General features: G+C 41.1%; 5 protein-coding genes and 1 long non-coding RNA gene across 9 annotated transcripts in view; 3 read left to right on the forward strand and 3 right to left on the reverse strand.

The window, feature by feature from the left end:
- Positions 1 to 23177: 23177 nt before the first annotated feature.
- LOC124132814 (tubulin-specific chaperone D-like) lies at positions 23178 to 112699 on the reverse strand. Its single transcript, XM_046496955.2, has 38 exons — positions 112515 to 112699; positions 109924 to 109974; positions 108651 to 108748; positions 107953 to 108054; positions 106164 to 106310; positions 105205 to 105343; positions 100409 to 100504; positions 99207 to 99339; positions 98250 to 98380; positions 97795 to 97855; positions 96664 to 96770; positions 95134 to 95196; positions 93569 to 93725; positions 92588 to 92675; positions 89159 to 89244; positions 88024 to 88104; positions 86682 to 86755; positions 86095 to 86212; positions 84684 to 84744; positions 83813 to 83867; positions 83311 to 83373; positions 82971 to 83026; positions 82738 to 82819; positions 81530 to 81584; positions 80198 to 80353; positions 79007 to 79147; positions 78742 to 78825; positions 78029 to 78130; positions 77634 to 77684; positions 75574 to 75660; positions 74483 to 74618; positions 71480 to 71601; positions 70587 to 70664; positions 69757 to 69846; positions 67743 to 67830; positions 67258 to 67367; positions 40368 to 40449; positions 23178 to 25600 (listed from the first exon to the last, which is right to left on the reverse strand). The coding sequence occupies exons 1-38, from the start codon at positions 112690 to 112692 to the stop codon at positions 25559 to 25561; spliced, it is 3651 nt and encodes a 1216-aa protein (XP_046352911.2). The 5' UTR covers positions 112693 to 112699; the 3' UTR covers positions 23178 to 25558.
- Positions 112700 to 113081: 382 nt separating this feature from the next.
- Positions 113082 to 125877, forward strand: LOC124132812 (phosphatidylinositol N-acetylglucosaminyltransferase subunit Q-like). Its single transcript, XM_046496953.2, has 9 exons — positions 113082 to 113908; positions 114910 to 115038; positions 115463 to 115583; positions 116368 to 116494; positions 117321 to 117474; positions 118334 to 118526; positions 119053 to 119167; positions 120202 to 120266; positions 123328 to 125877. The coding sequence occupies exons 1-9, from the start codon at positions 113259 to 113261 to the stop codon at positions 123490 to 123492; spliced, it is 1719 nt and encodes a 572-aa protein (XP_046352909.2). The 5' UTR covers positions 113082 to 113258; the 3' UTR covers positions 123493 to 125877.
- Positions 125878 to 166697: 40820 nt separating this feature from the next.
- On the reverse strand, positions 166698 to 169462 carry LOC124132811. The gene is made up of 2 exons (XR_006860830.2): positions 169243 to 169462; positions 166698 to 168927 (listed from the first exon to the last, which is right to left on the reverse strand). It is a non-coding gene; the product is annotated as an uncharacterized LOC124132811 (long non-coding RNA).
- LOC124132810 (activating transcription factor 7-interacting protein 1-like) lies at positions 169437 to 193342 on the forward strand. Of its 3 annotated transcripts, none has more exons than XM_046496950.2 (12): positions 169437 to 169542; positions 177849 to 177904; positions 178935 to 180197; positions 182336 to 183036; positions 184010 to 184222; positions 185250 to 185294; positions 185800 to 185829; positions 187402 to 187626; positions 187998 to 188870; positions 190634 to 190805; positions 191194 to 191309; positions 191791 to 193342. In XM_046496950.2, exons 2-12 carry the CDS (start codon positions 177856 to 177858, stop codon positions 191944 to 191946), a joined length of 3843 nt encoding a protein of 1280 aa, XP_046352906.1. In that variant the 5' UTR covers positions 169437 to 169542; positions 177849 to 177855; the 3' UTR covers positions 191947 to 193342. The 3 variants fall into 3 exon arrangements, with proteins under 3 accessions (XP_046352906.1, XP_046352908.1, XP_046352907.1); XM_046496951.2 differs by lacking the exon at positions 169437 to 169542 and adding an exon at positions 171296 to 171645; XM_046496952.2 differs by lacking the exon at positions 185800 to 185829 and having other exon boundaries at positions 169457 to 169542.
- Positions 193343 to 196637: 3295 nt separating this feature from the next.
- LOC124132809 (radical S-adenosyl methionine domain-containing protein 1, mitochondrial-like) lies at positions 196638 to 224476 on the reverse strand. The gene is made up of 16 exons (XM_048392419.1): positions 224414 to 224476; positions 221828 to 222030; positions 220930 to 220982; positions 220245 to 220351; positions 218130 to 218262; positions 216167 to 216212; positions 213758 to 213819; positions 211695 to 211800; positions 210623 to 210715; positions 209060 to 209110; positions 207186 to 207239; positions 205201 to 205264; positions 203136 to 203271; positions 202219 to 202374; positions 201386 to 201481; positions 196638 to 198924 (listed from the first exon to the last, which is right to left on the reverse strand). Exons 2-16 carry the CDS (start codon positions 221981 to 221983, stop codon positions 198921 to 198923), a joined length of 1317 nt encoding a protein of 438 aa, XP_048248376.1. The 5' UTR covers positions 221984 to 222030; positions 224414 to 224476; the 3' UTR covers positions 196638 to 198920.
- Positions 224477 to 226828: 2352 nt separating this feature from the next.
- The window catches only part of LOC124132808 (dual oxidase maturation factor 1-like), a 26188-nt gene continuing 12520 nt past the window's right edge, over positions 226829 to 240496 (forward strand). Inside the window, exons 1-3 of one of the 2 annotated variants that reach the window (XM_046496946.2) lie at positions 226829 to 227032; positions 235073 to 235256; positions 237108 to 237165. In XM_046496946.2, the coding sequence (XP_046352902.2) occupies positions 235095 to 235256; positions 237108 to 237165 (220 nt within the window). In that variant the 5' untranslated portion in view covers positions 226829 to 227032; positions 235073 to 235094. The remainder of the gene's footprint in view (positions 227033 to 235072; positions 235257 to 237107; positions 237166 to 240496) is intronic. The other variant, XM_046496947.2, reaches the window with a different exon arrangement.

Raw genomic sequence — 240496 nt, forward strand, 5'->3', positions numbered from 1 at the left:
TCTCGTTTTGAGAACAGATGTTATTAAGGTTGTTTTTTTTTAGAATAGTGATCTCCGTATTCGGAAAAGGTTTGTATAACTTGGTCTGACAGAATAACAAGAATATTTAGGGTTTGTTGTTTAACGCCGCACTCAGCAATATTCCAGCTACATGGCGAGAGTCTGTAAATAGCAGAGCTTGGACCCCAAAACACAGTCATCGGCAATCGACCAGGCCACTGAGCTTGACCACCCGATTCATTTGGTCGCCTCTTACAACCAGCATAGGTTGCTGGGGATCTGGAATCTCCTGGAAATCCCACGGCGTAAGATCGCCTCCGTGGTCTAGTGGTAGAGCGTCTGCCCGGAGAGCGGAAGGTCCGGGGTTCGATCCCCGGCCGTCATTCCAAAAGAGGTTAAAAGATGGAGCTTGTTGTTACCCTGCCTGGCGCTCGGCATTAAGTTGCTAAAACAAGGACTGGTCGGCTTGGAGCCAGTATACTGTGTCTGAGTGGGTCATTCATGGTCATACGGCATGGTATATCAGTGCACTATAAATCGACATCAGTCCGGGTTAGTACAAGCAGCCACACACACACACACGCGCGCGCGCGCGCGCGCACGTGCATGCACGTCGCTATATAAGTGGAATAATCTTGGACGCGACGTTTAACCCAATTTCACCTCACCCCACGGGACAAAATATAACAAGGAGCATGAACGGATGGGTACAACGGGGCATTGAACCCAGACAGCGTAGATCGTTGCTCTTGCTATCAACCACTGGTTTGTAATTTTTCTGTCTTGTGTAAAACAACGTTCGCAATACTCCTGAACACTGAAAAATCGCGATGAATGTGATAATGCATATACAACACGCATATTATTAATAAATATAAGAAAATATCTCTTTCCTGTTTTCAATGTGCACTGAACCATATCATATATACAGGTTTCTGGGTCACAGGTTGGAAAGTATTTACGTCTGATCACCTTCTTGCTAAGACCGCAAACCGCCAGGGACAGAGAGCGTGTCATTTATTGTCGGTCACGGCTGGGTCAAGCTCGGGGCGAGGAACAAGGCCAAACCAGCCAGTCTGCCTCCTAAAGCACATCCGTCATTGTCGATAATCCATTATGTCTTCACTGTTTGGACACTATTATGTCGTTTACAGTTTCATGTTTTAAAGCAATAATCTGTTGCCCCGAACTGACTTCATCTGTGATTGAGTGGAAGTCGAGGAATGACTTTGAATATGTATGCATTGTCATCCGAGGTTAAGCCGCCGTGAAATCCTCTTAATCCGGAAACCCTTTTTTTCTGGACGATTGTTCATATGAACCTCTACACATGTAAAGCAATATACACCGTGAAGATCCAGGTTAAAATTGGTATTCGGCAACCTGCTGGTTGTAAGAGGCGGCCAAATGGATCAGATAGTCAAAAATACCTCTATAACAATGATTCGTTACATTTGATGATTTCACAGGGAACGGAACTGTCCGGAGTAACGGAATTTCACTGTACTTAGGATACCGTCCAGATAAACGGGAGTTCACTGTACTTCAGGTACCGTCCAGATTAACGGGGGTTAACTGTACTTCAGGTACCGTCAAGTGGTTAAAGCGTTCGCTCGTCACGCCGAAGACCCGGGTTCGATTCCCGACATGGGTACAATGTGTGTAGGTACCGTCCTGGTTAACAGGGTTCCACTGTACTTCGGGTACCGTCCAGATTAACGGGGGTTCACTGTACTTCAGATACCGTCCTGGTTAACAGGGTTCCCCTGTACTTCAGGTACCGTCCAGATTAACGGGAGTTCACCTTACTTCAGGTACCGTCCAGATTAACAGGGTTCCACTGTACTTCAGGTACCGTCTTGGTTAACAGGGTTCCCCTGTACTTCAGGGACCGTCCAGATTAACGGGGGTTCACTGTACTTCGGGTACCGTCCAGATTAACAGGGTTCCACTGTACTTCAAGTACCGTCCTTGTTAACAGGGTTCCCCTGTACTTCAGGTAGCGTCCAGATTAACGGGGGTTTACTGTACTTCGGGTACCGTCCAGATTAACAGGGTTCCACTGTACTTCCACTGTGTCATAGCGGACAATACTGATAGGAACCCCCGTGGTTTAAAATTAGTCCCCAATACACCTACATGTATACTTGTCGTTGGAGGCGACTAAATGGATCAGGTGGTCAGACTCCATGGCTTGGTTGATTGGATCCCGACAACATGGGACGTTAATTGCTCACACAAATAGTTAATGGTGTGCCTGGCCCAGACGCCATTGTTTACAGACCGCCGTCATATTGCTGGAATACTGCTGGGTGCGGCGTCAAACAACAAACAAACAAACACTTCTTTCGACTCCTTGAGACACTGAAGACAGAGCTCCGTACAGGGGTGAAGGCAATCACCACAACGAACTAAGAGTTTCAAAAACATCATTGAGCCAAGCTACAGAATTTTTGCACTTTTTATTTTCACAGATTTTCGAAAATATATTTTAGTCCATTTAAGCACGGTGTAGATAATGTTTTTACCCCAACACACAATGCGCTCCTTGAATACACTTTGTCAACAAAGGCGGGATGGCGAGATGATCGACAGCAAAGTTCAAATGACACTGCCGATATTGACAAATGTTGAAACGTGTTGAAAAAATAACACTGTCAATGGCGCAATGTTTGCTGAAGGATATTGCATGTTTGACGCTATGCCACATGCGGAAGGTTCAATACATATGTTTAATAAAACAGCGGTTTTGTTTGGCTTTGATCATAGCAAGAAAATTCAGATTTCATGTCGATTGTGTCACTTGTGTGAGGCCTTGGTAGAAATTGGTAGCAAAATGTAATATTACAGCGCGAAGTCCAACTTCAACATCCGCACGCCCTTGGATAATGTACAGAATTTTTTTTAGATTTCACAAAATATCTTCTTTATTTTGAAATGCTGATATTGATTTTAAGGGTAATCAACGATGGGGAGACACTGGCTCACGGCGGATTGAGATTTCATGATAATGACATAACTATTACATCAAATTTAAATTGTAAAATTCATAATCAGCTTCCGCATCTTGAAGTCTAAGCAGGAGAAGCATGTGAGTGGCAAACATTTATATCAAGAAAAGTTAGTGAGCCCACTGGGACAACCCATAATATCTTCGTTTCAATAACGAATATTGTACATATTTTTAATTTCCGTTGAAATATCTTCCATGTGTTTTGTTTGTTTCTTGTTAAACGCCGCACTCAGCAATATTACGGCTATAATGACGGTGGTCTGTATATAATCGAGTCTGGACCAGACAATCCAGTGATTGACATCATGAGCATCGATCCACGCAATTGGGATACCATGACGTGCATCAACTAAGTCAGCGAGCCTGACCACCCGATCCCGTTAGACAAGCATAGTCGCATTTTACGGCAAGCATGGGTTGCTGAAGACCTATTCTACCCCGGATCTTCACATGTATCTTCTATTTGTACCAGCAAGCAGGGAATCTATCGCACAGACCGCCCGGTAAATATCTGTGTTTGAAATCGCGAAACCCAAACAAAAAATTACCTCTACAAAACATGACCAATAAAACCTCATAAAGCAACATGACATGTGATACCAAATTTATATCTTCTGCACTGCAACATATTTTGAAATGATCATAAGCAATGTAATAATCAACTACTCCCTGCCAGCTGCAGGCGTAAAGAAACGCCGATAACACGTGATTACCGTGGCGGGAAAACACGCACAATCATCTGCAGGAGGTTACTGACGGTGCTTGAACACTTGTGTGTGAAATATCATTTATCATTTTACATTACATGGAAATAAGAGCCAATCGCAAAAAGTAAGAATTTAGACCTACAGAAATACTCATTCCGGTTACCTTCCCGACAGAGAAAATTGGCTTCGTAAATGTTTACCCATCACATGATGCGATAAGTTCATAGCGAAACTTCAGATTTAACTAATACGCGCTAATATGCGTTGGGCATAGAGAAGGATGAGGGCGGGAGGGGTCCTGCTTTATCCTGGGGCCCACCATGGATGCCAAGTTAAATCAAGAAGAAATTAATATTCACGAACCAGCATTCAGTCCCTTTTGACAAGAAAATGGTTCCTTTATTCCGAACATGTTGAAACTATTCGTTAATAAGCTTCGTTTGTGAAGAGAAATTCCCCGACATTTTATCTTTGGAATGCACTGCACGTAGAAACATCGGAAAGAAATACATTTTACCAGACTGAGTGCATAATTAGTTGGAAGGAAAGTTCTTTTTATATGTCAATGTAAACATAGTTCATAGTTCTTTTCCTAGTTACTATATAAGCTATGCTCTCGGGTGCAGGTTGGTGTCATTCCGTTATACCTACATCCCTGACTGATGTTTAACTAGAAAACCGTGTGAGTCATCTTTAATCTCTGAGCATAAAGTTTGCTGTCACTCATGCTCTTTAACAATAAGAGAGTGAGTTAATATTTAAAATTTAACGTCGCATCAGCATTGTTTTAGCCATATAGCGACTTTACAAAGAAAACGTATATATACTTATGTGGGAAAATAAGGGAACGTACATAGATATTGTTGCTGTGTGTCACTGCATTGCCAATTATCCTGGGCCATTCTCGGGATCATCCTGAAAAACTGGTTCCGCTGTTGATTCGCGTAGCAATCTTAGCGCTATTAACCAACAGGCCACGGCCAAAAATGTGGCACAAATGTGTACTATGACTGTTTTAGGTGCGCGTGCGTACTGTCCTTAAATGAGTGAGTGAATATGGTTTTACGCCGCTATTAGCAATATTCCAGCAATATCAAGGCGGGGGACACCAGAAATGGGCTTCACACATTGTACCCATGTCGGGAATCGAACCCGGGTCTTCGGCCTGACGAGCGAACTCTTTAACCACGAAGCTACCCGACCGCCCCGTCCTTAAATGAGAGTCATTTCTACACTTCTAAAAGATATTTTGGACAGAAAACTATATTTTTAAATTTATTCTGTAAATTGAGTTATAACAAACTACTCCTCTGATGTTAATTTTAGCAGATTAAGTTTACTTCACATTAAAAACTTCAGTAGTCTGCTGTTTGTTCTCATTCGATAATGAGGACCTTCATTGGTCATACGCTATGTTTACGAGGAGAAATCGCCTGTCTACTCGTTTAGGAAGACAGGAAGCAAGTCAATCACCCTGTCAACACATGGCTTCTTTACAATATCTTAGTATATATTTACAATTTAATAATATTATTTCTTTATAATTTCATACTTTAAAGTTTACACTGTTTCTTTCATGCTGATTGGCTGAAGGGATAGTCACGTGATCTGATATTTGGAGTTCACACACCTGCGAACGGAGAGAAAAGTCCTACGATGCGAACAATTTTTTGTGAAATTGATCGTGTGAACTTTTGCCGGAACTACTTTTCGGGGTTTCCCCGAATTCTCGCAAGCTCGGAGGTTCACACAGTTTGGCCAGCGCTTTTCAATCGTTCACACTTCAATGAACCCATCCAAACTGACGTTCAATTCTTAAAACATCACTGAGATGTTGCGAGTTCAACGGCCCCTTTGGGTGTGTACTACCTGTAGAAGCGGAAGCTTCGTATGATGTTTCGTTATACATTGAATGGCGAAGCTGGTATCCCCATATAACGCTGAGTATTAAGAATCACATTCGTAAATCCTCGCGCCTTTCCGTGTCGGCATTGGTCCGTGCCCGGTCGACTAATGCATTGCAGCTGTGTGAAGTGAAGGAAGTGTTTGAGAAGTTTCAAAGATACTTCAGAATTCGCTTTGATGTAATATTGATGAAGAGTGCTGTGCAAGTGTCCATATTTACAGATGTTACGAGGCAGAAATCAAATATGTGATGTCGGACCTTTTATCTTTATACAGTGTCGCTTCCCAGATCGATAACACGTCTCCAAGGAAGGCTTTGAGTGTGACGTCATTGATTCTGGGTGAAGTGTTCCGGTTTGGATCATTTAGATGAGTGTCTTTAGGGTGTGTGTTTGGGGGGTGTGTGTGTGTGTGTGTGTGTGTGTAGGGTGTGTGTTTGGGGTGTGTGTGTGTTTTTTACCAAGTGTCAGCTTAATGGAGCTGGTCCCAAAATCATTACATAGTAAACAATGATTAGAGCCAGCGATCAGCAAATCCTGGCGTATTGGGGTAATATCGACGAACATAAAATGTGTGTTATGGCATAACCATCACGTTCCTTGTCCAACATCAGACAAGGGCTACCACATAGAAATTTGGAGTTACCTCCCTTGGCCGTTCCAGGATCCGTTGATTCGCGTTAAAGGCGGAACTTTGGTTTGTGTTGTGTTGTGTGGTGTGTGTTTGTGCGTCTGTCTGTTTGCATTAGTCCGGACTAATGCATCTTTTATAGTGTTACCCACTGAGTTACGATGTATGCATACCCCAATCAGACACATCATACTGATAGTGAGTTAAAATTCAATCAGCATTATTTCAGCCATATAGCTACCGCAGCATACTGGCTACGAGTGGACCGGTCATTGCATTATCTCCTTAATACAAGATACCATATATCGGTATATGGTCTCTGTTATAACTAAGCACCAGGCAAGGTAACAACAAGTACCATATTTTAACATCTTCCCGAGGCAAGGAAGTAAACTTACTCTAAAATTCCAGCTTCCACCCTTGCATAACTTGGCTGGAATTTCTGAGTTATATTTTGGCAGGACTAACGAGTTTGTGTAGTCCAACAGAAATCGCGTAACGAAATCGACATCCGGTTCGTCAACAACATGGCGACTGTCGTGCAAATTTTGGTCGATTGCAGGATTTGCAAAGCATATGTACCGTCAACTGGGCGTCGACAGATATTTCCAAATTGGTTCATGTTTTTAATCAAGGTGATCGAGTGATTTCACTCACTTCGAGAGGTAAAACCGTTTTATTACGATATAGGTCTGGAAGATCAGACCCGACATAGCTTGTAAAAGCCACTGGCGGCGCTACGGTCGAGCCACGAAATTCCAGCTTAGTTCAGCAAGTGTGGAAACTGGACTTTTATGGTCTGGAAGATGTCCTTTATAACGTCGTTTAGTTTGGCGCGGCCGGGGATCAAACCGCCGACATTCCGCTCTCCGGGCAGACACTGTCTACTGCACCAAGGATGCAGTCTTGACACAACATGGGACCCATATGTGCCCGCATATTAATTATGAATATGCTGGAGTTTAATTTCAGGCCATTTAACACCACGTTTACTCTTTGCCAAGCTGACACACAATATGGTGTTTGTAAACATGTCAACGGGGTTGCTGCAGTTATGATACACGATAAACATTAGAGATTATATGATCAGTTTAAGAGTAGTGATGTTAGTCAGCTCTAGCTGAAAGGGACACCCAACAGAGTTTTACCTGCGAGCTAAATGGGGTGCCTTACGCTTCATTAGTGTTCGTTTGGGCGTTACGCCACCTGCGTCTGGAAATAAAGAGAAAGTTATCACGAAATGTTGTGTCTATCTTCTGAAACAAATTAACTGACCCAGTGAACCAGGGCATTGAAATCGACTCGACAACGTCTCGGTAAGTAAGGCTTTAGATTTGAGTAAGTGAGTAAGTTTGAATTAACGCCGCCGTGAGCACTATGTCAGTTATTATCACAGCGTGGCAGACTGATGTGGGAGTACAGTAAACTACGGTTATAACGAACACGCTTATAACGAACTGATGGATATAACGAACTTACGTTTTTGGTCCCGACTATTTGCTGTGGTTATGCTGTATATATGCTTATAACGAACTACAGTTATAACGAACTAAAAGTAGTAGTCCCTTTGAGTTCGTTATAACCATAGTTTACTGTATACAGGAAGGGATGCCATTTTGGTGAAACCTACGGGTATGTTGCTGACGAACCTAGAAACACTCACGATCGGGATTTGTGTCCATCATCACACGCCTAAGGGACAAAACTCTGCTCTGCGAAGTGTGGCGCATATGACTACAGGAGCCGTTCAGATTAGAACTAGGTGGCAGGTTATATGTTTGTATGACTACTAGACAAAACTCAGTTGCCCTTTAGACAAATGTCCCCTGCGCAAAACATTGTTTACCCTGCCCTGACCTGCATACACCGTAGACACTACCTTTGGCAACACGTTTCATCATAACGCATCCAATGGTTCGTTATTCCAGATCGTTCCCTATCACGCCCAAGGCCTATGTTTCATTCCCCACACGATACAATTTGTGAAGCCCATTTCTGCTGTCCCCCGCCGGGATATTGCTAGAATAATGCTAAAAGTGGCGTGAACCCATATCACTGGCGTAACCAAGTCACTTAATCTAGATAACTTTTTATCCTCTCTGTTCCCTTTGGCACTTTACCGTCCAGGTCAACATAGTTGTGTCGTGTTTCCTCAAGCAGATATTGTTTTTTTTGTCCGGATTAATAGGGTTTACCTGTTTATACCTAAAGAGTCAGGTATGAGACTTAGTAAGCCTTTGTTCCCATTTCCTTTGAATCTGTCTGGATTAACATATTTCAATAATCCAGTTTTTAAAACCAGGATTTAAAGGGTTCTTTGACATCTTCCCGAGGCAAGGAAACTGGACTTTTATAGTCAGTTCACTCCCTTGACTCGGGAAGATGACCAAGAGAACCAGCTGATCACACTGCGGGATCCTCTCTGTCCTCTGTGTAAGAACTGGTCATCAGCAACCCGTGCTTGTCGTAAAGGCGACTAACGGGATTGGGTAGTCAGGCCTGCTGACTTGGTTGATCAATGTGTGTCATCGAACCTGTGAAGATCCGGGTTAGAATAGGTCATCAGCAACCCATGCTTGCTATTAAAGGCGACTACTCTTGTCGTAAGCGGCGACTAACGGGATCGGGTGGTCAGGCCCGCTGACTTGGTTCATGCATGTCATCATATCCCAATTGCGTGGATCGATGCTCATGTCAATCACTGGATTGTCTGGTCCAGACTCGATTATTTACAGACCGCCGTCATACAGTTGGAATATTGTTGCGTGCAGCGTTAAACAACAAACAATCAGATCGATGCACATGATGTCAGTCACTGGATTGAGTGGTACAGACTCGATTATTTACAGACAGTCACATAGCTAGACATTGCTGAGTGCGGCGTTTACAGCAAACAAATAAAAAACACTCTCCTCCGCGGCAATGAACGGGGTCATATTCAACATTGCGCAGCTAAGTCAGCAGGAGTATGTAAAGTCTGTATACCCATGTCAACTTGTGTAACAAGTGTTGCAGCACAGTTAAACATACGAGTTACTTGAGCAGACTTGGCAACCTCGTTCCGGTCACTTGGCAAGCATTGAGAGACACCATTGTAATCAACACGCTAAATGTAGCTGGCATGCACACTTGATTTCACCACAACAAGCAGCAGACAGGATGTGCTGAGACATGGCCTCTGCGCTCTGTCTGCTGGAAGTCGGAATTGACGAAAAAACTTGCGCCAGTTTCTTGTGTGTCAGATATCGACCTCAGTAGCAACAAATCCGAGCCGCCATAACTACCATACAAATAAACGACTTTGACAAGTTACAGCAAACAGTTAAATCATCTCGCTTTCCTCCACTTGTTTGGAAAGTAGAGAATTTCACGTCAAAAATGTAGCAATGAACTTGAAATCTGGAACGGCATGCATGCGTGGTATGTTTATCATAAAAAGGGAGGTAACTGCTAAAGGTCATGTTGCTTCCCACGACGACAGAAACGGGGATTTTTTTCCCCCTTGCGTTAGGTGAATTCGCTAGCGAGTCTAAAATCGCTATGGGGTTTCTGTTTGTAGCAAATTCCATCCCAAAGTGCAAATTGACATTTTAGTCAATAACCACCTTATATATGCGTCATATATGGAGGCTAGGGGTGATTTCACATTCATGTATCAGCGCGGCTTGCACAAGCAGTTGGATCGATATAAAGATCTATCAAGCCCTAAATCAATATTAAGGTAAATAACACATCGTAATATGTGTTCAAAAAGAAATAAAGTATTCGAGAAAATGTGTAATTCTGTAACGCACTGGCAAGTTCTCAGAATATGTCTCAAGGTTAACCCTTAATCAATACGTCACTGGTCTTCTTGTTATCGTCATGCAGCTTTATCTTTTGTTTTGTGATTAAAATAACCACCAACGTCATCGTTATCGCCATCGCCTGAATCAATTGTCAGTAAGTGAATGCTGATTTACGCCGCAATACAATATTGATCAAGATCACGTCGTCCTGTTAAGAAACGAATCTGGATGAGAAACACAAGGAGCGAGAGAAACGGTCCACGCCGTCGGGGCTTTCCGTGCCCCATAAACAGGCACCACCCAGGCGACACAATGTGTCCCCCCGAGCCGTTCATCAAGGATGAGGTGAGGTGAGGTGAAATGGGGTTTAACATCGCGTTCAAGGTCCAAGACAACTGAAGATACGTGCATGAACATGTGGTGTGTGTGTGTGTGTGTGTGTGTGTGTGTGTGCGTGCGTGCGTGCGTGCGTGCGTGCGTGCGTGTCCTGACTAATGTCGGTTTTAGAGTGCTAGCCCACTAGGAAATCATACCGCGGCTTAACATATAAACCCCAATCAGACACAGTAAACTAACTCCAATCCGATTTCACCCTGTTTCTTTCCTCCCTGAATGCCGAGTGTCAGGCAGGGCAAGAGAGAGTACCATCTTTTAACGGCTGTTGGTATGACGCGGCCGGGGACCGAACCACTCGATCTTACGCTCTGTCCACCAGACCACGGATGCCGTTATGCATGAGGTACAGGGGACATTATGGAATACTTCCGTAAGATAAATTCAACCTTAAGAAGAACACTTGTTAGAGTTTTCTTGTTTTATGTATGTTTTTCCCGGTGTCAAATGATTCTGATAATAACAATAACTGTTTTACGTTACGGTACAGTCTCGTGAGTGAGGGAAGTAAGTGACTCTTATGCATTATTCTAGGCATATGACGGACGAGGACTACCAGAATTGGCTTTACACATTGTATACCCATGTGAGTGAGCTGTTTTTACGCCGTGGCTAGCAGTATTACAGCAACATCACGGCAGGGGACACCAGAAATGGGCTTCACATATTAGAGAGAGAACACACCCCCCCCCCCCCCCCCACCTCGGGGCAAAAGAAAGTATACTCTTGAAAATTGAATTTGGCAAAAAATTACAATCGTTATCCAAACGTTACTAGGCTGAAAACAGTCGCGGAAACTCTGCATACTGAAGGTCCAAAACACAGCTATGATATATACCCTTATCAAATTCATCGCTATCGAATAGCCATTTCTTGTTTGTTTCATTTTTAAGCCACCATTCATGTAGTATCATGTAGAATGTAGTATCAGTGCATATATAGTTCAGTCCAACTAAGAAGTCTGTACACTGAATTATTTATACCGACATCTTCTCTGGACACATTAGAGTATATGTGTTGCAAACGTATTTGAGTTGTTAAGTGCACAAAGGAATACCTTATTTTAATACAGAAATATATAATAATTTGAAACCCAGAAATATTGGTAATAAATTTATATGAGAATTGGGGAAACAAGCTCCCCACACCAGGCCACACAATAACGTGCAGCATTTGCTAGTCACGCCGAAGACCCGGGTTCGATTCCCAACATGGGTACAAGGTGTGAAACCCATTTCTAGTGTCCCCCGCCGTGATATTGCTGGAATATTGCTTAAAACGCCGTAAAACTACACTCACTCATGCTCTTTTGTGCTCTTACCACGGACATGTATTTTGCCTGGTTTATCTACAAGAAGGACAGATAAGAAACTATATGTGTCTGTTATTACTGGGTTAACTATGTGTGGGTTGTATGGTCAAACACAATGTCTCTTTAAGCATAGGCGTTTAGGGTTTAATTTTGTAAATTAATAAGGATACTTTCTTTCTTACTTTCTTTCACCACCTTCCCATAAAAAGATATCTTTTGTATTATTGATTTTTCTTAATGGAAAATGGGAAGGAAAGTTGTTGAAATTTACTGCAAACTTATCACACAACCTATATTCTCCTGGTATGTTTTGTAATAACTGTCATGGTGTGTTGAAAATGAGATAACAAAAAGTGTTTTTTTATACTCGTGAAAAGCCACAACCCGCCCAAAGCAACATCAAAATTTGTTTGGTAACCATGTCACGCGCTATGACACAAACAACAAAAGCGTGCTTCACGAAGACCACGTGCAAGTATAGCTGTCAACGTGCCAAGAAAATATGCATCATATCGGTTGTGACAGGTGGGGAGATTATTCTGCGGTAATTGTCACGGGATTTTGTTGCACTTAAATGGACAACGCCGACCACCCAATTTCCTTGATTAATGTGAGCCTAGGAATATCATTAAGGCATTGTGGGGGCGGGCTTGTGGGAAAACGAATTCAGACACGGAAATGACGCACAGAATAATCTGAATATGGGTGGGAGTATAAATTGCATCCTATAAAACAATCCAAAATGTTGACTCAGCATACTCTTCATAGCCGGCTGTAAAAGTTTCATTGTGACTATTTCTCTAAGATGTGAATATCAAATATACAATCCCTGGAAAGATTGTGTTTTATTTGTTTGTTGTTTTTGTTGTCTAACGGCGCACACATCTGCATTACAGCTATATGTAAATAATCGACTCTGGACCAGACAATACAGTGACTGAAATCATGAACATCGATCTACACAACGAGGACATGCATCAACCAAGTCAGCGAGCCTGAAAACTGAGTCAAACAATACTCACGCACTATTTAGGAATTAGTTTAATAGAAAACAAAAAGTCTTTATCAATCAGTCGAATTTCAAGTGAAAGTCAATGCTCGGTTCTTGGTCCCGCGAGACCCGTGAAGATTCCGGGGTAGAATAGGTCTTCAGCACTCCATGCTTGCCGTAAAAAGCGACTATGCTTGTCGTAAAAGGCGACTAACGGGATCGGGTGGTCATGCTCGCTGACTTGGTTGATGCATGTCATCGATCCCTATTGCGTGGATATCATGATATCAATCACTGGATTGTCTGGTCCAGACTCGATTATTTACAGACCGCCGTCATATAGCTGGAATATTGTAGACTAAAATCTAGTCTCTGAAATGAACATATCGTACATAAAAAAACAGTTGTTCAGTTATCTTAATAAAAATATAATAAAAAGGAGCCCAGTGACTCTCTTCATTTTCATTTTTTCCTGATACTGCAGTGATCTAGACTTGCCAAACATTACAGACTTGCATGGGCTGTATTTGATATATATTTGTATCAGGGTCTGTAAGACAGACTAGGAATATTGCTGAGAGCGCCGTTAAACAACAAACCAACCAACCAACCAACCAATCTTGGTCCCGCCTTCTCTGTTGCGTGGAAAGATGGCGCAGGTGAACTGTTAACGAGGTCGGTTCGCGATAACACATATCCTCGTCAAGAAAATTAGAAAGATTGCAAGTTAAAGACAACGCTGATGTACGCATTTTAAATAATAGGCTCACGACTGTCTGGGAGTAAAGAAGTCTTTTCCACTCTATAAAAAAATACCCCCAAAACTCTGTTGCACATACACGTCACAATCATCCCATAGCCATTTAGGTTTATACATTAAATTCAGAAAATTACAGATGGGAAAACTATCACCATAACAGAAACAAAAACTGAAATCATAGCAATCAGTTGAAAACTAATGACATACATTAAATAGCACTTTAATTAGATTCGTCCAATTCATAAAATACCTCATCTGGAATATGCTATGGTGAAGTATAAGAGTGGTGCGTTAAGGAACTAGGTCCACGGAAAATAGTCTGCAAACATAATTAAGAGTTCAGTTAGTTTCACTTTCAAAGATGTTTTTTTAAAGCAGATGATCTGGATAAAAGAAGTCAATGAATAAAACTAAAACGGTTCAGGGTAATTTGAAGAATTCCCCAATATTATCTAAATTCTTGTCAGAAAGAATTTGGTCCATGTTCAGTAAAAGAGAAAGCCAATAAATACTGCGTTAGACTGCCATTCCCAGAAATAAAGTTCTCTTGCTTTAAAATCTGTATCTACTAAATATAACATAAAATCCAAATGGAGCCTATGCGAGTCCTTAATTTCAGGAGACATAATGCGTATACATGTGCTAACATATATTCAACGAAATAAAGTTATGTGTAAGGTTTGGTATAAAATAATTCCATACTCGAGCATAAAGGATTCCTAAATTTCTTATTTCATGCCAAGAGCTAAATAGAGGGTAGGAACTAGGCTGCTTGAGCTAAAAGTGAGTGAATGGGGTTAATCGCCGCTTTGAACAGTATTCCATTTATATCACGGCAAAGGTGTGATTGTTTAATAAAAGACAGTCTGCTGTAGAAAACACGTAAAAGAAACTCAAAATTGCGTATAGCCATCCCTCTGAGCGTTCCAAGACCGCTTCCTTGATCTTGTGGATAGGACGTCCTCTCCTGGAGAGCGGAAGGTCGTTGGTTCGATCTCCAGTCGCGTCATACCAAAATACGTTAAAAGATGTTACGTGCTCTAACAAGTACTACGTCTGCATGGCGCTCGGCATAAGGTTTGTTTGTTTCTTTTTTAACGCCGCAATATTCCAGCTATATGGCGGCGGTCAGCAAATAATCGAGTCTGGACCAGACAACCCAGTGATTGATATCATGATCACCGATTCACGCATTTGGGATACGATGACATGCATGAACCAAGTCAGCGAGCCTGACCACCCGATCCCATTAGTCGCCTCTTACGACAAGCATGGGTTGTTGAACACCCATTCTCACCCGGATCCCGGAGCAAGTATAATGTGTCTGAGTAGGGTATCCATGTCCAACTGCGGCATGATATCTCGATGGGCTAGAAATATTTAACCGGCATTGGTGGTGTTCCGTCCCAGCAATCAAACACACCTGCGCGCACGTCTCTATACAAGTGCAATAATCTTGAACGCGACGTTAAATCCCATTTCACCTCACCTCACCTAAATGTGTTCCCAAACGAGAATCGGGAGGTTACAATTTTAGACCTTGCTGATTTTGTGTCACTGTGACCCGGCGGTATGGATGAGCTCATGCTATCAACCACTGGCTGGCTTGTTCAGGTGTCTTTTACCGGCTGCTGTGAAATTACCGTCACTCACCTGACACTTTCCTGTATGATGAAAACACATCACCAACCGATCTAACTATATTTTCAAAACTGGTAATAATAATATTTCCTTGTCTGTCTGTTTATCTGACTACCTGTCTATCTGACCCGTGAAGATTCCGGGGTAGAATAGGTCTTCAGCGTCTTTAGCGCCGCACTCAGCAATATTCCAGCTATATGACGGCGGCCTGTAAATAATCGAGTCTGGACCAGACAATCCATGGGTTGCTGAATACCTATTCTACCCCGGACTGTCAAAACAAAGGTCTACAGTGTCGACCCTTGAAGATCCTTGGTAGAATCGGTCTTCAGCAACCCATGCTTGCCGTAAAAGGTGACTATGCTTGTCGTAAAAGGCGATTAACGGGATCGGGTGGTCAGGCTCGCTGACTTGGTTGATACATGTCATCGATCCCAATTGCGTGGCTCGATGCTCATGATATCAATCACTGGATTGTCTGGTCCAGACTCGATTATTTACAGACCGCCGTCATATAGCTGGAATATTGCTGAGTGCGGCGTTAAACAACAAACCAACCAACCAACCAACCTGTCTATCTATCAGCAATAAATCACGTGAATTACTTATGTTGTAGATGTTACGCATTGTCCGGTTAGATTTACAACCTTTGTAAATGACAAGAGGAAGGACCTCCGTATGTCACCCTAGCCCTTTGTCCATTGACGACATAAAATGTCTTTAGACAAAAACCCATGCTTGCCGTAAAAGGCGACTATGCTTGTCGTAAGAGGCGACTAACGGGATCGGGTGGTCAGGCTCGCTGACTTGGTTGATACATGTCATTGTATCCCAATTGCGTGGATCGATGCTCATGATGTCAATCACTGGTTTGTCTGGTCCAGACTCGATATTTTACAGACCGAACGTCATAAAGATGGAATATTGCTGAGTGCGGCGTTAAACATCAAACAAGCAAGCAAACAAGTTTAGACAAAAATTATCCACTCGCCTGAATTAAGGATGCCTTTGAACAAGGCTTGGGGCAAATAACATTTCAAGCAAGTCAACCAAATAGTGTTTGTCTGCTGGCTCTCTTTAGTCCACCCCCACCTCCCCTCCCCCAAAAGTGTTATTTAACCCAGAAGTGAACGATAAACCATTGATTACACAGCGACAATGTCTCCGTATCACTATGTTTCAACAATGTCTACACCACCCGTCATACAGACACCGTTGAGCACAGTCTCCCATGACGCAGATGGCTCCGGGCGAATATTTTCGCCGGTGACGATGTGAAACAAGCCAGTGAAACAACATGTCTGTATAAACGTGGTTGTTTATTGTTATTTAATCTCAACATGAATTCAGTCTGGCTTGAAAGCTTTGTATTGTCATCTGCCGGAAACGCAACTGTGTGAGTTACATTGGCTGAAACGTGACGTCAAGTCCCGAGTTACGACGCGAGAAAGGACGATATTTAACAGACACTAGAAGGAACAAAGTCATTGAAGATTAAGTTAATAAGGGTTGTTTGACTGACATCATAACTCCACTGTAATAAACGTGTTGTTTTCCACAAAGGGTTGGTGTGGTAGCCGGGTGGTTAAAGCGTTCCTCGTCACGCAAAAGGCCCGGGTTCGACTCCCCGTATAGGTACGTGTGAAGCCTTTCTGGTGAGCCCCGCCGTGATGTGGCTGGAATATTGTTAAAACGGCATGAAACCATAATCTCTACGTCAGCCCATGTACACGTCTGGTCCTACTGTAGCAATTGGGGCGGTCGGGTAGCCTGGTGGTTAAAGCGTCCGCTCGTCACGCCGAAGACCCGGGTTCGAATCCCGACTCACTAATGTAGCCATTGAAATGATGATCTGCGACCAAGTGAGTAAGTGAATGAGTGACTGAGTATTGTTTTACGCCGCTTTTAGCAATATTCCAGTAATATCATGGCGAGGGACACCAGAAAATGGGCGTTACATATTGAACCCATGTGGGGAATCGAACCCGGGTCTTCGGCGTTACGAGCGAACGCTTCAACCGCTAGGCTACGTCTCCGCCCCTTCTGCGATCAAGGGACCACCGAATATGACGGTATTTGACATTGTACTCAGAAATATGACAGCCTGTACAACCTTTACAGTAAACAATACTCACTCAACCCACCCCACAGTATCAATCACTGGTTTGTCTGATCCAGGCTCGATTACTTACAGACCGGGGTGATATAGCTGGAATAATGATGAGAACGGCATCAACAAACACGAACAAACAAAAAGGACTTTCACACTGAACATCTATTATGGAAAGAGTGTGTGTGTATCAATACCTTACTCTCCATATGTCACGATTCCACGTAAATGTTGGTCCTCATCGATCCACCAAACCCTGCAATATATAACCGTCCCCATGGACGAATGTCGATTGAAGCGGTTGACTGTAAATGATGGACAGATAGATATGTAGTTCAATGCAAATGAGAGGATGGATGGAAAAGGATAAACATACATGGCGTTCGAAAGAATTAAAGAACATCAAATAACTATATTTATTGAAACAATCAAGTACTGCCCTTGAAATGAACAAAGGAATTACATGTCTTCAGTCTGTACACGAACAGTTTCTCTTCTTGTAGGAAACTCGGAAATTGATCTTGGAAGGCAGTCACCAACATAGAGTATTTTCACTAATCTGAATAGAGGGTTTATTAAGTGGGCACGTCATTCTGTCGACGGCATCGCAAGACCACGTATAATATGTTTACTTAGCGTCATTAATGAGGGGTCACGCAGATAATAAGAGATAAAAACATTAAAAAACGTCGCATTTTCAACTTCCAAGAGTGCAGTTCAGTTGCATCTGGAATGAACCATATTTATTGCACGTGCATGGTTGCGCCATCACAATTGACCTACACGTCATAGTTATGAAGAGCTGTCCATTTTTCAAGTTTCACAAAAGAATCTAATCAGTGTGACATTGACATAAACCACATATTCGTCAACTCTAATCACATTGTCAACCAAATCAGACCTATCGACGCCTGTCGGCATATGTGCATGCTCGACAACCCACATACCTAGGTGACCCTTTAAAAATGATGCTGAGTATATGTGTGCATGGTCTCATGAAGATATCTCCAAAGGTGCTTGTCATCCTCCAACATAACATTTCCATTCTAAATATGTATCATAATTGAATGCAGACAAAATAAAACACTGGATAGTCGAGGATTGGTGATTCTATCGCCGACACTCTTTTCGTAATTGTCTCTATCGAAACACCCCAATGGTGTACTAAAATGCACTGCTGCACGGTCAACTCGTGTTCCAAGAATCACGACGATTTATCGGGTAAAACATCTGACGCAGTAGTGACAAAAATTATGTCCGATGCAATACCCTATTTTGGTTTGTACCATATGTTCCCGAATTTTTCTGGCGAATTTGCATGCGTTTGTGTCGGGCCTCAACGGTGAGGTAGGATACGTTCACCTTTTCGCGAACGCCTGGTATCATCACTATTTGATTCATAGTGATTCAATAAACATATACAATCGACTCTGATTTTAGCAGAGATTGCCTAAATTTGGCTATGGAAAGGGTTTTGTCGCTTGTAATTAAATAACTGTCGTATTCAAGTCATCCAACGTGTATATTCAGGACACAAGCATTCAACTTGACCGTGGATTGTTTACATTCTTTTCAATGGTAATTTCGTTCCCGAATTAATTTTATTAACAGTGAATGTTGACCAAACAAGCATTGCATCTTCTAAATGCCGTGTGTAGTACTGCAGAAAATAAACTAAAACAAAACCGAATGTTTTCCAAGGGTAACGAGAAACAAGGATATGATTTAAATAGCCTTACTTTTTGTATATTTGTCGACAAGCACTGTTTTCACTACATATTCCTGTTAAGCTAAATAGCAGCACGGGTATTATGGAAAACCACTACTGCTTCCAAATTAAGCCACAAACAGTTACGTAAGGGCAATCACGCCATTAATCAATCTGGTACTGTAATTCGAAAACCGGACCAAAACGAGTTTTCCTCATTTAATGAGTAAGCAGGTCAGAAGATATTCGTTACGCCATTTGCGTTGCCGGTTCGGGTGTCTGGAGAGTACCCAACAACCCATACGCCTCGGCGCACGTTACGTAATGCAAGTTCCGGTCGTACGCTGGGGGAGCAGACGATACAATTCGAAGCTTCCTACATCAAAGGTTGGCATGCAGATCGCCTTAAAACACCCTTGTAATTACGTGCACTGGTTCAGAAAAGACGACAACAATTACATCGATTTACGAGAGCAGTGCCGGAGCTGTCTACACGCAACAGCCCGCATTGAACCAAGGTATATCCGCGATATTTCGGGACAACGAACAACAGACCATTTAATGCATCTGGCATATATCGAGTGGCACAGATTAGTGTTTCAAGATCTGATGCTTCTAATGATGTTCAAAATGAAGTAGTCTGCATTGTCCTCATGTTACGGATATAAAATTTGAAGATTTGTTCCAAAGTGCTTTTAACGCCATCTAAAGTGAATAATTTCAAGTAATTGTGCCAGATTTAGAATACAAGAAAGTCGATTTCAATTCTGGGTTGTCCAGGGTTGCTTGAATCAGTCAGTGCATGTCCACCTCAAGGTGAAGTTGTGCCGTCTGGTAATGGGTTATGCATAGTTTAATTTCAGTTATTAGTCTTCAAAGTTGGGACAAGATATAATTAAGTATTCATCAACATTTATGTTGTTAGGTTTCTCTAGAAACACCAATAAAAAAACATACAGTTCAGGCTCATTTATCAAGATGTACTTGGTAACCACAAGCCATCAGCTTTTTGCTAATTTGCTTAAAATCTAATCAGACATTTCCTACAGCCTTGTGTCACCTCCAACAGATGCTGAACTTCAGTTATCATTCCTTGTGATGGCAGCTTCCTTCAAAGGAAACATCAAAGGCAATGTCATGTCCACTTCACAAAAAAGACAAAACACTTTGCAATTTTTTGCAATTTTATCCTACAGAATCACAGCTGGTGTGCATGGAACCTGCATATCTGTTACAATGAATCAGCACAGCAGCAATTGGCATCACGACATGGTGAATGTGTTTTATCATAGTTTTATCAAAGGATAGTTCACTTGGTTGAATGTCTCATGCTATTAAAATCCTTATAGTATAAGGGTAACGCTATTTTTCAGGGCATTATCATTTGCAGAAGCCCGAGGTCTTCCATTAACTGCCCCATGAAGGAGTGCAGTTGAAAAGGCTGAGGGCTTCTGCAAATGATAATGCCCTGAAAAAAAGTGTTACTGTTATTATTGCTAAAATGGATGGAATTTGTCATCAAATAAAAGGAAACAACAATATCGGTTTTGAAACAATCAACACAATGTCACTGACCCACTTTTACAAACATGGAAACGTCATAGAACAATCCAGATGACATCACTATTAAACGTGACATCACTACCCCTACGCTATGACGTCACCTAACAACAGGCGTGATAATGGCCTGTCGTCAAGTAATATGAGGGCATTATCAAGTTACAGTGGCCCGTCGATTTCTGATAACATGCCGGGGGTTTAATGATAATTCTATCCATTTTAGCTATAATCACCATCATTCAATATAAAAGAGATGTTGGCAAGTTGCAAGCAAAGTCATGCAGAGGTATGTAAAGAGAGGGTCAAGATGAGGGTGAATATTTATCCAGTGTATCAAGTACAATTCAAACCATATTGCATACACCTTCAATAGTAATCAGTGGATTAAAAAGAGACAAGGTTTTAATTTTAGACAGACATTTTTATTGTGGGTGGTCTTGCGCCGGAATGATACCTTTAACCTCTATATATGGTCATATTGACCGTTGGCCAAACAATGGATACCGTATTCGACGTAATAAGCGTCCAGGGCGCTCTCAAAATTAGAAATAGGGGGCTCTTATTAGAATGGTATTTTGGTGGAAAAAAACCAGGTGAAAGATAAATTTCGTGGTTTATGCTGACAGCCTGACATGTTTATATACGACAGATATATTTTTCCAGAATTTAATTGCCCATAATTAAGGATGCATATAACACACGAGTGCGTATTATACACGAATAAATAAGTCTTGTGTACATTGATCAATCGGAAGGGGTGCTAATTGGGATTGTTCACTAGCCAATATATTAACAAATATCGCCATGGGGGCTTATTAGAGCGGGGCGCTTATTACGTCGAATACGGTAGTTGTGTTTCTGGTAACCTAGCCTTCTCAGCCATTACTCATGACCCTGAAATGTTCTATTTGTAACTATCATACGTTATGAGGTATCCACGGTGTTTTGAGGATCAAAATTCAAAATCCAGGGACAGAAAAGGATGTCCACCAACACCCCAAACCATCTTTTGAATTTTGTAGTCACTGAACTCAACAAAAATCATATTACTATTTGCTAACCTACCAACCCATATCTGTTAGGAGCAGCTCCCTTATCCAGGTTAATGTTGTTTGTTTGTTTGTTTGTTGTTTAATGCCACACTCTGCAATATTCCAGCTACATGAGGGCAGTTATATATTTTATGTGTGCAGGGTTAGAAACTAACAGTTTTCGTCCACTAGTCCTTATAATGATAACATATAGCAAAACCCTTAAAAGGGGCCAATTTCTACTAGTCCTTAGGATACCTTTACTATTGCGCAGTTTGGTAAGGACTACAGGACTAGTGCCAATTTCTAATGCTGTGTGTGCCTATCAGAAGTACAGAGTAAATAATTCTGTAAATTATAATTAAACAGTGTGATGCACAGAATATTTCATAAAGATTTACTTTGAATTCTTTTACTTGCATTTTTCATTTACTTGACCATGAGAAAACATATGTCTTTTTGAATATGATTCTTGGTTTATTGGCTCAGAAAAATAGTGAAAAGTTACAAATACAACAACTTCGATGAGGAGATGAGGAGTTAGCGTACTTAATTTAATGTGATATATTTAATTAGAATCATAATGTTTTAATGTATATTAATACTTCTAAATGAATATGTAACATAATGAAATATTTAAATGGAAAAAAATATTTCCAATGACATAAAACAATTGATGTCATTCTTGTGTTTAGTATTACTATAATCTATAATACAGAACACACTACATGAGATAGAAAGAACACAATCTTGCTCCCATGGAAACATAACTATGGCAACACTTACGGTTTACAGATTCTACTGATGAGCCAAAATCCACAATCATCAAACAAAATGAAAATAGTTTGTTTACGCCAGTATTTATATTTCGAAATACGAAAGCTAGTTACAGAATTACCAAGAATCTGTAAACTACAAAGTGTAGCAACTGTGGCCTCAGTAACATAGAATACACACAAAACCAGTCACAAGTAATTACTGTTAAAAATATTGTCATTACAAAAAAGAGAGTAGATAAATATGTAGTGAATTACCCCACAATGAGAGCCTTTCACATGATGCATTTAGTACATAAATACAGGTATAGTATATAACACTTAGTTTCCAACCATTTTGTTTTTGTTTGTCCTTTAATGATGCACTCAGCTATATGACGGTGGTCTGTTATCTCGCTGGACCAGACAATCCAGTGATTGACGTCATGAGCATTGACTCCTCAAATGGGATACAACCAGGCAGTTACATATCCCATAAAGTAGACAGAAACCTATAGGAGCCATGTTTGATCATACCATACATCGCCATCAATAATACAAGTATTTGGTACCTGGCATGTGACGGTATGAAAAGGGACTCGTATTATAGCCAGGGTGGAAAACCTCATGTTTTTCCCCAGCTGTTTCGGGTTTATATGGAGATGTCAACCAGCATATGAAAGTCAGCTCGGCACTGATGTTTGACAGGCGGCGCGGATGGCCCAGTGGTCTAAGGCACCGCGATTCGCTGTGCAGAGTTGCGTCCCTTGGGCACGCCAGAAACCTATGATTGTGGGGATGAATCCCGGTTCGCCCCAATTATGTTTCCAGGTTTGTCAGCACCATACCCGTGCTTGTGGGTTTCACCGAAGTGGTAAACATCTGAAACCTGCATCACTTCAGGCTTTCCTCCCACATTAAGCTGACACGCAGCGATATGACTGGAATACTGTTAAAAGCGGCGTTAAACCCAACTCACTCACTCATTCACTCACTGATGTTTGACAGTGAATGTTCTCATCTCGTTATATAACTATTACCTCAGCAATGATTGTAGCACTCTCGACATGATACTTGATCTTAATTAGAAAATGTGTTAAGACAAGTCACATGATCCTTAATCAAGTATACTACTCAAAAGAAGTTAAGGATCACCCGATTCTTTCATAATGGTAGAGTTAATTTGTCATGACATGAGAGATTAACTGTAGTAATATGAAAGAATCAGGTGATCCTTAACTTCTTTTGAGTAGTATATATTAATGTTGTTCATTTTGCACAGATGAGGGCATTGTTTCTTACCATCTCCTCCCCACAAATAACAGTGTGGTTCTACCTGCGTGAAGACTAATAGGTACACTGAAACCATGTGGATAGACAATTTATACTTCTGTTCAATATATGGTTAAACCTCTCGATGAAGTCGTACTTGTTAAAATGTTAATATTATTATGGTGGGAAAATATTGCACTCACCCACTCACTCAAAAAAATCAAAATGTATACTTTAGGTGAGTAGAAATTTCATTTCTTGAAAGTGTGCCTGTGTTTACCGGTAGTTGTTTTCTCTGTTACAGAATTACTCAATGATCATCCACAGAAGTGATGTTCCCCAAATGATGATCAGCTCCCAGATGCAACGGTCAGTGGTAAGTCCATACTTGATTTAGGCAGACGAAATAATTCTTTTATTCAAAATACTCAAGTCTTTTATCATCAATATGGAACAAATGAAATTTTTTTCATCAACATCCTCACAAGATCCTTAATTTTTCAAATCATTGCATAAACAGTTTCTTGAAAACATATAATTTGGGGGAAATGACACAATTAACAACAGATAATATGGTTCGTTTGGAATGTGTCAATGTGGCCCAAACTCTCTTGTCGTCATTCTATTTGGAATTTAGTGTTAGTATATTACAAGCTGAGCATACTAAACAAAAAAGGCTTCCTAAGTTCCTTAAATATTTAACAGACAGGAGTCACCATCAATCACTTTCCACAATTTGGTTCTATGTTGAGAATTAAACCCAGTGGTCCTGACCAAGCACACTTCCCATTGTGCTATCCCCAATATTGAGATCAGTGATACAGACTGGTTCAATGTCCTGGATGTCTGACTAGCAGAAAGACTAAGCCGAGTTTGGAGGACAAACATTCAAAGCATCATTCACATACATGTCCTGGCATTAGTTACATATCACAGGTTAATGAAAAGCACAATTTAATTCAATAATTATTCACTGGGCACATTAAACAACAGGCTATTTGGCACACAGATCTTGACTGTGCACAAACACAAACATGCAGTGTTCATATAATTAGCACACACATTTGTTTACAAAGATCAAAAAGAAATTATGAGGATAAAAAAATATCAAGGACAATATAACTTTGTAGTCTATTTTCATCCTAAAACAGGTCAAGGCTATGACACTTGAAAAAACAATATTTAAGCAACCCAGAAGTAAACACTCATTCGGAGGAAAGTAGTGAAGATATGGATCTAAATGTGAATTCATTTTTACCCTAGGGCTGTCACCAGTATGATGTGCCTCTCAATAATCTATCATACAAAAAATGAGAGCATTAAACCACCATGTTACACCTTGATTTTGTTCGTAATTGATAATTAGCCAAACCAAAATATCTGAGACTTGTAATTTCAAACATCAGTACAATCTGGACCTGGTTCATTATGCTCATATTAACCTCTAATATGAATCAAAAGTCAAGCTTCAAAACGTTTTTGCATATCCTTACAGATATCCTGTTGATCTACCATCGCGGAATGCCGCCAACAATTTATTCAATGCTTAACGGCACAAGTTGTAAAACATGGCGGGCATGACACAACTGAGATAATCTCACAGTGCCTCAGGGAATGTTCAACCTGATACCTCTGTCGCTGCCGATAATGTTAACACATTTGCCAAACTTAAATCTGATTCATGATAAAAGTGTCCAGTAACTTGAATTGCTCATTTTTGTTTCATCACAAAAAATATAAAGAAATACCCGGTACACAAAATATGACATGTTTAAAGAGATACCAGTCTCTTAAGCAACAGCCCTGTTACCTCTAAACGAGAACTTCAATGCTACAAGTTTTATCACTGTTTATCACAGAGCGGTATAAGTAAAAGGAAAATATTTAGTAGTAAATACAACCAGTATCTGGCAGTAACAGACAAGCTTGACGTTTTTTCTTCCGATGTCTTGCATCTCGACAACTTCCTCTCTTTTTACCACTCACACGTTCCCACCTTGACTCCCCTCTGGTTTTCCTGGGGTCTGAAAACAAAAGATGGGGATGAAGATAAAGTAGATATCAATTAAAATGTGCCCCACTGGTACAATGACAGAGCAAGCAGATAGAGTGACCATTATGGAGTCTACATGGAGTCCAGCATCACTGGAGTCGGCCAATCAGAGGCCTTGGGACAGTTATGATATGGCATTATCACAATGGGCCCCGCCCTTGCAAGTGAAGAAAGTGTCAGAATGAAAATGTTTTGGAATGGAGTAATATCAGGTGGGGACAAAAGCAGCCCCAATCTGTTGACTTAGTCCCCTGCCAGGCCCACCAGTGTAAGTGGATACAGATAATAGATGATAGTAAAATATTTTCTGGTATGTCTGAAGGATGTTTTGACCAGATGGTGTTTGTGTAGTCGGTACACTTGTCAGTCACACTTGTAGGGGTGGGGCCCGGGCCTCATTAGAAATATAAAAGCTGTAGAATTTTGTGCACAATTTGCTTAAATTGATTAACTTTACTTCTGCTGTGTCTTGGGTGGTTTTCGTGAAAATATTGTAGATGCCACATCAAGTCCTAACTTGTTCACTCATTCTGTCTGTATCTGTACATGCATCTGAATCCCTGAAAGGATTAATCTAGGCATGCTCAGGTGTCTACAACAAATATCTGTAAAAAATCTCAAAGATGGAATCAACATTCGCAATACAGGTTGCATAATAACAACTTGTGTTTTAGTTTTTTCATGGTGTCCTGGATTTCACTGATAATAGGTTTAACACGGTTAATACCGAGTAGCATGTTATATCAATGCTAAACTAACTCAGGAAATGGGACTTTATGAAAATTCCCCAAAGTGGACAAAGTAATACTCTTTCCCTTTAATTTGCCTGCTAACGGCACTTAGTTGAAAATTCTAGATAAATCCCTGGTATTCAGCTGGGAAAATGTTCTGCGATCATCCCCAACTCAGACCAACTGTATACAAAGCTGCCCAAGACTGAGGAGTCTTCATCTGTGTATGTTGCTGAACATCTGTCTCTATCTGTGATTGTCTCCATCTTTGTCTCAGTTTAATGTCTCCATTTGCAATTTTGTATCTCTCCAACAGTGAGTGTTTGGGAGTTTGATTGTCTCTGCCTATGTCTGATTGTCTCTGTCTGTGTTTGTGAGTCTGGTTGTCTGTGTTTGTGAGTCGGGTTGTCTGTGTTTGTGAGTCTGATTGTCTCTGTCTGTGTTTGTGAGTCTGGTTGTTTCTGTCTGTGTTTGTGAGTCAGGTTGTCTGTGTTTGAGAGTCTGGTTGTCTCTGTCTGTGTTTGAGAGTCTGGTTGTCTGTGTTTGTGTTTGTGAGTCTGATTGTCTCTGTCTGTGTTTGTGAGTCAGGTTGTCTCTGTCTGTGTTTGTGAGTCTGATTGTCTCTGTCTGTGTTTGTGAGTCTGATTATCTCTGTCTGTGTTTGTGAGTCTGATTGTCTCTGTCTGTGTTTGTGAGTCAGGTTGTCTCTGTCTGTGTTTGTGAGTCTGATTGTCTCTGTCTGTGTTCGTGAGTCTGGTTGTCTCTGTGTTTGTGAATCTGGTTGTCTCTGTCTGTGTTTGTGAGTCTGATTTTCCCTGTCTGTGTTTGTGAGTCAGGTTGTCTCTGTCTGTGTTTGTGAGTCTGATTGTCTCTGTCTGTGTTCGTGAGTCTGGTTGTCTCTGTGTTTGTGAATCTGGTTGTCTCTGTCTGTGTTTGTGAGTCTGATTGTCTCTGTCTGTGTTCGTGAGTCTGGTTGTCTCTGTGTTTGTGAGTCTGATTGTCTCTGTCTGTGTTTGTGAGTCTGGTTGTCTGTGTCTGTGAGTCTGATCGTCTGTCTTCATACTGAGTCAGTGATTGTCTCTGTCTGCATTTGTGAGTCTGATTGTCTCTGTCTGTGTTTGTGAGTCAGGTTGTCTCTGTCTGTGTTTGTGAGTCTGATTGTCTCTGTCTGTGTTTGTGAGTCTGATTGTCTCTGTCTGTGTTTGTGAGTCTGATTGTCTCTGTCTGTGTTTGTGAGTCAGGTTGTCTCTGTTTGTGTTTGTGAGTCTGATTGTCTCTGTCTGTGAGTCTGGTTGTCTCTGTGTTTGTGAATCTGGTTGTCTCTGTCTGTGAGTCTGATTGTCTCTGTCTGTGTTTGTGAATCTGGTTGTCTCTGTCTGTGTTTGTGAGTCTGATTGTCCCTGTCTGTGTTTGTGAGTCTGATTGTCTCTGTCTGCATTTGTGAGTCTGATTGTCTCTGTCTGTGTTTGTGAGTCTGATTGTCTCTGTCTGTGTTTGAGAGTCTGGTTGTCTGTGTCTGTGAGTCTGATCGTCTGTCTTCATACTGAGTCAGTGATTGTCTCTGTCTGCATTTGTGAGTCTGATTGTCTCTGTCTGTGTTTGAGAGTCTGGTTGTCTGTGTCTGTGAGTCTGATCGTCTGTCTTCATACTGAGTCAGTGATTGTCTCTGTCTGCATTTGTGAGTCTGATTGTCTCTGTCTGTGATTGTGAGTCTGGTTGTCTCTGTCTGTGTTTGTGAGTCTGATTGTCTCTGTCTGTGTTTGTGAATCTGGTTGTCTCTGTCTGTGTTTGTGAGTCTGATTGTCCCTGTCTGTGTTTGTGAGTCTGATTGTCTCTGTCTGTGTTTGTGAGTCTGGTTGTCTCTGTGTTTGTGAGTCTGATTGTCTCTGTCTGTGATTGTGAGTCAGGTTGTCTCTGTCTGTGTCTGTGAGTCTGATTGTCTCTGTCTGTGTTTGTGAATCTGGTTGTCTCTGTCTGTGTTTGTGAGTCTGGTTGTCTCTGTGTTTGTGAGTCTGATTGTCTCTGTCCGTGTTTGTGAGGCTGATTGTCTCTGTGTTTGTGAATCTGGTTGTCTCTGTCTGTGTTTGAGAGTCTGGTTGTCTGTGTCTGTGAGTCTGATCGTCTGTCTTCATACTGAGTCAGTGATTGTCTCTGTCTGCATTTGTGAGTCTGATTGTCTCTGTCTGTGTTTGAGAGTCTGGTTGTCTGTGTCTGTGAGTCTGATCGTCTGTCTTCATACTGAGTCAGTGATTGTCTCTGTCTGCATTTGTGAGTCTGATTGTTTCTGTCTGTGTTTGTGAGTCTGGTTGTCTCTGTCTGTGATTGTGAGTCTGATTGTCTCCGTCTGTGTTTGTGAGTCTGGATGTCTCTGTGTTTGTGAGTCTGATTGTCTCTGTCTGTGTTTGTGAGTCTGATTGTCTCTGTCTGTGTTTGTGAGTCTGATTGTCTCTGTCTGTGTTTGTGAGTCTGATTGTCTCTGTCTGTGTTTGTGAGTCTGATTGTCTCTGTCTGTGTTTGTGAGTCTGATTGTCCCTGTCTGTGTTTGTGAGTCTGATTGTCTGTGTCTGATCGTCTGATCGTCTGTCTTCATACTGAGTCAGTGATTGTCTCTGTCTGCATTTGTGAGTCTGATTGTCTCTGTCTGTGTTTGAGAGTCTGGTTGTCTGTGTCTGTGAGTCTGATCGTCTGTCTTCATACTGAGTCAGTGATTGTCTCTGTCTGCATTTGTGAGTCTGATTGTCTCTGTCTGTGTTTGTGAGTCTGGTTGTCTCTGTCTGTGATTGTGAGTCTGATTGTCTCCGTCTGTGTTTGAGTCTGGATGTCTCTGTGTTTGTGAGTCTGATTGTCTCTGTCTGTGTTTGTGAGTCTGATTGTCTCTGTCTGTGTTTGTGAGTCTGATTGTCTCTGTCTGTGTTTGTGAGTCTGATTGTCTCTGTCTGTGTTTGTGAGTCTGATTGTCTCTGTCTGTGTTTGTGAGTCTGATTGTCTCTGTCTGTGTTTGTGAGTCTGATTGTCCCTGTCTATGTTTGTGAGTCTGATTGTCTCTGTCTGTGTTTGTGAGTCTGGTTGTCTCTGTCTGTGATTGTGAGTCTGATTGTCTCCGTCTGTGTTTGTGAGTCTGGATGTCTCTGTGTTTCTGAGTCTGATTGTCTCTGTCTGTGTTTGTGAGTCTGATTGTCTCTGTCTGTGTTTGTGAGTCTGATTGTCTCTGTCTGTGTTTGTGAGTCTGATTGTCTCTGTCTGCATTTGTGAGTCTGATTGTCCCTGTCTGTGTTTGTGAGTCTGGATGTCTCTGTGTTTGTGAGTCTGATTGTCTGTCTTCATACTGAGTCAGGTTGACTCTGTCCGTGTTTGTGAGTCTGATTGTCTCTGTCTGCATTTGTGAGTCTGATTGTCCCTGTCTGTGTTTGTGAGTCTGATTGTCTGTGTCTGTGAGTCTGATCGTCTGTCTTCATACTGAGTCAGTGATTGTCTCTGTCTGTGTTTGTGAGTCTGGATGTCTCTGTGTTTGTGAGTCTGGATGTCTCTGTCTGTGTTTGTGAGTCTGATTGTCTCTGTCTGTGTTTGTGAGTCTGATTGTCTCTGTCTGTGTTTGTGAGTCTGGATGTCTCTGTCTGTGTTTGTGAGTCTGATTGTCCCTGTGTGTGTTTGTGAGTCTGGTTGTCTCTGTCTGTGTTTGTGAGTCTGGATGTCTCTGTGTTTGTGAGTCTGATTGTCTCTGTCTGTGTTTGTGAGTCTGATTGTCTCTGTCTGTGTTTGTGAGTCTGATTGTCTCTGTCTGTGTTTGTGAGTCTGATTGTCTCTGTCTGTGTTTGTGAGTCTGATTGTCCCTGTCTGTGTTTGTGAGTCTGATTGTCTGTGTCTGTGAGTCTGATCGTCTGTCTTCATACTGAGTCAGTGATTGTCTCTGTCTGCATTTGTGAGTCTGATTGTCCCTGTCTGTGTTTGTGAGTCTGGATGTATCTGTGTTTGTGAGTCTGATTGTCTGTCTTCATACTGAGTCAGGTTGACTCTGTCCGTGTTTGTGAGTCTGGTTGTCTCTGTCTGCATTTGTGAGTCTGATTGTCCCTGTCTGTGTTTGTGAGTCTGATTGTCTGTGTCTGTGAGTCTGATCGTCTGTCTTCATACTGAGTCAGTGATTGTCCCTGTGTGTGTTTGTGAGTTTGGTTGTCTCTGTCTGTGTTTGTGAGTCTGGATGTCTCTGTGTTTGTGAGTCTGATTGTCCCTGTCTGTGTTTGTGAGTCTGGATGTCTCTGTCTGTGTTTGTGAGTCTGATTGTCTCTGTCTGTGTTTGTGAAACTGATTGTCTCTGTCTGTGTTTGTGAGTCTGGATGTCTCTGTCTGTGTTTGTGAGTCTGATTGTCCCTGTGTGTGTTTGTGAGTCTGATTGTCTCTGTCTGTGTTTGTGAGTCTGGATGTCTCTGTGTTTGTGAGTCTGATTGTCTCTGTCTGCATATTGAGTCAGTGATTGTCTCTGCCTGCATATTGAGTCAGTGATTGCCTCTGTCTGTGTTTGTGAGTCTGTCTGTTTCTGCCTATGTTTGTGAGTCGGATTGTCTCTATCTGTTTTTGTGAGCCAGTAACTGTGAGTCAGTGATTGCCTTTGTATTTGTGAGTCAGTGATCGTCTTTGTCTGTGTTTGTGAATCAGTGATTGCCTTTGTATTTTTGAGTCAGTGATTGTCTCTGTCTGTATTTGTGAGTCAATGATTTTTCTGTGTTTTTGACTGTCTATATCTGTGTTTTTGACACTGTAACTGTCTACATTTGACATCGTGACAGTGTGACTGTGTTTGTCGATATCAATAATATGTGTCTGATTCATTTCTGGATCTGTCAATTTGTACAAAAGTTCGAGAGCATCCTTCTGTTCCTGTGACTGCCAGAGACAATCTACAGGTCATCTGTAGACTGTTGAAACTGACAACATGAAATCAACACGCAGCAAAGTAAGTATATCACTGACAAGTTAAAGACAAGTTCAGAGAAAGAAACTGTTAATCCTTATCATTTAATAGCTCTGACATATAAAATGTACATTTATAGCCAATTTACACACCTCAGATAAAATTCTATACAGTTTTTGAATTCTGACGTTGATACACGTGAGGCCGTAAAGTAATAAATTCACTAATCTGTTTACACTATCTCAAATAACATGGTTAGACTCAGGTGCACTTCCTACCAACTTTCTGCCTAATATAAAGGCAGCAGACCTGTGATGTTTTTTCCTGAGACATATTTCCCATAAATTAAGCACTAACCGTGTGCTATATCAATCCATAATGTACTAGTCTGACAGTCCCAGCGACGGAGGAGGAGCCGGATTTACGATCATTTAACTCCCAGCAACTGTCCAGCAATCTAGGAGGGGGAGCTTATCACTAGAAAAACATTCCAACTAGGTATCGCTATCACACTGGAGAGAAGACCACGGGAATCATGGGTAGTGCACCCCTATCCACACTTAAACAAACAGGTGCATCGCTAAATCCCATCATTAAAACCTCCTTCCCTGAACAGAGAAAAATGAAACTCTACATCTCCACCAAGGAAAAAATTTCCCCTTTCGTAATTACTTTACCATCCATGTTTGTAGCCAGACTCCAAACGATACATTTCGCCAATGAAATCGAGCAAAAAACTACAACTTCTGACATCCAACTGCCAATCAAGTCAGTCAAGAAAGGGAAACCAAATCTAGCCCAAGTTTGGACAGCTCATAGAAAAAACCTCATGCCATGACAATATGGAACAAAAAATATTTCTGCTTCTTCCTGAAAGTTGTACCTCTGTATAAAAGTGCAGGAAGCCATTATCTTGAGTACCCATGTAATCAGGGTAATAAGATAATCAACTCCAGGAACATTACATGATTACATAACCAAGAACAGGGCCATTATACTGTCTCCCTTGGTTCGAATGTATTGGACTAATATGGCAGCGAGGGAATAGCCTATGGTTTTTATTTCTTTAAAGTGCTTAAATATCTTCTCTGGTTCAGAGTACAAAATGAAAATTAAAAGTCCTTCCCTTATATTGTTAACGACCTAAGTTAAATGGAAAACGTACCTGGGGTTCCCAAACTAAGGATGTAAATGAGGTGCAGGTATGCTAAACTATACTGATAACAGACTCATTACATGGAACCATTTCTGTTGATTATACCTGTAAAGTTATATCATTGGGTGTGTCTTGACCGAATCACCGGTAGATTCCAAGAAAACGTGTACAGCTGATTGCTGTTTCCGGCTTAGTTTACGAGAAAATACACAAGGTAATCTTAATCCCTGGATGTAAAACAATGCCTAGCAGAACAAAAAATACAATTTAAACGGTAAATTAACATGTCTGGTGATTTTTTATCTCATTTTTCGAATTTGTACTGACCATGTTTCTCATCACCCGTTCGTTTACCGGAATTCGCTGAAGGGGTAGATCTACCGTGTAATTTTTTTCTGCGCTTGACATTCGATTTTTTTCTCTCCAAAATACTGAATCCGCTAGAGGGGGGTGCACATTTTACATGGGTGCGCACTATACTCAAGAAAATACGGTAAGTGAATACAGAATGAACCGAGATGTAAGCTAGGGTCTCAATGTTCACTTTAGCCAAACCCTTGTCCTACAGAATTTCAAAGGAGATAAAACTGGGATGCATTATTTAACCCAATTTACTGGAAGTCCCAAAATGTTTCTCCTTTACTTTCCTTCCTTTTTTATAACAATAACAAAAAGCCACTGAAATTGCCAAAATATTTTCATCCACTGCACAAAGTCAAGGCTGGTTGTTGTCAATCATTCATTCACATAAAAAAGATATTCTGTGTACATTTCAGAAATGTGACTCCCAAGAGACAATCACCAACTTGATAGTTCAGTTTACATTTGCATGTTGTCAAGGCTTGATAAATGTATTTTTCATGTATGGCTGCCATTAGAAAATCATAGCTCCCACAAACATTTGCTAAATGCTGAAAAACACAAGTTTGAAAGAGTCTAAGGACTTTTTTACATGTTACTATTTCAATTATTTCACAAAATTTTGTCTTTTCAATCTGCTAAATGTAAACAAAATAAGGACACATTTCATGTCTTCCCATGCACGCTTAACTTCCTTGATCATAAAATAACTGACACTGAATAATGCTTATTTGAATTTGTCTACTGGGCCGTTATATTTGCTGAACTCTTGACATCCCCCTGTCATTTACGACTAAACAATAATGACACGCAATGTCAATTTCATACTTCATGCATGCTTCTCAAGATATGATATTTACATTATTGAATCAATAAATTGTTTGGCAATCGAGTTCAGCAGACTGCCATACTTGAGCGCAATATCACTTATAATGTTTATATTTTTCAGAAGTTGATAACCATGACACATTCATCTTTGCCCCCTCAGCAAGACAACTATTGATAACCTACTACAATTATATCATGTCCCCATTTATTATTAACAAAAATCGATAACATTATTATTGCAGCTTCGATGCAACAATGCAAAAAGTATAAATAACAATTTGGATTAATCAAACATAATATTTTCATTTTCTTGATAATTAAATTTATTCATAGGAATTACAGCCGAGTGGCTTTTCAGAAACATTAATGCATGTATTATTAATAATGAATTCTATTCACTACTGATAGTTCTAGTTGTGAGTCATATCCAAAAATACTAAAAGGGGAATTTTCTCAAATGTTGGCCTGCTTGATTAGACAAATTCAGAAATATTTTTGGCCATTATTATTAGAAGAAGCACAAAGAATGTGAAAGGGGGCACTGAAATCTGGCTACACAGAGAGTGTTCTTGAAGACTCAGAACAAGGTCTGTTCAAGGGAAGCAACTTAAGGACCAACCACTTCATATTCTGGGAAGGTAAGAGGGGCGGAAATCTTTTCTAAGAATTGTTCCAGGAAATAAATAACGGCTGTCAAGGTTTACCAAAAAAATTAATTGTTTGCAGGCTTGGGTTATCCTGAATATAATTGTGTTGTGAAAATTAATTCAATTGTTCATGCGCTTCTTTTCACAGACAAAAGATTTGTACTGTCTAAAATTCAGATTAGGTCTTAAAGAAATTGTCCAGTCTTAATATCTCCAGGTCATGCCCTGATAAGTTAGCCCAGCCTCTTCATATCTCCAGGTCATGCCCTGATAAGTTAGCCCAGACTCTTAATATGTCCAGGTCACACCCTGACAAGTTAGCCCAGCCTCCTAATATCTCCAAGTCATGCCCTGATAAGATAGACCAGCCTCTTCACACGTCTCGAGGTCACACCCTGACAAGTTAGCCCAGCCTCTTAATCATGTTAATATCTCCAGGTCATGCCCTGATAAGATAGACCAGCCTCTTCACACGTCTCGAGGTCACACCCTGACAAGTTAGCCCAACCTCTTAATCATGTTAATATCTCCAGGTCATGCCCTGATAAGATAGACCAGCCTCTTCACACATCTCCAGGTCACACCCTGACAAGTTAGCCCAGCCTCTTAATCATGTTAATATCTCCAGGTCATGCCCTGATAAGATAGACCAGCCTCTTCACATATCTCCAGGTCACACCCTGACAAGTTAGCCCAGCCTCTTAATCATGTTAATATCTCCAGGTCATGCCCTGATAAGATAGACCAGCCTCTTCACACATCTCCAGGTCACACCCTGACAAGGTAGCCCAGCCTCTTAATCATGTTAATACCTCCAGGTCATGCCCTGATAAGATAGACCAGCCTCTTCACACATCTCCAGGTCACACCCTGACAAGTTAGCCCAGCCTCTTAATCATGTTAATATCTCCAGGTCATGCCCTGATAAGATAGACCAGCCTCTTCACACGTCTCGAGGTCACACCCTGACAAGTTAGCCCAACCTCTTAATCATGTTAATATCTCCAGGTCATGCCCTGATAAGATAGACCAGCCTCTTCACACATCTCCAGGTCACACCCTGACAAGTTAGCCCAGCCTCTTAATCATGTTAATATCTCCAGGTCATGCCCTGATAAGATAAACCAGCCTCTTCACACGTCTCGAGGTCACACCCTGACAAGTTAGCCCAGCCTCTTAATCATGTTAATATCTCCAGGTCATGCCCTGATAAGATAGACCAGCCTCTTCACACATCTCCAGGTCACACCCTGACAAGTTAGCCCAGCCTCTTAATCATGTTAATATCTCCAGGTCATGCCCTGATAAGATAGACCAGCCTCTTCACACATCTCCAGGTCACACCCTGACAAGTTAGCCCAGCCTCTTAATCATGTTAATATCTCCAGGTCATGCCCTGATAAGATAGACCAGCCTCTTCACACATCTCCAGGTCACACCCTGACAAGGTAGCCGAGCCTCTTAATCATGTTAATACCTCCAGGTCATGCCCTGATAAGATAGACCAGCCTCTTCACACATCTCCAGGTCACACCCTGACAAGTTAGCCCAGCCTCTTAATCATGTTAATATCTCCAGGTCATGCCCTGATAAGATAGACCAGCCTCTTCACACCTCTCCAGGTCACATCCTGACAAGTTAGCCCAGCCTCTTAATCATGTTAATATCTCTGGGTCATGCCCTGATAAGATAGACCAGCCTCTACACACATCTCCAGGTCACACCCTGACAAATTAGCCCAGCCTCCTAATCATGTTAATATCTCCAGGTCATGCCCTGATAAGATAGACCAGCCTCTTCACACATCTCCAGGTCACACCCTGACAAATTAGCCAAGCCTTTTAATCATGTTAATATCTCCAGGTCATGCCCTGATAAGATGGCCCAGTCAGCTCATTCAGGTTCAGGTCACACCCTGACAAATTAGCCCAGCCTCCTAATCATGTTAATATCTCCAGGTCATGCCCTGATAAGATAGACCAGCCTCTTCACACATCTCCAGGTCACACCCTGACAAATTAGCCAAGCCTTTTAATCATGTTAATATCTCCAGGTCATGCCCTGATAAGATGGCCCAGTCAGCTCATTCAGGTTCAGGTCACACCCTGACAAATTAGCCCAGCCTCCTAATCATGTTAATATCTCCAGGTCATGCCCTGATAAGATAGACCAGCCTCTTCACACATCTCCAGGTCACACCCTGACAAATTAGCCCAGCCTCCTAATCATGTTAATATCTCCAGGTCATGCCCTGATAAGATGGCCCAGTCAGCTCATTCAGGTTCAGGTCACACCCTGACAAGTTAGCCCAGCCTCCTAATCATGTTAATATCTCCAGGTCATGCCCTGATAAGATAGACCAGCCTCTTCACACATCTCCAGGTCACACCCTGACAAGTTAGCCCAGCCTCCTAATCATGTTAATATCTCCAGGTCATGCCCTGATAAGATGGCCCAGTCAGCTCATTCAGGTTCAGGTCACACCCTTATAACTCAGATCTGTCAATTTGCTAATAACCCCGGACTTGAAGCAGCTAACATGATGAGAGATCAAACATGTTTATCAACAAACAAAAACATCACACAATTTTTAGTCACCCTTTAAGTACTGATTGGGAGAAATGTGGCAACAACTCATAAAGTAAACTTTACTGCCAGGTTAAAACTTGTACATGGCCACAGTGATGAAGCTAGTTACCAAAGATTCTGTGTGTTCAGTATCATAACTCAAGCACACAAGTCATAAACTGACATTCTTGAGATACTTGGAACCCAATAATATTCAGAAAATGCATGCCTGTTTTTATTAACCGACCATAATAAATGGCCATTTCTCACCACAAATATTACCAAAAGGCTTTTCCTTTCATGTTCCCAAATAAACTCATCTTAGAGAACACTCTTGCACATGTGTTGGTCCAAAAAGTTAGTATTTGAGTAATGTCGCCAACACATGAGGTGTTAAAAAAAAAAGCAAAGAAAAACACACACAAAATTGAAATAGAAAAAAATCTGGAGAGCTACCATGTCTCTCACATGTCTTGAAATTTCATCTCCAACCTGGGTAAATACCAAACCAGCCATTGTCACCCTTTCCAACAGATCATGTTCCAAAATAATATATTCCTGAAATGTGCTCAAGTCTGGCACTTCAATCAGTGGGAATAACATGAAACTAAGGAATAATTTCTGTGCTAAAAAGCCACCACACAAACTCAAAACAGCAAATGCCATATGTTTCATTCCCAACCGAGGGAAACATTTGAGCTTCTTCACAAAATGTTTTCCTAGTTGTCTGAGCTTATTCGTGAAAAGATGAACTGGTACTATGCAAAACACTTCACAAGATAAATAAACATGACAGCTTTATGATTTGGTATAACTAAATTATGACAGATGCATTCCCTGTGAAAGCCATTACAGTGATGTATGCATGAATGAGACCTGATTTTCCCTTCTCTGTCATCAGAGAACAAAAGCATGGAACTGCTGGAAAAACGAGATACCATAATACATTGAAACTGCATTTTCACATGGAAAACCAAAGTGATTCCAAAAAGCTGTTCCCTGTAAACTACTGCACAAGATATCATATTGCGATATCTGTCACTGATTGGAACTGATGGAAAATCAGGACCGCTATTTCTCTGTGTATTCAGAAAACAGCAACACAAAATGACCTTTACTTTCTATTAGTCATAAAACGATAACATGCTATGAAATGCATCAAATCATCCAGTTTTACTTTCTCCTTATAACTTGCCAGGATACCTGAACAAAAAAAACATATTTTGGCTCAAGGTAAGAAAACGTAAGATTTGGATGATCAAGGCCTGTCTTAACCATCATAAACCCATGAGACATATTTCAAACAATTTGAGATACAAGTTTCTGATTCAACCTCATTTCCAAGGTTTGCAAATTTTCACATAGCTGATGCAGCTTACAGGAAACTCATCGCATCTAAATCTGTTGGATTGTTACCTCCACAACATGGTATGGATTTTTATTCACAAATTGCTCTTGGCACTACAATTGTTATTCTATGAGTCACAGCAGTAACAACACCAAGATGATAAATGAACCAGTACCAGATTTGGTACATTAAGAACCCAGGGATAATACAAATTTGGGTAAGACAAATACTTATAAATAAATTGCAAGTACTGGTACTAAAATGGGCGGGGCTTGTGTTACATAATTGCGCTAAACCATGTCACTTACATAGTATCTTAGTCTACAGTTATTTTTGTGTTAATCATTTAATAAGCTGTCTGTGAAGTTATTATTGTTAACATAGTTATTTATAAGAATTGACTTCAATATATTTTTGTGTCTACGGAGTTATAAACTTAAAAAGCAGTGTGCACACTTTGCGGAAAGTCAGCTGCGTATTCACAGTGTGCACATCCGTTTTTACGTTTATATCTGCATAAATGCAAAACTTATTGAAGTAAATTTGAAAAATAAAAGACTACATACTCTATTTCATTTTAATACGATGAACAATAAAAGTAATTAAAACTATCATGAGTATCGAATCCTGATATATATTTTGTATACCGGTGGGGGTGTTTTTTTCAAGCAGAACTCTTGCTATGTTGAATATGGTATGCTTCTTAAGCAGGTCTTGTAAACTGTTTTTACTTATTTCATCCCTTGGGCACTACACTTGTCTGACTGCATCCAATTCCTAAACTGCTCTCATAACAGTTTTTTCCACATCGACAGAGCCTACAGCCCAGTGTTAGAATGGTTGATGGTTGATTTCATATTCCACAATTAGCATATAAAATCATATTTTCTCGAAGGCAGGTATTATGTCCACATGACGAGGTTTAATCATTAAGTAATTTTCTGGATGCTGTCAGATCTTTGACAGGAATATGGATTGAATGAATCTTGGAATATGAAAGCAAAGAGTTCAAACTGAAACAGAATAAACATTATTTTTTTTCAGTTAATATGGTTAATGCTGCACGAAATAATGACTCCAATATTCACATTTTGGAGTTTATGGATTTTTCTGCAACTACTAGCAATATCCTATATAGTTGTAAATGCTGAGGCAATATTCGATGAAATATGCAAAACTTGTAATAGAAAGAAACCACACACCATCTCAAGCAGACAATGATCATGAGACAGTCCACAGTATATTCCAAACTCTTCATAAAAGTATATACATTCACTTGTCACTCGCATGTAACTGTTTCACATTATCAGTGACCAACTATACAGGAATTCTAAATAGAGGCCAACCATTTGATATTTAAAAAAAAAAAGATTTGTCTCTGAAAAAAATAATTATGCAAAATCACCCCCTCTCCATCCAGAAAATCAAATGGTTGGTGTCTAAGAAAGGTATTGGAAGCTGGGTATTGGAAGTCTAGTTGTGGAAGTGTTGAGTCATCCCATTCAAAGTTTTAACCCCTGTTCAATACCCAAAAAATGTTAGTCCAGGTTGTACTATCATATTGTGGGAAAACTACTGGAAGCTGCTTATAAGGCCCCCAACGGTTTTATGTTTCTGGTCTTTTGGTTCTGACAAAAATAATGGGCCAATGCTGCTTTTATTAAAATGCAGTTTTCCCAGTTATACATAAAAGTTCAGTAGAATGATGTCTAAACTGCACTTGACAAGCCAAAAGGCCTTATCATCTCCCCACCCCCATCAACACACACAACACACACAGACACGCCATGCATCATGTGCAATGTGTGTTTTCATTTTGGGGAAAGCAGGTAAGAGTTAACTGTCCTTAATTAAAAATCGAGAAAATGAAAAAAAAAAAAACTGGGAAGAGGAGTCGGTAACCGTGCACACTCACTACACTGTTTCATCTTAACAGCATAAGTTCATGTTAAGGTCAGCCATGAAAAGACATGGTTCATAAAACCAGGGCCTGAAGACGAGTCTGGTCCACAAAACAAGTTTAGCACTATGGCTGTCAGAAACTCCCATTCATTAACATAGACTTATGATAGCACCAGATCCTTTAGTTTAACTGATCCCAGATCAAGTTTGGTGGCTCTGTCAGTGGAAGAGGTCAAGATGACATGAGTCTTTCAGCATCAATATTATTGGTATCTCCATCACGTGACCCTACCTTTTTTATGATTGGTTTTGCGATGTTCAAGTGATCACACAATGTGTTTCTGATTGGTCGAATCTCCTCCACTGGATTGTCCCTGTAACATAATACAGTACATCAAAATACATCAAAAATATTGACACAAAATTGTAATTTTAAGTTTTCATGTCTGTTTGTTGTTTAATGTTGCAATATTCCAGCTATATGATGGTGGTCTGTAAATAATCAAGTCTGGACCAGACAATCCAATGATTGACATCATAAGCATCGATCAACGCAATTGGGATACGATGACATCCATCAACCAAGTCAGGGAACCTGACCATCCGACCCCATTTGTTTGCTCTTTCGACAAGCATAGTTGCCTTTTACAGCAAGCATGGGTTGCTGAAGACCTATTCTACCCTGGCCCTTCAATGGTGCAATCAAAGAAGGATCAAGTACCGGTAACTCATTGGTGAGTAAGTTGGGTTTAACACTGCTTTGAACGGTATTGCAGTCATATCTCCGCGTGCCAGCATAACCTGAGAGGAAAACCCCAAGTGGTGACTTTTACCACTTTGTGACTCAGGGCGAACTATCTCAAACAAAATTTGCTTTACAAATGTAACAACAGAAAAGATAAGCAAATCGATGACTTATTTATGAAACACGTTACAGCAAGTCCTAGACTGACATGGTTTTCATCACAGTTGATACATTAGAATAAGGTGCTGAAGACATTCACTTCACAAAGTAGGTTCATTCAATACGGGAGCAACTTTTATATCAGTCGCCGACATGGCTGAAACGTTTCTATGTATAGAGCCAATGACTGAGTAGGTGGGAAAGTGAGATTTGGTTATTTCAATCAATCTTTCGGTTTTATTTTGCACAGCATGGGGGAAAAGTTTAATAAAAGGGATGCATATTGGCAGCTGAAATTGTATTGCAATATATTGTGATGTAAAGTGGCCACACTGGATACATATCAGAGACAAGATTACTGTTCTATGGCAGAAATTCTAATCCCGAACTTTCGTTGAAAGTGTTTGTTTATTTCAATTACGTAAATATAATTTAAAATGGGGTGGTGCTTTCAGATGCTGTCTTATTCCTTTTTTTCACCTTGTTGGCATTTTACATTCTACGGGAGTAATTGGAGCAGCTTAACATTGTTGCAGTTGTTCGTTGCCATTCTGTACCGACAGCATGCATGAAGACATCACACACTAGCCACAGCTTAGCAGCTGATGTCACTGCTAGATAGTGTATGTTACAGTTCCTGTGGTCAATAAGGAAGGTGTTTATTCATAAAGATATTATCCTTGAAATAAACATAGTCGTATTAAAAATGGTTCAGGAAGATGGTATAGGAGCAGAGAATGAATATCAAGTGCACACTGATGCATTGGCCGGGGTAATAATAATGTTCTGTTTGTTTGTTGTTTAACACCGCACTTAACAATATTCCAGCTATATGACAGTGGTCTGTAAATAATCGAGTCTGGATCAGACAATCCAGTGATTGATGTCATGAGCATCGATCCACGCAATTGGGATACGATGACATGCATGAACCAAGACAGCGAGTCTGACCACCTGATCTCGTTAGTCACGTCTTAAGACAAGAATAGTTGCCTTTTACGGCAAGAATGGGTTGCTGAAGGCCTATTCTACCCTGGATCTTCAAGGGTATAATTATAACGTAATGCCATAAGCATTCACTTGGTGTATGGAGTATGGTGCATTAAAAATGTCCTTAATATTGATATGCAATGTGTAAGATATAACATATTGCAATTAACTGATGCATCGATATATCGTCACATCCCTAGTGATGGGCAACAATGTGCAACTGATTGATCGAATGAATTGGAGCGAGCCATTACAGGTATGATTTAACATCAGTACATCCCACTTGTAACCCAGTTAAAATTCATTAGATGTTACTTGTTCTCAAAGATAATCCATATAGCCACTCAACTGACTCAAGTTCTGATTGATCCTTCAACCCCTTCATAAACACTTATTGATCAGCAATAACTCAACATGACTCACATCAATATAAACTTAGACAAGCAGTTCTAGAACCCAAATTTACATTCACATTTTCCAGAAATTCTCCAATTGTGACATACTTTCAAAACAATGTCTGGGGAAATTTTACTATCACAGCGTCCAACAAGAGTTTAACAATTTTCTCTCCAGCAGTTTAACAAAATATGTAAAGGTTTAACAAATATCTATACATAGTACAGTGTCGCCATCTGCACTACCTATAGACATGGCCATTGTCTGCAGAAGAGTGCAGGACCATGTTGATGTAGAACCTTGACCAATATTGACAGTAGAGACAGGTGTGGATATCCTACACACACATACACAGACAAACGCAAAAGATTCCTGACAGCAAGTCACACATTACAAGCAGATTTAAGTGTGTGCTTAAGAAATTCCTGTCGTCTTAGATTACCCTGATCATCGATTAGTGCACACACATGACATTGTTGAAGATTTCTAGGTGTATTTATGTACAGAAGTCCTATGAATATACATGCATCTCCCTCCTGCTTCATGTTATGTTAAGAACCTACAGGATGGAATCACTCACTACCAACAAGACACTCACACCGTAAGGCTACTATCAACATTGATGAACTGGGCCCACTTGCACAAAGTGATCTTAGCGCTAAGACTATCGTAAGCCTATGTAAAAGTATGGGAGTTACGATCATCTTAGCGCTAAAGTCGCCTTGTACAAGTGGGCCCTGGACTTTACCATGGAATCATCATGTCCATGTTTGCACAGACCTGTACGGAAGGCCGACTCAAACACCGATAACTCCACGGCTTAAAGGGACTTCAAGCATGTCAATTTGACATACTTGTGTCAAGAAATCTTCATTACTTTGTTAAGATTTCACACAAAGTGGAGCAATTATATGCCTTACTTCTGTTAGTGAGGTGGTTTAATACCAGTCAACAGTACAGTTAACTACGGTCATAACTCTAAGGGGCCACCAAATTTATATAGTTCATTATAACTGTAGTTTGTTATAAGCACATTTACACCACATATACAGCAAATGGACTGGACCCCAAAACAGTTCGTTATATCTGTCAGTTCATTATAAGCATGTTCGTTATGAACCTAGTTCACTGTATTTCACTTGAACGTAACATGGCAGATCAATGTAGAGGGAAGCCGACAGCGATGCAGCTTGTAGAAATTACACACTTTGGTGAAACCAGGAATGGGTCTGACAGACCAAGGACAATAATTGGGGCGAACCTGGGATTTGAAACTATAACTAGCTGGTCCTGGCATGCCTAGGTGATCCAGGTGTGTACAGTGGCACCTTAGACCACTGGGCCATGCACACATTACCAGAGCAGATAGAGCCAAAGGTGAGTTGGGTTCAACACCAAGCTGAAAGTATTGCTCTCTTGAACACCCGGCTTTGAATTGGGTCTTCAGCAATGCAACTGCGTACATCGATGCTCATGATGTCAATCACCGGATTGTCTTGTCCAGACTTGATTATTTAAAGGTTGCCTTCATACAGCTGAATTATTGAAGAGTTAAACAAACAAACTGAAGATTATTGCAGTTTTATGATGGTGCATAATCATTCTTTGACAGACAGGTAAAAAAAAAAGTGGTGCACGTAGTCCGTGTTTATCTTCACTGAAACCAACAAGCACTGCTACAGTGCTGAGAAACCAACGACAACAATCAGCTTTCAAGTTGGTCACATAAAGCTTGTAGAGAACCAAACTACTTGCAAGTCACAACAATATCACTACCTTCACCTTCCAATAATCATTCATAATGAATACACAATTTCTGGTTTCAATAACTGTACATCCATTTTCAATTACGGGTCCACATTGCCAGATATTTTAATAATTCCATCCCAAACAAACATATTCATACTAGTCAGACTTAGTCTTATCTTACAATATGGAACAATTAGTTGTTGTGCTACCCATCCTTTACCTAACATCACAGTATTCCAGCACAGTCCTTGCCTACAACCATCATCTGTCTATCTAAAGTATGGGGGCTAATGACTGTCAGCGCAAATATCACTTAGTCAAACAAGGCCCTCAGGCCAGTGTTATGTGACAGTTTGAATCTGTCATCAATTGTCCCCTTGTCATGCAATCAACACCTAATTGGCCTATGTACACAAACAAATAAATAATATCACCTCATCTTTATTTTGACTGAGAAATCAATGTTGTTCAACCCAGAGACACAGTAGTAACATATACCTGACCCTGACACCAACCCCGACCCCAACCCCAACCCCGACCTAGACCCTGAAACACAACACACCTTTCAAAATGTTCAGTACAACCAATAAGTGAAACGATGTAGTCTACATTTCAATCAAACCACAAAAGTGTTTCCATATTTTCAGAAAACTAGACATGAAATCAGCTACTGTAAAAGTAGAGTAAGTGAGTAAGTTAGGTTTTCACCGCGTTTAGCAATATTCCAGAAATGTCACGGCAAGGGACACTATAAATGAGCTTCACACATTGTACCCATGTGGGGAATCGAACCCGGGTAGTATGCTGAGCGAACGCTTCAACCACTAAGCTACCCAGCTGCCTCCTGTAATAGTACAACTAATGACAATAATAACATCATGTGTAATCGCGATATGTACTGAGACGATGTCAGGCTTGTCTGGAGGATGCAAGTCCAAACTATCTCCCATTGGTGGACCATCGCCAAGCCAGACAGACAATGTTTGCTAGGGAAGTTTATGCTTAACATGCTTAAAGAGGATAGTTCAATGTTTAGACGGGATACTGGATTTTTTTAACAGTACACATAAATACTCTACACATCGATGATGTGCAGATCCCATCTTTTTTCTCACAGATGTACTCACTGTTCATGACATAACAAAGCACACATGAAAAGATAACCAAACAGAGCATAACATTACTCTAGTTCTCCTAACATAGTTACAGGATTAAAAAAGCCAAAAAAACAATCAGGACTTTCTGTATAACAATCCAGTTTTTAGTTTCAAGAGCTTAAGGTAGTATCATCTTATGTAAATGTAAATGTCACAGAAATCATTTTAAACCCATCCACCTGAATTCTTTTACAAATTTTCTAATTTTGAAATTTTAATTGTGTGTCTTGACAATGTGAATTTAATCGTTTTAAATTACAAAGTAAACTCCGCTTTGAAACAAGATGATTTATAAAGTTCAGGGTTTATATTTCTAGTTGTGTATACCTAAAGTTGTTGTATTAACCTAGATCTATTGGAAAGCTGTTATTTGGTGATGAAATGGTTTTATTTGATATTATGCTCATAGGATTACAGTAGAGGGAGGATCAATTTTCTGTATATTGTAAAAATTGGAAATTAAAAATGAGTGTTTTTCAAATAGCTGACTAGCTTAGGAAGTATGAAGAGTTCACTTTGAAAGATGAGTGAGTGAGTGAGTGAGTGGGTGGGTGGAGTGAGTGAGTGAGTGAGTGAGTGAGTGAGTATGGTTTTATGCCGCTTTTAGCAATATTCCAGCAATATCATGGTGGGGAAAACCAGAAACAGTCTTCACACATTGTACCCATGTCGGGAATCGAACCCGCGTCTTCGGCGTGTCGAGCGACCGTTTTAACCGCTAGGCTACCCGACCGCCCCAAAAAATGATGGAATGGAACTAGTTTCAAGATGTGAGTACTTAGCCATGACCCTTTCCTGTTGAGGGTCATGGTGTGTCTCTCAACAGACATGGAAAGTTGGATGTCTTCTGAAATCCTCATTGTTTAGTTTCAAGAATTTGAAATTTTGATGCATGGGACAAAAGTACGGGGATTTCATCCCTCAGCTTTAATTGTAAATGTTTATAAGTTTTGTAAAGGATTTCTCTGTTGTCTCCATAAGCACACCAAATTTAGAAACATGTTATGGACTTGATCTTCATTCTTTCAATACAGGGGGCATGGGTGGCCCAGTGCCGCAATTCGCTATACAGAGTTGCATCCCTTGGGCACACCAGGAACTCATGATCATGGGTTCTTATCCCTGGTCGCCCCGATTTTGTTTCTAGGTTTGTCAGCACCATACCTGTACTTGTGGGTTTCACCGAAGTGGTAAATGTCCAACACCTGCATCACTTCAGGCTTTCCTCCCACATAAAGCTGTCACTCCGGAGGTGATATAACAAGAATATTGTTGAAAGTGGCATTAAACCCAACTCACTCACTGAGTCACACTTTCAAAATATTAAATTAATGAAATATGTGATAAGGTTGTTGGTGCAAGAAGACAATCAGATCTTGGGAAAAGAATATTCATAAAAGGTGAGGTGAAATTGGGTTTAACGTCGCATCCAAGATCATTGCACCTATATAGCGATGTGCATGCACGTGTGTGTGTTTGTGGCTGCTTGTACAAGACCGGACTGATGCCGATTTATAGTGCTAGCCCACTGAGATACCATGCCATACTTTTACATGAATACCCCACTCAGACACAGTATACTGACTCCGAGCCGACCAGTCCTTGCTTTAACCCCTTAATGACGAGCGCCAGACAGGGTATCAACAAGTACCATCTTTTAATGTCTTTTGGTGTGACGCGGCCGGGGATAGAACTCCGGGCGGACGCTCTACCACTAGACCACGGAGGTGGTCTATTCATAAAAGCAGAACTTAGTTGAAAAGGAAACCAAGTGTTAGGTACTACAGTTAGAATTTGGTTCAGTACAAACAAATTTCCTATGAATCATCATCATATTGACTATAAGTGTGCATAGCTGATTGTGTAAAAAAAGGTTCTCTGCCAAAAAATTTTAATGATTCATTATAACTAAATATGATTACACATTATTAATATTCTGTTTCAGGAATATATTTCAAAACAAGATAAAAACACATACGTTAACAAGTAAGTTATAGAAAATACACAGAGAAGTGGACACTGATGATAAATGATCATCAGTAGGCACAAAGAACTGATGAGGAAATCTAAATATATTCCCCAAACAGTTTTCGCCTACTAGTCCTTATTATGATCACACTTAGCAAAAAACTTCAAAAGGGCAAAGTTCTACTAGTCCTTATGATACCTTAACTATTGGGCAGTTTGGCAAGGACTATAGGACTAGTGCCAATTTCTAACAGCAATATCAACAATACTGCAAGCATCTATGATCAAACCTGCTCAGACTTTTATTAACACATGGTAGTCCCGTTACACATTTCTGCTTCTCAGTTTCATTCGAGAAGCCCCTGATGTCCTAAATCTCTTTACTTCTCATTTTAATAACGATTCCCACTCTCTTCTGAAGTCTTTCTGGCCACAGCTGTTCAGGGCGACCAACTGACCACTCAAGCATGAAGCACTAACTAGCATCTGACTACCCTAATTGAGAGCTAATTAAGTAATTAGATGCTGCTAACTTTAGATGAATTTTCCACTCACATGTGCTGCATGTGGTATCATGTCTTGAGTATTTATACAGATATATTTAGAAACATCATTTGCATCTTTTGCTGCTGTTGCAAAGGGACGATATTACTCATATCGGTGCACTTAGTTTCAGTACTCAGCATTATCATTTTTCGGACTTGCTGATTGATCAGTTGTTTCAATGGTTCAATTGTTTTCATTGTTTGCGAAGAGCTGATGATTGAAGGTGATGTTCTCGATTGTTCATGACATCCCACATGCTCTCATGTGACATCGTTTTAACAATGAGCTAAGCTGACATCTCCACTTGACATAAGGAAACTATGACTAGCATGAAGAATGACCTACTTGTATCTTTGAATTATGCATTATCTGTGCCTTGGGAATCAATGTTGAATGCTAATGCTAGTAACTTACAAAATTAATTCACACAGCTCTTTGGTTATTCTCTAAATGCATTTTTTAAAATTCGAGTAGGTTTCATTCGTAACAGAGTTGGTTGTGAAGTTGGCTGAGCTGATCCATGGCCCTTGCATTGTCTGGGCAGGTCAGATTGGAGGCCCTTCAATGGCTGATCCATGACAGCATGAGATTTCCATCACTGTCACCCGCCCTTGCATTGTGTCTGAGCAGGTCAGATGGGAGGCCCCTTCAATGGCTGATCCATGACAGCATGAGATTTCCATCACTATCACCAGCCCTTGCATTGTCTGAGCAGGTCAGATGGGAGGCCCTTCAATGGCTGATCCATGACAGCATGAGATTTCCATCACTGTCACCCGCCCTTGCATTGTCTGAGTAGGTTAGATGGGAGGCCCCTTCAATGGCTGATCCATGACAGCATGAGATTTCCATCACTATCGCCAGCTCTTGCATTGTCTGAGTAGGTCAGATGGGAGGCCCCTTCAATGGCTGATCCATGGCAGTATGAGATTTCCATCACTGTCACCAGCCCTTGCATTGTCTGAGTAGGTCAGATGGGAGGCCCCTTCAATGGCTGATCCATGGCAGCATGAGATTTCCATCACTATCACCAGCCCTTGCATTGTGTCTGAGAAGGTCAGATGGGAGGCCCTTCAATGGCTGATCCATGGCAGCATGAGATTTCCATCACTGTCACCAGCCCTTGCATTGTCTGAGTAGGTCAGATGGGAGGCCCCTTCAATGGCTGATCCATGGCAGTATGAGATTTCCATCACTGTCACCAGCCCTTGCATTGTGTCTGAGAAGGTCAGAAGGGAGGCCCCTTCAATGGCTGATCCATGGCAGCATGAGATTTCCATCACTATCACCAGCCCTTGCATTGTGTCTGAGAAGGTCAGATGGGAGGCCCTTCAATGGCTGATCCATGGCAGCATGAGATTTCCATCACTGTCACCAGCCCTTGCATTGTCTGGGCAGGTCAGATTGGAGGCCCTTCAATGGCTGATCCATGGCAGCATGAGATTTCCATCACTGTCACCAGCCCTTGCATTGTCTGAGCAGGTCAGTACAGGAATCTATAAATGCTAAAAGACACCTCAAGACTATTTAGCTGATGTGTGCAAGTGTGATAATACCTTGAACACTTTCTGAGTTATGATCTCGAAAAAAAACATGACAGACAGATACAGTTTCTTTGCATAACAATGTACAACCCTTGCCAATTTCATTGTGGCGGGGAGTAATGAAAAATAAATGCCCATTAATAAAGCACCGACTCCACATCCCCGAGGGACATATTGCCGCGTATAACCTCATATTACCCTAATAAACAGATCCACAAGCACAGCGATTACTTGATGCCACAGTGCAATGTACCATTTGATTTGATTTATTTTCTTATAGTTATTAGCCGTATGTTAGCCACATTATGAAGAAATCATAATTTGGAAGCCAGACCAGAATTATTTCGTAAGACAGCCATACAAATATCTTAATACACTGTTATACTTCTTAATTATTCTATATAACTAAATAACTCTCGTACCTTGTGTAAAATCATGAGCAGGGTTCACTCAAGGAATTTTCTCACATGGGCCCTTTATGTGAAAATTATATATATATTCCAGAGGTACACCCACACATGCCCACACAGCACAATGTTAAAATCCCCATTGTATTTGAAAATTTGGCCCTTTTTTCAAATTTAGGGGCTAAAATCACAAGGCCCCACCCTAGAATTATCCCTACATGAGCATATTTGATTAAATTCTCTTCCCTAACATAATATCTTGTTGAAATTCAATAACTTTGTGATTGACACAGATCCCAAAGGTGACTAGGTTTGAGCAAACTGGCATCCAGACAACATACTTGGACTCAAGTCATTCTGAACACACTTGTTTGTCTCTGAAATCAAATTGTATGATGAACATGAATCTAACACTTCATGATTACTCTTAAAAAATAATAGTTTTCAACAAGGCACAAATTACAACTGCTACATCTTTACTGGAAGTGGTCCTGGCCTAGAAACATATAGTCACCCTTGGATAACACAGTAGGTTTAGGGAGTGGTGATTTGATGAACAGAACATGGGAAACAAAAGTTTAAGATTTGACATTTTAGTAAATTGGAATCCATGAGTGTCATTTTCAGTGTCAGATAGCTCCAGTAAATCCTGCATTAGAGAGGCCTAAAGATAATAGGATTGTATATCTGCTTTGGCTGGCCTTCTTGTTAAAGATGTTCACTTGTCACATTTACGTTTGATTCCCATTTGGGTGTACAATCTGTGAAGCTCATACTTGGTGACCCTACTGTGACACTGCTGGAGTCATGCAGACTAAATTCTAGTCTCTAAAATGAACATATTTTACAGATAAAAACAGTTGTTTATTATTGTTATAATATATTAAAAAGGATCCCAGGGACTCTCTTCATTTTCAGATGCTGCAGTAATCTAGACTTGCCAATTATTATAGATTTGCATGGGCTGTATTCGACATATTTGTTTCAGGGTCTGTATGACACACTACTAGAAGTGGTCCTGGCTGTGAAGCATATAGTCACTCTTAAAACTGCCTGGCTCTCCAGCAGATACTGTAGAAAGTGTGCATAAACCACACTCACTCATGTAACACTGTCGTCTGCAACACTTCTCAAAAGGGATGCTTGAAGTATCTGCAGTGTAACGTAACAACAGTGAATGAGTCTTCCCACAAATAAATCAGCCAGAAGGATCTCACAATGATGGTGCAGAGCACTTGTCAGGGTCAGACAGCCAACAAAGACAACGTTCTGAAGCTTGGTCTAAACGGCGCATTGATCACTTGAAAGCTAATTACAGTGCACGTAGATACTTGGTAAATATATATTCAAGTGAGTGGATCTATTCTGGGTACTTGATAGATCAATCAAGTCATTCTCTAATTGTTTTCCCTAGACTCCAAATTTTCAGGCTGCTCATAGATTATTCTCCCTGCAGTGTTCTATTGTACTGTAAACAACAACCACAAGTCTTAAATAACCGGCTTCATTTGTATGTATACAATATGTCACGTTCCCCTTCCTATCGTTTACCTGATGAAGGGGCAAGAAGTTGCCCTGAAATGTTGTGTATGTATAATAAAGATTGGTTGGTTGGTTGTTTTACGCCGCACACAGCAATATTCCAGCTTTTTGTCAGCAGTCTTTAAATAATCGAGTCTGGACCAGACAGTCCAGTGATTGATGTCATGAGCATCGATCCATGCATTTGGGATCGATGACATGCATCAACCAAGTTAGCGAGCCTGACCTGTAATAAAGAAGTTGTTATCCATATAATAAAGAAGTTGTTATCCATGACACTCCTTGTCTAATGTACCAAAGTGGCAAAAACTACAGACAGTACCATGCTGGTGATAAAACAAAGACGTTTGTTCATGTGCAGAAAACCTAGAACTTCCATGTTGTGAAGATGTGGATTAGTCACTACATCACACCCACAAAAGCATCAGCTCTCAAACACCTAGACTAACATATTGTCTATGAAATCTTTTACTACACAATACATTTCCCTCCTCTAAAATTGAAACAAATAATTTTCCTTTGTGTAATAGACATTACTTAGAAGTTGACGGATGACAAAGTAGACACAATTTATGGATAACAACTTCTTTAATACTGTAAAGGCAACGTTTCGGAATAGATCCTTATACCGTTGTCAAGGAAGACTTGTTTTGTTTTCATAAAATAAATATATATTCACAGTCGTGGTGCAGACTAACAAACACACTCCATGGTCTTGTGGATGGAGAGTCTGAAGGAAGAGCAGAAGGTCGGTGTTCAGTGCCTTGGAAGTCTCAGACCAAAAGATGTTAGAAGATGGTACATGGTGTAACCTTGCCTGGCTCTCAGCATTAAGGGGATAAAGCAAAGACTGCTCAGCTCGGAGTACGAATAACGTGTCTCAGTAGGGGATCCATGTTAAACTGTGGCATGGTATCTCAGTGGGATAGAACCGTAAAAGAGGCAAATGTCAGGACTAGTACAAGCAGCCACACACACATGTGCATGCGCGTCGCTATACAAGTGAAATAATCTTAACGCAACATTAGACCCCATTTCACCTCACCTCTCAGGAACAAGCAAGTATCTGCTTGGTTAGGGTTATCGCAACTCAAAGATAACATCATTTTCTCCCGTCTTTAGAAAGAAAAGCTGTTATTTGAGTAAGAAATGAAAACAGGTTAATTTCAAAGTCTAAAGACACATCTACACAGGAATCATGGTTCAGCATTGAATATCAGCTAGAGGTAGGACTACAGTGATACACTTTGTTGCAATGTGACATTAGTGAGGCTGTGATATGATGCAGGGAAACTCGACACTGTCTTATCAAGGAGCCGAAATCCATCACTAAAGGGAAGGACTAAAGACCCAAACAAAACATTCTTATTAAATCTGAGTGATTTGAAACGACCTGGGAACGCTTCTGCATTGTCATACTGTCAGAAAAGGGTATTATATATTGATATAAGCACAAGTAAATGGGTATGAAGAATAATGTAAAAGACCTTTTGGCGACAATATGCCAATATACAAAGCCAGTTATTTATTGACTTAAATTTTGGTAACAGTATATTTACTTCTTGTATCACTATGCTATGGCATAACATATTACAAGAATCTGAACATTTGAGAGTAGGATATTTTTACAGTGATATATATTCTACCAACTTACTCTCCCATCAACTGACAAATTCCATGCAGAAACGAAACATAATGAACAGCAGGGTTAGAACTAAACTCAAGAGCCTCACTAGCCCGAGTAAGGATAAAATGCCATTGTAATGTTAAAACAATGTCCCGGGAAACTTGGAAAATTGCATTAGCCTAGAGGAATTTGTACTAGCCTAGAGGAATTTGTACTAGCCTAGGGCTAGTGGGATAGTCTTAATTTATAACCCTGAACTGCATTACTGATGTCCTTTTTTTAGTTTTGTTTGTTGTTTAATGCCGTACTCAGCAATATTCCTGCCATTTGATGGCGGTCTGTAAATAATCGAGTCTGGACCAGACAATCCAGTGATTGACATCATGAGAACTGATCCACGCAGTTGGGATATGATGACATGCATCAACAAAGTATGTGAGTCTGACCACCCGATCCTGTTAGTGACCTCTTACGACAAGCAAAGTCACTTTTTACGTCAAGCATGGCTTCCTGAAGACCTCTTCTACCCCGGATCTTCACGGGTCTACTGATGTCCTCAAAGCACTGCTTGCATGATGATGATGTTTGAAGGGAACCAATGTGGACAAATTATATCCATTCAGTCCAATTCGTCATCCATACTGGAAAACACATGAACGACAACCACTAACTTAAAACTCATTTTCAGTGAATTCATAAATTTTTATTAATTTCCACATTTCATAAAACCATGACCTCTATCATTAACCTTCAAGTTTTACAAACACAAAAAGGAAATCAGTTATGCCATGTAACACTGAAATTCAGAGATGTCCCAGAAAGAATGCTACAGCATGCTTATTGATTAAAGTGACTGCAGAAGAGTCGACCTGATACCACAGAAATAGGGAATGGAGAACTTGCAAAGAGGAAGGCAATATCATCATGTAATCATAAACATGAATCATGGCTGACATTTACACAATATTGGATCAAAGACATGGAAAGTAGATAATTGTTTCTTTTTTTGCAGTCATATGAAACAAAGAGATAATACCCTGAAAAAAGATGAGCGTATTTACAAAGATCAATCATGATTGGTCAGATTCATTCATGTCATCAGCTCTATTAGAAGAGAGTGTTGCGTGTTCAGTCATTCCACACCAAATAACCTCCATGTTCTTACCTTCAGTAGAAAATAAGTAACATTGTCTTAAAAAGCCGAAATGGTTGCAATGCAAATAGCATCAGAGGAATGGTTTCATATTCATTGGAAAAGGTTATCCACTGATGAATTTCTTCAGGAATAAGATCAAAGAATATTTTTAGTTCACACTTAAAAAAAACAAGAAGGAAATATGAAAAATGATCCTAAGTTGAACAGGTGTTTTGTTAATCACTGTAATCATCATAAGAACACTAAGCTAATTTTTTTAATTTTCTAAATCCATCGTATCAATGCAATGATAAGTCAACAGATGGAAGTTGAATGATGGTTTTAACTTCTGGTTCTTTCTTTTAAAAAATACAACTTTAAACAAGCCAAGACTTTTCTGGATCTATTTTCAACCTCAAAGATTACCTTTCAAGCATTGTTTACTTGAATGTCACATCTCCAGTACTCAATAAACACATCCACAAAAAAACATTTCTACCGACATTTCAGTCAACAGAATGAAGAAACAACAGCACTGAGACGACTCTACTCCCCTCGAAACAGTTCAATAAACAGTTCAATAAACAGGTGATCATCTGATCATTAAGATATGAGATATTGATCAGAATCATGACTGATGACAAACACAATCTAACTACCGTATTTACCCTAATCAAAGGTCAGCTTGACAAAGTACACCTTGTGTTGTTGATGAGGCAGTTGCACTCTCCTGTTCTGATTGTCTGTGTTTGTCATGAAGAATAAATATCGATGAAAATCTTGACTGGGGTGACAGACACTTTCTAAGTACCATATCTGACATGATTACTGCTTGTCACAGCACTCCTTGTTTAGAGTGAGTGAGTGAGTGAGTGAGTGAGCGAGCTAGTTGGGTGTGTGGGTGGGTTGGGAGGGAGGGAACGAGCGAGGCAGTCTTTCACTTAAAATTAGGCGACTAACAGAATCTGGCCTAGGTGGTCAGGCTCGCTGACATGGTTGATGCATGTCATTACATCCCAAATGCGTGGATCGATGCTCATGACACCAATCACTGGATTGTCTGTTCCAGACAGACAGACAGACAGACAGACAATACAAAAACAAACAAAAACTTAAACAGAGGTATAACAGTAAGTGAGTTGGGTTTAACGCCCCTCAACGAAGTATTTCAGCTACATCCAGGTGTTCAGTCCATTATAGGATTACAGTCCGAAGTGACACAGGTCATCAGTATTCCCACCTCTGTCACAACCCAGGAGCACAGGCATGCAGCTGACAATCCTGTGGTAGTGAACTGCTATGATAAACCTTCAGTTTACATAATCTAACTGCTTGGAGGCAAGTTTGCAATCTCATTAAAATCTGATCTTTTACTCCGATAGATCCCTGTGGCAATATCAGAGGACACCTCCATAAAAGACCAAGTAAGGTGGACCCTGGCTGCCCAATCTAAATGAAGGATGTGTGGGTTCTTGTACCAAAAGGCATGATCACATGTCTGTTTCTAAACGGATTTCAATCTTAGCATAAGATAAACACCTCAGAGCATAAATACATCCTCGATAGTACACCCTTTTGGGTGTTGATACCATTGCACTCAGAAATGAGTGAGTGAGTTGGGTTTAACGCCGCTTTTAACAGTATTCCAGTTATATCACGATGTGTCAGCTTAAGCCCAAAGTTTACCACTTCGATGAAACCCACGAGCACGGGTATGGTGCTGACAAACCTAGAAACATAATCGGGGAGAACGGGATTCGAACCCACAATCATAGGTTTCTGGCGTGTCCAAGGGACGCAGTTCTGCACAGTGAATCGTGTCGCTTTAGATGACTAAGCCACCCGTGCCCCCCACTCAGAAATGACAGGATGCATAAATATCTACACAAAATAATAGAGAGGCTCTATGTTTTTGCTTTCAGAATTCCCTGACCATATTCTTATTTGTTATACAGAAACAAGTTATGCTTGTTTGAATGCTGAGCTCACTTGTATAAGGAATTCAGAACCTCAACACTGATTGGCTGAGTGGACAGTTCATCTGATACAACCACATATGTTATTCAGTACATGCTGTATTTTCCCACCACTAAGCCTCCTATTGTAACTGACCTTGTAAACAAGGTAAACATACATCCATTCGTTAGTGATTACAAAAAAATGTTTTCCACTTGAAGTGAATACTGAACCATTAGTCGAAAGCCACTGATTTGAAGAACACATTTAATGAACTAAATGGTACACTGTGTAGCATTGCATTGGAAATGATACAAGCCATGGTATTGTCATGATTACAGGACACATTGCTATTGGGAATTTTTATGGCATTAAGCATTTTGGGATTACAAGAATTCAATTAAATCAATGTTTGTACAGTATTATTATTGAGTTTGAGTGTATGAAAAAACTAAAATATGCAGATGGTCAGATGATTGGTTGGTTGGTTGTTTAACGCTGCGCTCAGCAATATTCCAGCTTCATGACGGCGGTCTGTAAAACAATCAAGTCTGGACCAGACAATCCAGTGATTGGTATCATGAGCATCGATTCATGCAAGTTGGATCGATGACCGTGCATCAACCATGTCAGCAAGCCTGACCACCCGATCCCGTTAGTCGTCTCTTACAACAAGCATAGTCACCTTTTACCGCAAGCATGGGTTGCTGAAGATCTGTTCTACCCTGGATCTTCACGGGGAATGAAGTACTACACTAAGGTCACCAGCTAACAAACACTATGTCCCATTATAAATATACATAGTGATGGCAAGCAAGTCACTAAAGACATGTTCACATATTTGATCAGTGATTGCGTGAAATAAACTTGGATATGAAGTTGACAGACAGTGGTGATAAGATTTGTATGTTTGTTTGTTGTTTAACGCTGCACTCAGCAATATTCCAGGTCAGCGAGTCTGACCATCCGATCCCCTTAGTCCCCTCTTACGACAAGCATATTGTGAGTGAGTGAGTGAGTGAGTTTTAATGCCATATTATTTCATCTATATAACAGTATGTCAGCAGTTACCTCTTGGTAAAACAGGCAAGTACAGGCATGTTGCTGTCAAAAGTATCAACACAGGGGCAAATCTAGGATGCATGTATGGCTAGAGGACTAACTGCACAGCAAATTGCAGTGCATCACCTGTGCCCTTCTAAATATCACACCAGTTTCATAGACTCAAGTGTTTGCATAAACAGATTGGCAACAAGCTGGCTTTGACTAGCAATGTTAATTTGGTAACATAGACATCCTTCAAGCTATGTCCCAATATTGAGAATAATAAAAACATGGAACAATGGAGGCTAACACAATAAAGGCGACAAGTCAATCTGATGTTTGACTCCACAAGTACAGGACAAATATTCCGTTTCATTTATAGAACAGAGTTAACAAAGAAATGTCACAATCCATGTTTGCTCCGTGTTTAATGAAACTGCTGCTCACAGTGTCCTGACGTCATCAGAAACTTATAGTCTCAGATTGTGTTGACATTGCAGGAAATGACAAACAAGGGTAAACAAGAACACTGAACTGAAGTGATACAGACTTGCAAAAAATGGGTAATTATTGTTTCGCAAGAAATCAATTTGCTGAACAAGGAGCTGTGTCCTTAAGATACCAGTCTTGAAACGTTTCCATGATGCTTAGCAGACTTGATACTGTTAAACATAATTCAGGACATGTGTTTGTTTGTTGTTTTATACCACAGCGTCCTGTAAATAATCAAGTCTGGGCAATTCCAACCAGTAGTTGATATCACAAACAATGTCCCACAGAGCCGGCCTGCGATGACAAGCAATCAGCCAAGTCAGAGATTCTGACCAATGCTGACCACCGGATCAAAGGAGGAAGATGTGTCATCTGTGTCCCTTTAAAATGTCCCTTTAAAGTTGCAAAAAACTTGAAATATTGGTTTGAGGTGGTGAGGTGAAATTGGGTATAATGTCGCATCTAAGATTATTGCATTTGTAAAGTGACATGCATGCACATACATGTGTGTGTGTGTGGCTGCTTGTTCTGTTCCGGAATGATGCTGATTTATAGTGCTAGCACGCTGAGATACCATGCCGCAGTTTAACATGAATACCCCACTCAGACACTGTATACTGACTCCGAGCCGACCAGTCCTTGTTGTAGCCCTTTCATGCCGAGCACCAGACAGCGTAACAACAAGTACCATCTTTCAATGTCTTTTGGAATGACGCAGCCAGGAATAGAACACCCGACCTTCCGCTATACTACTAGACCATGGAGTTGGTTGAAATATTGGTATGATTTGTTAGTTTGTTTGTTGTTAAACGCCGCACTCAGCAATATTCCAGTTATATCACGGCGGTATGTAAATATTCGAGTCTAGACCAGACAATCTAGTGATTAACATCATGAGCATCGATCCCGTTAGTCACCTCTTACAACAAGCATAGTTGCCTTTTACGGCAAGCATGGGTTGCTGAAGACCTATTCTACGCTGGATCTCCAATTGGTATGAAAATATTCAGACATGATCAAAAGGCTAACAGGTAGCCTTTACTATAATTTGTCCTTGTGTCGCCTCCTGCAAAAAGAATTAGAGTACTGGGTGTCTATTCTGACTCACAGGTATCACAACATGAAGACAACATGTTTCAAGGACCACACTTTCAGAGCTCCAGATAAGCTGCGTATCTGCGTAAAATACGCATCAGAAATGCAGAAATACGCAGTAAAATAATATCCAAGCGTATCAAATACGCAACGAACATTACAGATACGCGACAAAAATAAAACTTGTGTGTATCATCAAAATATTGTGAAGTAACCCTGCGTATTCGATTGGCAAATCAGCAACTTATTTTGAAATTATAAACAGGCATTCTGTCAACCTTGCCAAACTCCAAGATGACAGTTACATCATGATCATTTGCCATCACACTTTCTTGTGGAAGTAACGTGGAATTTTTTAGTCCTATAAAGCTCTTGAACCCACACAACACCAGTTTGCAGGGACTAGATAAAAAGTGTTTTTAAATATTTAACTTAAATACCCACATGTGTAAAAACTAGTGGGTAACAGAAATTTGAATACCCAGAGTACTGATACCCAGTGATTTTAAAATGAATACCCCACTCAGACACTGTATACTGACTCCGAGTTGACCAGTCCTTGTTTTAGCCCCTTAATGCCGAGCGCCAGACAGGGTAACAACAAGTACCATCTTTTAACGTCTTTTGGATGACGCGGCCGGGGATCAAGCACGACCTTCCGCTCTCCGGACGGACGCTCTACCACTAGACCACAGAGGCAGTCGTTTCTCATAAGACTATTAAGAGGTCGGTGTGACAAGTCGATACTATACTATGACCTCCAGCTATCTCAAAATAAATCCAGCTAGCAATACTAACAATCACATGGGATTAATTATGGAATATTCATGAGTAAACTTTCACTACGTTAAGGACTCATCTGTCACAACCATTTGATGAATGACATGACACTATTCATTATTGCTCTCTGGAGTACAAAAAGGTATTCCATTTTTACAGTACGGTAAGTGAATTCCCTTCACTGTCATGATACTTCTCAATTGTAGGATTCTATGCAAATGTGCTGTCAACATCTTCACAGTTACGTGGAACCTCACTAATTGTCAACTCCTTGCTAACCAGTTATAATTAATTAATATTTTTTTAGTTTAGCTTGTGATGGGAAGGTAGGATGACAAATGCAGCACACAACCAGATGACTTATTAGCAAAACCATACAGCCCTGCTATCAAAATTTAACGATGATTACTAATTGTAATGTTATATCATAAATGTTCGATCCCAATCATCACAGATATTGTTATCTGACTCAATTTTTGCTTGGCATTTCAGAATAGGCTATTCTGGCGTTTACGTTTCTACACTTCATTTGTAGGTATTCATTCACATCAGCCGGAAGCTCTGATCTGAACCTCAATACACAGGAGACAATTCTCAATAAAGGACACTTATAGTGCCTAGATCTAGAATGGAAATAAGCATTAGATTTATTGAAACAGATATATTACCGGTAACATGAAAAGGATTGGCCACAAGTTATCACAATGTGGAGTGCCCTCTCCATAGATATACATGTACACACAAGTATGTATATTAGCATTAGGTTTTGGTGCTCTGGATCACACCCTTAAGGCAAAAGGAATAATCTAAAACAGAAATTTTAGAAATATTCAAAATTTCTTTGCCTAAGTGAACCAGTGACTTATCAAGGATTACAAACCAACTGCCTTTGGCAGACAAATGTGGGACAATTTTGTACAAAATTGGGATTTTCTTAAAAAGTCCAAATTTAAAAAATTCATTTTTTGGATATTTCAAACATTGCAAAAGTGTAAAACAAAATATTAATGCCTGTCTTTGTTTATTGGTACTATTTTATGAGTGAAACGCAAAGCTGTAATGTTTATTGAAAACTTTTGATTCAGACTTGGGGTCGGATATCGTCCTCTGAGCAGGTCCAGATAAAGTCAGGTGCACACATGGAAGCTTTGTGGGTGTTTATTTTGTTTGCCATTTTCAGATACATGCACATAGATGCTGAGCCTTAGAGCTCTGGGTCACCTGGCATACGAGGATTATTAATCTTAAGTCTATGAGTTTCAGTCTTCTGTGACAACCTCTGGTGGTGGTTCAACAGCTTGTACAATGTATACCATACATACTGCAGTTGTGTTTAACTCAACCATTTTGAGTTTCACAAGATACAGTTTGATTGTTGTTCTGTAATGCCACACTCAGCAATATTCTAGCTATATGACGGTGGCCTATAACTTTTGTTTTTGCTTGTTGTTTAACGCCACAGTCAGAAATATTCCAGCTATACGAAGGCGGTCAGTACATAATCGAGTCTTGACCAGACAATCCAGTGATTGACATCATGAACATTGATCCATGCAAATTGATATGATGATATGCATCAACCAAATCAGCGAGCCTGACCACCAGACCCCGTTAGTCGCCTTTTACAGCAAGCATGGGTTGCTGAAGACCAATACTAACCCGGTTGAAACTAATTGATTCAAGACCAGACAATCCAGAGATCGATATTTTCAGCGACATCCTAGCATCAGGGTACAATGACACACTATCAGTCAAATCACTGAGCCTGACCACCCGATGCATTTGGTCACCTCTTACAACCAGCAGAGGTTGCTGGGGATCTATTCACTAAAAGGGGCAATCAGAAATAGCCCAGAGAGGCTCAATATACCCAATAAAAAGGCTTCATGTTCAGCCTTGAGCCTGCTAAGTGCACAAGTCCTCCAACTTCAGGAGAGCCTCTTGTCTTATATTCTTAACCTGCTGACATCACTGAAGGCAAGTTCTAAGAATAAATGGAAATATTTTAAAGGCACTTCACCTAGTCTTACACTGTCTGTACAAAAGTCTTACTTCCAACATAGAAAAATCTTTTGTATATCTCTAGTTGGTTTATGGATTTCTTCTTAAAATATATTAGCGAAAGTTGAAATAAAAAAAAACACATCTGCAAAAAGATAATGATGTAAAATGTAATGAAAAAGATTTGATGATAGAACTGTTGTTCAAAGAGTTACACCTCTTCTCAAATCATTGAAATTTTCGCTGAAATTTGGTAACAGATTCATTTAGTCGTAGTTAAAATTTTGTCTTGGTAGATCCAATAAAGAAGTATGACAACAAAATGCTCAACTGCAGAAATTGTGGCTGCTATTATTGTAACTGGAGTAGGTTCAGCATTAAAATAAAAGCTCTTATATAAATATAATACACCAAACTTGCTGAACTGTTGCCATGCCTATTGTATTCATAGGCAAGAAACAAAAAGATAATTACATGAGGCAATGACAGCCTTTAATCATCAGTGACAACATATACATAGTAGGCATTAACATAAGCAACGAATATAATGAATTGTTAATCCTATTCCCTTAGTAGTTTCATGGTCCCACGCCTCTCATCTTCCTGAGGCAATGGTGTGAGTGAGTTGGGTTTAACGCCGCTTTTAACAGTATTCCAGTTATATCGCGGCGTGTCAGCTTAATGTGGGAGGAAAGCCCGAAGTGATGCAGGTCTCAGACATTTACCACTTCGGTGAAACCCACGAGCACGGGTATGGTGCTGACAAACTTAGAAACATAACCGGGGCGAACCGGGATTCGAACCCACAATCATAGGTTTCTGGCGAGCCCAAGGGACGCAACTCGAGCCCAAGGAATCGCGGCGCCCTAGACGACTGCGCCACCCGTGCCCCCCTGAGGCAATGGGGCTAACTGACTGTAAAAGTCCAGTTCCCACCCTTACCGAACTATGCTGGAATTTAATGGCTTGATCGTAGGGCCACCACTGGCTATTACGAGTTATGTCCCTTCTATGTCCCTCCTATTGACCAATCAGATTCCACATCTCATATCACTTGCATTTTCTTCAAACAAAATGGTGACGCCCAGTCATTATAAACCCATCACGGTTATCACATTGTTTTGGACGGTAGTTGTGTTTTTTTATAAAAACCTCTTTGGGGGGTGTACTTTTTCTTAGTAAGACCTGATAAGTTGAATAGCTGATGAAGTTTGGACTTCGTGTTTCAAACGTCCAGTGTTCTAAAAATTTACCACTTGAAACAAAAAAATTGAACAATTGAATTGAAAATTTTTGATTATGGATGACGGGAATGTAACCTGCATCCTCATATATCAGTTTTGTGACCAACTGTTTTCTCACTGAGCAATCAGGGCAGGTGATGAAAGGTTGTTCAATCTTACATGTCGTGGCTTCAGTTTGTGTTCATGCTGCACATGGTCTTTCTCTCACACACTTTCATTGAATTCTTTTTATACAGAGACATACAGTATTGTTTCACTATATGGTATTCTGATGTTTCTTTACTTTTTTCTGTTATTTCTTGCATTTACACAGTTTGACTAAACACTACCCTGCGGTTTTAATTGAAAATGTAAAACCTTGAGTTAGGGAAAAGTGGTGTTACAACCAAAATCTCGGAGCAATGGTTTTTCCTTACAGACGATGTTTAATGTAATAAAATGGATCCTACTTCATGAGGTGCATCAAATCACTTGAGCACCCTGATTAACAACATGAAACAATTTGGAAAAAATCTGTTGACGCCCAGTTGACGGTACACATGATCTAGAAATCTACAATTGACCGAAATCTGCACGGCAGTCGCCATGTTCTTTATGAACTGAATGTCAATTTCGCTACACAACTTTGGATAATTTTTTAATTTGAAGTTTACACGATATATGGCTTTTCTATTGGACGAGAGGTCGGTCACATGACTGCAAAATTGATTTTCATAAGTGTATGAACGACACAATTTGACGTTTCTTACGTTTTTCACAAAACGTGTTCTTGAAATGACGTAAACACTGACGGACTACTTCCACATTCCTGGGGAAACCCCTGGGATTTCCCTAGCACGAAAACATACATAAGCATTATTTCTGATCATTTAGAACCTTTTATCTTGGTCTCAGCCTTTCAGTATACCGGTACATTGAGAAACGTAAGAGAGCTTGACTGCATGATTGTTTACGAATTTCCTCGCTACGGCCCATCCTAATGAACAATTGAAAAAATGCACATCCAAACTATCGTCAGTATCGACTCGATCTGTGTCTAGGCTGACAGTGACCGTCTCCAGCAATCTACGAATTTACCTTGGTGTCTGTTTGACGCATCTTTAATCACCTTTCAATAATCGGTCAGTTGATCAATGATGACTAACACATGTAACCGCCACAGGTTCATTAACAACTTCGAAAATCCTCCCGTCACGTTTATCGTGTCCGCCATTTTGACGTCTTATACTTGATGTAAATGTATTACAACGCGCTGTCTTTGTGACTGACTTACTGAGGTAGTTCTTTACAGACCTTTCTCATCTCATGGTGTTATTATTTGAACACATGTTTTGCATAAGATGTTTCTGAAGAGCAAGTTGTGCATCCATACGCCCATGTCACCTCTCTTTTTGAGGAACTATTTTACTCCGCGATATACCTGGTTGTTGTATGGCTGTCAGTGTAAACAGAAATTGTGATAAAAAAATTATAAGAATTGACTTTCACTTTGTGTGAGTTCATTGGAGTATGAACCTTCATAGAGTGAGGGCCAAACATTGTATGAACGTCGTCGCAAGCTTTGACGTTTAACAGTTTGGCCCTCACTCTATGAAGGTTCATACTCCAATGAACTCACACAAAGTGAAGGTCAATTCTTAATTGAACTATGCATAGACTTGTTAATCCAGCCAAAATGTTACTCCATAATACCAGCCTAGTTCAGCAAGGGTGGAAATTGGACTTTTATAGTCAGTTAACTCCCTTGCCTGGGGAAAATGCACAGCTCTCTCCCCGAAGATCTGACAAAGCCTCCTTTTGGGTCAGGTAAACTAATCAGCAAATCAGAGGCAAGTGTTCTAAATTCTTGCTTGGTATGAACATCATATCTCATTTCTGTATCCGGAAAGAATCAGGGTAGTTCTGAATGGAAAATGATAAAGAACTGGTATTTTATAAACACTGGAATTTCTGACTGCCATGGCATGTACTCCCACAATAGTGTACTAAGGAGGACATATTTGGGTTCTGTGTGGGTTTAATTTTGTTGAGATTGAAATCAAGGTGTAATGAAATGAAACTGAATCATTTTAGAAAAGTGACATCTGTGTAACTCAAGTACCCCCACATCCTTCATTTAGATCGGACAGTGAGAGTTTGCTCAGGTTTCAACTCCCACAACCTCCTGTGAAGGGTCCGTCAAATCTCCACTGCCAGGTGTCAGGTTGGAGTACAAGATAGTCTGTCAACAGTTACCTCCCTTTGATGTGTAATCATAATATGTTAACATTAAGTGTGTTCAAATTTCACATGTACAAGGATGTGACTAAAAACATCCACAGATCTCAGTGTAAACAATTTGCAATCTTAACATATCATTATATCAGTACATTTTCAAATATTTCAACCCCATCCTGCAAAAACAGTGAAGTAAAATCATGTGGCATTTTTGTTAAGGCATTCTGCTAAAAAGGACAAAAGACTTCTGAAAGATTGATTGAACAAAGTTAAACAAATCCACTGTATATAAGACAAGAGTGCTCTGAAAGCACAACATCCCCCACATGAGTTTTCTTAACAAGTTTATATTTTCTTTGTATTTTATGAAATAACAACAGTAGATGGCACTGCATTTGAAACAAATTGTGCAGAACATTTTGTTGGGAGTAATCCAGTCTGAATGCTAATGCCATAAGGATGTAGCTCACCCACAAAAGCCTTATACAAGGAAACTAACTATAGTTATAGTTAGATATTGTGATAATCTCTGGAAACTGGAGGAGGAGTAGATTTCATGAAGCTCCGTAAAACAGGGGCAGTATTTCTATCAAAATTTGTCGAAATGAAACAGGACTGCGATATGCTTATCATCAACATGTCGACATCTTGTGTGTAGAGTGTCGGGGATATTCTCTAAAAGCTGGAGGAGGAGTTGATTTCACAAGCTTAGTACCTCTCTCACAATTAGGTAAATGAAGCTCCTTAAAACAGGGGCAGTAACTCTGTCAAAATTTGTCGAAATGAAACGGGACTGCGATATGCGTATCATCAACATGTCGACATCTTGTGTGTAGAGTGTCAGGGATATTCTCTAAAAGCTGGAGGAGGAGTTGATTTCACAAGCTTAGTACCTCTCTCACAATTAGGCAAATGAAGCTCCGTAAAACAGGGGCAGTAACTCTGTCAAAATTTGTCGAAATGAAACGGGACTGCGATATGCGTATCATCAACATGTCGACATCTTGTGTGTAGAGTGTCAGGGATTTTCTCTAAAAGCTGGAGGAGGAGTTGATTTCACAAGCTTAGTACCTCTCTCACAATTAGGCAAATGAAGCTCCGTAAAACAGGGGCAGTAACTCTGTCAAAATTTGTCGAAAGGAAACGGGACTGCGATATGCATATCATCAACATGTCTACATCTTGTGTGTAAAGTGTCAGGAATATTCTCTAAAAGCTGGAGGAGGAGTTGACTTCACAAGCTTAGTACCTCTCTCACAATTAGGCAAATGAAGCTCCGTAAAACAGGGGCAGTAACTCTGTCAAAATTTGTCGAAATGAAACGGGACTGCGATATGCGTTTCATCAACATGTCGACATCTTGTGTGTAGAGTGTCAGGGATATTCTCTGGCAACTGTAGGAGGAGTTGATTTCACAAGCTTAGTACCCACTGTGGGACGGACAGACGGACGGACAAAGTGCGCCACGACATAATCCCCCTTCGGCCGTTCTGGCCCAGCAGGGGATAAAAACTTAAACATCTCCTCATGCATGGGATGAGAAAATGGCTGTTAGCATGAGCATCTACCCATGGCTGTCACTGTATGATCACAAAAATACAAAACCTGTGGGGGTTCCAGGGTAGAATAGGTCCCCAGCAACCTACGCTGGTCATAAGGTGATGATATGGATAATGCAGTCAGACTTGATGACTTGGTTGATAGTGGGCCATAATACCTAGATGGCATCGATCAATACTCATTATATCAATCACTGGATTGTCAGGTCCCAGATTAGATTATTTTTTGGCCGCCGTCACAGAGCTCAATTTTTGCTGAGTGCGGCAACAAAAAAATCAAAACCACCATACTAAAGTAACAACTGACAGCTGTCCTCTGAGTGTCTGTGCTCTGCACTAGTTTGTCTCAGGGACCTGTTCTCAGCTGACAACCCTCTCAAGCTCTGTAACAATACTGTTTGTTATATGTGACCCACCAGGAGAAAGGGGACCTTATGGGTGCTAGGATACAACTGTGCTATGACATCAGAAAGACATTTGATGTCAACTTACTTCAATGAAGACCGCCATGTGGACTGTACAAAAATATTTTTCTCTCATTAGTTCGTAATGTAGTAAACACATTATTTCAATTCTACTTTTCAATTCATCAGACATTATAAAAACTAAAAACTGTAATTATTACAAAATCAGTTATAAGTCGGAAAATGAGTCCAAATGTTTGATGTCATGTATCTCTGAAATAAATATGAATTGAAGCTTGTGAATTGTATTTTTGTGTTCCAAAGATACTGTAGTATTAAAAATATGATGTGAAGGAAAAACGTGATGTTTCACCCATAAAGTCCCTTATCTCCTGGTGGGTCACGTATAATGCTATCAAACTCACCAGTTTGTATCACTAAGGATAGCAAGAGCCTCATCCAAGCTTTCCTCTGGCACAATGTCGTCATAAGTGACTAACGCCTCGTACATCTTGTTGGCTGTCGACTTCCGTACCTGGGTCACAGAGATATAGAGAGGATGATCAGCTCAAGATGCAGACAAGGAACTGAGGGCATTCATTTAGATAGATATTGAAAACAAGATGCTTCCGGTGCAGTCAAGGAAATGTTTTCTCATAATGAATCCTATTATTCAGCAGAAGGGTAAATGGTTGTACACCAGCTTTAAGCAACATTCCAGCAGGTCACAAATAATAAGCTTCATAGACTGTATCCATACGGATGGAGAACCAATCCTTGGTCTTCAGCATGACAAGCTAACACCTTTACCATGATACTATCCAACCATCCCAGAAGTACCAGGGGATCACAACCTGACCCCAAACCTTTTGACATTCCCCCCCCACGTCCCCCCCCCCATGATACTTACCCTCGGGTATCTGTGACAAAGGAGCATGACAAGATTTAGCAGCACATTTTTCCGGGTATTTCCTGGGAATTCCAGAAGCCCACAGTACCTGCAGTGGGAGGAATACAAGCCTATATTAGTGGAGTGAGTGAGTATGGTTTTACACTGCCTTTAACACTATTCCAGCAATATCACGGCAGGGGACACCAGAAATGGGCTTCACACATTGTACCCATGTTGGGAATCGAACCTGGGTCTTCGGCGTGACGACCAGGGGTCCGGAAACCGTCATATGCGCCGGACATGTCCGATTGGGAATCTCAAATGTCCGTTTTAAAATATTGCTTACCGGACATTTTAAAAAGTATTGTCCGGACTTTCTTAAATTTTGACCGGACATGATCAACAGTTAGGACTGAGCAGTTTCTGTCTGCAGTTGCAACACAATGAAGATTAACTACACTGACAAGCTTTGTTTGTTTTGATTGCTGTAAATACATCGTACCTACATGATAGTCCAATCGGTCAATCACTGTAATAGGCAATAAACTGAGTTGACACTGATTAATCGAGGATTAATTACTGAGAACATCTTGTTAATTTGCGTGAAAGGTGTTTACAACTGTACATTAATACCTTGCATCATCGATGTACCTCATAATCCTCACAATGCTACGATACGTAACCTCAGACAAGAAGCGAAAGCGTGACGACAGGCAGTCGACCGATGCAGATCAGTCGAGCGGATCTGCCAAACCCTCAAAGTCTGGACGATCATTTTGTAAGTCGTGGCTAACGACTTTCACTTGGTTGACATACAATGAGGATTTGCAGATTTTATTGCTTTCAGTAGCTAGTCGTATATTGAATCTTGATTGACCGCCATTTTGCTTTCTCGGACGATCGATATCCAATTTTTTTATGGTCAATAATTAAGTACAGATGAAAAAAGTATTCAAATAACTATTGCTATCAACGATATTTTAGTATTTGTGATTAAATTATCTGTCTTGTTTTTAAAAAAATCTTTAGTTAAAAAAAAACTTTTCCCGTGAGGTCACGTGATAACCAAATATGGGATAATAGTCTCGATCCAAATGTTACAACGCGTACACTTGAGCAGACTCATGAATATAACTCATGAATATTAATTAGACCGTTCACTACGTTAACAGATCGTTATTATAACAGAAACAAACATATTTTTTCCATGTAAATCTAAAATGATATTATTTGTTATTAATTGTCCGGTGAATTAAACAATTTAAATTGAAACAATTCATAATTCATCATATTATGAAGACGTAAACTTGTAATGTGTGTGAAAAGTCGTACTAAAATACGCTATTTGAAGGGGGCGTGGCCTAAATGCAAATGTCCGATTGGGATTTTAAATTTTCCGGACCCCTTGTGACGACCTAACGCTTTAACCACTAGGCTACCCGATCACCCTTATATTAGTGGTGACTTACAGGTAGGCAGATAGGAAACATGGCAGAAAGCAGTAAAATACAAGCTCAGTGGAAATGGCATCTTATGTAAAGGTAATGGTATCACAAAAGGTGGCATGTGGTCCTATGCAAAGCTGACAGGTACATGCAGGTGAAGTTCAGCAAAGCTGGTGACGGAGAGTGGGTTGATAGGTGATTGTACCCAGAAAGCAGGACCCCTGAGAGTTTATAGGACATAAAACCCAAAAGGTCTTCTAAGGAAAGTGATTTTGTTGGAAGCGATGGCTGCCCCTTCAGATGAGTGAGTAAGTGGGGTTTATTGTGACCTTGAAAATGGTTTGAGTCATATGCTGGCTGTCATCTCCATGTGGAAGGAAAGCCCAGGGTGACATGGGATGAAGACATGGTGAACCCTGGGCAGGGTATGGCACTGACAGACCAAGGACCACACTAAGGACTTATCTGGGATTTGAACCTGCTGATCCTGACAAGGCTAAAGAAGTCAAAGCAAATTGTAACACAGTTAACAACAGGACCATGCATCCCTCCTGGCTCCATGAAATGTTTTCAAACTGGTAACTTACACATCAGCCCCTGCCATCAATTTGTTGGGGTCTCCGCTGCGAGCTAATTCTTTCTTCACCAGCTCTGTCATGTCAGAAGGGAACGGGTGTCTGAAGAGAGAAGAAACAATATTCATCTAGTTAACTCCATCCCGAATATCCAGCGTATATCTCCTTCCCCATAAGATAACTACCCTGGACCATTCACCTCAATAGCGTCATGTCGGAATTGTCTATTTTTAGCGCTGGACTAAACCTATGATAGTGAATGGGTCCATGGAAGAGATATTAAACACTCCTTTATCGAGGATGAGGATGATTTTGTTTGTTTGTTGTTTAACATGTTTAATGCCCCACTCTGCAATATTCCAGCTATATGACTGCGGTCTGTAATTAATCGAGTCTGGACCAGACAATCCAGTAAATAATATCATGGGCATCGATCTACACAATTGGGATTGATGACATGCATCAACCAAGTCAGCGGGCCTGACCACCCAATCCCGTTAGTCGACTCTTACGACAAGCATAGTCGCCTTTTACGGCAAGCATGGGTTGCTGAAGACCTATTCTACCCCGGATCTTCATGGGTCAGGATGAGGATGAGTAAAGGTCTTGAAGGCTCCCTAGTTTAGGAGTTTGGGTATTCACATTCACATTGTAATTGTAAGCCTGAAGCTCCTGATTGATCCCCATGCATGTCAGGAATGTTTTGTTTTATCAATGAGTGTCTAAACTCACCACAACATTCATAGGCTCTCTGACCACCCACAGTAATACAAAGCAGGTGATTACCCCCAAAATGAATGGTTTTACTTTTTTCTATCAAAACAGAAAGATTCCATACTGACCCCTCTGTCTTTGTAAAGGAGGAGAAACAGCCCTTAGACAGCATCTGGTCAATCATCTTCAGCAGCGGCACGGACACTCTGGTAAACATCATGCATTATTATAAGGGTAACACTATTTTTCAGGGCATTATCATTTGCAGAAGCCCGAGGTCTTCTATTAACTGCCCGACCAAGGAGGGCGGTTGAAAAGACCGAGGGCTTCTTCCAATGATAATGCCCTAAAAAATAGTGTTACCCTTATTATAGCTAAAATGAATGGAATTTGCTATAAGATAAAAAGAAACAACAATATCAGTTTGGAAACATTTACTGCAATCAACATGAATGTCACTGACCCACTTTTACAAATATGGAAACGTCAGAGAACAAACCAGATGACGTCACTATTGAACGTGACGTCATCTTTCCCTATCCTGTGACGTCACCTAACGGGCGTGATAATGGCCCGTCGTCAAGCAATATGAGGGCACTATCAAGTTACAGTGGCCCACTCATTTCTGATAACATGCGGGCGGTTTAATGATAATTCTATCCATTTTAGCTATAATATGAATTATTTTACTTCTTAGGGGAAGTCAAAAGATTTCCATCAATTATGTGTCACCATCCATTTCATTCTCACATTTTGTGGACAAAGAGAGGGTATTTTATAGAGGTCAGTTGATGTCTTCCATCATATTGATACAATCTTAGATTAAAATTGAAAAGCGGAACTGTTTCGAGCAAGTGACTTTGCATTTAAAACTACTTTGAACAGTATTTCAGTTAAAGCACAGCATGTCAGCCTTATTGAAAGCCCACAGTAACATAAGTCCAGTATTTTTACCATTTTACTGAAACCCATGAGAATGGGACTGGTGCTGACACAGCACTCCTACACATATTCAATGTACCTGTCCACTTTCTGGAAGTCCTTGAAGATCTGCACGACAGTCTGCACAAACTTCTCCATTTGTTCGCCCTCGTAGTTGTGACCCCTCAGATAGTTGTACATGGAGCTGCTGGAGTGCTTCACCTTCAACACAGACACAGAGACACACAGTCAGCCTGACAGTGTCACAGTTGTATGACAGTATCTCCGCTGTATGACAGTGTCACAGTTGTATGACAGTGTCACAGTTGTATGACAGTGTCACAGTTGTATGACAGTGTCTCCGCTGTATGACAGTGTCACAGCTGTATGACAGTGTCACAGTTGTATGACAGTGTCTCCGCTGTATGACAGTGTCAGAGTTGTATGACAGTGTCACAGTTGTATGACAGTGTCACAGTTGTATGACAGTGTCTCCGCTGTATGACAGTGTCAGAGTTGTATGACAGTGTCACAGTTGTATGACACTGTCACAGTTGTATGACAGTGTCTCCGCTGTATGACAGTGTCACAGCTGTATGACAGTGTCACAGTTGTATGACAGTGTCTCCGCTGTATGACAGTGTCACAGTTGTATGACAGTGTCTCCGCTGTATGACAGTGTCTCCGCTGTATGACAGTGTCACAGTTGTATGACAGTGTCACAGTTGTATGACAGTGTCACAGTTGTATGACAGTGTCTCCGCTGTATGACAGTGTCAGAGTTGTATGACAGTGTCACAGTTGTATGACAGTGTCACAGTTGTATGACAGTGTCTCCGCTGTATGACAGTGTCAGAGTTGTATGACAGTGTCACAGCTGTATGACAGTGTCACAGTTGTATGACAGTGTCTCCGCTGTATGACAGTGTCACAGCTGTATGACAGTGTCACAGTTGTATGACAGTGTCTCCGCTGTATGACAGTGTCAGAGTTGTATGACAGTGTCTCCGCTGTATGACAGTGTCTCCGCTGTATGACAGTGTCACAGTTGTATGACAGTGTCACAGTTGTATGACAGTGTCACAGTTGTATGACAGTGTCTCCGCTGTATGACAGTGTCAGAGTTGTATGACAGTGTCACAGTTGTATGACAGTGTCACAGTTGTATGACAGTGTCTCCGCTGTATGACAGTGTCAGAGTTGTATGACAGTGTCACAGTTGTATGACAGTGTCACAGTTGTATGACAGTGTCTCCGCTGTATGACAGTGTCACAGCTGTATGACAGTGTCACAGTTGTATGACAGTGTCTCCGCTGTATGACAGTGTCAGAGTTGTATGACAGTGTCACAGTTGTATGACAGTGTCTCCGCTGTATGACAGTGTCAGAGTTGTATGACAGTGTCACAGTTGTATGACACTGTCACAGTTGTATGACAGTGTCTCTGCTGTATGACAGTGTCACAGCTGTATGACAGTGTCAGAGTTGTATGAAAGTGTCTCAGCTGTATGACAGTGTCACAGCTGTATGACAGTGTCAGAGTTGTATGACAGTGTCACAGTTGTATGACAGTGTCACAGCTGTATGACAGTGTCAGAGTGGTATAACAGTGTCACAGTTGTATGACAGTGTCACAGCTGTATGACAGTGTCAGAGTTGTATGACAGTGTCACAGTTGTATGACACTGTCACAGTTGTATGACAGTGTCTCCGCTGTATGACAGTGTCACAGCTGTATGACAGTGTCAGAGTTGTATGAAAGTGTCTCCGCTGTATGACAGTGTCTCCGCTGTATGACAGTGTCACAGCTGTATGACAGTGTCAGAGTTGTATGACAGTGTCACAGTTGTATGACACTGTCACAGTTGTATGACAGTGTCTCCGCTGTATGACAGTGTCACAGCTGTATGACAGTGTCAGAGTTGTATGAAAGTGTCACAGTTGTATGACAGTGTCTCAGTTGTATGACCGAGTCTCAGCTGTATGACAGTGTCACAGCTGTATGACCGAGTCTCAGTTGCATGACAGTGTCTAAGTTGTATGACACTGTCAGAGTTGTGTTGTGAGAGACAGTGTCTCAGCTTAATGTGGGAGGAATCTCCTAGGTCACATGAGCTGTGAAACCAATGATGAAAATTAGGACAAATCTTGGTTTCAAATCTCACAGCAGCAGATCCTGGCATGACTAAGAGATGCATGGCAAATTGTGGCACCTTGGCCTCCATGCTCTACACATATCCCAGAACAATAGTGAATGAGTCAATGGGTGGGTGAGTATGTTTTTACAATGCTTAAATTTAACAAGAAACCAACAGTTGTAAAGCTATTGTTGTAACTTATTATGTTTGTCATCTTGAACCACTTCTAAGATATTACAATCAGACCCAGCAAAACACTCAGTCCACCAACACTGCATTACCAGGAGCTACCAAAGACTCTGTGAGTCCACCCACGCTGACAACCATCCCCAGTAACACTGTAGCACCAGGACCTACCAAAGACTGTGAGTCCACCCACACTGACAGCCATCCCCAGTAACACACTGTAGCAACAGGACCTACCAAAGACTCTGTGAGTCCACCCACGCTGACAGCCATCCCCAGTAACACACTGTAGCAACAGGACCTACCAAAGACTCTGTGAGTCCACCCACACTAACAGCCATCCCCAGTAACACACTGCATTACCAGGACCTACCAAAGACTCTGTGAGTCCACCCACGCTGACAACCATCCCCAGTAACACACTGTAGCACCAGGACCTACCAAAGACTCTGTGAGTCCACCCACGCTGACAGCCATCCCCAGTAACACACTGTCGCACCAGGACCTACCAAAGACTGTGAGTCCACCCACGCTGACAGCCATCCCCAGTAACACACTGCATTACCAGGAGCTACCAAAGACTCTGTGAGTCCACCCACACTGACAACCATCCCCAGTAACACACTGTAGCACCAGGACCTACCAAAGACTCTGTGAGTCCACCCACGCTGACAACCATCCCCAGTAACACACTGTAGCACCAGGACCTACCAAAGACTCTGTGAGTCCACCCACGCTGACAACCATCCCCAGTAACACACTGTAGCAACAGGACCTACCAAAGACTCTGTGAGTCCGCCAACGCTGACAGCCATCCCCAGTAACACACTGTAGCGGTATTTTGGTTGGTCGAGCAGCTGTACAAATCTGGGAAATGTCTCAAAAGGGGATGCCCAGTTGACAAAACTTCCGAACCTGAATAGGAGACAGGAGACAAGCATGTGTGAATAATATAAGTTGTAGCAGTATCACTCGGAGTACATGTGGTTTTATGCATGCAGTGTAAGGTTTTATATCACTTGCCAGACACGAGTGGGATAAAACGTAACGAGGGACACATAAGTACCACATGTACCCCGAGTGATACTGCTACAACAAATGTATCTTACCGACATGTTTTAATCTGCCATGGCGAAAGAATTAAAACAAATTCAAAATCAATAGAAAACAGCTGTTCAGTTGAGCTGAGGTTAACCTATGCTATGTCATGTGACTTTCATTGACTCGGAAAAAGTGTACAGCCTTTTGCTTCGAAGCGGGATACAAGGAACTTATTCTCCTGCTGAGTAATCCATGTGCAGCCTGTCTTCTTCGTGGCGGGATATTAGGCATTTATTCTACGTCTCAGAAACATATTGCCCTCCCAAGCTGGATACATAGTATTTCATCAAGATCACATGACCCAATCAGATCTCAGCTTTCTGACATGGAGGTACGACAATATAGATTGTAAATGGAGCTCTGTACAGTAGTCTGCAATATTTTGCTTAATTTCAACCGTTTTTGCATTTCATGTAGGTCCAGTGACCAGAGGGTGTTGCTAACAACCAGTTTGTTTCTCATGACAGGTAAATTTGGGCTGGTCAGTTTATCATTTTGTTTTGCTAATCACATCAGTCCAGCACAAGCCTGACCACTCCCTCCTCAAATATAGTTGTTTCTTACAACAAACATGAGGTACTGGGAATCCCTTCTGACCCTGGAATCCGAACAGGGTTGTTAAACTACAGGCCAAATACAATCTAAATGTGAAATATACTACTCAAAGAAGTTAAAGAACACCAATTCTTTCGTATTACTATAGTTAATCTGTCATGCCATGTTCTTTAACTTGTTTTGAGTCAAACAATTTTGATAAATCTATACCTACTGACGATTTTCTTCATCTGTGAGCATTTTACCCCACACAAGCTTCATTTGATTCCCCATCTCTTTTCGATAGTCTGTATTAGCCATTCTGTACAGGAATAGAGGAATAGTTGTACATGGGAATAATTCATGCTCCTGGGCCCCGTTCCACAAAGCGATCTTAGCGCGACGATTGTCGTAAGTCAGTGTTAAAGAATGGGAGTTATGATCGACTTAGCGCTAAGATCACTTTGTGGAATGGGACCCTGGTCATCTCCTTATCATGACTCATCATAAAATCTAGCTATCTGATTGGACAGCCACAGTCGTACAAACTCGTAGAAGTAAGGACATGATGACAATATTAGACTGATGTTGCTCATCACAATTGCCTTGGAGTGCACTCTGAGGCACCAAACTCACAGTCCACTGGCAGGTAAAAGATGAAGCTAATGTGTCACAAATATATATATTACACTGAGAACAAGCAATAATATATTTGTTACTTGTGTCAACAGCTGAATGTACAGGATGTCATGAGCTGAACGTTGGGTACACTGAGTACTGCCTGAGACTGACGGACTGACGATACCACTGGTATCACAATACACCACAACAAATTGCAAAGAAGTTATGAAATCATTGAAGCACAATTCTACAACCTCTTGCTGCACCCATTTCTCAGCCTTTTGAGGACTTCTCAAATCCTAAATTTCTCCAAACTGAAGACTTGAAGCAGTGGGTGTGTCCATTCTTACCTGTTCTCCTCGTGTTCCGTCATGCTTAAAGATGACAGTGTGCTACCTTCTCTGTTGCTGTTAACAGCATATCACAACCTCACACCTCGTCTGCACTAAAGTATCGATGAAATCGTGGGTTATCAGTGAATCGCTACAGCCCTAGTGTACATTCCCCAAGCTTCAGTCTCATGAAGTAAAAGGCCAAGATTACAGCTCATAAAATCTCCTAACTCTACTATTGACACATATAACTCATGATCTCCACAATCCCTGTTCCAAGGACACTTAAATGCCAAATATGTGTGTCATCTTAAATTTACATTGAGTGAGTGAGTGAGTGAGTGAGTGAGTGAGTGAGTGAGTGAGTGAGTGAGTGAGTGAGTTAGTTAGTGAGTTGGGCTTAACTTCGCTTTGAACAGTATTCCAGTTATATCATGGCAAGTCAGCTTAATGAAACCCACGTGCACGGGTATGGTGCTAACAAACCTAGAAACAAATGGAGCGAAACGGGATTCGAACCACCAATCATAGGTTTCAGGTGTGCCCAAGGGACGCATCTCTGCACAGCGAATTGCGGCGCCTTAGACGACTGAGGTACCCGTGCTTACCAAATTTATATTTAGACATGTTATCAAAGGTGATGATGACGGAGTGTTCGCTGATTACTGCATTGTACAATTTACCTACAAAACAAGCTAATACCAGTTCAACAATAAACAAAATGAAATGTCAACATCTATAAACTTTTGCTCTCTGAGGATTACCTTTCAAAGATTGTATTCGAACCTAACGATTCAGCAGCTGCTTTGGTACATGGGCACAATGGCGCCGATCCTATTCATTTGAACTAAGGTAGAGTGAGCACTTCTTGGTAAATACTTTCTCTACTATTAGTGTAGGCGATTTACGCAAAGTTGGGACACCAGGCTTACATTCATAACTCCATAAACGCAAAAACATATTGAAGTCAAATTTACAAATCGATATGTCACTTTACCCCAATAGATATGTTGCCATATTGATTTGTTTAATGATACTATTGTCAGGGATGAGAATTGATATTTTCTTTTTCAGCTGAAAGTCTTTTTAATGGAGTGTGGTCCATAATTTGGGGGGGTTTACAGGGGGTTCATGAGAACTCAACAAATTTGTGGTCACTAAAATTCGCAGAAATTCACAGATCAACGGAAGATTCTCATCCCTGTATTGTATTCTCCCTCTCTTTCATCCTTGTGAGTGAAGAAAGTGTCTTAACACTTTTGTTTAAAAGTAATAAACAGAATCTTTCAGACACAAAACTAAATACTCATCACCAATCATGGCAATGCAATGAATTACTTACTGAAATATATTATCCAGGTTCTCTTTGTGGGGAATGTGAGGTAAGGGCGGTCTGAAAGAGAGATTGCAAATAAACAAAACCTATGTAGTCTCTGGTACAAGCTCCGACGTTCATACAGTTTGGCCCTCACTCTATGAAGGTTCATACTCCAATGAACTCACACAAAGTGAAAGTCAATTCTTAAATAGATAATTTGAAAATATTGCTTATGGACGCAACACGGAAAAAAGTACACCCTGATGGCTCAACTTGATAGTTTTTAAAGCTATCCTTTACACAAACATATTCTGACAAAGAGACAAAGAGCAAGTGAACAAGGTCGTCATCAGAAACATGACAGCTGAGTTAGTCTTGAATGAGACAAAGAGAGTCTGAACAATAGGACAAACACGTACTTGTGACACAGCAGATCGATGAAGGCGGAGCCAGCCACTGCTCTGGTTCTGTCAATCTTCTCACAGGCTTGCTGAATGAGACAGCAGAACACCCTCTCACATCTGGAAACATGGAACATATGGCTGTCAGTTTAGTATATAAAGTCTGGATATAGTTTGAATTTGTATCAAATGGTAATGAGTTAGTGAGTTGAGTTCGTTCTGAACAGTTTTCCAGTTAGATCAAAGCAAGTCAGCTTATTGTGGAAGAAAAGCCTGAAGTGATGCAGGCGTCAGACGTTTACCACTTTGGTGAATGAGCATGATGTATAGTGCTGACAAACCTGGAAACAATCAGGGCGAACCAGGATTCGAACCAACGATCATAGATTTCTGGTGTGCCCAAGGGATGCAACTCTGCACAGCAAATTGTGGCACCTTAGACCACTGGACCACCCATGCCCCCTGTGTTTGTTGTGAAACAGTGCACTCAGAAATATTCCAGCAACATGACGGAGCGGTGGGGGTGTGAGTAGTGGACTCAACCCCTAACCAGCAATGGACATGTCTTTTCACAGGGAGCTTGTCCTCTGATGCTATGTGCCTGGGGGGGGGGGGGGGGGGGCATTGATACTTACACCATGATATAAATTCAATACTGATAGAACTTGGGCTAAACCCAAATATATCCCTTACTCTAGCCCCATACAAAGCATGACAGTAGGATAACATACACATCTGGAGTGATGAGCTGTGGGTCCTCCTTGACTGACAGTGACATGAGGCCCACCAGTCCCATCATACTGGCCTCTCGCACCCTGGGGACACAAAACAACATCTACACAGCAAACTACTTAACAGCTTTTGAAGGCAGTCATCCATTTTAAGTATCTGTAGTTTCTAACATCTGTATTTACCCAGCTAGGGTTTATCCTGTACTTAAACAAAACTGTCTATATCCCATTGCAGTACCACTAGTATACACCAGGACATGCCTACCAGGATCCGACATCTCCCCTGGAGTCGAGTGTGTAGTCCTTCATGGCGGCCAGCAGGGCGTCAAACACTGTACAGATGTTGTCAGCACAGATACAGGAGCCTGGGGACCCAGTCAGGGTCACGCCCACTGTCTTCACAATGCTGAAACCAGGGAGGATCATATCATTAACTTTTATACCATAGGTTGAAATATTTCAGCATATTTCTCCATATAAAGCAGTGTGTGAGAGTGAAATCAGGCAGCAGCAGTTGCTGAAAGGCAAATACAGTGATCAGTTCCATCAGATTATAATGTTACAGGCTGTCCTTTAAGAAGTGTCACAAATCCTACCGTTCAATAGTACTTGGTCCTCTCTACAAAAAGATCTTCAAATGGACTGACATAAGTCTATATTATAATATTGTCCAGTACCCCATTATAGAACAACACCTATTTTCGAACAGCCATATTCATTGTGATTTGTCATGTCTTAAAGAGAGGTATGACGCCATATTTCATATTTTGTGAATAGGTTTCAAAGTTTCAAAAACGTTCTGAGTTTTAACAATGACCTGCCAGAATTGTGTTAAGGACTGTGCGCCAACATGGCTGTTCATTTATGGAAAGTCTGCTAAAGTACCAAACCAATCAGGTGTTCAGAAATAATTCACTCGAGTGCAACGGAAGTTTACAGACAAGGCAATGGAGGACATGGCTCTTATCGAGGATTTTTTTCTTTCGGAATGAATGTGAATTCTATTGTTGAAAACATCACCTACTGGTATGAAGCAGAATTTGAGTTTTGATTCACTCATCCATCGACGTATCAGCAATGCCATCTTAACTGTTTGAATAGGGTACGTTAGGATACATAAACCATCTATTCACAGTATGCTCAGTGTCCAGTGTCTAACTGAAGCATATTGCACAAGGACATAAGGGTAGATAACTCGACAACACTAAAAATAGCACAATTATGGCCTCTTTTGGGGGTGAAAGCGCTTATGAAATGAGAGCTTGATAGTACCCATAGTAGACTGTGCCAAAAACTTCAGAGTCTGCCAGACCCAATTTGTCTCTTGGCATAATTATCAGCAGATTGTAGTATCAATGTATGGACCTTTATCAGGAATGTACAAAACTAAACAAATTATACAGACTCTGACTTGGGATTAGTGGCTAAAGTTGCATGCTGCTGTCGTGTCACTGACCTAGTGATGGCCTTCACTGCATCTCTGCGCGCCTCGGCCATGTGGACCGACTTCTCCTTGATGGTGGACGCATGCACCAACCCCATGAGGACTTCCATCAGCTTCCCCTCCAACATGAACTGGGGGAAGCCCCCTAGTGCTAGACTGTGTCCCATCCTGCAAACACAAGCCACTTGTACTTCCGCAGTGTCAGCTGACATGCACAAATAACTCATTTCATGTCGCCCATCTATAAAGGCATAGCTGTCTTCTGAAATCTGTTCACTATAACAGTTTTCTATCACATTAAAATCAGATATTAGTTCTCGCTACTGCTAAATAAAACCTGACTACATCCATTACGAACAAGTCAGAAAGATCATTCATCAACCCAATCAGAGCATCGCTTACCGGGTCCGGAAAGTGACAGTCAGAATGTGTTTCTAATCATGTAACCTCAAAGAGGTTAACACAAGAGTCATCAGGAGAAGACATATCCCCCCGGTCTGGTGCAATTCGGAAATGGAGTTTGGCTACTAATACCCCACTATTGCTTCACTGACATTGAAAAGAAAATAGAGCTGTTCAGTATTTTTCCAAATCCCAAATCAGCAAAAGGCACCTATTCACCACTAGACTGATCTATGGAGAAAGTTTCAACAAGAAATATTTAACGGTTTTGAAATTCTGCTCCGGAAATTAAGTCCAATTTGATTCCATGGCTACAGGATCTCTTTGATATATCTCCCAAAACTGTTGAAAGATATTGAACATTTCTTAAGTTGTACTCTGGGATCGAAATCTACCCCCTTATGAGACTAAGGACAGATTGTTTACACGGAAATCGAGAAAAGCAAAACTGTCAAAAATCTGTAAATAGTGAGTGAGTGAGTGAGTAAATAGCAAAAGGCACCACTTCAGGATCTGTTTGATATATTTGGCCATTTTTGTTGAAAAATATTGAACGTTTTCGAGTTGTGCTCCGGTAATGAAATGATTACGGATGGACAGATAGAAGAGGCATCGAAAATATCCCCCCGCATTGTGTGCCAGAGGCAGAACAATGTATTCCGAACGACACTTACGGGTTGTACATCTGATTGCATCAAAATCAAATTTTTTAATCATGAACTCTGTCAAAATATTTTTCAAAGCATAGTCTGCAATTGAAGTCACCAGTTTTAAACTACTGCAATCAAGCTTGAGAAAGCTGCTTTCTGATTGGCTAATATTGACCTCCAGTGTTTTGTGGTAGCAGGCACTAAGATATAATTTTAATGAGATTGTAACAGTTTTAGGTAGCTTTCATTGTGGACTTAAAAAAAGAAGAAATAAACTAGGTTTTTTGACTACCTGGATATTTCAATTGATGATTTCAGCTCTTTCAAGTACTTCTCCACAACAGCATCTGAAAATATCATATATTTTGCTTCATAGATGGCAGTGGAATGGAAAGACAGAAGATTATTGCAGAAGCTCTGTTGACCTTTGATCATTGCAGCTAGTTAGGAATGGTATGTCAAAACATTCCAAAAGACAATTAGCTGAGCTGAGGTTATTGCTGGTTTGAACAGTATTTCAGTTATACCACAGCATGTCAGCTTAATATGTGTCACATACAGATAAACACTGCTTGTCTGGAAACCCTGCTTTCCTGAGATTGCTGTTGGACATGTGTACCTATACACAAGGGAAACTACTCCATATCAAGGATTTGCTGACCTGAAAAATTGTTAATCTGGACAATTTCCCTGGGAACAATATAGTCTGGCTAAACAAGGTTTTATTGTAACAATTCTGGGGACAGACATCACAATAACTCAGACCAGTACTCAAAGACTTCAATTTAGGTACCTCACAACTTTCACGAAATAAAAGCACAAAGTCACATTATAAGATGATGCAAACCCCAAATTCAGGGAATTTAGAAATATCTGGCAGAATTGAGATCTGAAATTAGTACTAAACTTTCGAAAATAATCAGTACTTGCATCAGCATCATGTGATTTTGTCTTACAAAATCGTAATAGATTTCACTTCAACATATAATCCACTGAATACATCTGCATTCCATTATGATAAAAGTATAAACCCAGGACCAATTTGCCACAAAGCTTTGTTTTGGATGGGATGTCACTTCTCAGACTCTCTTATCACTAACTTAGCAAGACTTTTTCTCACTCATGAATGTAAGTGAGTGAGTTAGTGAGTATGGTTTTACGCCGCTTTAAGTAATATTCCAGCAATATCACGGCGGGGGACACCAGAAATGGGCTTCACACATTGTACCCATGTCGGGAATCGAACCCGGGTCTTCGATGTGAGGAGTGAACGCTTTAACCACTAGGCTACCCGACCGCCCCCATGAATGTAATGAGATCAGACAGATATCATTACCATCATATCAACTGAACTGGATCTCAAAATGAAGTTTTTTCAGAGAATGGGAGCAAAGTATTTATCATAATTGAATAGAGATATTCTATTTGATTAATTGTCAGGATTGTCGACCACATCATAATTTTTCTGGCAAAATCCTACTGGATGGCATCTCTGCCTACCTCGTCTCTTGGTGTCAAGCTTGCCTTCAGCATCTCGGCAGTACTCCGTGTAAAAAGCTGGGGCTGCCTCAATGGAAGCTTGCTGTGAGAGTACACAAACATGCACACATGAAAATCTCATCTCTCCCTAAATCAATAAATACTTAATAACACAAAAAGTATTCATCATCAATTATTCTAAATATATAAATATTAATTTTCAGCAAATATGAGTCATGTATTCCTTAACTGACCTGGATTTCAGGCTCGACGTGAAAGAGACAGTCGTCTAGGATTTCTTGCCATATATCTGGAAAGAGACAAACGTCATCGATATTCCTCTGCCACTGTGCAGACTCATTGTAAATCTCAAACAGGGAAATACCATGTCAAACAATTAATCCAGACAGTTTCACTGGAAATAGTACCATCCATATTAATGTGGTCTCACTGTAGATTATAGGCATGGAACCAGTAAGTTTGATGCATTATAATGACTACTCTCATATCTTCAGACTGAAGTGTTTGTGGTATACCCTGAATTATAATCTTGACATACATAAACATAAAAAAGATAGAGAAGGGTAACAGTACCGATTATTGGTTCTCCGTGATATGGCATCTTGGATTCTGAGAGCTTCTGGATGAGATGGCAGACTGCGCAACAATGCACGGTGTGAGAAATAGCCAATAAAACAGTACATTTCACAATATATTTCTTTATCATTTTCATTACAAGTTATGTCACTGTTTTACCTTTCCTTCTCAGGTAACAACTTTTGAAAAATTGTGGTGTGCACTTTACTGAAAGCCGCACTCAGCAGTATTCCAGTTATTTGATGTTGATTACTACATAACCAAGTCTGGACCAGACAATTCAGTGATTGACATCATGAGCATCGATCCATGCAATTGGAATACGATGACATGCATCAACCAAGTCAGCAAGCAAACCATCCAATCGCGATAGTTGCCTCTTACGACAAGCTTAGTTTGCCTCTTACGGCAAGCATCCATGTTATTACACTGCCGCACGAATTTCGTTATTAAGGCTTTACTTCATTCATTTATCTGACATGTTACTATGGTAACTGACCTGCTTTCCTCATGAGTTCACCTCCCAGACCCCGGAACAGTTGGGAATCTTGCAGCTGGAAATACCGAAATACAATCCACTCTCAATCAGTTCAATAGACCAAGCAGAGAGTGTCAGTCCAGAAATCTACTTATTCAACTTCTGTGATTCCTACCTCATATTCACATAACATGCCATATAAACACATAGATACAAAGCCATAGGGAACATATAGGTGTTTAATAACTGCCTATGCCATTGAACTGATCAATCAATACATTATTCATGAATTAATATATATTGTATATCGTTGAAAATCTGATGTCAGAGGCCGTGAACAGCAATTTATTCTGCATAGGTAAATGGTCAATGTGGTTACTAAAAGTAGTTCAGGAGACCCCGCAAAATGTAGGATTCCTGAAATGTCTCCTTAAACAATTCCATGGATGTCTGCTGGCAAGCATTCGAATCACTCTGAAATTTCTAACCCAAGCTATCGTAAGCGAGTGAGTTTGGTTTTACGACGCTTTTGGCAATATTCCAGCAATATCAAGGCGGGGGACACCTGAAATGGCCTTCACACATTGTACCCATGTCGGGAATTGAACTCAGCTCTTCGGCGTGATGAGCGAACGCTTTAACCACGAGGCACACTGACATATAGAAATAATGATATTTTCTGATAGATGGATGTTTTATCAATATGTGGTTACAATATGTAAAAAAGTTAAATACTATTAATTATACTTCTATGCCACACTGTTACCATGGTTAGTAAGGATTTTAGAAATAGATATCCTAAAAAGTTCAATACTCTGAATAGATCAGTGGATATTCTTAACATCCTTTATAGAAAACAGCTGATGAAGAGACCAAGTGACAACAACCATACCTTTTTGGCGATACTACGCAGGCCTTCTGTAGATGCTGCATCTATCAAGTCTGATACACACCTGTGAAACAAGCCACACGTCCAATGTCAATACTCAAACCAAAGAGTATATAAATACAGCTATATCACGAACAGGCTACATGTACAGAGATGGTGAGGTGGGGTGAAATGAAGTTTAACGTGAGAGGCTTTTATTGGACACAAAAAATAAAATAGAATGATTTGCACTGTGGGTCCCAAGGGATGTAAAACAGCATGGCTGTTGGAATTATTGAAATATATTCAGCTGCTACCATGGTAGCATGTACCTGTACATAAATTTTAAGTCTACATCTGATTTGCTTCTCTGAATCCACCCGTTCCCATGTCTGGAACCCTAAATAGCATGACTGAAAGAACAGCCCAAGTAAATCCAGTTTACCAACAATAGTGATGCTCTTCATTTTCAGAGTGAGTGTATATGGTTTTACGTCGCTTTTAGCAATATTCCCGAAATATCACGGCGGGGGACACCAGAAATGGGCTTCACACATTGTACCCATCATTTTCAGAGTAAAAATATAATGACTAGAGCAGTTATTATTGACTTGAACGGTAAACCCCCTGAAAGCTGATTTTGTCAGATGGAAACAAGGAAACCTGTTCACCCCCATTCCCACCCTACCGTCAGACTTCAGGAATTAGGATTTTTATCTGACATCAAACTTTTGCACTGCTCCCTTACCCAACAGCCAAGATCAATAGATGAGTGAGTGAGTGAGTTTGGTTTAACGCCACTTTTAACAGTATTCCAGTCATATCGCAGCGTTTCAGCTTAATGTGGGAGGAAAACCCAAAGTGATGCAGGTCTCAGACGTTTACCACTTCGGTGAAACCCACGAGCACGGGTATGGTGCTGACAAACCTAAAAACATAATCGGGGCGAACCGGGATTCGAACCCACAGTCATAGGTTTCTGGCATGCCAAAGGGACGCAACTCTGCACAGGTAATCATGGCGCCTTAGACGACTGGGCCAGCCGTTCTCCCAGATCAATAGATGAAGGAAACTGAATGGTCTGACATGGATGATAACAATGTGTAAAAGTTTTGTTTGTTTATTGTTTAACGTCCACTCAGCAATATTTCAGCTATATGATGGTGACATGTAAATCCAGTGATTGATATGGTGAAGAATAATCCACACAGTTGGGGTATGATGACATGCTATCAACCAAGTCACCAAGTTTGACCCTGATCAGACTGGTCGCCTCTTACGACAGCAAATGCTGGAAATTGTAGATCCCAATATCACTTACAATGAACACTGTCTTGTGGAAGAGTTCAACATGTTTAACTGATGTGTGTGTTGCCTGACAACCACGATATGTCACTGAAGGCTAGGTAGGGACACAACAAAAGAAAACACTCACTTCCCCTGTGTTTGTGCAATCTTTGAAAGGGCATGCGCCACTTCCGCTGCAGCCAGGATGGCTCCATGTCTTTGATGTAAATCTATTCCAGTTGCATTCTCTATCAAGGCAGGTAGAACTGAAGAGAGAACATTACTATTACGTGACTGTTTCACATTCTACTACACATACAAGTCACATCTCTTCACATATGATATACCGTATATGATGTAATAAGCGCCCAGGGCGCTCTCAAAATTAGGAATGGGGGGGGCTCTTATTAGAATATTATTTTGGTGGAAACAAACAGAGTTGAAAGATAAATTTTGTGGTTTAAGCTGACAACCTGAAATGTTTATGTACGACAGATATATTTTTCCAGAATTAAATTGCCCATAATTAAGGGTGCATATAACACACTAGTGTGTATCATACGCAAATGAATAAGTCTTGTGTACATTGATCAGTTGGAAGGGGTGCTAATTGGGATTGTTCACTTGCCAATATATCAACAAATATCGCCCTGGGCGCTTTTTGGAGCGGGGCGCTTATTACGTCGAATACGGTACATGTAGATGTTCAGACATCTGGCAATCAAACACACTGACCTGTCTTGGCCACATACTCTGGTTCTTTTGCTGTGAGGTTGTGTAAGGATTTGGACGCCAGCTCTCGTATAGCACTGAAAAACACCAACACAAAAGTCGTACAGACGTACAGTCCAATGACAGGCTAAACAAACATGATGATCTTGTACTTGAGTATAAACCATTGACCACATGGTGGCTGACAGCATAGAGACGTACAGTCCAACGACAGGATAAACAAACATGATGATCTTGTACTTGAGTATAAACCATTGACCACATGGTGGCTGACAGCATAGAGACGTACAGTCCAACGACAGGCTAAACAAACATGATGAGCAATAACATGATGATCTTGTACTTGAGTATAAACCATTGACCACATGGTGGCTGACAGCATAGAGATGAACAGTCCAATGACAGGCTAAACAAACATGATGAGCAATAACATGATGATCTTGTACTTGAGTATAAACCATTGACCACATGGTGGCTGACAGCATAGAGATGTACAGTCCAATGACAGGCTAAACAAACATGATGATCTTGTACTTGAGTATAAACCATTGACCACATGGTGGCTGACAGCATAGAGACGTACAGTCCAACGACAGGCTAAACAAACATGATGATCTTGTACTTGAGTATAAACCATTGACCACATGGTGGCTGACAGCATAGAGACGTACAGTCCAACGACAGGCTAAACAAACATGATGAGCAATAACATGATGATCTTGTACTTGAGTATAAACCATTGACCACATGGTGGCTGACAGCATAGAGATGAACAGTCCAATGACAGGCTAAACAAACATGATGAGCAATAACATGATGATCTTGTACTTGAGTATAAACCATTGACCACATGGTGGCTGACAGCATAGAGATGTACAGTCCAATGACAGGCTAAACAAACATGATGATCTTGTACTTGAGTATAAACCATTGACCACATGGTGGCTGACAGCATAGAGATGTACAGTCCAATGACAGGCTAAACAAACATGATGATCTTGTACTAAGTATAAACCATTGACCACATGGTGGCTGACAGCATAGAGACGTACAGTCCAATGACAGGCTAAACAAACATGATGATCTTGTACTTGAGTATAAACCATTGACCACATGGTGGCTGACAGCATAGAGACGTACAGTCCAATGACAGGCTAAACAAACATGATGAGCAATAACATGATGATCTTGTACTTGAGTATAAACCATTGACCACATGGTGGCTGACAGCATGGACATGAGTCTGCCTTGTTTGTATACATGTCCAGTACTCATTATCTCAACATATGTAACAACAATTTCCTATCTCAAATATAATTTTAGAATTGAAATTGTTAGTGTTTACTTGTCCCAGTGTGCAGACTTGACTTGAGCCAGGTGGTCTATCATTGATTTGCTGTACTCCTTGAACTGTGCAATGTACACGCTGGGGGAAAGAAAAAATGTACTTAGTAAAGTGAAAAAATATCATTTATACATATCCTGACTCATACTAATTGCTTATCTCTTCTTATCCCACCATCCGCTTGGAATATCATTTCTGACATTTGCGGTGCATGGTCATGTGCATGGACGGATTATTTCTTTCTGTTTTTCACCCCCATTTTCTAAAACTGAAATATTGAATCTGCATATCTAAATTCATAATGACTTTACAAATGAAAAATCAGACCCGATCTTTATTCTTTGACATTGCAACAATAATATCTGTACAACCCATAACAGAGTCTTGTTATCAAGGCTGATTCCAAGATGTCCTTGCATTGGGACACTTTAATACGTGTATTCACAATACTTTTCTACTTCAATCACATAAACTGTAATGGGAGTGTCCACTACTTGTCCCCAGTCAAGGCTAATCAATGTCACGTTTCAGATTTAGTTCAGGAACTCGTAAAAACACTATTGTCACTTTTAAATGTTTGACAACAGCAAGGTATTAACAATGAAACCTCATCAAGCCGACATGGTATCCTTCCCAGTGAAACAGTCTGGACTAAGGAATGATGGGTACAGAGCAAACTTTCTTCAGTCATACAGTGAAACCACATTAATCTGGACAGGTGCTGTTTCCGGAGAAGTCGTCCTGATGCAAATGGACATTAACAATGAATACAGCGTCCAGACTAATAGTGTTTGACTGTACATAGATATCGTCATCGAGACCATCTTGGAGGTGTGGCTTCCAGACTAACAGGGTCCAGACTAATAGTGTTTGACTGTACATAGATATCGTCATCGAGACCATCTTGGAGGTGGGGCTTCCAGACTAACAGGGTCCAGACTAATAGGGTTGACTGTACATGTTTATAGGGTATTGTCATCAAGCCCACCTGCAGGTAAGGCTTCCAGACTAACAGGGTCCAGACTAATAGGGTTGACTGTACATGTATATAGGGTATTGTATCAAGCCCACTTGGCAGGTAAGGCTTCCAGACTAACAGGGTCCAGAATGATGATGTTTCATTGATCCTTCATACCTGAGTTCTTGGTAGCAGTAGGTTCTCATGCCAACAGTAAAGTAGTCAGCGGCTGTCAGGATGTCAATACCATGGGGAAATGTGCCCTGCAATACACATTGTAGCGAGTGACACACCTCATAATGATATCACTTATCACTCTGTGTCAACTAAATCAGTGGAAAACCCAAGCCCAGACGATCTTTACCGTGATCAGCAAATCTGAGTATGACTAACTGAGGCATCTCCCACCAGTGTTTCAATGTTATTTATCAGTTGTGTTACGGACTAATGATATGGTAAATTTGTAGAATTTTCCAATTCGGAATATTCTATAAGTAATACGTTACCACTGTTATACCGAGGCTGTTGTCTCCCACAACTCTTGCTATAGCGAAATCTACCACAGAGTTCTCAATTACCTCATGCAGCACGTGCGTAGCCACCCAGCTGCCATGTGACACCCTTCACTCTTGTCTCTTGCGAGAGCAAATGCTCAGGGGACGGACAGGCGGGCAGCAGCCCAGTGGTAATGTATTACTTATAGAATATTCCGAATAGGAAAATTCACTGTTATACCGAGGCTGACTACCACAGTAGGCGGTGGGGAGCACCTACAACCCGAAACCTGACTGCTCGTGTTCCTTCCGACCAGCTGGAGTAAACAACAAGGCAGAAGCACTCGATGCACATGCTCCTAGCTAGGCGTTACCCTATAGGAATACCGAAGCACTATCAAGCGCATACCGTTAGGCTCAATCGTCATTGCCAAACCATTGGTGACTCCAAACGGCCCCACTGGATAGGTATTTCATCCCCGCAGCGGATGAGAACACAGTATCCGTGTGAGCTAAATCTTGGATCAGGTTAAACAGTCGAAAAGAGGGAAATTAATTTCATTCAGACCGTGTATCCCCGAGCAAGCCTACTTAAAGTATGCATTAGGCGCATGACCTAATTCCAGTATTCGTAAGCATGTATCACAAGGTTGGAATACACGACGGACAATTAAATACATAATCGTCAAAATACAAATGAGGACAAAACACACCAAAAGCCGCCTCACCTGTGATGTGAGTGCGCTGGTTTGCGGGACCCCCACTCGTGTACCCACGGCGGTGGGAACATTGGAGATGACCCAGATTGACCACCGTGCAAGGTCTGACGCCTGTGGAGTTCGGAACTGCGCTGGACACGCCCCTTAGATGACCGCTTGTGCCGTGATCAGCGGCCCAGGACGGTGCACCCCCTCCACATCTTCATCAGAAACCTTTCTGAGGTAATGATTGGCAAAAGCCGAGTCAAAACGCCAGTAACAACCTCCTAATATTCTGAAACAGAGATATTCGAGTGTAGGGCAAATGTTGCCGCTAGCCGGGACTGGTGATACAAACAACGGGAGTTGATTGTTGAACCTGGTTGCGAACAGGTCGACCATCGGACGACCCAAACGTTCGCACAGCCAGTGAAACACTACTGGGTTAAGCATCCACTCCGTGGGGCTCGGATCCCGAGGCCTCGATAGAGCGTCGGCCAGTACGTTCTGCACACCTGGAATGTGACGGGCGTGTACCTGGCACGGGACACTGTCCACCAGAGCGTAAAACTCGAACGTGAGATCGAGTAGCCAGTGACTGTGGGTTCCCCCCAGTTTGTTCACATAGGACACTACCGTCGTGTTGTCAGTCGCCAGCATGAGCCGGGCGTCGACGAGACGATGCTTCCAGTGATTGACTGCGTTGATCACTGCCTTGCACTCAAGACAATTGATGTGAAGACCTAGTTCGTCTACGCACCACAGCCCCGAGCTCACCTCCCCCTCTAGATGGGCGCCTCAGCCCACTAAAGAGGCGTCTGTATACAGGTTCAACGTGGCCCGGTAGGGCCGCATAGAGACTCCTGATAAGACGTTGTAAGGGACCGCCCACCACTCCAGATGCGGTCGTGGATTCCCCGCAGTACCAGCAGGGGCTTGGGCATGTCCTCAAAGAGGTCATAAACCGTGGCCACGCGGTCCTTAACCGATAGCGGGAACAACAGTTCGGGGGAAGGACCGGTGACCACGGGAGCCGCCGCAGTACTGATGGACCCCGCGTCTGAACCCGCGGCCACCGAAGAGGCCCGGGACGGAACAGCCAGCGGCCTATCCTGAGATAAGGCCGCGAGCTTGGAGTCCACAAGTTTAGAAAGCAATGCAGCGACGGAATCCCCGGACAGCCCGAGGGCCGCCAAGGGATCCGCTGCAGCTGTGGAGGTGGTCCCCGCAAGGGGACCCCAACCGGACGAACCGGCCACCACAGGGGGGGAAACGGACTGCACATACAGCCGGTAGCGCTCGAATGCCGCAGGCCCAAGACCGTCGCACAGGACGCACCGGGTGTCCCCGCAAGGAACCCTGCACCGCGGGCAACGATCATGGGGATCCTGTGACGATAAGAACTTGCGGCACACCCCGCAACTCCGGGTTGCAGGGGTAGAGGGGGTGGATAATGGCGACACATCCATGTCAGACATTTTGGTACTATGAACAAAAAGCAAAACATGGTTACAACACATGCACCACAAATATTCACAAACGAGTATTTTCACAAGAAAAATAAACCAGCAATGTGAATATAGAACATACACATATAACATATAGAGAAATAAGTGATGAACTCCCAAAGCATACTAGAACAGGGGAACGTAAGACACAACGTGCATACGAGAACCCCGCAAGTATATAGAAAAAAGGGCGGGAAAATTATATCCAAGCGTAGCTACCGCAAACGCCCCGTAAAAGCAGTTTATTAGTGAGAACAAACCATAATAAATATCACCGAATGGTCGAGGAAACAGGAACGCTTCAGCAGTCTTAAGAAACACGTCTTGCTAGAGCAAGCGAAGGAGACAAGAGTGAAGGGTGGCTACGCACGTGCTGCATGAGGTCATTGAGATCGGTGGTATATTTCGCTATAGCAAGAGTTGTGGGAGACAACAGCCTCGGTATAACAGTGGTAAGGTATTACTTAATGTAATGTTACCATGCATTATTAGAGAAAAGAATTATTAAAATGTATATCTATAACAGCAGGTTTGAAATGTTGCAAATTCAAGGTCTTTTCAAGACAGGTTATTGATATTTAATAACTTTTCATGGCAGTTTAAAAATTACCACCTTTTCTGGATTTTACGGCCAAATGCAAGCCTGTGTGACAAACAACACAACAGTCATCAGAAGATGACAAATGCCCCCTGCCCCAACAATAGCAAAAACCACTTCAGCCCCTGGTTAATACATGTACCAAGTTTGGATGAAAATTCGTTCACTGTTTTCAAGTTATGCTCCAGAAACAAAATACAGACTGACAAACGGGCAGACAGACAGACAGACCAGATGATGAGTATATCCCCCTGCGTTATATGCTGGGGAGATAAAGATGTAATCTAATCCACAAACACTCCACCAACCTGACGTCCGACATTTTCCTGGAACGCAGCGGATGCTGCTCTTCGGACATTAACCTCCCGGTCAAACACAGACGCCACCAACAAACCACTGGAAGAAAGCTTACACATATTAAGAAACAGCTTTGAAGACTGTAAGTGCCAATAACCGTTTGTTTGTTTGTTTGTTTGTTTGCTGTTTAACATCGCACTCAGCAATATTCCAGTTAAATGACTGTGGTCTGTAAATATACGAGTCTGGCCCAGGCAATCCAATGGCATCATGAGCATCGATCTACACAATTGGGATACGATGACATGCATAAACCAAGTTAGCGAGTCTGACCACCAGATCCCGTTAGTCGCTTCTTACAAGCATAGTCGCCTCTTATGAAAGTATTGACTAACACACAGTCCAGAGGGAATGAGTTGGTTCAACCACACTAAGGACGGTACTCCACGTATTCCAGTTATGTCACAGTGTGTCAACAAATGTGGCGGGAGAGGCCAATAGACGCAGGTTGTAGATGGTTACCACTCTTGTAAAAACTTTGCCTTACTTGTTTGTTGTTTTATGCCACGCTCAGAAATATTATATATATATATATATATATATATATATATATATATATATATATATATATATATATATATATATATATATATATATATAAGCAAACTGTAAATGGAACCAAGTCTGGACCACACAATCCAGTGATCGCTTTAGTGACTAATGAATCATGCTGTTGAGGTCCAATGACACAGACGCAACCAAGTCACCGTCCAATCCATTTGGTCACCTGTTATCATCAGCATAGTTGCTGGGAACCTGTTCTAACCTGGAATCCCCAAGGGTTAAAAGCCTTGGTAATAAGGCTTGGTATGGTGCTGACAGACCAAGGATGATAATAAGGTCAAAATTGGATTTTAATAAAGCAAAGGTCTTACATCATCGTCACTCTCTACCTCACTGACATATAAAATATATTTGAAAATGATTCTTACTTTGCTATTTTGTTGACATATGGACTGATTTCCTTAGGATCGTAAGCCCTAGCGAATGCCCAGTTGACATAGCAGGCAGCATCACGAACATGTGCTCCCACCGAGAAGTTCCCACGCCGCTCATCATAGGCTAGAGCTCTCAGCACAACAGGTACCACTGAAAATGAGGTAGTAAATGTAGTTACTGTGGTATTCAAGTCCTCATTCTCTAATTCCGTCAAGAAAAGCAAATATAACCAAGAATGGCAGAAATGTTCTAAGCCTAACAAACAAATCCACCAATTGTGAAAGTGTTTTTAATTATTATTTTCAACATTATCCCCATTCTTTTCAATACATTTCTCATATCAACAGTGTAGCTTTTCAATTCCAGTCAGGAACATGTTTTCTGAGGCCACCCTGAAAATCCCATTCACGGCAGCTTTGAGGTCATTGTTGTCATCATAGCGCTTTCCAGAAGGTGTTCTTTCAGTTTAGGAAACCGGTGGAAATCACTTGGTGCCAGGTCTGGCAAATATGGAGAGTGATGAAGCTCTTCGAACCCACATTGTCACGTAGCAGCCTTTGCAAGTCGTGAGGTGTGAGAAGAGGCATTGTCATGAAGGTGTAAAACTCCAGCAGTCAGCATTCCTCGACGCTTTTCTTTGATAGAATCTCTCAGGCAATAAAGCAAATCAGCATAGTAGGCGCTGGTAATCATCTTTTGACTTTCTAAGTATTCAACATGGATCACACCCTTTCTTAACTGATCTTGAAGATTTGAATTTCTTTGGTGCCGGAGAAATGGAATGGTGCCATTCCATGGATTGACATTTTGACTCGAATCATAGTTGTAGACCCATGTTTCATCACTCGTTACTGATCTCTTTTTGAATTTGACGAAATCCTCCTCAATTAGCTCTAAATTTTCTCTGGCAATGTCAGTTCTTTTTTGCTTAAGATCAGAATTCAGAAACTGTGGCACCAAACGAGCAGATATCCTATTCATCTATAAATGTTCGTGAATAATAGTTTCATTAGATCCATGGCTTAGACATGTGTCTTCCTCAAGTTCAGCAATGGTAATACGTCTATCTGACAGTATAAGTTTTTCTATCGCCTTGATTGAATCTTCATTGATGGAAGAGACCTAGGGTCATCATCAAGGCTTGTTCTCCCAGCCTTAAATATAGCTGCCCAATGTTTAACAGTGGAATAGCTAGGGCACTTATCCCCATACACTTGTGGCATGCTATCATGAATTTCTTCGGGAGTACTTTTCTCTGAAGTAAAACATTTGATGACTGCTTGGTATTTGTTCTTTACCATTTCTGTGTCCATTTGAACTCCTATCACATTCAACTGGTTGTCACTAATATAGAAACAGCCTCAACAGATCAAATACACTTGCACTGAACTACTCAAACAATGTACTACATTGACTAGTTCACTTTGTTATTGCTCATAGTTGAAAGTTAGTCAGGCTTAAAGCTTTTTGACCAGCCCTCGTATGTATCAGATGCAGAAATGTGCTACCATGTTTTCCCACTGCACTAATACTAGCAGTGCTGAGTGTGTTTACTGACCGTCAGGGAGTCTCTGGGGCACCAGGAGCCCTCTCCGCCCCAACTCAGCCAGTGCCAAACAACCTGAAACACAGTCACAGCAGAGTGTTGATGTAGCCACCCTCATATGTCCATTCTGTTAACATGCAGAGTACTTTGATCCTTGCAAATACAGTCAAACACTGTAGTCTCAAGCTCTTGGGGACCAGATGTACAGTTTGACATATCCGGGGTTTCGACACAATCGATCCGATCTTACTACACTCAACCTTGCCATCATACAACATTTCAAACATAACACACTGTACATGTTCGGTAAATAACATTAAAATAGAAAATGAGGCATTTGTTATATCTACATTTATGCATATATGTGCATTTTTTTTAAATTATACAAACATAGGTTGTGATTTACAAACATTTTGAGTTTGATTTATGAGGTAAGTTCAAAGTTATCTTAAACTCTTTGGACAATATACTGAGTTATAGACAACCGGGAATTTGACTATTCGACACATCCAGGTTAAAATAATGTTGAATATAGTAAGTGTTTGCTGGGAGCGGATTGTGAGTTCAACACAAGCAGGGATTTGACACATCCGCGTTCAAGACAACGGTGTTAGACTGCACAAGAAAAAATGAATCAACAACTCAATAACAAAATGGACATAGTTATGATTTGAGGACAATGGAGTGTTTGAAAAATAGGTGAAAGTTAAAAGGGCCATCAAATCTCCATAAAGACAAAACAAGAGTCATAAGATGCTATTAACCATACCACTGGCAATATGTGATGGTCCTCTGACACAGTCCCCCTACTTCATTTCTCCCACCGCTATAAATAATGTTGAAAATTAGGAGAAAAAAATTGTAAGTATTTCCATGTGAGTGCTTTGTAATCAGCACATAGTTTTCATAGTTTCAGTATATAACTTGTCACCCACGACAAAGACTTGCTGAGAAACTGTACATAAAATATCCCACAAAAAAAAGAAGAAGAATTTTTTTTAAAGTAAAAATGTTATATATACCTATCCTGACTCATACTAATTTGCTTATCTCTTATTCCCGAAAGGTAGTGGAAACTTCCTGTGCTGTATTCCCGGAACAGAAAACATCTCACCCAAACACACCCCTCTCAAGTGCAGGTGCACTGGGACCATGTGACCAGCCAGTCTGACTCATCACTCTCTTATTTTTGTGCAAGCTAGCTGGTTGAAAATGTTCTTTCTGTGCTAATAATTAGAAACATCCTTATCAAAATTGCCTTCCTTGATTAGGTTTTTTGTTCGGATTATCTTTTTAAGACATTCCCTCATCCAACGATTATTTTATTATTTTGGCAGAAGATTTTTCCTTTTTGCCTTCTTTGAAATTCTTCCTGTTTTTATTATAAAAACATGTACTATGTGTAGGTTACATATCTCCCTGATCCCGATAATATTTTCTGGCGTTCATGACATTTCAATTTGACAAATGAAAAGATAGAGGTCTCAGGCTAATCATCAGCAAAGACTACTGGTTCTCCATGGTTCTCCATGGCGGCCCTACCTCCATGCCAGGCTCCATCCGTTTCCTGCAGACTGAACAGCTCCAACACAGATCCCACCACCTCATCAGCAAGCTCCTTCGGTAAACGCCCTGTCACTCGCCCAATACTAGAAATGCAAAAAAAGATTTGCAGGACAATAACATTTTCATCCAGGCTTAAAAATTCTAAAAGGTTTATTGGACCAAGAAGAAATTAAAGATCACCTTTAAAGTAGGCTGCAATAAAAAATGTTCCATTCAGCATGATTCTATAAATTAATTTGTCCCTTTCAAACCAACAAAAATCATACAACTCAACTGGGGTGTGAGTTGTGTTACTGCTGTCATGCCATGAGTGAGTGAGTGAGTTGGGTTTAACGCCGCTTTTAACAGTATTCTAGTTACATCACGGTGTGTCAGCTTAATGTGTGAGGAAAGCCCGAAGTGATGCAGGTCTCAGATGTTTACCACTTCGGTGAAACCCACGAGCACTGATATGGTGCTGACAAACCTAGAAACATAATCGGGGCGAACCGAGATTCGAACCCACAATCATAGGTTTCTGGCGTGCCCAAGGGACGCAACTCCGCACAGCGAATCACGGCGCCTTAGACTGGGCCAACCATGCCCCCTGTCATGCCATGACAGAACAACTATAGCAATATGATAGAATCAGGTGTCCTTAACTTCTTTTGAGAAGCATATGATAACTGTTAACATTATTATCACATAATTATACAGAGGAAATGTTCTCCATATATTTAGAAATGTGATTTAATAAAAATGAACCAATTAAGATTTCTTTATCAATATGTCATTAGGAATAATTCCATGCGTTACTGAGTGTTTAGTAAATGGTTGGTTGGTTGGTTTGTTGTTTAACGCTGCACTCAGCAATATTCCAGCTATATGACGGCGGTCTGTAAAATAATCGAGTCTAGACCAGACAATCCAGTGATTGACATCATGAGCATCGATCCACGGAATTGGGATCGATGACATGTATTAACAAAGTCAGCTAGCCTGACCACCCGATCCCGTTAGTCGCCTTTTATGACAAGCATAGTCGCCTTTTACGGCAAGTATGGGTTGCTGAAGACCTATTCTACCCCAGAATTTTCACGGGACGTTTAGTAAATGGAACATACTTACCCTTTAGCTGCTGACCACCTCACGATCGTGTCCTTGTCCCGAAGACCACCCAACAGTTGCTCTGAAACATCAATACAACACTGAAGATGCAGTAACATACTAAGTCGGACCGGACATTTTTGTCTTGATTTATGGAAGTCCTCATTTTCGTAATGGCAGATCTTAGTGACAAATTGTTTGTTGCATCCATTCAGTCAGTCACAGTTATCACGAACCGCACAGGATTGCAGTGGTGTGTGACCTATGGTTTACAGTCGTGAATATAGTGATGTATGAGATGTGTTGGGATGAGGTGTTTTTTTAAGCTGGAAACTTTGTTCTAGGACGTTTTCACACCAGCATCGAAGAAGTATGAGAAATGCATAGTGTGAGACAGGAAAAGTTAAAAAATAATAAAAATAAACATTTCATACAGATATGAGAAAGAACATTAACAATGCCAATTGGAATACTACCTATGACATCTTCAATTTCTTCAGGCACCTCAATATCGTCATCATTATCTTGATCAAGTTTGTTCTCAGTGTTACTGGATTGTTTTGTCTGTTTCAGGTTCTCTGTCAGCGACCTGCTGCCTCTCTGATATCTGAAATCCATCAGTGACACGACTGAAGTGATGCACCAGTCAGGACATCAAGCACATAACTAAACATCAGAAATCACAAACACAAACAAGTCAACATACAATAACAGCATTGTTATACATGTAACAAAAATATTGTGAATATCACATACTTAGTGCAAATATATTTGTGTTTGCCAAGAGTGAATGTGGAGTCTAAAAATGTATTTCCAAGGGGCACTGTAACCTCCAAGGTCCTCACCATCATGTTGTCTGTTGTGTGATGCTGCACTCAATATTCCTGCTGTAAGACGATCTGTACATAATTGAATCTGGGTCAGACAATCCAGTGACTGATGTTATCATCAATGTCCTACACCCTCAGGGTAAGATGACACGCAATAAACCAGAAGTGAGTGAGTGAGTTGGGTTTAACTCTGCTTTTAACAGTATTCCAGTTATATCACGGCGTGTCAGCTTAATGTGGGAGGAAAGCCCGAAGTGATGCAGGTCTCAGACGTTTACCACATCGGTGAAACACACGAGCATGGCGAACCAGGATTCGAACCCACAATCATAGGTTTCTGGCATGCCCAAGGGACTCAACTCTGCACAGCAAATCGCGACACCTTAGACGACTGGGCCACTCGTGCCCTCCAATCAACCAGGACATCAAGTCTGACCACCGATCCATGAAGTCTCCTTTACACCAAGTATAGGTTGCCAGGAACTAATTCTAACCCGGAATCCCCACAGGCTTCTCACTTTCAAAGTATACCCAAGTAAATTCAAAGAATACGCAAGTAATTTTGGTGTTTTCAGATAACAAGTGCAGGAAATGAAGGCCTACCTCCATGCAGCGACTCTGTTCTTGAGGAAGGTAAGCCCAAGTCTCTGAATGAGCTTAACGGTGAGCTTCCGCAGAATGGTGTTCCCGCTTTCCATCATGTTACTCTCTCTGACGTTCGTCAACACAGTAGGAGCTGGAATTTTATAGAAAATGCGTAAGACTCCAATACAAATTGCTGCAGCTCTATGGAACATCCATTGTCTGTGGCATCTTTCACAATATGTACAATATGTGGCATGTCCACAAACACAATGAGTCATGAAAAAGTTTGTAAAAATATCCGCATCTTAATCCAATTTACAAAATTAACCCTAAGCATAATAAAGGTGACAGTAAATGGGAAAACAAGAAATACAACAGCCAGTATCCCTTGATGAAATTACAATTCATCAACAAGATGTGTACAATGTATCAAATCAGAAATTGAGGTTTCATAATTCACAATGATATATGTTGCCTTTTATAAAAACCCAGAAAGTTCTAAAGTATGGTTTTAGTCAAAACACTAAGACTGTAATATTAACTTTTCAGGGCGTAAAGGATTTGACGAGCGGAAAGTTGTACAAGGCTATATAGCTTGAACCCCTACATAGGGAATCAGAGTATTCCCCATATTTATATACTTATCCTGACACCACAGTATGCAATATTCCTTCTTCGAGTTGCGACTAGCTGTTTGGCAAAAACGACGGGACCCATCAAGTGATTGCTAGAGCGTGCAGTTCACTGACACGTGCCACGGTGGTCAACGTGGTCAACAACAGTAGAAAAGCAGTTTTCTGAAAATTTCCGCCGCTGATCAGCCTTACGGTAACCCTGTAGTATAGCTACAAGTTCCAGGCAGTGGAGTCTATCGGGAGGCGCCAAGGACTGAGTTAATCGCTGAGGTGTCACTGACAATGGTGCTCTACGACAAATGCTTCATCTCCCGTAAATATACAACGATAAACAGATCAGCAAAACCCAAAATACAATCGTAAACTGGGAGCGTAGCAAAAACATGTCTGTCCAATATGGGCGATGAAGGAAAAGAGGACGAGTTTTACAGGGGCATTTCGGGAGCAAGGTGGTCGAAGGGTGTGTTCAGGTGGTTGGTTGCTCTACATTATTCGACACTGTGATATGATTGAAGCAAGAAGGAATATTGCATATTGTTTTGGAGGGATGAGTTACAAAATAGATGTATTTTTCTCAATACCCACCATATTGAAGCAGATCCTCCCTCTTGCTCTGTTTGAAGAGCAGTGCCATTGTCATCAACACACCAGACAACAGGTTCGTGCCCATCATTGTCTTACCTGAAACATGACAAAGTCACAATCACTTTGACAAATTAATTGTTCCTTCAGAAATGATTATAAATCTTATCAAGAATGCGGTGATCTTTTGGGTTAATAAATCGAAATAATTTCTCATCAATTTCCAAGCCTCTCATAAAATAATTTCAAGTCAGAAAAAAATCTTTACTTTTTTTCTTGAATCCCATTGGTAATTTTGTTATATCTGAAAATATTGTAATACACCTAGCTTTATTATTCCAAAGTGCCTGCTTTCAGTGATACACTTACGCTGCTTTCAGTGAGACACATATGCTGCTTTCAGTGAGACACTTACGCTGCCTTCAGTGAGACACTTACGCTGCCTTAAGTGAGACACTTATGCTGCTATCAGTGAGACACTTACGCTGCTATCAGTGAGACACTTACGCTGCTATCAGTGAGACACTTATGCTGCTTTCAGTGAGACACTTACGCTGCCTTTAGTGAGACACTTACGCTGCTATCAGTGAGATACTTACACTGCTTTCAGTGAGACACTTATGCTGCTATCAGTGAGACACTTACACTGCTTTCAGTGAGACACTTACACTGCTATCAGTGAGACACTTACACTGCTTTCAGTGAGACACTTACGCTGCCTTCAGTGAGACACTTACGCTGCTATCAGTGAGACACTTACGCTGCCTTCAGTGAGACACTTACACTGCTTTCAGTGAGACACTTACGCTGCTATCAGTGAGACACTTACGCTGCTATCAGTGAAACACTTACGCTGCTTTCAGTGAGACACTTACACTGCTTTCAGTGAAACACTTACACTGCCTTCAGTGAGACACTTACGCTGCTTTCAGTGAGACACTTACGCTGCCTTCAGTGAGACACTTACGCTGCTATCAGTGAGATACTTACAGTGCTTTCAGTGAGACACTTACGCTGCTATCAGTGAGATACTTACACTGCTATCAGTGAGACACTTACATTGCTTTCAGTGAGACACTTACGCTGCCTTCAGTGAGACACTTACACTGCTTTCAGTGAGACACTTACGCTGCTATCAGTGAGACACTTACGCTGCCTTCAGTGAGACACTTACACTGCTTTCAGTGAGACACTTATGCTGCTATCAGTGAGACACTTACGCTGCTATCAGTGAGACACTTACGCTGCTTTCAGTGAGACACTTACACTGCTTTCAGTGAAACACTTACGCTGCCTTCAGTGAGACACTTACGCTGCTTTCAGTGAGACACTTACGCTGCTTTCAGTGAAACACTTACGCTGCTTTCAGTGAGACACTTACACTGCTTTCAGTGATACATTTACCCTGCTTTCAGTGAGACTCTTACGCTGCTTTCAGTGAGACACTTACGCTGCTTTCAGTGAGACACTTACGCTGCTTTCAGTGAGACACTAACGCTGCCTTCAGTGAGACACTTACGCTGCTTTCAGTGATACACTTACGCTGCTTTCAGTCAGACTCTTACGCTGCTTTCAGTGAGACTCTTACGCTGCTTTCAGTGAGACACTTATGCTGCTATCAGTGAGACACTTATGCTGCTATCAGTGAGACACTTATGCTGCTATCAGTGAGACACTTACGCTGCTATCAGTGAGACACTTATGCTGCTTTCAGGAGGACACTTACACTGCTTTCAGTGAGGCACTTATGCTGCTTTCAATGAGACACTTACGCTGCTTTCAGTGAGACTCTTATGCTGCTTTCAGTGAGACACTTATGCTGCTTTCAGTGAGACACTTATGCTGCTATCAGTGAGACACTTACGCTGCTATCAGTGAGACACTTATGCTGCTTTCAGTGAGACACTTACGCTGCTTTCAGTGAGACACTTACACTGCTTTCAGTGAGACACTTACACTGCTTTCAGTGAGACACTTACACTGCTTTCAGTGAGACACTTACGCTGCTTTCAGTGAGACACTTACACTGCTTTCAGGGAGACACTTACGCTGCTTTCAGGGAGACACTTACGCTGCCTTCAGTGAGACACTTACACTGCTTTCAGTGAGACACTTACGCTGCTTTCATTGAGACACATATGCTGCTTTCAGTGAGACACTTACGCTGCCTTCAGTGAGACACTTACGCTGCTTTCAGGGAGACACTTGCGCTGCTATCAGGGAGACACTTACACTGCTTTCAGTGAGACACTTACGCTGCTATCAGTGAGACACTTATGCTGCTATCAGTGATACACTTACACTGCTTTCAGTGAGACTCTTACGCTGCTTTCAGTGAGACACTTATGCTGCTTTCAGTGAGACTCTTACGCTGCTTTCAGTGAGACACTTATGCTGCTTTCAGTGAGACACTTACGCTGCTTTCAGTGAGACACTTACGCTGATTTCAGTGAGACACTTATGCTCTTTCAGTGAGACACTTACACTGCTATCAGTGAGACACTTACACTGCTTTCAGTGAGACACTTACACTGTTTTCAGTGAAACACTTACACTGCTATCAGTGAGACACTTACACTGCTATCAGTGAGACACTTACGCTGCTATCAGTGAGACACTTACACTGTTTTCAGTGAAACACTTACGCTGCTTTCAGTGAGACACTTACGCTGCTTTCAGTGAGACACTTATGCTCTTTCAGTGAGACACTTATGCTGCTATCAGTGAGACACTTACACTGTTTTCAGTGAAACACTTACGCTGCTTTCAGTGAGACACTTACGCTGCTTTCAGTGAGACACTTATGCTCTTTCAGTGAGACACTTATGCTGCTATCAGTGAGACACTTACGCTGCTTTCAGTGAGACACTTACGCTGCTTTCAGTGAGACACTAACGCTGCCTTCAGTGAGACACTTACGCTGCTTTCAGTGATACACTTACGCTGCTTTCAGTCAGACTCTTACGCTGCTTTCAGTGAGACTCTTACGCTGCTTTCAGTGAGACACTTATGCTGCTATCAGTGAGACACTTATGCTGCTATCAGTGAGACACTTATGCTGCTATCAGTGAGACACTTACGCTGCTATCAGTGAGACACTTATGCTGCTTTCAGGAGGACACTTACACTGCTTTCAGTGAGGCACTTATGCTGCTTTCAATGAGACACTTACGCTGCTTTCAGTGAGACTCTTATGCTGCTTTCAGTGAGACACTTATGCTGCTTTCAGTGAGACACTTATGCTGCTATCAGTGAGACACTTACGCTGCTATCAGTGAGACACTTATGCTGCTTTCAGTGAGACACTTACGCTGCTTTCAGTGAGACACTTACACTGCTTTCAGTGAGACACTTACACTGCTTTCAGTGAGACACTTACACTGCTTTCAGTGAGACACTTACGCTGCTTTCAGTGAGACACTTACACTGCTTTCAGGGAGACACTTACGCTGCTTTCAGGGAGACACTTACGCTGCCTTCAGTGAGACACTTACACTGCTTTCAGTGAGACACTTACGCTGCTTTCAGTGAGACACATATGCTGCTTTCAGTGAGACACTTACGCTGCCTTCAGTGAGACACTTACGCTGCTTTCAGGGAGACACTTGCGCTGCTATCAGGGAGACACTTACACTGCTTTCAGTGAGACACTTACGCTGCTATCAGTGAGACACTTATGCTGCTATCAGTGATACACTTACACTGCTTTCAGTGAGACTCTTACGCTGCTTTCAGTGAGACACTTATGCTGCTTTCAGTGAGACTCTTACGCTGCTTTCAGTGAGACACTTATGCTGCTTTCAGTGAGACACTTACGCTGCTTTCAGTGAGACACTTACGCTGCTTTCAGTGAGACACTTATGCTCTTTCAGTGAGACACTTACACTGCTATCAGTGAGACACTTACACTGCTTTCAGTGAGACACTTACACTGTTTTCAGTGAAACACTTACACTGCTATCAGTGAGACACTTACACTGCTATCAGTGAGACACTTACGCTGCTATCAGTGAGACACTTACACTGTTTTCAGTGAAACACTTACGCTGCTTTCAGTGAGACACTTACGCTGCTTTCAGTGAGACACTTATGCTCTTTCAGTGAGACACTTATGCTGCTATCAGTGAGACACTTACACTGTTTTCAGTGAAACACTTACGCTGCTTTCAGTGAGACACTTACGCTGCTTTCAGTGAGACACTTATGCTCTTTCAGTGAGACACTTATGCTGCTATCAGTGAGACACTTACACTGTTTTCAGTGAAACACTTACGCTGCTTTCAGTGAGACACTTACACTGCTTTCAGTGAGACACTTATGCTCTTTCAGTGAGACACTTATGCTGCTTTCAGTGAGACTCTTACGCTGCTTTCAGTGAGACACTTATGCTGCTTTCAGTGAGACACTTACGCTGCTTTCAGTGAGACACTTATGCTGCGATCAGTGAGACACTTATGCTGTTTTCAGTGAGACGCTTATGCTGCTATCAGTGAGACATTTGCTGCTTTCAGGGAGATGCTTACGCTGCTTTCAGTGAGACACTTATGCTGCTTTCAATGAGACACTTACGTTGCTATCAGTGAGACACTTACGCTGCTTTCAGTGAGACACTTATGCTGCTTTCAATGAGACACTGACGCTGCAGTCAGTGAGACACTTATGCTGCTTTCAATGAGACACTTACGCTGCTATCAGTGAGACACTTATGCTGCTTTCAGTGAGACACTTATGTTGCTTTCAATGAGACACTTACGCTGCAATCAGTGAGACACTTACGCTGCTATCAGTGAGACACTTACGATCAGCTGTATGGAGAATCTGAATACACCAGTCCAGAAACCCGGGTAGTTTGTGCTTGACAACATCTGGTCTGGTCATGAAGCGCGATATGAGGAACGCCGCCGCATCCCGACTCTTGCCGCTGACACTCAGGTATGTCTGTAACAAGATCTCTACAACTTAAAGCCCACTCATGTATTAAATATGGAGAATATAGTCAAGGGGAGACAATCATAAAAAGGTACGAGTCATGACTGATTGTCTCCCCATAACCACAACAGTTGTAGTACATGTACTGATACAGGGTTCACATTTATCATAGGTCCGCTAGAATGGGACTAGTAATATTCAGGAAGGACTAGTAACATTTCCCTCTTGACTGCTACTTCACCATTAGGTAGATAGCAACAGTTGAACTCTGTGGCAGATCAATTTTGCCAAATAGTGAAAATAGAATATGATTCTAACCCTGTGATGGTGAACACCAAAATAACATCATTTTCTACATTATGACTTCATGCAACAAGGTTATGGAGAAGTCATGGCATATTTACGGAAAATTATTCACATTCAATTTTTTCATTAGCAGCGAATGGTCTGTCATGAATGGGGAATTAATTTACTTATGCTTGTCAGGATATGAAATACAGTATCTTTGCTGATATGATTACCGTCTGCATCCCATCACATTAACAACGGATACACTTGATAAAGTTGACACAATTTATGGATAACAACTTCTATAATATGCTATATAGCAACGTTTCGGTATAGATCCTCATATCTTTATATCATTATACTGTTGTCAAGCAAGTTTCTGTACCATATGGTTCTATGAAAAGTTGTTATCAATAAAGTATGTCTACTATGTGATACGTTAACTTCTGAGAAATGTCTAAATATAAATTACCACAGCTCACTTTGAAGTGTGCTGTCCAGGTACTCTGACCAACAACAGCAGACATCCTTGAACACCCACCTTGCCAACTTCAATGATTCGATCCATGACCGGTTGCTTTTTCTCTCCAGCTTCGGTTTTCATGCTGCCATCAAGACGTACCATGTCAAACGGGATCATACACACCATTGCCAGCCACAACACCAGGATGTAGCGAGACTCCCAGTTCTGTAAGTCACAGAGGAGACCGGAACATCATGCACGATCATGGGGAGACTGAGGGAGATTAATGGGCAAGTAAACTATTGTCTAATTTGTCCATTTTCACATTGACAGTTCCATTTACATAATTCACAGTCAAACTAGATGTGACACAGCATTGTGATAATCGTTTGCTGGTTTTTCGTTGGCAAGAAGTTGTCTCTTCTCCTTCTCATGGGCATCGTCTAGGTTTCGATACTTCTTCTTCTTGGGTGGCATCAAACAACCTGGATTGTGGTTGCAGTATTATCCTGTTGAACCTGCAGTATCTCAATGAATTTGTGCAGATTTGGATGTCACCCCTTGAGATGATTTGCTGCATCGTCCCACCGCTCAGAGACATATAATTGTGTTTCGTGACAAACTCATCTTTTGTGTTAATGATGGTTGGGCATCCTCTTTTGGAGTGAGTGAGTGAGAATGGTTTTACACCGCTTTTAGCAATATTCCAGCAATATCACAACAGGGGACACCAGAAATGGGCTTCACACATTGTAGCCATGTGGGGAATCGAACCCGGGGCCTTCGGCGTGACGAGCTAACACTTTAACCACTAGACTACCCGACTTTGTTTGGGGGTGAGTGCATGTGTGAGGCAGGGCAGAGTTGATGGCTTTAACCACTAGACTACCCCATCGCCCCACCTCTTTTGGAACATTTCCAATGAATGGAAGTTTGACGTCTGGTCTTAATCATGACCTTGTATCCGGCAAGGACTAGGTGCAGATCCATCTTAGAATTGGGAATAAAATGTAAATCAATCTGCTCATTTGCCACAGTGGAATACTGTTTCTTGTCTGCAATTCCTTTTTTAGTCCAAATCAGACTAAATGATCACTCACTCACTGACATATAGCTTAAACGTTTTCACTCAGTACACTGTATGTGAACATAGTTCACCAAATAGTTGTGTTGTTATATTTTGTGAGATTGTTGTGTCATATGTGAGATTCCCCCCTTAACACCCTATTGTGTTACCAAGCACCATGCTCTGGTGTACCCATTACAATAGGTGCTGGACAAGTTGGAAGAACCCCACCAGGCAGACTGGTCATCGGCCACATCATTAAAATTGCGCAGCATGTCAAACACTGGTAAGCCCGGGGACGATTTTGCCCGACGTTTATGGTATTTCCCTTTTCCAAATTTAATTGTGGTCAACCATTTGTGGTTAAGTATCCTCTAAAGTATTAAAATCTGCAAAGCTGCTATCTTGACTTTACTTTCCCTTAAAGGAGATTAACCATGATATGCTAAGGATTCTCATCATTTTTTTTTTCTACATCCACTCTACATGCTACAGTTAACATGGTTAATCTAGTCATTAAAAGCAAAAACATTTTTAATGTACATGCAGACAGCCTGTATTCAAAATATTTGCTGGTTTGGGCAAGAAAACATTAAATTTAATTTCAACCAAAAAGATATTGCTTAACTTCACTGAAGGGAACTTTTAGACTTGTTCTTGCATCACTTCTCAAAGACCTTTTTTACAGGCTGAACAGGTACCAAAATAAACGTTATATGACTTATTTGCTGTGAAGTACATACAGCACATTTTGGACATTAACAAAGACTAAATTTCTTTCAAGATAACTCCATGTCTCACCTTAAAGTCGTGGGGGTCCTGTAGTTTTAAAAGTGCCAACACTGGTTCAACATCAACAACTTCATGGGGCAGGAGGCGGACAACAATCTTAAACCCTCGCATCTGAAACACAATTCGCAAGTTAAACTATCATCCACTGGCACATAACAGTACATCTAGTCTCGCTGTAAGAAAGGGCCTTCCAATAAATTATGTCAAATAATTATTTCATAGGGGTTGAAAAGTCTGTCGTTCTTTATTTGTAGAAGTGGTGAGTGAATAAGTTGGGATTAGAGCCACTTTGAAAAATACTTCAGTCACATCAAAGCATGATCATGTTAGTGTGGGAGAAAAGCCCAAATTGATTCTTTCCACTTTGGGGGTGACAAAACAATGACCACACTGGAGACAGTGCTTGGATTAAAACCAATGAACATCAGCCTCTGACAGTCAGGGGACACAACTCTTCTAAGTAGGATGTGGGTTTCACCTCTGCCTCACCTCGTGCTTTTCTCCCCCATGAAGTTGACACGCCATGACATAACTGAAATACTGTTCAAAGCAGCGTTACAACTCGCTATTAGTTTCTTCCACTAAACATCCTCAGGCAGTGTCCCAAGAACAAATTTATGACTTTTGGAAACACTACATTTACTAATCACTGTGGTGGTAGGAAACTCAATCTGAAATTCCCAGAAGGAACACAGGGTTTGTTGTACCTTAGTGATGAGATAGATATACTTGAAGGCCAGGTGGACAACAGGGACAGGGGTGTCCGGGTTCCTTGCTTGGTTCAACAGCTGCAGCAGGAGTGACTCTGGGAATGATACACATGATGAGAGAGTGAGTATGGTTTTACGCCGCTTTTAGCAATATTCCAGCAATATCACGATGGGGAACACCAGAAATGGGCTTCACACATTGTACCCATGATGGGTATCGAACCCAGGTCATCGGCATGATGAGCGAACGCTTTAACCACTTGGCTACCCGACCGCCCCCACATAATGAGGATATTAACTTGGTTAAGGGGGTGATCAGGGTGTGATTTGTTCTGTATCTTTTAGCAAGTGATTTGTAGCACCTTCAAAATCTTTTGTGGTCACATTCAATACAATTTTGCACTATTTTAGTTGGAAACACGTCCAAATGGATTCTTCATGTCACAATAAAATGCTGGAACTCAGCTAGTATCCATTTAAAAGAAATTATTACATTTCATATCAAATGAAAAACATTAATGATTGAACAAAAGCAATGAAAGAAATACATTTTTGCCACACGTTACCCATCTTCCCGAGGCAAGAGGGGTTAACTGACTTTAATGTCCAGTTTCCACCCTTGCCGAACTAGACTGGGATTTTTGGCTCAATCATAGCGCAACCACCAATCTAAACCTCTCCTAGGGATCAATCCGATTCCACCTGTCGTATCACTTGCATTTGTTTCAAACGAAATGGCGGCGCCCAGTCAAGACGATATGATCAATAATGAAGATCTATATTGTTATAAAACGGGTTTTACATCACGAAGTGCATCAAGTCATGTGAGCACCTTGATTTGAAAAATATCTGTTGACAACGAGTTGGCGGTGCACATGCTTTGCAAATCCTGCAATCGGCCAAAACTCTGCACGACAGTTTACAAACTGGTTTTCGATTTCGTTGCGCGATTTGATTGGACTATGCAACGACTCGTTAGTACAGCCAAAATAGCTCCATAATACCAGCCTAGTTCGGCAAGGGTGGAAACTGGACTTTTATAGTCAGTTTACTCTCTTGCCTCGGGAAGATGTACATTACCAGGTATTTATGTTTTCATAATGCAGTGAAGACAATTGTGCTTACAGGTTACCTTGGTTACTTATTATTTACACTGGAACAGTATTCACATCACCATGATCATGATAAATCTTGTTGGCTTATTAACATGATCAACCAATCAGGTTAGTGTTCCAGAAACTTATATGCTGAAATCATAAATTATGTTTACCAAGATGAGGATCAATCAAATGAGGTTGTTCTTGGTAGGAATCGATGATACCTGAAATAGAAAGTGCTCAAAATAGAATTGATTAACATATATGCAGACTGGCAAGAAGCAATCAGAATATTTCAAAATAGGTAAAAGAAAACATGGATTTATGCTCAGTCACTGAGCCTGGTGAGCCCTTGTCTTACATGCATACCTTAATAGCACTAAATCCACATAACATACTTGGTAAGAAGCTCAATTTGTCATATATCTATTTCATTACAAAACAGGCAATATATGGCTGCAATATCATCTATGCAATGCTATGTGACATAATATTTTAACTAGCTCTCACTAGTAACTAAGAGAGAGAGAGTTGTCTGGTTCCTGCTAATGGGCACCATTGTGTCTGTACTGGCTAGCAAGCAGTTATCGCCGAGGACCAATTATCGCCAATACCCATTATAGTGCGAACATAATTGCATCTTGTTTAACTTTTTTACATGTGTTTCTCATCTCCAACCTCAACCAGCAACAGAGCAGTCAGGCGAACTTTAAAAAAAACAACCCAAAAAAACCTGCTTTCAATTAATTGTGTAAGTTATTTTATGAAATTGTTAAAGGTTAGAACACTTCGTAACAGTCCTTCAAATAATTAAAGACATAGATCGAGTCGCTTTGTTTTGGAAGCATTTTTTTTTAAATATAGCTTAAGAGAGATCAAGCTGACCTGGGTTTTTTAGTGTGCAATTGTTGAAGTATTTTTTTTAACACATCTGGGCATAAATTACCACAGTGGCAGGAAAACTAGAGATAAGAAAGGTTTTTATTATTTGACGTTGGAACAAAAATTAAAGGCAGGCCGGGGATGGGAATCACAGGACAAAATACAGACAGTCTGATCACAAGACGTGCACATCATGATGGCAATAACTGGTACAGTTAGTTAGTCAATGGGAAAATTCAAATCCCACTTTTTTTATTCCTTCTTCTATTATAACAGAAAACTACTCAATTTTGTTTTCATGGACAGAAATAAGCATATTTGATCAAAATTTCACAAAAATCAAAGTTATTGGTACAGTCAACTTTATACATGGAATATTTCAGAAATAACATGAAAAATGGCAATAATTGGTGGGAGGCCATGTATGCCTTATGGGGTAGAAATTAACCAAGAACATCTACTAGCCCGAACAGTGATAACATACAGCAACATCCCTCAAAACATTTTAAATTCTACAAGCTCTTAGAGTACCTTTAACATTAACAGCGGGCTGGTGCTAACATCTATCCCTGCCTCATGCTGGGATGGGTAACTCAAGTAGTTGGGACAGGTGGGCCCTTAGCAGGACCCGAGTACCCACATGTCTACCTGGAACCATAGCTAGTCAGATGATACATTGTTTAATGACACTAATATTAAAAATCCAAGTTTACACTTTAAGTTGCTAATGTAGCAGGGCGTAGAGTCATCCCACAGATGACCTCCTTACCTTGTCAGCTTGCTGACTGGGTTAACCTCTTTGGTCATGTGGACAAGGCGTCCGACCTCGGTTGAGCAAAATTTGAGCAAAATAAGCCTCAGTACCCTACTATGCGGCCCGGGACGTGCCTTCTGTTGACGGGGGAGTATGTAGCAGGGCGTGGAGTCATCCCACAGATGACATCCTTACCTTGTCAAGGACAAGGCGTCCGACCTCTGATCAGAAGGTCCGTGGTTCGAATCCCATCACAGGACTCAGAAGTTTTATGGCCGCTACACACAGATTTGTTCTGAGTTAATATATGTTTCAGTAACTTCAGTGTGCTCATGATCAGATAGTTTTATAGGTGTATCTAAATATATTTTTGCGAGAGCTCTGGTAAAACAATTAACCCAACTCTTAAGACCTACAGCGGGTACCCGGGTAGTAAATTTGGACTCGTCCAGCCCGAGGCACCCCCTTCATGCCACAGCTGGCAGTCAGAACTAATTACTGGCATAAGCTGTGGCTGGTCTCACCATAAACATTTCTTGATAAAATTGTGGTGTTAAACTGAAGATTTAGGTGTGACAGGGTACAACTTCATTAATTGCAAACATTTGGATATGTTCCCTGACTGAAATATTGCAAATTAGAGTTTGTTATACCTTGATAGGATGTAGGAGTCAGTACAATACTTGCACAAGTTTAATATGCACATCGCTTACGTTGTTGGCTCTGTTTTGGTTTGAGAATTGAATCAGGCATGGGACGTCATACTTGGAAATAATGATACATTATTTAAAAACACGCAGAACCGTCGACCCACTGTCCCTTTAGTGACAATTCATTATATGGCAGATAGCATTGCTGCCAAGGATATCAGTGATGAAAGACTTCCGTCCACCCCCACCCACCACCCCCTCCATCCTCCAAAAGTTATAGGTCCCATGCATTGCTGCTCAGTCCTATAATTATATAATCTTTTGAGAGGGGATACGGGCCGATGTCATACCATGTCATACCATTATTGAAACTTGTTACAGGCCACACTGTCTGAAAGCTATACATCAAGTCTAAATGTAGAAAATGACTCATGAACCTAGCAAGTCTAAAGTTTACAAAACCACGTTGACAACTCACAAGTAAATCGTTCACATGACATTTCTAAACTTCTAAGGTCATCATAAACATCCTTCAACCCATCGATAAGTGACCGAATTTCTTCGATCTCCTTGAACTCTTCATGATATGCTTTTTGCTCATCGCCTTCAGTATCTTCGACTTCCATGACACTCGAACTTTCCGTAGCAGCCGCCATATTTGTAAACTCTCGCTGCTAAAACGAGATGTGTGAGATTTGGGATTTGTTTTAAATAAAATTATTCAAAAGATCCCTTACGTCCCGTTATAATACGTAATAACAAAACAATAGGCATCTGTATGATTAAAGTTTATTTTTATTAAGTATTTTCTTAAATAGAATGTAAAAATATTCCAGATGTTCGAATCAAAAACGAAATTCAGTTATGTAATTATCATACATCAACTTATGATTGCCTCTGGTATAACACGATTTGGCATTTAAAAACCTGTTATTCTAATAAGATTTTAAATTACAGCATATATATTGTGTAATTAAAAGTCATTGTTCGTAAAAAGAGAAAACGCCTACATTTTGATTAACCATACGGAAATAAGAACGGTAACTCTGACTCCGACAACAAGTGAAAATATTAGATGCGAAGTATATACGGTAATAATATTGATGTTAAACAAACACAAAAGTGGCAGGATCAGTTATTAATCAATGTCAATAGAAGCATCGATTATCTTAAGGGATTTGTTCATACGAAAGCAAAATAGATAGCCACGACAGAATATCTGATGAAGATATCACTGTCAAACATGCCCGAAAAACAATTATGGAAAGTGTTCCTACCATCCAGCATGTTGACTTGTCCCAGTGGCTATATATACGGATCTGTACTTGAAAGAACTCAGACAGTATGCATTCAGAAAATCAGTGAGAGTGAAAATGACACCCCAAACAGTTCAGTGGTTGGAATTTGGAGGTCTCGTAAAGAAAAGAAGACTGCAGAAAGTTTAGAGGAGATAAAAACCCTTTCTCACGGCGATATCTTTATTAAATTGTGTATATCTGAATTTGGTTCCATTTCTTGCAGCTTGCAAAACCTTGCAAAAAAGCATCTGGAATCAAAATGTCACTGCATTTTATATGATCCTTGTGATTTGCTCTCCTCATACATTCTTACAAATAGATCTTTCATCAGACAAACAACAACTGTCAATACGAGCAATGAGGTGGTGTCATCCTGTGAAAACATATCGTCACTTGTGTCATCACTATTAACATTTTCCAACATACCAGGAGAGAAATATGAAGCAAAGGGAAGAAAAGAGGTGAAAGAAATCTCAAGGATTTCTACACAAGGAATCTTTTATCCATTCTGCCAACTTATGATATGCCCATTCATCTCAATTTTCCTTCTGTTTGGAAAAATATTTGACAACAGGTAAGACTTTTTTCAGTGGCATTTGGAAGTTGGTGTGATGAAGTAAGACAAGTTCTATAAGTGCTTGAAAAAGGCGTTAGGATCTACACCGAAACGTCGCACTAATTGTAATAAAGAAGTTGTTCATCCATAGAACTTGTCTTACTTCAACAGGTAAGACACAAAGATAAAAATGTCTGAGGTAGTATGTGATGACAATGGGGTAATTGGCATTAGTTATAAGAAATTAAAAAATTATGTAAGGATTTTGCCAGCATATTTATTTTCTTAGTCATACTGTTTTCAAGAAATTTTCCTTTTGGCCTTTTTGTTTATTAAATCATGTTTTTTTTGTTAACCCCACCAGCCCCGATCAAAAACTTCTGTATGTCAGCCATTTCCCTCACAAAATCAATCATCAGCTGTTCATTGTCGCTTTGACATTTGAGCGTTGCATTTACTGCCTACAACAACAACAAAAAGATAATTATCTCCCTAGTTTCGATACCTGCTGCGCAAATGCACTTCCTGTTTATTATGTAACAGACAGTTGCCAAGTATGTTGTCTATTTGTCATGTTAATGATACGAGCGACATGTATTTCATTGTTATGACTTAGATCGTGGGAGAGATGAAAACACATTTTACATGTTTTAGGTTCGAATTTATCTTGAATATTTTATTGAAAACAATTCGAGATGAATTGATCATGTTGATACAATTGAAATATATGTACTCACCTGGCAGGATGAACATTTCTTCAATTCTTTCTCAACATTGCACATGCTGCTACTTGTCACTTCAAGTGGACGGGTGGATTTTTTTAGCCCTGAAGTATTCTGCAATTTTCACTATATTGGCTTGAAATACTAATGATTACACCTTTGCATTGCTTATCATATCGTGTGCTTGTCATACTGCATCTATTAAGGAAATGGTGTATGTTTTTCATTACTCATTATTATAATAACATTTTAACACTTTATCTTTCTCAACACGCTCAAAGATGTTTTGCTTTTCAGATGCACAAAGAGCAGCTTGGCAAAGACCTGTCTAGATGGCCCCACACTGACTCGACACATTCGATACAAATGTAGCTTCTTGAGAAGAAGTTGTACTCACAAAAATGATTCTCCACTAAATAGGCTGAAGTAAGTACTGTAGCATCACACTGACCAGTAGTGTGTCACATGAGGATTCAGGGCAGAAGAGATCCCAATACGACATATGCTACTCAGCTTTTGATAGGGATATTATGAGTGTACAGGCAGGAACTGAATGTGTCTGATTGCTTGGAGAAGTTGTCCTACAAATAGCACTCAATATTGCCATGGAGCTGACTCATTATTAAGTGAATTAGTGATACATGTACATTGCTGTAATTTGTGTAAATTACCATTTTTCACAGAGAGAAATGTAAACAAAAATACCCCATCCCCAAATGGACCTACCTACACTATTTCTAGATGGGCAGAAATAGAAAATATTTTTTGCCTTAAATGGTAATTTGGTATGAAGTGTTCTGTGGATGCATTTCTTGTTTAAATCTGATAAAAACTGATTTATTTCTTCAAGGTTTTTGGATTCCTGTGGCCGGCAGCTGATTGATACAGCACTAGGTATATGTGTGATGGTTGTCATGGTGAATGCCACACTCGCAGACAATGCTGCCACCAGCATCATGGACTGGGCCGATGTGAGAAGTTATTGATGTTCTATTTCATTTTGCATTCTTTTAGTTGTTAATTTTGTGGCTTAACCACATCAACAGATATTGCGAACACAACGGTTTTTAATCATTTTTAATGATTCTATTAAGAAAACCATTGTCATGACTATTAAGCTGCTGTGGTAGTGTATGTTTGGTGCTTTTAGATTATACATTGAGACCTACCACAAGTGTCAATAATTACAGTCTTGAAAATCCTTGAATTTTGCAGTTCAGCCTTGAAAAGGTCTTAAGTTTGAATATGCTTTGAAAAGATATTATATCATGTATATGTTTGATAAAACCTGAATTTTAAAACTATATATGGTTAACTCTATTTTTAAATAAATGATTTCAACTTGAAATTTTATTTTAAATTGTATATTTATATACCGGGATACTTATCCTATCTCACATTATCCATTTCTCCTTCTCCTTTCGATCTTGGTGTGGAAATGCCTTAGATGAAGTGTCCAGCTTCATAAAAATATTACACCCGAACACATCCCAGCATCACCATGGTCACCATCCAAACAAATGTGTCACACAGTGTAATCCCAGAAACTTTGTTCTAGAGCGTTTCCACACCAAGATCGGAAAAAGGAGAAAATGCATTGTGTAAGACAGGATAAGTTTATTTTTTTTATGTCCCTTGTAATTCATGGTCATATTGCAAACGGAAATTTAAACACTGGTGAGTGGCCTTGACTATTTTGATAGTGTACTTGGATGTACAAATGGAGCCATTTTGACAATGACATATGTTGTACAGAACGTGGCCAGTTCTCTGACTCGGTTGATCAACTGGATGATGGGGGCACCTGCCGGTCTGAAGCTCAACACTCAGCTCACACACTTCCTGGGACACTTCTTCCTCTACCATATCTACCTGTGGACAGGTGAGCCTAGCTGTCTCTACCAGGGGTGTCTGTAGATGGCCTCTACCCGACTGACACAGTAGTTTTCAGGGCATGTGGCTTTCCTGAATTCTGTGGGAAATAATCATATACTTTTTACAAGATTTAATGTATGTTTTGGTGAAATAAGTGCAAAACCTGCAAATAATCATATTATTATGTTAGCTAAGAGACACATTTTTATTTCTAGTTTAAAGAAAAGGAAACCCTCAATGGACGTTTTTAAACAAGTATTCAAAGATGCTATTTATTTGGAATATCTGTCAGCAAAAACTAATAATAAGCTTAGCACTTATAACAAAAAGTGGTTATTGTATTGTGGTTTACATGATGCCTTGAATCTTACATAGATTGCTGACTGTGTGTTATTATTGATTGTTTGCAATCACTTTGACTCTATTGCCAAAGAAAGACTGTAATGTTTTTCCAAGATAAGGATTACAATACTATAATTCGGTACTGTTTATTCCTTTACAGTTACTACATGTATTAGCTTATCTTTCTACGATTGCTCATAAATATGGTGTCAACTACATTCATGCAAGAACATCTTGCTCGATCCTTCATGATCAAGGCCTATTCTCCGCGGTGTCAAAATGTTAATTGCTATATATGTATATATTACTGTGTATGTAACCACTGAAACTGGAATAAAAATTATTTGGAAAAAAAAAAAAAAGTTATCAGGGCATGTCTCCACCATGCCCTACACTGACTGGGAGTGTATCATACAGAGTAGTTTTCAGGGCATGTCTCCACTATGCCATACACTGACCTGTATATACCTGACTGTGAGAGTATGTTTCAGGCTACCTGTCCCTACTGCGACCCGTCCTGGGGGTGCTGCTTCGGGGTAGCAGTGTGTTGGGGGTGATTGGGGCGTCAGCCCAGCTGTGTCTAGTCCAGGACGTCATCTCCATGATGACAGTACACATCTACTGCTTCTATGTGTACGCAGCAAGGTAAGGCAGGCTTTTTCACGTGTAATGCTTTACAAATCTGTTTTTCTTTCCACTGAGTGTTTTATTGATCTCCTTAATAACGCTACAATGCTACCTTAGGGGTCCATATAATTGATGAGCGTTATAGTCAAGGTGGAGTCGTAGGGGGTAGATGACCAACACACCAATTCACACTTCGCCTACCTAACACGACCTATGCCGCACGTTGCATATCAGAGTTTGAAATTTTATGCATTACCGCACGCTATAACCGCATTAGCACTATATTGAAGGGCTCAATAGCGAGGGGACACCGTATTTGAGACATTATTCACATGTTCTCATAATGCTTATAATGTAATGGAGACTGCTCCAGTCTAGATATTACAGTGTCTGAAGAGAGTGAGTGTGTGTGGTTTTTACCTTCGGCAGTATTCCATCATGACGGGGACAACAGAAATGGGCTGCACACAATTTACCCGTTTGAGGAATAGAACACAGGACTTGAGCAGGATACAAGAGAACTGATAGCCTTGGAATACTGATGTTAGTGTAGAAGTTCTAATTGTCTTTCGGGGGCACAGGTTGCCCAGTCATCTAAGGCGCCACGATTCGCTGTGCAGAGTTGCGTCCCTTGGGCACACCAGAAACCTATGATTGTGGGTTTGAATCCCTGTTCGCCCCGATCATGTTTCTAGGTTTGTCAGCACCATACCCGTGCTCGTGGGTTTCACCGAAGTGGTAAACGTCTGAGACCTGCATCACTTTGGGCTTTCCTCCCACATTAAGCTGACACGCCGTGATATAACTGGAATACTGTTAAAAGCGGCATAAAACCCAACTCACTCACTCACACTAATTGTCTTTCCCCCTCATTCAGGTTATACAGTCTGCAAGTATATGCCCTTGCATCACTGTGGCGTCTGTTTCGAGGCAAGAAATGGAATGTGCTGCGTCATCGAGTGGACTCGGCCGTGTACGACATCGATCAGCTGTTTGTGGGGACCCTCTTCTTTACCATCCTTCTCTTCCTCCTGCCCACTACCCTGCTGTACTATGTCTTCTTCCTTGCGGTGAGAAGAAGTCCACATTATTGTCTCACGAGAACTGTGGGGTCATGGGTGGTTGTCATGGTGACTCTGTTGACAATGCCATTTCGGCCTTCAGTGGCACTACTCAGCCATTTAGTCATGTAGCAATGTTTGTTTGTTGTTTACTGCCGCATTCAGCAATATTCCAGCTATATGACGGCGGTCAGTAAATAATCCAGTCTGGACCAGACAATCCAGTGATTATCATCATGAGCATCGATCCATGCAGTTGGGATGCGGTGACAAGTCAGCGAGCCTGACCACCCGATCCCGTTAGTCAGTGCAAAAACGAGGCTCAAGGGGTGCATTCAGGTGAGCTGTTTTTTTCTGTTCTCTGGGAACACAGTTCAGGAAGTTTCCACTGCCCTCCGGAAAAGAGAGAGATGAGCAATAAGTATGTGTCAGTGGATAAATATAAGTGATATTTTGACTCTAAAAAATATATTTCTGCAGATATATTTTAAGTCTTATGCATGTATTTGTTACATTATTTACACTGTGTTGGCAGCTGCGTGCAGTGGTGCTGGTGACGGAGGGGCTGCTGACGTTGTGTGTGTGGGTCATCAACCACCTCCCTGTCTACTCCCTCAGCATGTGGCTGCTGGGGTCCAACACAGTGGCAGGTCAGTCCCTACTCCCCCTTCAGGCTCTCACTGTTCGTGGTGGTAAAGTCCACTCCGACTTCACTAGAATACTGAAGAACTCAATGCACCAGTACCTGACAAAGTCGTTCTTTATTTATCATCATTTGATTGTCCTGATAACTAGAATTTTTTTGTTGAATATATGGATAACTAGTAAGGCTGGGACGAGTCCAAATTTACTACCCGGGTACCCGACCCCCCTATTACCCACTGTAGGTCTCAAGAGTGTACAAAATGTCTAATTGGGAATTGTTTTACTGAAGCCCTGGCAAAAACTATTTAGATACATGTATCTAACGATCGGATCATGCGTACAGTGATGTTGACTGAAGCTTTATGTTTACTCAGACATATACAAGTCTAAAGGAATGTGTGCATCGGCAGAAAGAAATGTGAACACATGCGACTTGTGGTGTAACCACTGAGCTGTATTGAGTTTTTGTTATTAAACAATATATCATGTGACTAACCACAGGTCCGGGTAGTCCTGTGGGTACCTGGGTCCTACTCAGGACCCACCCGACCCGAGTACCCGAGTACCCGAGTTACCCGTCCCAGCCCTAATAACTAGATACATTTTCAGCCACTATTCCACCAGTTCTTGGTACACACGGGAGGGTCCAAAGGGAAGGGGTGAAGAAGCTGCACAAACACCTCTTTTTTCAGCATTTTTTGTGTCAACCTATAGGTGTCAGTCCCTCTATGTCTTTTTTGTTCACTCTGTGTCTTGTGTACACCCCTTTTTCAAACTACTGTATCTGGATTGGAATTAACCAAAACAGGCAGTCTAGCCCATGATATCTACCCCTTCCAGACTAGACTATTTGATTGTTTACCAGACCAAAAACCTGTTGTAGGAACAATGTGGTTCCTATCGTTACAACTTGGCTGCAGATAATCTCAGCAAAATACACGTGACTGTCCCTGATTGCTATGTACAGTATCTGTTGTGTAATGATTATTTGTTTAATTGTTAACTTCTTGATCCACTCCCTCTCGCTGTCTGTTGCTAGGTGATGTGCGGTTCTCCGTGGTGCCAGATTCCTACACTGAGACCTCCCTTGTGCTCACAATGCAGGTAAAAATATCATCATAATGTCAATAGTGGATATCACTGTGTACCTATGTTTCTTCACTGAGACCTCCATGTGCTAACGATGCAGGTATATATTTCATTGTAATGTCACTAGTGGCTATCAGGGTGTACCTATGTTTCTTCACTGAGACCTCCCTTGTGCTAACGATGCAGGTATATATTTCACCGGGGCGTCAGTAGTGGATATCACAGTGTACCTATGTTTCTTCACTGAGACCTCCCTTGTGCTAACGATGCAGGTATATATTTCACCAGGGTGTCAGTAGTGGATATCACGGTGTACCTATGTTTTTTCACTGAGACCTCCCTAGTACTAACAATGCAGGTATATATTTCACCGGGGCGTCAGTAGTGGATATCAGGGTGTACCTATGTTTCTTCACTGAGACCTCCCTTGTGCTAACGATGCAGGTATTGGTATATATTTCACCAGGGTGTCAGTAGTGGATATCACGGTGTACCTATGTTTCTTCACTGAGACCTCCCTTGTACTAACAATGCAGGTATATATTTCACCGGGGCGTCAGTAGTGGATATCAGGGTGTACCTATGTTTCTTCACTGAGACCTCCCTTGTGCTAACAATGCAGGTATTGGTATATATTTCACCAGGGTGTCAGTAGTGGATATCACGGTGTACCTATGTTTCTTCACTGAGACCTCCCTTGTGCTAACAATGCAGGTATATATATCATCGTAATGTCAGTAGTGGATATCACGGTGTACCTATGTTTCTTCACTGAGACCTCCCTTGTGCTCACAATGCAGGTATATATATCACCGGGGTGTCAGTAGTGGATATCACGGTGTACCTATGTTTCTTCACTGAGACCTCCCTTGTGCTAACAATGCAGGTATATATATCATCGTAATGTCAGTAGTGGATATCACGGTGTACCTATGTTTCTTCTCTGAGACCTCCCTTGTGCTCACAGTGCAGGTATATATATCACCGGGGTGTCAGTAGTGGATATCACGGTGTACCTATGTTTCTTCACTGAGACCTCCCTTGTGCTCACAGTGCAGGTATATATATCACCGGGGTGTCAGTAGTGGCTATCACGGTGTACCTATGTTTCTTCACTGAGACCTCCCTTGTGCTCATAATGCAGGTATATTTATCATCGTAATGTCAGTAGTGGATATCATGGTGTACCTATGTTTCTACACTGAGACCTCCCTTGTGCTCACAATGCAGGTATTTATATCACCGGGGTGTCAGTAGTGGATATCACGGTGTACCTATGTTTCTTCACTGAGACCTCCCTTGTGCTCACAATGCAGGTATATATATCACCGGGGTGTCAGTAGTGGATATCACGGTGTACCTATGTTTCTTCACTGAGACCTCTCTGTGCTCACAGTGCAGGTATATATATCACCGGGGTGTCAGTAGTGGCTATCACGGTGTACCTATGTTTCTTCACTGAGACCTCCCTTGTGCTCATAATGCAGGTATATTTATCATCGTAATGTCAATAGTGGATATCACGGTGTACCTATGTTTCTTCACTGAGACCTCCCTTGTGCTCACAGTGCAGGTATATATTTCACCGGGGTGTCAGTAGTGGATATCACGGTGTACCTATGTTTCTTCACTGAGACCTCCCTTGTGCTCATAATGCAGGTATATTTATCATCGTAATGTCAATAGTGGCTATCACGGTGTACCTATGTTTCTACACTGAGACCTCCCTTGTGCTCACAATGCAGGTATATATATCATCGTAATGTCAATAGTGGCTATCAAGGTGTACCTATGTTTCTACACTGAGACCTCCCTTGTGCTCACAATGCAGGTATATATATCATCGTAATGTCAATAGTGGATATCACGGTGTACCTATGTTTCTTCACTGAGACCTCCCTTGTGCTCACAATGCAGGTACATATGTCACCGTAATGTCAATAGTGGCTATCAGGGTGTACCTATGTTTCTTCACTGAGACCTCCCTTGTGCTCACAATGCAGGTATATATATCATCGTAATGTCAACAGTGGATATCACGGTGTACCTATGTTTCTACACGTAGACCTCCCTTGTGGTCACAATGCAGGTATATATATCATCGTAATGTCAATAGTGGATATCACTGTGTAGCTATGTTTCTTCACTGAGACCTCCCTTGTGCTCACAATGCAGGTATATATATCATCGTAATGTCAGTAATGGCTATCACGGTGTAGCCAACTTTCTTCACTGAGACCTCCCTTGTGCTTACAATGCAGGTATATATATCATCGTAATGTCAACAGTGGATATCACGGTGTAGCTATGTTTCTTCACTGAGACCTCCCTTGTGCTCATAATGCAGGTATATATATCATCGTGATGTCAGTAGTGGATATCACGGTGTAGCTATGTTTCTTCACTGAGACCTCCCTTGTGCTCATAATGCAGGTATATATATCATCGTGATGTCAGTAGTGGATATCAGTGATCTGTTTGTTTAGCTGCATGTTGATTCATGTCTGAAACTGAATCTTCTGCTTATGAAAAACACTGAACAAGCACTAAACAAGAAAAAATACACTTGTTCAGATACAGCAAAAAAACAATTTCTATTTTCCCTCCATCATAACTGAAATCACCCCGTAACTGACATAAACCTAGTTACAGCGTACATTCCTGTATCATAATGAGAAAGAACAAAGGATATCTGTATTCAGCAAACATTCGAAATGAACCATTAGTTCATTGAAACGGAAACTTTAACAAAGGGAGGTAACTTTGGCAATTCACATGCAACCAGCTAGTAACATTATGGTGAAGATGATTTGCCTTTCAAGCTATTTGCTCAGATATGACAATTGCCTTGAAATACAGTTTTGATTTCTGTACATACCTTTGTTTAATGTAGATCAGAAATTATTTAGACTTTTCAGAAATGAAATGGATGATATATAACTTGTTGTAAACGTTCAATCAAATATCCCTAGAGATACAAGGTTGACCACATGAAATTCTGGATGCAGGATGAGTATCTAATACTTGGATATCACTTTACACCTGAGAACAAAGAATTCTCCCTGCTATGTTGCAGCCCTCCCATCTGCCTCTTTGTGAACTCCTGAAGTCGGTCAAGGTGACGCCGACACACACGCAACCCTCGGACTCCTTGGCAACGCTACTGCACAAAGTGATCAAAGGTCAGCTGATATACCCCTGGATAGATGAAAAGAGCAGCAGTGACAAGAAGAATGTCTAGTCTACCACAGTATGAGGCTGGGGTGCAGTATAGTCATCGTGGAGACAGCAGCAGTGATAAGAAAAATTTCTTGTCCACCACAATATGAGGTCGGGGTATGGTATCGACATTATGGAGGCAGTGCCTTTTAAATTCAAAGTGCATGATCAGATTTATGATTCTTTTCCCATGGACTAGGGACATTTTTCCTATTCTTGTTGAAAATTATTTGGTTTTGGAAAATGTTAATGACTACAAATCTTATTCACACCTTCCATATATATTCATGTCCTCCATGAAGTCTATGTAATGTATGTAATTCTGCCCGAAGCTCACTTCAGTGAGATCTAGTTCCCTACTCAAGATTTAGAGAATAGCCTATGAGCAACTCAGAGTTACAAATTTTCTGTTCCAAGGCAGTTTATTTTATAAGTTTTAATATTTATTAACGAGGGACAGATAATCCGTAATTCAGAGTTGTTGTGTTGCCAGTTACAAGTAGTTTTTCTTTATATTACCCATAGTTATTTTTCTGACAAAATGTTCAAGTAAAGAACTGTGAGTTTCCTGATCTCAAATTGAGACATTATCTCAGTTACTGTATTGTTGGAATGATATCACATAATTCATCTTCATGAACTACGGATGATATCATCTTCGATTATTGATGATAATGCATTTATTACTTGTCTGTGAAGAGATCACCCGTTTTATAAACATACAGCTGTATTACACATTGTGTAATACCAAAATCCGTGCTTATGTACTGTCAGAACAAGTTTCATGAACAAATATTGAAAGCTCTCAACACCCCTTGGCTAATTCAACGACATTGCGTGTGGAGATCACTGAGAGGAGCTTACGCACACTCGATGACCCCAGCAACCTTGTTAGGCTGACTGTTTCGCCCATGGATCTTGCAACAAAATTCAACAAATTATGTCATCGGGTATTGTGACGTGATTGTAAACTTTGTGGTTCAGAGCCCCTTTCCACAAGAAGATCGTACTGTGGTGCAACGTCAGTCGTAAGTCTATATTAACGTATGTGAGTTGCAATGAAACCTTAGCACTACGATAACTTTGTGGAACGGACGCCTGAATTCTAAAGGTGGACCGTTGTATGGTATTAAATTAATACGTTTTAACATTTGACGTGTTTGAAGTATTATTCTGTTAAACTCAATTGGATATTATGCCATGGATCGTGTAGGTGTCAGCCTATTCACACGTGACAGTGTAATTCTAAAAACGTTATAAATGCAAGTAATAAATAAAATACTAAACTTGCTACCGTGTAAAACCAATGAAACTTATGAATAGATGTGATATCTGACTAGCTTTCACATTGATATTACACGGGAGCTCGTTTAGTATTCTATATTTATGTGACATCCTGTTGACATGGGCCTCTTTGAAAACAATGGTACTATTGTTATAATGCTCAGCAAGTGTTGCTGAAAATAATTCTATATCTTATAGGATTTCTTCTTGCATGCATATATTTTTGCTCAGGGCAGGCTTGAAATTGTCGTGTTTCAGAATTAGCTTTACAATATTTAAAAAACTACAAAAGTGAAAAAAAATAAAACCTTGGAAATCTGCATAGAAGTTAGATAAATGGAACATCAGATCACTGGGCTTAAACAGCACCAGGTTTAAACATGACAGGTGTTTATTATCAGGAGCAATAATCAAGTGGAATATTGTGTAGACAGAAAATCACACAAAGACATCGATGTAAGTCAAGGTGAAGATGAAGTTTTTTTATGGTGCAGTACAGTATTATAGTTTGACCATCTCAGGAAGCTTAGAGAAGTGCCTTTCTTACCGCAGACAGTGAGGTGATGCCCGGCATCACCAAAACATTCACTTTCCTGTCAACACACCATCGTGGCTTATGCAAGTTATAGATGTACTATGTCAATATCTGTCATGGCAGTTATAGCTCAACCTTCCAACCTGACCTAGGTCGCCTTCTACCAGACTGGTTAGCATGTGTCTGGATGGCTTGTCAGATTGTGTGTCTGTGATGTGTCTGTTGTTTGCCTGTCATACGTGCCCTTGACGTGTGTATCATGTGTCTTGAGTATCTGCTTTGTGTCTGCCATTTGTCTTCTTGAGTATGTATTTTCTGTGATGTGTCTGTCGCTCATCATTTTCATACTGCAGTTGACATGTGTGTGTGTGTGTGTGATGTATGTCTGGCGCATGTTTCACTGGTTTGTCTGCCATTCATCTTTAGTATGTACCTGTGATGTATTTTCTGCATGTGAAGGATGTCTGACTATCATACCGTATTCGACGTAATAAGCGCCCCGCTCTAATAAGCCCCCACGGTGATATTTGCTAATAATAATTCCTAGTGAACAATCCCAATTAGAACCCCTTCGGGTTGATCAATGTACACAAGACTTACTTATTCGTGTAATATACGCACTCGTGTGTCATATACACCCTTAATTATGGGCAATTAAATTCTGGAAAATATATCTATCGTGTATGATACGCACATACTTTTCTTTTGTATCATTTGAGGCTGTCAGCATAAACTACGAAATTTACGAGCTTTCAACTCTCTCTTTTTTTCTCACCAAAACTATATTCTAATAAGAGCCCCCTATTTTTAATTTTGAGAGCGCCCCAGGCACTTATTACGTCAAATACAGTATGTGCCCATGGTGCGCAGCGGAGATTAGCATGTGCCATGTGTGTTTGTGAACTGTGGTTAAACTATTGATGCTAACAAAAGTCAATGTTTTAAAGCCAGTGGCAATGCAAACAAGAACAAATGATGTATTCTGAAAAATATTCAAAGGAAGAATTACTTGTGATGTAATATTACTAGAATTTCTTTCGATCTGATCAAAACAGTTTGTTGATGTTTTATATGGAGATGCTATTTGTGTTTTACAGAGACAGGCAATGTAATTGTTATGCATTCCTGAGTGGTGGTAAATATATCTGTATATCTCAGTATGAAGAAAAGCTGTGACCTAACGGTGAAGAAGCATCAAGTCATTTTGTTATGATCTTTACATTTATATTAGCTGACCATGAGAACCGATCCCAGTGAGCGTATGTCATGACGTCATGACACACTGTCATCATCTGTCCATCCGTTGTCTGTCTGTTAACTTTTAATTTCTTCTCGTTCGAAATCCCGTTTCGCCCAGATTTTTTTCTAGGTTTGTCACCATCATACTCGTGGGTTTCACCGAAGTGGTAAACGTCTGAGACCTGAATCACTTTTAGCTTTCCTCCCACATTAACCTGACATGCTGTGATATAACTGGAATACTGTTCAAAGTGGCATTAAATCCAACTCACTCACTCTTCTCGGAACCGATTGAAGAGATGAGTCTGAAACTACACTACAATATGCTGCAACAGGGATCCGATATATCTTTAGATTAGGCTTAAAAAAATTAAAAGAATGGGTTCTTGGACAATGGCTTTTGAAAATATAGTGCCGGCGGTGTGTTTTGGGGGGTGAATAGGGAGGGTGGGGGAGTGGGATCAATAACCAAATAAACAGTTTGGGAAACGGCCTTCCTACATAAATCAAATACAATATTTGACTGCTGTTGTACTTCAAGTGTGTGCATAATACAAGCATACAATGAGCTTTGATTTTTGTTCACAACCCGAAGACGTTATCGTGAACACCGGAGGAAGCATGTAAACAACTCCGTAATGAAGTACGCACGTTAGTTCTATCTGACTATACAAGTGTTTATTGTGTATCTAGACTTACTTTTGTAGTCCATCATGTTATTTTTATCCAATCTTCCAATTTTGTTTACATTAGTTTCGGCGTAATCATGTATATCGGCAAATGACATCAGATGATCAACTTACTATGAACAAGCTCGCCTTGAAACTAACAGTAATCATTAGAGATACAAAGTCTTCGGTCTTCCTGTAACTATATTGAAATGTCTTTTCAGTTATGATGTTGGCCATAGCAATCATCTGTTCACACATTCTCCCCTATCAATGGGTGATTTTTGTTTAAGAAACACTTAATGTCCAATATCATTAAAATCAGATCTTAGTTCTCGCTATCTTGATTAGCGGCAGTGAGACCTTAGATCTGATTTTAATGAGATTGGACATGTGTGAACAGATGATTGCTTATTTTACGAGAAAAATACACATGTAAGCTTAGTCTCAGCGGATAAAACATTGTCCAGCACACAGAACACAAATACCATTGAATTTGTACATCATCATGTCTTGTGCTGTTTTATCGTAAATTTCAAGTTTACATTGATGAAACTTGCAAACGACAAAACAAGCACACAAATATCCTATTACCCCCATGACCATACCACCAGATTGCAGGAAAGCAGTGAGCATGTAAAGGGGAGTAACTTCCTGCTATATTGGATCGCATTGTTTAAAAGCATTTCACTGCCGGGGTCATGTGTTAGAGACGAGGAATATTTAAGGATTTTTTATTTTGTTTTGAAAATGAAAATAAAAACGAAATGTACAGCAGACTTTTAGATGATGCAGACGGTGCCTGAGAACCAAGACTACTATTTCTTTTAAGCCTTAAGAATAAAATCTTTTCTTCTGATGACATAACTGAAGCTGTTTGAAGCCACTCACTCCACCTCAATATTTAAGAAATCCATGCTGATGATATTATCTTAACATGTTTGTAAATCACTAAATACGTACGACACATAGTTATTCATGCATGTTATTTTCAAATACTTGCAGTCTTTCTATTGATTTTGATGTTTCGTCTTCAGTTTTCATAGAGTCAAGTTTTTATGATGAAGTATTTATCGGAGATATTCCCTTTATCACAAAGTAATCAAAATATATGGTCCCGGCCCAGGCCTTGACTATTGATGATTAAAGTGACATCCCCCCGAAAAAAAAAATACATTATATACTGATATATGTTATGCTTTCTGTTGAAATGTAGCCATCATTGAAATAAAAAATACAAAGAGGGTTTGAATGCCTTAGTCACCATTCATGCATACCTTGAAACAAATTTGATTTTTATTGTTGATGAAGCAAAATATCTATCCTTGTTTTATGAGTGCTTTTTACATATATATTTACACATATGTTTATCACAATAAACTGCACTACCTTGTCGATTCACTGTTTTGATTTGTTTTCTTTCGGGTGAGTGAGTGAGTTTGGTTTTACGCAGGTTTTAGCAATATTCCAGCAAAATCACGGTGGGGGACACCAGAAATGGGCTTCACACATTGTACCCATGTCGGGAATCGAACCCGGGTCTTGGGCGTGACAGTAAACGCTTTAACCACTAGGCTACTGGACCAGCCCCTTTCTTTCAAGTAGTCTGATAGCCAGAAAAGTAAATTCAGACCTCTTGGTGTCAAAGTAGTGCTTTGGGCAAAAGCGCCTAGTCACAATCAGTCTGCAAACTTGTTTTATCATCCCATACTGGCTGCCACAGGAGAGATCAAGGATACTGTTGGATCAAGGATATATCTCCTAGGATGAAAAGGCATCACAATGCTTTGAAGACTCCTGTGAAGTCCTTGGTTACAATGATGTTACTGACAGTACAGCCATCACGTGTAGGTTCATTGGCGAATCTCATAATATTAAAAAAAACCAGTGTAAGAGTAGACCCTTGAAGACCCGGTGTAAAATAGGTCTTCAGCAACCCATGTTTTCCGTAAATGGTGACTATGCGTATCGTTAGAGGCGACTAACGGGACCGGGTGGTCAGGCCCGCTGACTTGGTTGATGCATGTCATCGTATCCCAATTACATGGATCGATGCTCGTGATATAAATCACTGGATTGTTCGGTACAGACTTCATTGTTCACAGACCACTGTCTTATAGCTGGAACATGGAAGTGCGGCGTTAAACAAGACACAGTGTATGAGTCGAGAACAAAAGAAAATCGCAACTCCTGGGCACAGAAAAACGTCTGCAGCGTTCGTAAAATCAACAATTCAAGCACTTGAATGCTATGCAAGTCGAAGGACCAAAAGTTTCTCGGCATTCAAACCGAAGGCCAAAAGTACCCAAGTGTGCTGACGCATATTACACACCAACAAGCTATATTGCAATACGGATAATTTGATATACGGTTGTACTGAACTTCTGGAGGTTCTCGGATCGTGGACACGAGTGGTCAACACTGCCTAAACTCTACAGAGTTATATCCCTTAGTCATACCAGGATCCGCTGGTCATGAGTTGGACTCCTGGATCCTTGTTCACTAAGCATCATACCATAACATGGGTTGAATAATACATGTATTACGAATTGGTATTTCTTAATTTGTAGCTTTTTGCTAAGTATAAAACCAAATTATGAAGGACAAGATTATCACGTGTTTACATTAGCTGGATGAATTTTATTAGAGATGGATATTCAGTGTAATATGTCGAGAGATCCTATCTTCTTATAGTGGCATCAACGTATCACCCTGTTACAGACAATTTCCTATTTTACCATTTCGGTTGGAATACTTTAAACCTCTACTCGCTCCTAAAGGTGGGGGGGGTGGTTGTCGCTATCATAATGTGGTAAAGTGACTTGAGTGCGAACTATGCTCTGCGGTCTGTGTTAGTTTTTTCATCTTTACGTTGTAATAAAACGTATAACTAACACATGCACTGCTACGTTGTTAATAACTGCGGGGCCCGTGAAGATCCGGGTTAGAATAGATCTCTATCAACCCATGCTTGCCGTAAAAGGCGACTGTGCTTGTCGAAAGAGTCGACTAACGGGATCGGGTTGTCAGGCTCGCTGACTTGGTTGATGCATGTCATCGTATTCGAGTTACGTGGATCGATGCGCATGCTGTCAATCACTGGATTGTCTGGTCCAGACTCGATTATTTACAGATCGCCGTCGTTTAGCTGGATTATTGCTGAGTGCGGCGTTAAACAACAAACAAACAAATATTAACTGCGGTAACGTATCTCTGCTCTGCTGTCTACAAACGATTGTAGCGACAAGTCAGTATCAAACTCGTTTATTGTGAACAGCACAACTGCATTATTATTCGTCATACAATTTAAAAAAACAGACAAACAACAAAGGGTTTGCCAGTTGACCCAAGCCAAGTGACACTGATCCAGTTCCGTGAATACATCATAAGCGATGTTTAGGGAAAACAGGTAATTATTATCATAGACATGCCTGTTTATCAGAGTTTATCAACTTAACATGAGTTCAGATTTGGTATTGGTATAAATAATTTTGCTTTGTTGTTTTATGACCGTGCACCTCCTGTGGGCGACCTGGCACGCCTGCGTGACCTCATTGCGTAGTTCCCCAAATCCAGCTGAACAGGTTTGAGGTTGCATATTAGAAATAAATCTTGTGTCTTCAAGACTTTGTAGTTGGAAGAACATGAAGACATTAAATTGTTAACGATAACAACTTCTTTATTGTTTGTAGCTTCGTTTAATGGCAACTTTTTTCTTTTCCCCTTCATCAGAAATTGTTACCTATAAAGGTTTCATGTCTTGTTGTGTCTTCAATTAAGCCACATTGAACCGTATCAAATCTACAGTACGTCATTTCGAAACAAAGTGGGTCCATTTTATCGATGTAGGCATGTTTGACATTACCCAGAGCGATGAAACACAAACGGTGTCAAATGCAACTCAAAATTAATGTATTCAAGAATTTTCATAATGATTTCTATGCATTCGAAACACGTCATTAACGGCACAAACACCAGGACGTCCTTATTTATTTTTGTGTTTCTCATCTCCAAGGTTTTCAAAGAGGGGCGGGAAAAGAAGACGTCTTTTGAATAATCTTCAGACGTCATGTGTGTCCTACTAGGTAACCTTATGTTTTATTGGATCTGGGTTTAAAATCAAATATGTAATTATCTGTGACTTGAATTAAAAATCCTCAAAACAGGGCTCACTAACGGTCTCTTTCACCTAATTGTCTGCACTCTACGTTAAGAGACGTATTTACGTTTTGAATATAATACAACACCACTAAAATAGGTTGTTTTATATTTTAATAACCGAACAAGATGTAAAGAACATGATGCCAGTCATTCAGCCTTCTGTGGTCTTAATGTATGATCGGACCAGTAGCCGAAAAAGAGTTGATGAGGTACACAAAGACATATTCACTAAGAAAGGTAGAGCAATTGATTCAATTCCCCTACATCAGCTGCTTTGTACCAACACGTAGAAGGAGCTGCATTTCAAGCTGGCCACTGTTAGGGACGACGTCTGGAGGCGGATACAGACCTTCCCACACCTACTGAGAGAGGATGGGTAATATCAGTAGCAGATGGCTGTGAGCCTTTGTGGACTACACTACCACAAGCTTCTAAGTCATGGCAAGAGCTGAGATGTAGGTGTATGTCTGAGAGGGGGTGCAGGGCAAGGTGTGACTGTGTAGTGCCACATTTAGTCAGTACACATTTAAATACAAAGTTTGTTCTTTAAATATTCTGTTATTACCATATGAGTATACAATATTGGTATAGTTAATAGGCTTTAGTGATGTATAAATTGAAGACATGCCGAGGAAGAAAGAAATGCATACTGTTTGGGTTTTTTCAAATCAAAACTAAAATATCGTTATTTACTTTACAGATGTAGTGTGGGTGAATACATTAAAAAATGTTCACTTTTCATAATAAATATAGGTTGTTGGTCATGTTCCTAAGTGATAAGCTTGAACTTCCTCCATGACGGCCATATTGGATTTTTAGGGGTGGCTCCCATATCTGAAAATATACTACTCAAAAGAAGTTAAGGATCACCCGATTCTTTCATATTGGTAATGTTAATCTGTCATGGCATGAGAGATTAACTATTGTAACATGAAAGAATCAGGTGATCCTTAACTTCTTTTGAGTAGTATATTTGGAAAATGTCATTACCTACTACTGTGACAAGTTTCAAGCTATTATAACAAAGTGCACAATTGTTCACGAAATGGCTTCCCACTGCCACTTATAAATGACATAAACAATATATGCATGTAATGTGATGGCAGCGTCCGAATATTTTCGAAGGAAAGATCATTTGACAATAGCAATCAAGCCAAGGAACACTTCCAAGCCACCAATTTCAGCGATGAGATGATGTAAGCTAAATTCAGAGAAGCTCTCATAAAATGTTCGCAATTTCCTCGCTTTTCTCTGAACCACGTTTGTATTTGAAACCAATCTTATTAAAATCAAGTCGGCCGCTCGGATACGATGCCCTCTGCGTGACAATATTTCGCATTAATAACATTAAGATGGGATCCTGCACTGTACGAATCCATAAAGCCGTGTGTACAAAATTATATTTCCACTTTTCGATAAAGCGTCTCGGAACGAGCCATTCGTCACCACTCGCCCCTTTCCTTAACCTGTCATTCGTGACCAACTCGTGTTATTCCGGGACGGAAAGGGGCGAGTGGTGACGAATGCCAGGGAACCAGGCTGGAAGACTTGTCCCGGAATAACACGAGTTGGTCACGAATGGGACCGAGCACCTACGGACTGACCCGTGAAGATCCGGGTCAGAATAGGCCTTCAGCAACCCATGCCCGCGGTAAGAGGAGACTAAATTAGGCTTGTTGTAAGAGGTGCCTAACGGGATCGAGTGGTCAGGGTCTGTGGCTTGGCTGATGCATGTCATTGTTTCCCAGTTACGTAGATCGATGCTCATGATGTCAATCACTGGATTGTCTAGTCCGATTATTTACAGATATCTTGAATATTGCTGAGTGCGGCGTTAAACAACAAACAAACAAATCACACACCGATTTGGTCCAAGCGTTTGTTCTTCGGACTAGGGCTTAGGGGTAGCGTAGAGGTTAAATCATGTGCTCGTCACGCCGAAGACCCTGGTTCGATTCCCCACATGAGTACAATGTGTGGAGCCCATTTCTGGTGTCCCCCGCTGTGACATTGCTAGAATATTGCTAAAAACGGCGTGACGCCACGCTCACTCACTCATTATTCTTGTTCGGAGCTTCTTAACAACAAACAACAGGCACAGAACAAGCCATGGTACTGAATCGTCCCAGTAATATCAGTCAGTGACCGGTTTACTCAAAGCTGATGATAAATCGTAGCTCCGCACAGTGTATATAGCTCCGGTCAATGACGAGAATCCGTATACTCTAACTCTGCCCTGAGTTTGTGTTACTGGTGGCCTTTCAGTTATCGTTTCCGCATCACAATTACATGACTGTGAATTTCTACAAACAGTTTTCGAACAGGACCCAAGGTTTTACTTGACCTCGATGAATGCATGGATTAAGTTTTGTCTAGCCCGGTCCGCTTGATCTTTTGACTTCTTCCGTGGTCTTGTAGTAGAGCGTCTGCCTGGAGCTGAAGATCCGTGATTCGATACCCTGGCCGCGTCATACCAAAAGACGTTAAATTTAATTTGATTTGGTTGTTGTTTTTAACACCGCACTCAGCAATATTCAGACGGCGGTCTGTAAATAATCGAGTCTGGACCAGACAATCCAATGATTGACATCACGAGCATCGATCCGCGCAATTGAGATACGATGACATGTATCAACCAAGTCAGCGAGCCTGACCACCCGATCCCGTAAGTCGCCTCTTACGACAAGCATAGTCGCCTTTTAGGGCAAGCATGGGTTGCTGAAGACCTATTCTACCCCGGATCTTCACGGGTCCAAAAGACGTTAAAAGATGGTACTTGTTGTTATCCTGGGTCTCGACATTAGCGGGATAATACAAGGACTGATCGGCTCGGAGTCAGTATACTGTGCATGAGTGGGGTACCCATACTTGGTATCTCAGTTGGCGAGCACCATAAAATCAGCATTAGTCCGAACTTGTACCCATCACCTTGGATTTCTCTTACTTGCCAGGAACCGGGAGCTTTTTCTGCTCGTCGAATCTCTTTATCTCGAATGAACACTCCAACTTTCAGTTGTCTTGCCGCCGCCGTTAATTAGCCCGGGTAATCATCACACGCCAATTAGCGCCAGCGACCAAACAAACTGAGCTCCGGACCAGGGTGGGACCTCGTTGACAGCAAGGGGGAATCTCCTTGAATCCTCGCATTTGATTGGATGATGCTTACTATAACCTTTCACCTTGCACATTCGTCTGCGTGTGTAAATTATGTACACTGCTGTAGTTTATCATACATCATATACGTGTACGTATTATTTTTGCAATAATGAAGTTCAGTTCATATAATCAAAACAGTAACGACCCTTATTTTTCAGGAAAACTGCATATTATACAACAATTACTATTCCTTTCTTGTCATCCATGTTTAATGGTATAACCCTACACCTCTATTTGTCATTATTCACTTGATGCTCAGTTAATAACTCTAATACAGGTATAATTAATCGAAGAGCCACTCAGATTACCTGACAAAAACTATGCAAAATAACTCAATAACGTTCACCCCTGCCTCTGAGGGTGTAAAGGATATATGGCAATCAGTGGTTTGACATTTCTGGTGTCTGGAGTAATTATTCAATATAAGATTGGGTCTGATATGTTGAATGTATGACATGTTATGTAATATGCACGTGGCAGCGCAGCAAGAGCAATGGTCAGTTCAGTCGAGTTCGATATACATCGATCAAAGGATTAACCGATAATACGTTGATTGATTAATCACTGTTATCTTGCACAATGAATTTGTCAAAAATAAGTGGTTATATATGAAGGTTTACTAAACAGATGGAATACACCAATATCTGGGCGTGAAGTGCCTGTGTAGTTATCACCTATCTCGCTATCTCATCTGACCAATGCGACATGACACCTGAGTGAAACACCTGAAACAAACTTACGTGATCAGTTGAGAGACGAACGCGGATTATTGTATACCCGAAAGGCTATATATAGTATACAATATTAGATTGTTACAGAGACACGTGACATCGGACAAGTGTCTTTGATCAGTTTCTGATGTATGGGTTATTGTTCCCTTATGTGGATATTGACGGATACATTCCTTGAACAAGGCACCCGCCTAATATTATACAATAACTTGTGTCGGTTGTAATTACGAAATTTGCATTTTGTGTTCATTCATTTTGCTGTAGCAAGAACGCAGGAGGCTCAAATGTGTGGGTTATTATTATTATTATATATATATAATAATAACCCACACATTTGAACTAAAGTAACACCATACTGGAATATATTATTTCTGATAAAATAATAGTTTCAGATACAATTCGTCCGATCATTGATTCAAACTTCTTGAAGTTATATTAATGGATAATTTTTAACGAAATCACATGTAGATTGGTAGAAAATGTTCATACAGCTGATTGCTTTTTCCGGTTTAGTTTACGAGAAAATACACATGGTAATCTTTATTTCTTCACATAAAACAATGCCAAGCAGAACAGAACATAGAATTTATAATGTTAAACCATCATGTTTAGTGATAACTTATCTCAAACTTCACATTTGTATTGACCAAGGTTATCACGTGTTCGTTTCCCTATTCGTTGCAGGGATCCTTTGTAGGTAGTCGTTTTTTATTGTACATAATATGATATTGACCGATAGCTTCACCCTTTCAAGTCGTGTATGCATTAATCAACAACAAAAACACATGTCAGATTGGCTGCAGCTCTTTACTGTATGTCCTTTGTCATATTATAGGTGTTCTTATTCTTCTATCCTCCGATAGGTGTCGCCTCGCACAGCGCAACGAGACTAGCGCCGAATACAAGTCTAACCAGTCGAAAATATAGTCCATAACAAGCAAAGAAAAACTTCTTTCAAACTTGGTGTGTTGTTTCCCTTTAAAACCCATCTAATTCATATTCAACTGTTTAAATATGGCTGCCGAAATTAGGCGGGACAGTGGTAGCGCTGAAGATGACCCTGGGTGTGCTCGTCTGAAACTCAAGTGAATACTGACACCAGATGAGAAGCCGAACTGAACATATCCTGGGACCTTTGACCAACTATCAGCTGAATCGTCATTAATGTTTGATGCGAGTTGTAATGCAAGATGAGACCTGGGTCAGAGTCAAAACCTCAGGTTATACGATGATATGAAGTTCGTCTGTTCAAGATTATATCATTTATATAGTCACGCGAATGCATATGTGTGTGCGCGCGCATGCGTGTTTGTTGCTGCGTGTACAAGTCCGAACTTATGCTGGTTTTTTAAGTGGTAGCCCACTGAGATACCAAGCCGCAGTTCAACAAGGAGATATCATTTAGGCACATAACACTTTCTCCGTGACTTTTTTTTGGTTATCACCTTATTCGGAGCGCCAGGCAGGGTAACAACAAGTACCATCTCTTAACGTCTTTGGTATGAAGCGGCCACCGATCTTCAACTCTCCGGGCAGAGCAAACCGTTGAAACATTAGGCAACCAAAGAAGAACGAGCTTGTGGCGTCCGTTGGCTAAGTAATGTCTTCGGTTTTCTGTGACAGTAAGAGGATAGTCGTGATTGACTATCTGCAACGAGGTCAGATTATCAGTGAGCAATACTATGCCACAGAACTACTTCATATTCAGTTGAGAGCTATCAAGGTAAAACGTTCTGGAGGAAAGCTCCGTTCTGTTGGGCAGCTGCCTCAGGACAAGGCGTCAGTGTACACGTCACAGGTGGCAGTGGTTGCAGGTGCAGATGGTGGCTTTGTAATACCTCCCCATGTCCCTTGCCCGCCTGGTCTACCAGCACCTGACTTTCATCCCTCCTCTAAATGCAAATCAAACCTGGGTGGTAAAGTTTGTTCCCAGTAACGACGAGCTTTTTTTTTTTGGGGGGGGGGGGGGGGGGACTAAGATGAAGACTTCCAAAGGTCAGGGATAACAGTGACCTGGAGCATATCTGGGCCAAGATTATTGAAGCCAAATGAGACCATATTTTTGAATGATAATATGAAAAATAGTGATTCTGAACGAATTTCTATGAGGCCGCGAGCCTTTCTAAGCTTTTGCTGCGGTGCATGGAGCTTAGAAATGTGTGCTTCTTTTACAGAATGAGCATTCCCTCTGCGGTAACAAGTGATCGGATTTCTCTTCCATACTGATGGCATGTATCTTGTCAGGAAGTAGTTCCCCCGATAATGTCTCTAGGTTTGTCAGCACCATGCCCGTGCTCGCGGGATTCACCAAAATAGTAAACGTCTGAAATTTGCATCACTTCGGGGTTTCCTCTCACATCAGGTTGACACGCCGTGTGATACATCTGTAATACTTTAAGCGGCGTTTAGCAATAACACAATATCTATCATATTATCATCTACACTTTGTTTTAAAGTTTGACATCATAATAATAAGGTTATAACAACAACAACTTGTAAGATATATACTATAAAAAAAAAGTTCCACTTTGAAGATACAGCAAACTCCGGAAACATCGATGCCGGATATTGCGAATGGTTATGAAAAAAACCCGTTATTTATTTAAATGTGATTCATTATACTTTAATTTCGCAACATTCATAAACAATTTAGGCCATTTAAAACGGGCATGATGCTATAAATAGGTTTGTTATCGTAAACCAACGCTTTCGAGCATAGGCAATGAAGAGGCAGCCATAACGGTCATGGCACAGCTTTATGACAAGATATGGGAAGTGTATTACAGTCGAAAACAATATCTAGCTCCTGAAAGGTCTTTTTCTGGTCCATATTTGGACCAAAATAACAGCACTGGTAGACAGAAGTTCGGATATAGATTATCTAAACCTGTGGCCGAAACCGTTCTCGATGAAAACTCATTTTCTAATGTTGTACGTTCCTGTAAATCTAAAGCTTTCAATTTGGTTATTCATGGCTCACCTCACACAAAACAACCCAAGACAAGGTGCTCGTATGTGAGTGAGTGGGGGACAATATTCCAGCAATATCCAGGCGGGGGACACCAGAACGTGGCTTCACACATTGTTGTGGCGTATTTGTGATAAGCGTGCATAATTGTTATGTACGGTAACAAGGGAAGTAACTGTTCCTACAATGTGCTTTGAGAAGTAAATGCTACTCTGGATCAGCTGACGTGTTTTACGGCGTTAGTTTGTCGTAAGAAGACTTAATTAACCAACAACACGTCAGCTGATCCAGAGTAGCATTTATTTCTCAAAGCACATTGTAGGAACAGAGTTACTTCCCTTGTTACCGTACATAACAATTGTGCAGTCTTATCACAAATACGCCACAATTGTAACCATTTGGGAAATTCGAACCTTAGTCTTCGTCGTGGCGGGTGAACGCTTTAACCACAAGGCTACCACACCGCCCTGTTCGTATGTAGCATTCATTAAATATAATGCTGGTTTCGTTTCCTTTCCCGTGATTGGATTTCAATCATTCAAGGGGAACCACTCTAAACTTGTTTGTTAAGTTTACTGAGCATGTCTGCAAGAATCTGTGTCGTGTAGACGTTGACAGTAGACGTGTCAAACACTTTAATATTCAGTACGAAGGTGACGTGTATGCAGCCAGCCGTAGTTTCGTGCACAGTCGGTGAAACGTTCAATGATAAATTGTACTGGAGGACCCCAATCACGAAGAACCGGATCGGAATAGTTCCCCAGCACTCAAACAACAAACAAAGAGAACCTACAGTTTCCCAGGGATAAATGTCGTAACGGGGTATTAAAATCTTGGATGAATGCATTTCAGAACTATATCACTGTTAAATGAAGATAGTGCCGTGCGTTTGGCTACCAATTCTATCCCCGCTGATTTCGATTGTGAAGCGCCTTAAAATCTCTGTCATCTCAATATGAAACAGGTTGGTTGTACTTTACATGACGGAGATTCGAGTCTTTGAATCAGGTAAACCTTCTGCTAACTACGTTTTATTAATATTTACTTCTTTCTAGGATTATAAAAACTACTTTGATTAGAAAGACAAAATTTCAATTGCCCAAATGGCACTAAGTAGTGTTTAGACCATTGTCCCTTTCCACAAAGTGATCTAACACAACTACCACACATAAACATACACTGTGACATTCATTGTGGAAAAGGAACCATAGAAAATGGCATCAGCCTGCCTTTGAGATAACGACTATACGAGGTGCGTCGGTCAGGATACGTTTACGTCCAGTTTTGTTCGCTGCTGACCCCGAGTGCAAAATCCGATCCCGTCAGAAACGCTCGTTAAATCATCAGCAGCTGATGCCATTCGTGACCAACTCGTGTTATTCCGGAGCTTGCAGGTTACGGAAAGAGGCGAGTGGTGACGAATACAGCTGATGCATGATTAATACGAACCAGCTTCATACCTACAGTAAATACAACCGCCACCCCCCTGCACTGATATATGGGATAACTTGCAAGTGATACAAGTTAAAATACAAGTTATCCAACGTTTGCCATTGACTGATGTCGGATACAGTATGTTTTCAGAAATGAGTGAACACTTGATGACAGAAACTAATGATTCTGTACTGGTCTAACGATTAAATATTGAGTATCGTACAATGGCCATGCATTGCACGTAATGGGGACTACCTTCAGTCTGTTCTATGTTTTCTGTATGTTCACATAAACGAAAATAGACATTATTACTTACTGCTTTGGTCAAAGTGACATGGCAGCAATCAACTTAGGATGTTATACGGCCATGTTTGCAAAAGTGAAAGTAAGTTCGGGAATTTTCAAAATTCATAATATAAAACAATGTTTAAGAGCTCCAAAACGAAAAAAAAAATGCGTAAACTTGAACATATCATCCCTTTACTGGTCTCTATGTTCACATCTCTTTCATCAAATATATAGTTTGGTTTCCATGGCAACCATGTTTTTAATGGTTATTTCTGTCATGTGGCTTGAATGCAATAGATTTCAACATCAGTTAGAAGTCTTCCAGTCTTCCATTTAGTTGTTAGCATCAACCTCATTTTCCTTAGTATAAAAACCATCAATTATGTAGAACCCCACTAGCTACAAGGTTAAGGTGACAACGTGTGAATCGTCACGCCGAATACCTGGGCTCGAGACCCCTCATGGGTCCACTGAAGCTCATTTATGGTGCACCCTTTCTTGATATTGCTGAAACAAATTACTAAGATTTAAGTAAGATCATACTCTCACAAGCTGAACCCGTCTCCAATCTGTATTCATTGACAGACATACGGGAAACTGTGTACCGTATGCGTCATTGTTCGTATGCACTCTTATTTCCACCAAGCACCGTTCTGTGTAACATTTCATGCCTTCCGGAGACTGTCACGCTCTGCATTAACCACACTGTGTTGCGTTGGATTGCGTTGTTGCGAGCTGTTCTGAAGAATCTATTTTTAGCCGACAGCCTTGTTGGGATTTCCCTTTATACTTGCGTTTAACATCTTCGCACTGCTAGGTATTTAGGTATTCCCCTATCAAAAAGAAAAGCTTCGGATTTGCTATGACACCTCTATCGGCCCAAAAACAACACTTTCATCAGGACGGAATCTCTCTTTAGTGAGTGAGTGAGTTTGGTTTAATGCTGCTTTGAACAGTACTTTAGTGTAATCACGACGTGTCATATTATGCGGACGAAAAATCCAAAGTGATGAAGGTCGTTGGTATTTATATCTTTGGTTTTGTTATGCGCCACATCTGGATTTACCCTATCCCCTGTGCCGTTCCTCGTTTTTTCTATAGTCAGTGCTGGGATTACCGTATCCGTTCGTCGCTTACTATCATATCATTATTACTATGATATTAAACAAGGGACGAATGAAGGGACGCGGTAATCACAGCGACCGCCTGATGCTGTTCCCACAAACATTCACCCACTCTTATCCCTTCGTGTTGACAACAGAAGGACGTCCAAAGTAAATAAATCTTCGACACTTGCGATTTTGGTGAAATCAATGAGCAACGCGAGGTGCAGACAACCCAAGAATCACGCGCATGTTGAATCTCATTGTCGCAGGATCGCCTTGTGTACACTTACGCTGATTGGATCGTTATCGGCTCTGGTGCCAAGCTATACAACTCAGGTAGTGCGGTCCATATATACGTGTATACCAGTGCGAACTCATCCCACCCAACGGAAAGTGTTTTTTACACAAATGGGTATCTATCTATAAAACAAGGTCTCGAGCATTAGGTCACGTGATTTACCCGCCATTCTGGAAACGAAACGAAACTCGACAAAAATTGGGTTTACTTTTGATAACGTTGGATTTCCTTAGGAAACGTTCACTAAAAGGTCAAATAGCTAACCCTATCCCAAACTCACAACTAACCCCAGGGGTCGTAAAGAGATGCTAACGCGAGAGACAACGAGACTTTATTCTAGAGGTACACATCTGTATCTAAACTTTCCTATCTGTATGTATCTTGAAGTACGTTACTGTATTACCTGTGCCGACAGCGACACGGCTTCTACAATCGATTCATTTCTAAAAATGTCCGAGCAGAATGGTCCATCTGAGGCGATCCTTTTTACTCAAACGCTCCTACATCATACAGTACGTGATCGTTATGTCGTTCCCACGCGTATTTTGTGACGAGTTTGATCTTCACATGACGTTAGTGTTGGTGTAGTCCTGCACCATGACCGTGGAATATGTTTACTTCTACTGTTGGTGATTCACGCACAATTCTGATAACAACACGTCTTGTTTGTTGTGTTATCTGGTATTAGTTGAGGTTGCAAAACGGTGGCTACATCCGATTTCGATATACAATATACAACGCACGCGCAGTATATACCAGTATGGGGGTCAATCAACAGCTGTAGTGCATGAACGACAAATAATCCTAAATGAAATTTCAAATATACGTTCTTGACTTCAAACTGCGCAAATCAGTTCAAAGACTAATTTCATGTATATTCGAGTTGTTATCACTCTTATGTCGAAAGCATGCTTATTTCGAATACATTTCACCGACCTAAATACATCCTATATTGACAGGAGTCTATATGTCTTCGTTAGGCTTAATATCACATCATCAAAAGATATAAGGGAAAACAGATTATTTAAACAGCCATTGTTGAGTATAAAAGGGTTTATACTTGAAAATGCGACCATGTGTGTGTCTACTGCATGTGAAACTTATGTTGTCCTGACAACAAAATTCCCATTAGACATGTTGAGCTGTGACGTCGGGAACCACGTGACCGAACATTGGGGGTTGTCTCAAAACTGATTTTCTATTTTTAAGGGTGTGAAATTGATCTCGAAATTACCAATAATTGAACGAGATGTGTACATATGTGGTCAAAATGGACACATTATTTGAACAAGATTAGTGATTTTCGACGAACTAAGACCGTTGTTGTGTGAGGAAAATTTTCTCTGCTATTCCGGTTCAAACCGGTTCTAAAGTAGGTCACGTGCCCGTACCATCGTGAGCTTTGTTACCTCGCGCAGGAAAATAGCGTTTTTTGTCTTTCGGGCAGAATAAGTGCACATATATATTTTTTATTATAATTTGTCATTCGTGATCAATGTTTTTAATCTCGTGTGACAATCATACTCGGTCGCTCTCTCCCCACCATGTGTCTGAGTCACATCAACATCCAAACATATTCGCGCAAAGCAGAGTTAATTACGATCACAAAGATATGTTTTACAAAAAAAGTCAATATTTCTCTTATTTGAAGATGCCTGACCTTCCTCGAAAGTCATATCTATCTAGACAGCGGTAACACACACTAGATTCTACTTACAACAGCATATCGCGACAGATTATTATTTATGCACATGACCTAGGTCACATGGGTAAACGGTCATTTCGGCGTTCTAATCAGAAATACGGCAACTATTGGTGAAAGTTATCAATGTATCGTATTCCCAGATGCAAAAGCAACGTCTGTGCCAAAGATCAGACATACAGCTATGGTTGTTTGGGCTGGCTTTGTGAAACACTGTCGAAGTCTTCGTGTAGCATATGGCCTTGACCTTTACAGTCAATGCAGAATTATCGCACGAGTCTCCCCGCCTCAAAGACAAAACCGGTCAGAACTGAGGGAGGGGATGCGACTGATAATCAATAATCGTTTGAAATAACGCTTTGATGTATGTAGTTTTAAATCAATCATGATGTATAGTAGCTTGAATGAGTAGAGGAACAAGAAACGTGCTCGCAATTTAGCCCCCAATAGGGAATGTTGTTTATTCCCGCCATTGTCAGCGCACACCACACTGGTGGCTGGTTCAGGTTACCGTATAACCTCACATAATCTGTGTGTTTACATGTTTAGCGGCAGTTCAGCAACGCGTTTGGGGATGTTTTCCATTTTGAATAATAGATAATCTAGCGGAATACATCTGGAGGATAGTAGCGGTCTATTCTGTTACAGATAGGTGTGGATAGTATGAATAACGATGGCAACGCTTTCGCAGGAGGCGATCAAACAAGACACGCTTTGGCGGATAGGGTAACTGCTGTGTGCCCTGTGTGTGTTTGTAACATGTCAGACGAAACAAATCAATGTGTTAATAGTAGACTAATGTATAACCACATGAGGTAAAATCAATAATGTGTGATGCAGGTCTGTGTCTACAAAGAGCGGCTTGATGGTTATGTGGCCGCGTTACTGTTTACAACAAGCAATCCTTACTCCAACAACACTGACATGCTTGTATAACAACTGCGGTATATTTCGGTCACACAGTTGAACAACATCGGCGGATGCTGACGCTCTGTGTGTGTGTGTGTGTGTGTGTGTGTGTGACTATAACTCCCCGTGTTTTTTTATGTAAAAGTTGCACCTAAAACAATACACACATTTCAATGATGTATTCGCCTATTCGGACTTCCCTACACGGCCCAGCCTTTCTTAATTCATCGCTTTGACCTTGGGTAAATAATCTAAGTACACGCCGCAAAGAAGAGCCTGTTGTTGTGCCACGTGTCAGGTTATGAATATTCATTAATCAGCCATTGTCGCTCGTTTCCTCCCGGGTCTCAAAGTGCATCAACCGGCGTCTCGCATTATATTTATGCCGTGTTTATGCTTGTTCCGTAATAGCAGGAACTGATTACAAAAGACTCTCTCATGATCAGTGAAACATCTGGACTTCAAAATCAACTAAATATATAAGTGGTTAGAATTTAGACTTGAAGACTACTATTTGTCCATGTGACGCCGTATGTTTAAGACATTTTTCGATAGTTTTATTATGAGAAATTACAAAAAGCACCAAATGTGTGTGAAATAACTCCAATACAAATTACAAATTGCAAAATCTGTGTGAAATAACTCAAATACAAATTATAAGTAGCAAAATCTGTGTAAAATAACTTGAATAAAAATTACGAATAGCACCAGCGTCTGTGAGAAGTAAATTACAATCGATCCAGAGATTCAACACGGCGCAACGACATTTTGTAGCATACCTACCTATTGATGCAAGTACCTACGCTGTCATAAAGCGCACACGTGTAAACCAGAAGATAAAACAAGTTGTAATTTGCAAGTGGTAACTTCAGAATCAGAAATAATAATATGGTACATTTCAGTTTAAATATTTATGTAATATAAAAGTAGAAAACAAACATATCATGAAACAAAACTAGTAATATGTTTTCACAACAATGACTTACTGAAACATTTTTTATTGTTTTCAAGGAACAAAGGGTATTAATTTGACACAATCATAGTGGTATACATGACACTGTTGACTTTGCTGTATCTACAGTGGTAAAGTTATTAATAGTTTTTCATAATTCATCTTTTCAAATTAATAGCTACATTGTTGTTATAATTATTTAAAATAAACAAGATACATGGAGACATGAAGATATTGTTACAATTGCAACCCACAACGTTGTGAGTGCGTACCATACCTCTCTGTGAGTCTTACCTCCCTAATGCTAACATGTTTACTCATGTACTCAGAAACCTCCAATATATTCACACTGTCCAAAACTGCTAATACCTCTCTACACGGAAACTGGGTTAACGTTTCTCGCATAGCGATAATCTGAAAGCCTGTCCCCGAACCTCTCGTCAGGCAGATCACGCTTCACGGAAATGGGTCAATAGGTTTCCCGCACAGCGGAGGATTGCTGTAGGTCTGTAGGGCAAGTAATCAAGACTAGGACAGAGCGTGTCTCCCGCTGGGGATTGTGCTAGAATAACACAAACGTGTTTTGTGTAATAATTTATAGTAAGGCATGTTTTAAAATATATTTTCATATTTTTTATGTATTTCGAATGCACGCATATCAATATACATGCATATGTTTTGTTTGCTTGTTGTTTAACGCCGTACTCAGCAATATTCCTATATATGACGGTGGTCTGTGAATAATCGAGTCTGGACCAGACAATCCAGTGATTGACATCATGCACATCGATCCACGCAATTGGGATACGATGACATGCATCAACAAAGTCAAAGAGCCTGACCACCCGATCCCGTTAGTCGCCTCTTATGATAAGCATAGTCGCCTTTTACGGTCAGCATGGGTTGCTGAAGACGGTTTTGTCTTCACGGATAATATACATATGTGAGACAAAGATAAAGTGTTCTTTTAAAAATTGTTTTAATTTTTCCAACTATTACTCATTCATTTAAATTAAAAAAAAAAAAATAAAGCACAGCGCATATCCACCTCCGACAATCCAATATATTGTATCTTCATTCTATAACATAATATATAATGGAGAAATAATACACTGAGTTATCGAGTATCAAGGATGAGAGATATTGGAATAATGTGTATACACGTGCAGTGTGAAATAATCCAAAGATATTTTGCTACTTTCAAATTGAGTATAGATTGAACAAATGTGAGAGCTTGCAAAAGTTTTGTATTATACAAACTGAAGGGCCGATTAATCTCTCTTACAGAATCTCACTAGTGGATGCATGGGGTAGAGCTACGTGGTCGTGAGTGAGGACATATTGTATTATAAGGGCCTGAAATAAAAGTCTTGACCAGGGAAACCAGTGACTGAAAGCATGAGCACCGAAACACGCTATCGGGTCACGATGACACGCAGTCAACATGTCACATAGGTGGCTCATGCTCTCGACCATCAGTCACCTCTTAAGTTTTGTTTGTTGTTTAACGCCGCTCTCAACCTATTCCAGCTATATGATGGCAGTCTGAAATAATCGAGTCTGGACCATACAATTCAGAGATTGACATCATGAGCATCGATCCACGCAATTGGGTTACGATGACATGCATCAACCAAGTCATCGAACCTGACCACCCGATCCCCTTAGTCGCCTCTTACGACAGGCATGGGTTAATGAGATCTATTCTCTGCCCGGATCTTCAAGGGTCCACCTCTAAAAAACAGGACCGCCTCCTTGTCTAGAGGTAGAACGTCCGCCCGGAGAGCGGAAGGTCCGGGGTACGATCCCCGGCCGCGTCATACCGGTCTGGCGCTCGGCATTAAGGGGCTAAAACAAGGACTGGTCGGCCCGGAGTCAGTTTACTATGTCTTAGTGGGGTATTCATGTTAAACTGCGGCATGGTACCTCAGTCAGCTAGCATTATAAATCGGCATCAGTCCAGACTAGAACAAGCAGCCACACAAACACACACATGTGCATGCACGTTGCTATATAAGTGCAACAATCTTGGATGCGACGTAAAACCCAATTTCACCTCACCTGAAGAACAGAGTGCGGGCACCGAAAACCCGCACGACTATGCAACCCCAGAGCTACTATACAGTGGAGGGGATTTGTTTGTTGTTTGTTGCTTAACGCCGCACTCCGCACTATCCCAGCCACATTTTGTAATGAAGCTCTACAAAATATTCCTGTCTGGGCCAGACCATCCAGTGATTGTTATCATGAGCATCGAGACACACATTTGGGATACTATGACAAGTCACTAAGCCTGACCTCCCGATCCATTTACTCGCCTCTTAGGACAAGCACAGGTTGGTGTGGACCTTTACCCGGCATTCCCACACGAGGATGGAGAAGGATTGAGACAGGACGTCTAATTTGAATGCCACCTCATTATCGAAATTATTATACATGGACTATTTGAAGTATTCGCATAGTACACACATTGTAAATTACATCGTAACTAAAGCTGTGATTCCACTCAGCGATAGGGCCTCGTCAAGCAGGCATGCTGCCCATATAGATTAGGCTGTTGTCAATGTTTTATTACTATCGATCCCATAAATGACGACTACACCGAATACCTGATGTGTAGGTTCATACTTAATACGAAATTTACAAATACAAATGTAACACTCATTTGTTCTTTGTACATACACATAAACCAAAATTGAAGAGCTTGACGTGAAAGCACGGGTCAAGGTCGTTGGGTATAAGCGGAATATTCCACAGCGGCTCTTTGTAACACGCGCTACCGTGTACAGCTCTATAATGAAAGTGCGCCGCAGTCGGGATTCTTTGCCCGAGCCAGAGAGTCTGCTCCTCGTGTTTCCCGAAGGAAGCCGAACGCTCCTCCATGATCGTTGTGTAGTTATGTTTTTCTATATTGATTATGCTGTATATGTCGACAAATTGACAGTAAATAAATACCTTTATCCTTGTCGCGTACATGACGCCGGGTAGTCAAACATCACGACGCACATCTCGATGTTTGAATAACCTTTCTGAAATCGTTTTTTTAAAGTAATTGTAAATATAGTAGGTATAAGAAGTGTGATAGATCGTTTACTGGGGATCGTGTGTACACTAACTAACTGATGATAAACAGCTGATAACGTACATCGTGTTGACGATCGCTGTCATTTAATTCTAACATTCCTCAGCCACATACATCCAAATGATTACTGATCTTTTTCGTTTCCATGGAGACGAGCACGTGGCTTATTGCCCTTACATTTGTGTCAAAACAAATGAAATATGACCATGTTTGTTCTAAAAACGCCAACATAAATATCAGGGTATACGTATGTCATCACGACCTTCTTAAACATGTGCTTGGAATAGCATGTAAACAGACATCGAGATCCGCAATGTATTCGCCTGTGAAGTAATTAGACGAATACAGCTATTTGTTTTCACGGTCTAGTTCCCACGCCATGCAGGTTGGCTGGCACATAGACACACAACGCGGTATGAGACGACTGTCTACACTCGGTAATTGTTACCTGTACTCGAACAGGACAGAGAGAAATCAAGGGATATAACGAACTCCAGAAGTCATTAGAGAAGAGTTTGTAACAATTCACTCATATATGGGAAGACGTGCTTTAGCCATAACCGATATTATTTGACCTTACACATCAACCTCGGATTCTGATTGGCTGAGACCCATTCTATTATTTCCAATGTACCCCGCTAACATGAAGTGTGCATATCTTATGTGTCCCGCTCGAATTGCCGAACTGTTGGCATAACATTTGCAACATACGAACCGCAATTTTGTGTCTCGAAATATTAATGTAAGACGCCATTCTCCAGATATTTACGATATTTTCCGAATGAAATAGATCAGAGACCATATACCGATATATGGTCTCTGAATAGTTCTAGGGGGGATAACCGCAAGTTTGTTTTCTGTCGTCTGCTACAAATGCCTAACTGTGGTATACTTACCGTCTCCGACAAAAGCATGCATAAGACATACCAACAATATAATTAGATGTGCGGCAAGATAAATTCGCTGCCCACCGGTGCCCCCAGTGACATGGGTTGGTGTACCCACCCTCTACGTTAGTTTCTGTTGCCCGAGTACATCAACCCATGTCCCCTCGACACCGGTGGACACCTTGTTGTGGCCAGATTATCCCGCAGTCCAGTAACCAAATGGATTGAATGATACGAGCTGATGGAACTGGTCACAATCGACATCGCCCGAAGTTGTGCAGCTATTTCCACTACCGCTATACAGGAGCTGAGTCGTGCATTGCCGTTTACATTATAAAGCCTACATTAGCTCCGCGCTCCGAAGGAACGGTCAAGCGGTACCCCGGGCTAGAATAGGTTCCCCAACACTTTATTGCTTCTCGTAAAAGGCGACCAAATAGGGACGTTGCTTATAACAACCACTGGTTTGCTTGGCCCAGATACGATTATCAACTGGCCGAGGTGATATAGCTGATAAATTGCTGATTATGACATTAAACAATATTCACTAACTTCCAAAGGGACTGATCGTGAAGCTAGACTTCACGTGACAGCTCTTGGGTCAATCAAAGGAATTCGGTGGCTGCTTTCGACGAATAACTGTTCGGAGCTTGTGCAGAATCTCGGCCGAGACATTAGAGGATGAGGCTCCGTGATCCTTACCCAGGCTTCCAAGCGTGCTTCACCTGCGTTATTGGGGTGCCCTAATTGAACTTATGACCTTGTACTGGTCCACATGTGGATCATCCTTGTTTAAACAAGCCAGATTCAGGCTTCGATAGTCAATCGTAGGGTAGCATGGTGGCAGTGCTGTTTTAGCCTATGTTTGTGTTCCACACACACACACACACGCACGCACGCACGCACGCACGCACGCACGCAAATATATATACACACACACACACACACACACACACACACACACAATATGTGTATGTACATTTTATTGATCCTACCTCAGTGTCTACGTTAGAGTAAATAGACATACAAAAATATATATGAGATTTATGTTGTAATGTTTATTTTGGTGCGTTTCGCCATGACGCCGATACTATGTAGGTTAACGCCTGCGAGGATATAGTCAGCTATATGCTTTCAAATACCATAGCTATCCAGGATGTTACAAGTACTTTCACAACCATTACGTAATCTGCGGAAATGGTTCGCGATACACCGTGAAAACAATGCACTACAAGGAAACGTGGACTAAGAACGCTATTACGGATTCCGCGGAAACAGTCAGCTAAACACCGCGTATGAAACGTGTAGCGTGGCGTGGAGTCGTCCGACAGATGCTGACTGGTTAACCTCTTTGGTCACGTGGACAAAGCGTCCGACCTAGGATCAGAAGTCACGTGATTCGAATCCCATAACGGGACTGGGAAATGTTATGGCCGCTACAATGTTCAACGCAACAAGGATGTATAACGTGTTTCCAAACAACCATTGGGTAAACCACGGAAATAGATACAACAGTACCGCATTGCACAACGAGGACTGATATAAATCATTCTACATCCTTCATATATATACTGTTACGATGTATGGTGTAGATTATATGTACCTATCATCCATACGCGATACAAGAGCTGAACAATTACGTGACATATGCCGACAATAGCTTATTAATTACGGATTGTGTGTCCCGGGAGAATAACAACTACAAGTCAAATAGTTTTCTCAAAATGTATATTACTGTTTTTTCGAAAATATAGAAATATTTGGGTTTGACGATCATATTAAGAGACATAATCTCAATCAATATATTAGTGTGGAAGAAATAAAGGATATTTGAATTTTCTTGTCAAATAACATGTATATATCATCGAGCGGCGGAGCCATGAGTGAAATTGTCAACTTTTTCTGTTCACCATGCAGGGAGGGGCGGTCGGGTAGCCTAATGGTTAAAGCGTTCGCTCGTCACGCCGAAGACCCGGGATCGATTCCCGACATGGGTACCATGTGTGAAGCCCATTTCTGGTGTCCCCCGCCGTGATATTGCTGGAATATTGCTAAAAGCGGCGTAAAACCAAACTCACTCACTCACTCACCATGCAGGGTCCCGTTTCACAAAGCGACCTCAGCACCACGACTACTCTATGCCTGTGTTAAAGTTTCGGAGTTACGACCACCTCAGCGCTTAGATTGTTTTGTCGAACGGGCCCAGGTGTGATAAACATGTTATTTGACATCAAACCCCTAATGTTAGGTTCAGTACGCATTTTCTCACTGATTTTACATGTCTTCGTTTGAAAACCATTGTGTCAGTCTGGGAAGTAGTAGTTAGGGCAAAGCGTTTACACTTTCATATAAGGAAAGTATTTCATCTCTATGTATGTAATAGTTAAGAAATAAAGTTTGCTCTACCCCCATGCGTAGTGTAATTAAGTATAGTTTTGCCCTGAACTATTTAGAGGACGCTTGTAAAATATTTGAACCCACAGAAAACCAAAGAATGACGATAGCTGTATAGCTTGGCCGACTTCGTCAGATCATCCCGTCTTGGTTGCTCATTCCATCGACTAGTTTATCCATTACCTTCATGACCGACGTGGTTGTCGACTACTGTCTCACTTCATGCAGTTGAGGCACACACTGTATCAACTACAAAAAATTGATAGCTGAGTTCTTACACGCGCCAGAAGCGGGCCTTGTAACATCTAAAAATAAATTCATCATCTAAAGCGTCGTAATTCGCTGTGCTGAACTACGTCCCTTAGTCATGCCAGGATCTGCTGATACACCCTGATTATGTAACGGAAATAATTCTCAAAGTGGTGTTAACCAAGCTCAATGACCGTGAAGCTCCAGGGTGGAATAGGTCTTCAGCAACCCATGCTTGCCGTAAAAGCAGACTATGCTTGTCGTTAGAGGCGACAAAGGGGGTAAGGCTTGCTGACTTGGTTGATGCATGTCATGGATCCCAATTGCGTGGATCGATGCTCATGATGTCAATCACTGGATTGTCTGGGCCAGACTCGATTATTTACAGACTGCCGCCATATAGCTGGAATATTGCTGAGTGCGGCGTTAAACAACAAACAAACAAACAATGACTCACTCACCCATAAGAAATTTAAATGAGCACGGGTTCACTGTGCTGAGAATGAAGCGACTGAGCAGTGAACGAACAAAGATTTGCAGGGAGTTAAGAGGTATTACGCAATGTTGCTTTCTCCGGAACACATCCTTCTAACACAACCGCACTAGGAGGTTTTCCCTGGCTGTGGTGTATTGTTCTCCTTCACTATGCAATGGTGAGATAGCCGAGTGGCTGGGTCGCTTCCTCGTCACACATTGATCTTTATTTTCTGGAGAAATAGGTACAATTCAAAAGCCATTCTGGGCGTCATCCGCCTTGACATGGCTGGCCTTCTTCTCACATATCCTTCCCCCACTGCACAGTCACCGAGTTTGACTATTGTGTGTCGTCTGCAGTAAGAGACAGATGACCATGTATTTCCTGACTCGGCAAAAAGACATTTGAAACAGTCAGAACGCACTTTTGAAAGGTGCACAATGACTCATGAATGCATCAAGTCCACTGCTTGTAAATGTGCCCACTTTCCATACAATCTCATTAAAATCATATCTGTTTTCTCCTCTACGTGAAGATCTGAGGACACAACAATACAGGAAGGCGCGTCAGGTGAACTTTCTTACCGGCCAGTCAGCTTCTAAATTCTCGGTTACGAGTGCGCGAAGTATTCAGACAAGCACATCTGATTTCTGTTTCTCTAAATCGACCTTTCCCGAATGTACGTAACGAAGGCCGCGCCATATATTGATGATGACATTTTATACTCCCTGTCATTTCTGAGCCCCGTGGCCTCTATACACCAAACGTGGAGTCCATCATCGAAATCATATTCGTGTCCTTCCTGGTTATTTTTTGTTGTTGTTAAATTCGAAATCTCCGAATCGAGGTGGTAAAGAAAAGAAGCCAAATTATTTGAGACAGCTGATTTCATATGATTGGCTCAAGAAACCACCCGACCCGTCGATCCCGATAGAGAATAGCTCTTCAGCAACCCATGCTTGCCGTAAGAGGCGACTATGCTTGCTGTAAGAGGCGACTAACGGCATCGGGTGGTCAGACTCGCTGACTTGGTTGATGCATGTCATCATATCCCAGTTGCCTAAATCGATGCTCATAATGCCAATCATTAGACTGTCTGGTCCAGACTCGATTATTCAAAAGCCCGCCGTCATGTAGCTGGAAAATTGCTGCGAGCGGCAAACAGCAACAAACAAATAAGAACCGACTCACCCTTTCATAATATTTGGCGGTCAAAGGTCGCCCGGGGATCACCTGACGCGACCTTCTATTGTGTTCTCTTAAAGGAAATAGGTATCTAAGGAAAAGGTCCGATTTTAATGAGACTAACTTCTCATATAAACTGATGGGATGAACGAAGGCATCAGCTATACATAGACGAACGCGTGTGACAATCAGACCCTAGAGAATAAATTAAAAACGAATCCAAGTCAAATCTAGAATGATTTGGCAAGTTTAGAATGCCTCAGCTATACTGGGCTCCATTTGAGTCCTTTTTGTATTGTGTAGTTATATATTTTTAAATAAGACAACTTTATTTCTGGGACGAAATGTTAGTCTCGTGTGTGACGGGATATTCAGTATATGGGCAGGGTCACAGGAGATGTTGGCCAATAAAATAAAACACCTAATAATAACACTTCAGTCTGCGATCGTGCTGACCATCCAGCTTGTTGAATGGGCCGCCTATGAAGTGAGTATCGGGTGGCCAGAACGCCTGTCTTGGTCGATAGCATGTCGTCCTACACCGGCGCGTGGATCGTTGTTCGGACACGAGCTCAGAATCATGCACACTCGATTATAAACAGGCAGCAATTACACATAACTGGAATATCTCTGTTTTACCCACTCACTCAAAACTAGTTCGAGGTCATAATTTATTGTAGGTATACCTCAGTCACACAAAAGGCGTAACAGTATTCAAGCAGTCACACGCACACACACACACCACACGCACACACACACACGCACGCACACCACACACACTAATCTTTATCGTGACGTTAAATCCTATTTCACCTCACCTCATCTCCAAGTGGGACGTGCTATATTTGAACAGGTTCAGAGTTACATTATATTTACAAGCAATATATCACTAACTAGCTTGTGTGATACACTTAAGGAACTACAAACACACTCGCACTACAGTCACGTGTCACACTGAACACCCGATGACATACACATGCAGCAAAGGAACTCTACATGTAGCGTTGATTAGCCGAGATGATCTAAACGAGCACAACGATGGCTGACACTGAAGACTTCATCGAACGTTGAAAATTTGACGGAAAGTGGCGAAGTTTGCCGAACGCTGTGTATCTCGATAATTGTTTTCGACGCGTGTGCGTACTACATCGGCGATCAGCGCGAAACTAAACCGACACCACTGTGTGAATGTTTAAACCTGTGTTCTCGCTACACAGGAAGTCAAGCGTGACGGACACAACACAGGATATCAGTTAGGTGTCTGCTGGTGTTAATCTGACATCACCGCGCAACTTTTTCTACGGGTGTGTGAGTTAAAATTTAGCGTCGCATCGGCATTATTTCAGCCATATAGCGACGAGTTTGTACGGGAATGTACTAACGATATAATGTTGTCTACAGGAAAAATAAATTATTCCGCTGCAAATATAAACCTTGAAACGTAAATTCTCCCTATCTAACACACAGGGACGGTTCACCACCCCTTGTATTTGCGACTTTAAAAGTAGTTTCGTGTTTTCAAAATCTTACAAAATATAAACAAAAGTATCTAAAAATAGTTGGGCTCACGAAAATTCTTCATAATACATTTAGATATGATTATATACAACTTTAACAAAATTATTCTTGTAAACTACGAGACCGCCGTTGGAAGAGAAAGAATACACGCTGGTCAAGTAACAAAAATGGCACTTTACAAAACTAGAGAGTGAGTATCGTTTTACGCCGCTTTCTGCAATATTCCAGCAATATCACGGCGGGGGAAACCAGAAATGGGCTTTACAAATTGTACCCATGTGGGAAATCAAACCCGGGTCTTCGACGCTTTAACAACTAGGCTACCCCACAACCCATTTGCGAAACGAACAGTCTCGATTGACGAGTTAAATGAGACATTTACAGGTAATAACGAAACATTTTCGAGAGAATAACAAACGGCAGGAAGTGATGTTGACTCCATAAATGACCATCTGTCATTATTTTGCTTTGTTAATGTGGAACTAACGTAAAACGGACGTCAACAGTTTGTATACGGGCTTGACACTTACGATAAAGGGAGACAATTATAGGGGAAGTAACTCCTATATGGCAATAGTTCCGTCAAAGTGTTATGTTTACTGCAATGAAAATATCACTTTTCTCATCTCCAGTCTTTCACATTGAAGTATAAAATAAATTTACACTGAAAAAGTGCGAAAATGACAGGTGACGTCGCTAGTGGAAGTGACGTCACTTAGTGTATTTCCGCTTGACATTTAATACTAATAGTCATATGAAAAAATCGGATGTTCCCTAACTTCTTTGGAGCTATATGTTACACACAGTGAATTAATTCCCATCGTCGACAAAGTCGAATAGGAGTAGTGTCGCAACGTCTTTAAACTTTGATGTCACCGATAACAAACCTCGTTCCATGGTGCCATAGTACTGTATGACGTCATTTAAAATGACGCTGCAAGGTTAGAAATAAGCTTGGCTCCGTCTCTCATATCGCTTGGCGCAAGTTGACGACGCGCAGCGGAGGCCGGGAACCAGCTTAGGTTAGAAACTGAGTGAATAACGTAAATGCACACGATTTATATTTTGCGAAGCAATTCGTAAACTAACATATTGATATTATGATGTTTTCTTATACATGCAGATTGATGTTTATCTATTGGAGTTTAAATTTCTAAAAACGTAAATGCTATTAATCAATCTCATGTTCGGTTATTTCCGCCAAGCCTAGTTATGCCAGCGCCCTCTGTTGGCAGATTGGACTATTAAGTATACTTTTATACGAAACTGTTAACACAGTGAATTATTTCCTTATACATTCCGCTGTTGAAAAGTTTGGCGCGGTAGTTAACAAAGATGCTTAGTGCAATAAAACTACCCTGTTCGGGGTTGACTTTTCATATTCATATTTTTTTGTATGGAAGTACTCATGCATTACCTCTTCAAACCGTATATAACAAATCTGGATGTATCAGCAAAATATGCAGGACTTGTATAAGATTTTAGAGATGTCATTGTATGCGTTATGTATATTCGTCCCAATGCAGCTGTTAAATCCGAACTATAATATATTTAATTGATAAAAAAACATACTCAGATGCATAATTAGGATGTAGAGTATGTCTCACTCTCCTACCCAGAGTTCCATGCGGCCGGCAGCCAGCTAGTATAGTACCTCTGCTACAGGCCAGCGCCATGTGACGATTCGTCACATCTTTCACAGTCCAGTCAAGATATTGCATATGCTTTTCATCCGTTTCATGTTTGACAAGTCTACACATTTTCATAAACAAATGTCAAAGAATGGTTAACTTTCATTGAGAAAGTATGCAAATACGTAAAAATCTACTTGTTTTTGCGTAGTTATCCTATGTTTACATTGGTTGTACGGCTCCACGTGCTGTCACCGAAGCCCAACGGAGAGCTAGCGACACGGTCACTTTGATGCATAAATATATATTGTCATGCAACTCACTGTCGCAGTTGTAGTAGCATATCTATATAGTTATGCAAAACAATATATAAAGCGCCCCCAAATACTTGCATTAGTCCGTTCTATACTGATTTCTGAAAAAGCGCGTTTGTTTACAAACAAGAGAAAAGTCCGGTCACGTGATATGCAAATTAGCCTGTGGCAGTGGTGTTATGCTGAGTCACCACTGCGACGGAGTGTGGAGTATGTCTGTGAACAGTACCGCAGCTAGCACACCACGTGGTCACAACGTTGTGGTAAGTTTGTGGGTTGGTAACGTCGTGATATAACGTCTTCACAACGTTATTATTACGTTGCTGTGTAACGTTATTTCACAACGTAATAATTACAATATGAATTTGTTACACACATTTAGACAATTCTGACTGGTCGAGAGCACCGGAAACCTTGCATTGATATTCAATAAATGCACAAACACCTGCATTTATAAATCATAAACGCACGTTTTACAGGAAGTGGCAGAACTACTTTCCAAATGACGTAGGCCTTGCCTGCAGACCTTACGTCTATAAATAGCTTGTTGTTGGGAATTCCCTTCCGGTATGCCGATCGATTTTCAAGCGACTCGTACAAGATCCATATGTTTTATCAAAATAATTGGACGAAAATGTTAAAAAATAAAGACAAAAACACTTTTTGACTTTTTGTCTTTTATTTAATTATTACAACATCAAACAACTGCCTGCCTTCCCCATTCACGAGACACACCCCGCTCACATCGGTAAATTATGGCTCCTCGCCTTTAAAACTTGGACAAAGAGACTATGCTTTTGATTCCGACAAGAAACTGGAAGAAATTTTAGTGGAATTATTGAAAGCTAATGATGAGGAAAATCGGCATAATGAAGGTAAAACAAAATTGTTAACATTGCCAAACCTGAACGTTTCTGTTTTGATAACGAAAATATCTTGGTGTGTAGAATGTAAAAAAACTTATCTAGACCCTAGACCTCAAGAAATATGACATACATAACTTAAATTTTAAATCATTTTCTAACCAATTATGACTAAATTAATTACGAGAAATATAATGATCAGTCATTCGAATCCTGTAGATATGCCTATGAATGACCAAAACGCCAAATCTGAGGGTTGTGTGAGTGAAAATAGTGACTTTGACGAAGGTGATGATTAAATTGAAAACAGTAATAGCAATTTTAAGTTTAAATTGAAGTAAATATAATTTAAACAGACTGTAGTTTTGAATAGCAAAATTTATGTTCCAAAAGCTAGCTTGAAACTTGACAGTTTCAAAAATAAATTCTGAGCAAGAAATGGCCGAAATTGAACAACACGCTTAAAGTGAATCAACCAAATGAAATACTAGATGATTGTATTTATATTTTTGAAGCCATTAATTCATCCTTAATCTGATAGATTTCTACCTGTCATGAAATAGCAGATAACTGAACACAACATACATAGGCTTGATACTAATAAGATTAATATCCTCAACGTTCTCTCAACCTCCACTTTGTGGACATACCATCAGATTAGAAGTATATTTTCAAACTTTATAAACACTCAGCGGTGTTCAGATAACTGACTTTCGTCTTGCAAAGTTTATTTTACTTTTATAGCTCGGTGCATTGAAAGTGGCAAGCCGAAACCGAAACACCCCTGAAACCCTTGCCAATGTACGCGGACGCCACTGCAATAACAGTCGTAAAAAGGCCTTCACAGAAAACCTTGCGAATGAATAGCACAAGTCTATTCATATAAGGACAGCCCTAAACAGAAAGCTAAACTACATTTGTAGAAATGTTGATATTGTTAGAAATAAAACTTTTGAGTATTCAAACAAGCTTCTGAGTAAAAAGCTTAAATTAATGGCCAAATCCGGGCGGTCCTGTCCTACTCAACACAAAAAGATAATTGGAAATGGAGATCTAGAAAGAATAAATGCCTACCTTGCATTTTACAACTCCTGACAATGTAGAAATGCTGATGTACAGGGTGTGGTTCCATCTTGCCATACACTTTGTTCGCAGGGGGCTCGATCGTGTTTCACCACCAACTAACACACTCAACACAATTTTGTCTTCTGATGACTCCGGCCTGGAATGGCATGAAACTCAGCCGAAAAATATCCAGGGTGGGTTGAGGGATATTGAACTTACTTCTTAGAAAAGAATGTATACAGCTGTTTGAGAGTTTTGTCCTGTCGAATCATCAAATTCCTTCCTATCTTACTGTCATCCAGACCCATGAAGATCCGGGGAAGAATAGGTATTCATAAACCCATGCTTGCCGTAAATGGCGACTATGCTTGTCGTAAGAGGCGACTAACGGGATCGGGCGGTCAGGCTCGCTGATTTGGTTGATGCATGTCATGGATCCCATTTGCGTGGATTGATGCTCATGATGTCAACCACTGGATTGTCCAGTCCAGACTCGATTATTTACACATAGCTGGAATATTGCTGAGTGCGGCGTTAAACAACAAACAAACAAACACTGTCATCCAGATGCAACATTTTTGTTCTGTAGACCCAAACACCCGCCGTCACATTTTCCAAATCCAGACTAACACTTTTGGCCCCTCTCCAATAGCATAATTAATTTTAAGGCTTCTCAATCACTTTCAAAATGTCAGTTCTCAATTTACATGAACCAAGCTTGAAATTACGACGTCAGCTGCTGCTGCTGTTGTTGCTGCTGCTGCTGCTGCAATGCTCGCTGTCAATGCCATGTTGGTATGACGTCATTAATATTGTCCCTTCCGAAAACAAATAGTTTTGAAATTTTTCTCGTTCAGGTATAACATCGGTGAAAGAAAAACATGTTCACATACGATATAGTATATGGGTATCCATTCAATAAAACTGTTATATCTTGCAAAACACTTGTTTGTTATTTGTATGACGTGGCGATAAAGTTGTATTCATGTATTATTGCGTGTTACGACATGATAACATTTGTCAACAAACCTGATAAAGAGGGTGATATATATCAGATAAGGGTAGATTTTGTAATTATGAGAACTGTTTTTTTTAATGTTTTGTGCATGCATCGAAGTATAACGGTCACTACGCGATTCAATACAATCTGTGACTGTTGTACTTCGATACATGCAGAAAAATGAAAAACAATTCTTAAATAACAACGTTGCACATTTACGTTGTGAAAACGTTGTGTATCTGATATCACATAACGTTTTTGTAATTACGTTTTTGAAACGTTGCGACGTCATACAGTTTGCTTCACGATAGTCATAAGAATAGGTGAGGTGAGGTTGGTGAGGTGGGTGAGGTGAGGTGAAATTGGGTTTGGGATCCAAACTTACTGCACTTATATAGCGACGTGCATGCACGTGTGTGTGTGTGTGTGTGTGTGTGTGTGTGTGTGCTAATCTGGACTGATGCCGATTTCACTGAGATACCATGCCGCAGTTTAACATGAATACCCCACCCAGACACAGTATACTAGCTCCGAGCCGACCGGTCCTTGTTTTGGCCCCTTAATGCCGAGCGCCAGACAGGGTAACAACAAGTACCATCTTTTAACGAATTTGGTATGACGCGGCCGGGGACCGAACCCCGGATGCTCTGCCACTAGACCATGGAGGCGGTCTCATATGAATAGAAGTCTTTCATCAAAATCAACTTGATTTTGTCCGAAAAACAAAACATGCATTACTTTCCTTTTCATTCGGCATTAGGATTTTCATTTCTTAAATATACTATAATAACTGAACGTAATTGCCTCATTCTGTAACAATGAACGTAATACGTTAATGTGTATTATATTTATATACGAAATCAATCTGTAGACACAATGTTGTACTCATGTATTCTTGCGTGTGTTACGAAATGACAAAATTTGTCAACAAACCTGATAAAGAGGGTAAATGTATCAGATGAGGGTAGACTTTGTAATTATAAGAAACTAAATAGATACTAAAATAGCAGAACGTAAATGCCTCACTGTAACAATGAACGTATTACAGTAATGTGTATTATATTTATATACGAAGTCAATCTGTAGACAGAATGTTTAATGATAGTAAAGCTGACATATGAGTAAGATAAACTCCACATAGCAGATAGTGCGCACGAGCAATCGCAGTCAAGCGTTTGGGCGCGCATTTTTGCGCGGGCGTGAGAGAGAACATTCTCGCGAGATTTTGTGTTGTGCAAAATCACTTTACAATTTCATCATGCCATTGCATATTTATTGCCAAAGGGTCTGATTGAAAGCTGCTCTGCATCTCTCGATTTAATTATTTTTGTACGTGTTTTTGATAGATAAATTGTTTTCAGTTTTTTTGCAACATCTCAGAGCTAGAGAATACATGAAACCAGAGACCATAAAATAATTTATTTTTTCTATTTTATGGTCTCCGATAAAACAAAATGGCGAGTTAAATGGCGGAGTGTTGTGTCAGCGTTGTCTTGTTGTTTTCAGTAACATAACTACATTATCTGATAGCCCCGTGAAGATCCGGGTTAGAATAGGTCTTCAGCAACCAATGCTTGCCGTAAAAGGCGACTATGCTTGTCGTAAGAGGCGACTGACGGGGTCGGGTGGTCAGGCTCGATGACTTGGTTTGATGCATGTCATCGATCCCACGAGCGTGGATCGATCCTCATGATGTCAGTCACTTGATTGTCTGGTCCAGACTCGATTATTTACAGACCGCCTTCATATAGCTGGAATATTGCTGAGTGCGGCGTTAAACAACAAACCAACCAACTAACCAACATTATCTGATAACATAACTGCATATTTATATTCAAAACGAGTGGTTTAAGAATATGTTTGGATGTATTTAGGTCATACAAAACTCGCATCACTTCTCACAGTTCCATACGATAATAGCATGTGTAATATATGACAGAAATTGATAAATATGTTTCCTGGGGAAACTAAACTAACTAATATCACCGACCCTGGCGTTGATCGTCCATGTTTGTGCATGCATGGCGTGACCCGTTCCCTTAACGAACCGTGCTGTGAACGCGAGAATTCCTATATGGCGCACACATTTGTTGACCCATATTTGTCAGTATATACTATCGATTCCCTTAAACATTGACATGCACAATATTTAACTTATGCCTGTTTTTGGAACTGTTTCCACCTTTAAAACTTGTAAAACCATAATGGAGATCTTGTTACGGTGTTAGAGCGCATGCATTCTGGGGTTTTTAGTCACGTGGGCAGTGTTCGAGCCAACTGACCATTTTAGTGTTCCTAAAATGTATCACTGCAAACAGCCTGAACGTTAGCGACCCGAGAACCAAGGCTAGACTAACATCTAGTCTCTGAAATGAACATATCGTACAGAAAATAAAGTTGTTAAATTATCTTTAAAAACATTAATAAAAAGGAGCCCAGAGACTCTGTATTTTTAGATACTGCAGAAATCTAGGCTTGCCAAACATTAAAGACTTGCATGGGCTGTATTTGATATATTTGTATCAGGGTCTGTTAGACAGACTAAACCAAGCCAAGCATGCTTACATACATATGTCTTCTCTCACAGATATCGTAAATGCATCAGAAATAACAGTGAAAATGCAACCATTCAGAATTATCGATCCTGCATTAGTTCTGACGAATCTGAAACTTAAAAGCCGAAGAATTCATAAATATAGTCAAAGACGTTTGCTGTAAGTTGTTACAGTCACAAGTGCAAATTGTTATTTATTGTGTATTTAGTAATAAAATAACATTTTTATCTCAAAATAGATTGCAAGTGCATAGACCACGCCCACTAACGGAATACTGTTTCCCGATTGGCTGATGATAGACTGGGCGGGCCTTGTGTTGCATTATTGCGTCACTGTTTTCATATAATTTCCTACATTGATTTTATCAATGATGAAATAAGCAGTCTGTGAAGTTATTATTGACTCTTTTATTTATAACAATTGATTTGTGCGTTTATACGCGGATCTACGCAGAGGTGTGTTTCCATAGCAACATGTCAGCTGGTGGAGGAAAGAGATACATTCAGGGTTTCATATTTCACTGTCTCCCCAGGCAGGCAGCCCCTCTTCACGCTCCCCTCACCCCCCTGCTGTCCGGGAGTGTACACTGTTCTGACACTGACACTAGTGACCTAGGGCTGGGACGGGTAACTCGGGTACCCGGATCGGGTGGGTACTGAGTAGGACCCGGGTACCCACAGGACTACCCGGACCCGTGGTTAGTCATGTGATAGATAGTTTAATGGCAAAAACTATCTAGAACTCTATGGTTACACTACAAGTCACTAATGTTCGCATTTCTTTCTGACTATGCACCCATTCCTTCTGACTTTTCATATGGTTGAATAAAGATATAACTTAAGTCAACGTCAGTGTATGATACATGTATCTAAATACGTTTTGCAAGTGCTGTGGTAAAGAAATTCCCAATCGGACATTTTGTATCTCTTGAGACCTACAGTGGGTACCCGGGTAGGGTCGGGTAATATGGGAGCGGGTACCCGGGTAGTAAATGTGGACTCGTCCCAGCCCTTGACACTACGTATACATATACAAGTCCATCCTGACACCAACTAGAATATTTAATTCTAACTTTGTTGTCAAGCAATTTATTTCATTTTAATTCCTAAAATCTGTATTTCCTTAGCTGCGTCCCCGAACAAACTCTTTATTTACTTAGCACCATCAAACTATGTATTTATTTTAACACAAAACAAACTGGGTCCCCGAAAGAGGCGACCACATGGATAGGGCTGTAAGGCTTGTTGACTTGGTTGTTCGCTGTCATCGTACCCCGACAGGGGCGGTCGGGTAGCCTAGTGGTTAAAGCGTTCGCTCGTCACGCCGAAGTCCCGGGTTCGATTCCCGACATGGGTACAATGTGTGAAGCCCATTTCTGGTGTCCCCCGCCGTGATATTGCTGGAATATTGCTAAAAGCGGCGTAAAACCATACTCACTCACTCACTCGTACCCCGACGGCGTAGATCGTTCTTCACAATATCAATCACAGGTCTCTTTGGCCTTGACTCGATTATTTACAGGCCGCGGTCATATAGCTTGAATATTGCTAAGCGCGGCGTTGAACAACAAACAACACTACAATGTGGGTGCGGGCAAATAACAAGATTGAGCGGTGCGTCACTTGAACCAACGCGCGGTCCGCGGGATGACGAGCAGCTCATAACGAGAGGTTCACAAGCAGCTCCTCCGCAGGATGATCATCTCTTACACCGTTGTCAAGCGTCTACACCTTATATAGCATCTTGAATGCCCCGCCAGGAACAGCGTCCATTGATCCAATAAAATACATGGTCGACAAAGACAAATGTTGTTCAATCTACATATATAAAGAATCAACAAAGTTCACATTCCATGCTAGGTCACTGTGACCTAACCAAGACCTTTATATAGACTCCCTGCTTTGAGATCATATTTCTGCAGTGGTGCACTAAAGGCTCACTGCCAAAATCGTGTTTCAAAAAAGTTTAGATGATTTTGTTCAACGAACAACCGTTACTCTTGAGGGCGGTCGGGTAGCCTAGTGGTTAGACCCGGGTTCGATTCCCGACATGGGTACAATGTGTGAAGCCCATTTCTGTTGTCCCCTGCCGTGATATTGCTGGAATATTGCTAAAAGCGGCGTAAAACCTCACTCACTCACTCAAGTTACTCGTGAAGACTGAATACCAACGAAACATTGCACGAATGGGTGTTCTCCCTCACTGCGTGTGGACATCATTGGTAAGGACAACTCCAGTTTAGTGCTGATCATATGGAGTAGGTTGTAATTCAATTACGTTTCTTTTCTAAACTGCCGATCATTGACATAGTAACTCAAATAGACATTAGAAATTGACTTGTGATTAAAACATAATTCATCAGTAATCATTTAATAGTTTCCACTTTCAACAATAAAATGTTACTTAACGCCGCTGTAAACACAGTAACCTGTAAATAATAGAGTGGCAAACAAACCAGTGGTTGATGTTTTGACGTTATGACTTGCTCTTAAGTCTAGGAATAGTCGCGTTTAAAAGGCTGAAATGTGAACCAAAACCTCATTAGTAATTACTCGCCGCCCGCCAATAAGTGATTTGCCCGATTTTGCGCAGCAAGCAAGCGCTCAAAACCTTTTGGTTGTTTCGAGGCCCTCGGAATATTTTGCACAAGTAATCGCAGTTTACTGCAGTATCGTATTTACTAGCACAATTTATCCTCATATTTGGTGCTGAATATAACATAAACAAAATCATCATTTTAAATAGACAAGTGTTGCTGTTTTTTATCGAAATTCCTAATTATCAGAAAATGCAATTTGCGGAATTTCAAACATGACATTGTACCTTTAACATTATTAGGAATTATGTTTTTTGTGTCTTCCATTCTTCAACGATCAATTTTACTTTATGTTTAATATACTTTTACTTCACAGTTAATAGTAAATAACTTTTTTAATACAAAATTGAAATATATTCAACTTTATAAAGCCAGTAGAATCTACCTTTGTTGTAAAGCCGAGCAGACTTGATTGACGAGGACGCAAATAGACCTGAGTGCAGTAGGTTCGAATGTGTCAGTGTCAGGCAGTTCCTCACTGTAGAGGTAGTGCCATCCTTGAAAAAGAGTTGAATAGAGAACAGTGTGCTTTTAGTTTCTGTTACACTTTCGCGTAGTTATGCGCCATTACTGATAAGAAAGGGGGATCAAACAAAAGGACAAGGGAGATAACTCTACGAGTTATAATTCTCTACTCGAATACTCATCATACTCGACTAGTTCTCAAATACCCGGTTTTGTTTGTTTGTTTGTTGTTCAACAAGGCACTCGGCAATGTTCCAGCTATATGACGGCGGTCTTCTCCTAATCGAGTCTGGACCAGACAATCCAGTGATTGACATCATGAACATAGATCCACACAATTGGAATTGATGACATGTATCAACCAAGTCAGTGAATGACCACCCGATCCCGTTAGTCGCCTCTTACGACAAGCATAGTCGCCTTTAACGGCAAGAATGGGTCGTTGAAGACCTATTCTAACCCGGATCTTCACGGGCCCAACTACCCGGTAACCGTTACTGTACCTATCTCCCAGCACTAGTTGTTTTATATCGACCAATCTTACGATAGATGATCACCCTAATTAAATACAGAATCGTCCCGTGAAGATCTCGGTTAGACAGGTTCTTCAGCAACCAATGCTTTCCGTAAGAGGCGACTACGCATGCATAAGTCTCGACTAACGGCCAAGCTCGCCGACTTGGTTGATGCATGTTATTATATCCCAATTACGTGGATCGATGCTCATGACATCAATCGCTGGATTGTCTGGTCCAAACTCGATTATATACAGACCGCCGTCATATAGCTGGAATATTGCCGAGTGCAACGTTAAACAACGAACAAACATATAGGATTCGTCCCATTCCCTGAAGACATTAATCATAATGTCGAGACTTTCAATAAAGACTGACACCAGACCATGTAGGCAAGCGTCCCTGTAATTTCCTTAATGACTTTTACAGTGCCCGACGGCGGAAGGTGCAAGTTCGTTCACACATCCTCGATTTTCCAGCGTATAATATATCCATTCTATTATAATAAATACACTGGATTCCTTCGCCACAACAGCTTTGATCGGTGTATCGGTTCGACTGACATGAAAAAATAGTTCTTTTATGGTTGAAAACACGCACGGACACCACGGGTGGTCGAGTCGTCTTGTTGCTTAGGGTCTCCAATTGGGACGCCGTCTTTGTAGCATGAGGATTCACCTCCCCTTAATACTCGGGAAAACATTTTCCCCAGCAGAAAGTATACAGCCTTGACACTCGAGTAAACATATCGAGGGTACGCTCATAAGAAGCCGTAAAAACCTGGGACCAGAAGACCCATTTTGATTGCTTGTGGATTTCCAGCTCACTGGTGTGAGAAATCCTTTGATAAAATTGGTAATACGAGAATGGCGAGTGGGTAGTAATACACGAGAGGTAGTACACTGGATAACCGAGGATGAGTTTCAAAGTCAGAACATTTAATCAGTACGTATGTCGATACATAGGAAATGACAAACACCAAAATATAACAAAAATAAAAAGTGCGTTACAACACATTTATTCGTGATGGAACGATATGTCCAGACGTGTCATGAACATCTCAACTACGCAAGTTTGGATAAGATAATAAGGTACAGGATGTTTCCTGTGAACGTAAATATTCGACAACGTGTATCAGCATGTTCTGAACATATCTACACGACCTCAGCGCGACCTTGACTTTACTAAACATCCACGACCTCGCGCAGCAGCCGTGACTTGCACCGACTGGTGACGCGTCACGGCTGGGAGAAAGACAATCTGGATCACGCGACTATTTCCCGTGGCGCGATCCGGAAGCAACCAATCAGGTTCTTGCCTGTATCCTGGCCCATCAAAACCTTTGCCCGAACACAAACGGTCCATGTGACCACGTATTTATTTAAATAGACAATTATTTGAGAAAACAAGCTTAAATGGCTATGGAATATGCTCGCAGGTTATAAAGAAACTATACAACCAAGAAAAATACCATTGTCTACCTTAAGTCTAGCAAGAAATAAACTAGGCAATTACTTGACTGCCCTGTGATTACTGAATGGTGGATACTTGGTGCATGGGCCGGTGTAGCTTTGTGACGTACCGGTGTAAAACTGTGTATCCTGTACATATACTGGAAGACATATAGCCTATCGATTTCCTACTTTATGTTAGAAAAAGAAATATTTTTTTCGAAACGGGCAAATCGCGTGGCCTTTAAAGTCAGAAGTATATATAAATTTGACATACAATACATTCGCGTACAATAAATACTCTCGCATCCGAAGTGTGGAACTTTATGTTGATACAGATGCTGTGATGCGCGTTGAAACAGTCAAATAGACAGGTTTCAAATTCAGAAGTTAAAATTTTTGTGACAAGGTTTGCTAATTTTTGGCCCAACCAACGGTGTTTGGGGCGACGCCTTATCCATAATAGTAACAAATCGATTGAGAACCACGACGTCAGTGACAGTGCCCGGAGAAAGGGCTCTTCTCCAGACTTCAACAAAATGATAATTACAATATGACCATCATAGGAATAATGGCGACGTTACACACAATTACGAACGACTGCAAACCGAGATCGCCTTTTCCATTACAGTTTGAGCAAACAGACAACGAACAAAGTTTGAGATATACTTTGGTGAAAAGTGACTTTAGTAATATTTACAGAAAGACAAACTTTTAGAAATGTGTTGTATTCTTTCATAACATCACCTAATTAGTAGCACATCCAGAAATAATACGGTTACGTTTTCAGTTGTATTCCGAACCACTGTAGCAGCCATGTTTACTCTTTCATAACACACATTTAGTAGCTTACCCAGAAATAATATGGTTGTTTTCAGTTCTACCTTGAACCACTGTCCTCGTATAATGGGAGAAAATATAGTCTACAAAGACAGCTGTACCAAGTTCTTCTATATACTTAATCGATAAAATAAAACGTGATATGGCCCTACATATATTTAATGAAGTGTTACTTAAGATGAAGAATGTTACAGAATGTCACGTGAATAACTACGACAGCAAATGAACTCATTGATTTTAATGCCGTAGAAATATCACATTTCGGTAAAGAATACTCATCAAGTCAATGACCTGATTCCATTTTGAGTATAGTGGAATAAGTATATTTATGAGAACTATAAATGAGTTCATAAAAACATTACTCCGTTTGAATTATTTATCACGGAAAGCACTGGCATATAACCACAAACCACATTTGCAAATATGATATTTACAAATATCATTTGCACCGTTTACATAGATAAATATGCAATAATGGCTTCTGGGGTGAATTTATCTTCCCCGCCACAACGCACGCAGAAAAGGAAAAGGCCGTTTGATTACAGTCTGAACGGTGCGTAATGGCTCACAAGCGTGACCCATTTACCGCTGACATCTGCATGGATCTACCAATCCGGCATTTTCAAGCGAATTTGGAGTCTAAATATAGCTCACCAGTGCGAGTTGGAAAGGACGATGGGTCTTGCCGGTGATCGGCGTTATGATGTAATTCTTTAGCGTTTATGGTCATACCGCTAAGTTCTCAAAAAGATGTTATTGAAGTAAGTTGTCTGCCCACGTCAAGGTGACCAGCGTTTCTCATAGTCAGATAATTTATCGATCGAGGCCAGAGCAGCCAATGAGGGACGACGGGATATGCAGCCTGTTCTATCAACGGCCCCGGCGCCAACCCGGGTCACAGAATATACTCGAGCCATGCACGGCGGAGAGAAACCCTCTTGCTACGGAGATAAAGAGGACATTTCACTGTTTTGCTGCGGCTGTAGAAATGAATAATATGTTGCATGGTATCAATTGCTCGATTAATTATTTTCCCTTAAGGACGTCGTTAGGTCTATTAGCAATGGGCTCTGGGCTAAAATTTTGCAGATACTTGTAGAAGTAAATGATGAACATTTTCATGCACACACGTGTGGATTGTACTTCGATAGACAAACTGTGATGAAACAATTATTCCTTAATTTGAATGTTAATTATGTAATAATGCCAACATTACGCTGAAATGAAATATATTGTAAACACAATTAACCCCTTACCGTACTTTGGATGCAAAAATATGAATTCACACAACTGTATGAAGGTCATTGAGTGCAAAAATGGCTCACGATAATATCAGGTGTACATGCGAATTGTGTCGTCATCACAGTCGAACGAAAGTATCACTCTGACGTCACACTGATACTTTCGTTCAACCAATAACATTCCACCCTAATTTGCATAATTCGTCTCACGCATGCGCGATGTGTCTGAATAATGCTGCCATGTTGTGTCTGATCCAAGAGAGGTGGCCAGGGTACACGTCCATAAAATGCTCAAAAACTTTTGCCGTTGTCACAGTAAGTATTCTCATTCACCAGCACACAGCGCAGTGCATTTCTTCCACAGCAGCCTCAGTCACGAGTTCCCAACAAGGCTCACTGTTCCGGCCTCACTTTTTGAATCCTCGCCGTGTTGGAAGTATTGACGCGGACAACATCGTCGACAAAGACGTATCATGTCGTCATCGTCATATCGAGTATGTCCTGATACTAAGTGAGGTGATACAACGTAGTGAATTCATAATCTTGACGGGATACACATCGATTTCAACACAGAAGAGTAATCAACGTTCCAACACTCATCTCAGCCATGTTCTCGCCTGCCCTCTGTTGTTGGGAGACGATCCCTGTAACACCGGTCACGTGATGGACGATACTATCTCAGGGGCCCAAAAGGGGTTGATGGTTGTTTATCGCTCTTGTTACCACGTTAAGGACGAGTAACCTCATTGATAATCACTGCCGCTAATGTGAAACTTAAACTAGTGTATTTTGATAGGCTTAATGATAAAGCATGTACTGGGAGTTTTAAATTACAGTATGTGGTTGGTCCACTCTAAACGCGTTTGGTTGCGTCAGTGTGGATGCGAGAAATCTCAAACGTTATGTCATGTTATACTGTCACAAAGTGACGTTTGTTGTTGATTTTACGTGATGACCCTGCTTCCTAATAGACTAGAACGTTCAACTCTCTTTAGTCTTATGAGTAATTGATTATGGCTTTTCTACAACATGCATTGCATTAGGAATATGAGACTTGTGGCAAACGATACCCCCCGCTTCCGTTATTGCAATGTGTCTTCTGTGTTATTTAAAGTGTGTCTGATGTGTTGTTTGCCTTCACCGGTGTCGACGCATTAGTTTACAAGTTTTGTATTGCTTGATTGATACATGTACGTTTTATATTGACGAACTCGATGTCAGAAGTATGATATAATGTGGATATTTATTTGGTTGTCTTTTTTCTGAAGGTATTTCATGGTTATGAAACTAATCTGAAAATTCAATCCCACTATTTTATGCAAATAGATTAATATATATTATATATTCATTTCTAATAATGTGCTTGATTTTGTTTTAAATATGTTCATACAAATTTGCATAAAAGATATAACATTGTAGTCCGACATAGTTTTTGTGTCAGTCAACAGCGTGTTGATTAATATCGATTATACTATACCATTTAATGTATTTTGATGATTTGTCACCAGATTTAGATCTTTTTGCTACAGTATTGCTGACCTCAAGTGACCCTTATAAATGAACAACCCCGCGAGGGCCTCTCGTCTCGTTTAAGATGCCCGGATGAACGTTTCACCAAGGACAGACTTCTACGATAAATGTTGGGAAGAAATTACATGCATTATCTCATATATATATTTTGGTATGGTATTGGTAAGAGAAACAATATGCTTGTGACAGACAATAGGTTTGTCTTCGATCGAACATATTTGTTGACATATATTGTCTATTAAATATCAGTAATGGTATGTATACAAATGTGGAAGAGGTTGGAAGCAGGGTTGTTTCGTCATAACGTCATACCCTACATTATCGTTACTGTAAATAGGTTGAGTGGGAATGTTACTCAATCTGCACCATTGAATTAATTAAGGACGTGTTTATGTAAGCCACGCCCATGTAATATGCCGGGATCACTTTTTGAAAAAAAGTTGTCTTTTTTTTTAACCAGCTGTTTGAATGCATTGGGTAATATTTGAACTTTCCCCCGATACAATGTCTAAGCAGTCATATTTACGCCTAGAAATATACTCCCGAAATAGATTTCGATCGATCGTGTTTTAGTCTGGTGACATTGTCATCCCTACCCTAGAGACCTTATTAGTCGTTTGGAAAATACTCCCGAGTAACTCTGTTTTCGCTGAGAGAAATGTATCGACATCGAACGGAAACCATCTACAGCCTATCCACCCACCCAAGTTAGGGCCGCCCGGCCTACATTCGCCAGCAACGCGAGGATACTCGGCCTTCCTTTGTCTGCATGGCCGCCCCGCTTCGAGCAAAATAGTCGCAACAAACTTTGAGAAAACCCCATTCGGTACCACGCGCTGGCAGCTGATTGGCCAATCGATATTCGACATGACGTCATGCGACCTAAAGGTAGCACACTTCTACAATATTACATATTATCCGTTTCTGAAATTATGTTTAATTAATTAAAAATACCGTTTATGCATCATGTACTGATATCAGGACACGTGACGTGGCATGTAAAATCTCACTCGTCAGTTTCAGGTACATGAGAACTAAGAAATATAATGTTGTATGGGGCGAGCAGGGCATTAAGGCATTTATTGCTGGATGTATATGATACTCTGCGGAGTCCTGTTTTATATTCCAAATTAAAATTCACACAGAAGCATGTTGTGCGGTTCCCTTACCGGTATCGTTATGAGGTCAGGTCAGGGCGTATTGTTCGTGAATATACGGAGTACTGATAGCAAGCGGTCTGAGTGCTGTACACACAAAATATGCTTGTTTTTCGACAAAATAAGGGTTTGAAATCCCCCGGCATCGACTTGCATGGTTATAGTTTAGCGTTCATAATATTGTAAAGGGTCTGTGGTTAATCACCAAATTTAGTTTGAAACGACCCCTCCTTCGATAAGTGGGATCGTCCACTAACGATGTTGCTATAACAACCTGGCGTTGGGCCAATTCAATGACCTTTGTAAAGCGTTCGTTCGGCGTCTCGCGGTATACGACGACGATTGCAGAATACGAAGCTGGGCTCGCTATTACCGCATTTCTTGTATACAATTTGACGAAGAGGTCATTTATTGGAGTTTGTTGCAGTCAATGGAGATTTGTGAAATTCAATAATTAACGAACAAATCGAAATCGATATGAGTGGACTATTGGTAAAACTGGATTCGTGCCATGACATTGTCAAAGGGTCGATTGGTAATAGTAGCTGTGTAGATTGATCATTAATGGCTAAGGGCGTTACGGAGAGGGTGCAGATACATGTTGGGCGGTCGCCACAAGGAAGCTTTTCAACTGATTATTAGCCTTGAGAACCATCATGATGTACTGGACTTGTTTTCTCATTTTTTTCAGTGTTTGAATGAGCCCAATCTCAGCATGTAATGTGAAAGAACAGCGTATACCGTATTTCCTATACAAATATACAGATGCGCTTGAATTATATACGAGGTGGAATTTGTATTGTAGATGTGACTCTTGGTGAATCGCGCCTTCCCAAAATAGTGACATAACATTCGACCGGCGTCAGTGGATTTGTAAGATGAGACGTTCCACACCACGAAATGCTGACGATTAACCCTCAACGACACACCCCATCTTCTTTCCAGACCGTGCTATGGTAGGAATATTGCACTCCTGAGACGTTAAATGATATTCGCAGTTTCCTTTCGCGCAGGTCTTCACAAATTCAATCTATGGGGGTCGCGACGTGTCACCGTCCATGCTATTGTTTCGAACGTCTCTCGAAGAAGATAGATAGATACCACGTTAACTTGTCTGTAAACCAGAGACTGTATTTACTTGACATTGTTATGGGCAATTATTTCTCTGTATGTAAACAATCTGTCCTGACTTGAAAACGAAGCGAATTTTATGAGACGGTGTGTTGCTGTTTGTTGCATGTATTTGACAAACAGAATATCATATCATATATTTGGTCATGTTGACTTTAATGCATATTATTTGTACTACATATTAATCGCAACCGTGCATGGGATTCCGGGGTAGAATTGGCCCCCTAAACAGGCTCTTTTAAGAGTCGACTATACTGGATCGATGACTTGGTTTTCGTGGGGCTCTGCTCAAAGCATCAACCAGTATTTTGTGTCGGGACTATTATTTACAGGTCATCGTGATATAGCTGGAATATTGTGGACTGCGACAGCAAAGGGGGAAAAAACACGTAAATATCGTATCGACAAGAGAAGCACCGTGTATCGTATTGCTAGACCGAAACAATGCTAGCACTGGATTTTCAGTGTTGAAAAATGGGCGGTGTTATGCTTTGGCTTCAGGTGTCATCGTTGTGCGCAAAGTCGATGTTGTGCAACATGGGCCTCACAGTGGAAGATGTATCAAGTACAGAATCTTCTACGGACAACAAACATGTTCGTTCACTACATAACTCAAGCGCGTTGACTTTCTGTCGGATTGTTTTATTTGCTTTTATACGTGTAGTGTTGTAATATCTCTCAATGGAATAATAAGAAACTGTATCGTAGAAGTTCGAGTTCTATAAGGTTAATACAGGACATCTGCGAAGGTAGTTCAAACAACCAGTTTGGGATTTGATGGGAAGTACTTCCGGTCCGTGTTACTCCACAGGACTGGGCACGTGTGACTTCCGGAACAAAAAAACAATAACGATTGAGTGCACATATACATGAATACGAATGCTACCATCTTTCTGAGGCAAGGGCGTTAAATGACTATAGAAGTCCAGTTTCCACCCTTGCCGAACTAGGCTCGATCGTAGCGCCACCAGTGACTAATACGAGTGCCCTTTCTGTGTCCCTACAACTGACCAATCAGATTCCACCTCTCGTATCACTTGCATTTGGTTCAAACAAAATGGCGGCACCCTGTCAAGACGATTTGATCTATAATCAAGATCTATATTATAATAAAACGGGTATTACTTCGCGAATTGCATCAAATCACTTGAGCACCTTGATTAAAAACATGAAAAGATTTGCAAAATATCTGTCGACACCCATTTGACGGTACACATGTTTTGCAAATCCCGCAGTCGACCGAAATCTGCACGTTGCAATTCATGTTGTCACGCGATTTTGATTTGACTATGCACAGACTCGCTAATCCAGCCAAAATGTAACTCCTAAATTCCAGCCTAGTTCGGCAAGGGTGGAAACCGGACTTTTATGGTCAGGTAACGCCCTTGCCTCGGGAAGATGTATTGCTACCGCCACAAAGACGATTGTGAATGCATTGCGTTCTGGTTACCGGGAAGGTTTATGTGCATTCTGTAATGTCTCAGAACTCACTTTTCACACGAACAGGTATTGGAATACCGCGTCCAAGCTCATTGAAGAGTGAGAAATCTCAAAATGTCAACCATTTGTGAGCACGTGCAAACTATTTCACGGCGGTCATATGCTGGTATACGTTTCAACAATTTTAGAAATGGGAATAAGCAAATGCACAATGCTTCTGGCGTCAAACCAATTTGATTTTGATTTTTTTTAATTGTGTAACTGACAAAAACTGTGAGCTATATTTGGCTAATATAAGTTGAAAGATTCACTAACCCGGTAACACTGTCACAAACAGCCACTTTAGAATGTGATCTATACTGCACACCTGTCACCGTGGTGAGAGACAGCTGATTGCGTTTCAATCGTTTCACAAGCTGTTCAATATTTCTTCATGAAACATATGCACATGAACCATGCGCTGAACAGGTGCATCTTGCTATTTTTTTATTTTTTTTTATATTGTTGTTGTCAAGGTAGCAAATTGGATTGGCTTCAAATGAAGGCGACTCAAACTGAAAAGGCGACTATGCTTGTCGTAAGAGGCGACTAACGGGATCGGGTGGTCAGGCTCGCTGACTTGGTCGATTCATGTCATCGATCCCAATTGCGTGGCTCGATGCTCATGATATCAATCACTGGATTGTCTGGTCCAGACTCGATTATTTACAGACCGCCGACATATAGCTGGAATAATGCCGAGTAAAACAACAATAAAACCAAATTCAAATTCAATTTCCAGAGCTTAATAAGTCATAAACAGTTCAATATTTCTTTGTGAAACTTTGTATCCACACCAGGTGTGATGTACTGGTGCCTCAGCATGTTGTATGTTGTACTAGGCGACTAAATAGATCCGGTGTTCACTCTAAGTAATTACTGAATTGTCTGGTCCAGGCTCGGATTATTTCGAGGCCGCCGTCGTTTTGTTTATGGACGACCGTTTGCAGGTTGATGTTAGTGAATATATTCCCTGGATGATCTGTTCTAATTAAGGTCAGTCCACGTGACAGTAAAATGAAAACCTTTTGAAAGATTGAGAGATGTACATGTCATTTTACGCCACAGTATATGCGATTTTCCTACTGTGTATAAGCTCGACCTGAAATCAACAAGATTACCCACAATCGTCCCGTTCACACAACATTCGCCGGCTATTGCAAAGGGCACACACATCATGATGGGGCACTGCGGGTATATTCTGCCATTGGATCCCCTGGTGATATGGATGTACCAATAGTTGCGGACTTTAACATTTGGACATTGCGGACTTGGCTTGTGTCATCTGCCCTCAGGATCAATGTAACCTCAAAGCAAATTAACAAATATAAGGTATGGAATATGTTTTTAATATTAAATGACTCATTTCAGACCACGAGAGGTATCTATAGAAAAAATACCGATATTTTCAAATATAACATATAAGCGAAAGGAAATAGGGATATAAATTTATTTCCTTGGCGGAAGTTGACAAATGAAAGCAAAAGGACACGCCAGGGAAAGGGACGGATGTTGATGACTTTGGGTTCTTGTTCTTGCTAAGGCGGAGATAAAATAATAAGCTATGGAAGTTGAGTCTGAACGCGTTGGGTTGCCTGCTGTCAGTTCCTATCGCGAGGAATGCACTTCTCAGTAGACAACGGGTCTAAACTTATTGGGCTGTCCTTCCACGCCGAGACACTGTTAAAACGCGTTCAATCCCAACTCACTCTTTCGTCTCAAGCCCAAGGTTCTCCTGTCTATTTTATTGTCAGATCCCCATTCAATATTTAGGCGGTGATAACGTACAGTAGTCTCACTTAATTCGCAAGCACATCGAGACATTTTCATTTTATTCCTACGTTAAATGGTCGATGTTTACTGGCCCATGTAAGCTCCTCACAGCGATAGCCCTTGTTTCGCGGAGCTCTCAATACCATCGCGATGTTATCTACGGAGGTGTCACGCGCTGGAAAGGAGCTTGCGGCCCACGGTGTCCAGGCGAAATGAACGCATCGGCCACTTCCCCTGAAAAATTCGGGTTACGGAAAGGGACGAGGTTGGCCGATTGGCAGTAATGGGTGAAGCTCTTCCGTTGTCGCTTGAGGAAAAGGGGAGGAGTTTTTGTTCTGTATCCAAAACCGCTATGTACAGTAGTACTGATATGTGTCCGTCCATATTATTTTCCCATCGACCCGGCTTGCGTTCATTGTGGATAAACGTAGTGCGGGGCGGTGAGAGAGGGAGCCTGACAACATTGTTTAGTGCAGCGTTGTCTTCATCGTACTCGTTTAACAAATAAAGATACGGTTTGGGATGAAAACGTCGATGAGGTTGAAACCTGACGCCGTTTAACATAAGACCATGAAGAAGCCGCACTGAGCATGATTACCTCAACAGGGTCTTACCATGACGTCTTTGATCTCATTCTAAACACAGTTTCAATGACTAAAGCTGAACCTTAGAGCTACAGTACGATACAAGATAATATGCATAGTTTTAGCTAGGAATTCCATGTGCATTACACCAATTCCATAACATGCTATATCAACAAGGAACAGAAACATTGCATCATATTTTTTTTATCACATATGCAGCTGTTTATCAAGGAAACTCCTCGAAATAAATTGGGGGTAAATTCAAACAAAAACAACTTACTTTCAAACTGACCCTGATTTGTGATGGTAAACTTGGTATTTGAAAATGATGTGAATTTGGCAAGGATGAAAGCCTAATAATTAATGTTTCATGGTCTAAATTTGTTTTTTGTTGTTTAACTTTGCAGCTATATGGCGGCAGTCTGTAAATAATACACTCATTAATATGCAATCAATAGAAAATTATCAAATAACAAGAAAAAAACCAGGTAATATAAATGAACATGTAATATTGGGAAAATGCGCAAAATATTTCTAAGTGATTGTAAAGGATGATTGATTGTTAAAAAAACCCCAAAGATTGATGATGAAGTCGCAACTTATTTGCTCCACAAATATATCAAGCCCACTCCCAACAAGAATATGTTTTCCATGCATTTCAGTTAGGGGGCTGTTTGTAATTGATTTAATATATTTAACACCTATGATTTAAAAAGAAAGTTCAGCTTCAGCATGTAAAGTCAGTTGTTTAGATATATTTGTCTTTTGTTTACTCAATTAGTTAGCATTTGTTGAGAAGTTGTATGAACAGAGTAATACTTTTACCTAAGATTTCCACCTACAGGGGTATGCGGTATTGTTGTGATGTGCCGACAATGGCTAGACTAGCTGCAGATATGTTTGAGTAAGGTCAGTGTGATGAAAATGAAAGATCAAAGATTATTTAGTGTGTCTTTTTTTTTATCAGGTGTAGAATGTCAACCAAAGAACCTCAATCACAAGTCTTCAAGCACAGTGTGAAAGGTATGTACAGTTTAAGATGAATAAAACTTTGGTTTATTAGTCATATTGCCTCGCCAAGCGAGACAAGTTGATAGGTGCTATCTTGCTACTGTCAGATGATATCAAGCCCCTTCATTTGTCAAGTTAAAAATGGATGCACCGCATGATCGGTGGTGGGGTAGCCGAATTGTTAAAGCATCTGCTGGTCATGCTGAAGACACGGTTTCGATTCCCCACATGGGTACAATGTGTGAAGCCAATTTTTTGTGTCCCTCCACCATTATATTGTTTGAATATTGCTAAAAGCGGCGTAAAAACATACTCATTCTCTCACTCACAACATGATCAGTCACATGACATTACACATAGGATATCAACAAACACCAGCTGATACATCATCTAAGTTTTAAGGTGTTTTTATCACTTGATGAATATCTAATCTCATGTAGGTCTGTTTCTAAAAAAACTTCAGCTGCAAATGGCTAACACTTTGATGTCTTCAGTGGGCTTTGAAGCGTCTACCTTGATTGTCATTAAGCGTGTGGTTACACATTGTATAGGGCCTCGAAAAGAGGTGAGGCTTGAAAACGTGACATAGGGATATACACACAGAACTTTGATGTGCTTCAATAAATGAGGTTAGACGTGTTTACATTAAATTGTGTTTTATTAAACATATCTAGCCTTTTAGTTAGACTTACTCTGACCTGTTTCACCAGGGGTAATAGTACAACCTATTGACTCGACCAAGTACCCTGATGCTGCTCATAATATCAACCACTGGTTTGTTGACCAAGGCTCTTTTGTTTCCAGGCCGTTATATGATTTGGCTGGAATACTGCTGACAGCGACCTTAACAACATTCACTCATTCACAAAACTGGGATGTAAATTGTAATCATGATTCTTTTAATCACTCAAGCATAACTGGGTTCAGAACCCATTAGTCAGAATATAATTCATGGGCCAACATCAAAATTGTCCTCAAAATACCCTTTCTCTACATGTTTGATTTGGAAGTGAGATGATTTTTTTATATTAACTAATTGCAGGTGATTCCATAAAGATAACCACTGCCAGAAAATCCACTGCTAAATTGGGACAAGGCTGGTCACTACCTAAGCTTGGCATAACCAAATCAGAAGGCGACAGTGGGATTGGTTCATCTGATTCTTCAGACTCAATGAGTGATGTGAAGGACAGTTTTCAGGAGGCAATAATGAACCTCAAGGCTTTGAACGGGGAAGGGGACAGTGCCAAGACTGAGTCTGCTTTGGAAAGTGATGCTGTTACAGAGAAGTCTGGGAACTGCAATGGCAAATCTATACTGAAAACAGTAGATATAGATGATCAAGCAAATGGTGATGCAATGACTGTAGCTTCTCCTGGAGTAGACTCTAAGCCAAGTGACAATGGACATGAAACTCCAAGTATACAGTCAGCTAATGATAGTAAGGATGGCGAGGAACAAGAAGAATCCATGGAAGTAACGGATGAAGTAACAGATGAAGTAACTGAACAATGTGAAGAAGCTGCCGAAGTGCAGTCTGATGAACCTTCCAAAGTTCAGTCTGAAGAACCATTGGAAGCTCTGTGTGAGAAACCATTGGAAATTCAGTCTGAAGAACCATTGGAAGCTCAGTCTGAAGAACAATCTGAGATTCAGTCTGAAGAACCATCAGAGATTCAGTCTGAAGAACCGTCAGAGGTTCATTCAGAAGCTCCTTCCGAGATTCAATCTGAAGAACCTTCTGAAGTACAATCGGAAGAACCGTCAGAAGTTCAGTCTGAATTACAATCAGATGTTCAGTCTGAAATGCAGTCTGGTGCACCATCAGAGATACAATCAGAAGAAATTTCTCAAGATGCTGATAGGGAGATATCTGTAGAACCAGAAGTATCTACCTCTGATAAAATTGAAATAATTGACAGTGACAATGAAGACACAAACGAAACTTCCAAAACACCAAATAGCTGTGATGATGATGAAGTGATGCTGCTGTCGGAAAGGGAGACTCTAACAGAAAAGGATGAGAAGTCTCAGGATTCTGAGCTTGGGGATCATCCTTTGACAATTGGTGATAAGGTCAGAAACTCAGTGAGAGATATTATGTCCAAACTTAAACAGGGTAATGAATTGAATAAACTATTGGTGAAGCCCAAACACGAAGAGAGTATGGATGTTGAACTAACAACTGGTTCTTCAGAAAAGACCTCTGAAAAGAGCAAGCTCCTGCCACCATCTCCCAGAAAGGGCAACTTGTTTGAGAATCTAACTGGGATAGGAGCTGGGAGTTCATCCAAGAAAACAGAGGGTAAGTAACTTATCATTATTGTTTGTTTGACTATGGCCCATTGATAACGGTTATTTATTCTGTTGGATGTCAGAAATATGATATGTAGCAGTTATCTCCACTAAAACCCTGAAAATGTAGGCTGGGCAGATGTTTTATCAATCATCTTACATATTATTCAGTCGCAGTTAGGGATGACTTTCAAGTCTGTTAAAAACATAATGATGATTCTTTTGCAATAGTTGTAGCAGTATTACAATTGTATTGCAAAGTTTCACCAGTATCTGTACTCAGTGTTTAAAATAGACAATGGCCCATAAGGCTTATAGTTTTAAATTTCAGCAGGCCCTTACAGCCTGCAGTTATTTTAAGTTGTAAACATGGTAAATAAATCATAACACTGAGATTGCTTGGGGAAACAGGGTCCAGTTTCAATGTACTCCGCTCGTTAACTCTTTCAACATGTTCAACACCGCAGGCCGGTATACCCACACTGTAGTTACAATACAGTTTCAAGAACTGTTAATATATTCAAGAACCTAACTGTCATATCATTCATGTTTTAAATCAATCACTTTTCACAATGTTTGAAAATACGTATTTCCTTTCAATTTATCATATTTTATCAATTGATTGTAAGTTATTAACTATTTCCTGCAATATTATTCGACAAAAAATCTGTTAAACATGTCAAAGAGCAATATAAGATTTTTCAAGTAAATCTGTAAACATGGTAATCAGTTAAATAAAGTAATAAAATTTACAAACAAATTTCAAAAAATATTGTCAAACATACATCTAAGTCAAATGACATCTCAGCATTTGTCAACTCGATTTTTAGGCTCGGACACAATGTTTAACGCCAAAACACATGCATGAGAAATCTTTGTCACAGGTCGTAACCTATTACGATATGTCCATGAAGTTCACGATTTTATCTTTAAAACGTTCAAAATAGCACAATGTAACTAAAAGTCTTTCGTCTAAATCTGAAATATATCATACACAAGGACGGTATTCATTGCTGTAATTTGATTGGCTGCCTTAGGTCACATGCATGAATTTGACCATTTACGATCCTTATATTAGATTATGACAAATTGTCATTAGAAACCTGTTTCTATCCAATTATAACGCATGTTACAACTACAAAAATACTCCTTTCGCTTTGTTTGTGCTTAATCTGGACATTATAAATGTTTTAGATTAAAATTTTTCTATTAAAAACGGAAATTAATTAAGTTATAAATGCACTATTTAAATAATTGATAAACATAACTTTCATATTTATAATGAATAGGATTAAACCTTTGAACATGTTGAAATCGATGCTCATGATGTCCATCACTGGATTGTGTGGTCCAGACTCGATTATTTGCAGACCATCTTCAAATAGCTGGAATATTGTCGAGCATGGGGGTTAAACAACAAACAAACAAACAAACCTGCAACATGCTATCACAATAAGCATCTTTGTCCTACTCATGCTCTCAACCACTGGTTTGTCTGGTCTAGATTTGATCATGTATTTATAGGCTGTAGTAACAACGCGAAAATAACACTTACTCATCATTACACTCGACATAGGGCAGATATTTTGGGCAATCTCGTTAAAATCAGAACTTAGTTCTCGCTACCGCTAAACAAAGATCTGAGGACATCCCATTACGGGTCACATCAGACCGACCTTGCGCGAACTTTGACTGACCAATGGAATGACTGATCAGAAACCAACTTTCTCGTGCTTTACGGCACAAATTTCAAATTGGCGAATACGCTTCGAAACATATTTTGACAAATTCTCGATTACAAATTTGAAACCTGAACAAAAAAACCATTCTGGAATGACTAATCGATGGTCTAGAATGTAAGGATTCAGTCGTTAAACCCGTAACTATCGTTCGGAATACCCCATGTTAAAGTTTTCGAGATTGCATGATTAGAAATCACATTCCGACAGTCACTTTCATAATCTGGTAAGCGATGCACTGATTGGTTGTTCTGACGTGACCCCTAATGGGATGTCTTCAGATCTTTGTTTAGCATTAGCGAGAACTAGGATCTGATTTTAATGAGACTGATATTTTGGGCCGAGTGTAAGACATGTCTTTGAATCTTGATGGTATGTCCCAGTTGAAATCGTCTTTTATTTTGAGCAGGTAAAAGTGCTAATGACAAACAAGATGGAAATAGCGTAGCAAAGAACTCATCTGAACAATTAGGTCCACAAGAAAGTGATGTAGAATTAATTGATGATGACTTTGACAAGAAAGATGATGATATTATTCTATGTGATGATGAGGAACCAATGTTGAAATCAAACTCAGGTAACTCAAATGTAACTCAGGGTACAGACGAAATTAAGAGTGAATCTGATTCTAAGGAAACAACCACAACAGAGACCAAGACTGAGTGTAGATCTAGTGAAAATGATAAGCCTTCTGAACAAATGGTGAAGAAAGAAGTCAAATCAGAGAGGAAAGTGGAAAATGAAGATGAAATCAAACCGATGGAGATCGAAGAGGATAGCGAAGTCAAAGATGAGGTGAAAATGGTCAAACATGAAGATTCTGCTGAAGCCGCTCCTGCCTCTAGAACTGATCGTAAGAGATCTCAGGAAGATCAGTCCTCGGAGTCTGGGATTCCACCCAAGAGGTCAAGACTAGACATGGTTATTGGAAAGTTGGGATCACAAATTGGAATTTCTCCTGATACCATCAAATCTGATACCTCGGATGAAGATTCCCACCCTGGGAGTGAGATGAGTGAGAAGTCGGAGGATGCCTTGTCTTCTGTGAGTGATGAGGATGATGACAAGACATCTCAGTCAAGCACGAAGACCATTCGACTCTCAGGAAAGGTATGTTGCATAAACAAAGTTGAAGATATTGAAGATTTGCCTGAGTGTAAGGAATGCATGTGCAGGTACTTACAGCTCACTTTGTTATGATACACCATTTATCAATTGTACCGCAAATACTCAAGACTAGAAAAGGCACCTGAGTATTTTGGGACGTTAATAGTTAAGTTGTTAACAAATAAAATGGGTTTGAGAATAGGGTTGTTTTAGACTAATTGTACTTTTCTTATGACATGTTTATTCAATGAAAAAAATTGTAAGATCTCAGGTAAAACATATAAATTTCATATGTTTGAGCGTGAATGTAATATTTTAGCGTTTTTTTCTTTATCTCCACCAGATGTCTGTCTGGTTCTTTTAACAGTTTCATTTAATTTTCAATATTACATTGATTTTATTCTGTCCTTCCACACACAGACCATATTAGACAGAGAATTTACATCAAAAGCCATTCAAACCCTCCTAGCAACCACACTGTCCTTACCTTGATAAAGCAAAAAATATCACTGCATAAAACCTTTCACTTTCTGCGAACATGTGAACATGTATGACTTTTTTAATTTGTAACACTCAAAATAAGTCTTAACCCAGCTATTAATACAATATTTAGTGTTGAAATACTATATTTATCTGAAAAGATGAAATCAATATTTTCACATAGTGAAATAAGACTTTATGCTTGAGCTCGAAAACACTACCTTGTTAGACTTAAATCTGTAAACAATCTGGCTTTTCTTGTGAAAAATAAACATGCATATCTGCTCTTGTGAGCTGATAACGTTGACACTTTCACTCTTGGCTGTGCAAACATTCAGCTGAAGCAGGTCGCTCAATGAGATAAACATGTTGTTAGATGCAACTCGCCGAAATGTATTCTCTTTCTATTGTATGACCTTGACCTTATCAGAAGTTGGAACTATGTACAGTGTTTATGTTATAGATGATGTCACCAACCAAAATTTTTATTTTCCAGGAATTAGAAGCTCTTGTAAGAAGTAAAGTCTCTGCCTACCTCAAAGCTCATCGTGACAGCAAAATGGAGTCTCTCAAGTCCAAGATAGTGGATCTGCAGATGGCCAATGAATCATGGAGAACTCAGGCCAAAGAACTGCAGAAGAAGGTCCTGGATCTCACTGTGTTACAGCAGAGGCTAGAGAAAAGAAAAGCTGCCACTGCTGCACTCAGGGTAAGCATGTTGGACTTACAATAAACTATGTTTATATCGAACATGCTTATAACATGTATAATGAACTGACGGATATAACAAACTTATTTTTTTATCCTAGCCATTTGCTGTATATATGCCATATACAGTCAAGTCCCGTTAATCCGACATTGTTGGTTGCATAATATTATGTCGGATTAACATTTGTGATCTAAAATTTGACAACTATACAATAAATAAAACATGTTGTAATGAAAAAAAGGAAAAAGGAAATATTCATATTGTTGTGTTACATTGTTAGTGGAATATGTTTTCTAATCAATACATTACAGTCAGTTGGAAATAAGATTTTGGCCCACCTCTCAGCTATTTCTTTGTATATCATTGTGTAATTTTCCATAGCGGTACACTGAGTATGACTTTTTATTATGAATTATTTATAATTTAATCTCTTATCATTATGTTGCAAGCATTTAGATAATCAGATGATGTACAGAGCCTCATGACTTTAAACATATGTTCATATACTATTAGGCGCTAGAAGGGTAATGTGTAATAAGTTTCATTATAAGATAATATTTTTATCCTGATGCATCAGTATTTTAAGAGTAATACTGATCAAGTATTGATACAGTATTACTGCTATTTTCACAAAGGGCAGTCGGGTAGCCTAGTGGCTAAAGCGTTTGCTCATCACGCTGAAGACCCGGGTTCGATTCCTGACATGGGTACAATATGTGAAGCCTATTTCAGGTGTCCCCTGCCATGATATTGGTGGAATATTGCTAAAAGCGGTGTAAAACCATACTCACTCACTCACTATTTGCACATGTATCAATCAGGTTTGAACTTTGATGATATTGCCTTCAAACTGGATGCATGTCTAACAGTGTTGATTCATATGTGATACCTTAAATCTACTGATAGGAATATTAAGATATGAGATGGGAATTACTGATTAATACAACATTACTCAAGGAGGATAATTACATTAATCATGTTGCCCTATGTTGCTGCATTGTATACTTATGATTTCCTTTTCTTTCAGCAAATAACCACTCGCAGTGTGGCTGTGCAGGCAGATGACACCAAGGTAAGAGACAGATGGTTACTTGTCATGCTTATAAAGAATAATCAGTGAAAGCCAGCTGTCATCATTGAAAAACTTGCACTGTTTTTCTGGGTATAGGTGATATATATTTGCTTAGAACATGGAATAGGTGAAACGTCTATGATGGATTTACCTGTGAGGATTTTATTTACTTTTAAATATATTTGTGATAAATGAAACCATTATCCCTTGATTTGATTATGTGTAAATCGTTATTGTACATTTATTAAGTAATTGCTTAAAAACATAGACCTGAGCAATCCAGTTTTCAAGTTTAGGTCATTTCGTTTTAACACTAATTTGAAAGGCCAGTCTTCTGTCATTTTCTGTCCAGTGGACAATGTTTATAGAAGCCCCCCATAATAGAGTAAAATTCTAGAAGAGTCAAAAAGGTTGTTTCACACAACTCAGTATCAGCTTTGAAGCGAACAGTCAAGTGAAAACACTTTAAGGGAAGGAAGTTAACATATTTGTGCTTATCTCACAGGAAAAGCAGGCTTCGCGGTCTGAGACTCAGGTATATTTTGAGTGTGGGTCTTGAACTGTAGGTTTTGTGTTAGATTTGCTGTTGAACTCATTCACATCCCGTCCCTGCCCTTCACCACTAAACACACCTCCTTGCATGATGCCTTGTTTTACTTGAATTTTCAAATACATTCTGACTTGTCAAGCAATGCCCGATAGATGTTATGTCTGAATTGTATGTTGTCTTGAAAACAGTTGTCTGTTATTCAGATTTATATAGAACTAGCTTCTAGAATTGTTTGGACAGGTGTTTGTGATTTAGAAGTTAAATGAAAACAAAACAAAACTAAATGAATGTAGTCAAGGGTTAGAGATTCCATGTACAGTAGATCTGTTCACAAGTATTGAAGAGTTAGCTCCCTTGGGTTGTCATCTCTGCATGGCTGAGATTTGGCTGTAGTGTATGAGGTTGATACAGGATTCATCTAAAGACAGTGATTCCTTCAGCCATTTTTTCACTCTATTAAATGCCTTTAACATGTTTAACAATCCCCCCACTATTTTTCACAACTATTGTAAACTAACAATGTTTCCTTCTGGAATTTTGGGAATAAATCCGACTAAAATTAACACAAACATTTTGAAACAGATGTACTGATGAATAGTAAAGAAATTATAGGAGTAGGTTGAAATATTTTAATTAAATACATTCAACAAATGCTTGTATGCTCTGGCCTAAGTAATAATAACATAATATTACTGACTGCATTTTTATTTCCCTACCACAACATGCACAAAGTGGGAGGAGATGTAGGAACAGGTGCTCCCTGTCCGTCCTTCCATTCATCATCATTTTGTTTCAGAGCATAAGTCGAGACCATTCATCTTTTCTTGACTAAACTTTGCACAGATATTAGTCTAGCCATGAACTGGTTCCGTTTGCTATTAAGGAATTTTGGATTTGTTTTCATCAGTTTTCATGACAACAAATTCCAATCCATCATGAATCTTTTATATTTCCTCACTAATCAATCAAGTGGTCAACTGCTTTTTATCTTCTATTTTTTTTTTCTTTCTAATTCCATCAAGAGGAAATAGAGAATCCCAGTGTATCTAATGATAACCGCTGTGCCCAGTGTTCTTTTTCAAGTGACACCACCCTACTTAGATAGCCAAAGGTTTTTATTAAGTGTCATTTTGGAACACTCTTTGGAACAAGTCCTAGGCACCTTTGAGGTCAGGGACTTGAGTCATGCCCTCACCATTGGTGGGCGATATGGGTATTTCATGCTTTTTTCAATTTTCCCAACTGCTCCATCTTTGAAATATTTTTTTTAAAACAGGATACAACTACAAAATACATACAAAAGTAGCTATTAAGTTCTTTAAATTATAATTGATGAAATGCATGTATGTAGTCTGTGGACACTGCAATCTTCGTTTACTATGAGGACTCCTACACTTTATACAGAATTAGCATTTCTTCCTTCTCTATACCAATTCATTTTCAACTCAATATTGAGCTACACAAATTTGTTTTATTTCAACCAACCTGAGCTAACTTTTTGCAAAAAGTGTTGTTGCCAACTCACTGTTAAATGATCATTGTTTACTTTGTTTCCAGACAAATTTTGCGACTGGTTTGGCAGTGAAGCAGCCTAAAACACCCCCTAAAGCAGCAGCACCAGCAACCAGTACCAGTTTCTCTATGCCAATATTCTCCAGCAACACTGCAGCTGCTCCTGTCAGTTCCACCAGCGTGGCCGGAGTTGTCTTGACATCAGGCAGCAAAATAGCCCCTGCTGCATCTATCACTGCCTCTACAGTCAATAGGAGTAGTGTCTCACAGGTATGTTCATTTTCATGTATTTGGCCTATAGTACAATGTATATACAATGCCAAGTAATAGACAAATGTTACATACATTGTTTTCTGTACAGTTGTGATTATAGATTATACCTTGAGCAACACTGTTTCTGATTATCAGTATAATTAACAAAACTTTGATTTGGTTTTCCAAGAAGCTACAATTTAAAGCTAGGGAACTCGGAGTTTGTCTGCAGGAATTGGTCATATGTGAATTAATATGCATGATTTCCCTTATTAATGAGGAATTTCATGTTTCTAGAAACTGATCATTTCCACTTTTAGATTGTACGTGTCATGTTGTAAAAATTGGAATACTATGTGTTAAACCAAGTGTTGATGTCCTCATTTCAGTTGCTGTCGGCCACTGCTGTTCTACAGACCACGCCATCAACATCAACTACCCTCATAGGTGGCCACCCTCCACTAGGTACCTTGACCGGAGTCCGACCTCAGCTTGCCCAGCACCTGAGCACTGCCCTCCCCACAGCCCTCCCCACATCACTCACAACAGTGCGCAGTCTCCTAGACAACACCAAGACCATCGACACCACCAGCAAGTTACAAACCGTTTCAGGCCAGCCCATCTCAGGCTCCAATGTTATAGTTATGAGCTCTCCCAATCTTGCTGGTCAGGTTGGGGCTAAGGGGATTGTGAATGTTCCCAAGGTAATTGACCTGACATCCGATGATGATAATGCTAAAGGTCCAGCAACTGCAACTCAACCTGCACGAACAATGACAGTGATGCCAGGGACAGCAGTTTCTGCTCTACGTCCGGGTCTTGTACAGCAGCAAGTGATCAGGGGTGTCAACCCGCTCACTTTACAACAGTCGCTCACTAGTGGAACATCTATTCTACTTAGCTCACCAGGACTTGTCAATGCAGGTCCCCAGAGTTTAACACGTCCTGGAGGGACATTCCAAATCGTGACTGTAGCATCAGGGTCCAATCTGCGGCCAGGAACATTGCTGACTGTTGTCCCTGCTTCCAGCCATGTTAACACACAACAAACTCAAATACGCACAACTGTTCCCACTGTACTCCCTGTGGCTAAGTCAGCAGGGGCTCCGGTGGGACAGACTATGCCTCAGTTACGTCCAGGTACAAGTTTAAGTCAAATCAGTGTCTCAACTCCTGTTCGACCAGCCACATCATTACAGACAGTAACAGCCAGACCACCACCACCTCTACAGACAGCACCTTCATCTACTCCAGTGTCAACAGTGAGTGGACATTTATTATGAGCACATGGTCACAGTCTGTGCCAAAAACGCCTGCTAGCCCGAACTTGGTTCTTAGCATCATATTAAGTCAATTTTAGTGTTGTTATATGGACTAATATTTCTGAGCTTACTAGACTGAACCTAATATTTCTAGACTCTGGCTAGTTGCTAAGGGGACAGACTGTGGCCGTGTGTCATTAAAATTGTAGTTTGACTATGTTCAAAATGAGGTTAAGAATGAAGCTGCTCTCCACAATTTGTAAAACATACTTGCTTGAGAAATTTTTATTTCAACCTTATGTAAACAATATTTATCAACAAAGTGAGTGAAGACTGAATAATTTATGATTTAATGATTTAAAGTATACTCTGCAAAAAAAGATAAAGTAGTAAAATCGTAATTATCTGAGTGTTGCGATTGTCATACAAAATTAATCATGTTCATACCTAAAATGAATTCGTCATTTCTGATGGATTGGAATTTGTGTAGAAAAAATGAGGAACTGCAGAAATTTGGTGAAAAGATGGAAAAATCGCAAAAAACACAACCACATGAGAGCCTGGTGCCAAAACACCCAAAAATGACATGACACGTGCAACATCACTTGTTGGGCTATAAAAACTTGGGGGCTTCATTTGCATGCCATCATAATCTTACAGCAAGTAAACAATGAAAAGATACCACGACTGACGGAAGCCCAAGGCAATTACGCCATTGGCCAACTGCAAACAGGAGAATCATCATCAGCTGTTTTTTCCACGAAGCACCAAGCACCATTACAAGACAGTGGCACCGTTATCAGACACACGGGACAACATGTAACCTTCCCAGGTCCATCTACCCTGTATCACGACTGGAGCACAGGACAGATCCGTGCGATGACAGTGAGGAACCGTTTACTTGCTGAAGGTATTCACGGTAGAAAGCCGGTATATGGGGTCATTTTGAAGGAACCGCATCGTCGCCTGCAACATCAATGGTGTCAAGGTCATAGTATGGCCATAAGAGACATCGTGTTTACATAGGTTGAAGGGGAGGTTATGCCCGAAACTGCATACAAGAAATGGACAGATTTGGTGGTAGTCACGTGATTATGTGGGCTGCCATCTCCTACACAGGTAGAACAGACATGGTGTAAGTTCAAGGAAATTTATCGGCATAACGTTACACAGATGTGATTCTTTGGCCACACGTGCTTCCCATTATGCAACGAAGGAACATCATTTTCCAACAAGACAATGCCTGGCAGGACTGACAGCCTTTGTGAGTAATCATTGTATCCAGGTCCTGGCCCTCCAGATTTAAACCCAATCGAACATTTATAGGATGTACTTGATCGACTGCGAGCATGTCAGCAACAACCACAGAACTTCCTACAGTTGGCACAAACACTGCAGGTAGAGTGGGTGAACATCCCCCAGGCCACAATTCAGGATCTGATTGCTTCCATGGGACTACAATGCCAGTCAATTTTGGACTCTGATGGTGGCCATACATGATATTGAACACAGATGACCTTCACCTTGAAAAGCTACTGTTTCATGTGTGCCACATGGAACCTGGGTCAATGAGAATGATGTGTGCACATCTTGAACAATCGATTACCATCTATTGATTATTTATATGATATATAAAATATACATCTAAATTCACTTTTGCGTTTCTTTTTTTGCAGAGTATATATAAAGTCGTATGATGATGAGTGTTATTGATGGTATTGAATTTGAGTATTTTTTAATAACTAACTATTTTTCTGTGACAGCCCATCACTCTGGCTCCTGCCCCTGCCCCTGCTCCAGCCCCTGCCCCATCACCTGTACCCACTCAGAAACACCCAGCACCGCTCCCTGCCAAACCTACTAATCAAGTCAGCAGGGGGATCAAGGGAGTCCTACCTCCAAAACCAGGTCTCAAAATTTCAAGAGTCAGTCAAGGTATGTATATTATCCCAATCAAACAATTTATTACTTTATGGTACCAATGTAGATATTGGAATGACTAACAGAAGCTGAACAAGGACATTTCGATAAAAATTATGTCTAATAATTGTAGTAGATGTCTCCTTGTGGGGATTCCAGGTTGGAATAGTTCGCCAGCTACACATGCGTTGTTGTAAGAGGCGACTAATTGGATCGGATTGTCAGGCCCCGTTAATTGGTTCATTGTACCCCAATTACGTTGGATTTATATCAATCACTGGTATTTCAAGACTGTTATTTCCAGGCCTTTATAAGCTGGAATATTGCTATGTTAAAAACAAACAAATGAAAACAAGCTTTGTGTTGACTGCTAACTTGTCCGCATCTCCTCCCTTCTGTCCAGGTATTGTGTTGTCCTGGAACATGACACTACAGGACAACCATGCAGAGATAGCTTCTTACCAGCTCTTTGCATACCAGGAGAGCTCTGCTCCGCCAAGCACAACTTTGTGGAAGAAGGTAAGAATATGAACACACAATGCCATTTACAAAGTGGTCAAATGTAACAAATGTCATATTTTGGATAACACTTTCTTAGTCAAGTACAGATTCTAGTACCTTTTTGGGGTGAGTACCATCTCATCCCATCTTGTTCATATGAATCAGGACCCTGTTCCACTTGTGATATTAGCTGGGACTGTTTTGTTTTAGTCATTTTTGGTCAAAGGTGTGGTCCTTAGGAAATGTTGAGTAGTATAGGTTAATGTATTGAAGTTACATTTATTGTCTTTTTCCTCTACGTTTGCATTTCGAAATGGTGATTAAATAGAAGGGGAAATAGGTAGCATTTCTTTAGCTGGGGTATTGATAACAATGGTGTAAAACCAAATTCATTACTATTACTCCTCCTCGTTACATTGATGTCCACAGTACAACACTTCATTGATACAGCCCACAGTTGCAACTGCAGGAGTGTAGTGACATTGTCCTTGTGTTTCAGGTGGGTGATGTGAAGGCCCTGCCCCTACCCATGGCCTGTACACTAACCCAGTTCCAGGAAGGAAACAAGTATCACTTCGCAGTTCGTGCTGTTGACAATCACACCCGGCTAGGAGATTTCAGCGACCCCAGCACAATTCATCTAACACCAAAGTAATCCCATCATCGCCATCTCATCAGTTAACATGGTGCAACTTGCAAACATGCTTGGACCCTTAGGAAAGATCTGATATCATTGAACGTGCTTTACTAAACTTACTTGACAAGGATTTGATAATCACAAAATAACAGGTTGCTTTGCTTCAAAAATAGCAACCCAGCCTAACACGAGGCACCATTGTTTATGATGGCACTGCCCAGCCTGTATGTAATACCAGGAAGTGTTTTCAAATTCTTCTAGATGCATATAGTGCATGTACAACCCAGTGCTCTTATAGTTGCTCTAAATTGATATAACTTTCTTTTAAAAAGGAAGACAAACTTGTGTGTAATATAGACCAAGTGTCTAAGTAATTCACTATAGTGGATTGTGTCAATCCTGAAAGAAATCTTGGATTGAAGTGTTTTTTAGGTTTCTTTATACATGTGTTGTGTATTTTCCAGTGGTTGCAAGGTGTTCATGTCATTGTTACACTTTTTCATTGGGCATTAATCATTGCAATTTTGTTACAAGATTGCATTTGGTCGTAGTATTTCTGTGATGATTCCAGTGATGGAAGCTTGTCCTAACAATTTCTACATAGCTAGGCAGGAGAAAATGATGGCATGGCTAGTTGTCACAAATAATTCATTGCTAGTCAAATAAAGCGTCCAAAACATACATTAACAGATTAAATATCACAAGACATTGAAAATACTCCTAAATATTTCGAAAAAAGGTTCTTCAGTAGCTCCTAGATCACGTTACTTAACATTTATCCCAATTCTGTTTTGACAGTTTACAAGAAAAAAATGAAAAATATAATGAATTGCATTGAATATTTATTTTTTAAACTAATCCCAAACTGGATACCTGTCAAGTAAAAGTTTCAGCACGTTCAAGCCCATGTTGTTGCTGGAAAAAGTACCTGTTTCAGTAGATACTTTTTACAAGGTTGACAGCTAAAGTGTCTTAGTATGTATTCGTCCTGTTATTGTTTTGTTGTAGATATTACCTACTCGAATACACTTGTCCTATTTATTATATTGCCAAAAGTTCAACATCAGTACAGGTTCGTGTAGTTTTTGATTTTTATAACAAATAGTTGATAAAATGCATAAAAATGTTTGATTTCGCTAATATTTGCGAAACAAACAAATTACATTTGAATGAAAGAATCGTCTCTTTAACATAAGCTATGTGTCATAAATGGCAGGGCTTTGTTTGTATTAACAAGTAAACACGTATGTTTCAATAAGGGCAGTGACAGCCTTTTGGATCCCAGCTTAATGTTGTGACAGGATGGAATAGCTGCCATCTTTGTTTCTTGTCTGTACATATGTATATACATTGTTGATTGGTCTGTACATGTATTGTCTTTTCATCACAAGAAATAAACATTTTTATATGAGTACTTGGTGGTTTGTGTTGGTGATTGTCATGGGTGGGATTCCTGTCCACCAGCCTAGCTGAAGGCCTGGAAGGACTTGGGAGTGCCCATGGTTTAAAATTACACCCTTTCACTACATATATTACATGTTACGTAGTTTGGTTTTAAAAATTCAGGGGAAGCCCCATTGAAAATGCTGATTTAAGGTTACACAAAACGGCAGATTGTGGGTCATTGAATACACAGTTGGGGCGGTGGGGGTAGCCTAGTGAACCCAATTTTTCTACATGGAATGACATGTAAAGCCCACTTCTGGGGTCTTTAAAGACATTTACATAATATACTAACAAATCAAACGCAGGACCAGTTTTTTGTGTTTGGGGTAGTTGCACACTTACTACAACACATAACATTTGAGTGATGCTATAATTGCAAACAAGACCACAGCGAGCGGACACCGAAAGTTATCATGGAGAGCTGTTATTGCGTGTCCCCGTCAAGTACCGAGGCTGATTCTAGGAACCCGTGAGGATCCGGGTTAGAATTGGTCTTCAGCAACCCATGCTTGTAAGAGGCGACTATCGGATCGTGTGGTCAGGCTATCTGACATTGTTGATGCTTGTCTTTTCCCAATTGCGTAGGTCGATGCGCATGACGTAAATAGCTTGATTGTCTGGACCAGACTCGATATTATTTACAGACCGCCGTCATGTAGTTGAAATATAAACAAATCAAATCTAGGAATGCTGCTGTTTCACGCGATGTAAGCGTTCGTTTTGAAAGATGACCTTAGCAAAGGAAGCGATGTGCAGCTGTAGTTTTCACAAGAAAAGCGTTGGATCGTTAAGTTGCCCTGCACTTTTATGATGTTTGTTCTACCACTGCGGGACATTTCCGCCCAAATCAATACGCTGCCATCGCTAAATCTGTCGACCTCCCGTATGCAGTTGAATTGACAGCAAAACGTTGATGGCGACTCTGATGCAGCATTAATCTTAAATCGTCGCTGAACCAAACAGTTCTCCTTTACTGGTTAGTCCATACTTTTGTGCTTAACACATAGCAGTTCACGATGTTGATGCGTCAAAACACCACCTCTGACAAGCCGTCGTGCTCGGAGACCTATAGACTATACCCCACGACGGTGGTTCCGCACTGGCTGGTTTAGATATCTTTCGCAATACTGGAATTGTACACCTTTGTCGAAAATGACATAGGCGTATGAAGCGGTCATGGGCAGCCATTGTAACACAGGATCGACCGGTCTTGCGTCGGCCACGTACAACACCATGCTGTTGGTACCGATATCAAAATATAGAAATTGTACTCTGGGACACAATGCCCTAACTATAACCGACTGCGATTCTCTGCTTCAAATCGCTGCTCCTTGTCCTTAAGGTTAACACACCTTTTAGCGACCGACAGCACCGCCTTCTTTTATAGGCCTTTCTCATGGTGGTTCACGTCTATATTTATGTTTGTTTAACGCCGCACTCAGCAAAATTCCAGCCGAGTGACGGCGGTCTGTTAGGACCAGGTAATCCAGTGATATCACAAGAAGGATACTATGACATGCAACATGACCACCGGATCCCGTCAGTCCGCTCTTACCATCAGGGGATGAGGCCTACTCTAACCGGGACCTTCAGGGGCATCATGTGAAGTAGGTTGAGGTGTATTGATATTGTGGTGCGTTCTTTCTGGTTATGTTTGGATTGTGCATGTAGACTTTGGCACGTCTTGATTATTCCAACAGACATTATTTAATGTGTACCAAATGATGCATTCATGCTTCAGATGGGGCGGTCGGGTAGCCTAGTGGTTAAAGCGATCGCTCGTCACGCCGAAGACCCGGGTTCGATTTCCGACATGGGTACAATGTGTGAAGCCAATTCCTGGTGTCCCCCGCCGTGATGTTGCTGGAATGTTGCTAAAAGCGGCGTACTCACTCACTCACTCATACCTCAGACACGTACACAATTCTAATACAGTAAAATATGCAATGATGTAATTCGGGAAACTATACGTTTGCTTGTCAACAATTAGTCAATTTGTTGTTGTTTTTGTTGTTGAAAACGAATGACAAACTCTCAGTGTTAATTCGCCAATGTCCTTCATCGTATCCCTGTAATACCAATGGCTCTGTAACAAAATGACCACACTACTTGTAGCTGATGTCGTGCTTGTCAAATACGGTCTTGACCTAGTTCTTCCGTGGCCCCCGACTGTTTTGGTTCCCAAGAAAAAAACATGCATGGGTTGCTGAAGACCTATTCTACCCAGGATCTTCACGGGTCAATTAGTCCATTTGTTATTGTGTTGAAAACATGTAACCAAATGATTCCGATTAGTCAAGACATGGTATCAAACGTCATAATAAACGTCACCCCAATACCAACACTCACTTACAAAGACGTTTTAGAAACGTGTGAACGGCTTTCTGTAATTAATCAAGTCTGGGCCAGACAATCCAGTGATGGTTATCATGAGCATTGATACACACAATTGGTATATGATGACATGCATCAACCAAGTCAGCGAGCCTGACCACCAGATCCGTTAGTCACCTCTTATGACAAGCATTGTCGCCTCTTACAAGCATGGGTTGCTGAAGACTTTAATAAACCTACTGGCTGTTTGTGTAACTCGATATGGAGTTTTTGAAATTGTGGTAACACCTCGTAGGAGGTATTACAACGTTTGTAACACCTCGCAGGAGGGCTTACAATCATCATAACTTCCGTTCAGATTGTAACATGTAATGAAATGTAAAATCAAATGACAAATGTTTTCCTACGGCCCCCTCGGGACGTTCTCTCATGTGAGGGTTTACAATCTCTAGTAATCCCTCGGAGACATGGTTTCTCCTACACTTCTACCCTGGATCTTCTCAGCCATTATGCAGCATCCCAGTCTCTTAGAAACAGCACAAGAACACAGTCATATGGAAGCTGCAACAACTGACACAGGCATGTGATAACAGTGCATCAACAAGAACTCACTTCAACACAGGGTTCCAGCTGAGAATTTTACAGGTCTTCAGCAACCCATGCTTGCTGTAAGAGGCGACCATGCTTGTCATAAGAGGCAACTAACGGGATTGGATGGTCAGGCTAGCTGACTTGGTTGATGCATAGCATCGCCTCCCAATTGTGTGGATCGATGCTCATGATGTCACACTGGATTGTCTAGCCCAGACTTGATTATTTACAGACCGCCGTCATATAGCTGGAATATTGCTGAGTTGGCGTTAAACAACAAACAAACATTTCTAGTGAATATAAGTGATGTATATAGTAACTAATGTCGATTATATTCCTGCCTGTGAACAACTTTATTCAGAAAAAAAGTATCCAATTCAGTCCAGTCGGCAATATTCGGTTGAATGATGGCCGAGTATGTACATGAACCACGTCTGCAGTATACATGTTCTTGGGGAATGGTTCATGGCTGCCATTTTACTTTAGGTTTGAAGGCCAAGTCCAGCCGTAACAGTGATTGTCTCATGGCGTGTCATGTCACATATGATTTGAAGGCCAAGTCCAGCTGTAACAGTGGTTGTCTCATGGCGTGTCATGTCACACTAGGCTTGAAGGCCAAGTCCATCTGTCTCATGGCGTGTCATGTCACGTTTGATTTGAAGGCCAAGTCCAGCTGTAACAGTGATTGTCTCATGGCGTGTCATGTCACACTAGGTTTGAAGGCCAAGCTCAGCTGTAACAGTGATTGTCTCATGGCCTGTCATGTCACGTTTGATTTGAAGGCCAAGTCCAGCTGTAACAGTGATTGTCTCATGGCGTGTCATGTCACACTAGGCTTGAAGGCCAAGCCCAGCTGTAACAGTGATTGTGTCATGGCGTGTCATGTCACACTAGGTTTGAAGGCCTAGTCCAGCTGTAACAGTGATTGTCTCATGGCGTGTCATGTCACACTAGGTTTGAAGGCCAAGTCCAGCTGTAACAGTGATTGTCTCATGGCGTGTCATGTCACACTAGGTTTGAAGGCCTAGTCCAGCTGTAACAGTGATTGTCTCATGGCGTGTCATGTCACACTAGGTTTGAAGGCCAAGTCCAGCCGTAACAGTGATTGTCTCAGGGCGTGTCATGTCACATTTGATTTGAAGGCCAAGTCCAGCTGTAACAGTGATTGTCTCATGGCGTGTCATGTCACACAAGGCTTGAAGGCCAAGCCCAGCTGTAACAGTGATTGTCTCATGGCGTGTCATGTCACACTAGGCTTGAAGGCCAAGTCCAGCTGTAACAGTGGTTGTCTCATGGCTTGTCATGTCACACTAGGCTTGAAGGCCAAGCCCAGCTGTTACAGTGATTGTCTCATGGCGTGTCATGTCACACTAGGTTTGAAGGCCAAGTCCAGCCGTAACAGTGATTGTCTCATGGCGTGTCATGTCACGTTTGATTTGAAGGCCAAGTCCAGCTGTAACAGTGATTGTCTCATGGCGTGTCATGTCACGTTAGATCTGTAGGCCAAGTCCAGCCGTAACAGTGATTGTCTCATGGCGTGTCATGTCACATTTGATTTGAAGGCCAAGTCCAGCTGTAACAGTGATTGTATCATGGCGTGTCATGTCACACTAGGCTTGAAGGCCAAGCCCAGCCGTAACAGTGATTGTATCATGGCGTGTCATGTCACGTTTGATTTGAAGGCCAAGTCCAGCTGTAACAGTGATTGTCTCATGGCGTGTCATGTCACACTAGGCTTGAAGGCCAAGCCCAGCCGTAACAGTGATTGTCTCATGGCGTGTCATGTCACACTAGGTTTGAAGGCCTAGTCCAGCTGTAACAGTGATTGTCTCATGGCGTGTCATGTCACACTAGGTTTGAAGGCCAAGTCCAGCTGTAACAGTGATTGTCTCATGGCGTGTCATGTCACACTAGGTTTGAAGGCCAAGTCCAGCTGTAACAGTGATTGTCTCATGGCGTGTCATGTCACACTAGGTTTGAAGGCCTAGTCCAGCTGTAACAGTGATTGTCTCATGGCGTGTCATGTCACACTAGGTTTGAAGGCCTAGTCCAGCTGTAACAGTGATTGTCTCATGGCGTGTCATGTCACACTAGGTTTGAAGGCCTAGTCCAGCTGTAACAGTGATTGTCTCATGGCGTGTCATGTCACACTAGGTTTGAAGGCCAAGTCCAGCTGTAACAGTGATTGTCTCATGGCCTGTCATGTCACGTTTGATTTGAAGGCCAAGTCCAGCTGTAACAGTGATTGTATCATGGCGTGTCATGTCACACAAGGCTTTGAAGGCCAAGCCCAGCTGTAACAGTGATTGTCTCATGGCGTGTCATGTCACACTAGGCTTGAAGGCCAAGTCCAGCTGTAACAGTGGTTGTATCATGGCGTGTCATGTCACACTAGGCTTGAAGGCCAAGTCCAGCTGTAACAGTGGTTGTCTCAGGGCGTGTCATGTCACACTAGGTTTGAAGGCCAAGTCCAGCTGTAACAGTGATTGTCTCAGGGCGTGTCATGTCACACTAGGTTTGAAGGCCAAGTCCAGCTGTAACAGTGATTGTCTCATGGCGTGTGATGTCACGTTTGATTTGAAGGCTGAGTCCAGCTGTAACAGTGATTGTCTCATGGCGTGTCATGTCACGTTAGATCTGTAGGCCAAGTCCAGCTGTAACAGTGATTGTCTAATGGCGTGTCATGTCACACTAGGTTTGAAGGCCAAGTCCAGCCGTAACAGTGATTGTCTCATGGCGTGTCATGTCACATTTGATTTGAAGGCCAAGTCCAGCTGTTACAGTGATTGTATCATGGCGTGTCATGTCACACTAGGCTTGAAGGCCAAGCCCAGCCGTAACAGTGATTGTATCATGGCGTGTCATGTCACGTTTGATTTGAAGGCCAAGTCCAGCTGTAACAGTGATTGTCTCATGGCGTGTCATGTCACATATGATTTGAAGGCCAAGTCCAGCTGTAACAGTGATTGTATCATGGTGTGTCATGTCACACTAGGCTTGATGGCCAAGTCCAGCTGTAACAGTGATTGTATCATGGCGTGTCATGTCACGTTTGATTTGAAGGCCAAGTCCAGCTGTAACAGTGATTGTCTCATGGCGTGTCATGTCACACTAGGTTTGAAGGCCAAGCTCAGCTGTAACAGTGATTGTCTCATGGCCTGTCATGTCACGTTTGATTTGAAGGCCAAGTCCAGCTGTAACAGTGATTGTCTCATGGCGTGTCATGTCACACTAGGTTTGAAGGCCAAGCTCAGCTGTAACAGTGATTGTCTCATGGCCTGTCATGTCACGTTTGATTTGAAGGCCAAGTCCAGCTGTAACAGTGATTGTCTCATGGCGTGTCATGTCACACTAGGTTTGAAGGCCTAGTCCAGCTGTAACAGTGATTGTCTCATGGCGTGTCATGTCACACTAGGTTTGAAGGCCAAGTCCAGCTGTAACAGTGATTGTCTCATGGCGTGTCATGTCACACTAGGTTTGAAGGCCAAGTCCAGCTGTAACAGTGATTGTCTCATGGCGTGTCATGTCACACTAGGTTTGAAGGCCTAGTCCAGCTGTAACAGTGATTTTCTCATGGCGTGTCATGTCACACTAGGTTTGAAGGCCTAGTCCAGCTGTAACAGTGATTGTCTCATGGCGTGTCATGTCACACTAGGTTTGAAGGCCTAGTCCAGCTGTAACAGTGATTGTCTCATGGCGTGTCATGTCACACTAGGTTTGAAGGCCAAGTCCAGCCGTAACAGTGATTGTCTCATGGCGTGTCATGTCACGTTTGATTTGAAGGCCAAGTCCAGCTGTAACAGTGATTGTATCATGGCGTGTCATGTCACACAAGGCTTTGAAGGCCAAGCCCAGCTGTAACAGTGATTGTCTCATGGCGTGTCATGTCACACTAGGCTTGAAGGCCAAGTCCAGCTGTAACAGTGATTGTCTCAGGGCGTGTCATGTCACACTAGGTTTGAAGGCCAAGTCCAGCCGTAACAGTGATTGTCTCATGGCGTGTCATGTCACATTTGATTTGAAGGCCAAGTCCAGCTGTAACAGTGATTGTATCATGGCGTGTCATGTCACACTAGGCTTGATGGCCAAGTCCAGCTGTAACAGTGATTGTATCATGGCGTGTCATGTCACGTTTGATTTGAAGGCCAAGTCCAGCTGTAACAGTGATTGTCTCATGGCGTGTCATGTCACACTAGGTTTGAAGGCCAAGCTCAGCTGTAATAGTGATTGTCTCATGGCGTGTCATGTCACACTAGACTTGAAGGCCAAGCCCAGCTGTAACAGTGATTGTCTCGGGGCGTGTCATGTCACACTAGGTTTGAAAGCCAAGTCCAGCTGTAACAGTGGTTGTCTCATGGCGTGTCATGTCACACTAGGCTTGAAGGCCAAGTCCAGCTGTAACAGTGATTGTCTCATGGCGTGTCATGTCACACTAGGCTTGAAGGCCAAGTCCAGCTGTAACAGTGGTTGTCTCATGGCGTGTCATGTCACATTTGATTTGAAGGCCAAGTCCAGCTGTAACAGTGATTGTATCATGGCGTGTCATGTCACACTAGGCTTGATGGACAAGTCCAGCTGTAACAGTGATTGTCTCAGGGCGTGTCATGTCACACTAGGTTTGAAAGCCAAGTCCAGCTGTAACAGTGGTTGTCTCATGGCCTGTCATGTCACACTAGGCTTGAAGGCCAAGTCCAGCTGTAACAGTGGTTGTCTCATGGCGTGTCATGTCATACTAGACTTGAAGGCCAAGCCCAGCTGTAACAGTGATTGTCTCAGGGCGTGTCATGTCACACTAGGTTTGAAGGCCAAGTCCAGCTGTAACAGTGATTGTCTCAGGGCGTGTCATGTCACACTAGGCTTGAAGGCCAAGTCCAGCTGTAACAGTGATTGTCTCATGGCGTGTCATGTCACACTAGGCTTGAAGGCCAAGTCCAGTTGTAACAGGGATTGTCTCAAGGCGTGTCATGTCACACTAGGTTTGAAGGCCAAGTCCAGTTGTAACAGGGATTGTCTCATGGCGTGTCATGTCACACTAGGCTTGAAGGCCAAGTCCAGCTGTAACAGTGATTGTCTCAGGGCGTGTCATGTCACACTAGGTTTGAAAGCCAAGTCCAGCTGTAACAACAATGATGGTATCAAGGTATCCAAAACATCCAGCCCAGTGTCTGAAGCTCGAAGTCCTCTGAAATGATACATGGTCACAATGAATATATATTCATACAGTTGATTCCTACATAAACTTGCAAAGATGATACACAGCAGCAACTACACTAAATCAAGGCGAGCACTGACAATTCAGAATCAGCCCACACAGTGAGTCCTACTTTGATCCAATAAGAAGCCCAAAGTGGTTGGTTGGTTGGTTGGTTGGTTGGTTAACGCCACATTCAGCAATATTCCAGCTATATGACAGCGGTCTATAAATAATCGAGTCTGGACCAGACAATCCAGTGATTGACATCATGAGCATCGATCCACGCAATTGGGATACGATGACATGCATCAACCTGGGATACGATGACATGCATCAACCAAGTCAGCGAGTCTGACCACCCGATCCCATTAGTCACCTTTTACGACAAGCATAGTCGCCTTTAACGGCAAGAATGCCAAAGTGAGTGACCTGGCTTTATATACCCCAAGCTGGCTGATGAGTCATTAAGAGATAAACAGTCCCATTACCATCTCCTCCTACCAGGTACCCCTTCACTGCTGGTGAACAGAAGCATATTTCAAACAAAATCTCTTGCCAGAGGAGACTCATTAACAATTATTTTAAGATTTCACATTAGTTTAAATAAAACATGTTTTTTATGCAATATCTACTATATTTCCATGAGCCTATGGTTTGGGAGAAAAAACCCCAACTAATTAATACTAAAAGCATCTGAAGTTCTCTTTAACAAGAAACGCCTGTACCGGGTGTCGAGGTGCAGCAAGCCCTGGTCCCGGTAAGACTGGATGGTGCCTGAGTGATGGAAGATGTCCTGAAGACCAAGAGGAGAAACCTCCTCCCATCTGTCATGTGATATCCCCCAGCCTGTCCTAAGTCCTACCGCCACCATCTCCTCCAAACTGGACAGAAGAGCAACACGTCACCTTTCTCACTACGTCCACACTTGAAAGTATCTTTCTTCATACAATCATTCATTTACCAATTCATTACTTTGTTTAGGTCCATTTGGAAATTATAAAAACTAAAACAAATGCAACTGTTTTTTTCTCTTCCCATTGTAACAAATCAAAGCAACTCAAGAAACTCTGAGTCTGTTCAGAATACTACTTTAAGGCAACATGAGTTACCTCCCTTGCTTGTCTCAAAACTCCTTCACAGTCAGTAAGTATCTTTATAGTGGAGAGGGCTCCCAGAAAGGGCTATGGCTGTGAGTTTGAATCTAAACGAAGGACTTCTTATCTTGGAGTTTCTTTTCTACACAAGGATGTGTCAATATTTATCAAGTGGAAAAAAATTCTATATTGTACGTTCCTAACACATCAAACAAATCCTTGTCATTTATCAAATGATGTTTTGGTTTGAATCATCTTGGAAAATTAATGGTTCTATTTTCCTTGGTCAGGTTCAGTGTCGGAAATAAAGAAATTGCATTAGAAGCTGCAGACCCCAACTAAGCTCTTTTGGCCCTCATTCAAAACAATGCAGCTTATTGTGAAAGAAAAAAAATAAACACATAGATAGAGTCACTGCAGGCATAAGGACCCATACACGTTTGAAACCATGAGCCCAACACAAGATCTACCTGCCACAGGCCTATGGGCAGGGGCTTATTTCAAACACTGGGCAAGTCAATATTTTCAGAGCATCGTCACCAGCTTACTGATTTAGAAGTGTCTGTGGAACTATCTTGCGCGTAGCGTTCCCGAAGGCCTCAACCTCCCTCATCCAGATGTCTGGCTCCAGGGTCTGCACCCGCGCCTGTCTGGTACCCGCCACGTAGAACCTGCCATGGGCACCTAGGACATGATGGACACAGCAGTAATTAGCATTGTCTAAGAGTTATCTTGCCCCTGACTAGCAATTTGGAAAAAAGTCTCTCTTTTTTTTTTATCATAGTTCTTATTTTCTTAAATTAACATTGTATTTTGATATGGAATTCAATGCAATATTATGAAACTAAGCATCAAAATCTCTACCTATTTATTGGTCTTGTTAACAATACAGGTTACCTTATTTAATACTTATTACATGAATTGGGAAATTTATAATTCCAAATCGGGTATTTTTAATGACATTGGCTGCCAGCTTGGGGCCAAATATTGGGCTCTGAGCAGGTAAAGATAAATCCCTAGGATCCTCCAGGTGATGCCAGAGAGGATTCCCTAGGTGATGACAGTGGATCCCCCAGGTGATGCCAGAGTGGATCCCCCAGGTGATGAGAGTGGATCCTCCAGGTGATGAGAGGGGATCCTCCAGGTGATGCCAGAGAGGATTCCCCAGGTGATGACAGTGGATCCTGAAGGTGATGCCAGAGAGGGTTCCCCAGGTGATGACAGTGGATCCTCCAGGTGATGACAGTGGATCCTCCAGGTGATGACAGTGGATCCTCCAGGTGATGACAGTGAGAATTCCCCAGGTGATGACAGTGGATCCTCCAGGTGATGACAGTGGATCCTCCAGGTGATGACAGTGGATCCTCCAGGTGATGCCAGAGAGGGTTCCCCAGGTGATGACAGTGGATCCTCCAGGTGATGCCAGTGGATCCTCCAGGGGATGCCAGAGAAGGTTCCCCAGGTGATGACAGTGGATCCTCCAGGTGATGACAGTGGATCCTCCAGGTGATGCCAGAGAGGATTCCCCAGGTGATGACAGTTGACCCCCCAGGTGATGACAGTGGATCCTCCAGGTGATGACAGTGAGAATTCCCCAGGTGATGACAGTGGATCCTCCAGGTGATGCCAGAGAGGGTTCCCCAGGTGATGACAGTGGATCCTCCAGGTGATGACAGAGTGGATCCTCCAGATGATGACAGTGAGAATTCCCCAAGTGATGACAGTGGATCCTCCAGGTGATGACAGTGGATCCTCCAGGTGATGCCAGAGAGGGTTCCCCAGGTGATGACAGTGGATCCTCCAGGTGATGCCAGAGAGGGTTCCCCAGGTGATGACAGTGGATCCTCCAGGTGATGCCAGAGAGGATTCCCCAGGTGATGACAGAGTGGATCCTCCAGGTGATGACAGTGAGAATTCCCCGGGTGATGACAGTGGATCCCCTAGGTGATGACAGTGGATCCTCCAGGTGATGACAGAGTGGATCCTCCAGGTGATGACAGTGATGATCCTCCAGGTGATGATCCTCCACCCTTGCCGAACTAGGCTGGAATTCCGTGGCTCGATCATAGCACCACCAGTGGCTATTACAAGTTATGTTCCTTCTATGTCCTCCTATTGACCAATCAGATTCCACCTCTCATATCACATGCATTTGCTTCAAACAAAATGGTAGCACCAAGTCAAGACCAAATAAAATGTGCCTTACTTTGCAAAGTGCATCAAATCACTTGAGCACCTGGATTATAAACATGAAAAGATTTGAAAAATATCTGTTAACGGTACACATGCTCAGAAAATCCTGCAATCGACCAAAATCTGCACGTCAGTCGCCATGTTGTTTATGAACCGGATGTCGATTTCATTATACGATTTTGACTTGACTATACATAGACCTTTTAGTCCATAATTCCAGCCTAGTTCAGCAAGGGTGGGAACTGGACATTTACAGTCAATTGACTCCCGTGCCTCAGGAAGATGGTTCCAGCATGATGCTGGCAAACCAAGTATCATGATCAAGGTAAATATCAGATCCATAGGGATGCAACTCTGCACCGCACCTTGAACTTGTTTTTGCTGACTAATATCCTGAATCTCAGTGTGCTTGTGACCTACCTGGCCCAACACCTATATATGGCATCCCTCTCCAGTAGGTCAGGTTGTGGGTGCTGTATGCTTCCTGGTGAAAGACATTATTATCAAGATAAGTGTTGTTATTTATCTAGTTTCATTGAATTGTTCTATAATGAGAATTAGGCACACAGTAGGTCTGTCCAAAACAGACCCTCTCGGAACTCAAATTTAGTCAAAGAGTTTAGTTTAAGCAGAAGTATTAGTGAATGAGTTTGGTTTGATCTCTGATGCATCTTCTTTCATGATCACAGCTGGTGGGGGGTGGGGGGGGGGTGGGGGGGTGGGGGGTGGGGGGGGTTGGGGACCAAGAATTGGCTTCACACAGAAGGGAGGTCAAAACGGCCGTATGTCAGAAGGCCTCAAAACCTCAAAAGGTAAAGTCACAATGGCCTCAACAAGAAAGTCAAAAGGGCCACACAAAAAATATAGACAACAAACTCAATTATTAAGTCACATTAGGTCTACATTGTCCATATAACAAGGAATACCTTTAACATTTAACTATTCTAACTATTCTGAAAGGACAACAAAGAGATTATTTTGCATAGGCGTCAGAAGTGGGGAGGAGTGATGGGGGGTGGGGGGTGGGGTTGGGGGGTTGGTGGTGTGTGTGTGTGTTATGTGAGGGGTCCAGGACCCCCCAGGGCCACCCTACCCAACCAGGTTTTTGAAGAAGAAAAAAAAGTAGCCAACACAAAGTCTTAACAATACTATCCTACATTTAGTGATTATATGAATTTTATTGGACTCGAATATTATGATCCTATCAACATACTTCATATCCTATCTAAGGTATGAAAAGTTACAGGTGCTTATCGCAGCTCACTAGTCACAACTGGTTACCTTCATAATTGGCTACAGAGAAATTAATCTTCCTGAAGACACGTTTGTGTTTAATTTTGAATCTCTAAACTATTGTTGCAAAATGGCTGTCCATGCGTATTTAGAATCTAAATAACTTAGACGAACTGGTCCATAGACAGACAGACAGACAGACAGACAGACTATCACGGACAAAGGACAAAAACATACCACTGACCCTCTGTCACACAATAAATATGGGCTCACTCTGGGATCAGGAAGATGTCTTGACTTAGGGTTTTGAGGCCGTTCTGACTACAACACACACAGGTACCCATGGGGACTTGTGCCAGGGCCTTCACCATGATCAGCCAACATCAAAACCACCAGGTTAAACAACAGCCCCAGTATTGGTTAACATGCAATAAGCAAGTAGCCCTTGGTCAATTTATTTGTAACTCAATAAATACCGGAAATGACAATAAATATATGCTTCATTTCTTATACTTTCTTTTCTATTATTCTTCAGGGGCGGTCAGGTAGCCTAGTGGTTAAATCGTTCGCCCGTCACGCCAAGGACCCAGGTTCGAATCCTGACATGGGTACAATGTGTGAAACCCATTTCTGGTGTCCCCTGTCGTGATAATGCTTGCTTATTGCTAAAAGCGATGTAAAACCAAACTCACTCACTATTATTCTTCAAGTACATGTTAGTGCTGAGTGGAATACACTCTTATAACAAATGTTATATTTGGGATAACACTTTCTTAGTAAAGTACAGATTCTCGTACATTTTTGGGTTGAGTCCTGTCCAGAAAGTGTTATCCCAAATATAACATGTATTACAATTGACCACTTTCTAAATGGCATTGTGTATTCATAGCTTCGGCCATGGGAGCCGTGCCAATTTACACTTGTCAGAGGGGTACTCAAAGTACGTTATCTAGACTACCAGTTGTCGGACTTCCATTTATGTGGAAGCCTCGGTGGCTGAGTGGGTTAGATCGCTGACTTTGTGTGCTGGCGATCAGGTGCCTCACTCTGGCAAGGGTGGGTTCCAATCCCGGAAATATAACATTTCTTACATTTGACCACTTTGTAAATGGCATTGTGTATTCGAATACACTCTTGTTGATTAAGCTTCATTATATGTATGTTTTTCATACCTGTTTTGCAAAGTTTGACACTTCATATCTCTTGTATTCATGATCGGAGAGAATCTGAAATGTAAAATATATTTTCTGCAAATCATTTTCTTTCCTTGTATGATCACATATTGTTTATGTAATCATTTCTCTGATATGTCTCAGCTAGCCTCTCAGTTTGACTACCATTCATCTTTTAGCCTATATATATTGTTCATTTCTCAGCCTATCGCTTAGCACAGCACCCTGGTTACAGCACAGTACCCTGGTTACAGCACAACACAGTACCCTGGTTACAGCACAGCACAGCACAGCACAGCACCCCGGTTACAGCACAGTACCCTGGTTACAGCATAGCACAGTACCCTGGATACAACAGAGTACAGTACCCTGGTTACAGCACAACACAGTACCCTGGTTACAGCACAGTACCCTGGTTACAGCATAGCACAGTACCCTGGATACAACAGAGTACAGTACCCTGGTTACAGCACAGGACAGTGAGTGAGTGAGTGAGTTGGGTTTAATGCCACTTTTAACAGTATTACAGTTATATTGTGGCATGTCAGCTTAATGTGGGAGGAAAGCCTGAAGTGATGCAGGTCTCAGACGTTTACCACTTCGGTGAAACCCACAAGCACGGGTATGGTGCTGACAAACCTAGAAATATAATAAGGGCGAACCAGGATTCGAACCCACAATCATATTTTTCTGGCATGCCCAAGGGACTCTGCACAGGGAATCATTGCACCTTAGACGACTGGGCCACCAGCAGAGGACAGTGTCCAGGGTACGGCACATCACAGTACCCTGGTTACATCACATCACAGTACCCTGGTTACAGGACAGGGGAGTACCCTGGTCACAGCACAGCACAGTACCCTGGTTACAGCACAGGATAGTACCCTGGTTAGAGGACAGGACAGTACTCTGTTTATAGCTCAGCATAGTACCCTCGTTACAGCACAGCACAGTACCCTGGTTACAGCACAGCACAGTACCCTGGTTACAGCACAGGACAGTACCCTGGTTACAGCACAGGACATTTCCCTGTTTATAGCTCAGCATAGTACCCTGGTTACAGCACAGCACAGTACCCTGGTTACAGCACCCTGGTTACAGCACAGTACAGTACCCTGGTTACAGCACAGCACAGCACAGTACCCTGGTTACAGCACAGCACACTGGTTACAGCACAGTACAGTACCCTGGTTACAGCACAGCACAGTACCCTGGGTGCAGCACGGGACAGTACCCTGGTTACAGCACAGGACAGTACCCTGTTTATAGCTCAGCATAGTACCCTGGTTACAGCACATCACAGTACCCTGGGTACAGCACAGCACAGTACCCTGGGTACAGCACAGGACAGTACCCTGTTTATAGCTCAGCATAGTACCCTGGTTACAGCACAGTACAGTACCCTGGTTACAGCACAGCACAGTACCCTGGGTACAGCACGGGACAGTACCCTGGTTACAGCACAGGACAGTACCCTGTTTATAGCTCAGCACAGTACCCTGGGTACAGCACAGCACAGTACCCTGGGTACAGCACAGGACAGTACCCTGGGTACAGCACAGCACAGTACCCTGGGTACAGCACAGGACAGTACCCTGTTTATAGCTCAGCATAGTACCCTGGGTACAGCACAGCACAGTACCCTGGGTACAGCACCCTGGTTACAGCACAGTACAGTACCCTGTTTATAGCTCAGCATAGTACCCTGGGTACAGCACAGCATAGTACCATGGTTACAGCATGGGACAGTACCCTGGTTACAGCACAGGACAGTGTCCTGGGTACAGCACAGCATAGTACCATGGTTACAGCACAGTACAGTCCCCTCGTTACAGGACAGTTCAGTACTATTGTTTTCACATATATCTGCCTACCTGGACCGCAGCCTTGTACATGGTCGCCACATCATCGGGGGACGGCATCCGCTAGAAACAGTCACATCAAGACATAGTGCCTGATACAAGTCAGCCTAATTGATATTACATAGAGACATCTTCTTCTTTTATTGAAGACTTTCTAAAGGAGGACTTATGAATCAACATGGATCTAAAGGAGCTTTTTTCAAAGGTTGCAAAAATATCATTGCAGTGGTCAAGCTCTCATTCCCCTGTTGTACTGATGTGACCACTGTGTGTTTACCGACATCCTTAAACAGCTATACTGACCACTGTGTGTTTACCAACTTCCTTAAACAGCTATACTGACCACTGTGTGTTTACCGACATCCTTAAACAGCTATACTGACCACTGTGTGTTTACCAACTTCCTTAAACAGCTATACTGACCACTGTGTGTTTACCGACATCCTTAAACAGCTATACTGACCACTGTGTGTTTACCAACTTCCTTAAACAGCTATACTGACCACTGTGTTTACCAACTTCCTTAAACAGCTATACTGACCACTGTGTTTACCAACTTCCTTAAACAGCTATACTGACAGCTGTGTGTTTACCGACATCCTTAAATAGCTATACTGACCACTGTGTGTTTATCGACATCCTTAAACAGCTATACTGACCACTGTGTGTTTACCGACATCCTTAAACAGCTATACTGACCACTGTGTGTTTACCAACTTCCTTAAACAGCTATACTGACCACTGTGTGTTTACCGACATCCTTAAACAGCTATACTGACCACTGTGTGTTTACCGACATCCTTAAACAGCTATACTGACCACTGTGTGTTTACCAACTTCCTTAAACAGCTATACTGACCACTGTGTTTACCAACTTCCTTAAACAGCTATACTGACCACTGTGTGTTTACCAACTTCCTTAAACAGCTATACTGACCACTGTGTGTTTACCAACTTCCTTAAACAGCTATACTGACCACTGTGTGTTTACCAACTTCCTTAAACAGCTATACTGACCACTGTGTGTTTACCGACATCCTTAAACAGCTTTACTGACCACTGTGTGTTTACCGACATCCTTAAACAGCTATACTGACCACTGTGTGTTTACCAACTTCCTTAAACAGCTATACTGACCACTGTGTGTTTACCAACTTCCTTAAACAGCTATACTGACCCCTGTGTGTTTACCGACATCCTTAAACAGCTATACTGACCACTGTGTGTTTACCGACATCCTTAAACAGCTATACTGACCACTGTGTGTTTACCAACTTCCTTAAACAGCTATACTGACCACTGTGTTTACCAACTTCCTTAAACAGCTATACTGACCACTGTGTGTTTACCAACTTCCTTAAACAGCTATACTGACAGCTGTGTGTTTACCGACATCCTTAAACAGCTATACTGACCACTGTGTGTTTACCGACATCCTTAAACAGCTATACTGACCACTGTGTGTTTACTGACATCCTTAAACAGCTATACTGACCACTGTGTGTTTACCAACATCCTTAAACAGCTATACTGACCACTGTGTGTTTACCGACATCCTTAAACAGCTATACTGACCACTGTGTGTTTACCAACATCCTTAAACAGCTGGGTTCCTCTCTCCAGGGTCAGCTGATAAAGTGACAGGTGCTTGTCACATATGTCTATCATCTGCATATCGAGAAAACAACAAGTCATCACAAGTTTCTAAAGGATTTCTCTCTGCATCATTTGTCTAGTCCTCCATCTATATGTAGATCAAGTTACATTACATAATTCCTAAAAGAGTTTAGCCACTATGAACACATTCTTCATTCATACCAGAAATTATCACTAGTAGGCAGCTACTCAATAACTCAGTTCAGATGCCACTATTTTAAATCCCTTGCCCATGTATGCCATATTTCATAAATAACAAGGATTTGATATTCTTCAGTTGGGAGGGAATCTTGAATTTATCCTAAATACATAATTTGTTCCAGGATAATATTGGAAAAAAAATAAAATTCCTTTATGTTACAAAAATAGGTTGGACATGCTGGATGTCCAGAATAAAATGTCTACTATAACAGGAAAGAATTGTATGAGCTGAAGCAGCAGATGACTAAACACATATTCTGTCTCCCAACAAACCAGTCTGCTATAAACATACCAATCTCATTAAAATCAGATCTTAGTTCTCGCTACAGCTAAACAAAGATCTGAAGACATCTCATTAGGGGTCACATCAGAACGACCTTTCATCCGACCAATCAGAGCGTCGCTTACCAGATCATGAAAGTGACAGTTGGAATGTGATTTCTCATCATGCAACCTCGAAAACTTTAACATGGGGTATTTCGAAAGATACTTACTGGTTTAACGACTGAATCCTTACAATCTTGACCATCTATTAGCCATTCCAGGATATTTTTTTGTTCAGGTTTCAAATTTGTAATCGAGAATTTGTCAAAATATGCTTCGAAGCGTAGTCGCCAATTTGAAATTAGTGCCGTAAAGCTTGAGAAAGCTGTCTTCTGATAGCTCATTCCATTGGTCGATCAAAGTTCGCGCAAGGTCGGTCTGACATGACCCGTAATGGGATGTCCTCAGATCTTTGTTTAGCGATAGCGAGAACTAAGATCTGATTTTAATGAGACTGTACACATACTTGTCGGAGCTCAGCTAGCCAGGCATGAACAGTCTGTCCTGGAAGACCAAACATCAGATCCACAGACACACGGCCAGGAAACAAGGCCCTACCCTCCCTGATACACCTGCAAAATGGATGGGTGAGATGGTGAGATTGGTGGTGAGACGTTAGCGTACCAAGGGTTGTTGTTTGATGTTAAATGCTGCACTCAACACCATTCCAGCTGTAGGATGGTGGCCTGTACATAATAGAGTCTGGTGAGTGAGTGAGTTTGGTTTTACGCCGCTTTTAGCAATATTCCTGCAATATCACGGCAGGGGATACCAGAAATGGGCTTCACACATTGTACCCATGTCAGGATTCGAACCCGGGTCTTCGGCATGACAAGTGAACTCTTTAACAACTTGGCTACCCGACTGCCCCTAATAGAGTCTGGACCGGGGTTTGAATTTATGACCAACAATCCATGTCACTATTAAGTTGCCTTGTACGCCAAGCCTAGTATTCTAGGGACTTATTCTAACTTGAAATCCCCAGGCAGAAACAGAGTGAATATGGTTTCATGCCACTTTAAGCAATGTTCCAGCCTTGTCATGGCAGGAGTACACTAGTAGTGGTTCACACATTGTATCCGTGGGGAATCAAACCAAGGACTTCAGCATGATGAACAAACAATTTAACCACAAGACTATGCTACCCCCAAGACTACACAGCACAATGACAGTATAGAGCAAAACTGTTTATCCTCCCAAATAGAGGTGTCTTCTCCTATTGCCTACAGTGCACTTTGCCTACAGTGTTATCAAGGCACACAATAGCAAAAATTCATCCCTCTACCCTAATGAACTTATCCAAGCAATACCATTGTCAACAAACAATGAATATTTTTACACGTGTATTAGGCTTGCAGTTTATTTTATATATATGAACATAATAAAAAATGGATAATAAATATTTGATACTTCTCACAATGTAAAATCCAAGATTTGATCACCTGATAATCTTATTACACATATATATAGTTTATTATAATCTCCTACTAATTTTGGAGTTTCTCTTATTCTTGTTCAATCTTTTCCATAGCTGGAACTGCTCACTAGCTCCTCATGGGGTTTAGATAACAATAGCTTGACTATGAACACAACTATTGTTTCAAAGGATTAATAACTCATGACTACGCACATCTACTGGGTGTTGAGAGGAAATACCAAGCTGCAGTTTTAACATAAATACCCCACTCAGTCACAGTAAACTGACTCCGAGCCGACAACTCCTTGTTTTAACACCTTAATACCGAGCACCAGGCAGGGTACCAACAAGTACCATCTTTAAAAGTCGTAAAGTATGATGCGGCCGGGGATTGAACTCTTACCTTCCAGACACTCTAACACTATGCCACGGGGGCGGTCTCTCCATAAATGAACAGAAATGTTGTCAAATTATAGTGTCCACACTATTTCACTCTTTGTTTTCATTATGACACAAGCACCAAAATTTTGAATGCCGACAGACTGTTCTGATAGGTGTAGAGTGCTTCACATAAATCAAATGTTGACAGGCCGAATGCGTGCACTCATTCGTCGTCACTCACCCCTTTCCGTAACCTGTAAGATGACTCGTCCCCCTATCGATGAGTGTCATGTGCGAAAATATGACAAACCAATCAGAATGCGCGTATGATTTCAAGTTGTTCATCAAAGAATCACTCAGAAATAATTGTGATTTTACATATGTCTTGCATCTAAAAATATACCAAGACACAGTTAAATGTGTTCAATCATACTGTATAATTCTGCATGTCCAGGTGTGCTTTAAATTGCATCTGAAATATATATAACACATGGGGAAATACATGTGAACCCTTACGCAACGAGTTGACAATTGTTTTAGATATGCCCGTTTGCGCTAAGACTGAACCCGGTCGCAAAATGGCCACGAGAGGGGCACGAGTTGCTATCCGGCTTGTCCCGGAATAACAAAAGTTGGTCACGAATGTGTGTGCACTGTCAGCAGCATGGATAACCTCATACCTCTCATCATTTAAACCTCTACCACTCTACCAGGTCAAACCACCAGCTCACCTTTCAGCCTCCTCCACAGTGTGGTCCCTGCCCAGGACGGAGAGGTTGTCTTGTCTCAATGACTTGAACAAAAGAATAGCATTTCTAAGGTAAATGATGAAAGGGTAACTGTTCACAGAGCAAGGCTATGTTAAAGAACAGACTTTCATCACCCTCATAGCCCTTGGACGGGTAACTGTAATGGGGACGATGCAGGGCTCAATAGCAATATTCACAAAATATTACATAACTACGCGTTGTGAGTAGTGACAATAATTAATAATGTGTTCCAAATACTTCTGGCACATGTAGTTTGCTGCTAAGAATATATATAATAACATCAAACTTGCTCCCATGAATAAATGTCAATATTCATACCATGACAAACTCTACTGTTTAGTTTCATCTGATTTTATGCAATATTTGCCATTGCTGAAGATACAAACAATCAACAATGACCTTTTTCACAATGATGTGACAGGTGAAATAGTGAATATAATTAGTTACGTAAGCTTAATGTGGAGGGAAAGACCAACATGACCACTTTTGTGAAATCCTCATGCACAGGTATAGAGCTGAGACACATATATAATATCATTATCTGAGAAAATCTAAGATTCAAACACACAAGCGCCTCAAACATTTGGACCACCTGTGACCCCTCCCCATCTCAACAGCCAGTGTCAACACCTGTGCCCCCTCCCCCACTCAACAGTCAGTGTGAACACCTGTGCCCCCTCCCCCACTCAACAGCCAGTGTGAACACCTGTGCCCCCTCCCCCACTCAACAGTCAGTGTGAACACCTGTGCCCCCTCCCCCACTCAACAGTCAGTGTGAACACCTGTGCCCCCTCCCCCACTCAACAGCCAGTGTGAACACCTGTGCCCCCTCCCCCACTCAACAGCCAGTGTCAACACCTGTGCCCCCTCCCCCACTCAACAGTCAGTGTGAACACCTGTGCCCTCTCCCCCCACTCTACAGCCAGTGTGAACACCTGTGCCCCCTCCCCCACTCAACAGCCAGTGTGAACACCTGTGCCCTCTCCCCCCACTCAACAGTCAGTGTGAACACCTGTGCCCCCTCCCCCACTCAACAGCCAGTGTGAACACCTGTGCCCCCTCCCCCACTCAACAGCCAGTGTGAACACCTGTGCCCCCTCCCCCACTCAACAGCCAGTGTGAACACCTGTGCCCTCTCCCCCCACTCAACAGCCAGTGTGAACACCTGTGCCCCCTCCCCCTACTCAAGTCAGTGTGAACACCTGTGCCCTCTCCGCCCACTCAACAGTCAGTGTGAACACTTGTGCCCTCTCCCCCCACTCAACAGTTAGTGTGAACACTTGTATGTGCATTTCCACATCCTATGTACAGCCTGATGCTGGAGACCCATTGTGTCCTATGTACAGCCTGATACTGGAGACCCATTGTGTCCTATGTACAGCTTGATACTGGAGACCCATTGTGTCCTATGTGCAGCCTGATACTGGAGACCCATGGTGTCCTACGTACAGCATGATACTGGAGACCCATTGTGTTCTATGTACAGCTTGATACTGGAGACCCATTGTGTCCAATGTACAGCCTGATACTGGAGACCCATTGTGTCCTATGTATAGCCTGATACTGGAGACCCATTGTGTCCTATGTACAGCATGATACTGGAGACTCATTGTGTCCCATGTACAGCCTGATACTGGAGACCCATTGTGTCCTATGTACAGCCTGATACTGGAGACTCATTGTGTCCTATGTACAGCATGATACTGGAGACCCATTGTGTCCTATGTACAGCCTGATACTGGAGACCCGTTGTGTCCTTTGTACAACCTGTTACTGGAGACCCATTGTGTCCTATGTACAGCCTGATACTGGAGACCCATTGTGTCCTATGTACAGCCTGATACTGGAGACCCGTTGTGTCCTATGTACAGCCTGATACTGGAGACCCATTGTGTCCTATGTACAGCCTGATACTGGAGACCCGTTGTGTCCTATGTACAGCCTTATACTGGAGACCCATTGTGTCCTATGTACAGCCTGATACTGGAGACCCATTGTGTCCTATGTACAGCCTGATACTGGAGACCCATTGTGTCCTATGTACAGCCTGATACTGGAGACCCATTGTGTCCTATGTGCAGCCTGATACTGGAGACCCATTGTGTCCCATGTACAGCCTGATACTGGAGACCCATTGTGTCCTATGTACAGCCTGATACTGCAGACCCATTGTGTTCTATGTACAGCTTGATACTGGAGACCCATTGTGTCCTATGTGCAGCCTGATACTCGAGACCCATTGTGTCCTATGTGCAGCCTGATACTGGAGACCCATGGTGTTCTATGTACAGCCTGATACTAGAGACCAAATGTGTCCTATGACACACACAGGCTTGGTGGAAAGTAGAAACAAAACAATGAGCTCATTACCTGTACTCCAATAGAAAGTCGATTTACACCTGCATCACAGAATTCTCTGAAAAAACAAGTTATGCCTGTGTAGTAAAATCAGCAAATGGTTGATGTGTAACTGTATGTTAAACAGAAATGTGACATGTTCAAAAGAATAGTGATGTGTTCAACGGTATAGCAATATATTCAACAGTAATGCAATATATTCAATAGTAATGTGATGTTTTCAACAGTAATGCAATATTTCAACAGTAATGTGATGTATTCAATGGTAATGCAACATATTCAACAGTAATGTGATGTGTTCAATGGTAATGCAATATAGTCAACATTAATGTGATGTGTTCAATGGTAATGCAATATATTCAACAGTAATGTGATGTTTTCAACGGTAATGCAATATTTCAACAGTAATGTGATGTATTCAATGGTAATGCAACATATTCAACAGTAATGTGATGTGTTCAATGGTAATGCAATATAGTCAACATTAATGTGATGTGTTCAATGGTAATGCAATATATTCAACAGTAATGTGATGTTTTCAACGGTAATGCAATATATTCAACAGTAATGTGATGTATTCAATGGTAATGCAACATATTCAACAGTAATGTGATGTGTTCAATGGTAATGCAATATAGTCAACAGTAATATGATGTGTTCAATGGTAATGCAATATATTCAACAGAAATGCAATATATTCAATAGTAATGTGATCTGTTCATCAGTAATGTGATGTGTTCAACGGTAATGCAATATATTCAACAGTAATGTGATGTGTTCAATGGTAATGCAATATAGTCAACAGAAATGTGATGTGTTCAACGGTATAGCAATATATTCAACAGTAATTTGATGTGTTCAATGGTAAGCAACATAGTCAACAGTAATGTGATGTGTTCAACAGTAATGCAATATATTCAACAGTAATTTGATGTTTTCAACAGTAATGCAATATATTCAACAGTAATGTGATGTGTTCAACGGTATAGCAATATATTCAACAGTAATGTAATGTGTTCAAAGGTAATCCAATATATTCAACAGTAATGTGATGCATTCAACTGTAATGCAATATATTCAACAGTAATGTGATGTGTTCAACGGTAATGCAATATATTCAACAGTAATGTAATGTGTTCAAAGGTAATCCAATATATTCAACAGTAATGTGATGCATTCAACAGTAATGCAATATATTCAATAGTAATATGATGTGTTCAATGGTAATGCAACATAGTCAACAGTAATGTAATGTGTTCAACGGTAATGCAATATATTCAACAGTAATTTAATGTTTTCAAAAGTAATGCAATATATTCAACATTAATGTGATGTGTTCAACGATAATGCACTATATTCAACAGTAATGTGATGCGTTCAATGGTAATGCAATATATTCAACAGTAATGTGATGTGTTCAATGGTAATGCAATATAGTCAACATTAATGTGATGTATTCAACAGTAATGCAATATATTCAACAGTAATGTGATGTGTTCAACTGTAATGCAATATATTCAACATTAATGTGATGTATTCAACAGTAATGCAATATATTCAACAGTAATGTGATGTGTTCAACGGTAATGCAATATATTCAACAGTGGTCTGTTGAATATGCAATATATTCAAGAGTAATGTGATCTGTTCAACATTAATGTGATGTGTTCAACGGTAATGCAATATATTCAACAGTAATGTGATGTGTTCAACGGTAATGCAATATATTCAACAGTAGTCTGTTGAATATGCAATATATTCAACAACTGGGTCATGTGTGGTCCCCGCATTCAAGTGGATAACAAGAGACTCTGCCAAAAATGGTATTTGAGACTTTTAATATATCCCTACACTTCTTGCCAACACTTGTCAAATTGAAGTCATACTTTAAATATTTTGACTGTATTCTTCAAAAAGCTTTATAAAACGGTTAAAGTGGACATTGTTCATTATCAAATAATTGGACAAAACTAACCTCAAGCGATTTGTCTCCAGAGATGTTGGATTGGCCTCAAGAGTGATCTCCCCTGAGTCAGGCAGTGTTACCTGTGCTTTGACTTGATTAATGATACTTGCAATCGTGTCTGCGCTTGCTAAACTTGGGGTCCCTGGGGCAAACACAAAGAGAGGGAGTATATCCCATCAGCATCATGGCTCCGGTCACATACTCTACCCCAATCTCATTAAAATCAGATCTTAGTTCTCGCTACCGCTAACCAAAGATCTGAGGAAATCCCATTACAGGTCAGAACAACCTTTCATCCGACCAATCAGAGCATCGCTTACCAGATAATGAAAGTGACAGTTGGAATGTGATTTCTATTTCTAATCATGCAACCTGGAAAACTTTAACGCAGGGTATTCGGAACGATAGTTACAGGTTTAACGACTGAATCCATACAATCTAGGCCATCTATTAGCCATTCCAGAACATTCTTTTGTTCAGGCTTCAAATTTTTAATGGAATATTTGTCAAAATATGTTTCGAAGCGTAGTCACCAATTTGAAATTAGTGCCGTAAAGCACAAGAATGCTGCCTTCTGATTGGCTAATGTCGACTTCTTGTCAGTCCTTCCATTGGTTGGTCAAACTTTGAGCAAGGTTAGTCTGACGTAACCCGTAATGGGATGTCCTCAGATCTTTGTTTAGCCGCAGGGAGAACTAAGATCTGATTTTATGAGATTGATTCTACCCAGGAGCAGGATTCAACCCTGGACTGCATGAACAGCAAATGCTTTAACTACCCAAATAAAGATGGAAATTAACCCAAAACATCTACTAGCCAGAATAATGATAACAAAAAGCAATACCCCCCAAAATGTTTGAAATTTTAGCAACCCTGGGGATACCTTTAACATTAAGAAAACTGGTCCGGGCTAGCAGACTGGTGAATTCCACCCCTCTAAAAATAAGACTTGCTTATCATAACTTCAAATAAATATTCATTAATGACTTTGCTCATCTTGTTATTGTGGGAAAGGCAACAGCTAGATCATAACAGTGAGTGAGTGAGTGAGTTGGGTTTAACGCCGCTTTTAACAGTATTCCAGTTATATCACGGCGTGTCAGCTTAATGTGGGAGGAAAGCCTGAAGTGATGCAGGTCTCAGACGTTTACCACTTCGGTGAAACCCACGAGCACGGGTATGGTGCTGACAAACCTAGAAACATAATCGGGGCGAACCAGGATTCAAACCCAGAATCATAGGTTTCTGGCGTGCCCAAGGGACACAACTCTGCACAGCAAATCACGGCGCCTTAGACGACTGGGCCACCTGTGCCCCCCTAGATCATAACAGCTTGTACACCAGGGGTGTTACAAATCACCAATGTATCAATGCATTGTGACCTTACACCTGGCAATACAACACACAATACGCCGACTCATGTATCAATTTACATTCTATTCTGTACGGATTTTCATAAAGTAATATTTATGAAGGTTTGCAATAATCGGGCCTGATAGATTACCAGTATATCTTTCATTCCCATATGATTGCATGATACTATTACAACAAGCCTGAATTTAACCCATCATGCAAGAAAAACACAAACTGGTTGATAGCAACAATAATTTGTCAGCTGGGCTTCAAGGAACACGGAACATTTCATACAAAAAAAATGAAGTATTGTGATATGTATCATATTGTGGTCCATATAATATTTGTTTCTTTGTTGTTTAACGCAGCACTCAGCAATATTACAGCTATATGACGGCGGTCTGTAAATAATCGAGTCTGGACCAGAAAATCCAGTGATTGACATCATGAGCATAGATCCACACAATTGGGATACAATGACATGCATCAACCAAGTCAGCGAGCCTGACCACCGGTGCTGTTAGTCGGCTCTTACGACAAGCATAGTCGCTTTTTACGGCAAGCATCGGTTGCATAAGACCTATTCTACCCCGGATCTTCACAGGTAGTTTTGTATAATGATTTGCATCGAAATGTGAGGTATGCGTATTGTGACATCCATTCTGTTAATGTGTTTCAACTTAGAGCATCACATCAGGGTTTAAAACCAAAATTTCCAGAAACTGTATGCATAATTAGCTAATATTACTTGAATAGAATCTATGTTCCTACCTCCTCCAAAGAAGATTGATGCTATGCTGGACACGCCACTGAGCCTGATGAGAGTTTCAGTCTCCCTCACAAGGTTATCTCTCATTCTCTCCTCGTTGACATTGCGACTGGAACAAAACAATAAGTCTAATGACACCTTCCTGCTTGGCAAAGTGACGAGGAATACAGGGTGAGATGAGGTGAAATGGAGTTTAACATCACTTTCAAGATTATTGCACTTATATAGCGACATGCAAGTGTGTGTGGTTGGGTTAGGTCAAATAGCGTGCGTGCGTGTGTGTGCTAGTCCGGACTAAAGCCGATTTAAAGTGCTAGATCACTGAGAACATGCTACAGTTTAACATGAATACCCCAGACACAGGAAGCTGACTCCATGGTGACCAGTCCTTGTTTTAACCCCTTAATTAGGAGCGCAAGGCAGGGAAATAACAAGTGCCATCTTATAATGACTTTTGGAATGATGCAGCCTAGGATCGAGCCACCCACCTTCCGCTCTGTGGGAAGACACTCAATCCACTGGGCCTTCATGAGGCAGTTCGAGGAATACAGGGAGGGAATGCTATTCGTACACTGCTTTGAACAGTACAAACAGCGACCCATGAACATTCCCGAATTTATTATTTCTGTTGTATGTTTACCAGTGACTGAAACCTCTGCTTCTCTTCAATGTCTACTCAATACTTACTCGATATACTTGTTGAAGTTGCAGTACGTACATCGTCTCTTGCAGTAAGGCCACTGAAAACACAATAGGTTTCAGCAGTGGGTGTAATGATTCACGGTGCCAAAGTTTCGTATTGACAAATCACTTTTCTATACTAAACAATGCATGTATATACAAGGGCAAGATGTGCTGACATTTCAAGAGACTCTTTTCACACCAAACAGTCTGTACCTAGTCTGACCAAGACATAATAGTATTACCTGTACATTGTTTCTGTTGGGATTCAATAGAAGATCATTGCATTGTATTTAGACACTGATTAGTTGTAATGAATGTAGTACTATTAAGTGTAAGCAGTGGTGAGAAAGTTATGATATTTAGATGCCTGAATTATCTGTAAACTTCCTAAATAGCATGGATGGATGTCAAGCATTATAGAAACATGTTGAATAACATGTGTGGTTCAAGTGACCTCTGGACTGGTTTGGCACTGTGTTGAAAGTGATGGAAGCTAGTTAGACTATATAAGTGGGACGGGCACGTGCCTGTCATCTCACATTTCATTTGACATTACATCAAGATCAGCTTCTGTGTGAAGATCACCTATCACCCCTGATTCCCAGCCTAGTCCTATCTCGGAAGCTTGACCACTGTTAGGGATAGGTAAATATTATTATCAATGAACTCTTTGCTATCACCACTGCCATCATATTTTGTATTTGTTACTGCCATTAAATATTGTACTGCCATTGCAATTGCTGTGCAGTAATTTGTATTGACCTTTAAACCTAGTTAATTGAGTAAGACAATTGTTAATTGTATACCATTTGTTGGGTGTTTCACACTAAATTCTTTTATGCACAGATTTCTGGGTTAACTAATTGTTTCAATATGGGAATCGACACGTAACAATACTTACATGGACATACAATGCAGCACTTCTTTCATATTTTCGTTCCTTTTTTTCCACATTCACTTTTTCGAGATGTGACAGTTTTGACGACTGACTGTCATTGGCCACACTGCAGAGACTCCTCCTACACCGGCTAATGACTGACAGGTGTTTTGATCTCATTGTTTTACTATCTTTTGTTCAACAAAACTGCCAATTCAGCTCTCATCCTGTAATACATGAATAAAGAACCAAGCATAAATTTCCTGTGAACATGCTTGAGTGGTTTAGATGTGAGGTGAAATGGGGTTTAACGTCGCGTCCAAGATTATTGCACTTATATAGCGACGTGCATGTACGTGTGTGTGTGTTTGTGTGGCTGCTTGTACTAGTCCGGACTGATGCCGATTTAGAGTGCTAGCCCACTGAGATACCATGCCGCAGTTTAACATGAATACCCCACTCAGACACAGTATACTGACTCCGAGCCGACCAGTCCTTGTTTTTAGCCCCTTCATGCCGAGCACCAGACAGGGTAACAACAAGTACCATCTTTTAACGTCTTTTGGTATGACGCGGTCGGGGATCGAACCCCGGACCTTCCGCTCTCCAGGCGGACGCTCTACCACTAGACCACGGAGGCGGTCGAGTGGTTTAGAAGTTCGATATGCATCTTATGATAGTATAGAAGATCAACATCTCCACTAGCAATGTGATTACCTGGTACCATGTATGTTTTCATCTGTGCATTTTGTTTTGTCATAAACAGTGACTACCACTAATAAAATACTCAGATTGGCACTCCCATGAGATGAAAGTGAGTTGGTAGTCACCTAGGTGCCCAGCTGCTGTATCTGCCTATTGCCTAGTGTAGCTGTTTAGTGTGGTTTCATATTATTATTTATTCTATAAATAAACTGCTTGTATCGTGCTTGTAAATTATTGCTTTTTTATTGTTTGTTTCTTTTTCGTACAATGCCGCTCTCAGCAATATTTCAGCGATATGACAGTAGTCTGTAAATAATCAAGTCTGGATCAGACAAACCATGCAGTAATTGACATCATGAACATCGATCTATAGGCAAATTGGGATACAATGACAAAAATCAAAGAGGTATAGAGATGTACGTCTTTGCATGCATCAACCAAGTCTGCGAGCCTGACCACCTGATCCCGTTACAAGCGTGAGTTTCTGACCTGAAGGCCAATTCTAACCGGGATCTTCAGGGGTAGCTTGTAAATCACTAACACAGAAGCGTTCGAATCAGTGAGGGGAGTAGTGCACTTTACCAGGCGCACTTTTTCAGATCCAATTAGCGCTGTGGGGGCTCAAACACGCTTCGCCGGCTCACCGGCTTGGCTAATTAATGCGTTAATTAGCCGACGCTCTACCACTGGACCACGAGCGCTATCACATGTAATCAGTGCTCGTTTATCGGGTCATTAGCACCCCCTTAACAAGCATGCGTAATTCAGAAAACAATGAATTGCGCATGCGTGTGACGTCACTGTCCGCTCTCCCATTAATCTTTTCTTGAAACCACACCCACCATTGTTTATGTCAACATGACTGACCAGTCGGATTAACTAGATTAACACTTGAAAAGGTAAGAAATTATGGCTAACCCTTGCCCAAAGCAAGCTAACCCTAAGGACCGAAAAGGGGTGTTGGATCGTAATGACGTGTAAGTTTCCCTAAGAACGAAAAGGGGTGATGGATTGTAATGACGTGTAAGTTTCCCTAAGAACGAAAAGGGGTGATGGATTGTAAAGACGAGTAAGTTTTCCTAAGACCGAAAATGGGTGTTGGATCGTAATGACGTGTAAGTTTCCCTAAGAACGAAAAGGGGTGATGGATTGTAAAGACGAGTAAGTTTTCCTAAGAACGAAAACGGGTGTTGGATCGTAAAGATGTCTAAGTTTCCCTAAGACCAAAAACGGGTGTTGGATCGTAAATACGTATAAGTTTCCCTAAGACCGAAAACGGGTGTTGGATCGTAAAGACGTGTAAGTTTCCCTAAGACTGAAAACGGGTGTTGGATCGTAAAGACGTGTAAGTTTCCCTAAGACCGAAAACGGGTGTTGGATCGTAAAGACGTGTAAGTTTCCCTAAGACCGAAAACGGGTGTTGGATCGTAAAGATGTGTAAGATTCCCTAAGACCGAAAACGGGTGTTGGATCGTAAGGATGTGTAAGTTTCCCTAGACCGAAAATGAGTGTTGGATCATGAAGCGAGAATCACCTGAGCGTGAGGCACTAACGGTATAGCGAGACAGCGGTAGCACTATAGCGGTAGCACTATAGCGCGGTTATTGACTGAATGGAAGAGCTCGGGCTGTGCCCGGTAAACTGCATTGTTGCCTCAGTGAGCTCTGTTGCTCAGGTACTACTACCAGAGACCACTATCAATGTTCCATGTTAACAGCAAAGTAGTACATAATCCATCAGAGCACAGGACTTTTTAGCATTCATATTCATGTACCAAACCATGCATACTTTGCCTCCGGAGTCTGAAAACTCTCTAAAAATGTGTTTCTAACCCTAATCGAATACTTTTATCTGACATTTCATTTTGAAATTTACAGCGTAAATGAGCTGACATCAACATATTACCCAAACATAACACACACTCAGCACCGACGCACGTTCTTATCATTCTCTGAAGTGTCCGATATCAAAGGGGCATAACTCTATTCTAATAACGGATTGCGTGCCACTACACAGTCACTGATATGTATTATCCATTTTCTTACATTTTGCTGGAGATGAAAGACTTTAGGACATTAAAGAGATTTTTTCAACTTTTCATGAGGCATTATACTACATAATGATCAAATGTTAAAACACCTTTAGGGTATTCTGGATTACTATGTGTCCACTGCTCCAAGAAATGAACCGATCTGAATCCTATAAAGTAAACTACGGTTATAATGAACTCAAAGGGACTACTTATTTTAGTTCTTTATAACCGTAGTTCGTTATAAGTATATATACAGCATGACTACAGCAAGTAGTCGGGACCAAAAAATAAGTTCGTTATATCCGTCAGTTCGTTATAAGCGTGTTCGTTATAACCGTAGTTAACTGTAGGTGGTACCATTATACCTCCATTAAATCATTGTATATACCTAGTCAAGCATGTTCAGAAGATGGGAAGGTAGGATACAGTACTCAAAACGTTCAAGGCACGTCGTTTGGCACGGGGCCGTCTTAGCCATTACCCGTAGTATCATGAATGTACAAATTAATAGACCCTTTGTACGAAGCACGGAAAGGTCGCGGTGACACATATACCTGCAAACCGGCCGCTTCAAAATTGAAGTAGTGAGTGTGTTGGGTTTATCGCCGCTTTTAACATTATTACAGTTATATCGCGGCGTGTCAGCTTAATGTGGGAGGAAAGCCCGGAGTGGTGCAGGTCTCAGACGTTTACCACTTCGGTGAAACCCACGAGCACGGGTATGGTGCTGACAAACCTAGAAACATAATCGGGGCGAACCAACAATCATAGGTTTCTGGCGTGCCCAAGGGACGCAACTCCGCACAGCGAATCGCGGCGCCTTTGACGACTGGGTCAGCCGTGTCCAAACTTGAAGTAAATAAAGATGTATAACTTTGCAAATACTTTGAAGTCGATGACCAAAAGTTGATAAACGAACAACTATCAAAATAGTAGGTGCCGTTCGAAGATAGAAAAGGGTAGATTGCATCGCGGGAATAACTATACACCAATAACGATAACAATTAACCGTCTCACCCAGCTGTAGGTAACCCTGTTTGGTAAGGGGTACCAAATATCCGATTTTGGGTGAAATATCCGATCGATCCTTTCGACAATGGACTTTTATGGGGCATTTATATCTTTATATCTTTCGACGGATAGTCCAGTGCAATTGCCATAGCAGCCCAGGAGCAAATTTGCGGGTTCGAACCCCGGACGGGACTCAACCCAAAAAAGTACGAGAATCTGTACTTTAGTACTCCCTGCAGCGAATTCAGGCGCCTTAAACGACTTACGAGACAGAAGATGTAGTACACTTGATAATCGAGGACGGATATGATTCTGTAACAGTTCATGTCGATTTTAATATGTTTGTTTGTTGTTTAACGCTGCACTCAGCAATATTCTAGCTATATGACGGCGGTCTGTAAATAATCGAGTCTGGACCAGACAATCCAGTAATTATCATCATGAGCATCGATCCACGCTATTGGGATACGATGACATGCATCAACCAAGTCAGCGAGCCTGACCACCCGATCCCGTTAGTTGCCTCTTACGACACGCATAGTCACCTTTTGCAGCAAGCATGGGTTGCTGAAGACCTATTTTACCCCGGATCTTCACGGGTAATATACATATGTGAGACAAAGATAAAGTTTCTTTTAAAATTTGTTTTAATTTTTCCAGCTATTACTCATCCTCATGTAACTTTCTCAATTCAAAAACAAATAAAGCACAACGCATGTCCACCTCCGACAATCCAATATATTGTATCTTCATTCTGTAACATAATATATAATTGAGAAATAATACACCTATTCTACCCCGGGTCTTCACGGGTCTATTTCAATATGTGATATTGATAGACATGTTAGTGTGTGTACCCGTCCGTGGAAAGCAATACATTTTCTTTACAGTCATGATGTGCAGGTGTATTGTTACCAGTAAATGATACCGTCATAAACATGGGAATTGAACTCATAACTGACTCACGAACGGCGACAACTGCAGCTGTGCAACGATTCCCATTCTGCAAAGGTACGTAACATGATGCGCCTTCAGAACACTGGGACATCTATGTCCCAAATACCCTGTGAAGCGGCGCGAACAGCCGACCCATAAAGCCCTACTAAAATGTTCATTGTATCACAACAAAAATAATAATCAAAATATCAACAGTGATCAGTGTACAAGAAGAGCACATTACGGTTGCTATATGACTTCCTACTTAACGGGCAACTATAGTGTTCGTGTATGTATGTATGTATGTATGTATGTATAAAGAGAGAGATATATATATTTACGTTAAGCTAACAAGGAAGAAAATTACAGATTGTGGGTATCACGTGACTTTGAACAACACCAGTGGGTGTGGGAGACGAATGTCTAAAGCAGAATAGGAGCACAGCTACACAGTTTCAGAGTTCACTCACGTCTGTGGACAAGCTGCCAATTTCAGGAACCTGTGTAAACCAAACAGGTGTGGAATCGGAGTGTTTCACTTGAAGGTAGGTTAGATTTTATTAGTCGAAAAGTTTGAACAACAAACCAGGAAGGTAAATACGAAGATAAAACTCATTAAATGTATAGGAAAATGTACAACTTTATGAATATTAATTTTTTGTTTATTGAATTTAGCGACGTTTCGATGAAGATTCTTACACCGTTATCCTATCGCTATGCAAAAAAACCCAGAAGTTTACTTTCCAGCAAGCTGTAGATTTTCTTATTCACTCACCAACTTCTAGAATGCCCACTAAACAGCCTTAAATATTAATGATAGCCATCAGTGTTTATTCACAATTTTATAAACAGTATATATTTATACTACATGCATATTACGCGCATTGCGGTGAGGGTTATCCGAGCGTGTGCTGTGCATCATACACTCGACACAGCCATTACGCCGCGCTCACTAGATCGTGGACAACTCGGTGATATTTTGTTGCCGTAAGCCATAGGGGCAACGACTTTTAAGACAAAATTCATGAAATTCCGTCGTTAATATCATATGAGGACGAGTTAAAACAGAAATATGCAACCGTAGAGCCCCGAAATTGTTTCCTTATTTGTTCTGCGACGTTGTAGGTAGGTGGCGTACAGATATGATTCACAAGCTCAGTTGATAGGCTTAATGCGCATGTATATGAGTGGTAAGCAAACATCGTTTAAAAAAAGTCCCAATTCAGTTCACATACCAGCATACTCTATGGTCACACAGATGCGTTAACAATCTTGCACTGAATATGTCTCGCTCTTCTAGACTGTTTCCAGTCTCCCCTTTGGTCACGTTTGATTAATTCACTCATATTTTGTAATGTCTATTGTTTTTCTATTTACTCATTGAATTAATCCATTTTTAATATTCATATAGGGTGTTGCGATTTACACAAGATTCGCTGTATGGAGATACTTCGTGCCACGATAGACTTACCGTATTTCGTGATGTTGTGTATCTATACAAACCTAAAGGACAATGATGCGTAAATAGTGTTTTCTGAACGCGATTCCTAATATAATATAATTTCAATTGACTCAAAGATACTAATATGCTTCGGTGTATTAATTCTGTAATGGAGAAATCATGAAAATATGTTGATTCCGTAAGTTTGTTGTTTTTATTATGGCCGTGGGATTCTGGAGACCTACAAAAAGTCATACCGAACTTGGGGAACACTGTGTCAGTGGCATCAGTAGGACTTCCTGAAGGTCTCCAGAAATATCAAGCTTTCTACTATTGTTTTCCAGGTTGTTGTTATTTTTTGTCAAATGCTCATACGTCCTTTCAAAGGTGTATTTTGTCAAGACGAATGGAGAGTTTAAATGAATAACAGTATAATAACAGTGTATGACGTCTACCCAGTGAAATCTCGTTAATCCGAACACTGCTGAATCCAGTGAAATCGTCCGGATTAGCAAAATCCTTTCAGTGTATCTATAACCGGTCCCTGTTACTGTTAACTACCGTTAAACAGGGTTTCCGGATTAACGACTAGGACACCGTTAAAACGGCAGGTTAAAGTTGCGTCCCTAGTCCAAAAGTCCAATGAAAGAAGGCATTGAAGAGTATCTAGCAAAACACATTATGCAAAGCATGTTTTAATGTACACACATTTTCTATTCCTTTGACAGCCATATCTTCACTGTCAGCAAACACGAAATGCAATGTGAATGTGTTTGGGTTTTTTCTTTTTCTTTTCTCTGGCGTTGAGAGACATATCCCGGTCTTGTGTGTTTGGTAGAATGGGTCTTCAGCAACCCATGCTTGTCGTAAAAGGTGACTACGCTTGTCGTAAAAGGCGACTAACGGGATCGGGTGGTCAGCTCGCTGACTTGGTTGATGCATGTCATCGATCCCAATTGCGTGGATCGATGCTCATGATATCTTTTACTGGATTGTCTGGTCCAGACTCGATTTTTTACAGACCGCCGTCATATAGCTGGAAAATTGCTTAGTGTTGCGTTAAACTTGGCATTTCCAAGTTTTGGCAACATTGGAGATATATATTTTGAAACAATTTAGCGGGGGCACTAGGCCTAGCCAAGCGGGATCAGTACGGGATCTGTGCTTGTAGACCTCTGCGTCTTGAAACCTTTTTCACAAATTAAAATTGTTGGATTTCTGCCGAAATATGTTTGAATTGTTACCTTGTTTCGTTTTGTCGCTGTGTGTACATCTGACGGCACTTCTTAAAGTTATGACAGGACAGGCCGACAGTCAACAACGTCTGACCGTGGCCGTGACGTCTCATAGACTAGGGTTAGAGTAGCCTCCCCTTTGACAAAGGGCAGTTACTTTAGCGGACAGACCGATTGATTGCCGCGAAAAGCAAGTAAAAACAATAGTTGTTTTGCGTATATGTTGCATCGCTTCAGTTGGAACTAAATTGGCTACTGTCACTGTCCGACAGACACATCACTTACCCTGTGGCGTAATAAATATTAATGCGCGCATTCCAGGACAGCTCGCAATGTTTCGGTAATGTTTGTGAGAGAGGGACAGCGACTTTCAAGCACAGAATTAAAGAATGACATTATGTGATAAAGAGGTTATCGCGCGAGTGTGTTTGGGGATGGTGAATATCCTGTATTAGGAATAAACACCATGTATGTAGCTCACAAAGGCTCGCTTAATACAATGTTTATTCTTAATGCAGGATATTTACCATCCCCAAACACACTCGCGTGATAACCTCCATTGATGTGTATATTTGTTGCTCAACCCACATCCCCGCCTGGACAATGCAGTGCGCTGGGGCAGTATACCGCGGCGCCTATCTCCCCTTTCCGGTGTTTGCCCTGTGCCTTGAAGTTGAAACCCCGGTGCTGCCACACTTGAATACGTATTGAGGTTGAGGTGACATGGGATTTGACGTCTCCTTGAAGATTATTGCACTTATATATGCACATATGTGCCGATTTATAGTCCCAGCCCACTAAGAAACCATTGCAGCAGTTTTAACAAAGATACCCCACTCAGACACAGTAAACTGACTCCGACCCGGCTAGTCCTTGTTTAGACCCTTAATGCCGAGCGCCATGCAGGGTAACAACAAGTATCATTTAAAGTATTTTGTTATGACGCGGTAGGGGATCGAGTCAGAAGTCAGAAATTATCAATTATTTTTATTACATCTTTTATGTAAAGACAAAATGTATTTTTAAAGAACTAAGCTAATTTTGCCAATAATTTATTTATATTAAAATACCATTGCGTTGTTTTAGATAGACACTCTAAAAGAGTCCACTGTTCCGACTCGTGGTCTATGTATCATATATCCCTGCAATATATCCACCCCGATTAGGCTTGTCTCATATTTACTTTAACATTATGAATGCAGGTGAAGGGGAACACGTGAAATCAGATAACAACGGGTCATGTCCTACTCGTATTGTCTACCGTTGGGAAGCCACGGCGGTTAGAATTGTATAGAATGATATGAACACGGGCCACAGGAAAAAAACCGATTTAGCTGGTCGATCCGTTGGGTTACAATAGATCACTGAAGACATTAGCATATACAAATGTGTATTCTAGTGTTGAAATGCGTCAATACATGTAAGGTAAACATTATAAACTATGACTTTATAAACACTGTTTGAATTAAAATCGAGTACCGCCTTATACGTTAAGGGTGAAAAGGCAACAGAGGCAGACTTTCAACACGCTCAAAGAGACACAGGAAGAAACGTTATCCTTTATTCACAGGTAAATGGCAGTTGTTACTTACTGCACCACTGACCTATATATATAAGTCCGTGACTGCACGAGCGGCACGTGATGGATGTACAGTAAACTACGGTTATAACGAACACGCTTATAACGAACTGACCGATATAACGAACTTAAATTTTAGTCCCGGCTATTTGTTGTATATATGCTGTATATATGCTTATAACGAACTACGGTTATAACGAACTAAAATTAGTGGTCCCTTTGAGTTCGTTATAACCGTAGTTTACTGTATGTTCCACAGTAAACAAAACGACGAACTTCCTGATCAATGGCAATGTGTAGATGAAGAGATAAGCCAAATTTAAGTATTGCATTATTAATCCAAAGTTCATTGTTACATGATTTCATGATCATCAATCCTACGATTGACGGTAACGATATGTAAATATCATGATAAATATTCATGTATCGTGTTTATTTCAACCTTAATCTCCCAACATGCATCTGCATTCGCGACATTCTCTTCACGCACGCCGACATTATTAATTAATCATACAGTGACAATCACAATGCAAAACGATTATACAACATTGTAGTACCAATGAAACGTCGTTTAGAATGTTTTTATAATTATATGATGGTATCAAGTTACACCCCCGTGTTGCCATGAACAAGGAAGTAAGTCAGGCAACGCGACCGAGGTGTGCACATGCCGTATCAGGGAGCTACATAGGACTCTATGGTAACACGGATGAGATGACAATCTTGCACTGAATATGTCTCTCTCTTCTAGACTGTTTCCAGTCTCCTCTTTGGTCACGTTTTATTCATTCACTCATATTTTGTAATGTCTCTTGTTTTTCTATTTAGTCATTGAATTAATCCATTTTTTTCATATTTGTATGGGGTGTTGCGATTTACACATGATTCGCTGTATGGAGATACTTCGTGCCACGATAGACTTACTGTATTTCGTGATGACATGTATCAAAACAAACCTATATTTGTTTAAAGGACAATGATGCGTAAAATACTGTTTTCTGAACGCGATTCCTAATATAATGTCATTTCAATTGACTCAAAGATACTAATATGCTCCGGTGTATTAATTCTGTAATGGAGAAATCATGAGAATATGTTGATTCCGTAAGCAGAATCCACGAACCCGGAAGCTGTATGATATGAAGTGTTTACTATCGAGTTTGTTGTTTTTATTATGGCCGTGGGATTCTGGAGACTTGGGGAACACTGTGTCAGGAGGACTTGTATCAGTAGGACTTCCTGAAGGTCTCCAGAAACATCAAGCTTTCTACTATTGTTTTCCAGGTTGTTGTTATTTTTTGTCAAATGCTCATACGTCCTTTCAAAGGTGTATTTTGTCAAGACGAAGTGAAATCTCGTTAATCCGAACACTGCTGAATCCAGTGAAATCGTCCGGATTAGCAAAATCCCGGTTTAACGAATCGTTGTTGAAGATAATCCTTTCAGCGTATCTATAACCGGTCCCTATTACTGTTAACTACCGTTAAACATGGTTTCCGGATTAACGACTAGGACACCTTTAAAACGGCTGAGTAGAGTTGCGTCCCTAGTCGTACCAGGATCCGCTGGTCGTACGTTCAATTCCAAGAGTCGCCTCGATTATTACCCTTGGTAAACGCCCACGTCACCTTCCTCCCACAAAAAGCTGACAAGCAGTAATCTACAGTGCAAACGGCGAACACGCTCTCCAACCTGTCGGAAACATTGTTTTGTTATGCATGATATTCAAGTAGAGTGACTTAACAATTAGAGACGCAAGCATCGACTTTGTTTACTGTCCAGCTTTATACGTCAGCCACTACGTTGTCGGTCTGAAAATTGACATATATGTACATGTCATTCTTAGGTTCAATGAAAGAAGGCATTGAAGAGTATCTAGCAAAACACATTATGCAAAGCATGTTTTAATGTACACACATTTTCTATTCCTTTGACAGCCTCGTCTTCACTATCAGCAAACACGAAATGCAATGTGAATGTGGTTCTTTTCTTTTTCTTTTCTCTGGCGTTGAGAGACATATCCCGCTCTTGTTTGTTCGTTCGTCGATTGAACCTTGGCCCCTTCATTCTCATTTAAATACAAAGGCGTTTACATGTATAACTCAGTACTAAAGTAGACAACCTGCTAACATGTCAATAGAGTTTAACAATTATTTAAAAACTTACTCTATATATAGAGTGTGACAGGTTGATATTGGAGGAATGCCATGAGGACGATGAACACCGTCATGAGCAAGGGACATAACTCCCCAAACGTTTAGTCAACTGGCCATCCGCCTCCAGACAGATTGGTTGGTTGGTTTGTTGTTTTACGCCGCACTCAGCAATATTCCAGCTATATGACGGCGGTCTGTAAATAATCGAGTCTGGACCAGGCAATCCAGTGATTGACATCATGAGCATCGATCTACGCAATTGGGATACGGTGACATGCATCAACCAAGTCAGCGGGCCTGACCACCCAATCCCGTTAGTGGCCTCTTACGACAAGCATAGTCGCCTTTTACGACAAGCATGGGTTTCTGAAGACCTATTCTACCCCGGATCTTCACGGGTATCCAGACACAGAGGGGCAGATATATTATCATGAGGATCAAATCACATTAACTACCGCTGGTTGAAACAACTGATTTGATCTGAGGTCCGCATCACCGCGGAAACTATCACTTATAGAAAAGTGCTTCTTTCTCATTATTGTCCGTAGGCATTTTGAAATAACGATGTACACTTATCGGTTATAAACTGCAGAGTTGATGTTACAACAATATTCAATGTCGAGATTGATTCAATGTATGCACGGCAGTGCCTTTTGGGCAGGAAGCTCTCGAGAAAGAAATCAAGGGATAGAGTTATTCAGGTTTTAGGGAAACAGAGAGACAAATCCACGCCGCTTTACTCAATAGCTATGCTCACACGAAGTTCGCGCTGTACGGAACCGTGCTCTAAATTGTCAACATGGTATGTTTATCTCCTAATTGTTACTTACCCAATCTTGCAGCGATAGACTTCACACACAGACAGGTTTAAAGTGCATCAGTGGGAATAAAACTGAGCATGCCAACCTCATGTTCACTGAATTCCGATACCATCTCATTGCTCACCCCAGAATCCCGAAACTGCTACAAATCTAAAAGAATTGAGAAAACAGTGCAATTTGTTCTTACTGAAAAAAATATCAAATACGATTTTATTTGCACACCGCAAATCCCTCGTATACCGAAAGGGGAATGACACTCTCAGCTCCTTGGGGAGTATTCAACAGACGCCAACATAAGCTAGAGAGTTCACAGGCATTTATACCACCTCATCGCGCCTGGTACCCGACCCGTGAAGACCCCGGGTAGAATTAAAAATGCTTGCCGTAACAGGCGACTATGCCTGTCGTAAGAGGCTACTAACAGGATCGGGTGGCCAGGCTCTCTGACTTGATTGATGCATGTCATCGTATCCCAATTGCGTGGGCCGATGCTCATGATGTCAATCACTGGATTGTCTGGTCCAGACTCGATTATTTACAGACCGCCGTCATATAGCTGAAATATTGGTGAGTGCGGCGTTAAACAACAAACAACAAATAACAAACAACGTACCTGGTACTCGTTCTTTTTGAAAGACTCAAATAAAGCACAAATAACACATTTCAAATAAAGCAACTTATCTTAGAGACAAGTGGTTTCTGTATCGTGGATGAACAAACGTCAACTAGTAAAATGAAAACAAACGCCATGTTTTTACATTTCTTTTCTTACATTTTATGCGTTTACTTTGATTTTGTTAATAAGTACCAGGGTCACAGATGGTCAGTCTTCTTAAGCGCCGCAATTCTCTGTGCAGAGTTGCGCACATTGGGCACACCAGATTGTGGGTTCGAATCCCGGTTCGCTCCGATTATGTTTCTAGGTTTGTCAGCACCAAACCCGTGCTTCTGGGCTTCTACCAAGCTGGTAAACGTCTGAGACCTGCATCACTTCCGGCTTTCCTACCTTTTCTAAGCTGACAAGCTGTCATGTAACTGCGCGGAATACTGTTCAAAGCGGCGTTAAACCCAACTCACTCACTCACTCATAAATACCAAAATGTTTCGCTCGTTACGCCGAAGACACGGGTTCGATTCCCGACATGGGTACAATGTGTGAAGCCCATTTCTGGTGTCCCCCACCGTGATATTGTTGGAATATTGCTAAAAAAAAAACGTAAAACCATTCTCACTCACTCACTCACCAAGATGTAATGTAACGTCACAGTTTCAGACTTTGAGGCTGTTATACGAGGCCAGTATAGTGACCCTCTCCAATAACTACACTCAACCACTTTATCTGTTATGTTTCAGCATCGTCGTTGGCAACGCCATCATGGGCTTATACACAGCATTCCGCAAGAATGGCGCCCCAACATTCTACGAGGCCAACAAGACGCCATTCGAGGCTGACCTCTTGGAGTCCGGTCTCATCTTTTGCATCGTCATTCTTGCCTTCTCCTTCTATGTCGTACTGCCGGGAATCCGGGGCAAAGAGGTAGGCTGTCTGTTGTACTGTCTGTTGTACTGTCTGTCACAAGGAAGTAGGATGTCTGTTGTACTGTCTGTGACAAGGAGGTAGGCTGCCTGTTGTACTGTCTGTGACAAGGAGGTAGACTGTCTGTTGTACTGTCTGTGACAAGGAGGTAGGCTGCCTGTTGTACTGTCTTTGACAAGGAGGCAGGCTGTCTGTTGTACTGTCTGTGACAAGGAGGTAGACTGTCTGTGGTACTGTCTGTGACAAGGAGGGAGGCTGTCTGTTGTACTGTCTGTGACAAGGAAGTAGACTGTCTGTTGTACTGTCTGTGACAAGGAGGTAGGCTGTCTGTTGTACTGTCTGTGACAAGGAGGGAGGCTGTCTGTTGTACTGTCTGTGACAAGGAAGTAGACTGTCTGTTGTACTGTCTGTGACAAGGAGGTAGACTGTCTGTTGTACTGTCTGTGACAAGGAGGGAGGCTGTTTGTTGTACTGTCTGTGACAAGGAGGGAGGCTGTTTGTTGTACTGTCTGTGACAAGGAGGCAGGCTGTCTGTGGTACTGTCTGTGACAAGGAGGGAGGCTGTCTGTTGTACTGCCTGTGACAAGGAGGCAGGCTGTCTGTTGTACTGTCTGTGACAAGGAGGGAGGCTGTCTGTTGTACTGTCTGTGACAAGGAGGTAGGCTGTCTGTTGTACTGTCTGTGACAAGGGGGCAGGCTGTCTGTTGTACTGTCTGTGACAAGGAGGTAGGCTGTCTGTTGTACTGTCTGTGACAAGGAGGTAGGCTGTCTGTTGTACTGTCTGTGATAAGGAGGTAAGCTGTCTGTTGTACTGTCTGTGACAAGGAGGGAGGCTGTTTGTTGTACTGTCTGTGACAAGGAGGTAGGCTGTTTGTTGTACTGTCTGTGACAAGGAGGTAGGCTGTCTGTTGTACTGTCTGTGACAAGGAGGGAGGCTGTTTGTTGTACTGTCTGTGACAAGGGGGTAAGCTGTCTGTTGTACTGTCTGTGATAAGGAGGGAGGCTGTTTGGTGTACTGTCTGTGACAAGGAGGGAGGCTGTCTGTTGTACTGTCTGTGACAAGGAGGTAGGCTGTCTGTTGTACTGTCTGTGACAAGGAGGGAGGCTGTCTGTTGTACTGTCTGTGACAAGGAGGTAGACTGTCTGTTGTACTGGTTGTGACAAGGAGGGAGGCTGTTTGTTGTACTGTCTGTGACAAGGAGGGAGGCTGTTTGTTGTACTGTCTGTGACAAGGAGGTAGGCTGTCTGTTGTACTGTCTGTGACAAGGAGGGAGGCTGTCTGTTGTACTGTCTGTGATAAGGAGGGAGGCTGTTTGTTGTACTGTGACAGGGGGCGGTCGGGTAGCCTAGTGGTTAAAGCGTTCGCTCGTCACGCCGAACACCCGGGTTCGATTCCCGACATGGGTACAATGTGTGAAACCCATTTCTGGTGTCCCCCGTCGTGATATTGCTGGAATATTGCTAAAAGCGGCGTAAAACCATACTCACTCACTCACTCACTCATTGTACTGTGACAAGGAGGCTGTTGGTGACACTTGTTTAATTACTCCCCTTGTGAAATACCTCACTTCAGATGGTTTGGTGGGGTAGCGTAGAGCTTATCCTTGTACCTTCTTGTATATTTAACTGAAAAAAAAACTGTAGTGAGTGAATTATGATCCTTGGTCTCAGTAATATTGTCTTCTCCTCTACCTTTCACATGGATGTGAAGCCCATTCCTGGTGTTCTCGCCCCGATGCGTAAAGCGGCGTAAAACCATACCCACTCACTACAGAAAGTTAAAACATATGTTTATTTCCCATATTCCTCAACGACATCAAAATGGTTCTCTTAAAATATTTTTCTTTTCAGAAACTCTTCACATTTACCCGAATTACAGTCAGCTTATTTATCGGTGCTTCCATATTGTGTAAGTACGCCCCAACTCTTTGACATACAACGAAGGGAACTCAGATAGAACTGACGTAGGTTTATTTTTTCCACTTGACAAATGGCACGTTTACCTTTTCGAGTGAGATATCAGGTTCCTATTTGCACATGCAGTTATTCGTGGATATACCTGCTCTGCAAGGTTAATGGACGAGATTAGCCGGTAACCACCCTCCAGCACACAAGCAACGAATGCATGTATGTAAAGTATATGTACATATCACTTATCAGCCACGACACTGTCAAACTTCCTGCATCATTATAACGATGACGTCACTGGAGTTACATCCTTGTTAAATGTGCCGGCGTTCAACACACAGTTTGCCCGTGTATATTAGGCGTTACCATTCGACCGCCTACATGGTCTAGTGGTAGAGCGTCCGCCCGGAAAGCGGAAGGTCGGGGGTTCGATACCCGGCCGGGTCACACCAAAAGACGTTAAAAGATGGTACTTGTTGTTACCCTGCCTGGTGCTCGGCATTAAGGGGCTAAAACAAGGACTGGTCGGAGTCAGTATACTGTGGCTGAGTGGGGTATTCATGTTTAACTCTGGCATAGTATATCAGTGAGCTTGCACTATGAAATCGGCGTCAGTCCGGACTAGTACCAGCTATAGATGTGCAATAATCTTGGATACGACGTTAAAACCCCGTTTCACCTCACATGTACAGTTATAAGATATCAGAGTGACCATCATGCATCATTGTAAATCCTCCAGGTTAACCTCTGTCCTACATAAATTACTGTTTGTGCCTCACGTGTCGATGTACTCGGCCTGAGAGAAATAAATTACTGCTTTGTTCTGTTTTGTTGGAAGATTTAGCGCATTAAATATCAAAGAAAATGAAAATGAGAGGGCCCGTTTAATAATGGTTGAGAAATACTTCACGGTCATGTTTGTCTAATAACCACCCTAAGCGCAAAAATACTGTGCTGTATCATTGAAAATATATTATTTGTGTACGACATTCGCAGACTGTTGCACAATTAGCGTCAAAACATTTGCAAACATTTCAAAACAATTGGGGGAGTCATTTGAGCCGGGGGGGGGGGGGGGGGGGGGGGGGGGGAGAGAAGAGGGGGGAGGGGGGGGGGGGGGGGGGGGGTATCTGAGCCTAAGGGAAGTCATCTGATCCTAGGTAGTCTGTCTTACAGACCCTGATACAAATACATCAAATACAGCCCATGCAAGTCTATAATGTTTGGCAAGTCTAGATTTCTGCAGTATCCGGAAAAATGAAGAGAGTCTCAGGGCTCTTTTTATTATTTTTTTAAGATAATTTAACAACTGGTTTGTTTTTTTCTGTACGATATGTTCATTTCAGAGACTAGATGATAGTCTAGAGCCTAGGCTCAAATAACTCTGGGTCGTTATCTCAGCCTCCTAAGCCGCCTGTTTCAGTCTGGTGGTGCCCGGTCACGCACTGCATGACACTGCAGGCTTCACGGCTCTCAATCAGGAAGTGACCTGGCGGAACCCACTTCCTACTCGGGCGCTTATCGTGATGGGCATATTGTGTGTAGATGTCAGTGACGTTTAACGAGTGTTTAACTCTTTCAGTAAACGTACATACAGTCGATAGGTCTGACAGTTTAATACAATTTTTTAAAAACTATCAAAGATGTTATCACCAATGCATTCTAACATTTGCTACATGCATATGCATACGTGCTATTCGATTCAAACACAAGGTAAAGGAACATATTTTGAACTTCTGCATAACTAAAGTACTCACGGAAATGAAAAAAAAACTGTTTTTCTCAATTTAAAAATCGACACAAAGCGTAACGTCGCTGGTAAAGACGAAATAACAAAACAAGTCGAAAAGTACTAGTCTGGTTTGCTAGTTTGATCTCAGTGAACAATACAAAATGTACTTTACAGGAGGTAATTTGTCGTCACTTTCAACATTCAAAAATAAACAAAGTCCAAATTGACATAGCAGAAACAGACTATAGGCATTATGCACCTGTTCTCACCTGTCGTCAAGGTGTCATAGGTCATGGACATTCACCTTGATCTACTTACACCGGGTTATGCCCTGTTTCACAATAGTTTGTTTTATTCACATTTTTTACACACTTTCACTTGTAAAAAGGCATAAAAACCTGTGATATGCTGTATTTTGTGCCAAGGCCCAATTAGTACTAATTGAGTTGTTTGAATATTAACATATTTTGTATATTAACTGCATTATTTAAGATCTGAGGTCGAAAAAACACGTTTTTTTCATTTCGTGAGGACTTAGTGACCCGCTAGTGCCATCCCTCTTCAATTTCATCCTCTCTCTCTCTTCACTTCTCCATCCTTTCTCTCTGAATTCCTCCTTCTCCGATTTCTCTCTCTGAATCTCCACCCTACCCCTCTCGGCCCAATCACTTTCTCTCTCCCTTTCTCTATTGCTCCACTCTCCATTTCTCCCTCTCTCTTCTTCCTCGCCCTCGCTTCGAATCTGTCTCGCCTTTCTTATTTCTGGCCGCTCTCCCTTCTCCCTCTCTCGAGATCTCATCCCCAACCCCTCTCTCTCCCCAACCCCGACTCTCTCCCCAACCCCTCGCTCTCCCCAAAACCCTCTCTCTCCCGCTAAAACCCTCTCTCTCCCCCTCTCATCCCCAACCCCTCTCTCTCCCCAACCCCTCTCTCCCCAAAACCCTCTCTCTTTCCACAACCCCTCTCTCTCCCCAAAACCCTCTCTCTCCCAACCCTCTCTCTCCCCAACCCCTCTCTCTCCCCAACCCCTCTCTCTCCCCAAAACCCCTCTCTTCCCCAACCCCTCTCTCTCCCCAAAACCCTCTCTCTCCCCAACCCCTCTCTCTCCCCAACCCCTCTCTCTCCCAACCCCTCTCTCTCCCAACCCCTCTCTCTCCCCAAAACCCTCTCTCTCCCAAAACCCTCTCTCTCCCCAACCCCTCTCTCTCCCCAAAACCCTCTCTCTCCCCAACCCCTCTCTCTCCCCAACCCCTCTCTCTCCCCATCCCCCTCCTCTCTCCCAACCCCTCTCTCTCCCCAAAACCCTCTCACTTTCTTCAGCTCCATTTCTATCTTTTCTCCTTCCCTTCTCTCTCCACCTCCCCTCTCTTCTTTTTCTCCCTCTCTTTTTCTTCCTCTCCATTTCTATCTCTCCCCTCTCCATTTCTCTCCTCCTCCCCTCTCTCTCTCATTTCTCACCTCTCTATCTCTTCCTCCTCCCCTCTCTCTCCATTTCTCCCTCTCTTCCCCTCCCCTCTCTCTCCATTTCTCCCTCTCTATCTCTCCCCTCCTCTCTCTCTCCATTTCTCCCTCTCTATCTCTCCCCCTCCCTCTCTCTCCA

This window comes from Haliotis rufescens, unplaced genomic scaffold (genome assembly GCF_023055435.1).
Source record: "Haliotis rufescens isolate VD_foot unplaced genomic scaffold, xgHalRufe1.0.p SCAF_11, whole genome shotgun sequence".
Classification (NCBI taxonomy): Eukaryota; Metazoa; Mollusca; class Gastropoda; order Lepetellida; family Haliotidae; genus Haliotis; species Haliotis rufescens.

Bases quoted from the DNA above. Each gene is read 5' to 3' on its own strand.
- LOC124132814 (XM_046496955.2), bottom strand. From the start codon at position 112,692: ATGGCGGCTGCTACGGAAAGTTCGAGTGTCATGGAAGTCGAAGATACT. The intron at 86,213-86,681 runs GTCAGTGTGTTT...TTCTCTCTTCAG, and splicing joins AGAGTATGTGGCCAAGACAG to TTCTACCTGCCTTGATAGAG. The intron at 77,685-78,028 runs GTACGTGTTTGT...TCTCTCTTTCAG, and splicing joins ATCGATCTGCTGTGTCACAA to ACCGCCCTTACCTCACATTC.
- LOC124132812 (XM_046496953.2), top strand. From the start codon at position 113,259: ATGAAGATATCACTGTCAAACATGCCCGAAAAACAATTATGGAAAGTG. The intron at 115,584-116,367 runs GTGAGAAGTTAT...TATGTTGTACAG, and splicing joins GCATCATGGACTGGGCCGAT to AACGTGGCCAGTTCTCTGAC. The intron at 118,527-119,052 runs GTGAGAAGAAGT...CTGTGTTGGCAG, and splicing joins ACTATGTCTTCTTCCTTGCG to CTGCGTGCAGTGGTGCTGGT.
- LOC124132810 (XM_046496950.2), top strand. From the start codon at position 177,856: ATGTCAACCAAAGAACCTCAATCACAAGTCTTCAAGCACAGTGTGAAA. The intron at 185,295-185,799 runs GTAAGAGACAGA...CTTATCTCACAG, and splicing joins TGCAGGCAGATGACACCAAG to GAAAAGCAGGCTTCGCGGTC. The intron at 190,806-191,193 runs GTATGTATATTA...CCTTCTGTCCAG, and splicing joins AATTTCAAGAGTCAGTCAAG to GTATTGTGTTGTCCTGGAAC.
- LOC124132809 (XM_048392419.1), bottom strand. From the start codon at position 221,983: ATGAGATCAAAACACCTGTCAGTCATTAGCCGGTGTAGGAGGAGTCTC. The intron at 209,111-210,622 runs GTCAGTATAGCT...GACTGTTTCTAG, and splicing joins ATGTTGGTAAACACACAGTG to CGGATGCCGTCCCCCGATGA. The intron at 207,240-209,059 runs GTAGGCAGATAT...TTTACATTTCAG, and splicing joins TGTACAAGGCTGCGGTCCAG to ATTCTCTCCGATCATGAATA.